The sequence below is a fragment of the Cynocephalus volans genome, chromosome 2, assembly GCF_027409185.1.
Source record: "Cynocephalus volans isolate mCynVol1 chromosome 2, mCynVol1.pri, whole genome shotgun sequence".
NCBI classification, from domain to species: domain Eukaryota; kingdom Metazoa; phylum Chordata; class Mammalia; order Dermoptera; family Cynocephalidae; genus Cynocephalus; species Cynocephalus volans.
In genome coordinates this window covers 104,454,213-104,718,563 of record NC_084461.1, presented here as the reverse complement: position 1 = coordinate 104,718,563, position 264,351 = coordinate 104,454,213, and the positions used below count along the sequence as shown (strand labels likewise).

The following is a 264,351-nucleotide window of genomic DNA, read 5'->3' as shown; positions in this document are numbered from 1 at the left end:
GTGCTACAGAATAGCCCAGTTGTTACAAAATAACACACACGTAACTGAATCTTTTCTCACTTCAGTGACCAGGGGCCCATATCCTTCATTTTCAAACTGGCCACTGCTGCAGGAAGTGAGGACCCTCCCTTGTCCCACAGGTCTTTGGGTCCCTCTCACTGTCGTAGGCTCCAGGCACCTCCTACCCAGCCCTGCTGGGCTCCTAGATGTAATGAATTAGGGGTTAGAAAGATGCACTTGAGAACCCCTGTGTTCTTGGGCAGCTGCCAAGAGGCAGGAGGACATAGAAAGAATCAGGGCCAGGACTCTTCTCTTCCTACTCCTCCAAGACACCTGGTCCCTCTACTCACTTCTAAAATTGGGGTACATGCAGACCCTGAGAGTATCTTCCTGAGTGCCAAGCTTACTTGAGGATGAGGGAAGGCATCTTTTGGACATTACTGGAAATACCATGTAAGCATTGAAAGCACAGGCTCTATGGTGAGTCCACTTCAGTTCAAATCCTGATTCCACCTTTTCTAGCTGCTACAGGTTAAATGTGTCTCCCAAAAGCTCACATATTGGAAGATTGACCCCCATTATAACAGTGCTAAGAGGATGGGAAAACCAATTACGGTATTTGAATGGTGGAGCCTTTAAGAGGTGATTAGACTGTGAGGACTGTGCCCTTATGAATGGACTGATCCATTCAAGAAGTAATGGACGTGATTCTGATGACTTTATAAGAAGAGGGAGTGAGAAGTTTAGCTCTCTCTTGCTCAGCCCATTCTCTCCATGTGTGTCGCTTTAGAGTCACCACCAAAAAGAAGGCCCTCACCAGATGTTCCCCCAGACTGTGGACTGCCCAGTCTCTGAAACTCTAAGAAACAAATTTTACTTCTGTATAAATTACCCAGTTTCAGATATTCTAAGCAAAAGAAAGACTAATACACTAGCTCAGTGGCTTTAGGTATAGCTTTTAATCTCTCTGAACCTGTTTTCTTAGTTGTTAAGTAGCATGAACATAAAGGGTTATTACACAAGTACTGAAGGAGGTAATATACATAGTAAGATGCTCAGCACCATGTCTGCCATACGGAAGAGCTCAATACATTTTAGTTCCAATATTGTTTCTTCAGGCTTCAAGGAAATTTGAGATGCTGGCAAGCCACTATGGGCCCTGACCCCAGTGATCAAAGACACATGCTTGTTTTTGCCTCTGCTATTAAAAGTACTTTAGTGGAAAACTTAAGAAACCCTAAATAGGTTTGTCCTCTAGGTTTGGAAGGCACTATTCCTATAAAGTGAGGCTGGACAACTCCTAAATAGTGCTCTAAAAGGTTTCACCATATCATGTAACCTCATTATAAATTAATTAATTTAATAAGGCTTTATTTGACCCTCCTATATGAGAGGCCCTAGGTCTTGCACTTGAGATTCAGGAGAAAAAAAAAAGAAGCACAAACCTTGCTGTCAAAGAGCTTATAATGAAGTGGAGGTGAAAGAAAACTAATAACTATAGTATAGGATGAAAACGCAGTACCACTGAGGGAAGTATAGAGGATTGTGGGAATGCCCTGGGGGAGCATATTATCCACTTAAGGAAGAGCAAGAGAGTGATCCCAACAAAGGAAACAACACTTGCTGAGGGAATGAGGAGGTAAATAAACAGGGCAACACTAGGGTTGGATGGATCAGTCGAGTGGTGTGATAGATATTTGTTATTGTTTTGGAGATTCACATAAGAACTCCTTTCCTGTTTTGGAGAAGCCTGCATTTTGCAAGTGGTTGCAAGTGGTCTGTCGACCCCTATCTCCCACCATCAAAGCTAGACAAAAAAGTTCCCTCCCCTCTAGCAGCAAGGGGCAGGTACATGACCTAGCCTTGACCAATCAGATGGCTCATGTCTGGGATTTTGAATGTTGAGGATGACCAAATATTCAGCCACATCTGGAGCCCCAGCACTGGCAAAACTAAAAACACAGAGGCAGTGAAGGCAGTGATGAGGTCCTAACTAGATGATCCTTGGGTATGTCTTTGACTGCATTTCCTGATGCATTTCTAGAGGCTAATTACCAGCCTTTCAGTGGATGTGTGAAGTACCCAATATCCTTCCAGTAAATTTTTCTGCTTATGATAGCAGGGATCAAGTTCCATTTCTTACAACCAAAAACCCTGATGACAGAGATGTTTACTGTAATAATTAGGGTACAAATGCTGCAGGCCTGAACCAGGGCAGGGATAGGGGAGATAAAGAGAAGGAGACCGGGCTGGCCAATTAGCTCAGTTGGTTAGAGTGCAGCCTGATAACCCCAAGGTCATGGGTTCAGCTCCCAGTACCAGACAAACACCAAAAAAAAAAAAAAAAAAAAAGAGCGAGCGAGAGAGAGAGAGAGAGAGAGAGAAAAGGAGATGCATTCAGTAGACAATGGAGAGGAGGATGTGCCAGGTCTTGGCGACCAGCTGGAAGCAGAAGATAAAGGATACGGCAGAGTTAAGGACAACTTCTAGTTTGTAGTTTGGGAGCCAAAGAGAAGGCAATGATATTCAGTGAAAATACAGGAGGATCAGATTTGTGGATAGCAGAAAAGGTTGGGCTCAGTTCAGACCTATTGAATTTAAGATACTTGTATGACATTCAAAACATGATGTCTACCAGGAAGCTGGTTGCACAGGTGGTTCTTAGAAAAGCCCAGGTTAGAGATCTAGGAAATTAGAATGAAACAAACTAGAAAAAACCAGGAGAGTGTAGTGTCATAGGAACCAAGGAAGGACTTTAAGATTGCAGGGACTCTGGTCTCCTAGTGTCAAATGAAGTTAAAAAAAAAAAAAAAGTAAAAATCAGGCAAGTAAAAATCAGGACCAAAAATATGAATGCAGGGTCACTGGTGATTTTGCCACCTGGGAAATCACTGATTTTGGCAAATGCAATTTTTGTGTAATAGTGGAGAGAAAGACGGACTTCAGTGGGCTGAGAGATGAGAAAAAGTGAGAAAATTGGAACCATGCTAAAGTTTGTTTTTGTTTTTAAAAAAGGTTTGTATAAAAAGAGATAAGCAATGCCTAAAATTGGACAAAGTGCTGATGACTAACTTTAAAGAATGGAGATCATTCATTCATTCACTCATTCTACAATATTTAATGAGCACTCCTTACTGTGTAGATCCTGGAGATAAAGTAGGGAATAAAACAGACATGGTCTTTCCCTCAAGAGCCTGTGGTGTAGAAAAGAAGAGATGTGAAACCGTGTGGTGAGTGCCAGCAAGTAAAGGAATAAGTGCTCTGAGAGAGGACAACAGGGGATCTGAGTTCAGGTTGGTAGTTCAGAAAAAGCCCCTCTGAGGAGCTGACCAAGAAAAGGGGGTCAGGTGGAGAGAAGGATATTTTGGTCAGAAAGACCAGCAAGTGCCAATGGCCTAGAAGGGGGAGCTTGAGCTCATCTACATACAGAAGGGAAGGAGCCAGGAAAGACATTGGGCAACTGGTACAGAAGGATTCCAAGATGGAAAGCGTGGCACTCTGCAGTAGAAGTGACACCTGCTCCACAGACACCGGGAGGGCGGGTGAGGATGAAGCTGAGTCTGTCAGTCTGGGAGCAGGAAGCTGGGGGATTTGTCTAATGGCTACTGTTTTCTGTGAAATATCAGGCCTGGTGAGGCACGAGAGAACTGGGCAAGGTGGTGGTGGGAAATGCAACTGTGGGCAATGGAGGAGAAAGCTGAGCTTACTGAACACTCAGCCTTTACTCTTTTCCAGGCCTTTACCAAGTGACACCCCTCAACAATGGCTTTCTTGATTTCTGGTTCCAAAGCTGCAATAACCAGGGCAAAGGAGTCCTTGGATCCCTTGATGCTTAGTACTATAAAGATCCTCAGAGATCTCAACTGCCATTCATTTTTACTACTTTATAATTAAGTAATTTACTCAACAGGAAGCAGCTAAAGGCCAAATATGTGGCCATCAGCCTGTCTCCTCAGAAAGCCCCCATCCACTGTTAACTGTTGATATCCTCTTTCCAATGGCTTTCCCCTTTTTTAATAAAGTAGGTTTCTCCCTTCATTTCCCTTGCTTTCCTATTCATTTTATGTCTGGATATCTTAAGCTCATTCAGCTTTTAATAAACCAAGGCCTGGATTATTTTTCTCTGTTTAATACTCAAGCACAATCACCTATTCATCTGTAAGCAGGCAAAATTAAGCTAATTCTTTAGGAGGTGGCTATAGGCTGAGGACGAAGGTTCAGCACCCCTGGCACAGAGTCAAGTACGTTCCAAGCTATGATGGCTTAACAATATCCCCAGTCATTTGCTTCTACATTCATGCACATACACAAATATGCTGGCCTCCAAGGACTTCTGAATCTGACTTGATATTTTTTTCAGATTCAATCCCAAACAAAGTATACTAGTCTCTCACTGCGGTTCAGAATAATGACTTAAAAGTATCTTTACATCCCTTTATAGCAAATCAGGCAGGAAGCATCCAAAGGCAATTTTCTTGCAATGTATACATTGGGAAGAGCTCATGGTGATCTCACATAAATGGGATACATAAGTCTGCCAGGAGGGGGGGGGGAAGCTAACTTTAAGAGGAGGGGGAAATACTAGTAAGGATAGAGAAGTAAGACAACTGAATATTTACATAGTATAGCTCCTTTCATAGACATCCAAGTGGTGGTAGCTAAATGAAGGGTTCTAGTTCACAGCCAATGACCAGCCTTGCAGGAACGGCTCAGGACACACACACACACAACACACACACAACACACACACACACACACACAACACACACACACACACACAAACACACACACACACACACACACACACACACACACACCCCCATGGAGATACTCATCCTTTATTTCCTGGCAGAAGCTACAACGATTCTATCTGGAAAATAAAGTATATTTGATCAATCTTCCTCAAGAATAATTCACTATCCTACCCTAATTGCTATCAATTTAAAACTTTAGCACCTCAGATTATTTTAAAAGAAACATTCTGGGCTTTCTTTAAAAAGCAGAGAGTCCAGATCATTTGCAGCAGATCTGCACAGTGTAAATGATGGCAAGGGAAGGGAGGATGAGTTACAAGCAGAGGGGCATGAACCCCCTCACTCGTTTGCAGGCTGCTTCCAAACGAACAACCGCAGAGTTGGGCAAGGAGGGAAGATTGTGGAAGTTGCTAGAGGAATGTATAATACATACTTCAGGATACTGTTTTTCCGCTTTCTCTCTGTTCCCTCTTTCCCAAAAGAAGAAAAGCATGCCTGGGAGAAAATGCCAACTTAAGTGCTACTTGTAACTCATACAAATTTCCTCGTTGGATTCTCTCGGCCTGGTTCCTATTGGCCTTGGACTACTTTTGACTTTCGATAAACTGCTGTTATAAAGACATAGAAAAGAAAAACAGCCATCAGCACACAACTCCATCAGAACAGAGGCCACCGCAAGAAAACATTAATTCCCCCAAGCTCCACATGAAGCTCAAAAACAATGCTCCTGGCTGTCATTTCTCATTCAGGCCAGCCCCATGTTTCTATTATACAAGCCGCCTTTTTACTGACTGTTTCCCTCACACAGCATAAGGTAAACGTCAGCCCACAGAGACTACATTATGGAACACAGAGCTGTACTTTAGGAGCAGAATCAGTGAAACACAGAAGAGGACAAGTTTCAAGGGCTCTGCCTAACCGATGTCTCCCAAATGGAGAAATGATGGGGTTCCTTCCTGCTCCTCTGGCAGCCAGAGTTGCTGTGATTGATTTGAAATGTACCAGTTGCCCAAGAGGCTACTTGAAAAGAAAGGGAATTTCACAACCTTGAACAGTCTTTCCTCTTACTCTCTAATGTTCCCCAACCACCCCCACTCCCACCCCCCACTTACAAAGAGGACTTTTGTATACATAAAGTTCTAGGGAACAAAGCATACAAACACTCACACACAGATAAACTCCCCAAACTAACACCAGCGTATAATTGTGTTTTGGTTGGAGCTTTTCCAGCCCTGTCACCCGTTCTCTGTTAGGAGTAAATGAAACCCTTTGCTTTTGCAAAGTTAAAAACAGACAAACTCTCCTCAGTTTCAAGCTGCACAAGGCCGCCCTCATCTTTCAGCCCCCTTAAGCCCCAGCAAAACGAACTCACTGCCGAAAAGCCAGCAAGGGGGCGGGGGGGGGGGAATCCTATTCCCCAAATAAAGATCTTTCACTTCTCCCCCTCACCCAGCTTCCCCTTTTAGCCGGAAACGTACTGCGTTTCTAATTTCTGAGACGCCTTTTCAAGGGACCCTCACTCAGGGTTCTATCAGGGGACCCGGCTTTCCTCTGTCCTGTTGCAGGCAGGCAGCCCTCTCCCAACCAAGCACATTTTGCACGCTTGGAGTCGAATTGAGGCTCGTTCGTTTCCAGAGAAATTTACAAAGCAGGCTTTAGTGGGCTGGCTGAGCTAGGTCCGACTCTTGCTCCCTCCTTTCCGGATCGGCTGCCTGGTGAGAGGGGCAGCCACGCCGGGGGCTGGGCTCCGCACACCAGCTCCAGCTGGGCGGCGAGGGCGCGGGGGAAGCGGACAGAGCACCCCGCTCACTTTAAAGCTCCCATCTCTGCCTACGACTGCCTTGCTCACATTCCTCCGCAGAGCTTGGCCAGCCCCCGCGAGAACTCAAACTCATACCTTCTTTGGATTCTTCTGCTTCGGAGTGCATCGTGTCAGGGTAACCGGCTGCAGGGACGAGTAACCGCTGACATGCACTGGGACGAGCCGCAAGTTCGCCCGGCAGCCAGTATCCGCACACGACGGCAAACAGAAGGAAGGAAAGCCACTAAAATCAAAATCTCTCCGGGGCGGGAGGGCTGGTTGTGGTGCCGGGATTTTCAGGGGGAAAGTTCTGCAAGAGCGACGAATCGCGTTTCAGCTGCACGGCGGAGTCCGCCCCCAGAGCGGAGCCGCGCGCCCGGCCGGCCGCAGGGCGGAGGCGACCTGGAGTGGCTGGCCGGGCCCCGGCGCAGGCAGGTGGGGAGGAGGCCCAGACGGCAGCCGACTCTCCGGAGAGCAGGGCCGGTGGTGCCGCCGGCAAACGCACTGCAATGGGCCGCGCCAGGAAATAAACGTGCAATAAAGCAACAAGTCTCTCCCCAGCGCGCTCTGCATTTTACATAAATTTAAGTGCATATAGGGTAGAAGAAATACTTCTGTATCTTTGGGTTACATTTTTAGACGCTCATTAGACTTTCCTTGTCTTGGGGTCTCACATGCAAAAAATGACGGATTTTAAATTTGCTCCGTCTTGCGCATTATATTTGCAGGGAAACAATGTGGACATTGTCCATGTGTTTGGAAAGACCAGCTTCGCAAGGCACGACTTTCTAAGTCCCAGACCCGGGCCTTCTGAAAAAAGTAGGGCGGCCTCCATCCCGTACCTTTGCACTGGAAAAGCGGACCAGGCGGCTCATTACTCAGCAGAGCCCCTGGCCATCACGCCCCTGAAACCCAGCCCGGGCGCACCAGCCACTACCCCAAAGCACCGTCCTCAGACGCAGAGCGCCGTTCCCTGCCCGCGCTACTCGCAACAACTGGGGAGACAAATTCCTATACAATGCCACAGGGGGAGGTTTGCAGGCTTGTGAAATGCTGATAGAATTATGAGGCCGGGGAGCCTTCACAAAGGATCTCCATTCTGCCCCCGGGTGGGTCTGGCCCACGGGCTGCTACCACTGGCTGAAAGGAAGTCGCCTAAACTCGGGGGAACCTTGGTTTTCTCTTCGGAGAAGTGGGGACAAAGGTGCCACACATTCACCTGTCTCAGGGAGGTGTTTTGCAGAGCACTTGTTTTAGCACTAATCTTAGGCAAAAATCCTCAAATGACATATCTGAAAAATCTATTTGGAAATTATTTTCCAGCCGCTTTCACCTTTTATTTATTTATTTGGCGGTTGGCCGGTTCCGGGATCTGAACCCTTGATATTGGTGTTATAACACCTCGTTCTAACCAACTGAGCCAGCTGACCAGCCCTCCTTTCCCATGTTATATGGGCAAGAAACAGGAGTAGAGGCACTATGGTAAATTTGTTGAAAAGAATATACAAAAGACGTGGTTTTAAAGAATCTGAATTTAAATTTAGTTCTGCCCTATACCTTAAGCAAATTATTTAACCTCTCCGAGCCTCCCTTTCCTCATCTGTAAAATGAGGATATAAATAATATTATTTACTTCACAGATTTATGTCTGGTATTAAATAAGGTAATATAAACAAAAACTGACTTGAAAACCATAAGTACAAAAGAGATTATTACTAACTAGTGCACCACTAAAAGTAAATTTTTGTAAAAGATACTCTTGGATTTTATTTCAGTATTGGGTTTGAATAGAAAAGAGTGTTTGTGCTATTAATAAGCAGTGAAGGCTATATCATAAATATTAATATAAGGCCTAGATATTAAATCATTTCCTATTGCTGAGTGATTCTACCATGCCTTAGACCTTAACAGAATTTTATCTCAATTTCACTGAAAGAGCAGGATGAAGAGAGGAAGACACAGCCAGCCAGAGGGGAGAAAAAGAGAAACATCTGGAAAACATCAGTATTGTGGAGCCTCCCAGAAACTGAACTCGCCACCAAAAGGGTAACAGGCTGCACCCTTCCCAAAGTCAGTTAACTTCTGGTCTACTCTGCCTCACATCCTAGGTCAGGAGCTGCTAAGATGTACACCCTGCACTCAGTAACTCAGGCTTATGGGGGAGACAACTGAGATGAGGATAGTTCTGAACCCAAAGAAATGCTCCCTCACCAGTCGCAAGCGGCCCTTCCTGTGCTGCCCAAGGAATCCTTCTGCCCCCTCCCTCCCTCCTACACCATCTGTCCTTGCCCACACCCACCGCAGCCCAGATGTCCACAGACGTCCACAGGGGCCCTGAGGGATCTTACTAGGGCTGTGTGCTACACAGACAAGATTGCTTCCACTGATCTATATAATTGGGGTAGAGCAACACCTTTTAAGGTGATGATTATGCAGATCTAGACAACCCAAATTCCAGGCCCAATCTGCCCTGGGCAGAATTACTTTCGGCCTCTTCTTTCAGAAAGTATCCCCATAGGAAATATTTATTAAATGTCCTTTTGCAAGTCCACGTGTGCACAGACCACATAAGGTGAGTTAAAATACATGTCCTTAATGTCCTGCTTGTTTTTACATGAGTTCACAAAAAGGCCTTCAGCCCTGCTCAGATTAGCCAAGGAGAACAACTGCTGAATGAACAATTCAAATGCCGCCAGGTCAGACTTTTAATTCACTTTAGAGTCATAGTAGCGGCTCTATTGATCTTTGAACATTCATCACCATCCTCAGGAAACCTGAAGAGAAACTTCTTTTGTATTCAAATGCAATTCAGCAGTCACCTTAGAAAGGAATGTCCTGATCTAGCTCAAGAGCAAGGAATACTCAGCTTATTTTAAAAGGCTGTATGTGAATAAGGACATTCCTCAGCAGCCTATAAAACCTCAAAGCCATCTGCCATGGACAAACTACACTGCCCCAGGTCCCACCCTGCAACTTGGTGACAAAGGGCAGCTGATTCTCTAGAGCTCTCCTGGTCTGCTGCTGCTTCCCGATATATACTAGGCTGTGTTCATTTTGCTGTGCTTTTATTCAAAAGGGGATAAGATACTTTTTTAGTCCCAGTGAATAACCGCTGCAGTACGTCGTAATTATGTTATCTCTCGTGTGTGTGTTATCTCACAAGGGTGAATACCTGTTTATTCTTGTATGTTTAAGAATCACTCCAACATCCTAAGCCTGGCAATATGCATGGAAGTCACACTAACAACCTATTACAGACTACCTAATACAAAATAACAACTAAGTTAGCAACATTTCTCATTTAATCAATAATTGCATTTAAATACTATGTTGAACTCCTACACGTGTGTAATGGATCTCCCACCTTCTGTGTCAAGATAGACAAATTTAAATGCTAGCTAAGATTCTGATGGTTTATTTATTTATTCAGGCATTATCAAATATTTACATGTATCACACGTAAATAGGCCATGCTCACATGGAGCATACTTGTACAATTTTGGTAATTTTAACCACAGACCTAAAGAACTCGACTTTCCAAGTCACCTTGGTTCTAAGGAAGGTTTATTAACACCAACTCCCAACTAAGCCCTATCACAGAGCAGTAGAAGAATCTCCTCCTAAATCATACTTTAATAAAGCTACTTAAAAAAAAAAAAAAGGGCCTGGGCTTTAGGGCCTTTTGCTCATAGCTGCTCAGATGTCCATTAAGAACAGGGGAGCTCAACAAGTTTTCAGACTCACGCAAATGAGAAAACCAGAAGAATTGGGAACAGAAGGTGCGGTTTATTCAGGAGGTATCATATACTCTGTTCACATTTAAGAATGTTATAAATTCTTAAATTGAAAACACTAAGCATCACTAAATTCGTTATATTCCTATAGCTTCTAGTTCATGAGAACCTCAGGTCACAAAAAATGGTTATTTCATCAATATTTTTATTTCTACCCTGCTGACATGAGGCTGAATCTGCACATACAAAATTTTAGGTGAGAAAAAAAAAGAGTTGTGTACTTAGTGGCTTTCTTCTATTTGACTTTGAGGCTTTCCTCAATTTTTCTTGTATTTTTATGTCTACACCCTTGAAAGTCTTCCAAGACTTCCGCGGTGGATATATAAAGTTGGTTTTTGCTCTGTGTCCTCACACATGAGAAGGATCTGTGTTCTAGGTCTCATCTGGTCAGGGCTGCGGGTTTTGCATCCTTCCTACCATCTAGAGACACTTGTACATTTAACCTTCCAGGACAGAGGGAGGCCTAAATGGGTGTCTCTCCACGGCCCTCCCTGACCTAGGAGATCTGGCTTGCTTTGCCTTAAGAAAACTTTATTTACCAGCAATGGAGATGGGGATGCTCAGATGACAATGGAGGGCACCTATGGATGTTCTCAAGAGATCAAGCTCTGTGCCTCAAGTGGCTTTAAGCTGATGCTCTGCTGAGTACTGGGATGAGGTTGGGGAGTTAGGGAAGGGGTGGGGCAGAACTGCGTAAATCAAAGCAGACAGCTAAGGATGAGTGTGGAGCTAGAGGGAGAAAGCTACTGGTGACAGTCTGGGTAAAGCCTCTCCTCAGTCTCCCTGATGACATCTCTAGTAAATTCTACATACTCTCGAATGCTCTGGATGTGAGTAACTGAGAGATGGGAAGAAGTGCTGACCCCTGAGGTGAGCGCACAGGGAGACAACGCTGCGTCTGGGATACACTTGTTTCCTAGGCTTTCACTGTATGTTTTTATTTCTCTCCTAAGAAACCTTTCTTGTTAAAAAGCTTTTAGCAGAGGATTAAACACACACTCTCAAAATCAGGTCTGAAAATATTATCTGAAGAATTTATGACCCACCGAGGAATTATAAAGAATCTGAAGAATTATGGCCTTATTTTTTAATACTTAACAATAATGCCTTGCATTTACACAGGTTTTACTTAGACTCCCAAATTAGCCCGCTTGGGTAATCATACCCATTTTACAAAGAAGTAATTAAAGAAAGGAAGGTTACATGATTTGCTCAAGGTCACAAAACTAAGTAATAATGTTCTTTAGACCACAATGAATTCAGACTAGGCCTCCTGTCTCCTATATCTACACTTTCTCACTCTATTAAACTAACTGCATAAAATTCAAGTCCTTTATTTTGCAGAGGAATAATTCAAAGGCTGCTATCTTAAGAGGTTCCCAAAGATTTTAAGCTGGCCACGGTATAGCACAGATAGCTCCAATCTTTCTGTTCAAATACTTAGATCACAGTCTCAAACTAAAGTCATTCCATTCCAGATATTCAATGCATTAAGTAAGCTATAAATTCAATAGTTTCTATTTATTCAGCTACATAAAACTATAATTTTTTTTTTTAATTAAAAGTGCAGTCAGGACCCTAACTAAGCCTCTTCAGATATGAGGTTGCCAGGAACAGGGAAAAGAACACCATACTCAATTTGGGAGGCCTGGGCCTCATTACTGACACCACCTTAAGCAGAGAAAGCTCTGGCTGTGCCTCCTTTGCATTGGGATGGGTTTTTTCCTATTCTCTCATTTTTCCTCCAAAAATGGGCAAGTCACTTAACCTCTCTGTGCTTCTGTTTGCACATCTGTATGATGGAGATGATGCCACTTATTTAATAGGGTACTATAGTTACAACAATGAAATGAATCAAGAACAGGACAAAGCACTGAAAATTATGAAGTTCCCCTGTCAGGCTAGGGCTTAGACCCTTCAAGCCCATTGTACAGACTGGGGCATCAGACCCCTCACACACAGGATGCAAGCTAGGTAATTGGGAAAAGATCCCAGGAGCTGCTGGCAGAGGTCAACATGCTTCATTCAGACACAATCTCAGTCCCCAGCCTCCTCTGCAGCAAAAGCAGCAGCAGCTCATAGCAGCCTTCAGCAGATCAAGCAGTGGCAGTGGCAGTAGCAGTGGCCTCCCAGGGGCCCTGGCAGCAAAAGCTTACAGCAACAGCCTCCAGCAGCAGTAGCAGGGGCCACTGTAGATCAGAGCCATTTGTCCTTTATACTTAAGTCTGACAACCCAGGAACACCTAGATGTGAGTCAGAAACCCAGGAACACCTGGGTACTCACATGCCTCTACATCAGACAATAGCCAAGGAAAACCTGGACACATGTGCACAGTTACATTTACATCAAATGCTTGCCAAGATTCTGAAGCCCCCAAGGGAGCCTGACCATTTACCTTCACTTTCCCTACATCCACTCATCACTTTTCCAAATATTTTTGCAAATAAGGCCAGATTGTTTTAGGTTGTTTAGAAGTATCTGTTTGGAGGCCCTAAATGCTGGCCCAACAGATATTCCAGAAAGGTGTGGCAATTTAATGTGTGTGGTCCAGCTGTAGAACGTAAAAATAAAAGGGCTAAAATTCCTTACTGTGCCCAGGTTAAGGGGGTCAACATAGGGATAGTGAGAGAGGAGCCACAGAAGGGATTCACCAGGAAGAAGAGAAGTGGGGCTGAGACTGGGCCAGGGTGGCACAGTGACACATCCAACCAATGCATCTCTGGCTTTCCTTCAGAAAAGTAGCAAGAGGCGGCTGGCCAGTTAGCTCAGTTGGTTAGAGTGCAGTGTTGTTACTCCAAGGTCAAGGGTTCAGATCCCCATGCTGGACAGCCACCAAAAAAAAGAAAAATACAAAGGTAGCAGGAAGAAACATGATCAGCAATCATACTCACAGAATCTGAGGCTCAAAAATAACCTTAGAGGTCATCTTCTCTAATCCTCAACCTGGCTGGTGAAGCAATCTCCTAGACACATCAGCGGCAACACACATTCATCCAAAATCTCCCTGATTAACCTCTATTAGCAGAGATGCTTTCCCTTAAGAGACAGCTCCATTTCCTTTCTAATCATTAGAAAGTTTCTCTTTATATTGAACTGAAAGGCAAATCTAAGGGCAATTCTAATTGTAAAATTGGTTCCACTCTAACTGCTGCCTTACCTTTATAGCAAGGAAATAATTTTGTGATGAGATGAACACAGGTTTTTATCTAAATTTTCTTCTTCAACAACCCAGTGGAGAGCCGCTCACACTGGCTGGCTGATTGCAGTTGAATGCAATGTGAGACAGTTATGCAACTTTCCAGTGCCAGCCGCACATCTGTTATTGATCTTGTGAAGCATCCAGAAGCAAGCGTCTCTGTGCAAGATGGCCAGTGATAATCTTGCTCTCTAGTGTGCTCACTCCAATGGGGTAGAAAACGATGCCAGGACAGGTTGAGTAATGGGCCCTACTTGATTGCTGAGCAGTTAAGAGCTTTATTCAGGTTTCTGAACAAAATTTGAAATTTGAAATGCACAAAGAAAAGAGAGTAGTGCTCCATATGTGGAACTGGAACCACAGACTCCTGGTCTGAGATCTGTTTGAAAGTCTAACCCACCTACAGTTGTCCTAATTTGATTTTTACACTGAGTTTCTGACATGGGTAGAATCTATCAAGTTAACAGTTGTGCCAAATGGTCACTGTTTAAGAGACAGAAAAGTCTGTCAAGGGAAGCAACAGGGGTGGAACAGTCTTGCCAGGTGAGCATGGCCAGGCCTGACATTCAACAGACAAACTCAGCAGGTGGTGAAAATACAAACGGAAGCAGAACTTACTCAAACAGCGTTTCAGGGGATAGGGGAGGCTCTTTTTGCAGGTAGTGCTGAAATGCACAGTCAGAAGTTTTTCCACTTGATTAGGTCAGGTTACAAAACTTAAGTTATTCAGCCTCTACTTAAAGAGGAACTATGGAAACATGTACTAGTTATGATTCACAAAGTTGTAGACATGACCAAAATGAATGCATTTTCTAAGAAACTGCTAATCTGAACTACACCTGTCTACCATTAAAAAGGTCATATTAAGTCCATAAATTTCCAAGTAGAAAGAGAAAAGAGTTAAAATTCACTAACTTCTCAATCTGAAATTTATTTCAACAGATTTTTTTACTACTGAATCCTGCTAAGTCCCATCATATGCCATTTAATTTTCTCAATTTCAGCTATATGCAGTCAGCCCAAAACAGAAAGAGAAAAATAATCTAAATGGTGCGCCAAAACAGAAAGAGAGAAATAATCTAAATGGTGCACCAGCCACCATTGCAACTGATGATTTTATGCTGTAGGGTAAGCATGAGATGGAGCTGGGAGGTTGCTGTGGCCTCCCTCACTGGTCTCTGCATGACCTCTCACACTGTGAGCATCTCACACACTGACGGTGAATGTTGTATTTATGGCTGTATATTGTTTCACAGCAAAATGCCTCTAAAAACAAGCCAGCTCTATCATCTGGTCCCAAAGAAACAGCAACCTGTTTCAGTACTAGAGGAAACCCTTATACATTAAATCTTATATTTACTGGAAGTCTCCAATCAGGTAACTTCCTAAGAGGTTTTCAAAACTGATGTTGACTCCACACAATTTTTACTTTACACATGGTTCTTCTGTACTCTTAACCAAATTGGCACCATAGAATCTCACATGTTACAGTGGCTAAGAGTTGCTGGAAAAGATTGGTGATTTTAGGTCTGAGATCTCCCAATTGTGTGCCAGTGTGCTTCACGTCACTATAGCAAACACACAGGAGTATTGCAGTATATTTCAAATTTTTGAGGGAAACATGTCAATATTCAGCATCTCTCAGATAATGCATGAGCTACTAGCTCAAGCTAGTCCGCAGTTTAACATTTGATTGTGCTATTTTCCTTTTGGTGACATCATTTCTTTGCAAAGTTAGGTTGTTGGCAGTTGCTGTGATAAAAAGCAAGTATTATGTGAAAAGTGATGTAGAACAGGAAATTAGGGTAGCGGCATCTGGCCGCTCTCAGGTGATTTTGTGGCAGAGTGCTTCAGTGAGAAACTTCCCATGAACAGCATTCCTCAGCCTCCTATAGAATGGGTTTCCAGCAAGTTCTGCCATCATAGCACCACAGTGACTTCTCTGCCACCCAGGGAGCCATGGCCAGTCATCCCTTCTCCAACAAGATATGGATGGAGGGGAGGGGAGGGAAGCTTGTGCTTGGGTGTTCTACATCAGACCAGGGCTAGTAGCTGCTCCTTAGATCTGCCATTCCTCTATTTAACATTCTCTTCACTTCCTAGTAGCCAGTCCCCATTAGAGAATTAACATTCCTTTTTTAAAAAATAGACTTTCTTTTCATTATTATTTTTAATTGTGTAAAACGCACATATCATAAAATTTACCATCTTAATCATTTTTAGGCATATAGTTCAGTGACATTAAGTACATACACACTGTTGTGCTACCATCATCACCAACCATCCCCAGAAATTGTTTTCATCTTGAAAACCTGAAAGACTATACCCATGAAATACTAACTTCCCAATCCCCTTTCCCCTCAGCCCCTAGCAACCACCATTCTAGTTTTTGTCTCTATAAATTTTATGACTCTAGGTAACTCATATAAGTGGAACTATATAGTATATGTCCTTTTATGACTAGCTTATTTCACTTAACATCATATCCTGAAGGTTCATCTATGTTGTAGCATGTGTCAGAATTTCCATACTTTTTTAAAGCTGAGTGATATTCCATTGTATGTATATATAATATTTTGTTTATCCCTTCATCTCTAGATGGGCACTTGGGTTGCTTCCACCTTTTGGCTATTGTGAATAATACTGCGCTGAACACAGATGTGCAAATATCTTTTAGACCCTTTTTCAATTTGGGGGGTATATATATCCAGAAGTGGAACTGCTAGAGCATATGTAATTCTATTTTTAATTTTTTCAGTAACTGTCATATTGTTTTCCTAGTTACTATTTATTTATTTTAAATTTTCCTATTCAAACTACTGTGTAGTTTATCTCCCAGCTGGACCCTAACTGATACATACAAGGCTGAGCAGTTGCACACATCCCATTAGTAAATGTAGAATGAAATAAAAACATTTTTTATATTTCAATTTATGTGTATTATTTTTTCACATGATTACTAAGTTACTAGTACATAAATACTAAGTTGTCTTGACCTAAGCACTTAATAAATGGAACCATTAGTTATTTCTTTTGTCCTAAAAATGACATGAAAAAAATTACTTAAGACACTAAGGACACCATGGCCAAGAACATTTGGGAAGCTCTGCTCCAGCCTACGTATTTCCAGCTGCCATTAGGACCTGTCTGCTTAGATGGTTCCTTAGGCTTGACCTCTTTAGGGGTACCCCTGAAAGCACAGACACAGCACCTTGATTTTCTTTATAATATTAATTTTTTTCTTAGGCAATGGTGGCTAAAAACCTTATGATTATCATTGACTTATGTTGCTCTCTCTCCCCTTATTTCTAACCTAAGTCCCACAATCAAAATGTTTCCAGGAGAGGCCTTTTTTTCCCTACATTCCTGCAGCTGTCAGCCAAGCTATCATCTCTAGTTGACATTAACAGATTTTCACCCGGTTTCCTTTAAATAAGATCCTGGGTTGGAAATTCAAATGGCCACCAAGGCTAGAAATATGATCATTCACAGCCGCAATAACTATTGGCAGCTTCAGTCCCTGTCCCTGTGAGGGCAGCACAGATAGGACAGGCTGCTGGGGAGACACCAGTCACAGATGCCGCTAAAATACCAGCCTCTCTCATAAGGAAATCAACAGCACTGCAAGGGAGTGTCAATGACACTGTGAGAAACACAATTGTGCACCCCACCCATGTAGATATGAGTGGTCTGAAACCTAAGTAATCATTCAGAAACTTTTGACATTTGTTTTCATTAACTGGAAATGACTTGAAACAAACATCATAGTGAATCATGACACCCTGTGCAGCCACACTGCGGGGGCAGCTGATGTCTGCTTTTCTGCTGTTACATCCTCTTTTTATCCCTCCCACTACTCTACTCAGGTCTCAACTCCTCTATAAAACCTACTGAAGTCCACAATGAACTTTTACTTCTACAGTGAACATCTACTATATTTAAAGTTGATAATCTTGATGTGAGTTGTCTTCTGCAGCAGAAATGTAAGCCATATAAAACACAAGATTATACCTTGTGTCTGTGTTTTTTTCTTCTTTCTAGAGAGTACAACACGTTAGACATTTCAAAGGCATGATATAACTAATAAATAATCATTTAATCATTTTATAATTTTGAATTATGATAACATACAAGGATAAACTTAATATCCCCTTACCTGAAAAGTACATTACAAGGAACTATGTCCACAAATATCTATCTTCAAAGAAAAAAAAAACAAAAGAAAATTTGCATTGCATCTGGAGAACTGAGGTTAGTAATCTGCAACAATCCATAAATCTATCAAGTTTACAAAAATTCTGCCAGAAAAGTTGCCAAGAAGAAAATAATTCTGACAGCTGCAAACCTTCTGTTTTACAACTTCCACAGAATGGACGCACTTCCTTTAACATCCTCATAAACAGAGAGTGCTGAGCGAATGCAAACATCCTCAGGAGAAGTCCACTAGACCCTGGACTTCAACTAATGGATTGTGTTTATCTTTACAGAGGCAACCTTACTAGCCACCTATCCACCCCCACAGTTGTCCTGGAGACCATTAATAAGACGGATTGAACAAAAGTCCATTTCAGTTGATGAAACTTCCACAGCCAGCAGGATAGCAGCAGCAGCTGCCCACTTTAAAAGTGCAGCAACCTCACCATCCTCAGATTGGAAATTTTATTTCCTTTAGGTTCAGAACTAACATCCGGCACTGGACCACCTGAATATATATACTAATAAATCCCAGATGGGAATTCCAGACACCTCTTTACTCAAGGCATGAATTGGTCTCAGGCGATAAACATTCTATTAAGCAAGTCTCCTAGGAGCAAGCTTCCCTTCAGAGACTGTTAGTGTTTACGATATGCTGTTTTCTAAAGCCAATTTGGGATCCATCATTGCACAATGTGTAATTAATTTTGTCATCTGTTTTCTTAATGGATGAAATAAATCTGTGAATGTAAAAAGGTAGCACCTTGGTTGCTCCAAATATCTTATCTAGATCAGAAGAAGGAAAAAGTATCCAACTTGTCCAGAGCCCCAAATTTGGAATCAGCAACCCAGTTTCGACTCAAATGATTTATGTGCTTGTATTAAGCTATGTCTTAATATCATCAGCAATAATAAGTATAACTTATAATGTGCTGGGTATTATGCTAGGCACATTACAGAACATACCTCTTCTCTTACTACATCTCAGCAAGGCCATACTTTCTAGCTCATGCAGTGCTTCTGCACACATCACTGATCCTCGTAACAATCCTGCAAGGAAGGAATCTTGGGTATTATTGACTCCATTTGCTTCTGATGAGAATACAGATCCTCACATAAATTAATTGGCTGGGCTATGGCCACCGAGACTCAGAGGCTCTGAGCCTGGCCAACCTGGGGGAAGAGGGAGCCGGACATTAAGAAAAAAGGGGAAGTCCAGGAGGAGGAACAGCTGTGGCCAAGGAGGAGGGGAGGAGTTCCACTTCACACATCCGAGTCTGATCTCTGAGTGGAGCAACTGATATGTGATGAGCTTAAGCCTCTTCAATCCGACCAATTTCCCATATAACCAGAGCTCTCCCAGGGAGTGCTAGGCTCCTGTAAAGCTCACAGTCTTTGATGAAAACATTCCTGAAACAGACTATATAGAATATCTACTCTTTACTAAACAAAGGCTATAGAACATACTTTTTATTTATTTTTTGATGAAGTAGACTATTGCCAATCACACTGTTCTATGGCACAGATATGAGCCTACTTTTGTTCACTAAACCTGCCTGATGAAGTTATTCTTTTTCACTGTCCTTATGCTGTCAACAATTTCTGCCCAATTTCTTCTTGTTCTGAGACAAGAAAATGCATGTGATCAAGATTTCACACTTTTCAATGGCTCTAGGAAGCCTGTCTGTATTAGTCCATTTCTGTTGCTTATAACTGAAATACCTGAAACTGGGTAAATTTGTAAAGAGACAATATTTATTGCTTACATTTTCAGAGGCTGGGAAGTCCAAAGTCCAGGGAACATATCTGGTGAGAGCCTTGCTGGTGGGTAGTGACTCTTCACAGCAAAGCAGGGTGTCATATGGTGATGGCAGACAGAGAAAGAGCTTCTCACGTGCTCTCCTTTTAAAACCATCAGAACCACGCCCACAACCACCATTAAACCATCAAATGGATTAATCCATTCTCTACAGCATGGTCCTACAACCTAATCACCTACTCAAGGTTCCACTTTTCAACTATCGTAATAGGATTTCCCACCCTCAGCAGTTACAGTGGGGACTAAGCTTCAATGAGTTTGGGAGGACATTCAGTCCACAGCACTGTCCCAATAGTACGCAGATCTATAGAACAGAAGTGATTCCCCTAACATAGTAGAGTCATGTTTTCAGAGGTGAGGGGAGGGATATTGGGTTCTAAAATCCATAAAGGGAAATTGTATATAGTTAAAATTACCTTGAAAATTCCTTAAATGGCCCAGAAAGTACAGTACTGTATATATACAAAACCGTGTCAGTTCCTTTCTTAGTCATGTTTCTCTATAATTGTCAATCAGATATTCAAGTTCTTCCTCCATAATGATGAACAATTCATGATAGCCCACTTGCCTGTTCTCCTGAACAATGTGTTTCCCATCATGTTGGTGGTCAGAATCCTTAAAACTCACCTGCTCCATACATTTCATCAACAGGCAGCCGTTACTTGTTCAACATAAGCAATGCAGAGAGTTACTGCCTGGTAATGAAGTTACTGAATGTCAGTGGCCAGGACTTCCTGACAACTGTCTTTTTTCTCAGGGCCAAGTGTCACTTTTTATTGACAGCATCTAACTCCCCTCTACAGCTTCTAATTAAGGTCCAAAGGACCTAGGGAGAACCAAAGGGTGTGAAGAAAATCAGGGACTCGTTGTTCAAGAGGAAGCTGGAGATGGCGCTGTTCAGATGTCCTCTTCATTTACATATTTCTTCATTCTGCAAATATTTATTGAGCACCTATCACGTACAGGTACAAGGCAAATAGTGTCTGCCTTTGCAGAGCCAGTCAGGGATGGGGCATGAGAAGGGGTTGCAGAGGGACACATACTCATATACCACACTAATCAAAATAGAGTAGGATGAGTGTGATAGCACAAAAGCATGAGATGCTATGAAAGCTCACAGGGGAAGTACCTAAATCAGACCTGTGGGAAAAAGGCATCTAAGAAGGCTTCCCAAAAGAAGTAACGCCAGCAAAAGAAGGAGAGAGAAGGGAGAAAAGAAAGCAGCATGGCCCCAGGTAGACTTAGCAGCAAGTATAAAGGTCCACAGGCCCTTTACAAAAAGAATCGCAGATCAGAAAGGAAGGCTGAAGAAAAGGCCAATGAATATGATGGTCAGGTGGCCACTGGTGATCCTTCGAGAAAGGGAATTTAGTAACATGCCTGGTGATAGAAGCCAAATTGCAAGCGGTTGCAGAATAAACAGGTGTTAAGGAAGTCGGGAAGGCATTGGTGGACTATTCATTGAAGAAGTTTCCCTGAAAGGAGAGAGAATTCTGAGGAAAAACCATTATGAAAAGAACACAAATTTAGCACAGCTTCAATTGAGTGGCTTTAAGGAAGGAATATTTAAATTCCCAAAACTCTCCAGACGGCCAATACCAGACACAGGGAAGCTGGGTGCCATTGATCTCTTATAAAAACACACTTGCAAGAATTTGCATGGACTCTGACATGATTTTGAATAATGTGATTAAAAGGATAAACTCAAAACCCCCTTCATGCTCGGCGGTTGGTGCTGGTCCAGCAGGTCTGACCTGAAGCAGGTGACACACAGTATTATCTCTGAGGTCCCTGGGAGGCTTCCAAGCCCCAGATTACCCTCTTAGGAGTACAGGAAACACTCTCATAAGAGAGGCAGCACTTTGGATTAAACTTCGCACTATTTTCTGTTCTACCGTCAAGTTTTTTTTTAAAAAAAACACAACCATCCCTTGGAAGAAAGGCCTGTGGATGACCAACATCTAAGAGTGAATGAATTCACTGGTTTCTTTGTGCCTTCCCAGCAGAGGCTAGGACTTAAGGGTACCCCAGGTGTGAAGAACAGAAGCAGAAATTAAGAATGAGGAGGGTTGGGGAGAGAATGAACACAAGTTTGGCACATTCCCAATTCTTCCCTGGCCACTAACTCCACGCCTGCTGGAAGACCAAGAAAAGACAGAGGAGGGAATATATCCAGTTAACAATTTGCAAAGCAGTAGGGTGAGTTTCAAATGCTTGGGGTTCCTTATCTTCAGTAATGCAAATTTTTTAAATGATGTAAAATACTCAGAACTGTTTTGATTAAGATTTCCATCTCTGATTCTCTATACTGATTCAACCTCCAAAGGCCCTGAACCAAAAATGACTTTCATGAGGATATGATTTATTTTGAGGTATTTCCCATTTGTGGGTGAAAATTATGGTGGCCTTCTTATTCCAGAGAGAGCCAGTCTTCTAATCTAGAGTGAGAGCTGAAATCAATTATAAAAATGAAACTATAAAAGGCTCATATCCATAAAATCTAGTATCTCTGACACTGAGCAAACATAGCAATTATAGTGGAAGTCAGTTGGCTACAGCCCAAAAGTCACAAACTGGTAGCCTCAGGACTCAATCCAGGTCATGGGGGAGTTTTCTTTGGCCAGATAAGTTCTGTTTTTTATCTGAATTTCAATGCTTTTAGACGTGACTGGTTCTCTCTAAGTTTGCCACAAGCCTCACGACTCCCAGTTGTTCACATAGAGCACTATTTACACATTCATATTACTTGCCTGGTTCCTGCAAGTTTTTGAGTTTGGGACCATGAGCTTATATAGACTAACATTAAAAACAAACAAGAAACCTCTCTCCTACTGAGGTGGGCTTCAGTGTTAACCACTGCAGAGGGGAGCACAGGTGGGTGACTGACCAATAGGATCACTAAAAACAAGAAACCACAACAGTGTACAACAACACTGTAATCAGATTCTGAGCAAAACAGGAGAATCTCGCCAGACCCCGAATAAAATGCGACCATGGACTTGAAACCACTTAAAAGAAGTAGCTGCCGCAACTCACTGTCTGATCTTGCCTCATGTATACTGCTCCCGTAACATCCCTGACATATCTGGCTGTCTCAGAACACAAGCCTGGCTGTCAATATCCAATTCTGTCTTGGCAAAGGAAACAACCCCTCTATTCAGTGAGCTGTGGCCATAAATGCACTATCTGTGGTATCCAACTAACAACACTCAACTTGCAGCAATTCATACCTGGCGCTCAGCCAGTCAAGCCACTTCATGGCTACTTAAGCCATTTGTAGCATGCAATACGGAAACTGTGCCATCACCTGTCTGCCCATATGTCCTGACACAGAGGACTTAAGTCCCCAACCTACCCCCATCTCAGTTCCACACGACACTTTCTACCACATCCAGCGTAGAACCTAAGAATCGGAAAGCTAATGCTCAAAGGGAGGTCTTGAGGTCATCTCAGTCTCCTCATTCCTCAAACTTGTTTACAAATGAGAAAATAGGCCCAGCAAGTGTATACAACACATACAAAAGCTCATCATACAAGTGTCTTAACAGGAACTAGAACTATATTTCTGAGACCTCCCTGGTGGCCTCAGGAGCTCAGGGCTCCTCGCTATAACCAGCCTCCTGGGCACACAGCATTTCACCTGGAGGACACATCTAGAGCAGATTAAAAAAAAACTCTATATGACTGATTGCCCTATTTCATTTATTTGTGTGCAGCTTCAAAAGCTTTACATTATCCAGAGACCATTTATTTCTATATCTATAGAATGCAAGGTCATATCTATAAAATGCAAGGCCATGCTTTGCAGGAACATATGGCCTTATTATACTTTTTAAAGAAAAATTATATTGGACGTTAGTGTTTTATGGGGACATATAATTACCATAAGTTAAAGAGCTGTCTGTAACTAATTTTCTCTACTTCTTATTCTCATTGTTCAATGCCTACCAGACCAGATATATGGTACCTTGGAGAAGCTTTATCAACCTTTGAGAATTTCCCTTTGTGATCTGCAATGCTACTATGGTTCATGAATCTGTGTCCTTGCTCTCCCTGATAGCATCTGTCATTTGTCATCGGAGGTTGGAAATCCCATATGTAGGGCCCTATTTGCTATAGGTGACGTAGCCAGTCACCAAATAAGAAGTTCAGTGAAAAAAACACCACAAGGGGAGGCCTGTGTAGTAGACATCATGGCAGATTCAGCATCACTTCCATCTCTCCCTCCTTGGGTAGCAGCCCCGACATTTTAAGTCAATCGTAGTAATTCCATCCCCTAACTCACTTGTAGTAATCCCATATCCCCTTGCCATTGAGTGACTGGTTTAGGCAACCCAAGCCTAAGCCAATCACCACAGTAGATGCCACGTCCAATCAACTGGTCACTGAGACATCAGAAATTTGCTGGAGGCTTCTGGAAAAACTCATCTGCTCCTCTGACAGAGCCAGTTCTTTTTCTCCTTCTCCTTCTGGACAGTGTGTTCTGGATATGAAGTCTGGAATCACTGCAGAATGTTACCACTGTGAGAGAAGCCGGTGTAGAACAAAGCTCAACTAGAGGAGGCAGATTGGAAAAATGGGTTCTTGATATCACTGAATGGCTAAATCAAACTTCATTCTAGTTACGTGAGCCAATAAAAAATTCCTTTTTGCATAAACCAGTCTAAATTCGGGTTTCTTTTTCTTATATAGTAAGGTCCATAACTGTTATAATATCCTAGCAGCTAAGGAGAAGCAGTGCCTGGAAATTTCTTATCTTGCTGCTGGCTTTACCACATTCCCAGCATCTGATGGACAGTGAGTGAAGGAGCTCAAGGATGCACAGCTGACCAGCCTTCCACCCCCACTTCCTCAAGCTTGCTGTCTAACAAAGGCCAGAGGATAGCCTGGAAGCCCCTATCCAGCAGGGCCAAGTCTGGCCTGTGTGATGGCAGTGATAGCCGAGCAGTGTCCTGAGGCCGGGGGCAGTGGTACATGCTGAGAACCTCAGTGGCACATGTGGGTGGAGAGTCTGAGAGGTAGGACCTAGTCCCTGACCTTCCTCCTCCACTCCCAGCTTTATGCTGCCCCACCATCCCTGATGGGGTTTCCTGATGGGCCCTAGGTGGGAATATCCTGCCACATTGGGGGTGGCTGCCTGACGGGGGATAGAAAGGGCAAGACTTGTAGGGTAGGACAAGATGCTGGGAAGGTGTGTCTGTGTCAAAGCTCCAGATTCCAACGTGTAGTAAGGAGCCAGGAGTGAGCGAGGTCAGGTCTGCCCTGAAATTTCTCCCCAGAGCTGAAGGTGTGGTGAGGAGCTCAGGGGCACACGTGGTGAGGGGATGAAACACTACTAAGTAGTTAGCGGGAGAGGGGAAAATCAACCATGGAAAGCATTGATCTATTAAGGTCAGGCCAGATTTTTGCCTTAGAATGTGCTCAAAGTCCACTGGGGGCTGCTTTCTACAAGGCATGCAGCACATGGCTAATTATGTTTCTGTACCTCCACTTTGTAGTCTTACAGCTGAAACACTGAATCCCAACAGAATGACTTTCTGGAAGCTGGGGAAATCAGTTAGGGTTTTAATTAGACCCTTTTTGGTGGCACCTTCAACTGAACACTCTTATTCTACATCTCCCACATGCAAACACTGTGATGCTCCTGCTTAGGTGGTGAGCAGAAATTGCAGACATGTTACTTGTCCATGAGGCCCACTGCTAGTAGCAGTCCCCACCTAAATACCTACATTTCTGCATGTGTTTGTTGTCCAACAGGCCTGCATTTTCATAATGGAATTTCCTCCAGCAAGTGCTCGTTCTTAGGTTCTTACCAAATCCAGTTCAGAGAGCTCTCCCAGGACCACCACTCTCCTAAAAACACAAACCAAAAGACCACAAGGGTCTGTGCCCTCAGGCTCCAGTGGTAGGCAAAGAACCTTACCGAAAGGAGAATTGATTCCAAACAATACAAATCAACACTAACCCTAAATGGTTCAAGTTGGTAAAATTTAAGAGCTCATTTATTGACAGCATATACAAATGAACATATGAAGCCACCACAGCTGGCAAAAAAAGTGCTATACAAACAAATATAAATGCAAGACATGATGATGATATGAATCTCAGGTTACCTATAATGGGGCTCTGCTTTAAGAGGAAGGGAAAGAAGGAGGCAAAAGAGTTTGGGGTGTGTTCCCTCCACAAGATTCAAATACTTCCTGTCACTTTGACAAATCGACACAGGCCATGGGATGATTAAATAAGAGGAGACAATGCAGGTGACAGCACAAAGTCATTTTCTTCTATACTTAGCACGGGCCTGACCTTCATCAGAAAGTGTTATTAGAGGATTTGGTCTGTGTCCAGAGGACAGTGGTCATAAGATCTAAAGGAGATGAAAGAGGAAAAAAGAGATGGTTCAAAGTAAAGTAAGACAAACAGTATTGGGCAAAAATTGTCCAGGTTAAGCTATATTTGGTGAAAATGAGTTTGTACGCTCTCCTCACCTGATAATTCTGTTTTCAAACTAATTTAAAATAACTTTTAATACTCAATCTTACTAACTTTCATGGTGATACTAGGAACTGGAATCAAACACCTTCGGACTGCAGAAATTTTATCTTATGTTAACTATATACAAATAACTTTAAAATGAACACAGATAAGGAATAGGGGAGGGCTTTATGAGACTAGGTTCTTGGGCTTAACAGCTGATGGGCAGAGTACCATCTGGAAAACCCAAAGGATTTATCTTCATACCAAACCAAAGGAAGGCAATATTGGGCAGGTATTCCTTTAAAATAAGAGGTCTGATCCTTTCTTGTGTTTGCTGGGGGGACTCTATAGGCAGGTAGGGACACACTAGGGGAATGACCAAGATGAAGCGTGTTGAGACAGAGCTGCTGGAGGAGCCCATGGCACTTTGCTTCCTTTGAGACCATTGCACTTGGAAGTCTGAGCCTGTGTGTGGTCCTGCATCCCCACCCGGACAAGCAGGGTGGTGGGAAAAGCTGGCATTAGGAGGCTGGTTATCATCCCAGCTCTGGCACTACGAAGCTAGATGACCACGGACCCCTGGCTTGATTTTTTTGGCCTAAGTTCTATTTGTAAAATTAGAAGATTAGACTAGATCAATGCTTCTCATCTCGTGCCCAGTACAAGCCAAATTCATTACAACTGCCCACAGGCCCCACCTAATCTTGCTCCTCCCCATCTCTGACTTATCTCTCCACCTCTCCCCAGCCTCTTTGCTGTTTCTGGAACACACCAAGCCATTCTCACCTCAGGGCCTTTGCAGCTTCTTGCCCTCTACCTGGAATGTTCTTCCTCAGGATATCCACATATGGCTTCCTCATACCTCTCAGGTGAGTTAATATCACACTCTCAGTGAGGATTTACTCACAGTTGCAACCCCCCCCCCACCCGCAACAATCCCTATTTCCTTCTTTGGCTTTATTTATTTATTTATTTATATCCTTCTTAGCACATAATATTCCACTTACATACATTTTACTTATTAATTTTATTGATTGTATGTCTCCCCCAGCCAGAATGTCAGCTGTCCAAGAACAGGGATTTCCTTCTGCTTTGCTCACTGCTGTGTCTCTGCTACCTAGAAGTGCCTGGTACATAACAGGAATTCAGTAAGTATTCACTAAATAGATACAGGCATGGATGTGCGGAAGGGAGGGCAGAAGGTATACGGACCTCTACAGTGTCTTAGGCTCTCAGGTCTGTGGACTGTGGTGCCTATGGTCAGAGAGCTTTCTGCCACCAGGATGGACTCTGAACCACATGAAAAAGCAAGCCGACGCACATGAAAACATAGACGGCTCAGGGCCAGCCGTGGTATGCTTTCCCTCTGCTGCAGAACTTCTCAAGTGCTGCTTCCTGCAAGCTCCGTGCCCTGAGCTGATGGGTCATGTACACCCAGTGCTCTATCATGACCTCCAAATGTCTAGGAGAAGTTCTTTATATCGGCATTCAGCTCCATATTTCTAAAGGCTAAATTAATATCATTTGGGTTGAGCACAGTTACATCCATCTCCTCTCCCTAATTTTTCATTTAAAAGCCCTAGGGAAAAGAGGAGTGAGTTTCCCACTGCCATGATTATCACGCTATAACTTACCCTGAAGTGAGAAACGGTGGTGGCGCTCTCCCCATGCATTTCAGCCAGTTCCACTAGATGGCAACACGGTCAGACGTGCTGGTATCCCAGGGCGAACTTCACCAGCAACTCAGAGTAGAGAAGCTCCTACACGCCACTTCGCACTCCGCTGCTCTGCCTGGCACTCGCGCCCTTGCCTCCTCTTCACTTTTAGTCTGGCTATTTTTAAACACTAATTTACAATCTGCTCTCAAATGGTTCATGCTTACCTATGAATGCACATGACTTGATCACTCCAGCATCGGAAGCTTGATATATACTTCTTTCTGCCAAAGTATGTTACTTACCCTCCCTCTGGAACTCTACCCAAAACTTACTTCTTCCATAAAACCTTCCCAAGCAAATCTGCCTCTGATCCCAACTGTATGTATGCCATGATATACAGTCACAGACACAACCATTTTTATATATTGGATAGAATCACAAATACGTACACAACCACACAGTCATCACACAGTCATGCATTGCTTAACTATGTGGATACATTCTGAGAAATGCATCATTAGGTGATTTTGTCATTATGCAAACATTGCAAAGTACACTTACACAAACCTAGATGGTATATAGCCTACCAAATACCTAGGCTATATGTTGTAGCCTATTGCTCCTAGGCTATGAACCTGTATGGCATGTTATTGTACTGAACACCGCAGAATATTATAACACAATGATAAGTATTTGTATGTCTAAACATATCTGAACATAGAAAAGGTATGGTAAAAATACGATATAAAAGACAAAAAATGGTACATTTGTATAGGGCACCTGCCATGAATGGAGCTTGCAGGATTGGAAGTTGCTCTGGGTGAGTCAGTGACTGAATGTTGAGTGTGAAGGCTTAGGACATTACTATGCACTACTGTAGACTTTATAAACACTGTACACTCAGCCTACACTAAATTTATTTTAAAAATTAAGTAATTGCACTACAACTTTACGATGGCTATGACATCAGTAGGTGATAGAAATTTTTCAGTTCCATTATATTCTTATGGGACCACCATCATATACGTGGCCCGTCACTGACCAAAATGTGATGCGGCGCACGACCATCTGTGTGTGTGTTTGTACGTGTGTGTGTGTGTGTGTGTGTGTATAACATATATATATTATATGTATATATAAAGTAGACAGAGAATCACATGCACAGCTCTGGGCATCTGGTAGACAACTGTACATTCAATATAAATGATGTGCAGGTGACCATATTCCATACAAGATAAGAAGTCATGACTCAATGAAATAGTATTTATCGGCTGCCAAGGATTCAATTAATGGGCCAGGAGATGAGATATACCAACATCCACCTACGTGTTCCAATTTCTAGTTTTTTCCTGGTATTCAATTTAAGCTACAGAAAGTCTTGTGAGCAGAAAAACTTTAGATAAACTTAAGCAAATATTATGCACAGACTTGAACAAAAGGGTGTAAATACCCATATAACTGTAAGCGCTATTTAAAATGCTCTCTTTATTTCAATCCTTGATAACTTTTTCAATTTACCTTAAAAATAAAATTAAGTCTACTTGTAAAAGCATTAGGTATGGCTTAAAACATGCTGTTACTTATAATTACAATGATAATATATACAATAACACGATGTTATTTTAAAAGCACAAAAAGCTTTATATATAAGGTAAAATTGCTTTTTGGCTGTTACAGAAAACGGCAACAGCAATATTCTGACAGACGGTTACCCAGTAGGAGAACAGAAATAAACACCCTTGTGTTTACAAGTCATCCAGCGGTGTTACCACTGCTACCAGACCACTGGTAACCAGAGGAGTCCTACAATTAATAAACGTGTAAAATGCAAAAAAGAAATTTTGAATAAAAAAGCTCTCTACTCTTTTCAGAGTCCCATTTCTGAAACATTTCAATCCTTCATTTGTTTACAAGTGAAACTGTGTACATGCAAACTTCAGATGCCATTTTTCCACCCACAATACTCATACCTCCCTTGGCTTAACACAGGTTCACCCACGCCCAGAACCATAGCAAAAGAAAAGCACTGATTTGTTGAACACAACCACGCTAAAGCCATGACCACATATTATTCCCTTTTAGGCAGCAACGCCATGTTACTTAGTCATCTGAACATTCCATCAAATTCTAACAAATATACTACATCCAAGACAGTCTAAGGGCAGTATTAACTCACCTAGTTTCAGCATTTTCTCCCTGTACTTAATCAGAAGTACAACTTCACAGTGTCTCGGCAGAGTCATACAGACTTGAGGAACATACGCAGCCACCCTGTTGATACTATGGCATCTGAATCACCTTCAGGAAGAGTCAGTCCTCCTTGAGAATAATTCAAAATAATTTATACCATCCCTTTGAAAAATCTTCCACAAGCTTACCAGACAAATGCACAGAATATACTGATTAACAACAGTCACTTTAAAAGTCGTCTTGCTTGTTATTCTGGGAACTGGGTTTCGTCACTTGTAGTGGAATGCATTATGCAGCCTTTAATTTTTGAGTCCAGAGAGGTCTCCAGACTCACAATAGGGAGGCACTGGTTGCTGCCTTCACTTGCTGCCAGTAAACTACAACTACACAGAAACACAGGATTACCTATGATACGCGAACAGGAGATATTTTCAAAATCAAGCAGAAACAGGAAGTCTAACGTTTCAACATGCTAGAAAAAAAGGAGCAGATACTTTAAAAAAAAAAAAAAAGGGAGTGGCCCCATTCACAGATGCCTGCAAAAAAAAAAAAAAATCAAAAAAACACCTCATTCCTACCTGACCAGTATAAGCATGTCTATTAATAGTAAGTATTACTTAGAGGTGTTCTTATTCTCAGAAGAAATAGAGAACATAGTTTGGACAATGTTGCTACTTAAAATCATTAGCCTTTTGCTTTGGAAGAGAATATAGGTTTTTATAAAGAATGTGAGTGTATCCAGTCACACATTACACACAGGTACACAACATGCATATACGGATATATACAACCAAATAGTCTCTTCAGGAGCTTATTTTTTTACCTGGGCATTTGGCAGTCATCGCTACCCACAAATCTTTCCCTTATCCACCCCCCACCAGGTAAGATTCTGCCAATCCTATGAGGCCCACTTCAAGGGCACCACCTGTAGGAAGGCTTTCCCCGATGACCCCAATTGGGTATGCATGACCTCGCCTCTTCCTTTAACCCCTCCGGCACCTCATTTGAACTTTCTTGGGAATATTTTCTGGTACCTATCACAGTCGTTCTTATATTATCTTTGGTCGTGTATCTGTTTTATTCCCCACTACATTGTAAACTTCTTTGACTTTATTTTTATCCTCTGTAGCAATAACATTGTGCCTTGAGCCTACCAGGCCCCCATCAAAAAAGATAGCAAGTGGAATATCATGCTCAACCTGGTTCAGATTCCATTTATGCCTCTTTCTGGTTTTGCAGACTTGCAAGTTGTTTAGCCTCCCTGAGCAATTTTGCACTTCCGTAAAATGAAAATATCATCTATGTCGTTGAATTGCTATCAAGATTTAAAGAGAACCATGTGAAGCAAATAACATATTTGCCTGATGCACAGCAGGTTCTCAAGCAGTAACAAGCCTTATTATTGACTTGAATCAAAATCAAATGCCTGCTACTAATTTGGGGAGGAGGCTGAAAAAGATACCAGATCAGCATCAATTCACAAATCTATCTATGCATTTCTCATTTTCTTTAGCCTATATTATCATGTGACTATCTCATAAAGATGTGACGTTTATACCTTAGAAATCACTTTTTGTGTTCTTTTGTGTTAGCTCCTCAAATTCTGATTGGTCCTTAATGCTAGGAAAACTTCATCAGGGACTAAGGGTCAAAGAAGTTACCAAGAGAAAATTCCTGGAAGTGCAGGATTCTAAATCACAAGGACTTCCTAAACTTTGATTCATTTGCAATTCCAAGAGTAAGTTACAAAGAGCAGAAATATTATGTCTAAACAGAGGAACAAGTCTCTCACATCTCCCTAAACTGTGCCCTCGATGGTAGCTGTATGGTTGTCGGTTACCAGGAACCACTCTGTCCACTACTGCTGGGGGCGGATGGGGCAGCACAACGAAACTGTTGGAAGGGAAGGCTGGAGGAAGTCTCCTATAGCCCTACATAAAACAACTGCCAATGTGGTGGCAGAGCCCTCATACACACTCCATGCCCAGTCAGGGAGCCACCAGTAAGGTCCTGACGCAGGTGAGGGAAGAGACAGCCGCAAGCATTTAGAGCCTCTGGTATCAATCAGGCACCTCCACACCCAGCAGGGCATTCCTGATTTTGAAGAGAGTTCTCCAACAAGGGGAGAATAAAAAGCAAAGCATCTGGATGGGCATTTCCTTAAGACATCCTACTTCTCTCACTTGAGACCAGAATATCCAGTTGTACGTGCTCAGATCTATTCAAAGTCTGTGTTTAAAGCAGTCTAGCAGTTGGAATTATATTCTGCTACTTCATTTGGGAAGAAAGAAGAGTCACAGATAGAGGTTAAAGAGTGGGAAGATTCTCAAGTAACTATTTGTGAAGCAGCCAAACCTCACAGAATAGCCTTATGTAAAAAATATCAAACTCTCTTTAGTCGCCTTTGCAGATATGAATATAGCTCTTCTGTGTTTCCCTTGGACTTGCAAATTAAAACCCTCATGATAGATTCAAGGACTAATGATTGTGATGGTCACCCGACACAGATGCATCCCCCATGCTCTGAGGCAGGGAGGAGAGGGTGGGCAGATGAGAATTCTGGGCCCAGAAAGTCCTGCCTGATGGCCCAGTGGCTGAGGCATCTGTTCAGACCCAGCTTTGTCAGGGCAGTTTGTACTCAGGAGAGCAGGTGGCTCTTGGCCTTTTTCTTGATGAGCACAGCTCTGCAGGGGAAGCAGGGGCTGCTCAGTACCCCAGGCCCTGGGAGGGCAACTGGCACTGCCAGTCATGGAGGTGCTCTGGAGTGTCACAGCAATACTGAATAAACCATCATTAGGGAAGTCTGGGGCCATCTTATCTGGCATTTCTCCTTCATCTCTTGGCAACCACAGGACAGAGGCCATTGGAAAACCGGATCTTCCTCTTCTGTGTGTGTGCTCTCATATTATCTAGGCATCTCAAAGCATGGCGCTATCACTTAAGTCATTTCACTCTTCCCACACCCAGGAAGAGTGAGGGGCAATCCCCATTTCCAAAGATGGCAAAGCAAAGAAGGTTAAGCAGCATATTCCACAGGACCCTGTAAGATGGGGCAGGCTGAGAGGAGCAGCCATGAGGCCTAACCTCTACCCTTCCAAAACAACCTGCAAACACACTCTCGCTGGCCTAGTTTCATCGGCTGCTTATTATATACCCCAAGAAAAATATTTCCTTTGCAGCCGCCCACATCCTTATCAGAAGCACATTCAACAAAATCACCCAAGAGTGAGGAAATCTGTGCCTGTGTGAAAAAGATATCTTTGCTTGTTTATTTCATCTGATTCTATGGCCTCAGAACTGGAAACTTCTACAAAACACCTTGACCTTTACGCTTTGGCATTCTCAAGACGCTCCCTAATCCCTAGTGCACAATACCTTGACCACCAAGATTAATTTCGTTTTCTTTCGGTTCAACCCTCCTCTCTTCCCATCAGTCCTCTCTGGACCCTGCTCTTCTGCCTTGGTCCCACTCACGCCAGCTCTTCCAATGCCCTCCCTAAAACCATGGCCCCAGCCACAGCTTCTTCTTTTGTTCAATTCGCTCCTCTGTCCCTCTCCTCTTCAAGGAGGAAGGAGTCATTGGTGAAGCAGGGAGAATGGCAGACTGAGAGGAAATTACTCCAGAAGACTCAGTGCAACATGCTTAGAAGCATTTTCTGGATGTCCTAACAGAGACAGCAGATGGTCAAACTCACCCCCTCCCTGAGGGAGGCCTTGCCTTGGCACAGGAGTACATGGGCCGGGCCTAGACAAGGATGGAGAAATCCTGCTGCTGAGCACCCACTTGATGCCCACAGCATGCATGATGCTTTCTCTACGGTTCCCTCAGTCCTCACCAAAACCCTGGGAGGTGGGCACCATTATTCCCAGTATACAGGGGAGAAAAATGAGCTCCATATGGTTAACGTATCTGTTCAGGGGAATGCCAGGGTAGAAACCTAGGTACGTCTCATTCTAAGTCTGTTGGCTTTTTTTCTCTTCATATCATATCACAAAAGTGTCCTTGATTCATCAGACAGAACGCACAAAGAGGGGACTGTCTGGAAAATAAAGAGTGCACCTGGCAACCCACCTTCTAAGGCCAGGTAAAGCAGTAAGTTAAACAGTGCACACAGGTGCTGCTGGGGCCAGCGCTGGCCTCCGAGACCGGGCTGGGGTGGAGACTTCTCAAGTCTGTCCTCACGGCAGCTACCACTCAGGGCCACCCACCCAAACGGGCTGTGCAGAAAATGTGTGGGAAGGTAGGCCTTTCTATCGCACAGCATGTGTGTCTATGTTTAATATAAGTTTTACACCAATGTTACTCATAAAAGCAAAGAAAAAAAAAGAATGTCTTCTAGTTTCTTTCTTAGAATCCCATAACTTCAGTGTTGGCGAGACCTGATATCACCTAACTACTTTTCACGAGCCAGGAAAATAAGCAGCCCAAGGAGGCCGGAAGGCTTGCCCCCAAATCACACTGCCAGCCCGTGAGCAGCACAGCCACGACGAGAGTGGGTCCTCAGACTCCAGAGTGAATATTTGTGTCTGTCTTCCTATGATTCATGCTTAAATCTCCCTTCACACTTGTGCCGCAAATGAAAGCACTAAATCAGCATTTAGAAAGCAAAGAAACACTGAGTGCCTGCTGCAATAAATATGCTGGCACTTGAATGTGGTTTATTCTCTACTGAACTGAATATAAACAGAGTCCTGACTTTTTATAGTTTTCTTCCATTGCAAAACTTCATATAAAACTGAACATGATCCCTAGTAATAAAATACTAAACCAATTAAACTCTCAATTTGCCAAGAAAAACGATCCAATTGTTGAGTAAATTTCTCTATAAATTTCCAGAATTTCTAGTTAATAAGGCAACATATGACAGTTCCCAAGCTGAATTCCTCATCCACCCTCCATCTCCAACCTGCTATTTTCTTCTCCCTGCTTTAAGCTCTCTGGCTACCATCACCACCTTGTCAGTCAGTCATCACTGAGTCCTCTTTTGGTTTGGGTGGTCACTCATCCACCAAGTCCTGCTGTCTTCTCCTCTGTGCTTCTCCACTCTCACTGCCACTTGGATTCTGTTAAATCTTTTGCTTTTAAGGTGTCAGAGGTAGCTTCCTGAAAAGACAACATTCCAGAGAAAGCCAGCAAAGCAGGTCCAATCTTTGTTCTCTCTCTAGAGGACAGAGAGCTTTGTTATTATGTAGTTTTACCCATGTGGCTATTTTCAAACATAAATTAAAAAAAATTTTTTTCAGAAACTTTTCAATTCAGAAAGCAATCAGAAATCCCAGTGTATCCTGAGTAAAGTTTCCCTTTGAATCTCACCCCAAGAAAAACACATATTGATTTTGAACATTTACAGAGGAAGGATGATGTGTCATCCAGTTCTGGGCCTTATCACCTCTGTACCCAGAGCTCACATGCTCATGCACCCTGCAGTCACCACACATCCTAGACCCCATCTTCCTCAGCCTGACAATGTGAACAAATTTACCTAATGCCAAGGCTGACAGCAAACAAGCTCCTTCACCATGGAGACCTGGGAGCAGACGACATCTCATGTCCCAGAAAGGAGTCAGAGCCCTGTTTTCCCCTTCCACTAATGCAGTCCTACTCCTACAGATGAGAAAGTGGCCACAGAGCCCGAGTCCCCTTCCTTGTGGCATACATTTCTGTCTCTCCTCCTCTATCTTCTTGTTGCCCAAGGCCCTTCAGGACAAAGGAAGGCACACAAACTAGTTTAATATGGAAAATGTTCACTAATACAGTAAAGGTGCGGGCTGAAACTAAGTTCATACATTTCCTTGCCCCAAAACAGCTACTCTTCTGGGCCTCTGCATCTCACCCTCCCATTCATCATGCAGACCTGAAGCCTCAGTGTCATCGTGGGCCCCACTGACCCCTGCCAGCCAGCAAGTTCCAGTGCCTCCCCACTTCTGCATTCCCCTGTCACCAGCCCCATCCCCTGTCCTCCTCCAGGCTCATCCCTCAGCCTGAACTTCCTGCTCCTTTTCCGTGGTTGCCCTCATGGTACATCTTCTCAAGCATAGCTCTATCACCATAACTTCATGAGGTGGGCCTAGAACTGAGTTTAAAAAGTGCTTCCCCATCTTCACTTAATCATGCCACTTTCTGATGAGAATGTGCAATGCTTCTCTGCTGCTCACAGAACTGAGTCTGAATGTCAGCACAGGGTTTAGGGCGGTCCCCAATCCTGCCACCACCATGTCTGGCACTGCTCTGCTTCTGGTCCTCTGCTCACCCACTTTCCTCAGCCTGTCAGTCCCTTTCCATCATCATTAGTTGCCAAACACTGCTGGTCTCCCAAGGCTCAGCTCAGACAAGCCTTTCATGTCAACTGTAGCCAGCCACCAGGTCCCTCTCCTCCATTTCTGTGTCATTTGGAAACTTTCTTACAGCATTTACCACATTTAGCTCCAACGGACAACCATTGCTATGGATATTTCATTGGCCCTATCACACTGCACATTCCTAGACAACAGGGAGGTTTCTTCATTCAGTCAACAAAATCCACCCGCATTTACCCAGAATCCACCTGCATTTACCCAGTGCATGCTAGGCACTAATTTAGATGCTGGGGACATGGTGGGGAATGAAACACATGAGGTCACCTATCCTACAAAACTGACATTCAATGGGAGAAAGAGGACGCAGATAAGTAAACATAAATAAAGGACAGACTGTGAGAGGTGCTAGGAAGGAAATGGATGGGGGGTTCTGATGGAGACCACTCTGGTGGCAGTGGCATCAGAAGCATATGCCAAGAGCCAGAGGAACAGCAGTCTGGACAGCAGAAAGATCAGGTGCAACAGCCCAAGACAGAACAAGCCTGGCAGCTTCAGGGGAAGGGGAGAGGGGCCAGCCTGGCTGCGGTGTTGGAAGTATGGGGAAGGAGGGTGTGAGAAGCAGATGGGAGTTTGGCAAAGGCAGGAATATGATGGCCATAGGACATGGTAAGAAGTTTATATTATATGGTGGGAATATAAAACAGGACAAATGTATAGAAGGCAAAGTAGCAATAAAGATCAAAAACCTTAAAATTCCACAGGTCCTTTGAACCACTTCCAGGAATACATCCAATGAAACAGAGACAAGTGTGGACAACTGTAGTGCAAGAAAGCTGTGTGGGGTCATGACAATCATGAAAACTAAAAAGAGCCCAACTCTCCAAATGGGGGCTGAATAAGTGAATTTTGGCACATCCATATAATGGCGTGTAATGCAGCCTTTAAAAATGATCTTGTAGAATAATTAATAACATGGGAACTCTTCACAAAGGGTACAGAGTGATATATGGTAAATTATATTATGCAATATATCATTTTTGTAGAGAAAAACTGTAGGCCTATAGAAAAAGCCTGAAATGATGATATTCACAATATTTTTTTCTGGGTAGTGAAAAAAAGGATTTTTTTGTCTAATTGTACTTGATAAATGTACTACACAAACAGTAATACCTCTGTAATAAGGAAAAAAAGGTTTCAAAAAACCTCTGAGTTACAAGAAGATATAGCAGGGAGGATATGATATGATGTCATAAAAATAAACAGAGGCTGCGGATCCGGAGATGGCCAGGGCAATCGTCTATCTTTTCAGAGAATCTTCAAAGCAAAACAGAAAACAAACCATAAAAACTCCCTAGAACTTAGGGCAGGAAGTGTGTCATTCCTTTCTGGCTTATCCCTCTGACTCAGCCCCTCTGATCCTTGTATGAAGAAGTAGAGATAGGAGTTCTGAGAGGGCAGATGTAGAAACCTCACCCAGGAGCTCCCAGCCCCTAGGGGGAAGTTAGAAATGACATACATGAGTCTTCTAAGGGAAAAACTTCCCTGTTCCTTTTTAGATTCATTACACTTAAGACCAACAGCCTCACTTATATTGTCATAGGTTAAATATGATTAAGTTCCTGTCTGTTTCTTTTAAATAAGATTTACTACACAAGACCCAAACCCACTGTTGTTTGTTCCAAGCCTTCTTCCCAAACAGGTTTGAAAGTTTAATAAATAGTCCAGACAAGTCACAACAAGTCTCAGGTATCCTGATTGTGGCTTACACAAGTCCAATATGAAAACGTTTATTGCAGAAGCCCATTCAGCCAATCCATCCCCGTGCTCTCCACTGGGAAACAAAGGTGATTTGGTTCCTATGGCCCCATTGGGCAGCCTCCTTAAAATCAACAGTCAAAGGCCATTCAAAGAGCACAGACTGAAAATGATTTGCTTACATACTTCTTTTAGTTCCGTTTTAAATAACACCCTGGAAACTACAGAGCAGGAGGAAACATATACCCAGAACTATGAAACAAAACAGAAATTTTTGTCTCTGGAAGGTTTTAAACTTTTAAGGGAAATTAAATTAGAACTTGAGGACACAGACAATCCAAGGCCACTGCCTTCCCACATTCGTTCAATAAATATTTATTGAGGACTTACTGTGTCCGATGCTAGACTCTAGGATAAGTAATAGACAAAGGGGTTGGAGGAGGTATGTGTATGTATTGGGAGGTGGTTTGAGGGAGGCAGATAGTCCCAAGAAAACCCAAGAGGTACAGTTTTGGAACAGGTTATTGGGATCTTATAAGCCCTATTAGAAAAGTTTGAACTTTATCAAAACTCTAATAAGGCATCTTAACAGGGGACTAAAAGTCACCTAGATTCTCCATCTGGGCTGCATACTGGTATACCCAAGTAACAAAAACAAATGAACAAACCAAAAATAAAACAAAAACTGATGCCCAAAGATTCTGAATTAATTAGACTTGGATAAGACCTAGTCTTTTTTCTTTTCTTTTCTTTTCTTTCTTTTTTTAAGCAGCCCAACCCAAATTAAGAACCGCTCCATGGAGAAGGAAGTTCAGGACTGAGCCCTGGGGCACTTCAATCTGTAGAGGCCCCAGGAGAGAGCAGTTAGGGAGGTAGGAGGAAAAAGTGGGCGTGATGGCCTGCAAGTCAAGTCAGGAAAGAGTTTCAAGAAGAGGGAGGGGTGGACGAAGCCAAATACTGCCGAGAGGCTGAGAAAGATGAGGACTGAAAACTGGCCATGGGATTTGTTCAAATGGAGGTCTCCAGTATCTGTAACAGCAAAGGTTTTGGAAAAGTGTTGGGCGGGGGGGGGCAGCAAGAAAGAAAGACTGTAAGGCCCAAGAGACAAGTCATTTGAGAGTTCCACCAGAATGGGAGAGCTGGAAGTCTACATTGAACTGAGAGATTTCTTTTTTTTTTGCTTTTTATGAAAGGTAATGAAAAGGCATGTTCTGATGTTGATATGGATGTTCCCATGCAGTGAAAGAAACTGATGCAGAAGAGAAAGGGAACAATTGCAGGAGGACTTGCAGAAGTTGGAGAGAAAAAGCTATTAGGAACCCTGAACAAATGAATCTGAAATTCCCCTTCAGATGTCAGGTGGATCTTCATTTTTTTATTTTTCAAGGGATGTAATATGTCCAAAAAATCAGAGTAGCTACACTGGAATTGATCTTTAAAGATCAATTAGCTAGTCCAATGTCCACCCCCAGTTCATTGCCTGAATCTCCTGTGCCCTCTCCCAGCAGGCGTCTTGACAACGTCATTGAAAGGCAATTCCTACACCTCTCCATCCCATCCACCACCACCAACCCAGGGCTTGTGATCTCTTTGAACACTCCTTGAACTGAGTCAGAAATCTGTCTTCCTGTAGTTCGATCCACTGGTCTGGTTCTGTACCTTTAGGATACACAAAATGTGTCTAATCCTTCTTCCACGTCTTTCAAACATTTAAAAACTAACTCCTGCCTTACCTTATTAATCCCATACTTCCTAAACCAACCAATTTTTTTTTGTTTTGTTTTTTACAGGTATGGACAAACAGGGCCCTATTCTAGAAAATATCTAGACAGAGGCTATGAACCATCTAGATGTTCTTTAATATGATAAACGTATAAACAAATATTTTGGATTATAAGATATATTAGTACATATACAAATAACCCACAATAACTGTTGTTTCCAAGAAACCAGAATGGTTCCAGGCTATTTCTGCTTCAAAGTCAGGGCTTGATCCACTCAATCCTTAAGCATTCATTTAACTCTCTTACTCTTTATCCTGTCCCCCAATCAAAGCAGACAACAACTCCCGTCCACCCCCAAGCAGGCGCACACGCGTGCATATGCACACACAGTCCACATATGCACACTCACTCAGACTCTCAGGTAGGAGAACATTTGACCATCACGTTTCCCTACTAAGTAAGCATACCTTGTAATGCTTCTCACGACAATCACTTTTTTAAGAAAGGGTCTCTACACTATAAACTTGGATAATCTTGGAGGAACTTGATGTTGAAATACAAAATTCCAAAGCCTGAAGAAAAATCTGAATGTTTACATATCCAAAGGGAATATTTTTAATGCAATTATAAACTAAGTTAAAAGCACAGCTACAAAAACTAGGACTAGACTAAAATTAAAGTAGTTCTTGAATCATGAAGTCATTGCTAACACTCAATGAAGAAACAGGTAAATTATTCCAACACTGAAGGAGTGTTCATGCCAAATAATATATGAGCTGTTATTCTTCTAGTCTTAATTTAAAATATTCCAAACACTGGGTGTGAAAAGGACCCAGAACACAAGAGTATTGGCTTAGTGCCTCAAATCCCACACTGGGCTAAAAGAACTTTTAAAGGCATTAAAGTAATGCAAAATGCACATAGTAGTCTCTGAAATGAATACTGAATGAATAAACTGCATTAAACCGGAGTCAAAGAGGTCATGAGATGGCAAGAAGGAGAAGAGGAAGAAGAGAGAAAAAACTTAGTAACTATTACAGATATAACCCCAGATTCGTATACGTGATTTAGTTCTAGAACAAAAGGCTAAGATAGAGCAGTAAAGATACCACTTGAAATCTTTTTTTTAAAGGGACAAATTGAGAAAAATAGAATTGGCAATCAACCACCTGCATAAGATCAATGAATTCAGAGCAATTTCAAGAGCTACGACTATCAGTTTTGGGAAACAAACAGTTTTGAGTATATTCAATGCATGTTTTTAAATAAATTCACCACCTTAATTAAACACTGTAAACCTTGCAACTATACACCAGAAAAAAGGACAACTAATCTATGGCAATGATCCTTTATGTGTGTCACACTCTGGAAAACTGAGTGTGTCCAGAGGAAATAAACATCATGATATTAATTATACAATAAGATAAATACAGGTTAAAATTAACCTGCTATAAAAGCACTCCTGAATGTCTCTAAATTAAAGAAAACTGATTGTGATAAAATTTAAAATGCCTTTCCTAGCCTCTGCTTATCCACTCAAAAGGAAGGAAGAAGAGAAAAAACTCTCTACAGCACATAAAATCAGATTTATAGGTCATATATAATCACTTTCGAATAGTTCACTCTCTAATTTTATAAAACTTTGTATCAGGCCAAGCAATTCAAACACTTATTTAAAAATGATTTATTCTGGAACTTCTGGTCAAGATGGTGGAATAGACGGTCCCCAGCGTCACTCTCTCCCACAAATCAACCAAATTACAACTATAAAAAAGCAACGACAGCCAAGCTGGGGCCGTTAGAGCTCAGGAGAAGAGGAGAAAAGACTTACAGAGTTCATGAAGGAGGGAGAAGCCATGATGAGAGAAAGAAAAAACCACTCCAACCATTTTGAATCCCAGCTGCTTCCAGGCTGGAGCTGCTGAGCACGTGGAGCAGGAGCCAGCAAGAGCCACAGCTGTGCCCTTCAAATAAAGTTGCTTGGAGACGGCAGGGGAGAAGAGGGCCTTGGTGGCCCCCAGGCCATCAGGACCACTAACAGGTTTCCTGTGAAGCCACACAGAAGTGAGGTGCCACAACAACTGAAAAAAAGGAGCCACTCAGAGGCCAGTGAACCATCGCAGGGGACCGGAGCATGGCCCATCCCATGGTAAGTATTTGGAGCATGGGTTGGGGAGACGGGCCCAGCTGGGGAACACTGGGGCACAGCAAGGACAGCTGATCTGCCCCCCAATCAGCATAGGACCACTCAGAGGAGACTAGTCAGGAATATAGAATTACATAGGGTGAGGATTGATGAAAAGACTCAGGACAAGACCAAAGTTTCTATACAACCCAGGTGCACTGGATTTCTCTAGACCTGGAAGTTCCTATAAAGTCAACCATTAAAACCTGAGCTGCACAAAAAGCCTTCCCTAAGGAATCAGCAGCAAAGCAGCAATTTAGCTCAACCACAGAGCTCAAGTACTGGTCCCCACAAGAAGTTCCCCCATTTTAGAAGTAAGCAAATTAGTTCCAACACAGAGTTTAAGTGGTGAGAACAGCAAATAATTCAACACAGAACTGAAAGAAAAAACAAAGTACCCACAACTAGAGACAAAGTTTGATATTAACTAGTTAAAGTTCTCATTTCACCAAAGAACACCTATAACACCTAGAAGGACAGGAAGTCCCCTGGGCTACCAAGCCAGAAAGTGGCAAGGGTGGGGGACTCGGCCACACCCCCCTGACAAGTGCAACCAGCCCAGCTGTGACCACTGAGCCCCTGCAGGAAGTGCTCTGGACTCTCCCGAGCCTGGGCAGTGGAGGGCCTCAGGCCTCAGCCATGTCCCCAACACATGAAACCAGCCCAGCCCAGAGTCACCGGAGGAAGTACCCTAGGTTCTCCCAAGCCAGGGCAGTGGGGGGGCCAAGGGCCATGGCCACGTCCCCCCCAACACACGCAATCAGCCCAGCAACGACCACCAAGCCACTGCAAGAAGCACCCTGGGCTCTCCCAAGTCAGGGCTGTGGGGGGCTGAGGGCCTTGGCGAAGCCCCCCAGCACAGGCAACCAGCCCAGCGATGACCACCGAGCCACAGCAAGAAGGGCTCTGGGTTCCCAAGCTGGAGTGGTGGGGGGTAAGGGTCTTGCAACACCCCTTGACATCTGCACCCAGCCCAGCAATGACCAAGCCACTACTTGAATCCCCCAAGTCTCCCCTGGGGGAATGTGGGGGTGCCACAGGCCTCAGTCCACCCCTTCTCCCTCTTCCTTCTTCCATCACATTTCCTTCTCCTTTCCCATCTCCCCTTCCCTCCCTCCCAGCTGCTCTGCAACAATATCATAGAATGTAAAAAAATTATTTTTAAATTTTTAATAAATTTTTTTAAAAATAAAAATGAGATATTCTTGGCTAATTTCTATGGGTTTAATTTTCTTAACTTTGGTCTTCTTCCAAGCCATTCAAGTACATTAAACTTATGGAACTACAGAGAGAGATCCTTCCCAAAAAATCATAAGCAGGAGGTGTACCAGCTGCAAGGACGGGTCACCGTGATGGCAGACACAGAAGAGACTCAAAGGGTAGAGTCTGAGCCAATACCTTTTTATCGTCTTGCCAGGAGGCCAAAAATATAAGCTTCTACATGCTAAGATTTCCTCGCAATGGGCATATACATTGATCTGGCATTTCATCATCATGATTTTTCTACAATATTGTTTCTCAGCCTTGGTTCTATTGATAATTTGGGCCAGATAATTGTTTGTTATGCTGTCTTGTGCATTGTAGGATGCTTCGAAGGATCTCTTTTACCCACTAGATACCAGTTGCATACCCTCCTCCAGTTTTGATGCCAAAAATGTCTCCAGATATTGCCAAATGTCCCTAGGGGGGCAAATTAGCCCCCACTTAAGAGCCATGCTCTAGAGCACTGTTTTTTAAACTTGGCTATGCATTTCAAAAATACTGATGCCCAAGTCTCACCCTCAGATATTTTGACTTTGTTTGAGGTAGGCTGAATTTTCAAAAGCCACAGATTCTAATGTGCAGCCAAGTGTGAAAATCTCTGCCCTAGACTATATCAATGATATCAAGTCAGTCATTGAGTCAATTTAACACAACATAGAAATGCATTATATACCCCCAAATTAGGGTCTTCCTTATGATGGTATTAGAATCAGCATGATTAGAAGAAATTTTTTTTTTTAAAAAGTAAAGAAAATTGGAATCTGCAAGGGCGTTTCCAGGTGAGAGAAGACCTGGTAAAGCTGAATGCGCATGAATATGAGCAGCGAAAAAAGGGAAAGCCCATTATAGCCATGTGATATCTTGAGTTGCTGTAGAGAGTCACCCCACGAGGAAAGCCTTCACCAGGCCACAATATATACACATTCAATATTATTTTTATACACCCACTGAATGGCTTTTGTATGCAACTAGCAACTCATTAAAAGGAGAATACCTGGCCCAGTGCACACAGAGTGGGAAGATATCTGGCAGGCGAGGCAGAGGCTCCACAGAAACCACACACCCTGTGGGGCCACCACTGCATGATCCAGCAGCCTGGCACAGTGCACGCGGAACAGGGAGACATCCAGCACGGGAGGTGGAAGCTCAGCAGAGACCACACACCCTGCAGTACCACCCTGTGACCCAGCAGCCCGGCCAACTCCAAGCTGACCAGAGAGGTGGCTTCCCGGAGAGGCCCAAGACCCGAGGCAACCACACACACAAGGCACTACTGGCCAACTGAGCAGTCACTGAGGTAGCCATACCAAACTGGCAACCCCAGCAACATCTTAGTCAGACAATAGTGTCAAAACTGTGGACTGTGAAACCCCTGCCACAATGAATAAACATCAAAAAAAAGATACCAGAAATATGAAAAATCAAGAAAGTACTCCACCAAAGGGTAATAACTCTGAAGCTCTAGATCCTATAGAACAAGAAGCCCTTGAAATGACTGACAAGGAATTTCGAGTGATAATTCTAAGGAAACTGAATGAGATACAAGAAAACTCAGCTAGACATCATGATGAAATGAGGAAAAGTATACAGGACCTGAAAGAAGAAATGTACAAGAAAATAAATGCCCTGAAAAAAAATGTAGCAGAACTTGCTGAACTGAAGAATTTATTCAGTGAAATAAAAAACACAACAGAGAGTTTAACCAGCAGGCTTGCGGAAGTTGAAGAGAGAACCTCTGAACTTGAAGATGGGCTGTTTGAAATAACACACGCAGAGAAAAAAAAGACAAAAGAATCAAAGGCACTGAAGACAATCTGAGAGAGATATCAGACAACCTTAAGTGCTCAAATATCCGCGTCATGGGTATTCCAGAAGGGGAGGAAAAAGGAGATGGATTGAAAACAAATTCAACAAAATAGTGGCAGAAAACTTCCCAGGTATAGGAAAAATCAAAAATCTTCAGATCCAGGAAGCTCAAAGATCTCCAAACATATTCAACCCGAAAAGGTCTTCTCCAAGACATGTTATAGTCAAATTGGCAAAACTCAAAGACAAAGAGAGAATCTTAAAAGCTGCAAGAGAGAAGCATCAAATCACCTATAAGGGAGCCCCAATCAGGCTAGCATCAGACTATTCATCACAAACCCTAAAAGCTAGAAAGAAATGGGATGATATTTTCAAAATACTAAAAGACAAAGATTGCCGGCCAAGAGTACTCGACCCTGCAAGGCTATCCTTCCGAAATGAAGGGCAAATAGTATATTTCTCAGACAAACAAAAACTGCGGGAGTTCACTACCACACGACCACCCTTACAAGAAATCCTCAAGGGAGTACTGGGTTTGGTTCCTGAAAAATAACTACCACTGCCATAAAAACCCAAGAAAAATCAAAACCCACTAGTATAATAAAAATGGCATTCATGAAGAGAAAACAAGCAAACAAAAATGCTATCTACAACCTAAGGAACCCACAAACACAGAAACCAAACAGTAAATCAGAAAGCAAGGAACAAAAGACACCTAAGGCAACCAAACAATCAATAAAATGCTAGGAATAAATCAACACCTTTCAATAACAACTCTTAATGGAAAAGGCTTAAATTCCCCAATCAAAAGACACAGACTGGCTGACTGGATCAAAAAGGAGGACCCAACTATATGCTGCCTATAACAGACCCACCTCACCCATAAAGATTCACACAGACTAAGAGTGAAAGGATGGAAAAAGATTTACCATGCAAACAGAAAAGAAAAATGAGCTGGAGTAGCTATTCTTATATCTGACAAAATAGACTTTAAACTAAAAACCATAAAAAGAGACAATGAAGGACACTACATAATGATAAAAGGACTGATCCATCAAGAAGATATAACAATCATAAATATGTACGCACCCAATGTTGGAGTAGCCAGATTTATAAAACAAACTCTATTAGACCTAAAGAAGGAAATAGACACTAATACCATAACAGCAGGGGACCTGAACACCCCACTGTCAATATTGGACAGATCATCTAGGCAAAGAATCAGCAGAGAAACACAAGATCTAAACAATACTCTAGACCAATTGGACATGACAGATATCTACAGAACATGCCATCCAACAACCTCAGAATATTCATTCTTCTCATCAGCACATGGATCATTCTCCAGGATAGATCACATATTAGGTCACAAATCAAGTCTCAACAAATTTAAAAAAATGGGAATTATCCCATGTATTTTCTCAGACCACAATGGATTAAAATTAGAAATCAATAACAAATGAAATTCTGGAAACTATACAAACACATGGAAATTAAACAGCATTCTACTTAATGACATATGGGTCCAAGAAGAAATCAAGCAGGAAATCAAAAAATTTATTGAAACTAATGAAAATAATGATACATCATACCAAAACCTGTGGGATACTGCAAAAGCAGTATTAGAGGGAAATTTATCGCATTAAATGCTCACCTCAGAAGAATGGAAAGATGGCAAGTGAACAACCTAACACTTCACCTTAAAGAACTAGAAAAACAAGAACAATCCAAACCTAAAGTTAGCAGACGGAAAGAAATCATTAAGATCAGAGCAGAACTGAATGAAATTGAAACCCAAAAAACAATACAAAAGATCAATGAATTGAAAAGTTGGTTTTTTGAAAAGATAAATAAAATTGACAAACCATTAGCATGGCTAACAAAAAAAGAAGAGAGAAGACTCAAATAACAAAAATTAGAAATGAAAAAGGCGATATTACAACTGATTCATCTGAAATACAAGGAATCATTCGAGACTACTATAAACAACTATACGCCAACAAATTTGAAAATCTGGAGGAAATGGATAAATTTCTGGACACACACAAGCTCCCAAAACTGAACCATGAAGACGTAGAAAATTTGAACAGACCAATAACAATAAAGGAGACTGAAGCTGTTATCAGAAGGCTCCCAACAAAGAAAATCCCAGGACCAGTTGGATTCACAGCAGAATTTTACCAAACATTCAAAGAGGAATTGACACCGATTCTCTACAAACTATTCCAAAAGATTGAAACAGATGCAAATCTCCCAGACTCATTCTATGAAGCAAATATCATCCTGATACCAAAACCAGGTAAAGATATAACCAAAAAAGAAAACTACAGGCTGATATCCTTAATGAATATAGAGGCAAAAATCCTCACTAAAATACTAGCAAACAAAATACAGCAACACATACATAAAATTATTCACCACGATCAAGTGGGATTCATCCCAGGGATGCAAGGTTGGTTCAACATATGCAAATCAATAAATGTGATACACCATATCAATAAAGTCAAACACAAGGACCATATGATCATCTCTATAGATGCTGAAAAAGCATTTGGTAAAATTCAACATTCATTCATGACAAAGACCCTCTATAAGTTAGGTATAGAGGGAAAGTATCTCAACATAATTAAAGCCATATATGACAAACCCACTGCCAATATCATCCTGAATGGGGAAAAGCTGAAAGCTTTTCCTTTAAAAACAGGAACTAGACAAGGATGCCCACTCTCACCACTCCTATTCAACATAGTGTTGGAAGTACTAGCCAGAGCAATCAGAGAAGAGAAGGAAATAAAGGGCATCCAGATTGGAAAAGATGAAGTCAAACTGTCCCTGTTTGCAGATGACATGATCCTATATATCGAACAGCCTAAAGCCTCTACAAAAAAACTCTTGGAATTGATAAATGATTTCAGCACAGTAGCAGGATACAAAATCAACACACAAAAATCAGTAGCATTTCTTTTCTCCAGTAGTGAACATGCAGAACGAGAAATCAAGAAAGCCTGCCCATTTACAATAGCCACCAAAAAAATAAAATACTTAGGAATTGAGTTAACCAAGGAGTTGAAAAATCTCTATAATGAGAACTACAAAGCACTGCTGAGAGAAATTAGAGAGGATACAAGAAGATGGAAAGATATCCCATGCTCTTGGATTGGAAGAATCAACATAGTGAAAATGTCCATACTACCCAAAGTGATATACAAATTCAATGCAATCCCCATCAAAATTCCAATGACATTTTTCTCAGAAATGGAAAGAACTATCCAGACATTTATATGGAATAACAAAAGACCACGCATAGCCAAAGCAATGCTGAGCAAAAAAAATAAAGCTGGAGGCATAACACGACCTGACTTTATGTTACAAAGGTATAATAACCAAAACAGTATGGCACTGGCATAATAACAGACACACTGATCAATGGAATAGAATAGAGAATCCAGAAATGACCCCAGACACCTACAGCCATCTGATCTTTGACAAAGGCACCAAGCCTATTCACTGGGGTAGAGACTGCCTCTTTAGCAAATGGTGCTGGGAGAACTGGTTATCAATATGTAGGAGAATGAAACTAGATCCATACCTCTCACTGTATACTAAAATCAACTCAAAATGGATTAAGGATTTAAATATACACCCTGAAACAATAAAACTTCTTACAGAAAACATAGGAGAAACACTTCAGGAAGTAGGGCTGGACACAGACTTCATGAATATGACCCCAAAAGCACAGGCAACCAAAGGAAAAATAAACAAATGGGATTAGATCAAACTAAAGAGCTTCTGCACAGCAAAAGACAACCAACAGAGTTAAAAGACAACCAACAGAGTAGGAGAAAATATTTGCAAAATATACATCTGACAAAGGATTAATATCCAGAATATATAAGGAACTCAAACAACTTTACAAGAAAAAAACAAGCAACCCAATTAAAACATGGGCAAAAGAGCTAACTAGGCATTTCTCTAAGGAAGATATATAAATGGCCAACAGACATATGAAAAAATGCTCAACATCACTCAGCATTTGGGAAATGCAAATCAAAACTACACTGAGATACCATCTCACCCCAGTGAGGATGGCTAAAATCCAAAAGACTCTGAACGATAAATGCTGGCGAGGTTGTGGAGAAAAAGGAACTCTCATACATTGTTGGTGGGACTGCAAAATGGTGCAGCCTCTATGGAAGATGGTATGGAAGTTCCTCAAACAATTGCAGATAGATCTACCATATGACCCAGCTATCCCACTGCGGGGAATATACCCAGAGGAATGGAAATCATCAAGTCGAAGGTATACGTGTTCCCCAATGTTCATCGCAGCACTCTTTACAATAGCCAAGAGTTGGAACCAGCCCAAATGTCCATCATCAGATGACTGGATACGGAAAATGTGGTATATTTACACAATGGAATACTACTCAGCTATAAAAAGGAATGAAATACTGCCATTTGCAATGACATGGGTGGACCTAGAGAAAATTATATTAAGTGAAACAAGTCAGGCACAGAAAGAGAAATACCACATGTTCTCACTTATTGGTGGGAGCTAAAAATAAATAAATAAATTCATACACACACACACAGAAAAAAATGGGGTGGGGAGAAGACATAACAATTACATTTCCTTGAAGTTGACATGACAAGCGAACAGAAAGGACATTGTTGTGTGGGGGGAGGGGGGAGAGGGAGGCGGGAGTGAGGTTTCGGTAATGGGCCACAATGATCAACCACATTTTATATCGACAAAATAAAATTAAAATAATAAAAAATAAATAAAAATAAATATGAAAATAAAGTTCTTTTAGTCATTGGCAAAAAAAATAATAATAATAAAAATTAAAAAGTAAAGAAAATAGAAAAATCTCAACTATAGCTTTGATCTGCAAACTTTTTTTCCCTTTTGGCTGGACAGGAACTAGTGCATAAAGATTTTTTTTGAATCATAACATTGTATCTAAAAACACTCTGTGGTTTTATTTGAATCATAACATTGTATCTAAAAACACTCCACGGTTTGGGAGATTCAGAAACCAAGTCTCACAGGTAGAAAACCCAGAACTATTTCCTCACAGGGTGAAACTGCCAGCTCTACAATGAAGACAACTTTACAGCTGCCTGAGCTTTAATGGGCACCACTAAACTGGCCTTAGAGGAGTGCTGAGTTTATTAAAAATAATAAATAATCAGTGGGCTGGGAAGACACCCAGAGGACCCACATAGGACTGCAATCAAGCCCTCTCTGGGGGTGTCATCCTTGGGTAGGTGACATTCCCAGGGACCTGTCTGGAGGTGACAGCACAGCTTGGATCCTGTACAAAAGCTCCATGGCCATGAACAGCTGCATGCTTCCCTCCGCCCGTTACACCCTGACGTCCTCTGCCAGCTTCCTCAGTGTGTTCAACAACACCGGGCCTGGTTCCAACGTTCGCAGAGAATGGTATGGCACTGCCTCTGAAGACACTGTTCTCCTCAGAGCTAGTCTCTGGCTATGGTTTTCTCATCAGCTGTGTGCCAGCCTACTGGTTATGCTTGAACAGACTGTCTGTTTCTTTAATTAAGGAAAAAGCAAGCAGACACACACATGTGTACAGACACAATCGAGATTCTTCTTCCATCTCAGGACCAAGAATAATTAGTAACTTATAGTAAGTGTTCACAATGTGTACAGTATTTTGCTAAGTGCCATACATGCGTTATCTCACTGACTCCTGACAGCACTGTAAAATAGGTACTATCAATGTGCCCATTTTATAGACAAAGTAGTTGAGGCTTAGGCAGTTTAAGAAACTTATCCAAGGCAAAGCCAGTACTTGGACCCATTTTTCTCTGGCACCAAAGCCCATGCTTTTAACCACCATGCAATACCGTCTCTCTAAAAAAACCCCAAATCAGTGATGTGAACTCTGCCACCTGTGAATGTTTCAAGTTCTCATTGATTTGAGTTGGCCTAGGTTGGGAGAAAATTTCCTGGATATGAAGAAGTGGCATGATATGCACATTTTGTTCCAGACTCCATCAATTAGACCACAGGGCACTGTGTATGTGCAAACCTGACTGTTTCCTGTGTGCATGTGTATGTGAGAAAGATAGAGATAGAGATGATAGATACAGAGAGAGAGATAATGAGAGAAAGAGAGAGAAGGAAAGAAATATCCCACAGAACATATCTGGGAAAAACTGGTCTTACCAGTAGTTTGTAAGTTCCTAGAGGGCATGGACATTTCTATCAGCATTTATTCCATCAGCAACTATTACTGAGTGGTTTCTATTGGCCAGACCCTGTCCCATGTGCTGGAGATTCATGAATAAACAAAAGAGACGCAGGTCATTCTTAACTACTACATTACATGGCCTCCACTACATTTTATGCTAGTTGGATTTTAAACAAATTACTCTGTCTACAGTATTGAAAATTAATTCAATTTTGTTTGTTCCTTTAATCCTCAAACCTAACCTATGAATGCCTAGTGCATAGTAAGCACTTTAATATTTGCTGAATAAATGAATCAATCAACACCCTACACTTTACCACTTGATTTACAAGCTAAGCTAGATGCGTGAAAAATGTTTTATGTGCTTGGGCCTTGTCTCTTCAGCAAGAGTAGAAGCTTCTTAAGCACAAGGATCACGTTATGTTTACATGTACCAACTAAAACCACTCCATCTTAAGGCTGCTTCGCTATATACCAATCTCGGAATTTAAAAGAAACATTCATTGCCTCAACTTTAATGAAGTTATTACAGGTGCTGAGAATTCTATTTAAAAAATCATGTGTTAATAAGGCAGCTATCATATTCTAGAGAGTACTAAACTTTAGCAAATGTTGTATACTCCTCTGGTTGTAGGACACCTATAGGATAAAAGAAAATGTCAAAACCTGTGCCTATTATGGGACCCTTAGGAGCAGCCTCGAAACTCTTGCTTTGGGGCTTTGGCAGCTCTGGCAATGGTGGTCAAGGCAGTGGAGGCGAAACCTCCCCCCTTTCCCTCTCTCCCTTACCCTCACCCCAGCCCCTAAAGCTGTCACTCCAAGTCAAGTTTCATTTACAAGCTGAGTGCTCTTAGATTTCTGGAAAACCCTTTGGGTTTGAGGCTGATTTCAAACAGTGGGCTTTTAAAATCAGCAGAAAAATAATTTTCTTTAGAGCCTTTAAGTAGTCTTGAAATCAAATAAAATTCTTGGCTTTGAACTAATTATCTGTAACAGAAATAACAAATACAAAGCTCTCTACTTTTATCCAATTGTTCTGGAAAACTTTGAAGCACTGTCAACCATCTCCACTATATATAACATCCTTTCGATACAATCTTTTGCCCATTTTGTCCTCTTAATATAATTTAACTCCTCTTAATATTAAGCCAAAATAAAGATTATAATAACAATCAAAACACGTCCATATTTGGCCTGGTTCTTATCAGACAGCCTTTTTTCCAAGTACAGATCATCCCAATTCATTTTCTCTGTTAAAGATTTGCACCCTACTCAGTATCTACAGAACTTTTAATTAGCACCTTTGCCTTCTCTTCATGATGTGACAGGTTAACTCTGCCATTTGATATTCTTTCACTTGTAGATCTTCACATTCTTATTTCCCAAACTTTACAAGTTCACACTCTTCCTGTAAACAAATCTACCCCCTTTGGTGGTGGCATTTTAGTCCCTGAGAATGTCACTAAGCTTCTTAACCTGAACTACAACTTCTCACTGAAATAGTTTTTTTTTTTTTAACATTAAAAGTAAGACATGCTCTACATAAAAATTAAAACATGCTGATCACATACTATTTACAATGTGCCAGGCACTGAACTACGTAGTTATATTTTGTATTTTTCTACCTCATTTCAGTCCTCAGGAAGAGAAGTTAGGCAAATTGCCAAGTCATAGCAGTAGGAAAGAGCGGAGTCAAGATTTGCATCCAGATCTCTGTTTCCAAACCCTGGCTCAAACCACTGTGTCAAGCCACAGACTCCATAATAATTTGGTTATTTTTCTTCCAAAGTTTTAAACGCCAAATAAGCATGCCTGCCCCTTACCCTACCATCTTCTCTCTTACTTAAACAAGATCATGGTGTTTACGTTAGTTTGGAACTTAAAAATATATTGTAAACATCTTTCAAAATCAATATATACATAGCTCTTCTTTCTTTCTGTCATGGTTCCATGCTAGTCCATCATGTGGCAGTACCACAACTAAGTTAACCTTAGTTATACCAGATTTGGTTAAATTTGATGAGCATTTAGGCTGCCTCCAATTTTTTTTTCCTCTCTTTTTTTTTTTTTGCTATTACATGCAATATTGCAGAGGCTATCCTAGGAACACATTTGTGCATAATATATATGTGCATGTGTCTAATTATTACCTAAGAATGAATTCCTGTAAGTCAACGGGTTGGGCCCAAAAGTACACATGTTTTAAATTCTGATACATATTGCCAAACTGTTCCTCAGAAAGATGGTACCAATTTACAATCTTATCAACAGTGTTTGAGATTGAGAATGCCCATTTGCCCACTTTCTCTCCAACCCTGGGCCTTATCAAACTCTGCTTATCAGATAAGTGAAAAATGATATCCCAAAGCACACAGACCTAGTACTGCTCTGTAGTTACCCAACATTTTCCTCTGATAAACATAATGCTTGGGTTCCTATTGAAAAATGTTCTAGATAAGAACTCTATTTACACTGATCCTGAGTTATAATTACAAGGTTATCAGCTAGTGCTATGTTTAATAGTCTTTATCATGATGATAAATCTATTTTGTAAAAGCACAACAAAAAGAGCTAAAAAAAAAAATGAAATAAAAGAAAATTCAAAGAGGGAAGAAGTGGTTCTTTAAGGACATGGATAAAACTGTGAAGAAACACTTTACCGTAAGGAAACCAGTTCTGTACTATGCTGCCATCCTGAAGAAACAACAGAAGTAACGAGCCACAGAATGTCAAAAGGACCTCAGGTTTGTGGATTCTTTCATTTCTTTACTTAACACCCAAACTGCATAAACCAGAGCCTTCTCCCTCCTTCATGAGTGACACCCACAAGGTGCCTCCATCAGCACCTCACAGTAATTTTACTCTGCTCTTGCTAATCACCTTATTTCCCTCTCCCATTGGTATAAAAAGGTTCATTCATTAGGTTCTTAATATTCATTTTGCCCTCCAAAATTCATGTTGCCATTTCCCCCTTCTGTTCCCTTTAAAATGAACCCCAAAACAAAGCTGGGAACTTTTAGCCTTTAGTATATAATGTTTTCATTTAAAAACTCTTTAGTGGATCTTGGAGCATGGGGAAAGGAAAGGTTCAGGGAAGGGAAGGGCCACCCCCTGCTCTCAGAGCACTTTAATCAGCCTTGAACACTAGGTTCTGGCCCAGACCAGATTTGGCTCTCTCCCCTTTCCAAATTTTCTGCGACCTTCTTCCTTCCCTCCACTGTGGAGAGCTGCCCTGTAGTCCTCTGGGTGGGCACTGCCTTGGCCTGCAGCCTTGGGCCTTCCCCAAAGTAATGTCCCTGCTGGGGTTACTGTACTCAGAAGATGTTCAATTTCTGGGAACAAGTATGTCCCCTCTGGGCCCTCCCAGGACTGCCCCAATGCCTTTCCAGCCTTAGCGAGTGCCCACCAGCGAGTGCCCAGCAGCCGCAGTGCCCCATTCAGTGGGGGGCTAAAGAGTGACATCCACTCATATTTCCTACAGAACATCGACATCTGCAAATGCATCTGAGTTACTAGAGATACAATTAGCCTTAGTGCAGTGAGTGATTTCTGTTGCTCTGAAACCCATCTCCTTGGGGAAGAAAACTTCTGCCCACAAGAGAAATCAAAGATGGACAGAAGGGAGGAAAAAAACAGCCCCTTATTGATATCCCACTATATGCCAGGTGTTTCTATTCAGGTTGGCCCAGTTAGACCTCCACAACCCTGTGTGTCTGGTTTTATTTCTTCTCATTTTCAGCAGGAAAATAACAACTTCAAAGAAGTGAGTAACGTGACTAGCCAAGGCCTCACACCTGGGAAGCATTAGAGATAAAATTCAGGTAATGGTCTGCCCTAGGCTTCTCGGGCCCACACATAATTCCATCAGGTCCAAGAGCAGAATTTTCCAACCTGAGGCCCACAGACCCCTAGCAGCCCCTGGATGGGCTTTGGGGTGTCCGAATGTCCTGAAGCTGGGGTGCTGTGCCTTTGGTGGGGGGAGGATCAGTCAGAATGCTCCCACGTTGCCTCCTCTGCTCCCCCCCCAGTGATGCTTCAGCCATGCCCAGAACTGCCCACCCTTGCTCTTATGCCATTTCCTTACTGTTATCCTTTCATCAGTCTTCAGAGCCATCTTGTTAACATATTATTTAAACAACAGTTGAAAGGGAGTCTTCCGGAGAATGTGCTAAAGTGAGCCACGGTTGCCCCTGGTTATTAAGCTTCACCCCCATCAAGCTTTCATCAGATCCTCAAATGATCCATAACCAAAAAGGCTGAAATCTAGTGAGAAGCATCTCTACAAAGTCTTTTTTCCTTTAAGAAATAAAAACAGATCTCTGATTAGCCCGCAAAGTATCCAACAAGGGTGTCCATTCAGAGATACCAGAGGCACCCACAGAAAAGCCCTCAAATAACCACATTTCATCTTGATTCAATAAAATTATTATTTGCCACTCAAAGTGAGAAAGGAGAATGCTAATGCATGTTGCAGAGGCTTTTAAGACAGAGGAAGGAAGTTGTGGTTTGAGAAGAGGAGGAAACTGCAGAAAAGGTCTTTGATCTTTGTATTTCACAAAAAGCAACTGAAAATGTAAATAACTGTCTCCTTTAATACCAGTTGACAGTTAACAAGAAGCAGTTTAACAATTTTAGCACACACATGCACAACTGGTTTTGCCTTTGCACTAGGCACATGATAGATAACTGGAGAGACAATGAGTCAAACGGGACACTGTGGAGCGCACTGGCTCAGATGCCCTTCCAGTGCATATCAGAGCCATCTTAAGACAGACCGAAAAAGCTTATACAGCCAAGAACATTTATTAAGTGCCAACTGTTTAAGACCTTCTCCCTGATGCCATGGAAGCCTTTCAGTGCCCAGAGGCAGGAAGCACAGCCTGCATGATGTACTGCACACACAGCTGGGAAACCGAAGAGGAAAGGTGGGGGCAGATATGGGGGGAGAAAAATACAGATTTCGAACCTAATTCAACAGAAAGGGAGAAACAGATATGAGGGGCCAAACATGACAACACCAAGTCTCTGGAAAATGACTCAGATTACCCCAAGAGAGCTGGCAGGTAGAAGAGTGCTGGAATGTCATCAGAAAAGGTGTGAATGCTGTCATTTGCACCACAGCTATCATTTTGTGACTCAAGTGTGACTTCCTGCTCTGCAATATTCATCTAATATTATTATTTTAATATCAATCATCAGTTGGGCAAAATGCACGAAATACCACATGTTGAGTCATAAGATATTTCCTCATCTGTAAATTAAGAAGGCTGGAATCAACTTCTAAATTCTGTAACTCTAAGTAACATGGGATTAGTATTTGTCAAGGTGTTCTTTGTGACTTGATTTTTCTGTGAAACAGGGCTTTTTAGTAAATATGAAGGTTTGCTTTTAAATCACATGTACAGACTCCAAAGGAGAGTAGTAACTGCTGATAAACACTGGATGTCTGTAAACCTCTGGCTTGTTTCCAAGATTGCTTCCATAGGAAAATAATTAAAACTACATTTTCATAATTAAATTAAAATAAGAATGATTTCCAAACAAATCTTGAAAGGCATGTATATACTCTCACTAAAATGCACCATATTTCCTTGATTCCAAAATGCCATTAATTGTAAGATACACAATTTAATAGGCCTGAGGAGGGAAGAGCTACAATATTATCTATAATACCCATTTTACAACACATCCCTAATTGAAAGTTGTTAAAAAATGAAAAATATGCATCTTAGAATTGAAAGATTATGATATGAATGGATACATACTTAACTAGATGTGTCTATCCACAGTTCCAGAATTTTTCTCTACAAGGGGCCCTAGCAGAAGCTACTCATCTGTGTGTCTGTTTTCTTTCTAACACTGAAAAATGTACAGGCTAGTAAGATTTTTATAAAAGTTGGAAAAAAAAAGCTTTAAACTTTAAGGCTGGCAGGTTAGCTAAGCTGGTTAGAGTGTGGTGTTATAACACCAAAGTCAAGGGTTTGGATCCCCGTACCGGCCAGCCACCAAAAAAAAAAAGGAAACACAGTAGTATGATATCATGTGTGTGTGTGTGTGTGTGTGTGTGTGTGTTTATAAAATATATATGCCAGAATATGCATGAAAATTTTTTGGAAAGCTACTTTTAACTGTAAAGTAGAAAAAGAGAAACATGTTTTACCTGTTTTATTTTAATTTGCCGTATATCCTTTCTTAAGGTTTGAGGTGTTTCCTTGAACACACATTACTTCAAAAAAAAAAAAAAAAACCCAAACAAACCAAGTATAAGTCATTCCAGGCACCTAAAAGGTAGCATCTTGGACAACCATTGGGACAGGCTATCTCTTTTGAGAATACCACCCTCAAGAGATTCTTTATTTTATAAAACATGAAAAGCAAGGACCAAAGAAAAGGGACATAGGCTAAGAAATCTTGAGCAACTAGCACAGTTTTGCTTCCTTTCTGTTTCTGGTCTTTCAGACAAATTTTGCCAAAAGTTAGAGCTTGGTCTCCAAGCCAGGGATAGACAGAGTTGGGAATTCAGAGGAACTCAGAGAAGTCCTGTCCTCTGGGAGGACAGAGCAGCAAAACAGCAAAGTATTCTCCTTCTCTGAAGGAGAAGGGGTGAGGGAGGAGAGAGACGATCCTTGCCAAGGCCACCACACCATGCACTGGAGAGCGCCAGAAGGACCTGGATCCAGGGCCTAAGCACAAGTAAGCTGCAGCCCTTGAGCCCCCAGAGGGTGGAGACCTTAGGACTGTGTTTCTCACTCTTGTGGCCCTCCATCTGGAAACCACCAAGGGCCCTTGTTAAAATGCAGATTCCTCTGGCCTACCCAGGCCAAAGGCAAAGTAACTTCCACAAACATTCCAACAGTGGCATGAGGTAGCATGACTTGGGTACTTGTAATTTGTCACTTTTATAAGGTAGGCCTAGAAATTTAGGTAATCTTCAAAATATGTAAAAAATAGATGTGAGTTAATAGAGTTTAACAAATTTTGTTGTGAATAACTTTTAAAATTAGAATCGATACTACCACTCAAACAGGAAGGATCTAGATCTTCTGAGATTAAAACCTTTATATTTTAATAGGTGTTAGAAACTGAAACAGACACTTGGAAATTTCATCTCCCTCTTGAGAACTACAAAGTATACACCTCCCCCTCATACTCAGTTAAGAAAATGGTCATTTGGAAAATCAGTTCCTTTTTGAGGGGAGGAACCCCTAAAATGAATATCAAAGAGATTTTTTAAGGTACAATGTAGTGGATTGAACTGTCCCCCCAAACTCACTGAAGCTTGAATTGTGTCCCCCAAGTTTTATGTATTAGAAACTTAGCCCCCACTGTGACTGTTAAGAGGGTGGGAAATCCTATTATGGTAATTGAAAGGTGGAGCCTTGAAGAGGTGATTAGATTGTAGGACAGTGCAGTAGTGAATGGATTAAAAATGGTGGTCAGGGGCGTGGTTCTGAGGGTCTTTGAAAGAAGAAAGAGAAGAATCTTATATTTTCTGAAACTTTCTACTTTCTTTTGTAAATCAGCTTATTTAGATTCAGCCATAGAGTGAGCCTGTACCTCGGAGTTTATGTCACTAGAACCTAACACTTCAAATGGCTCTTCCTCTTTCGTTTCAGTTTGAAGTTAAGGTTTACGTTTACCTTCCTTCTCCCTCTAAGCAATGTGCTGTTATTTTTCTCTTCATGTCATGACAGACGTTAGATTACACTGACTCACTTATAAATGACTTAATTATATGACATTTTTCAAAGATAATTTTCACCTCACTATTCCTTCAGGACTTTTTTGTTCTGATAAATGCAGCTTCAAACACAGGGTTAGAATTTAGGAAATGTTATTACTTAAATCAACTCATATTAAACAGAGATGTGTTGATTTGCTTTCTGATGCACCCAAAAGGGAAACCTGTGCTACAAAGTTCATACAGAAAGCAATTAAAAATAATATCTAAAATGATATTGTCAGTTTAATTGACAGGAAATTATTCCCCGAAAAGAAAACAGGGATAATTATGCTACTTTCATCTGGTAGAAGTGAGTTCATGTATCATCGTCTTCGACTGCACAACATTCCCAACAAGACAGCATCATATTCAGATAAGGATTCTGAGGTGCGGGTTTTAGGGACCTGCCTACGGTTGCACTGTGAGCTGCAGCAGGGAAAGGGTTCAGGCTTCTCTATGGGTCATTGATCACTGTGGGTGATCGCATGGCGGGTCACTGTGGATCCAGAAGGCCATCACCACCTTGCACACCAGTCAACACTCCACCTGCCCTCCCCACACCCTCATAAGCTCTTTTCCCTGGGCAATATAGTCTGTATTTAAACAAGAAGGCAATAAGAATTTTTCTTACTAATCAAGGAGAGATTAGTCAGGATTGCATCAAAAATTGACAACAATGAGGAGGCAGTCAAGTTAAACAGACTTGTGGTATATGTCTTGTTTCAGACCGACCAGCATTCATAAGCTCATGGTACATCACTGTGCTCACCCGTTCTCTCCTTCCTTCCCTTAAATCCAGCATGTGTGTGCCCAAACGAGGGGTCCAGTTCCTGCCAACAAGGCAGTAGGTGTATTAGATTAACACTGTGGAGCCAACATGCCTGGGATCAAATCCTACTTCTACCAACTAAGAGCAGCAAGATCTGTATAATGTCTTGTGACTCAGTTTACTCATCTTTAAAATGGAGAAAATAATAGCATCTATCGTAAAGTGTTGCTGTAAGGATTAAATATAAGTTAAGACAAACAAAACCCTCAGAAAAGTAATTAGCATTCCATAAATGCTCAACAAATGCTACATGGGGCACCAGGGATTTATGTGGGAGGAGGGCATGCTTGGGAGCATCTCACAGTATGCCAGAGAAATCAGCCAGAAGAGGCAGGCAAGGAGCTCCAAGCAGTAGGAACGACATGTGTAAAAGTTTAGAGGTAAGATACAGTTCAGAACGGTTGAAGCACGGACCACCTTTGGAAGAGGGGGAGGAAATGAGGGTGGAAAGTTGGATGGGAACCAGATAAGGAGGCTTTTAGTGTGCTAGGTGAAGGAGTTTGAACTTGAGCCTGAAAGCCGGGAGAGCGCTTTTGAGATTTCAAGCTGGGGAATGACAGAATTTGTCTCTTAGAAAGATCACTCAGCCCCGGGGGAGGAAGACGCGGGGGAGTGCAGTCTCTCCATTAATACTCAGAAGACAGCTGGGGAAAAGGTTGAGAACATTTCCATTCAAACTGATTAAAAGGCTGACAGTTGGAACCCACTTTCCTGGTAAATTTACTTCAGTGAAGTATTTCACCCCTAACAATAGTGGGAAACTATTGCACAAGGTTTTAGAAATTAAATGTGGCTGTTTTATGCTTACTTCTTACTATTGGGTTCACTTAAGCAATGTGAGTGGTAAGCAGTCTGGGAAGGGTAACCAGCTCGTGAATCCAGGTGGCATTGCTGGGGAAAGGCGCTTTCTCCCCTATTCTTTCCTGTTGTTGCCCATGGTCACTGCGTGAAACTTCTATTTGAACTCAACTTGAGTTTCCTTTCTGATCTATTCACCTGAAGCAATCATTCAAGCCTTCTGGTTTCTATGCCATAATACATCTTTTGGATTCATCTCACCCACTTCCATCCACATGATGGGGAAAGAGAAAGCCCTGTCCCCAGTACTTGAGTGCTCTGAGATGCAAGTCAAGATGTGTAGTTTTAATGACCCCCTAGGGTGCAGGTCCCTCTAACTGAGCCCATCCCAGAGCACACAGCATTGTTCACACCGTGGGAGGCAGGCGACAGCAGAGGAAGGAGGAAGGAAGTGAAGCGTCTTCTGCATAACATGTCAGTGGCAAAATGCTAACTGGGATCTAAGCCTCTGGCTTCCAAATGCTCAGCATTTTCTACCAGATGACACACACTTTAAACAAAACACAAGTTCATTAAAGTGAGCGTATTCTTCATGACCTCACTGGCGTGGGTAATGGAAAACCAAGAAGTTATCTCTAACTGAACTGGAATGTTTACACTGGCTGCATAGCTGCTCCCCTAAAGGAATCGGTGGGGAAACCAGGCTCCAGTTTCCTAATTTCTACTGTGTGGTTTTTGCTCTGTAGGGCACTAGGGCACAGGACTGGGGTCTCTTTAAAAGGGAAGAAGAGTTGAGGAGAGTATAGCAGATGTGACAGGTGGGTCTTTCCAAACAAAGTTCTAAAATATAATAAATTCAAATGAATGAAGGCAGAAATTATATTTTTAATGGCTCAAAGTATAACATTTCACAATATCAAATCTTCATCCAGGAGTGGGAAATCCCAGTTAGGAAGTATCCCTCCTTTGACGCTGATGCACAATTAGGGCAGGGAGAAAGTCCAGAAATGCTTTAAAACCTTTCACCTTTTCTCCTTAGCATATAATAAGCCGCTTTGCTTTGATGTTTTGGGTTTGTTTTTTGTTGTTGTTTTTGCAGGTGAGCCATCTTAGATCATAAGCTTTAGCATTAATTAAGAATGGAAATTAATGCACTGATCCAGCTAACACTGATGAAAAGACAGCAGTCAAGTGAGCACCACCCTCTAGATGAGCTCATAAAATGTCCCTGAAAAAACTGTGGGGAAGAGGAGTCGGCGAAGACTACGGGAAATCACATGCTCCCACACGATACAGGTGAATGAATAACTTGAGAGTTCAGCAGAACTAATTCTCAAGAGAAAAATAAGTCATTTTCAACTTATCCTTCCCAAAGAAAGATGAATTTTTACTTCTAATATTTACCCAGTGACTTGCAGGAAACATAATGGAGAGGAGAAAATAAACTATTAAGTGTTCTCTAGAAATTATTTTCTCTAATAAAAGCCTGCCCATATATCTGAGTTATCTTCCTGTCTTCTTTCTGGGTTATAATTCTGAGGTTGTCACCTCTGAGAGCACAGGGATCTTCCAGCTCATAAAATACCAGTGAACAGTGATAGGAAAGCTATACCTTAGAACCAAATAATCTGAATACAACAGGTGGTTTGAAGGTCAAATTCAATGCACTGTCTAGCCTGACCCCAAGTAGGGCAATTAGATTTGGTCCTATGATTCAAAACATCTGGTGAGTGAATAACTAAATCACCTGCCCCCTGCTTCTCTTATTTGCTAAAAGATAGGGACTGAAACAACCAAAAACATTTTAGAGCTTGATGGAACCTCAGGAATTATGTAATCTAAGTGATGCCTTCTTTCCTGAAGATAAACTAGAAAATTCCCAGGAACACTCCTCTCCAGTTCCTAGACTCATTTCTCCCACACCTTCCCTAGTGCAAAAATAATTTAGTTGAGATCTTGGGGTGGGGAAGGGGATGCAGTGGGAATATTCTTAGCATCTGAGTTGACACCAGAATATATTTTATCCAAAGAAATAGGACTATACTTCTTGTACATTATGAATACGTGCCTTAATACTTCAGGTAAGTTCCAATTTTTTTTTCCATAAAGATGATTTATTAAATGTTTTTATTTTATATCCTTAAGACTTTTTACTTCAAAAAATCAGGATTTTACCAAAAAGTTCATTCCACCCATATTCCCTGAGGGCCCACCACGTGCCAGACACAGAACTGCATGAAGGTGGGCCTCCAAAGTTTCCAGCCTGAGGGATCTGGGGCACATACATAACCAACAAAACCTCACCTTATCAAGATGTAGAAAGTGTCATGAAAACCCAGAGAAAGACACAGCTGGAGCTGATGAAAGAGGATTGGGGAAGGCTTCCCCCAGGAGATGACATCTCATTGGGGTTTTAAAGGCTGAACAGGAGCTGGCCAGTACAGAAGGGAGACAAGGGAATTATAGTCAGTAGGAACAAGCCAATCCACAAAGCGGTAAGAATTGTGGAATATTCCAGGGGGCATGAGCATAGAGTACCCAGTGGGGAATAGAAAAAGGGAGGACAGAAAAACAGGGTGAAGCCAGACATGAGAAGCTATGAACACCAAACTATTGACTTCAGACTTTAATCTATAGGCAGTGAGGGGCCATTCATTGATGGTTTTTACATAAGGAAGTAAGGGAACTGAGTGGCAGGTTCAAGAGGCGACTGGAAGCTGGGAGACCAATTAGAACACTTATAATAATCCTGCCAATAAATGAGGATCTGAATTCTGAATTCCAAACAACTGTCTCTACTACCTTTGAACCAAAGCTTGGGGCCCACTTGAAATGTTTTTAGCATGAGGCAGCCTAAAACTGTGCTTTGGAGGTGGTCATTGCCTTTCACTGGCATCCACACCTACAATTCCTCCCTCTAGGAAAATATCACCTTCTCTTTCCATGTACCTGATATAGATTTTATAAAGAGAGCATATTACATAGGTTAGACTGAAGTTTGTGAAAGAAAGGCCCTGAATGAAAACATGTTCCCATGCAACCAGATGAGTAAAACGGATAAGAGCACAGCCGGTAGTCAGGTGGCCCAGCACTAACATTTACTAGATACTTGACCTCAGGCTAGTGATTCCACCTTTTTGTGCCTCAAATTTTTTCACTGTAAAATGGGGACAAAATACTACCTTCTTCAGAACGTTGAGTATGAAGCTTGAAAACAGATCCTTGGACAAATACATAGTAAGGAAGGAAAAATAACTATCACTCTTTTGACAATAGAATCTGGAATGGAATATTGCTTCTAAGTTTCAAGTATTAAAAAAATCAGTTACTCAGAGCTATTACAAATAACATTGTTTTACATGGCCTACTTTTCTAAGATTGAGGGTTCCCCTGTAAAGCAGTAAAGCTCATTTAAATTTTATCCTTTTAAAAATGTATCACACTTAAAAAGAACATGCTAAACAAAATTTAACCTTTCTGATGATATGATCACTATGATGATACAATCACTGTGATCATATCATCAGAAGTTCCTGCTGAGGTAGGGAAAAGAGCTAATACTTTAAAAGTGACTTGGTATGCGATGAATTTGGTTTCAGTGGAGGTTATATTACGTCCCAAGGGTGCCTGAACATCCACCACTATAAAATGTAAAACATATATTGTAAGTGTTATCTGATATCCACAAAATAAAAGGCTTGTGATTGACTTTTAAAAACTCTCTATTAAGAAAATTTTCAAGCACACACAAAAGTAGGAAGAGTAGAATAAACTCATTATCCATCATCCACCCTCAACAGTAATCAATATATTGCCACTTCTGCTTCATTTACTCCTCTCTGCCCCTTGCGCCTTGTCTGTTACCTATTTCCCCCACAGGTTTATTGAGGTCTAATTTATAAGTGTACAATTCAATGATTTTTGGTAAATTTGGGAAGTTGTGCAACCATCACCACAATCCAAATTTTAGAATATTTCGTCATTCAGAATGGATAAAGGAAATGTGGTATATATACACAGTGGAATACTATTCAGCCTTAAAAAAGAGAGAAATCCTGTCATTTGCGACAACATGGATGAACCTGGAGGACATATGTTAAGTGAAATAAGCCAGACACAGAAAAAAAATACCACATGATCTCACTTACATACGGAGTGTAAAAAAGTTACACTCATAGAAACAGAGTAAAATGGTGGTTACCAGAGGCTGGAGTGGGGGAAGCGGGGAGTTGTTGGTCAAAGGACACAAAATTTCAGTTAGACGTAGGAGTAAGTTCAAGAGATCTACTGTACATCATTGTGACAAGAGTTAATAACAATATACTGTATATTTGGAAATTGCTAAAACAGTAGATTTTAAGTATTCTCACTCACCACCAAAAAAAATAAGTGTGAGGTAATACATATGTTAAATAGCTTGATTTAGCCCTTCCACAGTGAAAACATCATGTTGTACACCATAAATGTTTACAATTTTTACTATTAATTAAAATAAATTTTAAAAATTAAGTTAAAAAGAAGGAAATTGTGCCATTTGCGACAACATGGATGAACCTGGAGGATATTATGCCAAGTGAAATGTTGGACAGAGAAAGACAAATACTGTTGAAAAAAAGAAAGAAAGAAAGAAAGAACGTTTCCTCATCCCCAAAGTGCTCATTTGCAATTCATCCCCATTCTCACCTCGTCCTCAGGCAGCCACTAATCTACTTGCGTTCCTTATAGGTTCACCTTTTCTGGACATTTCATATAAACAGAATCATCTAGTACGGAGTCTTGCACATCTAGTTTCTTTCACTTAGCATGATGTTTTAGAGGTTCATCCATACTGTGGTAGGTCCAGTATTTTGTTCTTTTTCATTGCTGAATAGTATTCCATGGTATAAACATGACACATTTTTTCATCCATTCACTAACTGATGAATATTTGCACTGTTTCCAGTTTTTGGCTCTTGTGTATAATGTCTCTGTGAACATTTACCTATAAGTACTTATGTGGACATATGCTTTCATTTTTCGAGTAAATACCTTGAGGCAGAATTGTTCGGCTTTTGATTGCCCTTTACCCAACAGAATCACAAAATATTAGAGTATGAGCAGAACTTAAACATCATGTGATCCAGCCTTTTATTTAACAAATAAGGAAACTAAAGTCCAAAGACATTAACTGATTTGCTCATATTCACAGTTCATTGGTGACAGAGACAAAATTCAAATCCAGGACTTCCTGTTCTTCCTTTTAAATAAGCTTCACCCCCACCCTCCAACTCTCCTCCTAGAGTCCACTTCTCTCAGCTCCATCAGGACTGGCTGCTCTCCTTGGACCAGAGCTGCCCTGGGAACTTCCTTCCTTAGTCATCCTGGGAATCCCCTCACCTCTTGCAGACTTTCACACACCTACTCCCATCCTAAAGCTCTCTGCCTCACGTTGGCCTCTGAGGACCCTAACAACTTTCATTTCTGAGCCTTCCTAGGAGTCTGAGAGTAAGTAATTGCTTCCAGACCTCTCTCCTCACCAATAAAGGCAATGCATTCTTGACCCCACTGTTCTCTCCTCCGCCCTTCTCACCTCAAATTCTTCGCCATGACTTCACCTGCTTTCTATCTTTAAGTCTTGTGTGGTTCAGGGCCACATATGCCTTCAAGGTTTATGAGGATACAGTCTAAATTCCTGGTTTTTACTTCTTCAGTTTGAGAGAGATTTTCAAGAGAAGAAAACAAAAATGTTTTTGCTAGCTTGAAACCAGAAGTCTCCAACTTTCTTGAAACTATGTCTCAGGTGAAATACTTACACGGTCAATGAAAATACACAGACAATGATCATTTCGTTCAAACTAAGGGGCAGGAAGGGGGCAAAATCCTACCCCAAATCCTGTACAGGAGTTTTGTTCCATAAATATCTCATGTGTGCTTGAAGGAGGCTACCCCTTCACTATTCGAAGCTGAAAGCAGCCCTCACTTCACACTGGGGCTGGATGTTACCCCATTCACCTAACTTAGGCAAAATAAGAACTCTTTTAAGGCTGAAAATAATCCATGGGTTTTTAAAAATAGAATTATTATGCCAAGTTTCCTATAAATATTTTGGCAAATGCAAGCACACAGAACTGCTTGTGAACACTCCCTTTTTCCACTTACATAAATCAAATCCACTGCAGTTGCTCTGTCTTTTGAAAAATGTTTAACCGTAAATTACACACCACAGGCCAGAAACAGTGGCTGTAACACACATGCAGTAATTGGCTGCCATTGTCCAACCACTTAGCAAGTATTTATTAGGCACCCAGTGTACAAGGCACGGCAGGGGAAATAGCAATAGATAAAGATATGGCCCTGTGACTCTTGCAATCTACTTGATAATAAGACAAATAAATGAAAAGTTAAACAGTACAAGGTATGTGATCGAGGAACATGGGCGGAAGTGCTATAGAAGTTTAGAAATTAGAGCTGACCACCTGGATAATACTGAGAACAAAAGAGAAATAAGGGCACCAAATCCCTACAGCTCACACACAAACTGAAGCTAAAGTATGCCGATGATGGTGTCACTCGCCTGCTCAAACACCATCAGACTCATCACTAACACTCAAAGAAAGTCCAGACTCCCTCGCTTGGCCTTCAAAGCCTCACAGGCTCTGGCCACTTCCCACTTGTTTTGCTCCAGCAAAACTGCTCCATTAATGTCCCATGACATTACTGACAGCTGCTGCTGTCCAGCCCCCTATGTCCTGATGCCCTATCCTACCCAATGTCCTGTCCCTTAGCCTCAGCTACTGAAAATCCATCAACTTTACATTCCACCTCCTTCCTTTGAGGCACCCCAACACTGTTTGTCTTGTTTTTTCTTCATTACTACAAAGATCTTTGTCTCTTGAGCCAGCCAGTCTCCAAAATGCTCCCAGTGATCCTTACCTCCTGTCATTCACTCCCTTGTGTACTCCCCTCCCACACAACCTGTGTAACCAATAAAGCATCATGGAAGTAATGGGTGTGACTTCCAAGGTTTGATCACAAAAAACATTTGAGGCTTCTACCTTGGGCTCTCTTAAATCACACACTGTGGGGAAAGCCATCTACCATGTCATGAGGACGCTACTATAAACCTATGCAGAGATCTACCTAGTGAGAACCAAGACCTCCTACCTAGAGCCGGTGCCAATTTGCCAGCTACATAAGTCAACTATCTTGGAACTGTATCTTCCAGCCCCAGAAAAACCTTCAGGTATCTGCAGACCTGGTCAACTCACTGACTACAATCTCATGAGAGACTCCAAGTCAGAACCACCCAGCTATAAGCTGCTCCCAAATTCCTGACCCACAGAAACCATGTGTAATGATAGACGTATTATTGTTTTTAGCTACTAAGTCTTAGGGTAATTTGTTAAGCAGCAATAGATAACTAACACCTCTCCTATGTATTCTGCACTGCATTCCAATTATTTCCATCCTAACCTTTTTCTTAGAACTAGATTAACATTTCCCAGAGGGCAGGGGTTTTCTTTAAAAATTTTCAACTCTCTGCATGCTGTAGTATGACATTTAGTAATCATTAGTTGATTGAATGATGAAAGAATTGAAAACTTAAATGAAATAGTTCGTGAATTTGTGCCTTGAATTGACTTCATGTTGATTTTAGATGATTCTGCAACTTTTTTTTTTTTTGACTTTAGGGATCGGTAGTGTGGAAGTAGTAACAGCTGGCAGTCTAGATTCTGATCCCAGCCCTGGCTTTCAGGAAATACCACCAGGAATACAGAGACCTCCCCTCACCTCTACCTCAGGACTTGTCTCCCACCCTGACATTCCTAACTTACCTCAAGGCAAGAGCAGCTTTAGTGTCGCAGGTAGTGAATGGGCATTGGGGCAGGGCAAGAGTTAGTGATGGGGCTGGGGGGAAGAGACTGGTAACAATAACCAGCAGCCACTTAAAGGGTTCAGTGTCAGTCAGCCATGTCTAAGTAGCCTGACTTGGCAGAATCCCCATTCAAGGTACTCTGGCCCCAGTCCCAGAAACTGAAGGTATTTCATAAGTTTCTATTTGAGAAGATTTTAAGAGGGTTCCAGCCCATGCAGGTCCTCTCTTGAGCTCCAGGCTAAATTACCATCTAACAGAGTCCCTCTCATAGGTCTTCTAGGGACCCACTGATATGGGTCTGGATGAACAGAAAGATTGACTATCTCTCTTTAAACCGTAAATAAAACCCCAAAAACCGGACCAATCTTTTGTGGGTCCTTTCATAGATAAAACCATTGACACCATACAAAGATATAGTTACCCCATTGGGAAATATAAAGTAATCCCTTTGATAAATTACAGGAGATTATACCCAGTGAGTATAGTAAGGTGAGATAATTATAAAATACACTAATTCCTAACAGGTAAGCTAGCCCAGGAGGTAAATTTACCTTGAATCAGTATTTGTATTAATGTCTCCGAATGATGAAAGAAATAGCAAAATAATTAAGAACCTCCATGAAAGGAAAGCTACAAAATCATATAAGAAAACAGTTGGTTCTCGTAAAAAGGAGTGAATGTGGCTTTCAATCAACAAATGTACACAAATCTAGTCAACTTAGCCTATGGCCAAAGCAAGATTAGTTCCAAGAATGAGTATTCAGTGCTTGTTATAAGTCTGTGCAGTTCAATTTTAGAGGCCCCCCTCTCTCTTTGGAGACTATATCCACAGACCTCAAAGAGATTCTGGTATGCAGTCTAATTCTTTCCATATGTTAAACATACCTCCTTGCCTATAGGCACCAGATTAGTTTCTTCTGAAAAAGGAGGCTAGAGACTGATTCTTCTATATAAAATTATTCCACCCTATTAGTGTTAGAAACCTGAAATTTAATAGCAAAAACTTGAGGCTAGTTATACAAACCCACTGATAAAGAAAAGCTGTCTTCCAGCTGTTCCCAACATGCCTTTGTAAATAGCCATTGGTTGAGCAGAACTCTGTCTAATCTCTTAAAGATGTGTATTTAAGTAAAGAAAACTTTTTAAAGTGGCTCAAGATCTTCATCTCACTGATTGTGCTGCAAACTTCAAATTATTTGTTAATATTTTTGCTCTAGTACATCTCACAATATCATAATAAGATCATGTCCTTTTAAAATATATGACACTGACATTTCCTCAGGCTATATCTTTGTCTTAGTCTTCATTTCTTCTCAAGAAAGGCAAAAATCCACTGGACTCCAATCATTTCATTGAGAAACAGAATCAAATGTCCATTAAAAACATGGAAAACTGTGTGTGAAACAATGTTTAAAACAAGCAGAACATTAAATTGTGTACATTCTGTGGTCACAGCTATATATGAGAGTACTTCAAAAAGTTCGTGGAAAAAATAGAATTAAAAGACAGTACAAATCTTTCCATGAAATTTTTGAAGTACCCTCATGTATAATGATGGATAAAGATGGAAATATGAGAAATGAAACAAGATATCTTCACACACATGTCTATAAGCTTACTATGTTTTTCTTTCTAAATTTCTTTTACTTTTGCTTGGAGTTGTCTTAATAGTGGGTGTAGTATGTTTGCTTTTTTAAATTAGCAGAATAAGATCTCACCTCATCAGACAAGAACTTATGAGCCTCAGGTACAGAGTGGTGACTATCTATACCACCCTAGATAGATGCCTGCCTGGTCTCTTCTTAAAAATTCTTTAGGGTTAGCAATTCCAAAATTTTCAAGTTTAATCCCTGCAAGGGGAAAGAAACTATCCTACTGGCTAATCAGAGTGAATTTCAAGGAAATGGTCTTATTTTTAGTGTCAAACTAAAATAATCCCTTAAATGAAAGTAAAAATGATATTTAGGCAAATCATAAAAGTGAAGTCATTCATTAATACCTATTTACTGAGAACACAGGTACAAAGATGAGTTTTAGAGATAAACAAAACCCAATTATTTCATAGAACAGAGAGTAGAAGAAGGTGGTTGCCAGGAGCTGGGTTGGGGTTAGGAAATCGGGAGATGTTGGTCAAAGGGTATAAACCTTCAGTTATAAAATGAATAAGTTCTGAGGATCTAACATACAGCACAGTGACTACAGTTAATAATACTATATTGTTTACTTGAGTTTTACTGAGAAAGTAGATACTAAGTGCTCTCACTACACACACACATACACAATGGTACTACGCATGGTGAAGGGTGTGGTAATTTGACTGTAGCAATCACTGCACAATGTATATGTATATCAAATCATCATGTTCTATACCTTGAATACATACAATTTTCATTTGTCAATTATACCTCAATAAAACTGAAAAAAAAAAAAACCCAAAACTTCTTAGTTTTTGCCCCCAGGAAGCTATTCTAGTAGGACACAGATAGCTGCAAAGTAAGGTGGAATGCCATAGTCATATAATCTATATAAAGATAGGGAGACTGGCAGGAGCACATGAAAATCTTAAGAGGGAGAGACTACTTCTGGACTTTTTTTTCTGGTGAAGAACAAAACCAGGAAAGGTTTTACAGAGGAGACAGCATCTAAACCGGCTCGTGAGGGGAGGCCAGTGTTGTCCAGGAAAGAGAATAACAGGCACTGCAGGAAAGGGGCATAGAAGCAGGCAGAGGCTGGGAAGAGTGGGGGTGTTCTGGAGGAACTCGGGGTTTAGGAATGGGGACCTGGGGAAACACGCAGAGGAGGTGGGGAGCAGAGCCGGCCTTGGACATGGAAAGAGGGTAGAGCAAGTGAGCAAATATTGTCCTTCAGGCTCTGTGAAAGGAGCCTTCATTTGCTCTTCTATTTAATCCTGACAACTTGTTTTACAAGTGAGAAGTCTGAGTGTTTTAGTCCGTTTTATGTTGCTATAACAGAAACACCTGAGACTGGGTAATTTATAAAGAAGAGAGGTTTATTTGGCTTACGATTCTGGGATGGTTGCATCTGGCACGGTCTTCAGGCTGCTTCTACTCGGGGTGGAAAGTGGCAGGCAGCCGGCGGGTACAAGCAGATCACATGGTGAGAGGAAGCAAGAGAGAGAGAGAGAGGAGGTGCCAGGGTCTTTTTAAGCAACGAGCTCTCACAGGAACTAATAGAGCGAGAACTCACTCATTAATCCCCCCTCCCCCAGGGAGAGCATGAATCCATTCATGAGGTATCCGCCCCCATGACTCAATCAGTCTCCAACACTGCCACATTGGAGATCAAATTTCCACATAAGTTTTGGAGGGGACAACACATCCAAACTCTCACTGAAGCTCCGGGAAGTGATACACTTCACCTCCCAATTCCCACACTAGCGCTGTGCTGGTGCCCAGCTGAGCCTCCACTAATGCTGCCCGAATGCAGGGATAACAAGCCTACATGCCAGGCCCATGCCCTGACTACCCTGCCACGCCGCTCTTCAGGACTTTTTTTTACTAGACACTGGGGAGCCACTGACTATTCTGGGTGAGAGGAACGCAGTAATCGGAGGCTGTGCTTTGAGAAGAGGACAGTAAAGGCTGGGGAGATGGAGTGGGATAGTTATCTAATGCTGGGAGCCTAAAGTGTTTACATACAATGCCTTGCTTTTTCCAGCATGCTACTTTTATACAGACTGTTCTAAGGAAAGTTAGAATGCCTCAAAACCTCAGTTGAAATCTGGATCCTCTCCTTTGCCAAATATATATTTATTATGAAATGCAAGTACTATAGACAGCATAAAATGAAAAGTTAAACTCCTTTCCTCTTTCAAACCATAGTTCCACTTTGTAAAGTAAGGCAAATCATAACTAAAGCCAAAATGTTTCATTGTTTTAGTTATACTAAGTTTCCATTTATATTATCAGAGCTAGGGCTCAGATCCTCCAAACTCATTGTACAGTCTGGGTCACCAGACCCCTCACATGCCAGGCTGGATCCCCAGAGCCCTCACACGCAGGTCCATACTAAGTAATTGGGAAAGATTCCAGGAGCTGTTGGCAGATGACATGAGCTCAGTCCTCAGCTTCCTCAGCAGCAGCAGCTTACAGGTCCGGCAGTGGCAGTGGCCTTGCAGAGGGTCCTGGGGGAACTAGCAGCAGGAGCCTCCAGCAGCAGTAGTGGCCTCCCCATGCCCCCCACCATGGCGGGGTATCTCGGGGATGGGAAGCACCGTGGATCAGAGCCACTCATCCTTATACTTAAGTCCACAATTACACTAGACAATAACCAAGGAACACCTGAGCACATATGCCTATTTACATCAAATGCTCGGCAAGATTCTGAACATCTGAGGGGCCCTGACCATTTTTCCTATATTTTCCCAACACAGTCCTAGTTCATTCTTCTAAAAAAATGCTATGCACTAATAAACATATAATATGCCTTTTTTTAAACATAATGAGATCACTACTTTGCTTTTTAATTTGGTCTATCTTGGAGATCTTTCCATATCAGGGCACAGAGACCAACCTTGTTCTAAAGCTGCACAGTGGTTTCATCCTGAGGAAGTAATATTATGTCTATAAGCAGTTGATGCATATTTAAGTTGTATAGAGTTTTTGTTTCATTCATTCTTAAAAACAACACTGTAATAAGCCCTTTTTGTACCAAAATGAATTCACTTGTAGTCACTTGTATCAGTTCTTGGATATTGTCATAGATGGGCTCTCTTGTGTAAGACATAATTTAGCAAGATTTCCTCATGTTAGTGTAGTTAACAGTCACTTATCTTAGCAATGACAGGGAACCCAAAGGTAGTCTAAAAATAAATTTACCCACAAGAGTGTCTCAGGACAACATTTTGCAGCCCTGGAGCCTCCTGGGAAGACTCAGGGCCAGAGCTCTGGCTTCCCACCCCAAACTCCTTGTGCAGAATTTCTCATTCCACACTAGGGCAAGATAGCATTTCTTCCCAGAGGGACCCAAGACACTGCCCTTCTTGCTCTACCAGTGGCTTTGGCCTCCTCTGGTTTCCATGCTCAAAATGACAATGAGAAGTACAGGTGATAATAATCAGAATCAGAACTTCAGAGCTGGGAGAGATTAGAGATTACCTAGTCTAGCCCTCACATTTCTTAGATGTAGCAATTAGTGCCCAGAGGGGTTGTCATCTCAGCAAGATCACACAGCCAGTCACCAGACAGCCCATCTCCCATACGCCTGTCCAGGGCTTTGCCCATTACACAGTACCAAATAACAGCTGCACCCTTTGCTTAACTATTTCGTTTTTTGGCAGCTGGACACTAAGAGGATCTAAACCATTGACTTGGTGTTCAGCACCATGCTCTAACCAACTGAGCTAACAAGCCAGCCCCCTGCTTAATTATTTCAAATGACCATGTAAGCAAAGTTTGTCTATAATGTTTCCTTGGGGAGAAATGATGCTTAAAAAGAAAGATTCTGAGAACATATGTAGAGATGGCACAGATAGTAAGAAATTCAAAAACTTTTATTTTTGGATAGTTTTAACTGTCTTCACCAAACTCACTACTAGAATACCTAACAAGTTTCACAATTGATACATTTAAGTTTCACCTCCCTTCTCCCATCTGTTGCTGAGGCGTTAACAAGCAAGTGTTGGTAACACTGCTGACTTGTTATCCGCAAGACCTGCAGCTCTCAAGGTGTCTGCAGCCCTGACAATGGAGTGGGGCGGCTGAGCTGGGCGATTCTGGAGCCATAGATGAACACTCTCCCCTCCCCCTCCCATTCATGCTGCAATCTAAATCAGAGATCTCAATAGCTCCAAGAAAAGTGTGGCTAGCTGGTTAGCTCAGTTGGTTAGAGCTTGATGTTAAATACCAAGGTCCAGGGTTCGTTCAATCCCTGTTACAGGCCAGCTGCCAAAAAAAATTACATGAATAAATCTTAACATCGCAGAGCAGCCAGTTCCACCCTCCAACACCTGCATCCCTGCTCTGTTACTAACCTACCAAGCACCTGCAAGCCGGCCAGCTGAAGTCAGAGGTAGTTTCTGCAACAGGAAGTGCAACAATATGGTTAAGAGCCAATGGGTTTGAATATCGGATTTGCCTCTGACCTTAGGTAATGACTTAAGCTCTTGCGGTCTCACGTTTCTCATCATTTAAAATGGGGATAGTAATGATAGAACCTATTTCAAACTGCTGTTGCCAATGTGTGTAGAGATCTTAGTAGAGTGCCTGACACACAGTAAGTGCTCCATATGTATTGAGCCTCTGCTGCCACACTTGGCTCACATATGGGCCAATCTGAGGAAAAACGCAAAAATATAGACAGCTGAGAACAGGAAAAGAGGAAAAAGCCTTCAGTATGATCTCTGCTGAATTAATAAAAGAAGATAGAACATCGTTACATTTTTACACAGGTCCAAAATTTGTCTCTGAAGATTCTCAGTAGCAAAGAGTCATTCCCAGGATTGTCTCAATTAAGATCTGAAATAGTAGATATGGGAAAAAACTCACTAGGGTGAGTCAGGCTCCTCACCTCCGGGCACTGACCAGGAGCAGAAAGTGTAGAATCAGATCAAAATCTCATATCCTGGGCAGCTTTTCCATATCTCTGGTTCTCTGTAACCAGCAAGATCTCCATGGTGTGGTCATAACTAAAGGGTTTCTCTTTCTCTTCATATCTGAAATAAGAAATCACCCCAGCATTCACATCCATCAGGGAAGAGCCACCATTCCATCACCTCTTGATTATTCTCATCACTGCTTTTGTGGGGTGAATGTTTTTAAAAGCTATGTATATCCTAAGACTGTTTTTGTTTCCCTGTTATTACATGCAACTGGGGTACCCAAGAGGAGGAAAGAAAAAAGTCTGCATGGACCACAGGCAAGGACCTAACAGGGAGAACAAGGGGACAGACATCTCACTGAACTAGTACAGGCCAGGCATAAAATCAGACAGCTCAAGGTCATGTCCATATGGTAAATGCTTTCAGAAGCATGAGATACCAAAGTTCAGAGGTCACCAACTCAACTGTCTATAGGAGCCAGGCAGATAAATGAAGTGTGTGGCTGACTAGGGGAATACAACAGGGAGCAGCAGAGTCTTTGGCCAAACTATGTGAAAGTTAACAAAATGCATCTAAGTCACATCTGGGCTGAGGGTCCCCATTTTTTAATGCCCTGCCATAGGTTCTGATGGCAAAGAGGTAAGGAGCAAAGAGATCAGCCAAAAAGGAAAGGAAAGAAAAGGAAGGAAGATAGGGTCTGTGTGAACACCATATGCCTGGGGCTTGGGCTGTAAAATCCAGAAAATGAGAGGTCAAGAGTATTAGTCTGTTTCTGTTGCTAACAACAAAACATATGGAACTGGGTAATTTACAAAGAAAACGAAATTTATTGCTTACAGTTTCTGAGGCTGGGAAGTCCAAAGTCCCAGGAGCACATCTGGTAGTGGCAACAGTGACCCAGGGGTCTCACACTGCAAGATGGTGGAAGCACAGAGAGAGAACTTCTCATGTGCTCTTCTTTTAAAACCCTCCGAACCACACCCCCGAACACCATCATTAATCCATTCACAACTACTGCACAGTCTTACAGTCTAATCTCCTCTTCAAGGCCCCACCTTTTAGTTACCATAATAGGATTTCACACCCTCAACAGTTACAGTGGGGATTATGCCTCGTGAGGCTGGGGGGGCATCCAGTCCACAGCATCGATGAATGGACAAAGGGGAGGGCAAGCAGGCATGGGGACCACAGTGGCATTCACTGCAGAATCAGATGCTCTATGAGCCAGGGGTTCCCTGGGTGCTAGTACTGATAATGCAGAAAAGAGAACACAGTCTGATGGCCTGATACTGGGAATCCACGGGACAACCAGGACCCGTGGGTGCTGCACCACACACCATCTGTCAGGGAAGAGCTGCCCTGGTGAGCACGGTCGTGTCTGAGGTGAAGCCTCGTGTGTGGGAGGAAGAGAGTCAGAGGGAAGGGGCAGCTCTGACAGGCAAAATAAAAGCCCACATCCTTCCACATCATTCATTTCATAAACAAGCATTTATTTCCTGCTAATCTGTATATTGTATAAAGTCAGCTGAGGTTACAAAGATAAAAAAGTTAGTTACTGAGAGTGAGTGCTTATTCTGGGTCAACAGGAAGAAGAGATTATTTGGCACCAGGGTTGACTATAAACTCAGATTTGGCAACATAACAGCTCACTAATCACAATATTTGGAATGCTAACATTGTGTACATTGAATGAAATAGATACATAGTTGATGCTCTCAAAAGTACTAAAAGAGTAAATCATATAGAGGAAAAGAAAATTTAGATCATTATCAAACTTTTTGAAAACACTTTTTATGTCAGTAGAAAATAGAGTAACATATTTAAAATTCTCAAGAGAATGTGAGCCAAGGATTTTATCTCCCATAAAACTGACCTTTAATTATAAAGGTTACAAACAAAGTGTTATCAAGAAAGTAGGGAACAGTGTTCTCCTGAGCGCTTCCTACTAAATCTGCTAGAGAAAGAGCTTTAATCAAAATGGCTAGAGACAGTGATGCGAGGACTAGTGATAACCATGATGTATATGGCTACCTGTGGAAATAAGACTAAATGAGTGTTAAAAGGGAGATATTTTAGTATATAATGGTTATAAGAGCTGATGATACATATGTAGTGAACCATAAAAAAAGGAAAGGAATGAGTATGGCATATGTCACAGAAATTATACTGTTTTCAGTAATCATAGCTGGTGATGGTAGTATTTATGTTGCTATTTACAGACTACTGTATGTGTATATGTGTAATATGTGGCAATCAGATAGGTAATTGTACAATATTCCGTCTCCTCTGTGACTAAAAAAACAGGATTCTAAGTGTGGAAGAAAGGAAATACAAATGTAATATATAAGAGATTGAACAAAAATCCTGTAGTCTTGAACTTGAATTGGAAAAATCATTATGAACTCACAAAGTATTTTACCTTTATATGAGTATATATGTTTATATGTAAATATGTGTGTGTGTGTATTTTTCCCAGCTCTGACCAGTGAAAAGGCCTACAAATAATAACCAATCCAGTTGATGAGCACCCTTAGTGCCTGGATTATGGTCCTGAAATATCTTTTCTAAGAAACCAGGGATTCTTGGAGAAATGGCTGATTCTAGGTCTAGGCAGGAAATGTACAAGGTAAGCCCGATCAGTTCAATATATCTGACAGCAGGAAGCTATCAAGATTACTAAGGTCATGTCAGAAGGGGTCAGGAGCCTACTGACAGGGCCCCATTGGTCAAAGATGGAACAATCTGAGTCTAAGTAAAAATTACAATTTCAATAGATTGAAACCCATCAAATATATTTAATTCCATGAACTGATAATGATTTAAAAAAAAAAAAAAACACCTAATTGGTCAGCTGCTGAGAATGACAGGAAATCAATTCTTTTTTTTTTTTTTTTTTTTTTTTTGTCGCTTTCGTGACGGGCACTCAGCCAGTGAGTGCACCGATCATTCCTATATAGGATCCGAACCCGCGGCGGTAGCATCGCTGCGCTCCCAGCGCCGCACTCTACCGAGTGCTGCCACGGGCTCAGCCCAGGAAATCAATTCTTGAAAACTGGGTAAATCAAAGGAAAGAATCAAGCATTTATACTGCTTTTCCTATGTGAATTGTACCATTGGGCAATCAAGTAACAGTGAAGGGAAGTCTATGCTTATAAAATTATTCCAGCTAATAAATCAAGTCAAAAAGACAGAGTTTGACTATCACCATTCCGTAATCCCCAATAAATTAATAGATCTAGACACTGAGGATCAACAGCTGGTAACATCAAAAAAGAGTGGAAAAACCAGACCTCAGGAGCCTACCAATAAAAGAATACAATGCCATCTGTAATTTTGCCAAAGGGATCAAATCTGAGTCTGATCAAGCCTCTGAATCTAGATGCAAAAAATAGAGGACAAAGGAATAGTTGAACTGGTACCATGAGGGTGCATCTTTCCTATTAGTAAGACTGTGGGAAACTCTGCAGATCAAACAGCCCAGATCCTTCAACAAACAAATTATTTTTTTTTAAGGGAGAAGAATGGTAAGGGGACCTGTAGATTAAAAGAGTCCTAAAGGACACATCGAACTTTTTTTAAAAATGAGTAAGACTAAAAATGGGTCAGACTGCTCACGAGTGATAAAGCCATAGGAAGATGCAAGAAAGTGATTACTGTAAAAGTTGGGATGACGTTTACTTTTGGAGGGACAGAAAGAAATGCAATCGGGGTGGGGTATGAGGTTTTGGGTGGCTGGCAAAGTTCTATTTCCTGATCTGAATGCTGGTAATTTGGATATTTGCCTCATAATAATTTACCAAGCTGTGTATTTGTTTTGTGTGGCTTTTTAGTACTTGTGTTTCATTTCACAATGAAAAGTAAAAAAAAATAAATAAATAAAAGTGTTAAGTAAATCTAGGAGTGACAGCACAATAGCCAACCAATGTAAAGAGCTGCAAGATGTCCCTTGGTACCCGGCAGAGGAGTGTGGGGACACACGAGTAAATCAGCTGGAACCAGCCTCTCACGTACTTCTGTTTCAATGAATTTCTCATTTAAGGTAAATGATTTCATCTACACTGTTTTGATTAAAATTTGCCTCATGACGTTTTAAATTGTTTTAAAAGCTTACAACAAATGACATGTTCCAAAATATCTCAAGGGCAATCTCAATTCAAAATGACCTCCTGGATGTCTGCTGGAATTGCAGAAGCTGTTGGGCGCTGCGTTCTCACAGACACGAGTTTACGCACAGCACACTCCAGGAGATGGGGGTGACCAGCACCACACAGCCCTGCGGTTCATCCTTCTCCTACTGAAAACAGTAAAATGTAAAGAAGACAACATGGATACAAGCTAGTAGTAGGACTGGACTTGCTGGAGAAGTAACAGCCTTTGAGAGTTCACAAAAAACGAGGGAATTTGTGGCAGTTTCATTGGGGGTAATACTGCTGAGCTGCCAGGGTGTGAATCCCAGCTCAGCCAGGAATCTGCAGCAGGTCATTTAACTCTCTAAGCTTCAATTCCTCGTCTGTAAATAAGGATTAACAATAGTGTCTTTCTCACTTGTCCATTCTGAAGACGAAATTAAATAATGTATATAAGGCACTCAGTACAGTGCCTGGTCCATCGGAAGTACTCAATAAATGTTTGCCATGTAATTGGGGTGGGAAACATTTCCAGAAACATAAGGAACTCTGTTTGATAGACATCTGGGTTTAAATGCAGGATCCTTTTCCCAAAGTAAGTAATGCTATTTTTATAAACCCATGATCTTAATAAAAAGCCACAGTTAGTAGCAATTAAGTATAGGTGATTTTCAGTACCTTCATACCAATGTTTTTTTCTCTCCCAACTACCTACCATTATGGGTGGTTAGTTTTAATTTTAATAAAACCTGGGATGATTATTATCAGGAGTAGTGGTGGCCTTAGCTGGACCACCTCCAGGGCAAGGGAGTCTGCGGCTTCTGTGGATGCTATTTGTCTACCCAATAACCACGCCCCTCTCACTTCTTCCTATTGGCACAGCCAACCTCCCACAATAGAGGTTCTCCCTCAAAGCCACTCACTCACTTTCACAGCTTCCCTTGAAGCTGTGACTCATTTCTGGCCAATGAGATCCAAGGAGGCTTCAGGAAAGATTTTACCCCTGATGAAAAGAGACAGACACTGCAAGAGAACAGATTTATCCCTGTCTTCCCTGTGTCCCACCCCTCCACACACATACACACACACTTCCCGCCTTTGAATGAGGATGGCAGGAACCAGTGATACCCATTGCTGAAGAAGCCATTTTCTGCCCATGGGACAGCAAGTCTGCAGACAAAAGAGGCATCATGCTAAGGATGGGAGAGCCGAGGAACAGAAAGAACCTGGTCCCTGATGACACTATTAGAGCCACTGATCCAACCCTGGGTCTGCCCGCCCCCAGACTGCCCTTTATATAAGATAATATAATGCCTTTACTCTTCAAACCACGGTTAGTTGAGCATTCTCTTACCTTCAGCCTAAAGCATCTTGACTGTTATGAACTGAGTTGTGTCTCCCCTGCTTGGTTTAAAATTCATATGTTGGAACTTAAACACCAAGGTGATGATATTCACAGGTGGGGCCTTCTGGAAAGTGACTAAGTCATGAGGGCCCTGTCCTCATGAACGGATTGAATGTTCTTATAAAAGAGGTTGAAGGGGGTGTCCTACTGTCCTTTGTCTTATTGCCTTTCATCTTTTCTGTCGTGTGAACACAGCATCCATCACTTTTGTCCTTTTCCGCCATGAAGGATGCACCAAGAAGGCACCATCGGGGAAGCAGAAAACAGCCCTCACCAGACACCAAATCTGCTGGCACCTTGATCTTGGACTTCCCAGCCAAGAACTGTGAGAAATAAACTTCTGTTCTTTATAAATTACCCAGTCCCGGGTATTTTGTTATAGCAGCACAAATGGACTAAGACACTGCCCAAAATCCATATGTTGAAGTCCTAAGCCCCAGTATCTCAGAATGTGACTGTATTTGGAGATAGGACCCTTAAAAAAGTGATTCAGTTAAAATGAGGCCAATAAGGTGGGCCCTAAGCCAATCTGACTGGTGTCCTTATAAGAGGAGATTTAGACACACAGAGAGACTCTAGGGGCATGCACACAGAGAAGCTGAGAGAATTTGCTGCCAGCAGATCTGAGCTACAAGAAATATTACAGAAAGTTCTTTCTTCAGACTGAAGGACAAGAAAATACCTGATGGAAATTTGTGTCTACACTAAAAACTGAAGAGCCCCAAATATACTAAATAAGTGGGTCAATATAAAAAAAAACCTTTTTTTCCTGTTCTAATTTCTTCAAAGGATAATTATTTAAAGAAAAAAATGATTTGTGGGGGTTATACATGTGTAGCAATAAATCACATGACAATCATAATGCAAAGAGTATTATTTGTAATACCCTTCACAAAAGTGATTGTGATGGACTGAATTGTGTCCCCCACAAATTCATATTTGAAGCCCTAACACCCAATGTGACTGTATTTGGAAATAGGCCTTTAATAAAGAGGTAATTAAAGCTAAATGAGGTCATAAAAGTGGGCTCCTAATCTAACATGACTGGTGTCCTATGAAGAGAGAGAGACACCAGGGATGTGCACACATAGAGAAAAGGCCATCTGAAGACTCACCCGGGAAGGTGGCCATTTGCAAGCCAAAGAGAGAGGCCTCAGGCGAAAACAGACCTGCTGAAAACTTCATCTTGGATGTCTAGTGTCCGGAACTGAGAAAAAGTGTTATTGTTTAAGCCACCCAGCCTGTGGTATTTTGTTATGGCAGCCCTTGCAAATACACTGATAAAGTACACCATTTATTATCATGACTATACAAACACTAATGCAACCATAAAAGGGAAAAGAACTTACAAAAGACTGAGTAAAGGGTAAAATTAGGGGTGGATATGCTTGAAGGAATGCAGAGTCAAGGTATGCACCAGAAAGAGTGGGGTTCTTAATTCTCTGCCCCTGCCACCTGTCTCCGCAAGTCACTACCCACCCTCTCCATCTGCCCCATTTTCCAGATGGTGAGTCTGGGAGATCCTGGTGCGCTGGACTCTGGAGGACGGCTGACTAGAGAGGAAGGCTGGGGCCAGACTCAAATTAGTCCATTTTCATACTTCTTAGTCCCTGATCAAATATTTAAACCTAGAGGAAAAAAGCAATGGTTCTACTAAAATTAGTACTATGTATCACCAGTAACAGACCTTCATTATTTATCATTTCCATGGCCCCTATTAGAATGATAAATTGAAAACTGCCCAGAATTCAGAAATAGGGAAGAAAGTCTCATGTACTGGCATAACCCAAAATTGAAAAAAAAAAAAAAAAAAAAAAAGTAACAAGAAGGAGGAAGTTATAGCTAGATGGCATCAAAGAAAAAATGGTTTGTTCTCCATTTTTCCATTGCCTCCTGTTACAAAATGAGTGGGGCACTCTGAGAACAGGATAGATTCCTTGAGTTACCAGGACCTCAAGACAGAGGAATAGGTCCAAAGTAGGAAAATAGGCCACTTGACAACTCAGAATCTTGGGCTGGGCTTGGGCTCTCCCAAACGTGGGCCACTCTTGAAAAAAGGATGCCACTCCTAGATCAGTGACACACCACGCAAACTGAGGTGTGCACATATCAGCTGGTGCACTAGATTTATAATGTCAGTATTATTGGGGACACAAAATCTAGATGTTCAACTCTTGAACACTGAGCTGATTCTCCAATGTCTCTTTTCTTGGCTTTTAATTCCTGGATCAATTTGTGGGACACCACTGTTGGTTTGGGTTGTTATTTTGTTCTTGACCAGGTTCTCATCAATATTTTTCAACCCAGTGAGGACCTGCCTGAAAAACCACTTTGTTATTTCTTAAGATGGGTACACAGGTGTTCATTTTGTGTATGCACGTTCATTTTAATCTTCTTTAAAGCACCCTGTACTTTCAGAGATTTGCTTTCTGCTGTGAAAAAAACAAAAACCAAAAACCAAAAACCTACAGACATCTGCTGCCTGAGTTTCTTTATAGAACAAGAATCTCAGTATCTCAGAATGTGAAAATGGGCCTCCAAGCTTGGGGTTCTCAATCTGGTGTGCACCGGTCACCTGGGGGCCTAGTTAGAAATACAGATTCCTGGGCTCAGCCTTTGGTAATGCTGCAGTAGGTTGGAGCCCAGGAATCTGCACTTTTTGTATCAAGCTTCCAAGGTGATTCTAACTCACAGGCTGGGAGCTACAGCCCCGGATGAGCCCTAAAATACAGCACACTGAACAAATTCAAAGTTTCATTTGGTGTTAACACCTTTCTGGCTGCCCCGACAATCACCTTCTCAAACTGCCCTACCTCGGCAGAACCTCCCTTCTAGAGAGGCGATAAGCACTACAGGTATACAGAGCAGGGACTCCTGGACTCCTCAGGAGGCTGTTTACACAGGGTCTCTTACCCTGGCAAGTCATAGCAGCCATTCCTTCAGGCACTATCAGTTGTTCCAGGCCATAAAAGCAAAGGCTAAGTGTGTACAAACAGAGGTCAGCACCGGATGCTGGGGAGACCTGAGCTCATTCACCCCTCCCAGGTAAACTCGGTGAGTCACTGGGGGCCTATCTCTGCACCAAGGCAAAAGGAATTCCATGCTAAGTCAGGACTGCTCTGCCCCTTGAGGGCAGTGAAAGTAGTATCTAATCAAACACCAAACCTTTCCCAGAAAACTACCTCATTTCTTCAAAGAACTTGAAGGAAAAATGAAGAAGTTGTTTCCTGATCGCTGAATAGTGGAAACAGGCACTGGACCTATTTCTTGAAGATCTGAGTCATCAACATTTGTCCTAGACTTCGCAATCTGTTGCCAACATTGTGCCTGCATTTTTTCTCAGAAGACCGTGACAGTTCTTGCTGTGTCTGCGTTTGTGTCAGAGTCTGAACACAGCCAGATGAAGAGCCCAAGACACGAAAGGATGAGTGTAGTTAGGTCTCCACAACACACACCACAACCTCTGTCTCTCCCATTTTTGTTAATAGCTATGTTATAAGAAACTCAAAGAAACTCATTTTTTAAAAGAAACAAGAGTCAGAAGTGGGGAAGGCTTGAGCTAAATGAATTTCGTTTGTAGGAGTAAGTGCCATACTTAGAGAAGGTACTGGCCAGGTGGGCTGTTTCTTACTTTTTGGCTCCTTTCAAATATTCAAGAGTGTACTGTGTGCCTTGCCAAGTACCATGTTTCTAGAAAAGCTTGCCCTCGTGGACCACCTTACAGATGTGGTGCCTGTCCTCTGCTTCCCACAACTCACACGACTTCCCCTGAGGACACGCCAGCCCGAGTTCCTTTGTGACATCAATGGCAGCTGTCTGTCTTGTATAATCTGGTTTCACCTATTACCTATTTTAAACATGGGAGTTATGAAAGGCCAACCCACTACTCACAACTTAATTGTGACAGTTCTTTTAAAAGCACAGGGAGGCTTACCGGAGACCATGGCTCTTCTTCACGCTCAGATACATAAAACCCAAACGTTCTGCACTGGCTCATTTATCTTTAGCAGCAGCAGCATTTCCCTTATATAGTCATGTGACCCTGCAGCTGGGAATCATTGAAATTGTGCTACATTAACCCCATTCTCTGGGCTCCTCTGGCATGGTTAGAGACAAAAAAAAAAAAAAAAGGTTCATGCTAAAAGCACATATGGTACAAGTTACCACTCTCCCTCTACTCCACTGTGGCCCGGGACGAACATCATCCACTTCAAGGGAGACCTACTTAGCTAATCCAACAAAGTCTACCGTTTGCTGGGTGCCTTCCACACAGTGACAACAGGCAAAAAAAAATTCTGGTTTAATCCACACAGCAATCCTCTAATGTAATACTGTCCCCAGTTTTTAGGTGAAGCAACAGGCTCAGAAAGCTGAAGTAAATTACCCAAGTTCACACAGCCAGGGGTGGCTGAGGCATAAGCGGCTGATTTCAGCAAAGTCATCTGAATCAACCACTTCTCTGTTTTTAATTGACACATAGTAATTGTACATGTTTATGGAGTACAGTGTGATGTTTTTGATACATGTAAACACTGTGTAATGATCAAACCAGGGTAATTAGCAAATCCATCACCTAAAACATTCATCCTTTCTTTGTAATAACATTCAGAATCTTTTTCTAGAATTAACACTATAATGCTGTTTACTATAGTCACCCTACTGTGCTATAGAAGACCAGAACTTATTCCTCCTAACAGTAATTTTGTACCCATTGACTAATCTTTCCCCGTTGTCCCCTCCCTTCTGCCCTCCACAATCTCTAGTAACCACTATTCTACTCTCTACTTCTATGAGATCAGCTTTTTTAGATTTCCAAATGAGTAAGATCTTTTGAGAAGTACTTGTTTCTGTGCCTAGCTTATTTCACCTAACCTAATGTCCTCCAGGTTCATCCACATTGCCTCAAATGACAGGATTTAATTCTTTTTTATGGCTGAGTAGTATTCCATTGTGTATATATAACAAATTGACATTTCTCAAGTGAAGACATACAAATGGCCAACAGGTACACGAAAAAATGATCAATATCACTAATCATCAGGAAAATGCAAATCGAAGTCACGATGAGATATTATCTCAGCCCCGTAAGAATGGCTATTATCAAAAAGACAAAAAATAACAAATGCAGGCCAGCCATCAAAATAAAATAAAATAACAAATGCTTGTTAGGAGAAAGAGAAACTTTTACACACTGTTAGTGGGAATATAAATTGGTACAGCCGTTATGGAAAAAAGTATGGAGGTTCCTAAAAAAGAACTACCACATGATACATCAATTTCACTACTGGATATTTATCCAAAGGAAATGAAATCAGTATATTGAAGAGAGGTCTGTGCTCCCATGTTTATGGCAGCACTATTCACAGTAGCCAAGACAGGGAATCAACCTAAGTGTCCATCAGTGGACAACTGGAACCAACCACTTCTTGGCTATACTAAAGTTACCTTTATTCCCAATGTTTAAGGAAACTACAAGTGGAATTTTGAACTTAATTCCGTACTCTGTTATTAAAAAAACTAACCCAGATTTGTTTACAAGATAGCTTGGGGTGCTCCAACGGAGGTCCATTCCTGTGACCACACCCCACCCCTTTTTTTCTTTTCACCGGGGAAGAGCCGTACGCCTTGCCCCTGTCACCATGACAGAAATATTATCATGTTGGTCTAAAATCCCTCCTGTTCTATATGAAAAAGTACAACCCTAGGAAAATAACCTTGCTGATGACCAGCAAGCTTTGCAGCTGATTCTGAACCTCAGCTACCTTGGTTCTGTGCCATAAATACTTGCTTCTAGAGATAAAAGCAACTGCTCTCTAATAGGACGGGGTTGGTATTATTTGATTATCTCTGAGCCTGTGATATTTTTAAACAAGTTTCTCAGGTAATTTCTATGCTTAAACGTAAAAGTCCAAGAAAACAAAATCCTACAAAGTCAGGTTTATTGCAGTTGTATCACTGGTTATTTGAAACAGATGTCAGAAGAAATGTGCTTATTTCAGTTTCTTATTATTGAGAAACAAAAATGTTTTGAAAACAGTTTTACTGTCTTGACTAAGGAAGCACCTTTGCTTTCCTTGGTGAAGCACAAGAGAATTCTGAATTCATTTTCACTACTAGCAACTTATCTTCAAGGACCCCTTCTTATCAACATACATCTTTGTGCAAATTACCTACCCTCTCAGATCCCAGGTCTTCACGTAACATGAGAGAGTTGTGCAGTACCAGGCACATAGTTAAGAGCTCAGTAAATGTACACTATGTGTATGAATGGTGGTCGCTTCCTGCAAGCTGCACTGAGGAGCTGGACACCTCCAAATTGAATAACAGCAAACGTTATGGTTGAAGACCACAGGCCAGGTGGTTTCTAAGGTGCTTCTTGCCCCTGATATTCTAGAATTATCCACCCTTCACTTGTAGCTCATTTCCTCCTCTTCAAGCCAAAATGTAGAATAAAAACTAACTGACCTCTGCTGGATATGATTTGACCTCATTTACATTTTGTAACAAGGCTAATTTTTTTTTTTTTTTGACCCTCCATGAATCACTCATTTTCAGCTGCTGGCAGTACCACTAGAGGACAAAAGTCTAGAAACTGCTGTCAGCTCAGACTCCAGGGCCACTAGTCATCAAAGCCAGTGATGGGAGAGCGGAAGTGAACTCTTAGGCACTGGGAAACATAAAGGTTGGGGTGTTAAAAATGCCTTTTCTGTGTCTGTTGAGTTTCTACTGTATGCATTTGGCATTATATGCAGTATGTAGGCAGTGTGAGGAGATGAGGTGACAAAATCTGGCATCACACAGTGCCTTCACTTCTGCTTCAGAGCCAGAGATCCCTGGGAATGCCACAGTGGGGTAGATTGTCCCAGTCTGGCCCTTGTGCACATCCCCATTGTCCAAGTTAGTGCCCCTGGTACTGAAGTTACATTAATGCCCCCTTTATCCTCCCCCTTTCCCCTCTGTGAGAAAACAGGCAGCTCTTATTTGTCATCACTGTTTCTCCCCTGCCTCCTGGAAGTTATCCCATGTTTAACACCTTCAACTTCGAGGCAAAAATGAAGGAGGTGGGGAATGGATTATTCTGCATGGTGTAAAAGCAAAGCTTGATTCTGAGTACAAATGAAATCTCCAAGAAGAAAGTGTGTGTGTTACTTCCAAATCAGGCTATCTCCAGCAGAAGAGGATTAATTGGATCAATTAACTATGAGATCAATTAAGTCTGTAGTGCCTAGCACTGTGGTAGACTCAACTTCAAGGATCAACTATTTGAAGTTCCCCAAGCCATAAAATGCGGAGAAATCTGCTCCTTCCTGCCCTTGGCATTTCCTAATGAGTACCGCTTAGACGCAATCATTTCTATCCACACACCCTTTCCTCCAATTTCAACAGAATGAAGAATTGCAAAGACTAGGCCTCCTAAAATACCATTCTTGGCCCATGCAATGTGTCTACCCCCCAGTTTCTGCCATTCTGTTTAGGATCCCAGAACAGCCAGTCCTCACAACAGCTCAGTGTCTAGCAATACAGTTAGAAATAGAAAATTAAGAGACAACAAAGATGTAAATTCCCAACTGACGCAACCCTTTTCTCGCTAAGTTTAAAAACATCAGAACAAAAGGCATAATCAAGTAAAAGTTTCCCTTAAAGAAAATGTTTAAAAGGCCCAAGGTGAAGGATCACTGCACTTTTGGTACAACTTTTCTATATTCAGTGATTTATTAATGATTCTTAAATCATCAGGTAATCTACATGAATATAATGGCTTGTAAGGTCTGTATTTGTCAATGCAAAGAGCTTAAAACAAAACTTTCAAAACCTAAAGAGTTCATATTTTACAGGGAGGAAGGTGATAGCTCAGTTCCATAAATCTTATTTACTAAAATTACAGGTAAAAATTCAAAAGGTGGGCAGTGAGTGGGGGAGGCAATTAATGCATATGGAAGGGCACAGCCATCTGAAAAATCTACAAGAATGCTAATTGTGTCACTAGCTAGCATATTAACAATAACTTGCTGACTTAACTTCCCATGAAAGGTCTAATTAGAAGGTGGCAATAAATGTTTCCAGGTGTTTAATTAAGTGCCATAATTATTTCTTTCCTTAAAGAGAGATGGAGTCATATGTTTACATTGCAAAGTATAATGTTTCCTTAGTTAAAACAGTGTGGAAACACTTTTGTGTAACATAGGATTCAAAGCAGGATAAAAATATCTGCTGTGATAAGCAGCTCTTAGAGTGATTTATCAACTCAACTTTAATTTGCCAATGCACAATGGTTCCCTAAAGCCTACCCTGTTCTGGTTATATCCTTCAGCCACATAATTTTGTTATCCTTACACCCCAATGAATAATTTCTACTCAAAATGTCATTTCCCTACCAGCATCTCTTAAATGGATTCTTATCAAGGAAGTGGGAGAAATTTTATGGGTATTCTACTTTCATAGCAAGAACATAGCAAGAGTAAACAGATGTAGAAGAAAGAACTCGGAGACTATTAGAACTAGATGGGACCTGAGTAACCAGGCAATCATCTTACAGATGAAGAAATCATTATAGATCTACTAAAGTTCAATACTGCTGTCATGACAGCAAAGCTATCAATCAACTTTTAAAAAAATATATAGAAATAACCCCTGCACTGAAAGAGTACTACCCCCGCCACATGAAAGTAATTTATGGAGGGATGGAATCAGCAATCTTAAACAACCCAAGGAATTTGTTGTTTTGTTGTTTCAACACTGGGCTGTCAACTACTGTTTTCGTTCCTTCCATGATTCCTCTCCGGGTACTGCTTTCTACCTCGTGCTGTGTTTTAGAGAATCGTTTGGTTTCAAAATATGGTGTCACCAAATAGGTGCCCGAGCCTATTGGTTGGTCAGCCTGGTATGGAACGTATCTATCAGCCTCCTTGGGTCCTAGGAACCTGAGCGCTCATCAGGTGTCCTTGCAGCAGGTGCTGAGGGCTTGGCGCACACACACACACACACACACACACACACACACACACACACACACACACACACACACACACACACACACACACACACACACACACACACACACACACACCCCTTTCTTCTTTCTGGTCCCTGCGGTTAGATTACAATCTCAGGCCAGCATCTTGGACTGCAATCTGGGGCATCCTGATAACCCGGGCAGTCCTTTCGCCAGCACGTGCGGTTACAAACGTGACACATAGCGGGAGCCGTGTCTACAGAACGAAGGAAGAAACGGCCAGTGGGGCTCAGGGAAAGAGGTGGAGGTTAAGGGGTCGGCCCTAGTCGGTAAGGGTTGCTGGCCGGGGATCTCGGGTCCTCCTGAGACGCGGTAACCGGGTAAAACTCCGGGGAATTTCCGAGGCTGTGCGCTCCTGCACCCACTCACACGCACCCACTCATGCCCACTGACACTCACTCGCTCCAGGAACTCTCGGTGAGCTGGAAGCGCGCCCGGGAGCAGCAGCAGCCCCGTCGCCAGGGAGCCCCGCGAGGTGTGCGCGGGACCGGCGCGCTCGAGAGGCACTTACTGGGAGAAGGGGGCGCGGCGGCGCCGGGACGCGGACACGCGAACTGGGCGGTCTGGCGGCGCGGAGTCCCGTAGTCGCTCGACGGCTCGCGGGCGCCCGAGGACTTGATCAGCCTAGCGCGGGCCAGAGAGGGCGGGAGAAGAGGAGCCGGGGGCCGGGGGCGGAGCGGGCAGGGGAGGAGCCGGGAGCCCCGGGGCGGAGCGGGCAGGGGAGGCGGGGCCGGCGGGGGTCGGAAGTGGCCCCGACACCCGAGAGCCGGGAGCGGGGTGGGGCAGAGGCCCAGACCTGTGGGCAATAGGGGCCAGGACCCGCTTGAGAGAGACGCTGGGAAGATGCTATCTATCCCTCGTGCCTTTCCATTTCTTCAGTTGTAAAAGTGAGACACCAACCTCGCAGTATGTTGAGATGGTGAAAGGAGGGCGTGCACGTTTGCACTGTGCCTGGCACCTCACAACTACACGTCTGCTGCCATGACTATTGGTTATCAATGTGATGATCCGTGGAAGTCCCTTAATCCCGTCCCCTCTTAACTTTAGGCTTTTCAGCCTCTGCTGGCCTTAAATCCACCCGGCGATAGCTGACGCGCTCCCGCTCCCCGGCTCCCATTGGTGGAGAGTGCGGGGCTTCCTCTCGGAGTTAAAGGCTGTCGTCTCCGGGGAAGCCAGCGGTTTCAGCCACCGCCGCGGGCTTCCTTGTGTCTGCCTTTGCCGGCGAGCCGAAAGTTGAGTCTCCTCAGGAGACACCAGGGAGATCACCAGGATGGGGCAGAATCTGGGTCTTCCTTTTGTTGAGGAGCCCTGACCCGGGGCAGCCGTTGTCAAGAGCAAGGGACCTTCGTGGGAGTACAGTGAAGCCATCCGTGCCATAAACATCTAATAAACACCTACTACGTGGTAGCTCTGTGAACAGGGCTAGGAAAAGTAATAGTACTAGCAGTACGTAATATGTATAGATCACCGTTCTAATCTTCACAACCATCTATGAAGTACATCCTACAGCTACCCCAATTTTACAAAGGGAAAGGGAAACACAGGTAAAATGGCGAGCCCAAAGGAAGTCCCACGGCTAGGAAGTGGCAGAGTCTGCCTGGGAGACAGGAAAGCAAACGCTGGAGAGGTGAAACAGACAGACACAATCACAACATATTTGGGCTTAATGCAAGAGATAAGAGTATACACAAGGTCCAGTGGTGTTTAAAAGAGGATACTGTCCTGTAGTTATAGCTTTGGGGAGGGGACGTCAGGAAGATCTTCCTGAAGGAGGTGATGTTGAGCTGGGTTTGGAAGAAGGAATGGGAGCTATACAAGCAGCTGTAAGAAGAAAAGTGTCACAGTAAACTTTTTTCTTTTTTTGTTTTGTTTTTTGTTTTTTGGGTTTTTTTGCAGCTGGCCAGCTCAAGGATCGAACCCTTGGACCTTGGTGTTATAAGGCTGTGCTCTAACCAGCTGAGCCAACCGACCATCCCTAGCAAACACTTTCACGCATTAGAAAGGATAGGATGGCCTACCTAGTTCGTGGCGACATGGCTAAAAGTACCAAGAAGATCTGGATCATTGGTAAATACGAGACATGCTACGGTGCCTCCCTTCGAAAAATGGTGAAGGAAATTGAAAACAGCCATGTATACTTGCTCCTTTTGTGACAAAACCAAGATGAAGAGATGAGCAGTGGGATCCGGTACTGTGGTTCCTGCCTGAAGACAATAGCTGGAGGAGCCTGGACCTACAACACCGCTTCTGCTGTCACAATAAAGCCCACCATCAGAAGACTGAAGGAATTGGAAGACCAGTAGAGGCTCTACCATTTGAGACATCATTAGCCTATAATAAATGGGTTAATTTATATAGGGAAAAAAGAAAAGGATAGGAGAAGTGGAGTGATGGTTGAAATAGTGCTAAAACAACAGAAAGAACCAAACCCGAGGGCTTTCTTCCTATCGGAGCAAAAGAGCATTAATTTGAACCCGGGTTAGTAAGCCAGAAGGATTTTAAGAATAGAAGACATGTCAAATGTTGTTTTAGAAAGGTTAAACTGAAAACAACATAGAGGATCCCACAGCCAGTAAACTCCTTTAAGAAATTACTGAAATATGTCAGGGTGAGATACTGTGGTATGCAGAATAATGATTCCCTGGAAGATGTTCACTCCCTAAGACCAGAACCTTACATGGCAAAAGGAATTTTGCAGGTGTGCTTAAGGTTAAAAACAGAGTTGGGGAAATTATACTGAACTATGTAAGTGAGCCCAATCTAATTACATGAGTCCCTTAAAATGGAAGAAAAATGGGTCAGAGAAATTCAAAGTGCAAGAGGTACCCAACCTGAACCATAAGACAAGGACTGTGGGTGGCCTTTAGAAGCTGAGAATGGATCTCAGCTGACAGCCAACAACAACAAAAAATGGGAATCTCAGTCCTACAACCACAGGAACTGAATTCTGCGAATAACCTGAATAAGCAAGAAAATGGATTCTCCCTAGCACCTCTGGAAAGTTCCTCATCTTTACTGACATCAGCTTTACTGATGGGATGGGAGGGGGTGAGGGGTGGGAAGGAGAGTCATCTAGGTCGATTTACGGGGTTTTGGGATTAAAAGGCTCAGTCAATCATTGGTGGTGCTGCCCAGTAGAGGGAGGGACAAAGGTGGGTACTTCCTAAATAACATACCTCTGGAGTCTTCAGTGATACAACTAAATTAGAATTAAAAGGGTTTGCACACTCCCAGCCTTTCCCTCCCCCAGATAATTAGAAACTATCCCTGAATGCCCATGGACAGTGATATTTGTCAGCAACAATTGAGATATGCATTCATTTGCGGGCCGACCCCGTGGCTCACTTGGGAGAGTGAGACGCTGGGAGCGCAGCGGCGATCCCACCTCGGGTTCGGATCCTATATAGGGATGGCCGGTGCGCTCACTGGTTGAGTGCGGTGCGGATTGCGATCCCCTTACCGGTCATGAAAAAGACAAAAACAAACAAAAAAAAAAAGAGAGAGAGATATGCATTCATTTGCATCCAAATGCAGTCTACATCCACACTCATCTTGCCTTCCTTTTCCTCTTATCTCAGTGGATCTGAGCAAACCCACTCACCAGATCCAGTTCTCTGGGTCGTCCCTGAATCCTCCCTTCTATCTACAGGGGCGGTCCTCCATTAATTATTCTCTTTTATCCTCAACCTTTCAATTTCTATACTTTCCCTGCAAAGCATAAAAATGCTAAAATTAAAAAAATATATACAAAATTTAAAATTCTCTATGGATCCTACCACCTTCTCTCAGTACAACCCCCTTCTCTCAGTACCATATAGACCTGAGAGACCACGAGCACTAATGGCAGAAACAATGCAGAACCGCCATTGCCTCTGTTTACTTTTGCAGTTAGCAGGTGGGACATCTCTGCAATCTCAGGCAACTTGCATCACTGTCATCATTTCTTCCCTTTAACTTTGGTAAAAACATAGGATTTCTCTCCCTCCATCTTATTTCATAGTATGATAATGCTTAGAAATTAGCAAGATAATTCACTTTCCTAATCTTACTTGGGCCATTTCCTTTTCAAGCTAGCTCTTACATGTTTCTAGGAAGCTCCTAATTAACTAGTCTTCTATTTAATGACTAAATATATTTTAAAATAATTGTAGCTATGTCTGGATTGATGAATCCTCTCAGAACAAAAAACCCACAAACCACATAAATCACATGAAGCAGAGATAACTGTTACTATAGCTGCATGCCAAAAATACCTCTGTGCATGCCTTCTGTTTTTGCTTCTGCCCAGCTGAAGGTAAAGGAACTAACTCCAGACAAAGTCTTGACATTTAAAAAAATCTCCTGCCCCTGTTTTCTTGTGTACTTTTCTCTCTTGTTTCAAGCCTCTACTCTGCTTACTCAATGACAACCTCCTCGTTTTGAATATAAGGAAATAACTGCATGACACTGTGATATGTGCAACAAAATTGTATGCATAAATACTCCAGGAGGAGGGAGGAAGTGACTCACATTCTCTGGGTGAATGGGGAAGATTTCACACAGGAGGTTCCATCTAATTAAATCAGAAAGGATGAACTGGAATTCACCAAGCAGAGAGAAGGGCACTCTGGACAGAAGGAAGACAGACAAAAAAGGTTTAACATTTTCCAGTAGGCTACAAAGTATTGAAGCAAGGATGTGCAACTTAAATACAGCCCACAGAAATGTCTATGTGGCTTTTGTGCTTTAACTACATCTTTGTGGGCGTGTACCAATGAACATGCCTGATTCAAAGCACAGCTGTAATTTTACCATCCTCCAAAACCATTATCTGATTGTTCACTGCTTCAACTCTCTCTTTCCAGTCCTATTTATTTTTGGAGCATTATCATAACATCTAATCTTGTCCTTAAAGTAACCATGAGTGAGGTAAGGAGAATAGATATTTTTCCTAATAGAAATGGAGGTGCTGATTGGGTAGGGTAGGAGAATTGTTCAATGTCATGGCAATGAGAAACTCTGGAATAGAATAAAAATCAAGGTTTTAAGATCAATGGTCTTTTCCTATTACTTTAATAGACCTCAACTCCATCTCTTGACTATAACACATTACAAGTGGCTATACCTCCATCTTTTTTACTCTTTATACAGAATTACTTATCCTTCTGTAACATACGCACTAAAACACACCCCTCTGCCTAAGAAGGCTTCCTAGAACTATTTGCTGTGTCAAAGTGTGACTTTATCCACAATCATCGCCAATTGTGTTAGCCACCCTCCCTATGAAACCAAGTTGTTTATGTGTTTCCAGATGGCCACCTTGTAAGCCATTCTTCTATAGAATTTATAGCATTGTTGCTAGCTAGAACCATTCTTTTTCTGTGTTTGAACCCCTCGATTCTCTGTCTACATGGGTTCTTACCCACCTGAACTATTTTCTCCTTTTTGACTATCTCAAATCTCACATAAGGCTATCCCAAATAACACTACAAAAGGCAGTTTTGTTTTATCTTGTTTTTGAATATACAATTCTACTCTTTTGACTCCTTTTAAGTCTTTTTCTATAAATATGGCCTAAATTCCTGGCTCTGTTGATAGAGTTCTTTTGAGTACTTTCATCCACAAAATGCTAGTCCAAGTTGGGAACACTTTACCTGATTTTAAGCAAGCAAGGCTCCCATCTTAGTCCTGTATTGCTCCAAGCATAGCATCTTCCCTAGTGGGCTCTGATTCCCACCGTTCTTCTTCAATAGCCTCACTTCTTTCACTCTAATTACCAATCTTCAGAGCAAAGAGTTGGCATACTATTTATTTTCTGATCACAATTTTTTTTCTCCCTCCCTCTGTCCCCACCACCTCCATAGCAATGGCCTCATGGATTTTTAAAAAATTTATTCAATATTATTATGAATTTAAAATGATCTCAGAGTAAATATACTGCCAAGATTGTGGTTGTAAGTCCCTTTGTTAAGACGTCAGAAAGATTTAACAAGAAGATTTAACAGAGCCATGTAGACCCTGTTTGTGAAACATCAGGATTTCTAAGAATCTGAAGGTGGTATATCATGGCAATCTCAGAGAGGGCCCAAGGTAGAGAATAACCTATTTCAAAGAAACATGGGTATGGCTTTTGTCTAGTGAAATAGATTAGCATTTCACATATAAGAAACCCCAGAGTCTTTAAAGCAATTTTATTAAACTGAACCATAAAGAATGAGAAAAGTACGAAATATAAAGAGGTCTTTGAACCTTCAAATTTTCTGGCCAGGAAACAGGCTGAGAAGACTATTCCATTGAAAACATGAGCCACTTTCACAGAAAAAGAAGGATGACTCAATGACTCAGAGGATATAAAAATAAAATAAATAAATAAATAAAATAACCCAGAGGGTGGAGCAAGAGCTGTGGAGAATTACTTCCAGGGAAAAGGATTATTCAAGGAACTGGTGATATGTGCTTTGCTAAATTTCAGAATCTCTATGGACCAGGGACTTCTATGATTCTTATTTTCCCCTTTTGAATAGGAGATAACTATCCTATCATTGTCTCACCACTATATGTTTGATGTAAGGTAGGTATTTAACTTGTCTCCTTATTTCACAGCTTCTTCAGATTGAGAGGTATCATACTTAAAAAACCCCTAAAGGAGCCTAATCTACAGCTGGACCTGAATAAATGATGAAATCTTGGGATCAGGTCTGACTCTGTTGAATTAATAGGATGAAACTATTGGATTTTTTGGTTGGGAGTGAGTATATTTTGCATGTGGAAGGAACATAAATAATTTATGAACAGAGGATGAATCGTGGCAGATTTTAAATGGACACAAGTTCTTTGACATTTTTCCCCTTAAGAGGTGGAGTCTATGATCCCCCTTAAATATGGATGGATTCTGCATTTTTTGACCATCAGAATATGATAGAAATGACACCATGCAAGGTTCAAGGCCCAGCCTTAAGAGACTGGCAACTTCAGCTATCTCTTGGAACATTCATTCTTGGAGCCTGTATTAGTCCGTTTTGTGTTGCTTATAACAAAATATTTGGAATTGGGTGATTTATAAGGAAAATGAAATTTATTGCTTACAGTTTCTGAGGCTAAGTCCAAAGTCCATCTGGTGGTGGCAACAGTGACCCAGGGGGTCTCACACTGCAAGATGGTGGAAGCAGAGAGAGCAGAGAGAGCAGGACAAACTCTTCTCTTCTTTTAAAACTCTCAGAATCTCCCTCCCCAGATCTCTGGTGGGGCTGGTGGCGTGGGGCATCCCCAGCCAGTGTTGGGAGGGCAAGGAAGTACGGGCGGGCCGACTGTCACTCCACCACACCCTGGACTCCGGCCCCCGGTAAGCTTCCTGTTACAGGGAGGCAGATACCATCTCTGCAGCCACCAGTTTGGAAAAAAGCCTAACGAATTTCTGGTTGGGAATAGTGTGGTAGGAGAGTTCCCAGGTCCACTTGAACCTGCCGGAGAGCAGGCTGCAGGCGGGCGCTAGGCTCGGTTTATACCGGGGGGATACAAAGGTGAACAAGACCCGAGAAAGATCTACACAGTGCTACAAAGGCACCCAGAGCGACCGGTCGTCTGTGCCTAGCAGAAACCTGGTAGACTTCCTGGGCGAGGCGGTGCCGAGCAGGGTCTTGAAGGCCCAGCTGATAGACGAGGGGTACAGAAGACACGCCCCAGCCCAGCACAGTGCGCACAGAGCGGGGAGACGTGCGGCCAGGGAGGCGGAGACTCGACAGAAACCACACACCCGGTGGGGTCGCCACTGCACGATCTAACAGCCTGGGCCAGAGCACACGGAACCGGGAGAAGTCCTGCACAGGAAGTGAAAGCTCAACAGAGATCACACACCCTGTGGTACGTGATCCACCAGCCCAGCAGAGTCCAAGCTGACCAGAAAGGTGGCTCCCCAGAGAAGCCCAAGACCAGAGGCAACCACACACACAACGCACTAGAGGCCAACTGAGCAGTCACGGAGGGAGCCATACCAAATTGGCAACCACAGCAACATCCTAGTTAGTCATTAGTCTCAAACCGGTGGTCTGTGCAACCCCCTGCCACAATGAATAAACACCAAAAAAAAGATACCAGAAATACAAAAAATCAAGAAAGTACACCACCAAAAGTTAATAAATCTCAAACTCTAGATCCTATAGAACAAGAAGCCCTTGAAATGACTGACAAGGAATTTCGAGTGATAATTCTAAGGAAACTGAATGAGATACAAGAAAACTCAGCTAGACATCATGATGAAATGAGGAAAAGTATACAGGATCTGAAAGAGGAAATGTACAAGGAAATCAAACAAAAACACTATCTACAACCTAAGGAACCACCAAACACAGAAAGCAAACAGTAAATCAGAAAGCAAGGAACAAAAGACACCTAAGACAACCAAACAACCAATAAAATGCTAGGAATAAATCAACACCTTTCAATAACAACTCTTAATGGAAAAGGCTTAAATTCCCCAATTAAAAGACACAGATTGGCTGACTGGATCAAAAAGCAGGACCCAACTATATGCTGCCTACAAGAGACCCACCTCACCCATAAAGATTCACACAGACTAAGAGTGAAAGGATGGAAAAAGATTTACCATGCAAACAGAAAAGAAAAACGAGCTGGAGTAGCTATTCTTATATCTGACAAAATAGACTTTAAACTAAAAACCATAAAAAGAGACAATGAGGGACACTACTTAATGATAAAAGGTCTGATCCATCAAGAAGACATAACAATCATAAATATGTATGCACCCAATGTTGGAGCAGCCAGATTTATAAAACAAACTCTATTAGACCTAAAGAAGGAAATAGACACTAATACTATAATAGCAGGGGACCTGAACACCCCACTGTCAATATTAGACAGATCATCTAGGCAAAGAATCAGCAGAGAAACACAAGATCTAAACAAGACTCTAGACCAATTGGAATTGGCAGATATCTACAGAACATTCCACCCAACAACCTCAGAATATTCATTCTTCTCAGCAGCACATGGATCATTCTCCAGGATAGATCACATATTAGGTCACAAATCAAGTCTCAATAAATTCAAAAAAATTGGAATTATCCCATGTATCTTCTCAGACCACAATGGATTAAAACTAGAAATTAATAACAAATGAAACTCTGGAAACTATACAAACACATGGAAATTAAACAGCATTCTACTTAATGACATATGGGTCCAAGAAGAAATCAAGCAGGAAATCAAAAAATTTATTGAATTTAATGAAAACAATGATACATCACACCAAAACCTGTGGGATACTGCAAAAGCAGTATTGAGGGGAAAATTTATTGCATTAAATGCTCACTTCAGAAGAATAGAAAGATGGCAAGTGAACAACCTAACACTTCACCTTAAAGAACTAGAAAAACAAGAACAATCCAAACCTAAAGTTAGCAGACGGAAAGAAATCATTAAGATCAGAGCAGAACTGAATGAAATAGAAAACCAAAAAACAATTCAAAAGATCAACGAATCAAAAAGTTGGTTTTTTGAAAAGATAAATAAAATTGACAAACCATTAGCATGGCTAACAAAAAAAAGAAGAGAGAAGACTCAAATAACAAAAATTAGAAATGAAAAAGGCGATATTACAACTGATTCATCCGAAATACAAGGAATCATTCGAGACTACTATAAACAACTATACGCCAACAAATTTGAAAATCTGGAGGAAATGGATAAATTTCTGGACACACACAAGCTCCTAAAACTGAACCATGAAGATGTAGAAAATTTGAACAGACCAATAACAATAAAGGAGATTGAAGCTGTTATCAGAAGGCTCCCAACAAAGAAAAGCCCAGGACCAGATGGATTCACAGCAGAATTTTACCAAACATTCAAAGAGGAATTGACACCGATTCTTTACAAACTATTCCAAAAGACTGAAACAGACGCAAATCTCCCAAACTCATTCTATGAAGCAAACATCATCCTGATACCAAAACCAGGTAATGATATAACCAAAAAAGAAAACTACAGGCCGATATCCTTGATGAATATAGATGCAAAAATCCTCACTAAAATACTAGCAAACAGAATACAGCAACACATACGAAAAATTATTCATCACGATCAAGTGGGATTCATCCCAGGGATGCAAGGTTGGTTCAACATACGCAAATCAATAAATGTGATACACCATATTAATAAAGTCAAACACAAGGACCATATGATCATCTCTATAGATGCTGAAAAAGCATTTGATAAAGTTCAGCACTCATTCATGACAAAGACCCTCTATAAGTTAGGTATAGAGGGAAAGTATCTCAACATAATTAAAGCCATATATGCCAAACCCACTGCCAATATCATCCTGAATGGGGAAAAGCTGAAAGCTTTTCCTTTAAGAACAAGAACTAGACAAGGATGCCCACTCTCACCACTCCTATTCAACATAGTGTTGGAAGTACTAGCCAGAGCAATCAGAGAAGAGAAGGAAATAAAGGGCATCCAGATTGGAAAAGATGAAGTCAAACTGTCCCTGTTTGCAGATGACATGATCCTATATATCGAACAGCCTAAAACCTCTACAAAAAAACTGCTGGAATTGATAAATGATTTCAGCACAGTAGCAGGATACAAAATCAACACACAAAAATCAGTAGCATTTCTTTTCTCCAACAGTGAACATGCAGAACGAGAAATCAAGAAAGCCTGCCCATTTACTATAGCCACCAAAAAAATTAAATACTTAGGAATTGAGTTAACCAAGGAGGTGAAAAATCTCTATAATGAGAACTACAAACCACTGCTGAGAGAAATTAGAGAGGATACAAGAAGATGGAAAGATATTCCATGCTCTTGGATTGGAAGAATCAACATAGTGAAAATGTCCATACTACCCAAAGTGATATACAAATTCAATGCAATCCCCATCAAAATTCCAATGACATTTTTCTCAGAAATGGAAAAAACTATTCAGACATTTATATGGAACAATAAAAGACCACGCATAGCCAAAGCAATGCTGAGCAAAAAAAATAAAGCTGGAGGCATAACACTACCTGACTTTAAGCTATACTACAAAGCTATAATAACCAAAACAGTATGGTACTGGCATAAAAACAGACACACTGACCAATGGAATAGAATAGAGAATCCAGAAATCAACCCACACACTTACTGCCATCTGATCTTTGACAAAGGCACCAAGCCTATTCACTGGGGAAGGGACTGCCTCTTCAGCAAATGGTGCTGGGAGAACTGGATATCCATATGCAGGAGAATGAAACTAGATCCATACCTCTCACCATATACTAAAATCAACTCAAAATGGATTAAGGATCTAAATATACACCCTGAAACAATAAAACTTCTTAAAGAAAACATAGGAGAAACACTTCAGGAAATAGGACTGGACACAGACTTCATGAATACGACAGCAAAAGCACGGGCAACCAAAGGAAAAATAAACAAATGGGATTATATCAAACTAAAAAGCTTCTGCACAGCAAAAGAAACAATTAACAGAGTTAAAAGACAACCAACAGAGTGGGAGAAAATATTTGCAAAATATACATCTGACAAAGGATTAATATCCAGAATATATAAGGAACTCAAACAACTTTACAAGAAGAAAACAAGCAACCCAATTAAAAAATGGGCAAAAGAGCTAAGTAGGCATTTCTCTAAGGAAGATATACAAATGGCCAACAGACATATGAAAAAATACTCAACATCACTCAGCATCCGGGAAATGCAAATCAAAACCACACTGAGATACCATCTAACCCCAGTTAGGATGGCTAAAATCCAAAAGACTCTGAACGATAAATGCTGGCAAGGCTGCGGAGAAAAAGGAACTCTCATACATTGTTGGTGGGACTTCAAAATGGTGCAGCCTCTATGGAAAATGGTATGGAGGTTCCTCAAACAATTGCAGATAGATCTACCATACGACCCAGCTATCCCACTGTTGGGAATATACCCAGAGGAATGGAAATCATCAAGTCGAAGGTATACCTGTTCCCCAATATTTATCGCAGCACTCTTTACAATAGCCAAGAGTTGGAACCAGCCCACATGCCCATCATCAGATGAGTGGATACAGAAAATGTGGTACATCTACACAATGGAATACTACTCAGCTATAAAAACGAATGAAATACTGCCATTTGCAACAACATGGATGGACCTTGAGAGAATTATATTAAGTGAAACAAGTCAGGCACAGAAAGAGAAATACCACATGTTCTCACTTATTGGTGGGAGCTAAAAATTAATATATAAATTCACACACACACACACACACACACACACAAAACTGGGGGGGGGGAAGAAGATATAACAACCACAATTATTTGAAGTTGATACGACAAGCAAACAGAAAGGACATTGTTGGGGGGGGGAGGGAGAAGGGAGGGAGGTTTTGGTGATGGGGAGCAATAATCAGCTACAATGTATATCGACAAAATAAAATTTAAAAAATAAATAAATAAAAAATAAAAATAAATAAAACTCTCAGAATCATGCCCTTGACCACCATTTTTAATCCATTCACTACTGTGCGGTCTTATAATCCAATCACCTCTTCAGGGCTCTACTTTTCAATTACCATAATAGGATTTCCTACCCTCTTAATAGTCACAGTGGGGGCTAAATTTCTAATACATAAAACTTTGGGAGTACAATTCAAGCTTCAATGAGTTTGAGGGGAACATAATTCAATCCACTACAGAGCCCACGTAAGAAGTCTGGACTGTGTTGGACAGACCATGTGGAAAAGCCCTGAACTACGTGCAGAGAAAGAGAACCACACTTGAGCTCAGACTTCTGGTCATGCCCACTCAGGCATGTGGTACTGTGGGTAAATCTGTCTTGGGTTCTTCAGACTAGCTATACTGCCAGCTGAATACACTAAGTGATCCCAGTCAATGCTACATGGAGCAAAATTGCCCAGATGAGTCATCTTTGAATTCCTGACTAACAAAATCATGAAACATTAAATTATGAAATGGTTATTATTTTAAGCCTCTAATTTAGGAGAGTAGTTGGTTACTCAGTATATTAAGTTTTACATACAATTGACAATACATTTCTTGCTCAAATTGTTGCAAATCTGATCAGTGGGAGTGCTCTTGGTTTGTTCCGGCAATACAAAATATTACATAATCACTGTATTAGTTTGCTAGGACTGCCATAAAAAATACCATAGATTGGGTGGCTTAAACAACAGAAATTTATTTTCTCACAGGCCTTGGCTGGAATTCCAACATCAAGGTGTCAACATATTCAGTCTCTCCTTAGCTTGCAGATGGCCACCTTCTTCCTGTGTTCTTACATGATCTTTTCTCTGTGCATGTACAACCCAGGTGTCTCTCCCTTGTCTTATAAGAACACCAGTTATATTGAGTTAGGACCCCACCCTTAAGACCTTATTTAACCTTAGTTACCTCTTTAAAGGCCTATCTCCAAATACAGTCACATTGGGGGTTAGGGTTTCAACATGAATTTGGAGGGGGTGGAATGGGGGGAGACACAATTTAGTCCATAACAATCACCTTTGTAAAGTTTATTACAGATAATACCCTTTGTATTATGATTGTCATATGGTTTACTTCTATTTATGTATAATTCCCACAAATTATAGTTACTTTTTGTTTTAAACAATATCTTTTGAAGAAATTAGGAGAAAAAAGTTTTATTTACCCACTTATTTACTGTATTTGGAGCTCTTCATTTTTTAGTGTAGACCCAAGTCTCCATCAAGTATTTTTTGTCCTTGACAAGGAAAATAGCCTCAGTCTGGTTAACGCACCTAAAATGGAGCAGAGACACCACCTCAGCTTGAGCTTTAGGCACAGTTTAATTGAAACACTCTGAAAGATGTTTGGCTGAAAGGTGCCTCCGTACATGTTTTGAGTTTGAACTAAGGGTTTCTCCATACATAGTGAAATGTATCCTAAGTTGCTGTATAAACAGACTGTCATCTAACCTATGAGTATACACTTGTAACCACGCGACTCTCAGGCAATCATAGTGACTGAACCTCTAGCCAGTCAGAGGCTAAAAGCTGTCAAAATGTGACTGAATTAGGCAATGCTGACTGCAGCCAATCAGGTTGCTTCCCTCTGTCACTTCTTTTTCTCTGGCTATAAATATGACCTGCACATGTAGTGGAGTGAAGCATTCCAACCATTTTGGTCCAGGTTGCTGCCCCATTCTAGAATCATTTACCAAGTTCTCACACTTTCTTTGTTTATCCTCAACCAGGTGGTTATTTTACTTTGGTTAACATCCTTCAGACTGAAGAACTCCCATTAATATTTCTTGTAGTTCAAATCTGGCAATAAATTCTCTCAGCTTCTTTTCCATAAAAAGGGCTTTGGTTTGCCCTCATTTGAAAGATATTTCTGCTAGATGTAGATTTTTTGTTCGACAGTTCTTTTCCTGCCACCCCCCACCCCAAGCACTCTAAAGGTATTGTTTCATTGTCTCTTGGCTTGAGTATAGTTTCTGAGGAAAACAGTGTGTTTTTTTTAAAATGTGTTTTTTACTTTTCTTCACGTAATTTTTCATTTTCCTCTGGTTGGGTTTAAGATTTTCTCATTGTCACTGTTTTTCAACAATTTGATTATGATGTACATTGGTGGTTGGTGTGTATGTGTTAATCCTGCTAGGGCTTTCTGTGCTTCTTGTGTGTCCAGGTTTATAGTTCTCATCACATTTGGAAATTTTTATTTTATTTTTTTGTGGCTGGCTGGTATGGGAATCCAAACCCTTGCTGCTGGTGTTACAATGCCATGCTCTAACCAACTCAGCTAATTGGCTCAACTCATATTTGAAATTTTTAAGCTGTTACATTTCAAATATTTTTTCAAATATTTTTTCTCACCCTTCTTTTTTAAATCTTTTGTGATTCAAAGTACTTGTACCATACCACTTATATTATGCACCATTGATTGATCAATGTGCCTTTCTGTGTTGTATTTTTTTCTAATTTTTTACTCTCTCTGCTTTATTTTGGATGGCTTCAATCACCATGTCTTTAAATTCTCTTGTCTTTTCTTCCAAAATATCTAATTTAGAATTAAATATATCCAGTGAACTTTTCACTTCAGATATTTTCGAGCTCTGTAAGTTCAATAAGGTCCTTTTAAACATCTCCTATATTATGTTAATGTTTTCCTTTAGTTCCTGTGCATATTTATTATTTTAAAGCCCATTTCTACTAACTCCATCATGTCTGTCATTTCCGAGTCTGCTTCTATTGACTGATATTTCTCTGAGTATGGATCACATTTTTCAGCATCTACTTATGTCCAGTAATTTTTGATTGAGTGCCAGATATTGTTCCAAGCAACTTCAAAATCCAGCAGGGAAAATTCCATTCAGTTTTAAGTCCTGAGAATAATCCTACCTCTGCATCCAGAGCTCTGCCCACCAATAAAAATTGAATTTTCTTTTCTGTGCTTCTTTTTTTGGTGCCTGGCTGGTATGGGGGTCCTTTTGTGTGTTTCTTATATCACTTTCCCTGCAATACTTTTTTTTTGGCTCCTTTAATTTTTATCCTCTCGGTTCACTATCTGCTTTCAGTCTTATCTAATCTTCCTTGGGCCTCTTCTAGTTTAGACTTAATTTATAATTTTGCCTTTTTCTTCAGTGTTGTTCTTGAGTTCATGCACATCCTGTTACACATCTTCCTACTATTTATTCCTGTATGTTTTTAAGTTCCCAATTCCTGTGTTCTCTCATGAATGTAGCTGCTAGTTCAATTAATATTTAATTCAAGTTAGAATGTTTTGGATTACTGTGATTTTTGGAATGGTTCAATACATTCAATTTTTTTTTTTTTTTAGTAAACTTGTATGAAGATTTTTTTTTTCATGTGTAGTAGAAACTCTACACATGAAATTACAACAGCAAACAATCCCATTTACAAGCACAGGGAAGAATATGGAGGATTTACTCTTTATTTCAGGTGCTCAGTATTTTATTTGTAAAGTGAAGCGCACTTTCTCTTTAAAAAAATGCACCTTTGGGGGATGTCTGTCTTTTTTGGATTCTTTGATATCTTGTTAAATAGGACTCTTACTTTCATTTATTTCCTTTTTTCCCTTCGTCCATTAGCCTCCAAAAAAATATCACTTCCTCCCCAGATGCCTCCTTGTCTCCCAGAACTAATTTCCCAACATTTTTACATCTGCTCACGTACAATTTCCAAGCCCTTATTTTCTATTTCTCAGCAGCCAGAGTTATGACTTGGTCTAGCTCACCATTTAGAATGAGACCCTTCTTTCCTTCTGACCTCAAGTTCACACTGTATCACTACCAGCAGAACCCTTTTGCACTCTTCTACATGTTCCTCTTCCAAACAATCATTTTCTGCTCCACTGTGGGGTTTGGAGGTCTTAGATGTTTATTTCCCAACTTACGTGCAATTTTAAGTTTGTTACATTCTCTGCCACCTAATATGCTTAGGCATGGTCACTGATTTTTTTTTTTAATTATTTTTTTTTTTAAAGGGATGAGTGAAATAGTTGAAATTTAGGTGATGATTGCTATTATTCTCAATTGTGGCGCTCTACTCATCTATACATGAAGCTTTCTCTAATGTGAACTCTAGATGGGGCATTTTTTTCCATAAAGCTTCTCATTAGGAGAGGCCCTATGAGTTCTTAAAATACATTGGAAGTATTATCGTTTGCCTAGTTTTCTTCATGTTGGCTTACATAAATCAAGCATCAAAAATATCTCAACATCAAACCAGGTTGCTTCTCAAAAAAAAAAAAAATATATATATATACATATATATATATATATATATCTCAATAATTCAAAGGGAAATATCACAAGATCACGTTACTGAACAGAGCAGCTCCCAGTCATTAAGTCATATTTGGAATAAAAATAAAGTTGTTTTTTTTTTTTCACTAACACACATTCACAAAATTATCTTTGGTATTACTTTACTGAGCAGGGTTTTAAGGAATTTGTAATACTACCACCCCTCCCTTCCCTTCCCCTATGTTAAAAGTTTGTATTTATCCACACACACTTCTTTCTCATACATATGTGCAGCACTATAAAAGACCTCAAACAATATGGCATATTATACCTTTTATTTTGTAATTTTTCTCACCAAACTTCTTTGAGGTCAATGGTTACAAATCAAACTCTTTTTAGTGGTGAGAGAATATTCCACTATATGAATGTACCACAATTTATTCAACCATTTACCTACTGATTAACATTTAGATTATTTCCAGGTTTTTTTTTTACCCCATTAGATATTTCAATAAATATATGTGTACAAACATTTTCGTGCATTGGTGCTTTTATTTTCATACAATAATTTCTCAAAAGTAAGCTTGTTCACTGAAAGGTATATGTATTCAATTTTAACACACACCCAGGTAACTCTGTAGCACGTAGTTCTACCAATACTGGAGTGTGCCCATTTTCTTGCCTCCTCACCAAAATGGATATTGTCACTGTCTTGACCTTATACCAATCTAATGAAAAATGGTATTACACTGCTACCTTTTTAATATTCCATTAATGAGCATGAACATACGTTATAGAACATACATTATGCTTGTTGACTTTTTCAAGGTTCTGTTCTGTGAAAGGGGTTATTCACAGTTTAACCATTTAAAGTTCTCTTTGTGTACAGGGACATTGACATATTTCCTATCACTATACAAATATTTTTTCTAGTCAACCTTTTCTTTCAGCTTTGACTGTCGTCTCCTGCCATGTGACATTTAAATTTTTTGTTTAGAAAAAAATGTCTGTCTACATTTCCGATCTTTTTAAAAAGTTCATTTCTCATCCTAACTTTGTATAAGGCTTTACGTTAAATGTGTATCTTTGTGCTGTGTTTCAATTGAGACCAATGTGAGAAATTTTTGCAACTTTTATTTTTTATATTTATCATCACAATATCATTTTATTTTGGAAGTTTTGAGTAAAAATTGTTTATCAAGTTTTCCATGCCTTCAGTTTACTGACTTGATAGGTTCATACTTGCCATCATTGTGACTGTTATGCATACCCCACCCTTCGGAAAAAAATCCTATTTTAAGATTTTTATCACTTGAGAGAAATTTAGCTCTTACAATGTTCTTGAAAAGTTTTTTTTTGTTGTTGTTCTAAGATGTTGTCGTAGAGCAGTTGGGGTCGAAGGGGAGAGAGGAAGGGAAAGGGGGACAGAGTTGGAGAACAAGGAAAGGGGGAGTCATGGTTGAAGCCCATGGCACCCCCACTCACTCTGGCAGAGGAGCCCAGGGGCTTCCAGTGGTGGCTGGGCTGGATGTGGATGTCAGGTGGATGTGGCTGAGGCCATCGACCTGCCGCCCAGTTCAGGAGCCTGGGGCATCACTGGGCTGGATGTGGATGGGTGGGGGGCATAGCTGAGGCCTTTGGTCCCCCCAATCCTGGCTTGGGAGCCTGGGGTGCTTCCAGCGGTGGCTCGGTGCTTATTGCTGTGCTGGATGAGGGCATTGGGGGCACATGGCTGAGGGCCTTGGACCCTCCACCATGGCTTGGGAGCCTGGGGTGCTTCTAGTGGCAACCGTGTGGTTTTTGCTGGGTTATACGCAGATGGGGGGGCTGTGGCTGAGGCCCTTAGCATCTGCCACCCCAGCTCAGGAGCCCAGGGGCTTCCATCAGGGGCTTGGTCATTGCTGGGCTGGATGTGGATGTTGCGGGGGGCATGGCTGAGGCCCTTGGCCCTCTCCCCACCCCAGGTGGGAGCCCAGGGAACTTCTGGTCTTTCTAGGTTTTATAGATGTTCTTTGGCGGTGTTAGACCTTTACTGGTTAATATCAAAATTTTCTCTCTAATCTGTGGTTTGTTTTTTTTTTTAATTTTCAGTTTGTGTTGCATTAGCTACCCCCACCACTTAAACTCTGCCCTGGAACTAATTTGTTGTTTGTTTACTTCTAAAATAGGGGAACTTCCTGTGGGAACCAGCACTTGGGTTGAGCTAAATTGCTGCTTTGCTGCTGATTCTCTGGGGAAGGCTTTTTGTGCAGCTCAAGTTTTAACTGTTGATCTTGTAAGCACTTCTGGGTCTTGTGAGGTCTGGTACACCTGGGTTGTGTGGAAACTCTGGTCTGCCCCTGAGTATTTTCAGCAAACTGCACCCCCTGCACTTCTATATTCCTGACCAGTCTCCACTCAGTGATCCTGTGCTGGCTGGGGAGCAGATCAGCTGTTCATGCTGTGTGCCAATGTTCCCCTTGTGGGCCCATCTTCCCCAGTGCCCACACACTCTTAAACACTTCCCATAGGATGGGCCGTGTGCTGGTCCCTTGAGATGATGCACCAGCCTGAGTGGATCCTTTTTTTTAGTTGTCTGTGGCCCCTCGCTCCCCTGGGAACACTGTTAGTGGTCTAGCTGGCCTGGGGGACACCAAGGAACACTGAGGAACTTCATACAAAGGGCACAGCTGCAGCTTTTGCCAGCTCTTGCTCCGCATGCTCACCAGGGCCAGCCTTGAAGTGGCTGGGGCTCAAAATGGTCAGAACAGTCCTTTCTTTCTCTGATTGCAACTTCTCTCACCTTCACAAACTCCGTAGATCTCTCCTCCTCATCCTGTGAGCTCTAGCAGACCCAGCTTGGTAGTCGTTGCTTTTTAATAGTTGTAAATTGGTTGATTGTGGGAGATGGTGATGCTGGGGACCGTCTATTCTGCCATCTTGACCAGAAGTCTGCAACATTTTTTTTTTAGATAATTTTTGTTTTATAAATAAGGGCAGGCAAGGGGCAAAGAGAGGGCAAGAAAGGAGGATGGAGATGACTGTCCCATGGTTTTAGTGAAGAAAAATCCTACATTTCAGCAAATTGTGATTCTTATATCATCACAAAACCAGATTCTCAGAAAACATACAATTTAAAAAACGTTATTTTGATGTATCCACTCCACTAATGTGGACAATGAAAATTTACATATGTATACATCATTTTATACTTAGACACACATTTCAACTATTTTTATTCCCAACTTTCTTGAATAATGCTTCCCTATTAAAAAGATTGTAGAAAAGGAAGAACAGGGTATTTAGGAAAGTTATTCAATCCTCCCTACATTAACCAAATACAAATAGAGAAACTCTCCATTTGAAAATATCACATAATTAAGTCAACTAAATTGGCACAAATATCACTTAAAACAATAGCATGCCAAAAAAATGTCACTGCATGATTGTTTATTTAAAATATTATGACTCTGGATGTAAATACATACGGCTTACATAATTTATCATTATTCATATAAACCCTCAAGTAAAATGCTTAATTGTTCATCTGTAATGCCTTTTGCTCTAATAAGCACAATAGTAAATTTTCCATCTCACTGAAAGTGTTTAAAGCCTTTGAACCTTGATTTATGAAGAAATTACTGGAAAATAACTTAAGGTTAACTACATCAAACAATAGCATTGCGTGCAATGCTGTCATAGATTTCTCCATGGCAAAATAGTCACATATTGTTATTACACAATTTACAGGTACGGGTTATTATGTGCATATAAACTCTCTACATAATAATGGTATTTTCACTGCAATTTGCTCAACATATTTAAAATTATGAAATGCAATTTACAAAATCTTTAACAATATACTTTTAAGGTAAAAGCATCCTGAGGATATTACAAAATTCATTTTACCAGCCCTTCATTTCCTTGCTTTATTTGACTCTTTAATTTCCAAGATAATAGTTGTTCATATTTTATTACATAAAAATTCTTGTATTTTATAGTTCCTATTAAACAAAATATATTTAAACTAAATAGTATATAGTTGTCCCATAAACACTCCCATCTGCCTCCAGTCTCATTGGTTAAAATTAAGTATTTATCAAGTTTTCCATAATTCTGAATCAGAAAAGTTATAGCACAAAACAGACAGAAATAGGATTAGCATATTTTAGAAGCATTGTGCATTTTTAATATTTTGGTCATATTTTATAATAAAATAATATGTTTTGACAAAAATAATAAAATATAAGGTTTAGTTTATTTTCTATTAATAGTAGATCTGGAGAGTATTTTATATTCTAAATACTATCAATTTAATTTGACCGTTTTCATATTTGTTTCTAAAAACACTGTTATAAGGTTTTCAGAATTTTCAGACTAAAAGCACCTAAAAAATAAGATAAAATAAAATTTAAGTAAAATGTTTGTCTGATGCTCAAAAATTCTTTGCCAAATTTACAAACTTACTTTTAACTGTCTTATACATGCCAACACAGAATCTTTATTGCCTGCTAAGACTTATTTGACCCAGTGTAATCTTTAAAATAATCTTGGAAGTCTTAAAATTTATTTCAAAATTAGGATGGGAATTCAAAATCTTTTTAAAAATGAAAAAAAGTTGCAAGAAAAGCTATTATTCTGGTGGCAATAGTTGTTATGGCACAAAAACACATGAAAAGACTTATTTTTGCTTATATATATACAAACTAAGTTCAAGTAAGATGTGTAAGATATATACACACATATATATATACATTCACATACATATGCACACATACAATTTAAGCTTTGGAGGGAAAACTGATGAAAACTTTACATAATGAGCCGTTTGGCTTATTTATCACTGAAGTCCCAATGACAGTTTTAATAAAGATATTATCTATTTGATTCTTACCCAAGCATCACCCTATCACTAATAGAAGAGTCTGAGATGTGTAAGTCTGATAAAGGAAGTGAGCGTGTGGTGAATTAAGTGACGAGAATTATGTACAATTATCTTTACATAAAGAGTACTTTTACTGTGAAAGAAATTCATGCAGAGATATCTGCCGAAAAGTTTATCAACAAGAAAACAAAACTCCTTTAACACTATGACATATTCATTATAACACACGATAAATATGTATTATTACAGCATTACTTATATGTTCCACATTAGGCAATATAATCTAATTCTGAATGACCTTGATAATTTTTAAGGCATCAGTGCATCAAGGGCAAAGCTCCATAAAATAAATATGAAAACAAGAAAGCATTAGCTTATCTGTGGCATAGAGAGTGATCACTATACATTATATCTGTTTGTCACTTCCATGAAACAGGTGATAAATGATATATGTCTTATTGTGAAAATGTTACAGCATAAATTTTACATCATTTTTGAACACTTCATTTAAGGGGCTAAACTGATCTGGCAATATTCTCATTTTCATTGTTCCATCAGCTCCACAAGAGAAAATGTGATTTGCTGGCCCTGTCTCAATTTGCATCACTCCAGTTCCAATATTCCTAAAAATGGACTGCCGAGCATGTTCATTGATAAAAGAGTGGAGAAGACTAAAGGTAGAAAGACTCCAAATCTGAAAGACATTAAGAACAAAATAAAAATTGGGGTTGATGATTACCTTCAGAATCCAAATGAAAATTTCAGGGCTGCTTTCCTGTGCAGATAAGGAATTTCCAAAACAAAGACTGAGAAAAGTCTGTGTAGGCCTGAGATCATAACACCTTGATTCTGCATAGGAGGCTGCAATTCAATTGCTTTTATATTATTAAATACTTAAAAATCCATTGAGTAAGAGGGTAAGGTATTATTAACCCTACATTGGAGTTGAGAAAACTTAGATACAAAGAAGTTAAGTGTACAACACTATAAAAACTTGTAATAGGGACTATAAGTAAGGTTTCCTTTCTCTCAGCAGAGCTTTTGCTGTGTAGTTGTATAGAGAGTGTCCCCTCCCTATAATATCAAATACTCACCAGGGGATTGGAACACTTGAAAAGAGGGAAGTACCTGACATCGAGAGGCCCTCAGACCAGGCAAAGCCTTTATCTGTATTTTTAACTACAAGATAAAGTCAATTATCAAGCCTTCAGGATACTTAATTTACTAAAATTTTCTATTTTCAGCCCTTACTTATCAAAATAAATGTGTGTTTCTAAAGTAAATTATAAGCATCTTCAGTTATGTGAAGGACCTAAACGCTTTCAGGACATCCATTTTAGGTTTAGGAAAACCAATTTATTCCCTGATTTTATAGATCACTTTTTTGTTAAAAAACCTTTCTTTCTCTACTGAAAGAAATTCATTAATATATACTATCCTGGATATAAATTTGTTAAATTGTGGCTTCTGAATACAGTCTATATTTTCAAATCTTTTTTTAATTAACCTCAGATTAAGTTAAACAATTAACCTCAGAATCTGAGTACAAACTAAACAACTAATCTAAAAAAACCCCACAACCTATTCTAAACTGAAGGTAGTCCAAAAAAGAAACTAGCTTCAAAGTGAAGGGAAAAATTCTGTTGGTATATGTACTTGATTTTAAGAAAAGCCTTTTCAAAATTCTACAATTCTAGCTTTTCTGGCTGAGAATTACGGAAACAATTTGCTGGTTCTATCAAAGAAGTCCATCTTATTGCACTAATATGCTCTTTAGTGCTTAAATTAGTGAATTCTAAGAAACTAGACTCCTCAAGCATAGGGTTGCTGACCAGTAAAATAACATAGAAACCAGTCTAAACTGACTTACCCATTTCCAAATGGGGCCAGACGACCCTCCATCAAAATCACTAGATATGTGTTATAAAAATGCAGATTCCTGAGCCTTAGATTTATGAAGTACTTCTAGGGTGGGACCCAGAAATTTGTATTTTTAACAGCTGCTTAATGTTTTAAACGACCTCTAAGTTTTAAACACAATGGAGTTTGAAAAGGACTGCCACCTATAGGGCTTATCCAGGTACATTGAGAATTCTTTATTTAGGCACTGAGTAACTGGAAACTGATGTTATTTATTTAAAAATGGGGAACAATGTGGGATAAAAGGAAATGTCAGTGTATTTCTCAGCACCTGAAAACTGAATTCAGTAAATTATAACTCTCAACATTAAGTCAAGACCAATTTTAATATCTAAAAGGTTTGCATCAATGAGAAATTTAGTGCTTTAGCATTAATTTTTTAAAAACAATTGAAAAATAGAAAATTTTTAAGAAAATTTAAACATCTCATTCATCAAAAGATGTATTAAATAGCAATTAGTACTGCTGATTCTAAAAGAGTTAATATTACTATTACAGGTATTTAAATGTATCAATATAATTAAAAATCTAAGGTTTCTGAAGATATCATAATTCATTTTGTAGATACTGTGGCATCAACTGTATTTACCTTTATATTGCCTTCAGCAGATCCTGTAACAAAGTACTCTTCAGTTGGATCTATAGCAACAGCTTTAACAGGAGAGTCATGGCTCTGGAAAAGCTGCTTCTGTTGTCTTTGGTGAAGGTCAAATACACACGTAAAACCTTTTCTGCCACCTGATATTAGCAGCTGATGTTTTGGAGCATATGCTAAAACTGTGGCTCCACTGTCATGGCAAGTAAAAGCTGAAAGTGAAAAGAAAAAAAAGGAAAAACTATTTAACAATTAAAGAAGCAGACTTCTGGCTTTTGGCCAACATTGTATAACGGACCAGATTTGCTCTCTTGCAAATTAAAAACAATTAAAAAAATCAAATGAAATATAGAAAACAATGATTTGAGGCACTGGACATGAGGCAATGAAGAAGAGTGATATCTCAGAAGTGCGAAACAAACTGGATGAGCCATACTACAGTCCTAGCTTATTGCTTAGAGAGAATTTTCTGGCCATGGTAGTAAGTTCAGCTGGGTTCCATATCTGGCCATAGCAGAAAACCGCATAATTCACAAAGTATTGGGTAGAGTACTCAGAAAGGTCTGCCTTAGTTGGGGGGCAAAATTAGCTCTAGACCAAATACTGCCCTTCCTCTCCCCCCAATCCAACTGTTTCCAAGTAACCTAGCCTTGTCCCAGAACAAAGCTCAAGAATATTACAGAATACAAAAACAACCAGCACCTAATAAGTTAAAAGTCATAATGCCTAGCATCTAATAAAAAATTATCAGGAATGCAAAGAAGCAGGAAGATATAAACCCATAAGGAGAAGGAAAACCCATCAATCAAAACTAACCCAGAAATGACATAGATGATAGAATTAGTAGATAAGAAAATTAAAAGTCATTATAACTGTACAGTATATATTCAGAAGTGGATTAAAGACTGAGCAAGTTAAATAGAGACATGAAAGATCCAAATCAAAATTATTGAGATTAAAAACTACAATGCTCAAGATAAAAATAGACTAGATGGGACTAATAGATTAAATGTTGTGAAAGAAAAGATCTGTGAAATTAAAGACACAGCAAAATATCAGAAATATAGAAATACAATTAATATTGTTCTTTAAAAATGTCAGCCCAATAAATTTTAGGAAAAAAAAATCTGTATACAGCTCAAAGAGAATATGGCATAATGAATGAGGATCCTGGAGTTAGACTGCCTGGGTTTAAATCCCAGTTGCTGTCTGGGTTTAACTCCTAATTGCTTCTGAGTTTAAATATGTATTTTAGGTGAATTATTTATGTAAGTCTCGGTTTCATCATTAGTAAAAGAGGAGATAATATCTCCTACCTAATATGTGACAGCCTAACAGGGTTGTGGGAGGATTAAATTAGTTAACATACACAAAGCATGTACAGTACCTGGCATATACAAAATTTAGTTATTATTACTTTAAGAAACTAAATAAAACTAATTACAGAGATGGGATTTTCAAAGTTTTCCAGCACTTTGAGACATAACTTTCCCATAGTAAAATGCACAAATTTTAAGTGTATACTTTGTTGCGCTTTGACAAATTGAAACATCTGTGTAACCATCACTCAGATCAAGATCTACAATATTTTCATCATCCCAGAAGGTTCCCTCATGCTCCTTCATAGTCAATCCTTCTCCCCCACAAAGGTAATCACTATTTTGATTTGAATCCACCGAATTTTGCCTGTTTTTGATCTTCATATAAATGAAATCTTATGGTATATATTCTTTTGTGTCTGTCTTCATTCTGTCAACGTGATATTAATCCATATTGTCCTATGTATCAGCAGGTCATGCTTTTTTACTGCTATTACATAAATATACCAGTTTCCTGTTGGACATCTATATTGTTCACAGCTTTTGGCTATTTAAATAAAGCTGCTAAGAACATTCCCGTTTAAGTCTTCTTTGTAGACATGTGTTTTCATTTCTCTTGGGTATAAATGTAACAGTATGTACTGCTAGATCATGTGTGTGTGACTTTATTAGAAACTGTCAAACAATTTTCCAAAGTGGTTGTACCATTCTATACTTCTATTAGCAATACATGAGGCATTCCAGTTTCAACACTACAATTCTTGAGTCTAATTTGGCCATTTTGGTTTATACAGCAGTATCTTACAGCAAATTTAGTGTGCATGTCTCTGATGACTACATATGTTGAGCACCTTTTCATACACTTATTTGCCATTCAGACATTGAGAAGTGGGTAACTTTTAAGTCTTGGATATATCATTTCACTCATGGATCATGGTGTTGTATCTAAAAGGTCATAACCAAATTCAAGTCACCTAGATTTTTTCCTATGTTTCCTTCCAGAAGTTTCATCATTTTGCATTTTACGTGTAGATCCTTGATTCGAGTTAATTTTTGTGAAAGGTGAGGTCTGTATCTAGGTTCTTTTTTTTTTTAAACATGTTGACATTCAATTGTTCTAGCAGTATTTGATGAAAAGACTATCCTTTCTCCACTGAATTGCCTCTGTGCCTTTATCAAAGATCAGTCTAATATATAGACGTGGGTCTATAACTGAGCTATTCTGTTCCATGATCTATGTGTCTATTCTTAAGCCAATACCACAAAATCTTGATTACTGTAACTTTAAAATACTAAGTCTTAATATCAGGTAGTGTGGGTCTTCCAAGTTTGTTTTTCCTCAGTATTTCATTGGCTATTCTAAATCCTTTCCCTTTCCATATAAATTTTAGGATCAGTTTATTGATACCTAAAAAATAGCTTGCTGGGATTTTGGTTACGACTGTGTTGAATCTATAAACTTGGGAGGAACTGAAATTTCAATAACATAAGTCTTCTAATCTGTGAACATGGAATATCTCTTCATCTATTTAGGTCATCTTCTTTCATCACTTCTGTAGTTTTCTGCATACAGACCTGTTCATATTTTGTTAGATTCATGCCTCAGTATTTAATTATTTTAGGTGCTAATGTAAACGGTAATGTTTCTTAAATTTCAAATTGCAGTTGTTCATTGTTGGTACATAGGAAAGCAAATGACTTTAGTACATTGACTTCGTATTCTGTGACCTTGCTATACAGTCATGCATTCAACAATGGGGATATGTTCTAAGAAGTATGTTGTTAGGTGATTTTGTCATTGTGCAAACATCACAGAGTGTACTGACACAAACTTAGATGTTATAGCCTATTACACACATAGGCTATATGGTACAGTTACAATAGTCTTATGGGACCACCATCATGTATGTGGTCCACTGTAGTGCATGACTTTACTCATGCATTAGTTCCAGGAGTTTCTTTTGTAGATTCTTTGTGGATTTTCTACACAGACAATCATGTCATCTGTGAATAAAGAGTTTTATTTCCTCCCTTCCAATCTATATACCCTTTGTTTTCTTTTCCTCTGTTATTGCATTAGCTAGGACTTCCAATACAATGCTGAATAGAAGTGGTGAGAAGGAACATAATAACAGGTAATATCTGATGTTCACAATGATGACCTGTGGCTATCAGATTCAAAGAAAAGACAAATGATTTTTATATTATCTGTGTCCCACTGCTCCTCATCAAGGTATAGTTAAGAGTTAATTATGTATATTGCATCTTTTTGCTTTCAAACTGCCCTCAGGAACAAAATAAACCTTGCAGGTTAATAAATATGTGTCATTAAAAACAAATGTCTTTAAAAATCATTTTTAGTTTATGAATTTCTTGACTTCCAAAATTTATAAAATGCTTTCATAACTTACCATGGACTAAACTATTGGCAGGAGCTACAAGAGTATCCCACAAACATATGTTTCTGGAAAAAAGAAGGATTACTTCTTGAGTGACACAAAATGTTAACAACAGAATAAAAAATAAGTATGTCTCATATAATTATATGACATTTGAACCTTATTCTCACAGAAGGTTCTTAAATTTATAAAAGTGCCAAGTACAATCAACAAATTTACATAAAATCAATTTTGAAAATATAATTTCTGGAAATTTTATTGACGCTCTAACTGGGCTTAATAAAGTAGACTGAATAACAGGAACCAAATACACAATTTTGCATTATACCACTAAAAAATATTATTACAGGACAACACATTTGTAAAGTCTTAGAGGTCAGCTAGTTCAGTTTTTTTGTTTTTTTTTTTTGTCGTTTTTTCGTGACCGGCACTCAGCCAGTGAGTGCACTGGTCATTCTTATATAGGATCCGAACCCGCGGCGGGAGCGTCGCCGCGCTCCCAGCGCAGCACTCTACCGAGTGCGCCACGGGCTCGGCCCGAGTTTTTTTTTTTAAGTTGTTTCAACATTCCTTTACCCCATATAAATTTGTAGGTTTTCTGTTTTTTTTAAAAAATTTTAATCGACACACTGTAATTATACATACTTATGGGTATAATCTGAGGTTTTGCTACATACATTAGTTGTATAATAATCAGGTTAGGGTAATTAATGTATCAATCACCTCATGCATTTATCATTTCTTTGTGGTAAAAACATTCAAAAGCTTCTCCAAACCTCTCCTCTAGCTATTATGTAAGATATAAAATTTAACTGCTAACCACAGTAACTGTCGACCTACTCTGCAATAAAACATCAGAACTTATTCATCCTAAGTGAATTTACACACAATTTCTATACAAAATTTAAAAACTAGCTTATAAAACTGAGTAACTTTAGATTAACATGTATTTATAAATAATGTTATAGGAAGGCTGAATATGGAAGCTACTTTTTGTATTCACTGATTCTCTAATAATTGGACTGACATACACAAATAGCAGAAGACACTGAATTTTCTTGAGCACAAAAAAAACTTATTTCTGCTATATAGAAGTATATGTAAGGAACATGTAAGGAATTTCTATAGAAGATAGGCTTAAGACTCCATAGTCTCACAATCCTGTTTCTACTGCAAAGTGAGGCCTTACAGATTAATATAAAAGCTCAGCAACTTCAGTGGGCCTTGATCTCAGAGCTCAGTTGCAAGAGGGAAGCCAAAAGTAGGGTGGGGAGATGGGGGAAGGAGGAGACACTTTCTTGTAAACTTAGCTTTTGCAGGGGGGTGGCTGCCACTTACCAGCTATTGTGCAACTAACAAGTCTGAGTCTCTTCTTTTTGTGAAACAGTGATTATATCTACCTAATAGGGCCACGATGAGGATTAACTAGTTTAACTAAATAACATGGCCAGTAAATAACAGTTCCTTTTTTTGCCTCAAGTTTTATTGATACATAGGGAGTAATATGGAGAAACATTCATTCTACTAAAAACCAAATCCTTTACTCCTACACTAAAGTCATAACATCATATTAAAAATACAAAAGGAATAAATTTTATTTTTAATGGTACCAGAATTTCCCTAGCTTTACAATTAGCACACTAAAAATGCTCCAAGTAAGAAACAAGTCTTTATAATAAAAATATTTAAAGGCAAAATTATAAAAACATTCTTGAGACACAAGGACATAAAGCAAAAAAAAAAAAAAAGTTCAGCTATCCATACATACACATACTTCAATTCCACTATTATCTCTTACCTATTGTCAGTTGAAAGACCAGCTGTAGCTATCAAAGAGGAGGAACTAACGAAGACAAAATCATTGGCTGTTTTGTTATGACACTGCCAAGTCTGGAATGGTTATAAACAATAAATGTTACTGTTGTCACTAAAAATTTCAAAACCAGCTAATGTATTATTTAAAAAGAGATCATGTAGTTTATGACTTTCTTAAACCCTTTCAATCTTTTCTCCCCTGAACTTTAGAAAAGTTACAATAGTAATACAGAGAACTTTCATACACTCTTTTCTCAGATTGAACAATAATTAATATTTCGCAACATTTATTTTGCCTCTCCTTCTCTTTCACAGCCATAGACAGACAGACAGACAGACACACACACACACACACACACACACACACACACACACGCACGCACACATGCACACACACTTCCCGAGCTGTTTAAGTAGGCTGCATATGTTACAACCCTTTATGAAGGCTTTGCTTTTGTTCAACCAAAAGTTCAAAAAGATAACAAGCAGGTTAAATTGCAAATGTTTCCTTTAGTATAGTAAGTAAAAATTTTTGTCTTAGGAGAAGACAGAAACAAGGATTTTAGATTATCTTAGACTTAATTATCTTTGTTAAATTAATTGACATCATGTATCTTTCAGAAATATTTAAACTTTTAAATAAATGAAGAAAAAATTTACTAATATTCACCCAAAATAGAAAATTTATTTCTCAATATTCCACCAAACAGTAACTTAAGAAATTATGAGAGGTTTAGTCAATTATAAAAGCTTCCAAGTTATGTTTTATTTAGATATTTCTCCTTAATAAAAAATAAATTTTTTAAGTATGCCAAAATCACCACATAAAATGTTTTTCATTTGAGCCTTCTTCCCATTTCCTGGAACACCACTGTAGCTAGGTTAGATGATGTGTCCTTAAAACAAACAAAATCTACATTCATCTCCAAAAGTCAATTATGTACACTTTTAATCCAATTTACCTTTTCAAAGATTTAAAAAAAAGAAAAAGCAGTCCCTTAGAGAACATAAACCTGCACATCTAAATCTGTTGGTCTAATGAAAATATGATAGAAAATTAACATTTGTCCATAGTACCCTAACTAACCTTCCCTTGCTTACTTGCTTTCACTTAGATCAGTACTGTATTCTAGCATTTAACCTTGGGCAAATTACCAGAATATTAACCTATATTCTTTACTTCTTCCTGATAAGTAATGCTTAGTCCTATAAAGGGCTTCATTGAAGAGTATATTAAATATAAATTCAGTGTGCTATAAAGCAGTAGAAGGTTCATTAAGCTTGTATTAAGTCTGAATAGAGATGTATCAACATTTTGTTAAAAAAGACATGGACAAGAATATAATACTACCAGCTACAGGATGTCCTTTCTATTTTGTTAGTTCATAAGGGATAATTGCAGAAAAATAACCAGACGTATTGGTTTCTCAATTATTCTATTTAAGTGTGATGCCCACTGCAGCTTAGTGAGGTTAGAAAAGGGCTCCAGTAATCTACAGGAAGCATGGGTCTCTGGAGGTACCAAGTTGGTTCAATATAGGTTAAATTCCAGATTACCAGAGATTAAGGATTTTGATGCTTCACAGAGTAGTTTTCACTTAATACAAAAACAGGAGCTTGCAGTAAAGTGATAGAGTAGATAGGACTACATAGATCTTATTAATTGGCTTTAATATTTCTCACCTCAAATACATATTCTTGGTTTATTTAAATTAAAAATCCAAACTTTATTTAAAGGTAGGAATTCTTGGCTTACCAGGTATGGTTTAGGCATGCTTCCAGTAACTGGACAACATTTCCAGTTTGTTTGATACAAACTTAAATATCCATCAGCATCAGCTATTCCAAACTTAGAGAAAAAGAATAATTAAAAGTTTTAATATAAATACAAAAGCACATATTTATTCTTATCATCACCACAACATCCATATTTTGACTCTTAAACATTTGACTGATATAAAATTTGACTTTTTACTTAACCTATATATAGATCCAGTTCAGAAAAACATCTAGCTATTGTTTAAAAAAAATTCCAGAGTTGACATAAAGGAAACTAACATCAGACATCCATTTTATTACACTAACCTACAGAATACTGGATTAACACATTAAGCTATATGACAAGGCTTTATCATATATGAGGATACTTCAAAAAGTTTGGGAAAAAAGAATTGAAAGATAATACAAATATCTTCATGAAGTACCCTTGTATAAGATAGAAAACTTTGTTCATTTTGAAAAAGACAAAATAAGGACTTCCAGAAACATAAAATAAGAAAAACATATACACAAGAGTAGAAAGCAAAATGAAATAAGAATTATCATAAAAGAATCCCACTGTAGGAACTCAGGGCAATTTTGATTGGTAAGACAGCAAGATAATCCAATAAGAGAGTACGTGATACAAAGATGGTTAAAAATTTTTTCGTTAAATTATAAAATGATGCACGCTTACATAAAGTATATAAAACAAATATCTAGTGACTCCTTCCCTCCCCTGCCTCCAGGTCTAACAACTATTAACAATTTGATGTGTTTCCTTCCAGATTTGTTTCTATGAATATTCAAACACACATACAGCATTTTTAAAAAATTAGGACCATAATATATAGTTTGACAATTACATTTTTGATTTATTATAATCATCTTTCCACATCAATACATATAAGTCTAGCTCATTTTTGTGCTGTGTAGAAATCACACTGTATAGTTAGAAGTATTATATTTTAAAACTTTCCCTTTATAGACAGGTTTCAATTTTCCCTATTATAAAAAATCCTGCTTTGAACATTCTTATACATACACCCTTGCATAATATAGCATAGATATCTAGAAAGGGGAAAGCTTTGTCAAAAAACATCATTTAAAATTGACAGATAAGCCAAAATTAAATTCAAAGCGGTAAAATAAATTTACATACCCATTTTTCTTACACAATAATCAACACTGCATACTACAAGTTGAGCATTCCTAATCCAAAAATCTGAAACCCAAAGTGCTCCAAATTCTGAAACTTTCTGAGTGTTAACATGACACTCAAAGGAAATGCTTGCTGGAGCATTTCAGATTTTGTCTTGTTTTTCTTTTTTTTTTTTTTTTTGGTTTTGGCAGCTGGCTGGTAAGGGGATTCAAACCCTTGACCTTGATGTTATCAGCACTGTGCTCTAACAAAGTGAGCTAACCAGCCAGCCCGAGCATTTCAGATTTTGGATTAGGGATGCTTAACCGGTATTTTTTATTTGAATAAAAAAAAATCCAACCTGTATTAATATTTTATACAGTGGGAAAAAGTCTCATTTTAATTTGTATTTCTTCAATTATTAGTGAGGGTTATTGGCTATGCATAGTTTTTTCCGTAAATTGATTTCATGTCCTTTGTCTACTTCTCTATTATTTGTCTTTTTAAAAATGTGATTGAGGGCTGACCGGTTAGCTTGGTTGGTATGGGTAGGGTGTTGGTTATACCAAAGTGAAGGGTTTGGATCTCAGTACCAACCAGCTGCCAAAAATAAAATAAAATAAAATAAAAATAAATTAAAATTTTAGGGCTGGCCAGTTAGCATATTTGGTTAAAGCACGGTGTTGTAACACCAAGCTTAAGGGTTCAGATCCCCTTACTGGCCAGCTGCCAAAAAAAAAAAAAAAAAAAAAAAAAAAACACAAAAACAAACAAATAAATAAATAATTTTAAAATGTAATTGACAGGGCTAATATTAGGAATATTAACCTATTGTTTCTATATTTGTTACAGACATTTTTCCAGGGTTTATTCCTTTTTCTAGTTTATCCTATGTTTTCTGGAGTGGATCTAACTATGTTCTTCAGAAACGGTATATATATGGAATGTGTTAAACCTCTGCATACCTAAAAATGTGTTTATTTTGCCATCAAATTTGAATGATGGTTTGGATGGACATCAACTCTGCTCCCATTCCTTGTCCATCAGAATTCTGTGGATATTGCTGTATTCTCTACTTGTAAACTATTTCTGATTAGGCCAATCTCGTTAATTTGGGTGAGGAGGGAGCTGTAACTAACCATTTTCACCCCCATTCCTTCCTGAAAGCTTATAGGAGTCTCTCTTTACCCTTGAATTAAAAAAACCCAAAAAACAAATAATCAAGATGTGTGTAGGTATGTGTTGTTTCTCAATATTCCTGTCTAGTAATTGGTAGTTCCTTCTTCTTACAAAATTCTATTCTTTGCTTTGGGGAAATATTTATCATTCCTTTGAATAATGCTTTTATCCATCATTGGTTCTTCTTCTGAAATATTTCCTGAGTTATTTTCATCATGAGATAATTTCTTTTTTGGGGGGTGGCTGGCTGGTATGGGATCCTAACCCTTGACCTTGGTGTTATCAGCACCATACTCTCCCAAGTGAACTAACCAGCCAGCCTGGATAATTTCTTAATTTGTGCTTCCGAAGCACAAATTTAATTTTCAACTATTTCCATTCTGCTATTCAGTCCTTCCAATGGGTGGTTTCCCCACTGACCCCAATTTTGGGGTGTATGTTTTTAATTTCCAAGAACTCTTTCCTGTTCTCCTACTGTTCTTGCTTCATACCAGCCTGCTCTTATTTTATGAATGTAGTATCTTCCTGAATCTCTCTGAGGAATTGTTCTTCACATCATTTATTCTGCTTAATGCCCCTTTTCAGGCTCTTAGTTCTTCTGAAATATTCACTGACTTCTGGCAGTCCAATTCTATTCATATTTGACCATGAAATTGATCAGCATTATTTTGATATGGTGTGGGTTTTCTCTTCCATTTACCCCAGCATGCTTCCCTACTAAGGGAGATAGCATGTTTAGGTGTTGTGCTACTGGACTCTATCATGGCTAAGGTGAATGAAAAGTAAAGTCAGCTGCCTGTCAAAGATATTTGGGCAGGCAATGAAGAATAATTTGTTGTGCCATAAAATAGCCTGTGCGGAAGGCTGTAGCGAGTGAGTGAGAAAGCTGAAAAATAAGTCAGAAGGTCCTGAATACCATGCTAAGGTATTTGGCATGAAGAGTCTTGAAGGATTCTTGAAAAAAACGATATGATCTCATGATATTGTAGTTATGTAACTATGTTGTTTATTATATAACTTTGTTGGCAAGATGATATACTAGAGAGATAAGGGCTGAGGTATAGAAATTAGTTAGCAATATAATATTGACAACCAAAGTAGAAAAACATATACACATAAAGGACACTGACAGGGAATACAACTGTAAGTACAGTAGAATTATAAAAGCTTTTGCACTAAATCTCCTTAATTTCCCATTAAGGAGAAAGGAATGTTGCTAATTGGTATTAAGAAATAAGTTATCAAAATTTCGATTCATGACTACATGAAACTACATTAACTTTTGTGAAATGGAAATGCCATCTGGCAAACATGGTAAACAAAAAAGTTGCAGCATACAATGATAGGAGTCACATGTGAGGAGGGTTGAAGGTTGGAGATTGAGTGGAAAGGAAAGGCAAGATGTACCATACCTAGCAAAACCTGGCCCTGAAAACAAAGAACAGATTTATTTACCCTTTAATTATTATTTAATGTGCTATTCAGATAGTAGGGGCAGAGAGAGGCAGTTTGAGGAAAGTAGGATTATGGGAAGTGAAGACAGTAAAGGGTGTTCTAGAGAAGGATTGGCAAACTTTTTCTTAAATGCCCATATAATAAATATTTTAGTCTTGCCAGACGTAAGGTCTTTGTACTCCTGAACTTTGCTGTTATAGTGAGAAATAGCCAAAGAAAATAAATAGTGAATGGAGTAACTGTGGTCCAATAAAACCGTATTTATGCATTTCTAACAAGCTTCCAGATGTTACTTGCTGCTTAGTGCTGGATCATACTTAGAGTAGGTTCCAGAGGATAAAGAAAGTGGGAGCATTTACTAATCAAAAATGCACAATTTAAGGTGGATCTATAATCATTTGGTCCTTAAGAATCATTTAAATAAATTTTAATAGACATATATAGAACATACTTCCAAGAAGAACCAAATGAATTTAAGTATTCTTTGGGAGGAATTAAAAAAAAAATTCATATAGATTAATATTTTATTTCTAGCCCACTGAGTTGTTCTCTCCAGAAACCCAAACTAGTAATGTTTATAAACCACCAACACAATCAAGCCTTCTTACCATTTACATTTTTATACACTACCTTATTTCCCTGATAGTTAAATCTCATTCTTGTAACTCTTGAATTGCCACCAGATCGAAAACAGGTTATTTGTTGAGAATGGCCCCATTCAAACATTCTGACACTTCCATCTTGAGCTCCTGTCAGATCTGCATAGTAAGAGGCAAACACTGCAAATTTATTTCAAGAATCTTTGGGAACATTTATTTCTTAATTCAATGTGGAAATCTTTATGGAAGAAACCTCTATGAAATGAATCACAGTCAATTTATATGAATTTACCTTTGTATGAAATTTCACTTGAATACTCTTCATCATAAAAAAAGATATGACATACTTTCATTTGACTAAGAACATATCCTCAAACAACAGAAGCATTTAAATCAGATCTCTATAAATGATATTTTCCTTTAAAATTATCTCAATAATGTTTAAAGAACCTTTAATAAATAATTTTTATGATAATCACTTACTATAACATAACAGATTCTGGGGATTGTTAAAGAGTCCATTCTTATACTATTAATGCTTAAATCTATACGTTTTTCTCTGAAAAAAAAAAGTGACATTACAGAAGATTTTTGAATGCTGTGCTAAAGAAAAAAATTATTTCTAAAAGTTATCCTGATTGGCCTGACATCTCAAATGTATGTTATCTGTTTCACTGAGGAATATTAGCAAGCTAAATGATTACTAATTTTTCACTTTACCATTTACTGTTTGTGTGATACTAAGAAACTTACTCTCTCAGACTATTTCCTTCCTGTAAAAGAAGAATAATGATATCTAAATCACTAGACAGTTGTGAGAAGTAAATGAGATCATTTTTTTATATAAAGCACTCAGAAATATGCCGAACATATAGCACTCAATTTATATTAAGTACAATTATCAGTATTTATGTGGGATGATAGTAATGAGAAATTATATTAATGTATACAAAACATCTAGCACATTGCTAGTCAAGTTTCCCTCATTCTTTACCAAGTATTTAAAGTAAATGAACTTCAATTGTTTTGAAATGCTTTACCATTGGGCAGAGGTGGAAGGCTAGGTAGAATTTTTTGAGAAAGGGAATGTTAACTCTTTCCTCTTTTCCCCCAATATCCTTGCTTAGCTTAATCAGAAAAATAAATTGGGCTAGCCATGTTTAGAAACCACTCAAATTTTTATAATATTTATGGTGTTTAAAAAAACTAATTAGGAGGCCACTAGGCCAAGATGACTCCAGTGCCTTGGGTTCCTATATGAGCAAATCAAAACCCAACTGAATGTAAACAGAAAAAACTTAAGCTTAATCAATCTAATTTCTAAGAAACTGCCAACAAACCTGTAACTAAAAACTTTCCACTTTAACCAATCAGATATTCTCTTTGCCTTACTTCCTCAAACACCTTATAAAAGTATTCCCTCTCGCCACTTCAGTGAAGTCCTAAACTGCTTGTGATCTCTTGCCGCCCATTTCATGAGTTTGAGCTGAGACCTGAAATAAACTCATTAAAATTTTAATGTGCCTAAGTTTATCTTTTAAAAGTTTTGATGTCAGAAGAGGGACCTGAAGGAGACTCCCTGATGATGACCCACAGGAGCAGCAAGTAACCAGGCATAGGTACCCTGCTCAGCCCCTTGTGCTCACATCATCTTGCTGCACATTTGGAGGTCACCTCTGGGAGGTCCCTCTCAGATATGCACTCTGCAACTTGTGTCCTGAGCTCTCTGACTTCCAGACAAGGTCTGGAAGTCGGACTGGCTCTGACATAAACTGGACTGGGTCCAGTAGGAGGCCGCAGGCAGATAAGGTTTGGGGAAGACAGGTAATTATGGGTCCATATAAATTCAAGGAGTCCAGAATTCTCCATCTAAAATCACAGATAATTTCATGCATAAACATTATGAACTCAGAACCTGTGCTTTGCTAGAGAAGTGGATAAATCTTACCAGAGACAATTAGAATTAGGAATCTATAATAAGGAAGTTTAAACTTAGAGAAAATCACCCATCTATGGGGTACATTTGAAGTAAAGGCATCTCCAATGCCTCAGAAACAATGCATTTTTTAACTGGTATACAGGGGCTACTAAAAGACTAAATGAATCAGATATTGCCTCTCTAGAAGACTACTTACAAAAGAAGTGAGAAACCTTAAGTTTCCCCCCCGTCCCCCACAAATTCTAGTAAAAAGTTTTGGCAATCTGGGTGAACAGCATTGTTCCTTCAGCCAGAAACACAGTTCAGATCCAGATACTTTTTATATAACTAGTGAGTTTGGTATTATTGTACCTGGCACACGGCGAAAATTTTAGAATGAAAGCTATAGCATATGCTTCTGTATGTTTATGTATGTATGTATTTTATATATGTGTGGCATTTTTCTACCTCCAGATGGTATTGCCAAAATTAATTTGTAAAAGAGCTCTAATAATTGATTTAAAGAAAAATATAAATTAAGTGTTCTTTAAACTCTTACAAAGATAAGTATTAACCCAAATGTTTTTTGAGTATACATGACCCAAGATGATCTTTGGTAAATAGAAGCTAATTTAGGTTTGCTGGTTTAATAAGAGCAGGCATATTTAATGGGTTGTCAGCATTAAATATAATGCAACACACAACTTTTATTTTATTTTACCTGGGTTTACTAGTCAAATAAGCTCATGTTATCTGTTACATAATCTGGCAGCAAAAAAAAAAAAAAAAAAAAAAAACCCACAAAAACAAACAAACAAAAAACTTGATAATGGCTAGCCTTGTTTGGTGTTATATCTACTTAAAAATAGCTTTCCAAATCCCTTTAGCAACTTATATATACCCTTACAGTTTGTTAAATTAAATAATGTATAGTAATTGAATATCTAGACCATTTCCAAATAAGATAAAATATTGAAACATTAATTGCTGAACATAAGCTTATCTACTTTTGGCTTCTTATTACAGAAGAACTAAAGATATTTACGTCTGTTAGTAAACATGCTTGTGCCACATTAAATAACTGTACTATGAGCAAGAACATGCTTCTACAAATTATGAAAGTGTATATTGATAGATTTGCCAGTCTATATAGTGCTGCTGTGACAGTGCACAATTGTTTATTTCCTAGTTTTCACTAATAATTAAAATTATTAAGAGTGGAGAATTCTAATTAATATATGTAATTAAAACTCCTAAAAATAATAAAAACAATAATGCATGTGAGGAAAATAAGACATGTTTTTAGTAAGTGAAGCTATGAGGTATGAAGGATGTGTTTTTGTTAAGGGAAAAAGATTAATTTCCCACATCAGGAAAATTAAAGAGTTGTTCCACAATGGGAAAGAGAAAGGTCTAGGACAAAATCTGAATGAATATAAGAAAGTTGTAGAAGGTTTGTGGAAGAGGAGTTTGGAAAAGGAATTTTACATATTGTCAAGCTGGGTAAGATTTGAATGGATTTATATATGAGGGGTCTTTAAAAAGTTCATGGAAAGATTCATATTATCCTTTAATTCTATTTTTCCATGTACTTTTTGAAGTACACTTGCATAAGTTATTAAAAGAATGCTGAGTCTTAAGATCAAAAGTACATTGGTACAAAGTTTTCTTGGAGCATTCATTTACTGCTGATAAAAGATTGTGAAAGGATTTTCTTTACCTCTTAAGTAATCTGACTAGGAAACCAAGATTTTGTGCTATATCAAGATAATTTCCCATGCTTTATGCTGTCTTTATCAGGTCATCGACCTTAAAACAACTGCGTCTTCTCAATATTAAAAAAGCTAAGGTTTTGGGGACAACTATATAACTTACTGTATTTGCCTTTGAAGTTTTTATCAGTCTGGTTAAACAAATAAGTATTATTTCACAGTATAACCTATGATCTTATTTTAGTCAAGTATTTTAAATTGTTTGATATCTTTGACAAACTTTCCAAAATAAAATCCTAAATTCTTTTGGACTTGAACTAATTTGGGGGGTTTTCAGAGGGTCCCTGGGATATCTCAAAAGAATTTGTTCTCTTTCCCTATAAAAAGAGATGTTAGACTAATTAGGGGTATTTGATATGTTAAATTGCATAGGAAGCACTGTCAAATAAAGGTGTGTATAATATTTTAAAATTATATTTGTATTGGTATATGTTATTAAAATATATTTTAATAACAGAATGTGTTCCAGGAAGTGTAAGAAATTTCTAGAAATCTGATATGTCCTGGTATAATTTTATCAACCATACTTTCAGTTATGTAAAACACTGTATGCCACAGAAATAATCAAATTTCCTTGTCAATTGGGTTATTATGGTAATAAATTCTCATCAGATCTTTAACCATGGCCATGTTAACTCTTTTATCATTGACAGATAATTGTTCTACTCTGATGCTTTCCTGAAAGCTTTTGCAAGCAATTATAAACCCTAAAGTGTTCTGTCTTGAAGGAAATTCAGAAAGACTCTGAAAGAGACAGATTTCTGATAACTTTAATACCATGTGAATGGGTAAAAAATTTCAGAACGCTAATGAAAATATCTTATGAATTAATGAAATTGCTAACCAAGATCAAGAACAAGAATTAATTACATGGGACTGAATGACCTGATGAAGAATTATTATGACTTTTTAATGATTTTTTTTGTTTGTTTAAAACATTGCTAGTTTTTTAACGTTTTATTTTCCATATTTAAGGAAGCCTTTTTCTTTTCTCTTAAGCAACCTATACCTTACAGAAATTTTGTAAAGTATATCTTTGTGAGCAGAGATGAAAGAATTACTTTTTCTCCCTACCTAATTTAACCAGAATTCAGAAGCTATTAATGAGTATTCTTATTTTCATGACAATATAGTTATTTGCATATATTCAATAAGAATCTGTGATCCTTGTAACAGGACATAACTGGAAACATTGGTTATATTACCACAGCTTTGACTGGAGTATCATATTTGAGAATGTGCATAAAATCATATATAACCAGATAGGAACTAACGGTTGACTTTATGAAGCCAATAAAGCACTTTGAAAATAAAACAAAAAACTGGCCTTGTATTGTACACACATACTCATAGTTCCTTACATGGTTGACTATCACTTGCTGGCAGGCCCAGGAACCCCAGGATGTTTTGAAGTCCCGAGAAGAAAGGAATTCCCCCAAATCTATCAGATTGCACTTGGAGTCAGATGACAAGTCCTTGGCTTGGCTTCCTAGCCTCAAGAGGTTTTTAAAAGTCTAACCTGATATTCCTTATTAATGTTCCAGCAAAGCAGACTTCTAAAAAGCCTATATGATAATCACTATTCTTGCTGCATTTATGTAAATGATTGGGCCAAAGCGAGAACTTTCAGCCCCACCAACCTCCAGAAAAGGGTAGGGGAGAGGGCCAGGGATTAAACTCTATAAAAACTCTTGAACAAGTAGATTTGATGAGCTTCTTGGTTGATGAGTGCATCCATGTCCTGGGAAGGTGGTGCATACTAACTCCAGGGGAACAGAAGCACCTGTGCTCAGGCCCCTTCCAGATCTCATAGCCCTTTTTCTTATGTATCTCTTCATCAGTATCCTTTATAATATCCTTTAAAATAAACTGGTAAATGGAAGTAAAGTGTTTCCTGAGTTCTGTGAATGATTCCAGCAAATTAATCAAACTCAAGGAGGTGGTTGTGGGAAACCCAAATTTCTAGCTGGTTGGTCAGAAGTATAGATGACAAGCTACTACTACTGAATGGCATCTGAAGTGAGGGGTATACTTGTGGGACTGAGCCTTTAATCTGTGGGATCTGATTCTACCTCCTGGAAACAGTATCTTAATTGAACTAAATTACATGACAAACAGTATTCAGAGAGTCGGAGAACTGCATGGACTGGAAAAAACCCACACATCAGAAGTGTTCCGTGTTTTTCCACCAGAGATTACAAATGCCTTAGGCTAATTTCTAAAAAGTTCTTCAGAGGAGAAGTCAAAAAGTAGTAGCTTATAATGACTGACTTTTTAAAAGATTTATTTCAAGGGAAGAAAAAAGCTATTCTGAGGTATCTAAACTTCAGAGCAAGATTTTAAAAACTCCTATCTCATAACATTTTCACTACATAAAAAGCACTTATTATTGAACTGAATTACTACCTGAGGGAATTATTTGTGACACAAAAAGATAAGCTGAAAAAAATCCAGTGATTCTTTTAATTAGCTTTTAATTTTTCAAGTCTCTTATCTGCCAGTTGTAGTAGTTCACTAAAAGAGAAAGTACTTATCTCTCAAGACAGCAGTGATTTGATGTTACCTAATGCCTCTGAAAGTAAGTCCATTAATTGCCTTTGAAGCTGGGGGTCTCTTTACTTAAATTTATGGGCTTGAAGTAGAGGATACTCACTATAAACTACTCACCTGTCAGGACACATGCTATAGGACTGAGAAAAAATGAGGTCCCTTTACTATCTCGAGAAACCTCCAAACCCTACTGCATAGAGCTAAGGATAGTTTAAAGCAATGCCAAATATTTCTTGCTGTGGGAATAATATTATTTAAACTTTGTATATAAAATAGATTTTGACTCCTTACTGTACAGGCTTCATAACTGTTAGTTCTCACTTCACAGTAAACTTGTGAATAAAAAATACGTATTTCTAGTGTTATATAAATTTAATGTGATTGAAACAGACTAATTGTTTATATTATTTTATACATCTAGTATAAGTAATAGAAGTTATTCTCTTCAATTTAAATATATAATTCTCTTGAGCCCTTTTTTGGACAAAGTATGCAACTTTGATAACAGATATAGCACTTATGATTAAGCAGAAAAGAACAATGATTTTGCCAATTGTGTTTTATAAGAATATCTCCCATGAGAAAAAGTGGTAAAATTTTTTTTAGAGGCTATTAAATTGGAGGGACATAAATACCTCTTAATTAACATGCACTATTCTTGTTACTATGTGGTAAAACAACTTAATGAAGGGCACAACTTAAAAATCATATTTAAAAAAACTTGGAATATTCACATACCAATATGAGTATTGATTCCAACCCACCAATTAATCAATACCGCTAAAAAAATTCCCTATTAATTAAGTTCTTGGTTAAAGAAAGAGAAACTTCCAAAATTCCTAAGACTAACTGAAAGCAAATATATATCTTGCCTTCAAATATAAGAACTTACCAATGACCATTTCCTGTACTTACTGTTTATCTGTTCGATAAAAGACAAACTGACAAAAATTAATAAAATACAAACTGACTATGATGAGGTTTAAATGATCAAGGTATGGTTCTGGTCTATGTAATAAAAGATGGCAATGATCCTATTAAAATAATAATCAACTACGATTTAATGTTGTCTAAGGAATTCAGAAATGTTCAAAGGTAAAATGTGCTAACTTAGATATATGCAGTCAAAATGACAAAAATTTATTTCATTAAGTTAGCTTTCTCTTAATTCAGAGAAATTTCTTTTTCTATTGTCATCCAATTTTAAAATGAAGATTTTATTTATTAGCAAACATTCTCTACAAAAAAGTAGAATAAACGCTGTCTTTCAACTGAAACTAAAAGCTCCCATAAATTCCTTATAATAAAAATTACTAAAAATAGATATAAAAATAAGAAAGAATAATTGCTAATTGTCATCAACTTACAGTAAGGAAGAGTTGGATGAGAAGTCATTCTTCTGACATTATTAATGGCTTTCTTAATCATCTGGTAAAAAAAATTATTTTATAGTTACAATAAAAAGCAGGATTAAAAAATTGAATTGTGACACAAAATTCAAATAGCATTTATTTATTTATTTTTATGTGATTTCATAACTACCATTATGGGTGCTAAAAATACTATACATAATATTTAATAGCACACGTCTTATATTTAAATGTGCATATGTTTTCTGCATCACTAACTAGGATTTAAGAACAAATTGCCTTCAAGAATTTAGTCTTCCCTCCTTTCTTGCCAATTCTTTTCTAATCTCATTAAATTTATTAGAATAATCCTGAGTACTATAAGGTTAAAAAGACAGACAGAAGCATTTAAAAATAAAAGAGGTGAACAAAAAATTAAATAAATTTTTAATTGATAGTTTGGAACTATTTACTCATTTTCAAATCATGCTTTTAATGGTTTAACTAGCCTGCCAAATAAAAGTAAAATAAATACATGTAATTAAAGAGAAAAATTTTAATAAGAACATTTCCTACTTATACAGCACCATAACTACAGTTAAATGTTGTCCTAAGTTTAAAGTTGTGGAGAAGGTGGGAAGTTGGTAGAGAGGAAAGGGATTAGGCCAGCAGAACTAGTGCGGGATGAAAAACCTGAAAGACACATATGGATGAAGTTATACTCCAAAACAGCAGAGGTTGGTCATAACAAATTCCTTTTTTTTTGTCTTTTTCGTGACAGGCACTCAGCCAGTGAGCGCACCGGCCACTCCTATATAGGATCCGAACCCGCGGCGGGACCGTCGCCGCGCTCCCAGCGCCGCACTCTCCTGAGTGCGCCACGGGCTCGGCCCTATAACAAATTCTTTTTATTAGTAGTATTCATCATTTGATAAAATGACAGGATTAAGAAAACGATTCATCAACTCTCCACAAAAAATAAAAACCCGCTGAATACTACTTTTGTTTAGTAAACTTCACATTTAAATCCCACATTGTTTTATAATAAAGAAATGCCTAACGTTTCCTGTTCTTATCTTTATTATTTTTTTTCTGACTAAAGTATCAAAGGAAACCATGAGTAAAAAAATACACAGAGGGTTAAAAAAGTTTCTGAAAGCATATGTAGAACATTATAAGACAAAGAAATCATTAACTATTTTAGAAGATCCACACATTCTATTCTATTGGTGTCTTATTCTTGAGGATAGAGTAGGGCAATCCTAATACTTTTCCCAAATCACAATGATCCCAACTAAAAAGATGTCCATCTAAGACTTAGATAAAAAGAAAATTCAATTCTAAAAAGGATACCAAAGGTAGATTTCTATAGTATAACACTTTGGAGTATAAACAAATTTTTCTGAACACTTACTACATGTCCATTGACATTCTTGTTAGGGATCATCAATCTACAGGCAAGCAGAACCCAAGCTCTCAAAAAGCTTACATTCCAGAGGGTGTAAACAAGACAACTAAATAATGAATAGATAATTTTAATAACTGATAAGTGCTACAAAGATGATAAAATGAGATAATAAGGTAATTGGGGTAGAGTGGGTATGGGCAAAAGCCTTCACTAGGGGAGCCAAGGAAATCTCTGGTAATCTGCGTTGAGATCTGAATGGTAAAACAGAGGGAAAGAGCATTTTAAACAGCAGGCAAAGCAGAGGCTTTCATAGGACAATAAGCTTGATGCTTTCAAGAGACAGAAAGAAACCTGAGTAACCAGAGCAAAGAGAATCAATAATGAAGGAAGATGAGGCTCCAGAGGCAGGCAGGGGCTAAACTTATAGGACTTTAGAAACCATGTTAAAGACTTGCTACTTTTTTTATAGCTGTGTTGAGAAATCTGAAATTTTTAAGGAGGGAAGTGACAATCTCAATGATATTTTAGAAAAGAGTAACTGACTGTTATGTTCAGAATGGAGAAAGTAAGAGACCAGCAGGAAAGCTGTTACAGGAGAAACTGTATTGTATTCTCTAAAGTTGGAGTTGGAAAAAAGTGCATATTATTTCTATTCATTCATATCATTTGTACATTCTCTTTAAGTTCCCCCTTAAAAGATCAACAAGTCTTACAAATGAATTTTAACATATGTGTCAAAAGGAAAAACATCTAATTACTATTAACCAAATCATTTTGTGTTTAATACTTAAAACACTGCTATTTGAAATCACTGAACTAAAGGGAACAGAAGGCTTTAAAACAAGCTCTATCAGAAATTCAACACAGTGACCTGAGTTGAATCACTTGACCTTTCTGGAGCTCAAGCTTCACCTGAAGAATTGTTAAGTAGGAGTAAATAACAGCTACAAAAGATATCACAAAGAATTATAAAGTTATATAAGCTATAAAGAAACTACATTAAGTACAAAATATTATAAGATATTATTAAAGATGATTGAGCCTTCATTGACAACTCACCCATACTGATTAATGAAAAGGATAGCATTCTACAGGACTCAGGAAATTTTTTAAAACCCTACCACCTTGAAAGCCTTTGAAAGAATTAATGATGCTGGGTTTCTTTGATTTTGTGTATCAATTCCAACACCCTAAGAATCGATAAAGGAAACTCTTGGCGGTATAAATATGGATCACATCTTAGGTAACCAGGGCTCCAACAGATCCTCCATCACTACAGAAAAACTGTGTTTCAGTTCATCTGCATATTAAATTTGCTTAACTAAAAAAAATTATATTTTTTTGTTTAAAAAAAAGCATAATACATTTGTCTCAGCATTAAAAAAAAGTCATACTTATTATGGACTCAGTTGTTATCCATTGTTGATATCCATTAAAAGATATTATCTAGATCAGGGATTGGCAAACCTTTCTTATAAAGAATTGAATAGTAAATGTTTTGGGTTTTATGGGCATATGGCTTCTGTTACACATACTCAATTCTGCCACTATAGCATGAAGCCATCAATAGACAAATATAAACAAATGACCATGGCTGGGTTCTAAATAAAACTTTATATATAGATAGACAGTGAAATTGAATTTCGTATAATTTTCATGTGCCACAAAATATTATGATTTTTTTCAATCATTGAAAAATGTACACACCATTCTTAGCACATTGGGTATACAAAAAAAACAGGTGATGGGCAGATCTGACATATGGGCCACGGCTTGCTGAAGCTTGATCTGGACCTTAGGTTTCAAATAATTATTAATTAAAATATAGCTTTTTGGTTTTTAAACAAAGCATATTTTTAAAATAATTTTTTGTTGCCCTTTCAAGTGAAAATATTATTCCTCATTATCAAAATTTACAATTTCTATCATGTAAGACTTAAAATAATTAAGGAATTAAAATGTTTTAAATCATCCTTTATCCATTAACCTAGAGAGAAAAATAGGACAGTTACACCCAACCTTAAATGTTTTTAACTTTACATACCACAGATGCTCCTCTGCCAGTCTGTGTACTACCAAGCCATGGCATGTTAATTGGAGTGCCAGGATTGCTATGTGTATATGGGGTTGTACCTTGAACAGCTGTTAAATCATCGTGAGCATGTATAACCAAGAAATCTTCTGATCTACAAAGGAATGTCAAACAGAATGAAAACAACCCATCAGCTGTTTCTCCTTTACACTTGAAAGCTCTAACATTTGACTTTATATTTTACTTTAAAATTAATTTTCCTCAGCTCTTACTCCTAACTCAGACAATGACTTCATACCACAATTTCCATTGCCTTCACATACTCTTTGCTAACTCTCAATTCCCTTCTTTAAAGCTCCTGCTACCCCTGGTTTACTCTTTAGCACATTAGGTTCCACTCTGCTTACAACCTAGGAGTATTTCTTTAAAGAATCTTCTGAAAGTTATAGTTCAGTGCATAAAGTCATTTGTACTGCAATGTTATGGATTTAAAAAAATGTGTAAGAGTACCCTTTGGTTTCCATTTCTATATCATCATCTACCCAAGTATAGATCTGTGTAGCCAGAATTCCAGAAACATCCAGTTCTTGAACATCATGGCTGGAAGCAATCGCTATGCAGTTTCGATTTGCCTGAAAAGTAAATCATACAGTAATTTAAAAATAAAGTATAACAAGTTTATGGGCTACTTCTAAAGATAGCAACTACAAAATAACCTCTAGAAATGATAACTAGAGTACAAAAATATAGCAGTTACAAATTAATATTTTAAATTAATTTTACCAATTAAAGTTTTATTAAATCATAAGCTCAAGCGTAAAGATAAGTTTATGTTCTAGGAATTCATGTATATCCAATAGAAAGCTAACTAAATGGCAATACATGTACCACTTTATTTCCTCTTCCAGCACTGTCTCTCTAATCTGCCAGAAGGTTATAATCTCCCTAAGATTTGCACAATTCAGAAATGTGGAGGAAGATGTTGAAGAACATAGGAATCCTAGAGGGTAGAGAAAGGTAAGGGAGATAAGGAACTCCAAACTAAAGACATAATGGTGATTTATTCAAAGAAATATCACTTTCTCCTAAAAAGACTTTCAATCTAAGGCAAGAAAAACCGAAGTGGGAAAGGATCACAGAGAAAAGGGGCAGAGGCAGAAAAATAGTGGGGGAAATATGCCAGAAGAAATCATAGATGTAAAGTTGGTTGGATTAAATAACATAAAATTTTAAACATCTATGAATAAAATGGACATCTCTAAAACAGAAAACAGGAAGATATTGACGGCCAAGAGAAAATAGGATTAATATTACCATTATGTAAAATGCTAATACAAACCAATAAGAAAAAAGTTTTCTGTAAGAAAAGCATATAACCAGACTGTTGGGAAACAATTCTCCACGGGTTGCTCCAATTCTGCATGTCCTGTAAATGAGTGAGTCACTGACTGCCCTTTGTTGTGCAGTTTCATTTCCAGGATGTTTGTATAGCTATAGTGTCCCCACCCAGAGCAAAGGGCAGGTATGCTTACCGTCCATTAGAATAGATTTGCGTTCCCTAAACACAGTGATCACCTCTTGTAATGTAACCTACTCTCTGCGTAGGTATTATCTGGCCCTCTTCTTGTCACTCTGTGGGAATTGTTGCTTAGGTAACCAGTCGAAAAATGTTGATATTCTGACTACTGCTGTTGCTGTTAGAAATAAACTGTCCTTTGAATCTGATGCAGGAATCTTAAATCTTCTGAAAGCATCCATTAAACTGTGAAAGCTAACTTATTAGCTTGAGTTCAAGGTAAAAATCTCACACCATAGTCCTTCATACAAATAGTTCTCAACTAAACAAACGGGAAAAAAATGAACCTCAATGGTATTTTTCAAAAGTGCAATTGAAGGCAAAAAGTATTATTTCTAAGCTACAAATTTAGCAGGGATATAAAAAATATCAAATTTGGGGAAATAAAAATTAAACAGGTGCACTCACATACAGTGAGTGGGAGACTTTACATATGTGGATGTCTATTCATTATTAGTTACTTATATACTTCCTCAATAAAGAAAAAATTTAGTTTGTTTTGTAGCACAGAATATTTAAAATCATATTTTCTTCCATGGAAGCCACGTATTATTGTAAGGGGTAGACAATAATTTTGTATTTGACATGTATATATCATGTTATATAGATATCACAACATGAGAATTGTCTGGCTAAGGGGCTGATTCCAGATTTCCCTTCCTCAAACAGAACTCATCATTGTTCAAGGGTGTTTGTGAGAAAAATGAGACAAAGGACACAGGAAGATATGAGGACAGAATGACAAAGGAACTATCTAGGAGAAATCAAAGAGAATACAGGCATAGCACAGGAAGATGGAGAACCAACTAGTGAAAGAATTACTGAATGGGTAATGTCACAGGACATACATTAAAATAACATTTAAAATTATTTTAAAATTAGGAACACATGAAAAAAATCCTTTAAATATCCTTAGGAATACATGAAAAAAGATATACATATATACCCTTTAAGTAAGGAAAGAAAAGGAAACAAAAGAGTAAGCAGAAGTGACTAGAAACTATGCAGTAAGGGGAGATAGAAGGTAAAAATAATTAAGACAAATTTCAACTTTGGACTACTGTACCTAAGGCCACTTTTTATGTGAAGAACTACAGACATCTTTAAGGAGGATAATAAGTGGAACATACTAGTTGGGAAGCTGCCGGAGATGTAAGTAAAAGAGAGAAAATTTCTGAGTCACATATACGCTTAAATTTTACCAAATATTAAGAAACACATTCAATATACTCATATAAGGAATAAAGAAAACCTTTTTTTGGGGGGGGGGTTTACTGCTATATATAATGTGCTGTATACATTTTAAACCTATTTCACATATAAATACTTCCTACTTCTCTCTGTGTAGTAATAAAAAATTATTTTATTAGCTATATGTCCAAAATTATATAATAAAATCATATTATCAAATAAATATAATCATTTTATAAAATAAAAAAGCTTATTCAGACTGCAATTTAAGGAGAGAGAAGTAGCTCTGTGAAAGAGAAATACTGATACTGAATAAACTGATAAAACAGAAGACATTCTGTAACTATGAATAATCAAAGAAAAACATCTATGTACTCACTCTGTTAACAGCAAAGGCAGTAATAATATCAGATTCCTTATGAATAATTCTTGCTTTACCTCCAGGATATCCCAAATCTGCTTCTATCTAAATGGAAGGAAATACAATATAAAAATATAGTGATTTTAGTAATATAACAAATAATATATGCCAATATATCATTTAGTACTTGCATAAATTATTTTAAAAAACGTTTTAGATATTTCAATTCCAAAGGTACTACTTATGTTAATTTACCCATATAACAGGGGCAATTTAAAAATTTTTAAACTTGCTTCTTAAAATATAAAAAGATAGCTGAAATAACACATAACTTCATTAATTGGTTGTCTTTCCAAGCTATATTGAATTAATTTCAAAGGATCAAGACATTCTAATTATTAAATAAGATTTATTTACTGAGTTTCTTAGTATTGTAATTAATAATATTTTGTAAATATTAAAAGGTCAGATGGTAAATATTTTAGGTTTTGCGGACCACAAAGGGTCACAGTTGTAAATTCCCTTTTTTCTTTTTTAAAAACCCTTTTAAAATGTAAAGACCATTATAGCTCATGGAAATACAAAAATAGGTGGGATTTGGCCAGCTGGCTGTAGTTTACGGACTCCTGGTCTAAAATAACTTTCAATTTATACAAGAGAAACTTAAGACCCAAAAAGTCATAGTAGCTATAAAATCGTAATTCAATGTACTTTAGATGAGGGACATATATTTGACCTTCAGCTTACCCCAGAGAAGATGTATACAACATCTTTGAACTCAGAAGAGAATAGCATATAAAGACACCATTTACTAAAATAAACAGAAGTTGAAAAAAGGAGGCAATTATTGAGTTGAAAAGGTTACTTAATGCAGGATATTATTTCATTTTTCTCTATCCTCCCTAACCTTCAATCGTTTAAAATAAATTACTATAAAGTGTTTCACAGCTCGTTGTGATATGCAGAGATTATTAATCTGAAATTAGTATATGACAAATTTACCTCCTGCAAAATTTAGATAAAAATATCACCAATGCCTACCCACTGACCACCAAACTGACCAGGGTTGGCAGTATTTTTAAAAATAGCAACTAAGATGACTGTTCAACTGCATAGTTGAAAGAGACTTACAAGATAACTATACCAAAATACCCCTTTGCAAACAAAGATTACAGTCACCAAATGTAAAGATGTCAAACATTCTAATCTAAAATATAATTTGCTTGCAAACGTAAAAGAATTTCAGTATTTGCTAAACATTCTGGCTCATTTGAGGGTCAACTTGTCTTCTAAGGAAAATTTTAGCTCTGGCTACAAGAGGCGCATCATCCAATAAGAATGTACAAGTCAAATTTTATAACTTGATGGCAAAATCCCACCTTACTCACCTATCTGCCTGGTACCTAACGTATACTAAGTATCCACTACTAGGTTTTGAAGAAATTGCAGGCAGAAACAGATGATAGTTCCTTACAACAGAGGAATGTGCTATTTGCTGGTAATGGTTGGATGGGGTGGGGGCGGGGGACATGTCAAACTTCACTTGGAGAGCTTTTTCAAACTTTACATGTACCAGGAAAGCTCCTGCAGGCATGAACTTCATAAAAACTTCCTCAATATGGGAATACATTTCTGTCCTCTCATTATCTAGACTTACTAAAACATTGTTTCTCATTGTGTTAAGGTGACCTGCATGAGAATCAACTGAGTTGATTTTTTAAGTACGAAGATTCTGAACTCTATGTAAGACACATAATCAGAATCCCACTGGAGGTTGGGGAATGCTGGTTGGTATCTTAAGAGTCTTAGGTACATTAAATTTGAGAATGACTGTAAGCAGTAGGAGATTAAGACTGGAGAAGTAGGCAGAGTTCAGGTCACGCAGGCCTTAAAAGCCATAATAAAGAGTTCAGATGTTATTCTAAGGCTGAGAAACCAATGGAGAATTTTGAAAATTCTGGCTGTTGTGAGATAAAACATAAAAGGTGTGAGAATGGCTGCCAGGAAACCAGTTAAGAGGCTACACTACGGTAGCTAAAGTGAGAGGTGATGGTGGATTGAATTAGGGCAGTAGAAATAGTGGCTATGATAAGTGATTGGAATTGGGATAAATTTAGTTAATGGACTGAAATTTTAGCATGAGTAAAAGAGAGAAAGAAAGGATGACTCCTTGTTTTCAGGCCTGATAAATGGGTGAGTAAAGGTACCATTTACTGAGATGGAGAGAAGTGGAGAAAAGAGTGGGTTTAGGTTAGGAGTAGCAGATGTCTGGAGTTTAAGAAATGAGCTGGCATCTGAGAGATTTTTGAGTTATCAGCATAAGGATGATATTTAAGCCATAGGATAACCCAAAGTGAAAAGTAAAGATAGGACAGAAAAAGGTTAGAGAACTGAGTTCTGGGACACACAACATTTCAAGGATTAGAAAAAGGGAAATTCAGCAGTTGTCAATTAGCTTCCATAAGAAATAAACCAGTTTGAGGGTATGGAAACTAAGTGAGACAACAATTTTAAGAAAATGTGAGGGGCCAACAGTATCAAATGATACTAAAAAGTTGAATTAGAAGAGGGCAGAGAATTGACTACTGAATTTGCATACTGAAAGTCAATGGTGACCTTGACTAGGACAATCTCAGTGGACTGCGCTTGAAATAGTACCTAACCAAATTAGAGAAAAGGTGATATCTGGTGAATAGGGAAGAAAGTCCACTGGGGAAGGATCATAGAGACACACAACTGAATTGATAATGTTTTATTTCTTACACTGGGTGGTTTGTTCATGGTGTTTGAAACATTATTCTTCTTGAATGACTTTAAAGACAACTCTTTAAATGAACTATGTTACATTAAAACATATTTGCTCATGCTAATAAGAATGAGAAGTAAAAATTTATTAAGGATAAGAGGGAGGGACTGAAGCAAAGTCCTTGAGGAGGTAAGAGATGACATGATCAGTGCATAAGTGAAACATCTGGCCTTTGATAAAGGAGTGACAGTTCATCCACTGTTAAAGGAGGCAGAACAAAATAGCTGCATATAGAGCAGAAGTTAGAATGGGTGGTGGGAAGATTAGGCTAAATCTCTGCTGACTGCACTTATTTTGACAGCAAAACAGTGATCTGTGGGGAGTGAGAAAGAAATATTGGAAGTTTGAGAAAAAAGGGAAAAAGTGTGGAGAATGAAAAAGAGAATAAAAAACCAAATTTACTACAGGGTAATTTATTATGATTACAGGGTAGTTTTAGATTAACTTGACATTTGTGCTCATAAATTTTAATTGAGGCAAGCTCCATGGTTTGTGTTTTTCCTCCACTCATGTTCATCTGCTTGGATGCAGACATAGAGTAAGACAAAGAGCTGGGTTTAAAGAGGTTTGGGAACATTCAAGGCAAGTACAGTATAGGAAGAACAGGGCAAAAGGGTTGAGGATGTTTGCATCATGGAATCTAAGCTCAGAAAGGAAGCAAGTGGGGACACGATATGGTCAGCTAAAAACAGAAACACAACTTGCATGTGCTACTAACAGTTTTACTTGCTAAAGGCCATATGACATAACATCACAGTAAAAAAAAATCACAATAAATATGGTTGTAAAGGTCTCCTAAATACAAAGTTTCAAGTCATACTTTGTAAAAATGTCATGCTTTGATTGGGCTGGATATATGAGGAAAAAAGAATCCAAATCTTTTAGTGTTAAAAGAGATTAAGAGATTATGCAAATCAAAAAAATAAACACAGAATTTCCATATGATCCAGTAATTCCACTTCTGGGTATATACCCAAAAGAATTTAAAGCAGAGACTCAAATGGATATTTGTACACCCATGTTCATAGCAGCCTTATTCACAATAACCAAAAGATGTAACAACCCAAATGTCCACTGACTGACAAACTAATAAACAAAATATGGTGTATGCATACAATGAAATATTACTCAGCCTTAAAAAGGAAGAAAATTTGGACACATGCTAAAATGTGAATAAACCTTGAAGACATTATGCTAATAAAATAAGCTAGTCACAAAAGGACTATTCTATGATTCCACTTAATATGAGGTACCTAGGGGTAGTATAATTCATAGATACAGTAATTCATAGATACAGAAGAATGGTCGTTGCCTGGAGCTGGGGAGCTGAAAAAACAGGGAGCTATTGTTTAGCAAGTATGGAGGTTCAGTTTGCGGGGATGAAAAAGTTCTGGAGATGGATGGTGGTGGTGGCTGCACAACAATGTGAATTTTTGTATTTAATGCCATTAAACTGTACACTTAAAAATGACTGAACTGATAAACTTTGTTATTTATATTTTACCACAATTATTAAAAAAACAAGGAATTATGCAGAAACAGATATGAATAGCGTTTGTATTCCACAGAGTTCCCCTTAGGAACCGAAGGAAAGGAGGTTAGTTATAATAGGCCAACTCCAGGATTCTACTACAATTTCAATTAGAGAAGTGGCAGGTTTAAAATTATCAATCCCAAATTTACATGTTAGTAAAGGAGGCTCCAAGGGTGAATAAGCCCAAGGTCACACTGCATATCTATGAAAAGCTGAACTGAGACCCTTGGTCTCATTAGTGATTTTCAATCACTAGCACCTTGTACAGTGTAAAGCTGTATACTTAGAGTACTTCAGAACTCTAATGACATAATAAAACAGACCTGAAGTAAAATGAGGTCTAAATACTATCAAAGGCATACATGGAAGGAAATAGGAAGTAATCAACTGAATATGAAATGACATTAATACACAAAATACTTGAGGATATAAATACTAAGTAATAGATCATTTGGTTCCCAAAATTGTAGCAGAAGAATTAAAAGGATAAGGGAATATTATGAATAACTTAGGCCAATAAATTTGACAACAGAAATGAAACACACAAATTTCCTGAAAGACACAAACTATGAAAGTTTACTCAAGAAAAAATAGATAACCTGAATTACCCTATATCTGTTAAAGAAATTGAATTTGTAGTTTAAAAACTCCAGGATTCTACCAAACCCTTAAGAAATAAATAATAACAACTACACAAATTCCTAAAATTAGAGGTGAGAATCCTTGCCAACTCATTCTAAGAGAGACCAGCTATCTAATACCAAAACAAAACAAAAACATTTCAAAAAACTACAAACTAATATCCCTCATGAACATATATTCAAAAATTCTTAAAATTTTAACAAATCAAATATAACAATATATAAAAAAGATAACACATCATAACTAAGTGGGGCTTATGCTATGAATGCAAGGTTGGCTTAACATTCAAAAAAATCCATCAACCTATTTAGTCATAGTAACAGACTTAAAAAAAAAAAAAGCACTTGATTAAATCCTCCGTCCATTCCTGATTAAAAACTCTCAACAAGCTAGAAACAGAAACATCCTCAACTTACAAAGAACATCTACAACAAACCTGTAGGTAACATCATACCTAATAAAAGAATGTATGCTTTCTCCCAAGATTAGAAACAAGATAAAATGTCTGCTCTCACTTCTGTTCAACATAGGACTGGAAGTTCTAATCAGGCAAAAAAAAAAAAAAACTTTGACAAAAAAGGACAAATTTGGGGCCAGCCCCGTGGCTCACTCGGGAGAGTACGGCCCTGGTAGCCCAGAGGCCATGGGTTCGGATCCTATATAGGGATGGCCAGTGCGCTCGCTGGCTGAGCGTGGTGCCGACAACATCGTGCCGAGGGTCTCAATACCCTTACCGGTCAAAAAAAAAAAAGGACAAATTTGAAGGACTTTCACTACCTGACTTCAAGATTTATTATAAAGCTACAGTAATCAAGACAGTGGGCTATTAGTGTAAAGACAAACAGATCAAAGGACCAAAATAGAGAGTCCAGAAACAGACCTATACATCTGTGTGAATTGATTTTTGCAAAAGGGGAAAAGGCAGTTTAGTGGAAGAAAGGATAATCTTCTCAGCAAATAGTGCTGAAACAACTGACATACAGATGCAAAAAACCAAAAATCAAAAACACAAAAGGAACTGAGATCCATACTTCACACCACATAAAAAAATTAACACAAAACGGATAACAGACCAAAATGTAACACTAAAACTATAAAACACTAATACAACGCTAAACAAAACAGGACAAAATCTTTGTGATCTTAGGTTAGGCAAAGACTTTAGAATAACCTGATACCTCAGACTTCATCAAAACTAAAACTTCTGAACTTCAGAAGACATTGTAAAGAAAATTAAAAGACAAGCCATAGAATAAGAGAAAATATTGCAAATTACTTCTCTGATAAAGAAATTTTATGCAACACATATAAAGAACTGTTAAAATTCAGTCAAGAAAACAAGCAACCTAATATAAAATAGACACAAGATTTGAAAAGACACTTCACCCAAAAAGACATACAAATGGCAAAAAAGCACATAAGATACTCAATGCAAATTAAAACCACAATGAACTACCACTACATACCTACTACAATGGCTAGAATAAAAAAGTTGAGTATACCAAGTGTTGGTGAGGATGAGAAGTAACTGGGAATTCACACAGTGCTGCTGAGAATGTAAAATGGTACAACCACCTTGGAAAAAACTTGAACAGTTTCTTAAAAAGGTAAACATACACCTGCCACATGATCCAGCCATTCCACTTGTAGCACAAGATAAATGAAAGTACATGTCCATACAAAGAGACTTGTGCATGAATATTCAAAGCAGCCTTATTTGAAATAGCTCTAAAATGGAATCTGTTCAAGTGTCCATAACAAGTAAATAAGCAACCTGTGGTATATCCATACAACAAAAAGGAATGTACTACTGAAACACACAACATGGAAGAATCTCAAAATAATTATGCTAAGTGAAAAGACACAGGCAAAACCCCAAAACAATGTATTACAATATTTCTTCACATAAAATGACAGAAAATTCAAATTAATCTATAATGTCAGGAAACAGGTAGTTTGCTTGGGAGAAAGAGGACAGAGGTGGGAGGGAAGGAACAAGGGAAGGATTAAATTTTGGGGGGGTGATGAATATACTCACTATCTTGACTGTGATGACCACTTCACAAGTATATACATATACCAAATCGATCAAGCTGCACACTTTAAATATGTACAGTTATTTCAGGTCGGGTAGGCCTAATAAAGATTTTTTTTTTTTTTGGAAGTGTAGCAGAAGGCTTGGAAAATGCTGGCCAAAATGGTTACAATGTTTACCAACCAGAATAATTGCATTTTGATACAGCATGGATATGACTACAGAAATACAACATTATGATTATAAACATTTTATAAACAGTATCAAAAGAAAAAACACTGGATAAGAATTCCCCAAAATGTGTAGATGGTAGTAAGTAATCATTACCCAGGCAAGTAAATTGTTAACTGATTGAATTATATTCTCTCAAAACTCTCAAAGGCAATTAGTAATTTTCAAAGGTAAGTATAGACCACATGTATTTATTTTGCCAAAGTTTTAGTTATAATATACACTTTATTAAATCAGTCTTTCTTATTAATTGCATAGAATTATTTCTCCTGTTTTACCAAAAGATTCCATTGGGAAAGAATAAGAGGTGAAAATTAGTGACCTTCAAAAAAAAATTTCTCCCTAAAAATCACTCTGCTGAGATTGTCTTAAAATCAGTGAATCATACAGAATATGAAAAACATGAATTAAAGTCATGTTTGAGTATGTGATCACAGAACATCTACAAGTTATTTCATGACTGCATAAATTCTCATCCTTTGTGCTCTGGTTCTCAAGTACTCTGAGTAATTGCTATGGACAAGGCATTGTACTATATAGGCTATTCCTACTGGTAAAATAAATGCTATACAACAGCATTTGCTGTAATTTTAAGAATTACTATCACAGAGAATTTTAACTTCAAAATCAATGCTCGCAGAAATGGAACAATAATACTATATTTCCACAATTGCTATAGTAATTACATTTATTAAGAACTTTTAGTTGTATTTACTCAGAAAAATCTGTAGCCAAAACAGATACATTCAACTTCCTTTAAAATTGCATTCTCTTATTTAACAAAACAGAAACCATTTTTGTAATTGTAATATTTAAGTTGTTAAAATAAAAGATTAATAATTTGAGGGAATAATACATTAATTCCATTGGAAATAAAGTCTGGTCTAAAACTAAAATGCAAATACCTTGGTCTCGTTAAAGAATGCAATTTCTAATTTCAGTTGAATGATATTTTGTACCTTATTGATGTTTGGCTCCTCCATCATAGAATTTTTGATGGTTTCACTGTTGTCCTCTAATGACTTCATCAAGAAAGAATAACCACATGACAAAGAGTAAAGACGAGATGTAACATGCAAAATACCAGGGATATATTTTAACCAAATATAATTTAACCAAATTTACTTGAAAAGAACCTCAGAATGAGTCATTATTCTTAAATATCATATACCTCAAAGAAGCAAGAATGTGAGGGTTCGTGGTTAGGGAGTGGAGAAAGTTTAATCCCTTGGAACTCATTAACCACCACTATAAATTTTATCCCACCTCCCAGGAAATTTTTACCCAATTTATTTTTAAATGTTGACCTTACAGCAAGTTTGAGCCCAAAGTACTTTATATTAAAAATTCAGAGCTACTGGTACCAGATTACTATCAACTGAAAATTAAAGTCAAACTGTTCTCTTACATTAGTATGCCTTATCTCCATGATATCTGACCCATCAGGAGAACCTCCTGATTAGAAAATTCCAGTTTTTACATTTCTAAATCTCTCCTACTCATTTAGCCAGAAATAGCCAATAAATTGGTTGGAGGCACACATACTTCTTAAAAAGGGATGCTAGCACTTAAAGAGTTGGTTCAAGACCTTTAATGCTTCTCAGAAAATGAAAGAAAACTGAAAAAAGAATTGGGAACAAAGATGGCAGCCATCAAGTCCCAATTTTTTGTTGGGAATGACTCAGTCTATTTGCAGTCACCTGTACTTAATTTCCAAATAAGTACAAACAGAGAAGACATTCTATTTTTAAAACACACGCACCAGTAAACTACATTACATAGGAAGAGACAAGATCTGAGGATACACCAAGATTTTAAGGCCAAATGAAGAAATTCTAAAATTTCATTTTCAAGCACATAAAAGAATAAAGAAAAAGTAGCAGTCTCAAGATACTCTCCATTATCTTCCATCCAAAATATAGGGCTTGTCATATATCTTTTAACCATCTGAAAAGTCACTGCGACTTGGACTCATACACTGAAGCATAATCATCATTTTACAAAAATAAGAGATGAAAGTAATTTTGTTAATACCAAAAATAGGCTAATCAATTGTCTAGGAAAGATTAAATAATTTTATACCAACTCTATGAAGTTAAAACTCTATTTAATTTCATCCAACCTGTATTTTACTATATAAAATTTTTTCCATATTCCCTTTACCAAAAAGTCACTATTTTGAAAAGTATCACCATCATGAATAAAACAACAAAGCAATAACAACAAATTTCTAGTAACTACCATTAACTGGGCCAGGGTTTAAATACATTAAATCTATTAATCAAAACATTGTAAAGTAAAGGATATTATAGTCGTTTTGTAGATAAAGAAACTAAAATTCAGAGAAAATATTTAGCTTATTTACTGATAGTTACAAAGCTGTTCATTGAACACTTATGGTCATGCTTTTGATTAAAATAATTATAAATAAAAATAATTTTAAAATTTTCTTAAGATATCATGAAACTCAGAAGAAAACTAAGAATAAAATAATACAGGAATTAAAAAATGTGTATTGTATTCTTTACCTGCCATTCTTATGCATTCTAGCTTGGTTATACTTCTCTATTCCCTTAATGGTTCTATTCCTGAATCAATTAGATAATTTAATGGTTCGACAGTTTTTTTTGTTTTGTTTGCAAACTATTTCATTTCCTAAATATCACTAGGTATATCAGTAGTAGAGAAAAAAGTTTTGTGCAATTATATTAATCAAATATATATAATCAAATAACAATACAGCAATGCTTTACACACTACATCAGAATGCTTTAACTCGTAAGAAGTTATTTTAGGCAAAGATATTTAAAATAAAATAGGAAACATTATCTTACCAATAAACAACATCCTAATTAGTCTAACATTCTCCTCTAGCAATGCTGATTTTATTCAAAGATTTCCTTGAACTGTCTTAATGGTAACTCATACACTAAATATTTAAGACATACTTTACATAAGGTTAAACAAATAAATGAAATGCATTCACATTTGCGTAGATTTCAATGTTACATCAAGGTACTCATGTCAAAAGTTTCTAAGTAAGAATACTACATATTCTGTTTCCTGGCTTGGTCAATTTGAATATATTTACAAAATGAGGCAAATAGTTATTATAGCACATATCAAAGAGTAAACAATAGCACATGCAGTTGCCCCTTATAAAATTAGTGATTAAATGGAGAGACAATCAGATACCCCAGAGTACTTCAAGAAGTTCATGGAAAAGTTCGTATTATTTTAAAATTCTATTCCTCCACAAACTTTTTGAAGTATTCTCGTTTATGTAATTTTCCTTTTATTCGAAAAGGTTAGATGTCAACTTGCTTTTTGCTTACTTGTCTATTGTGAAGCCATTCTATTTCCTTATTTCTCCAAATGAAATATCTTCTGTTTTTCCTCCTGCTTCAAAAACTGTACAAAGCTTGCTGCCAGACTAGTTCAGTGCTACTCAAAACATGGTGCCAGTTTTGAATTCTTCATTACTGGTCCAAGGGAGATAAAGAATCAACTACATCACTACATCCACTGTTTAGTTCACCTTATATTTTTTAATTGCAAAATTTTTTCAGTGAAGGAAGCAAGATGTTAAATTACATTCAGATGCAAGTTCCCCATATCATCAAACTGGTACTTTTAAGTAGCACTGAACTAAATGACAAAAAAATAACCATTATGATAATACCAAGGTATAAACAACTAGTTACAGTATAATTATAAATCAATTTGTTTGCGAACTTTCATTAATTTAAGCATAACCCATAGAAGAAAATGTACATATTTAAAAAGTTTTCTGTACATAAAGAAGTCTTAGAAGTTTCAATTAAACTTCTAAGACTTCTTTTCACTATCACATAAAAATCATAGAAAATTTCTAACTTGTTTCTTAAACTGGTGACCATGACAACTTAAAACACAAGAAATAAGATACAAAATTTTAAGTAATATCTTTTCTGAGGAAAAAAAAAAAGTCCCAAATACATCTGAATTAATTACTTTAAGTTGATTTAGGAAATTACTGCCCTTCTCCTTTTGCATCACTTTCCTAAGCATTTCTTGCATATGTTTATGATGTAAAAATGAGTTTTCAAAAAATATCTGTAAGATGTAACTCATTTTTAATGGTTAGATAATTTGACTTCAATAATAAAATAGTAAATATGTTTTAACTTATACAGACCTCATTTAGACACCGTATTTTTGTGAATATATTTCTAATAAAGGTTTCCTGAATTTCTTCTTGCTTCACCAAGTACTGCCAAAGCCTCTTCACAGACAGTGCCAGATGGTGCTTGGATCTACAGAGAGATAGTAAATTTAATTGTATACTTCAGAGATTTCTGATTAACTTGACCACAATTCCTTGGTGCTATATGAATATTTATTACAATAAATTATCTAGAATTGGACCATATGATCGAGGGCTTTGTGGGTCATATGTTCTCTGTCACAACTATTCAAGTTGGAAAGCAGCCATAGGTAATAATAAAATGATATTTATGGCTGTGATCTAATAAAATTTTATTTATGAAAGCTGTAGGAGGGCTGGATTTGGCCCCAGGGGCTGGCCATAGTTTGCTGACCCCTAACCTAAAAAGACAGGATCTAACAAAAAATAAATAGGTATGCTTCCTAGAAGAGATCTAGAAGCAGAGCTACTCAAAGTGTTGTTCATGGACACAGACCAGTCCATAGACCCTGTTACTGATCAGCTTAAATCAACTACTGCTACATCACTAAACCACTAAGTGCATTGTTTAGTTCAGTTAACATTTTTTGTAGCAAGATTTTCTAGATGAAGTAAGCACTGCACTGATTTACCTTTTGGTTCAAACTTTCTCTCCTCAATGACAGTAAAACAATTGCTGACAGGCTACTCTGAACAGCATTGCTCTAGAGCAGGCGCCAATAAACTATGGCCTACAGGCCAAATCCAGCCTGCTTCCCATTTTCAAAAATAAAATTTACTGAACAAAGCCAAACCTAGTGATTTATGTATCATCTATGGTTGTTTTTACCATATAATGGCAGGGTTGAATAGTTGTGACAAGAATGTATAGCCTGAAAAGCCTAAAATATTTACTATTTGAACCTTTGCAAGCAAAGTTTGTTAAACTCTGGACTGCCATAGGCATTACACAAAGACACAGACACAAACCTAGAACAGCAAATTAAACATAGGCCTTAAATATTTTTTCTCTAAATACTACCTGATAACATTCTGATTTAGTAAAACTCCTGTCTAAAAACAGTATCCATAGGAAAACCTACTTGAAAGGAGTGTTTGTAGGTTCCAGTAAAGCTTTGTGGCGGAGAATTGCTGGACCTACAGACAAACTCTCCTCAGAGGTATGACTTGCAATATAGTTTTGAGGTGGCCCACCATGGATTTCAAGTCGTCGGAGAAGAACTTGTTCCCAACACTGAAGGGTTTTTAGAACGGCATGACAAAGAGGTGAACTAACTGGAAGTTCTAAAAAGGAAAAATATAATTAAAGCACATTTATCTTCTGAAGTAAAATGCTATATTCAATTTTAAGAAAGACTGAGATATTAACACACGCTTTAGCAGGAGAGATGTGGAAGGAGACGTGGGCATGGAAATCCAGTAGATTAAAAAAAGGATGTCATAAATCTGTTTAAGCATTTCAACACTACTGCTTCTGACATGAAAAATGTACCCTTTCTTTCCTGCACAACCTTTTCCTCCTCTGGAGTTAAATAACTGTAAGTTTTTGCATTTGCTTAGTTTTTATATGTCTACCATTTTCAAACCCCCCAACACTCAGCTAGAGATATAAATAGAATCTTAATACAGTCAATCACGTCAAGTTCAATTCCCCTGATTTCTTGGATGTTGCCTCCTCAAACACATAACAGTATGAAGGTATTTCAAAAAATTCATGGAAAAACAATAAAAAGGTAATATGAATATTTCCATGAGCTTTTTGAAGTACCCTCATATAAGACACATTTATAGGTGGTTGGATTAGTTAAAAGAAACCTATCTTCTATCTACATCAGGAAGTCACTAAACTTTTTCTCCACTATTAAAAAAAATATGGAATAATAAATCAAAAGCAATAGCACCATTATTTCATGGCAAGATATTTATTACCTGCAAGATCATGACCTGCAAAGGGATAGAAAGTCTTCAAATTGTTGAGCACCAACTGCACCATTGCCAATCGCATCAATGACCAACTAAAAATAAAACAATAATGGATCTACTAAAGATTTATACAGAGATATAGAAGAGTACACCACCCTTTGACCCAGCAATTCCACTAATAGGAATCTATCCTGAAGATATACCTCCACAAAAACAAAATAATATACGCATGCAATTACTCATGTCAGCATTATCTACAATAGCAGAAGAGTAGAAATAACCAAATTATCCATCAGGAGAGCACTCAATGAATAATTACAGTTTTGAACTATGAAATATTAGGATAATCATAAAAAAGAATGAAGAAGAATCTCTAAGTGTTACTATAGAGTCAACTCCAGTATGAATTAAAAACAAAAAGCAATTTGAAGAATATTGTGTCTGGTATGCTACCTTCTATGCAAGAAAGCAGGGGAAATAAGTATTCAAACAAGATAAACCAGAAACTAATAAAAGTAATCATCTGTAGAGAGTATAGACAAGGAATTGGGTGGAAGAGATAAAAATGTGAGACATTTCACATTTTTAAAAAACTGATATTTCAGCTTCTTTGTTTCAAGTGAAACATTTATTTCTTAAAGTATTGACTTTTTAATTATTTTTTAATTGTGATAAAATACACATAACATAAAATTTACCATCTTAACTATTTATAAGTGTACAGTTTAATGGCATTAAGTGCATTCACATTGTTGGTGCAACCGCCACTACCATCCACCTCCAAAACTCTTTATTTGCAAATCTGAAACTCTATACAATAACTCTCCAATCTCCCCCTTCCCCAGCCCTTGGCAATCACCATTCTACTCTTAGTCTCTATGGATTTAACTATTCTAAATACCTCATGTAAGTGGAATCACATACTATCTACCTTTTTTTGTGACTAGCATATTTCACTTAGCATAATGTCCTCAAGTTTCAACCATGATGTAGCATGTGTCAGGACTTCCTTCCTTTTTACAGCTGAATAATATTCCATTGCACATACATACCATATTTTGTCTATCAACAGATGAATAGACAGACAGTGGAATTGCTTCTACCCCTTGGTTACTGTAAATAATGCTGCTATGAACATGGATGCACAAATATCTGTTCAAATCCCTGCTTTCAACACTTTTGGGTATATATCAGAAATGAAATTGTTGGATCATATGGTAATTCTATTTTTAATTTTTTGAGAAAACTTCATACTGTTTTCCACAGTGGTGGCACTGTTTTATATTCCCACCAGCAGTGAATAAAGATTCCAATTTTTCCCTATCCTTGCTAACACTGTTACTTTGCTTTTTTGATAGTAGCCATCCTAAAGGATCTGTGATGGTATCTCGCTGTGGTTTGGATTTGCATTTCAATAATGATTAGTGATACTGGGCATCTTTGCATGTGCTTATTCTCCATTTGTATACCTTCTTTGGAGAAATGTCTATTGTAGTACTTCGACCATTTTTTAATTGGGTTTTTCTGTTGTTGAGTTATACAGTTTGACTTTAGAGTCATGTAAATGTTTCACAGATTCAAAAAGTAAAATTAATTCCAAAGGAAAATTAAAAAACCCAAAAAACCAGTAAGTAAAAATCTCATAATAATTTTTCAATAAAAGAATACTTAATTTTCCCTAATATACTAACGTATTTCTTTTGGAAAACTTACATTTTTCTATTATACTACTAACATATTGTGTCTTAATAAAATCTGTAAATCTTCCAGATGTAAACAAGATATCAATAGTGACAAGATAATACACCATTACTCATGAATGTAAGAATAATGCAGCATTGGAGCTAGGGGTGAGTATTTTAAACATTTATGATTTTTGTAGTATATGAAGCTTTTTTTAAGATAGTAGTTAATATCTTATATAATAGTGTTCTACTAAAAATCTAAGACATTAGAATTTTTAGGCTAAAACAGTGAGACTTGTTTATTTTAAGACACTAAAAGGCAAGGTATAATCTGAGAGCAAGATTTTTGAGAAACAATACAAGTTAAAGATGGTCCACCATGGATAATCAAAAGTTAACTGAGAAATTCTCATTAAGGAAAGGAATTTAACAATTTCAAGGAAAGAAATCTGAGTTATAATGTGCTATAACTGACTAAGCTATTAATTTCACATTATATTTAAAAATATTGTTTATATAAGCCATAAGTTTTTTTTTTTTAAAAAAGCTTAAAATGAAACATTTCATACTTATATCCATGAGGTTTTTTTTAAAAGAAGCTTAAAATGAAATATTCCATACCTATATGAATTTGAATTAGAATGCTCTTGCAGATGGAAATCTGAAGTTAAAACATCATCATCATCGTCATCGCTTTCCAAACTCTCCTCTGAATCATATTCTGCTCTACTTTGGGAAGGGGGTAGAAAAGGCTAAAATAAAAAAGTTATAGAATTTATTATCCAAATATCTGATTTAATGCATTCAAACATATAGTCTAATAGCAACAATTCATTCAATTTGCAGACACTTCATTATAAGAAAGTAAAGTAACCAGTATTTGCCATTCTATGCCTTTGACATCACTACACAATTCCCTTATTTGTTCACCCATGCAATCAAAAATTTAAGTATCCACTATGTGCCAAAAAACATACTTGATAAAAGAATTTTTAAGGTGGATACAGTCACTGCCTTCAGAGTTTACATTTTAGTGTAAAAAGGCCAATGACAGAAAACTAAATATAAATTGCATTAAATACTATAAAGAAAAAAAGAGACTTGAGATGGAGAACAATAAGAAATGAGATAAGCTGATCACGGAAGACCTCTTAGAAAAGTGGCATTTAAGTGAGACCCAAAGGACAAAGGAAAAAGTCATATAACAAGAAGGAAGAAAAGCATTTTAGGCTGTGGAAAGAGCCTGTAGAAAGGTTCTAATATGGGAAAGAATTTGATATGAAAGAAAGTACAGTCATGTGCTGCATAACGATGTTTTGGTCAACAACAGACTGCATATACAACAGTGGGTCCATAAGATTATAATGAAGCTAGAGGTGTGTAGTAGGCTAAATCATCTAGGTTTGTGTCAGTACACTCTATGATGTTTGCAGAATGACTAAATCACCTGATGGCACATTTCTCAGAACACAGCCCCATAGTCAAGCTATGCATGACTAGTTTGACAAAAGCCTGCTAAGCAAAAGGACAAGTGTTAGAAGAAAGGTTGAAGAGAAAAGCAGATGACAGCTCAGGGAGGATCTTTTAGGCCATGGTAAAGGAGTGTAGTACATTGCCACTAGTGAGTTTTAAGTAGAGGACAGGTATTGAGATTTATATTTTAAGAATATCACCATGACTATTCTCTTATGAGAGAAAAGTCAAATAATAAGAGTAGAAATGAAGACATCAGTAACTAAGGCCAAGAGATGGCAGCCTGGACATAGGTGTTAGTGATAAAGCTGGAGATAAAAGATTCAAGATACGTTTTGGAGAAAGCACTGACAGATTTGCTGATAAATAACTTAGAAGAGGAAGGATGAAAAAAGGAGACTATGAAGAAATAAACAGTAAGCCTAAGCAACAAACAAACAAACAAAAAAACTAAGTGAGATTGGAATGAAGAGAAAAGGAGAGAAAAAAGCATTCCAAGAAGGGAGTGGTCAAGTCTGCTAAATATTGCTAAGAGGTCAGATAACACAATGATAAAAAAGTTTCAGTCATATTTCACGTGGATGTCACCTGAATCTCAACAAGAGCAATTTCAGTGGGGTAACTGGGTCAGAAGTATCCTCATACAATGAGTAAGTATGAAAAGGAAATAAGGCAGTAGAAAGAAAATGTGCATCACAGTCTTGAAAAGTTAAATGAGAATAGGGAGCAGAGAAATGGGATAGTAGCTGGAAAAGGTTTTGGGGTCAAAGCAGGGGTTTGGAATGAGACACTAGAGCACATTTCTATCCCAATGAGAAAAGCACTAGAGAGAAAGAAACTAGAGAAGAAAAATGAGGATGGGATTCGGAATAGAATTGGAAGAAATAGTCTTTGATAGAAAGGACTTTTCTTCCATTACAACAGGAGGGAAGAATAAGGTGGGAGCAAATGTAGATTGGGTTATAGCTTTATGACAGGATAATAAGAGAGTTTTGTCTGATTCTATTTTTCTAAGTGAATTATGAAGTGAGAGCATCGAGTAAGAATGAGAATAAGATGGAAGGAGGAGATGTGGAAAGTTAAAAAAAAAAAAGCTGTAAAATCTTGGTTCTAGAGAAGTTCAATAAAGAAACACAGCAGGAAGGGTGGAACTTCAGGAACAGCTAAGTTAGAAGCTTGGTAGGTTATCTCCCTAAAAAAACAACAACAAAATTGAGCTAAGTTGTCAAAAACAATCACTGGAAATTGACCAAATGCATATAATGCATAAAGAAGTATTCATTTAAGAAAATCTACCGAATCTGGGTAAAACAGTGAGAATCTGGCATTTTGGCCAGAGGCTATACCCATGTGGCCCCACACTCTGTGGTGCAGAAGTTCTACCAGGGCCAGCAGGACAGGCTGTGAGGACTAACAGTTCTCATGTCCTGCCAGAAGGGGCTGTCTTTAAAATTCCCGTGGGCATTATCAAAAACCATACAGATTTCAGTAGCACACAATTAGGGGAAGGCTAACATCTCAACCAGCCTACCTGATGGGGGTCAAGGGCAAATCAGCCAGAAAATTTAACAAAGAGATCCAGGAACAAAACAACTAAAAAAGGCCAGGCTAACCAACAAACCTATGTCCAGCAAAACCATCCTTCAAAAATGAGGGTAAAATAAAATAAAGACATTCTCAGATAAATGAAGTACTTAATAAACATTTGTTGAATGAACGAATGACTTTGCAAAAGGCAGTGAGGAACAAAGAGACACAATCTCCCTTCATTACCCTTGAAGCATATAGTATAAAACCACAGCTTAACAGGTCTGTATCACCAGAGAATACAGCAGTTAGATGTCAATTAATGCAAGGAAGTAAAGAGAGCATCCAGAAGTTAAGAATGTGAGGGATTTGTCTAATCATATGAAAAACAGAAGATATTCATAGGCAGTCCTTGCTTTGCACAGTAGTGCAGGACTGTAAAAATGACAATGCAAGCAGAAACCATATAAAACAATCTTAATAATCAATGGGAAAAATTTCAAATGTTCTGTGACCTTTAAAAATATTTGTCAAGAGGAGAGAACAGATCTGAGGACACCAGAGGCGAGGGGTGAGGAGGTGGTTAGTGAGAAATTGAAAAGGGCCACAAAACATGATTACTTTGTGTAATGTTGAATATACTAATTACCCTGATTTGAGTATCACATCTTGCACACAGGTATTGATACTCAATGCTTTACCCCACAGATATGTATAATCAATTATGTTTCAATCAAAAAAAAAAAGTCATATAGGCTTGAAAAAGTATATTTGTCAAAACACTAAAAACATTCTTATTGTCAGCAATAAATGTACAGAATTTTTTTTAAAAATAGTAAAACATTTACTTAGTATACTGTAATTAAAATATTAGAAATATTAAGAATTAAAGTGTTTTATTTCTTTGTAAAAAAATAATTGTCAAGAGTAGTTTGAATAGTGCTTGCCTTCTTCTTCCAACTCTATAACTTAGGATATGAAGTAAGCATCTTTTCTATGCCTTAACAAATTGCCATACTACTAAGTTTGTATCAGCTTCCAGCATTTTATCCTTTGTACTTGCAATATTGTGAGTCGCTTTAAAGTTTTTTGCCAAGGTTACTATCTCTAGAAAATCTTCATCCTTTCCTTACAATTGTTCTCTACATTTACGTTCATAAGTTCACCTGCACTAAATTCCTCTGGCTGCCCATCTAGAGTTTTTCAAATGTCAGCAACGTCAACATTCCCACAGTTAGGTATTTTTTCTATAACCATCTACTAGCATTTATGTTCAATATGAATTTCATTCTCTGTACCTATCACTTTTCATTTTTTTGCTTCACTTTCATCTTAGTTGGTCAATTCCCTCTTTTGATTATCCAATTTTGTAAAATATCACATGGGTTTATCATGGCAGACAAGAAAGCAAAACTAGTACGAGCTTTGTTGTCTTCGTGTGAACTGAATAACAGATGCTAAATGATCAATCACTGACAAACTGAAAGAACTGACGTGATTGGTCACTGATCATGAAGTACATCTGTTATTTACAAAGTGACTTGTGGAACAAAGAGCTAGCAGGGAAGCAAGTACTCACATTTAATATAATGTGGTATCTTAAATTTGAACCATGTTGTTGAGGGAATGATGTTATTTAACTAAACTCTGTTAATTGAAATTTGTGCATATCAGAACAATGTAGGACTGCCTGTAGCATAAAAAGGAATAAGTATGGATGTCAGATGACCAGAGCATTTTGACTCTTGGTAGTCTTGATTCCTTAACCACTACCAAATACATTAATGTTAAGGTGTTAACCAAATTCTCTCTTTATCTTATTTCTGAACTTTGTTTTTTTAAATGCAGAAGTTATAATTTATCAAAAACTGCTTTAAAAACTGTTTGGAAATATGGTCAAATATTTTAGGGTACATTTTTTTTGGAATATAGTCTGATACAAACGAAAAAATTTTAAACCACTGTAGGCAAATATTCAGAAGCACAAACAATTATATTTATTTTAAATACCCTAATTTCTATTTGACTAGGAAATATTGATCTGGATAGCATTTATATTACCTTGGCTATGAAGTAGTCCCAGATACTGAGCTCAGGTGGGATGAACTTCTCTTTGACTGTCAGTGACTCCTGGCTTACTGGTGGTGAGGAAGAGGTCAGTGGGGCAGATTCTTTGCAAGACATTTTTGATGGCCTAAAACGTTTGTTCTGTTTTTCTCCTTCTTCAACTAGTGAAAAAACAAGAAGAAAATAAAATGTTATCAAAGTAAGTACTGCTTTCATTTTACTTATTTCACCTGTCTTTACATAAGACCTAAGGTTAACTACAAATAAGTACACATAAGATTAAGATTATGAAAGAATAGAACAGGTAAGAAACTAGGGGAAGTGAGACAAAAATCACTTTGTAAAACAACCTCTGCTTTTACCTCAACTTGTCCCTTACTCCCTGAATGCTGAATTATCTATTGTATATGTAGGATAAAAGGATGTAATATCTGCTTGTAAATCTATCCACAATTTAGCTAGGAACATGACAGGAAATTTCCTACATCCTTCTACTTTCTATTTTTAATAGTATCATGGAATATCAATGTTAACTACAGGCAACAACTCACTTGTGAGATTCTTCAGTAATCATTTGGTCTTATATCTACATATAAAACTACATTTTTCATTAAAAATTTTTTAAAAATTATGTACCATATTACTTAACCTGCTTCAAACTTTTGGAAATTGCTCAGAGATGGAATTTTCTAGTCAATGGAATACAAACAAGAAAGAAAAAAATGCAATCTTTATTGTTTTACTTTTTGAATACTCTACAGTTAAGTCAGTATTCTCTTAGTATTTTATCTAAGAATACTAAACACATTAGTGTAAAAAAAGTTACATAAATCTTTAAAGAACACTAAGTCACTAGATGCAAATCACCAGTAGAGAATCAAAGATCTTGCAGACATAGACATGATCTAATAGGCAAATAATTTTGCATTAAAGCACACCATTATTCTCCTTCAGTGGTTCCTATGAGATTTTACTTACCTTTCAATGGAATGTAAATATTTGTGCTGTAATACAATTTTATTGTTTGAAGCTACTCAGCAGACACAGCATGCGCATGCATTATAACAAGCTATACACAAGCTGAATTTAACAAAGTGATTTGGCTATTTCAAAAAAAAAAAGGAAAGATGAATAAAATTACCGTTCTGACAGATTACTAAAAAGTGGTATGATTATTAATCTTTCAAATGATTTTTAAAGGAGCTATCAGATTAAATGTGTACTTTTTTTCTTTGTTCTTAACATTTGATAATCAGCAACCAAGTTTCCAATATATCTGTTCCATACATTAGCACACGTTCTAAAACTTAACAATTTTGCCAAATTCTCATGAAGTGAAAAATTTAGACTATAAAGGTATTTTCTACTTCTCAAAAAATTAATACTAACTTTTCAGATAAATTTATCATTTGGCTTTAACAGTACTGCTTTGCTTTTTTGTTTTTAAGATATTAGAAGGCATGTGAACACAGAACCATAGGGAATCTAGAAAAATAAAATTTACAAACGATTCTGAATTAATATATTTTGCCAAGACTGCTATGTCATTAAAAAAATAGTTTTAATAGCAAAACATGAGGGTCTTTAAAAAGAGAAAACATTTGAAAATAGTCTGTGAATCCAGACAATGACACAAAATAAGAAATTAACCACAATGGGAGGAAATTCTACATTGTGGTTTTCTTAGAATTGTAAAATTAACTCCCAAAAGAAATCAAAACAAAAAAAGAAGAAATGATTAAGAGGCTATGTGGTACAGGGACTGAATCCCAGATCCTGGTGTTATGAGCAATGGTTTAACAAACTGAGCTAACCAGCCAGCAATGTTGCTTTTTACGATAAGATCTTCTGTACTACTGGGTTTGTTACCACTCACATATATTACTGTGATTAAAATTAAAATATAAGAAGAGGAAGGCTATTAAGATAACATTTATTTTTTCAGTTTATGATTTTAAATCAGACACGATGAAATTAATATTTTGAACCTAGATTTAAATGTGATTTCTTTAAAAACTTAACTTAAAGTAACCACAGAACCATCTCATTCTCTATTTCTCAATCTAAGGCACACTTATCCATGGAGCTATTTGTGAGTGTGCCAGATAGTACGTGAAGTTTCAGGAGGCACATCATCCTGGACCTTCAAATTCTGCCCCAAAATTTAGGGGGAGGGGAGAAAATAAATTATTTAACTGATGGCTTAAAGCATTTTATGCTGAAAGAAATACAGATATGCAAAAGATAAAAATCATATAATTTAAAGATACAAGAAATTTCAAATCTATTTCTTGCTTTCAGCAAGCCAATTCAGCCTAAGTCCTTAGTCTCAAAGAGGTATATATACATATTCACTTTTCTTTGATCATCAGGGGTATTTGAGGGAAATAGTATAAGAAAAACAAATGTATGTGAACACAAGTATGAAAAAAATCTTCAAAATAAAACATAAAATATGATTTTACAAGTAAACTTCAAAGATTCCGAAAAGGAAAAGATTAAAGAAACAATTAATTGAAGGTACTTCTTAACCCTCAAGGAAAAAAATTAACGATATTAAAAAAAAAAGAAGTCTGACAGATAATACTTCCCAGATTTTAGAAAAGATTATTTGATCCTCAGGGTCTTCCTGAGATCATTACCTTGCACAATACCTCGCACCTGCTCCATAAATATCTATAAAAATAAATTGATGAATATCTTAATAGAAAGTAGTGATTTGTTTCCAAAACACAGAGCAAGGCAGTCTCCAAGGTAGTTGGTATGCAAAATGATTCACTGGAATATGGAAGGAAAAATACTACTACTTCTGTTTAGATTTATTTTTAAAAAAGTAAGAGGAGAGGGGAGAAAGAGAAGGGAAGGGGGTGAAGTAGAGGAAGAAGAGACATAAGTGGAAAAGGTGTGGGAGGAAAGGGGAACAGAACAGGGGTAAGAAGGAGAGACAAAGGGGCAGGGGGAAAGGAAAGGAGAGGGAAGGAGGGAAGTGGAGGCAGGGAAGGAGAGCAGTGATAAGGGAAGAAGAAAATAAACTTTAACAATGTTTAATATCTGGATCAGCATAGTATACATAAATATACATATATTGGGGATTTGCTCAAGCATGTTTTGTGGATAGGTTATGTAATCAAAAGTCTGGAGATCACTGCTTTAGAGAACTACTTAGTTTTCAGGGGTTCTTTTGAGAGCTTGTTCTTACTTTTCAAGGGCTTTCAGGTTCTATTAAGTAGAACCCTGAATGCCACAATGTGGTTCTGTCTATAATAGTTCAGCTCAAACTCATCAAACAATGAAAAATTGAATAGAGTATATGCATAATGGAGTATTTCAGCCTTAAAAAGGAAGGAAATTCTGCCATATGCTACAACAAGGATGAACTTTGAGGACATTAGGCTAAGTGAAACAGACCAGTCACAAAAAGACAAACACTGTATAATTCTACTTATATGAGGTATCTAAAGTAGTCAAATTTCTGAAAATGGAAAGTAGAATGGTGGTTACCACAGGTTGTGGGAAGGGGAAAAGGGAGAGTTGTTTAACAGGTACAGCTGCACATCTACAAGATGAAAAGGTTCTGGTGATCTTTTTCACAACAATGTAAATAAACTTAACACTATTGAATTGTACACTTAAACATGGTTTACATGGTTAAGTTTTATATTAGTTGCTTTATATCATAAAAAAATCAGAATGGAGGAAATACATTAAAAGCCACTTGCTGAAGGACATAAAACTACGAGAAATATTAGGAAATAGGTTTGGAGAGAGAGAGAGAGAGCACAGGCTTAGTCTCAGTGAGGTACACAGAAATACTGAATGAGGGAGTCTAGGTCAGAGAAATGAGATGTTCCATTTTGCTGTGGACTGACTGAATTGTGTCCGCCAAAGTTCATATATTAGAAGCTTAATTCCCACTGGTACTGTCGAGGGTGGGAAATCCTATTATGGCAATTGAAAGGTGGGGCCTTGAAGAGATGATTAGACTTTAGGACCATGTCATAGTGAATGGATTAAAAATGGTGGTCATGGGTGTGGTTCTGAGAGTTTTAGAAGGAGAGCACACCAGAGTCTCTCTCTCTCTGCTCTGCCATTTTCTGCCATGTGAGACCCCTGGGTCACAGTCACTATCACCAAAGCCCTCACCAAATGTGTTCCCTGGACTTTAGACTTCCCAGCCTCCAAAACTGTAAGCAATAAATTTCATTTTCTTTACAAATTACCCAGTTCCAGGTATTTTGTTATAAGCAACAAAAATGGACTAATAAACACTTCTTATAAGCTTAGTTTCTTCCTTTGTCATTGTAAGAACCCAAATGCCCCAAGGGATCACACCGAGAAATGTAAGAACCCAAATGCCCCAAGTGATCACACCCTGATCACATAAGTCCTTCTCGGCCACACCCCATCATGGCGCTGGTTGCCCTTCTCTTCCGTACTCTCCTTCCCGCCGGCGGGAATCGCACACCAATCAGCTCACCCCAAGCCCCATGCGGTATGCTAAGTAGGGATTGTATTTTAAGCCAATCAGCCTTCCCTAAAAGCCCTATATATATGTGTGTGTGTGCCACCTAATAAACGAGCTCTCTCCGGTGGATCATCAATTGGTGTCAACTCGTCCTTTCATTTGGTGCTGAAACCCAGGACGGAGCTTCTCTCCAGCGGCGACACTTTTCGAATCGCAGCGGCAGCACTTTCCAAGTCGCCCCTCGGTAACTCCGTCCCGCCAGGACTGGCCTCCCTTCCACCACTCACCACTGATGGTCCACCCTCATCCATTCTTTTTGGCGCTGGCTCCTTCCACTCACCACCGGCTCATCATTAGGTAAGCAATGCCTTCTAAAAAACCTCACCAACCTTTCCCTCAGGCCGGATCCCAAACTCCTCACCAAATTCTGTACACAAGATTGGCCTTATTATCCTTTAGATAATCAAAACACATGGCCCTCTGAGGGCACACTAGATCCTAACATTCTACGAGACCTCTTTAACTACTGTCAGCACCTAAAAAAATGGAAGGAGATCCCCTACATCAAGGCTTTTCGCCTCTTGGCTCAGAACGCCACCCTCTGCTCCTCCTGTGCTCCCGCTCAAGTCCTTTTAGCCTGTAAACCATCTTCACAGTCACCCCTCGATTCTTCCACCTTCGACCCTGCTGATGAACCCCCACCCTACCGACCTCCTCCTCCCCCGTTCACCTTTTGCACCTCCTGCGCCATCCATTCCTCCGTCTTTACCCTCCCCTACTCCTGACTCACTAAGCCCCCCTTTCACCTGTTCCCAAGGACCCCCCCGCCCCTTTAATAATCGCCCCACTACGTGAGGTAGCTGGGGCCGAAGGAGTAGTTAGGGTCTGACCTTACAGAATTAGAAAAAAGACTAGGCTCTTTCTCTACCGACCCTACCACCTACATTAAAGAATTCCAATGGATCCTGCAGGCCTACAGCGTCACACATGACATCTTCAAGTTCCTAGCCAATACCCTCCTCCCCGAGGAACGCCGCAGTGTCTGGGATACAGCCCAAACCCATGCCACTGACACCCATCGTACCAATCCGAATCACCCGCCAGGCCCCCAAGCAGTCCCAGAACAGGAACCTAATTGGGATTATAACACAGCTCAGGGAATCCAGGCTCGAGACTGTTTTGCCTCTTGCTTAGTAATTGGCCTCAAAAAATCGGACCTATTTCCTGGCCCAATCCTACCCTGACATTAAAATTAAACTTAAAAAATTAGAGCAGGGTCCTGCAACCCCTCAGACCGAAATCCTGTCAGTGGTCTTCAAGGTTTTTCATAATCGGGAGGAGGAAAAGGAACGTCGAAAACAAAAGGCTGACCACGCCAACTTCCAGATGTTGGCCCGGCTTATCAAACCCCCTGGGCGCCCTCCCACAGCCTCCACCTCTAAGCCTCCACCTGGAGCCTGCTTTAAATGTGGAAAGGAAGGGCATTGGGCAAAGGCTTGTCCCACCCCCAGGCCACCCACCACTCCTCATCCAAAATGCAAAAAGAAGGGACATTGGGGATCTGATTGCCCCCTCGCCCGAAGGGGTGAGGGACCAACTGCCCCACAGTCCCCCGAACCGTGGACACCACCTATGGTGGGCCTCGCTGAGGAGGACTGACGGAGCCTTGGGCCCTTCCTGACCATCTCTATAACAAAGCAGGAGCCCAGGGTATCCATGGTTGTGGACGGCCACCCAATATCTTTCCTCCTGGACACTGGAGCCACCTTTTCGGTCTTAAGGGAATATAAAGGCCCCACCACCTCCAGCAGCTCTCCTATAGTCGGGGTAGGAGGTAAACAAATCTTTCCCCCAAAAACCCCTTTTTTAACCTACTACCTTCAAGGCACTCAATCCGTTTTCTCCCATTCCTTTCTAGTCATGCCACAATGCCCCGTCCCCTTATTGGGTCGGGACATTTTATCATGGCTTCAAGTCTCCATTACTTTGCCCCTGTCCTCTTCCTCTTCTCCCGTTTCCTTCCTCCTAGCGCTAGTTCAAGCCCAAGATCCTACTAATTCCACCCCTCCAAAGAAGTCCTTACCCATGCTAACGCACCCTGTTCACCCCACAGTTTGGGACACTGCCAGCCCTGCTCTGGCCCAGTGTTCCCCTGTACACATAAAACTAAAAGACCCCTCCAAATATATTTGTCAGGCTCAGTATCCATTAACCACAACAGCCCTCCTCGGGTTAAGCCCCATCATTCAGGACCTATTAAAAAAGGGGTATCTCCGTCTCACTCGCTCCCCTTTCAATACTCCCATACTCGCTGTAAAAAAACCTAATGGCGCCTCTCGTCTCTATAATATGAGTAAGGGTCCTCCTGAAGAACCTTTGCTCTCCTCACCTCAGCGCCCTTTTCTCAAGCTTCGATAGGCCCTTCTAACAGCCCTTGCACTTCATCTCCCTGATGTAACTAAACCCTTTTCCTCTATGTTCATGAAAATACAGGACAAGCTCTGGGCGTTCTAGGACAGAATTATGGCCCCTCCTTTGCCCCCGTAGCATACCTATCAAAACAATTGGACCCCACTGTACAAGGCTGGGCACCCTGTTTAAGAGCCCTGGCAGCGGGGCAGTTACTGCATAAGGAGGCATCCAAATTAACATTTGGGGCACCTCTCACCATTCTCTCACCACATCACCTTAAAGGCCTCCTTACCTATAAGGCTCTCCAATCCCTCCCACCTTCCAGAATCCTAACCCTCCTATCCTCGTTTCTGGAAAATCCTGCCCTATCCTTCACTACCTGCCCACCCCTAAATCCGGCCACCCTACTGCCTTTACCAGATTCCCCCAACACCCCTTTGCACAGCTGCGTAGAAAGCCTTCAAAATTTCATACCTTACCGCTCTTCCATCACTGAGGGGCCCCTGTCTCACGCTGATCTCGCATGGTTCATGGATGGGTCCTCATTCAAGGAAGGAAACACTCATTACGCAGGGTATGCCATAGTCTCCCTTGATTCGGTTATAGAGGCCCAACCTTTACCCAAGGGTACTACCAACCAGCAGGCTGAACTTATCGCTGCCACGCGAGCCTGCGTTCTAGCTGAAGGAAAAACTCTTAACTTATACACTGACTCCAAATATGTCTTTCATATACTTCTCTCTCATGCCGCCACATGAAAAGAACGCGGTCTGCTTAACACCAAGGGTAACACAATCACCAACTCAGCTTTAATCTCCACATTAATTGAGGCATCCCATTTACCTTGTAAATTAGGAGTCATTCATTGCAGATCCCACCAGAGGGACGATTCCCCAATCACTCGCAGGAATTGTAAGGCTGACCTCGCCGCACGCACTGCGGCAATGCACCCACAGACACAAAACCAACTTCCCATTCTTCCATACGGCTCCCAAGGTTCACAGACACCCTCTCAGCCTCAACCGCCTAATGATGATAAATCCCCTCTCTTTCGCTTGCTCCATGACCTGTTTCACTCTAGCCCTCAAGCTTTATCCCAGTTTTTACAAGCCTTCTTCTCAGTCACCCCATCTGACAAAGCCCTCTTACAAAAAATTACCTCCTCATGCACAATCTGCCAGCGTACCAATCCTAACAGCCCTCTCAAACCTGGGCCATACCCCTCCCACCAGGCCACATGTCTCACACCCATGGCCGACTGGCAAGTCGATTTTACACACATGCCTTCCGTCCGGCGCCTCAAATACCTCTTGGTGTTTGTTGATACCTTTTCAGGATGGGTAGAGGCATTCCCAACATCCAATAAAAAGGCCTCCACCGTAGCCCAGACTCTCCTTTCCCAAATCATCCCACAATTTGGGATGCCCACTTCCATTCAATCTGACAATGGACCTGAATTTACCGCCCAGGTAATACAGAAACTCTCCCAGTCACTCTCTCTCCCCTGGCACTTACATTGCCCTTACCGACCTCAGGCATCCGGAAAGGTAGAGAGAACCAACAGAACCTTAAAGGACATACTAACTAAAGTGTCTCTGGAATTACACCTTGATTGGGTCCGTCTTCTACCTCTCGCTCTACTCAAGACCAGAGCTCTCCCAAAAAAGCCCTCCAATCTTTCCCCTTTTGAAGTCATGCATGGTAGGCCCCTCCTACCCCTGGGGATCACAGCAACTGAAGGACCCATACCACCCACCATGGCCTTACCCTTGCTCTCCCACCTTCGCACTGAGCTATGGAAGTACCAGGACTGGCTACTTCCAGATCCATCACTTTCCAAAAATAACCTTTCACTCAGCCCAGGCCAATTAGTATTCTACACTTCCCCGGAACCTAAAACCCCCCTAACCCCTAAGTGGGAAGGCCCATGTCCTGTCATCCTTTGCACTCCAACTGCTGCTAAACTTGCCCTGCCAGGTAATCATGTTACTCCATGGATTGATATTGCCAGGCTGAAGCCTTACACTCAGGATCCGCCCTCGGCCATCGAGAACTCCAGTAACAAGCTGCAAGGAAACTTAACACACCATTCCTTTAAGTGTATCCCTCATCTTACCAACCCTCTCAAACTCCGCCTATCCCGGACCTCAGCCCTACCCCCAATTCCGGAGACAGGAACCTTCTCCTTGGCCTTCTCCTGTTCCTTACACTTCACCCAGGGAGCCTTCAGACCCCTTCCTCAACCACACCTCACCGGCTCTCTCTCCCGGAAATTGTTTTCTTTGCGCCTCTCTCATGCGACCGCTCCTGGCGGCCGTCCCCTTAAACGCTTCCCTTCTTCTCAATGTTACCTCCTCCCCACCATCAGAACCCCTTAACCTTCCGGACGTCCCTCTCTGGGAGCCCGACAACAAACACAATAACACTTTGTTGCCCCATCACTGTTTCATCGGAAACTCTTCCTCCCTAACTTTTCCTCCGTCTTATTGTAATCTTAACACAACCATTCATACCCACACCGTCGCCCCACCAGGCTCTTTCTTCTGGTGCAATGGAACCCTCTCTACCTCCATCCTGCCTAATCTTACTGCCCCACGCCTTCTTGTCACCATCGTCCCTCAACTCACTCTGTACACCAGTTCAGAACTGTTCCATCTTCTTCATCCCCCCTCAAGGCAACAAAAGGTCTACCTTCCTCCCGATCATGGTTGGTATTTCCCTAACAACATCAGCGGTCGGAGCCGGCCTGTCGGGAGGAGCCTTAGGACACAGTTTATGGGCGGTCAAAGACATCAATGCTAAACTTGAAGGGGCTCTGACTTCCACTGCCGAATCTCTTTCCTCTCTACAGAGACAGATCACCTCTTTAGCTCAGGTCACCCTCCAAAACCGCAGAGCACTAGACCTCCTCACTGCAGAAAAAGGAGGTACTTGCATCTTCCTTAGGGAAGAATGCTGTTATTATATCAATGAATCTGGTCTAGTAGAAACAAACATCATCAAACTCACCGACTTAGCTTCCAGCCTACGAACCACATCCAATTCTAACCCCTTTTCCTCCTTTATCTTAAGCCCTATCCTAACTTGGATTTGGCCCATTTTGGGACCTCTAATCATTATCCTCGTAACCTGCCTTTTCTTGCCCTGCATCATTAGGTTTCTTCAAACCTAAGTGGGAAAAAATCTCTAATCAGGCCGTTAACCAGCTTTTGCTTAGAAACTACCAGCTTCTAGGTACCGATGAACCCCCCGCCTCATCTCGTGAGCGCCTCAGCTGATGCTGAAGAGGTACCACCTTACAGAGGGAATGCATTCCTACACGCCCTCGCCACCGACGTCTGGCTGCTCCCTCCAGTCGAAGAATGGAACCAGTGCATATTTGACTTGTGGCTTCAAGGAACATTTATGGACTTCTCCCCTTTTGAAATTACTTGTTTCTCCACCCTCCTTTGGGGTTTCATAATCGGTATTTATGTACCTTCCTCCCTTTGACCCCCCCCCACAATGCCCTAGTTCAGCAGGAAGTAGCTCGATGACTTCAACGTCCCCTTTCCTAAAACAAGAAAAAGGGAGGAATGTAAGAACCCAAATGCCCCAAGCGATCACACCCTGATCACATAAGTCCTTCTCGGCCACACCCCATCATGGCGCTGGTTGCCCTTCTCTTCCGTACTCTCCTTCCCGCCGGCGCGAATCGCACACCAATCAGTTCACCCCAAGCCCCATGCGGTATGCTAAGTAGGGATTGTATTTTAAGCCAATCAGCCTTCCCTAAAAGCCCTATATATATATGTGTGTGTGCCGCCTAATAAACAAGCTCTCTCCGGTGGATCGTCAACTGGTGTCGACTTGTCCTTTCAGTCATTAGGTCTTAGCAGTGAAATAAAAGAATAATTATCTGTAAAAATTTATACACGTGCATTTCTCAGAGGGTTTCTTTTATCTTCTATGCTTTCTCTCCCCTTATTATATAAGAATTTGCCTTCCCCAGTAATTTGTAAAATGAGTGAACAGAACTTTTTAAACTTTAAATTAAAATTATGTTATATGGTCGGCAACATAAAGTCTATGACTCTAACAAAAAATGTATTCCCTTCCTCAGGAAAATTAATTATTTCGAGGTTCACCAGCCTTTAAAAAGTTCTTTATAATAAATCACTAGATAAAAGTGTTTGGCATATTCAATTCTACTTTAAAAAGCTGATTTCATTTTATATTTTAAATATGCTCAAGTCTTACCTTTTCTGATCAAGAAATTTTGCTATCTTGCTAAAGGAACAATTCGAATGACATGTGATAATCACTCAATACTGAATACAGAACTTTTTTAATACAAACTTTATAGGAAAAAGCAACATATCTGGATTATCTATTTGGTATTTAGCACAAATAATAAAATGCCCAAAATACACTTCAAAATGTCTGGAACATCATTAGTAGCCTCATACTAAAAGACATATGACATGCTTATCACAAAAATATTCATTTTTAATTCATTCCTCAATCAAAAAAATTATTACTATAAATTTATTAAGACAAAGATAGAAGATTCATAATTCTTATAATTGCAAATACTATCAAAAAACAAAATAGAAATTCTTAAAAGAAAATTTTTTTTGGTTTATAATACACAATAAAAAGCAAAAGTATGGATTTCTAACTGTTGGCAAAAAAAGAGTAATTTTTGGACAATTGCTATTGCTTAGCTAATATTCTAAAAATTAACCATAACAATGAAATAATTCAGAACTCATGAACATATACCTTCACTAGTTTTAGTTTATTATAAAAATCTAATTCTTCAATAATATATGATGTGGACTTCACAAAGAAAATTAAGTTTGATTAAAAATTAAATTACTAATTTATGTACACTAACATTTTTTTAAAAAATTTTATTTTGTTGATATACATTGTGGTTGATTATTGTTGCCCCTTACCAAAACCTCCCTCCCTCCTCCCTCTCCTCCCTCCCCCTCAACAATGTCCTTTCTGTTTGCTTGTCGTATCAACTTCAAGTAATTGTAGTTGTTATATCTTCTCCCCCTGCCCTGGTTTTCTTTGTGTGTGTGTGTGTGTGAATTTATATATTAATTTTTAGCTCCCACCAATAAGTGAGAACATGTGGTATTTCTCTTTCTGTGCCTGACTTGTTTCACTTAATATAATTCTCTCAAGGTTCATCCATGCTGTTGCGAATGGCAGTATTTCATTCATTTTTATAGCTGAGTAGTATTCCATTTACATTAACATTTTTTTAAAGAATTCTGACCTGACAAGCTAGAGTCTAATAAAATCACCTATCATTTTCTTAAATTACAAAGCTTAAGTTATGTTTAAATATTATGTCACTAAAAGAATTAGTATATTAAGTATATAACAGACATACAGAAGTATAATTTAATTCATGAGACCATTATTGCAAAGAAAATTAAAATTAGAATTTATACCAGAACAAGGAAAACAAGTGATTTTCAAATTCCTCTCATAGTACTAAGCTTATAAAAACTTTTTAGCAAACAGATATGTAAGAGTTCTAAACATGTATTTTATCTTCAATATACAATAGTTTGACATTGATTAGTTTGTCAGGAAAATGAAATATTCTAGACTTGTCAGTTTTCATTTGGCCAAATTTAAAAGCTAAAAATTTAAATATATATATATATTAATTTTGACCAACTTTTCAAAAACACATTATTTTATTCCCTTGGTCAACAATGTGTATTGAATATTAATGCAGTTAGACTCTTGGGACATAATGATTATGTTTAGCAGTAATCCAGACATGCAGGGCTGCTTACCTTCAACACCTAAAATTTAGGAGGCTGCTATGCTGCTATAGTTGGTATGCTTTCAGAACAACATAATAATACCTTCAAAAACTGAGATTTCAGAACTTTACTTCATATTGAAAGCCACCACTGCTTAGTCCATTGTCTTGGTTGATATTCTGTTCTCAGATTTTCTCTCTCTAGTCTTCAGTGGATCTGCTTCACAGGATTGTTTCTTCTAATTACCACTACTGCCTTCAATGTCTACTGTCTTCACTTCTTTCCCTTCTCTCTCTTTCCACCTGTTCCTTTTCAAACTAGATCAGCTTTGGAAACAGCAGGCCTTTGGCTTCATGATTCAGGGATATACTCTTCTGTGACAAATCACATCATTCACGTTTTCTCTAAGTACTCCTTCAGTTACTTCCATAATTGTTTGTATTCATAATAGTTGCTGGGTTCTCAAAGACAGATGAGCACCGTATTACCTGAATGTAACTACATCCAGCCCTACCACTAAGTGAGCAACACATTTTAAGTATTCTATATTACTTGGCTACCATGTCTCAATCCAAGAGGTTAAACATATAGATACAAATGATTTGGGGTTACTATGTTTATTTTTGATTATTTGGGATATAGTAAGTAGTGGGATACAGTTTATGACGGTACTTAAAAGAATAATTTATGTAATGGTATTTTTGCCTACAAACAACAACTAAATCTGAGTGAAAAAACAAGGATAAACATGGACTTTGATTAAGGTTCTTTACATATTTGTACTTAGCAGAAACAGTTGGAACAGAGAACTGATGGCTGTTAAGAATTACTTTTCATTTTTTTACAGATATGCGGACTTTCCTTAGCAAGAATTTAACCCTTTTAAAGATTTCACAGTAATAAGATCAGAGTCTTAACAAATAATTTTTTCTCAGAACATATTAAAACAGGGCCAGAATTAATTCACCAATTATTTATTTAATATTAAACTCAGAGCTATAAATCTTATTCCCTTTAGTCTGTGAGAGTTCATCTTTAATTGAGCTCAGATGTCTCAAGTTGAATACATAGTCCAAGGCAAATTTCATATTAAATTAGTGTGTTCCTTTTTTTTAATCCATACAAAAAAATAAAGCACAGGGAAAACCAGAAAAGTGATGTCTGGAAAATTTAAATATCTAGTATTTTAATCATCAAAGGTAAATTTGGTTAATAAGATAAATTTTAATTTGAAATTTGAAGTTCATAAAGAGGAAAGGTAGAAAGAAATAAGTTTAATTTATGGTGAAAGGCAAGGATCAGAGAGATAAAACAGTGATTAGAGTAGTAAGCCAAGTGTGGTAGGCAGATGAGTATCAGGTAGATAGTATTAAGTTTCAGGAGAAGCCATGTTGTCCTTGTACATTTTCAGGAACTTATAGTAGCCAAAACTAAATCAGTCCCTGGACTTACTTGTTCAAGGAAGTTAGGAGCCATGGCAGGGAAGATTATAAATTATCCGTCTGACGCCACTTGTCCTATTTCACAAATACTATTTTATGGGTAGGCCAAATACTTATAAGAGACTCAATGTGATGTCCATGCCCCAAAACAATAACTTTAGTTGTTATTAAAACACAAAATTTGGGCTGGTTGGTTAGCTCAGCTATTTAGAGAGTAGTGTTATAACACAAAGGTCAAGGATTCAGATCCCTGCACCGGCCAGCTACCAAAATAATAAAAAAATAAAAATAAAACATGAAATTCCTCTAACAGGGAATATTCTGTTCCAAGTGGAGCAATAACTGCTTCTATCTCTAAAGCAGGGATTGGCAAATTATGATCTATTTTTATAAATAATGTTTTATTGGAACACGGCCACACTCATTTATTTACATATTGTTGATGGCTGCTTTTATGCTACAAGAGCAGAACTTAATAGAAGTAAAATACCAAAGGGTCTTCAAAGCCTACATTATACTGTATTTGGCCATTTATGGAAAAAGCTGATTGACCTTTACTCAAAGTTATAAATTGAATTTGCCTTATTATAAGTATTGAACATAAAGGACTGAATCCTTGCCTGTTTTTTCTTGGTGGGAGAGGGGAAGGGACCTGGATTAGCAAGTAAAAGAGTTTCAATTAAGAAACAGTTTCAATTAACAGGAAGCTAGGCCACCACGATTTTTTGTTGTACAATCATGCAGGGCCACAGCTTAACAGAAACTGCTTTTGGGAAGCATAATGCATGCCAACACTGCTATTAATATTTTAAAAAATATTTTAACAAGATAATCACTTCTCTAGCTTTCTTTTAATATAGCTTCATTCAAAGAATATTCATTAATAATAGTGTAGATTTTGACAATAATTTTCTCCTAAATAATGAAGCCAAATTAGTTTTTCTTATCTTCTCACATCCCCCACCACATAGTGCCTGACCTCCTAATACATATATATTCAAGCCCACATGCACACATATATGTACATGTATATGTTCAGTATAGATGGTAGGGAGCAAGCAGATTAAAATTCATAAAGAAATAAATAATCTTGCTGGGCTTCTCTCTTAAATGTATACATATGGCTCATTTTTTGAAAAGCACTTAAATTTTTTTATTTATTCAATGTCAGTATAGATCGAAACAAGTTTTCAGGTACTATATATTAATCCCTATATCTATTCACCATAACCTCTAAAACTGGAAAACCAAGATCATTATATCTGGGTTAATAAATCACAAAAACAGAAAAGCAAAAAGCATCATAAAGATTCTTTTCAAAAAAGTTCGCTATTTCAATCTTTAAATAAATAGAGTATACACAGTTTTAACATTAGAGTTTTGAAGACGGAACACAATTATTTAAAATATTTACTTTTCAGGGTATTATAAACACTTAGAAATCCAAAAACTCTAATGGCCAGAATCATAATATGCAAATCATAAAGCAGACTCATTTGAAATATTTTTCCAGTCATTTCAAGCCATAGTCTGACTTTCTATGATTAGCACTGACATTGTTTTATTTTTACACACTTAAAAATATTAAAGTCTAAGGAACAGAAAATGTCAAAAACAGAGAATTTAAAAGCAGGATAAAACAGCAGAGATAGTTTTCTAAACTGCTAATCATTGTTTTAAATCAAAAATATGGCTTGATTAAAGGAAATTTCTCAATTTTCTAAAAGTGCCAAACAAAATAAAACTGGCCCACTGTACCCAAACCCCTGTGAAACAACACAAAGCAAGCTGAATTGTAAAAAGCCTATTTCTAAAGCTAATATCTTGCCTGCAAGACTGGGAGGGCTATGAGAACTGATGGCTGAAAGAGCTTTGGAAAAGCCCACACATTCCATGGAGAATACCACTACCTGGTGGGGACTAGGCATAGCAAAGTGCCTTCCTGCCAAAGAAAGAAGAGAGAATCTGTATTTGGGATAAAACAAAAACCAATATTACAGTGTATTTCAAAACAAATGAAAACTTCAATAGTAAAAGATTTAATAAAATTACATTAGATAGTTCTAATCACTGGTGCAGGAGTATCTTAAAGACTGAAAACTGCACCAGAAACTTTAATATTGCATTTTTCACCATAAAACTATTTGTTTACACCTTAAGAAAATGGTCTGTAACAAGACTTTTTTGTGTCTAAATTAAAATGTAATTACATTTAAGAAAGCTAACATTCAGATGAATAAAGCTTCAGCCTTAAAAATTTTTTTTAAAGATTAAAAACTTACCTGGTAAAGCTTTTGAGTGTGTCTGTTCTTTGCTGGGAACATGTGCACCTCCACCAAATACAGCAGACCACATTTTTTCATTTAAAGGATGGGCCACAATCCGAAATAGTTCATTACTAGAATGTGTTGCCAGGCCATGGATGAACAGACTAAGATACACTGCTGTGAGAATCTCACAGAGCAAAATTGTAAGCCCTGACTGGGCTTCTTCACCAGAAGAATTCAAAAGTCGAATTAGACTAGTTATTCCTAGGACAAATCACAAACACAGCTGCCACTGACAATAAGTTTTTTTTAATTAACTATATTTTTTCTAATTTTTGAAAAAACATATTGTATCAGGATTAATTTTTTTTCTTCCCTAGATTTATAGACCAGTTATTACAGTTAATGCACAAAAATTGAACTATTTGTTCAATTCAGAGAAACACTAAAAATCTGCAATATGACTCAAATCTCCTAGATAAAATTTCATTGACATAAATTTATTTTTCTATTACAATAAGAGCAAAATTATTAAAAAGTGATATAACAAAACAAAAAATCTCTCCCCTGCTATCCCTATGAAAATGACTTATTTTAGTATAAGGACAAGGATATATTAATATTAAGTAACTGCATAATTTGTTATGAGTATCTGGTACTGAACTGGTATCAATCCTAGCAATATTTTACAATAATTATCATGTGGCAAACCAAACCAAATCTTATTACTCATCTGACTGAGACTTTTAATAAGGCTAAGAAAAAATTCAGACATATGTAAAATATTTATACCTGGCCATTGAGCTGGTGATGTATTAGGAGTTATTGCTTCAACTAAGCTTCCTGCTTTCAAAGAATGTCGATGAGGAAGGAGTACTGTCTGATACACCATTCCGGTAAACTGATTTGTTTGAAATGAACTAAGAGAAGAAAACAATATCTAAATCTGTGATAATTTCACATGTAATGTTTCCATGTTTTAGATATAATTTCTAGAGTACCTTAATACAAATTTTGGTTTATTTATTATACAGTTATTACATCTAAGTAGTGTACTCTATAGTCTAGTACTGTATTAAAACAAAATATTCAAGTGTAAATATACACATTTTCTAAAAGACATGGGGGAGGTTTTAAGTATATTTATTTAGTCAAAGACATAGAATAAATAGAAAGGAGAAAATTAAATCACTATGGACCACAAGTAGAAAACTTATATACAGGACTTTAAAACAAGGTTATCTGGATCCCTGTACTGGCCAGCAAAACAAACAAACAAACAAACAAAAAACCGAAAAAAACAGGTTATCTGGTTGTAAATAAAGTCACTTTAGGTTCAATTTTATATTTAACGTCTGGCCTACCCTACATCAGGCACCATACCAGTTACTAGGCATATAAAGAAAAAGATAGTTTCTGTTCCCATGAAATTTATATTCTGGTGAAGGAATCAGACATAAAAATTTTATCATATTGTTCTTAAAGATGAAACCTACGCATACAGTTTTACCAAGGCAAAAGAGAGGACTATTTTACACAATTTGGGAATAACAGATAAATGAACAAAATAACTTGCAGCTTGACATAAACTATGAAATAATTCTAACAGAAAATGGTACAAAGAATTTTGTTAAATACTTCAGAAATTCCTATGTCATACACTAAAGAAATGAATATAAGATTTAAACATAGCACATTTCTTGGTTTAAATCTGTTCTGACTGGCAAATCTCATTGATCATAACATTTTGATGCATTTGTAAATAGTTTCTCTTGCTTTACTTTCCAGTTTTAAGATGGCAGAGTAACAACAAAAATATCTCTTCCTTGCTATGCCTATGGAAATGATAGGAAAGCCTATGGGAATAATGGATAGTAAGCCTAAGGAAATAATAAGAAAGATAAAAATAAAGCCACAATAAATAACAAGAAAGTGAACTCCTGGAGGACAAGTTCAAAAAAATCAGGTTGAAGTTACCTTAGGAAAATATAATCTGAGTAAATGGGGTTACCAGGGAGAATTCAAACACACAAGATGAACAGACAACCAAAAATCAACATCAAGAGATAAAAAACTCATCAGAAGATCTTCACCTGAGAAGGCAGACTTATCAGAACATTAAAGAAAGTATTATACTCAAAGGACTTTAAAAAAATCAAGAAATGAAAATAAGTTATAAAAACTGAAGCAGCAACTATTAAAATTAGTAAGAGATTTAAAAATGAAAAACAGAATTTCTAAAACACAAACTTTGGCTACATTAAAGACAGGACAGTGGTGAAGAATAGTCAGTGTCTGGAAAATAAAGCTAGGATTTCCCCTAAAATAAAACAAAATAAGATTTAAAAAGGGAAGACAGGAAAGTTAAATGAAAAATAAGATGAACCCACAAGTTCCAATACCTATCTAACAGAAAAAGAAACAGAAGACAGATGAGACAATATTTGAAGAAATTCAAAGAACTGAAGACAGATTTAGAAAGATCCCATTACACTACCAAACAATATTTTTTTAAAGCCTAGAAAAAACATAAAGACAAAAATCCTCAACCTTAATTCTTCTGTAAAATTTTTTCTCAATTCCAAGTCAATCACTCTCTCCTCTGTGCTCTCTGAGCCTTTTACTATCTACCATATTTAGTACTTACCATTTAAGAACTACACCCTGTTATATAAGATTTATGAGTTCATATGTTTGTCTCTAACTAGACTAACCTTAAGGAATGAGACCTTATCTCATTCATGTCAAAATTCTCAGTGCCTATCACAATGTCTGGCATAAGGTAGTAATCAACAATAGGCTGCTAAATAAGTTATATTGACAAGGGTTTACTTGAAATTCCTTTGCCATAAAGGCGTAAGCTAAAGTTCCATAGATGAAGAAAAAGTATTTAACAACTCAGCCATGTGCTTTTAGCAATATTTAAATTAGACTGCTATATATAGTTCTAAAGTAATAACATATAAAATATGAAACCTCATTGGTTACTGCAAGTATTCTTAAATTTCACAAAAAGATATTTACCTGTAGTTATGACTACCACAAAGGCACTGATAAATACAAGCAGAAAGGGAGGCTGCTAAAGTATGCATTACATAGACCTGGAAAAAACAAAAAACAAAAAAAACAAAATTAAGTGTAACTTTTTTTAGGTATAGCTTTTTTAAAGACCTAGTATAATCAGCATTTTAAAAAAGATGAAAACATTTCTGACTCCATAAACTATTTCCTTTTTTTTTTTTCTGTAACACTCATTTCTACCTAGAGAAGTATTACTACAGAAAATTTAAAGAAAAAACAATGAGGCCTTTGGCAGAAATTATAAAATACACATCTGTTACCTAATTTATTTTTCAAGAGCAAGGGAAACAAATGTCAGCTATCCAGTAGAGTATGAACCATGTATTAAAAGCAAGCCTTCCAACACTCAATCTGCCTTTTTTTCAACCAAAATATGAAGAGGCAGAGAGTGATTAATGACAGTTCACCTATGGACAGGTTATTGAAGACTATGCTACCACATATTCTAATAACGATAAAAAAAGACTTGAAGAGAGTGAAACTTTAGAGAAAGGATAAAGTTTGAAACACAGTAATTGAAAGGCAGTATAGTCAAATATTTGTTTTGAGGAAGAGAAGGCTCTAAACATGGCACAGCATGAGCCATAAAGGAAGCAGAACTAAGGATGAAGAAGAAGCTTATGCCAGGCAGGAAAGTAGACTAGACTAGAATATTAACCAGGTTCTTGATCTCATTATGAAGTATGACAGTCTTTTATGTAGATAAAAATGGGGAGCGACAGATTACAAACTAATTGTTATTTTTCTCCTTCAACTGTCAAGACAGACAGCACTGAATTAAAATCAAAGATATCATTATATTATTGAAGATGGCAAAAACCACATATGGGAGATTGCAAAAATGATGACAACATTTTGCAGGTACTCCAATATGAAGACAGAGTCTATTTCTTCACTCACTGAATCTGGCTGGCCTTGTGATGCTTTGACAAATAGGACACAACAGAAGTGAAGTGAGAGTTCTGAACCTTTGCCTCAAAGGTCTTGCAAATTCTACTCTTGCAGCTTTTAAACCCCTGAAAACACCATGTAAAAAAAACCTAGGTGTGAGCCGGCCATGGCATACACAGACATTTGGTCAAACATTATTTGGAGTGTGTCTGTGAGGGTGTTTCCAGATGAAACAAACATTTAAATCGGTATACTGATTAAAGCAGATTTCCCTCTGTAATGTGGGTGGTCATCATCCAATCAATTGGAAGACCCGAAAAGAATAAAAAGGCTAAGTAAGGGGGAACTCCTCCTGCCTAACTTCACTGAGCTGGGACGTTTCAGACTCAAACGGAAACATCAGCTCTTCCTGGTTCTTGACACTATTGACTTTTAGACCAGAACTTATACCACAGGCTCTTCTGGTTTTCAGGCCTTCAAACTCAGGCTGGAGATATAACATCAGCTCTCCTGGATCTCCAGCTTGCCAACTGCAGATTGTGGGACTTCTCAGCCTCCACAGTCATATGAGCCAATTCCTTATAATAAATCTCTCTCTTCCTCTCTCTCTCTCTATATATATGTACATCCTATTGGCTCTGTTTCTCTGGAGAATCCATACAATACACTAGGCTTGCCTGCTGGAGAATGAGACACATATGACCCAGATTCTCCTGTCAGCCCAGCCAACAGTCTGCTAACTGCCAGAAATATAAATGCGGCAATCCTAGATGATCCAGAATCCAGTGAACCCACCAGTGGGCCAAAGATGAATGAGGGAGTCCAGAGATCAGCCCAGCTAGCCAAAACCAGAAAAACTGATGAGCCAACCCACAGAATCACAAGCAAAATAAATGATGGCATTTTTTAAAGTCACTAATGTTTCAGGGTAGTTCTTAAGAAGCAAAAGCTAACTGATACACCATGGTTGTGCTATAATTAAAGTTAAATATTGAATAAAGTTTGGCTGAAATAAGCACAATCTGAAGGAAATTAAATTTCAGACTGTATAGTAAGCACTATAAACATTTACACTAGAGAGAAATACAGGAAAAGAAGTAGGAAAATTAAATTAAAACTATTAAAGTTATCCAAGAAGGTAAAAGTATGGAAGGAGAGTCCATCATCAGGCATGCAGAAAATCGAACTGGTACGAGAGCATAACTCGTATGAGATGGGTGAGAGTCAAATGATAGACTATGAAGGAAAAAACTCCAAGGGATATAAAGAAAATAGTCAAACTCAGCCATACTTCAAAAGATTTCTATATATATGGAGAGTAAAGATGAAATATGAAATGTGATATTAACAGTAGATAAGATGGAATGATGATGGCCAGAAAGATGCTATGGTTGATTAGATAACTAACTATAACAATATGACTAATTATGCATTAGAATCACCTGAAAAACTTCTTAAAAAATATTTACTTCTGGAACTCACTCTCACAGACCGATTCAATAATTTGGAATGAACTTAGGAATCCAGACTTTTAATAAGCATTGCAGGTGATTCTGCTATAACTGGCTCATAAAGCACTGCCTAAGCTAGAGAAGTGACAGGTGCAAAATACTTCACAACATTACCCTTAAAATACATAATGCTTTAATATTAACAAAGAAAAATATTACTTATATATTGGTAATATAAATGCCCATAGTGCTTATTATACTTTTACACCAAAATATTAAGTTTCTATTTTTAAAAAACACTCAATCAGCTTTTTGGCTAAATGTACTACTAAAGGAATCACTCATGTATCTGCATATGCACCTATTATTCTCATTTTAATAAAGTGTCTAAGACTAAATAACTAGTATTTTGATAAAAATTGAAGTATCCTATTAGGTCTAAGTAACACAAGTAAGATAAGCCTGGTCTATAACCAGAAGCTTTCTTGAGCCAAAATCAATATAATCTTGGTAATATAACAATTGCTACTTCTAGTCTGGAGTTTAACATTGTTTTTAAAACACCATAACATTTATCATTTAGTTTTATCATCATATATAGTTAAATTAAAAGCTTGAAACCAAACATACTTACTTTATTGCTTTGGCTATCAGGATGGGGTGGTGAATCGAAATTTATTATGGCGTGTAGAATATCATGTGTTAGATTACTAAGGTGCAATAATGGATTGGCAACTACTGTTTTGGCGCTGGCTGTACAAGCAAAGAGGAGAGGCACTGAGGTTTGCTCTGACAAAGGGTTAGGAAATAGGGGTTCTGATGTTTCCTTAAAAAAAAAAGGAAAAAAAGGTTAATCAACAATTTATAGTTACAATTCATTACTGAAGCAATTCAGGGGACTCTGAAAAATTTCACAACAATTAAAAACTAAAAGCATAACAGAAACTTACAGAGTTAGAAGGGACCTAAGGAGGTCAACATTTCAACAATCATGATTTTAAATGATGGGACAATAACCTCTTGTAATAAGGAGAAGCTTGTCACTTTACAGGGCATTCATATATGATAGTGGAGTATGAATTAAGCAGGTCACAAAGCCTGATATTGAATTGTCCTCAAACTGCAATACATATACAACTCTACAAATTTACATTATGAAAGACCATGCAAAAGGGAGCATTCCCTAAAGCAATGATATTAAAGAAAATCAACAGTTGTAATATTCAAAAGCAACATCATAAACTGTTTCAGACACGTACTATTTTTGCTTATCATATAAGTTACATACCTGCTGAGATTCTTGCAAAAGCAAAATCAATTCCATCCTCACAGATGCAAGACCCCCACCATGGGATCCATGAAGTATGCAGTAACTAAGAAACATCCTCAAGAGTGACTGATATTTCAAAAGCCACTGTCTTTTTTCTTCAAAATTTTCTCTCTGTTGTTTTCCTTTTGTTTGGTGAAACAAATCTTCAGCATCCTCATTTAATCCAAATTCATCTCCATTTTTGCCAAATGCAGACTGCAGTTCTTCAGCATCTGAGCCAAAGTCACAAGTCCTCTGAAGAGCTATCACCTCTTTTTCAAGCCAGTGGTATAGTTGGTAACGCAATTTCCCACCATCTATTTCATAGCCAGTAGATAAAGTACGAAGCTCTACCGTGAGAATCTTTAAACAGGCTCTAAATTTCAATTGAACTGCAATTATATCTTCTGATGGATTTAAAATGTCATTTTCATCTAGTGTACTGAAAGATTCCGTGTAATTAGAACTTACTTCATCTAATTTTTTATCTATTTTTGTCTGTAAAGATTTTAGTTCTTTCATTGAAATAGGAAGATCCTCGTTGTCATCATTATCACTGTCCCATTTCAACTCTAACGAGTCATCCTGAAATATAACACTTGGTTGACTCCAGTCAAAAGAAAGAGTGGAGTTTGACTGCTTCTCTGAGGAACCTTCTGATGAAGATCCAAAACCATTCATCAGTGACTGTGACCAATTAACAGCAGAAGATTTATCTTCTCTGGCATCCAATTTTAATGGAGAAGAAGGAGAACAGTCTTTACTAGTATCCAGAAAACCAGATGCTCTACAAAAAGTTTTTGTTTTCTTGATGACTTTGGGCATCTTTGATAATACTTCCAAAGCCAACATGGGGCAGCCAGCTTTTAAATGAGCACTGGCAGTAGTAAAAAATAATCTTCTTTCACTTAAAGTAATTGTTCCTGCCAGTCCACTTTTTCCTGTTAAACTCATGTGTGTGGAAAATGTATCAGATGATCCAAAATGACGTCTCAGCAAAAGAGGATGTGTTCTTAGATAATTGTAGAAATTAAAAACTGCAGGATTACAGGCTGGCATCATGACTTCATCTGAAAGTAAATTCATTCTATAAGCCAAGAAAAGGTCTTCAAGAGCTGATTTGAGTATTTGTATTTTAGTCCCTTATCTCTACTATAGCACCTTTACCTGGTCTTTTGACAAAATTATATTAACAGACGACACTACTTCATGGCATTGAAAAGGTAAGAGCACATTTGTAACAAAAGTGTTCTAACACAGTAGGAAAAGAAAGGTTATGCTACTTACCCACTGAAACAAATCTCTTCAAGTAATATTCTAAGATAATTTAAAATATCCACTATACATTCTTAGTTCTTTTTCTCTCTACTTCCCTGGACACTCCTCCTCAATCTGTTTTGCTAGTCCTCTTCATCTTCTCTACCTTTGAATGCTGAGAGCATCCTCCGGTTCAGTACTTGACTTGTTTTCCATCTATACTCCCTAAATTAAACTAAATAGTACCATGGCTTTAAATATCATCTATATGCTAATAACATGCATATATCTACCTCCAGTCCCAACTTCACCCTGAAAATTTAAACGCCTATACCCAGAGGCTTATATTTCATTTCCACTTACAAGTATATACTCTTGCCTCTGGGCCTTTTTTTTTAAGTGTGCCCTTAGCCAAAACCACTCTTTACTCACACAACTACATTGTTTAACTCACTCATTTCAATCAGTTCTCTGCTCAAAGGTCACTTTATCAGAAAAGGCTTCTTGATCTAAAACAACACTTCCCCATATCATTTACCTATTATTCAAGCTAAAAACCAAGGAGTTAATCCTTGACTCCTAATTCCTTCACACTCTATATCCAATCCAGACCTGACTAGTCAACCTTAAAATTATATCCCAAATCTAACTACTTCTCTCTGCCTCCACTCCTACCATCCTGTTCCAAGCCACTATTATCTTTTGCAACTTTCTTCTAGAACAACACAAGTTTAATTGGCTCTAAAAGTATGTGATCATGTATCAATCCCAAATCAAAATGTATTTTTACAAGAGTAAGTGTAGGTATAAGAAAGCGGCTGAAAAAAGCGTTTTGTTTTTCCCCTTCATTACAGAAGCCAGCCAGTCTGAAAATCCTAGTTCGGATGTTTACAAGACCTGAACAATTTAGTCACATGGTTTTTGCATAAGTTTAGAAGATAGGGCACATACTTCCTGATTGAATGATGCTACTTAAAAAGCTACGAACTAGAAGCTTTTCTAATTAGTACTCGAAATGATACGACACCTACTGTACCTGCTACCAGATGTGTTCAATCTAAAGAAAATAGATTCAATCTATGGAAAAATATTTGAAGTGAAAATACCATTATTTTTATATGAATTTATATAAAGAATTCAATTTTGTTCCATTCCAGCCTATAGGAAAGCTTTAACAAAGAGGATCTCTAAAAGAAAAGGCAGAAGTAGAGCTCAAAGTGGTACGATAAAAAAAACTCTACCCTCCTCGCCTATCTCATGAACAAGACAGTCAAGAGTTATTTAGCTTAAGATTTTCTAATCACATTACTTAAGTCAACTTTCTTTACACTGAATACATTTTTACTATAAGAAATATAAAACTGATTAACAAACACACTAAATTGAACCTAGGATAAAAAACTGGCTTTATATCAATATTTCTTCAAAATGTTTATATTCAATGATACTTATGTTCACAAATCTATTTCATAAAAACAGAAAATCAATAGTACTTGGTTTTCAAAGGATTTACCTTTCTCAAAACAAAACAAAAACTATATACATAACCCTATGTCCCAACTAAACCATAAAGTCATAAAGACCATGAATTTAATTTGTTTTGTATTATACTTAGCACCCACAGTTGACTGCATGTCCAGCAAGTATTAACAGGACTCTTAATCATTAATGTCATATAGCTGCAGCTTACCATTATCCTCTCTAGTGGGCTGCTTTATTAAAGTTTCCAGAGCACCACTATAATCTTCCAAAATCCAATAAGCCATACTCCGAAGAAAAGGATCATAATGTATATTTATGTTCAATGAACTGAGTTCATTGCCAGGAGAACCGATTCCCAAAACTTTTTTACATAAAATAGATTTATATGTTGCAGATGTATCAAATTCAGACTCATAGAGTCTTGCTATTACAAGAGCCAGCTGAATGTCATTCAGTTTCTCAAGACATACCTTTAATAAAAAAGAGAAATATTGTTTATAAATAAGCAGGGGTAGCTTTCATTTCAGGATAAACTCAATTAATTCTCTAATAATTAGCAAAACATAAGGCTTTATTAATATATTTATATTCAAAACTAGCAAACAAGTATAAGTAAAAAAAAACCATATTGCTTGCCTTAGCAAATCTACTTGACTACATTTACACGTATGTTAATACCTGCAAATCTACCTACTCAAATACATTTGCAAAAAGAATTAGCTTAATGAAATATCGAATAATTCTAAACTGCATCAATACAAGCTATGTATTTTATTTTACTCTTAAACCATCTTCTCTTCCCCACCCACTCAAGCAGACTATCGTGTTTCCAAATTAAAAAGCTGTTTAGAATTACTTGTATGAAACTCTGAGTAAAAGGAAAATTTGAAATTAAAAATGTTACAATATCTTAAATGTTCATAATTTTTTTAAGGCTTACTAAGAAAATAATCAGTTAAAAATTTTCTTCGAGATCAAGGGTTCAGATCCACATACCACCAGAATTTTCTAAGGTTCATTGGCTAAGAGAGAGCTAGCTGTGGATTCAATTATGCTTAAACTGATACAACAAACCTTTTAATTTTTTCCCCTGTTCATGAATATTCTTAAGAGTCAGATCAACTACCTAACTCTACCAAGCAACCAACACAACCCAGTAAATCTTAAATTTTATATAAATACCATTAAAGCTAAATGACAAATTTTTAAAAATCACTATTAAATATTATCAGTTACTTTAGGTATTTAGCCTTGTATTATTTTCACTAAAGTTGAAATAAAAAAATAAAATTTAAGCCCTAGATAAATAGTTTGAAAGGATGACAGTGTTTTTTTTTTTTTTAAAGTTTTATTCATTACCTCAATTGCATCTCTGAGGCAACCAGCTAAGAGAAAAAAAGCTGCAGAATGTTCAAATCTTTGTTTGCCTAGCAAAGAAAAAGCATTCTTTAAAGCTGCTTTACGCCACCTCTCATCCTCAAAATTGTGTCCAAAAAACTGTGTCATCCTTGTGTCTTTTTGAGATCTACAAAGGAAAGAAAAGTATGATAATTTTGGAATATAATGTTTCTACATCAAAACCAATCTTCTAAAATTAGGACTGAAAAGTTAAGGCTCAACAGAAACATTTGCCAGTTCAAAAGTTACTACTCAAGTACATCTACTTCTTTTCCCAGCAAAAAAGAATATTAGTCAAACATTTAATTTTTCATATAAATCTCATATTAACGAAAAATTTCCTTTCAAACTGCAAAGAAAACTACATTAGCAGCACAGTAAAAAATTACATTTATTTATTTTTTTGGCAGTTGGCTATTAAAAAGATCCAAACTATCTTGGTGTTGTACCACTGCACTTTAACCAACTGAGCTAACCGGCCGGCCCCCAAATTTACTTTTAAAATATATAATTTATATTAACTTCTGTGCTACTTCACCACCTAAACCTCATTAATAATATTACCCCCCTGCCCATCTGAGGATGACTTAGGTGATCAAAATTTAAGGAATTTTCTGATTCAAAACAATCCTAAACGATTTAGTCTCTTAACTGATTTGGTACTATAACTTTCCCCCAAACGTCTATTCGTATGTATCACCTGGAACTGAACTCAAAAGAAATGATAAACTATTTATGGTAATCATGTTCACCAACTTTCACTTAGGAGAAGTGAGAGAGAAAAATTCTAAGTGAATTCAGCTCAGAAATAAGGTCAGAGCCCATAGGAATGAGGCACTTTCGAAGATAGCCTGGCCCATGAGCTCTTAATAGAGCAGAGAATAGATGCCCATTCCAGACTCCACTAATGTCATCTTCTTCCCTACCCCAACTGCAAGTCTGTGGTTTGGTTAATTTTGTTCTACAGGAACATCATGAGAAGTTCTTAAGATAAGAAAAAAATGTGTTCCTGGACTGATAAATTTATAAAAAAACTAAAGTGAACTAATCAAGTTTCTTCCACTCTGGAAAACATCTGGGCTTTTTCTCCATGAAATCTTTCCTTGAATACAAAAATAACTAAGAATGTACATGAATTGACATCAATAAGAACAAATCTTACTTTATACAATTATGCCTTATGAAAAGTTTTTCACTGTGAAGCAGTTTTCTTACCTACCTATATAATCCCCAAATCACAGCTTTCTTTTTCATTGCAAGGTAAAAAAGGGAAGCATCTAAAGGATCATTCTTTCTATAAAAAGCTGCTTTGGCTACCTATAATTAGAAAACATTGGTCAAAATTTCACAGAAACTGTTTATAAGTGAGCAAATAATTTCCCTCATATACAAGGTAGACACATGATCTGTTTAAATGTTCTATAAATGTTTCTAAATATGTATATGAATATATGTATATATATACAATAATAACAAAAGTAATTTATGTTGGTGGCCTCAGAGGATACAGAGAGGACTACCATCTTTCATTACAAGTTCTTCTGTACTTTTTTAAACATATACATAAATTATTTTATAAAAATCAGACACCTACTACTTAACAAACGTGTCAGCTAGAAATTTATGAATTAGAATATACATTTTTAGAAATCATATTAACAAATTTTGAAATATAAAGACTATTGAAAAGCATTTTGCTGCTTCAAAAACAAAAGGGAGTAACAGCAGAGGAGATACGAAATACCATTTAAACAAAGAGCCAAAATATATATTAATTCACTTTTTTACACCAAAATAAAAAGACTTACTTTTTCTATGCATTTGCGTAAGACACGGGTATTCCGGACCCACCACCCCACACCCATTGCTCTCAGTTCAGACCAAGTGGGATCATCTTTCTGCATTGCTGGCAACATGTTTAGCAGTTCTTCTTCTGCTACTGAGTGAAATGCCCAAGCAAAATGACTAGTTGACAGGCCTAAAAAAATGTCAAGAATAATGTTAATAAGAAATATAAAGATAATTACATAATCATTATCAGAAATGTGGGTTCCAATTGAAAATGTATAAACTTTTATGAGATTCACAGAGTTATACTTAATTGTTTAAGACTGGTAGAAGTATGGGTTATTTTTTATTCTTCTCCAAACAACTCTATCACATATATTTTGTTTTTTTTTTTTTTTTTTTTTTTTTTTTTTTTTTTTTTCGTGACCGGCACTCAGCCAGTGAGTGCACCGGTCATTCCTATATAGGATCCGAACCCGCGGCGGGAGCGTCGCTGCGCTCCCAGCGCAGCACTCTACCGAGTGCGCCACGGGCTCGGCCCTATCACATATATTTTGTATAATTAACATATATTTTTTTAAAAAGATAAGAAAAAATGCTTATGGCAAATTCCATTGTGCTGTAGTATTTTTGTTCTCTAGCTATTATGCACAATGCTTTTTAAAAAATGAGAAACAAAGCATTATTCCATGCTGGTATGCTTCTCTCTTCAAAGCTACTTCTCACCTTTCTTTGGTCAACATTTGTTTTATGGATTTAATTCCACAAAATTAAAAAACAAACAAACAAACAAAAAAACCATCAACTAAACAGTCTAGCTCAGTGAACTAGGCACAGCATTGCAAAAACTCCAGAATCGGAATACATACATTAAATTCCAGCTCTACGACTAACTAATTACATAACCTTGGGCAAGTTACTTAGTCTCTTAATTTCTCAATTTATTCATTTATAAAATGTGAATAGTCATGGTGCTGCCTTATTACAAAGTTGTGAAGATTAAATAATATAAAGAATTTAGAATACAACTTGGTACATAATAATTATTATTACCCTATACCACCATATTAATAAGATATTTTCATACTTATATAGCAGTATTTATGTCAGCAATTCTCTCAACCTATTGGTCTGCATGAGTACTGTTTATTACTCAGCTTCTATTTTATCTCTTCATAATCAATACTTTTTTTAGTATTACTGTGTAGAGTAAACAGTTAATTACAAGATGCCACTTTGACATAAAGGGTCTCAAATTTTTAACCTATGCCATGAAATAACATCCTATGCCAAGGAATCTGAAATTCTCAATATACGGAAGACTTTGGAAATAAAGAAAAAGAAATTTTAAAAACACACCTATGCTGTGAATGGATTATTATAAATATTTTTAGATTTTTATAATATCTCAACCAACTTCAACACATTTTCATAAATAATTAGAGTTCGATTTGGACGTCAGCAAGATGGCAGATAGCAGAATGGGAGGTTCCAGGCTTCACTCCCTGCTATGGTTCACACGTTTGTGTCCCTCCAGATTTCATGTTGGAAATCAATCTCCAATGCAATAGTATTAATAGGCAGAGACTTTAAAAGATGATAAGTCCATGAAGGCTCTGCTCTCATCAATGGGATTAGTGCCCTCATACATGGGCTCAAGGGAACTAGCTATACCTTTTCACCCCTTTTGACATGTGAGAATGTACCAGTAAGTTGCCATCTACAGAGCAGAGAGCGAGTCCTTACAAGATACCAATTCTACTGGCACCTAAGCTTGGACTTCCCAGCCTCTAGAATTGTGAGAAATAAATTTCTATCATTCATAAATTACACAGTCTAAGTTATTTTGTTATAGCAGCCTGAACAGACTGAGATGCTCCTTCCCCATCCCCTGAAAGTTCAACTAGCAACTATCCAGGGACAAGAACACCTTTATGAAACCTAAAAACTTGAAAATGAGCATGAAACACCACTGTGGACCACAGAACCAAATAAAAATTGCCTTAGATGGATAAGAGGAATGGTTTCTTTTTGACTGTGTTAACCCTTCCCCTCTCAAGTCAGCACAGCACTGCACACAGAGGACTCCCGTGGATCCACAATTTCTACAGTAGGAAAAGAGACCCAAAGGCAGACATCCAGCTTCCCTAGAATTCCCATATGCTTCCCAGGAAGCTGATGCCAGTCTCACATCATGCAGACGACCTGGGACAACTATGGTCTAGACTGCATAGGGTCAGGTAGAAACAAAAATAAAAAAGAGGCGAAGTTCACAGCAACCAGTATGTAGATCTTGGTGGTAGCTCTTTGTTTCTGACAGCAATGGCATGCAATTAGAGGTGCCAGCCAACCATATACCCTACCTGCAGAGCCGAGCTAGTTCCTTCCAGAAGAACAGTGGGAAGTTCAACCTGGCTTGAGTCCTTGGACAGCCAGCCCTCTACACCCAACCTATGAGCCCACCCTTGCCTGCCCAGACAGGGAGATGCCTGCCTCAGGCCATTATGGTAAAGTTCAGGGGCTAGACTTGCCCAACCTGGCAGTCCAAACAATGGCTCAACTTAGCCTCAGACACCACCCCAAGGCCCAGCCGAGGCAGAAAGACACCTGTCATCATGAATTTCTGCAAAGCTTAGGGGCTACATTTGCCCAGCCTAGGACTCCAAACAGCAGTTTGGCTCAGTCTCAGAGCCCAACTCAAGGCTCCACCCAGGTAGGGAGGCAAGCTTCAGTAATGTATTTCTGTGGAGTATAGCCTGTGGAAAACATACAGGAAGAAAACAAGAAGTTGCCAGAGAATTAAAAACAATAAAAATCAGTTGAAATCCTAGAGATGAAGAATACAATGACTGAACTGAAAAATTCAATAGCCTTCAATAGCAGATTTCATCAAGCAGAAGAAACAGTGAGTTTGAAGACAAAACATGTGAAATTATCCAGTCAGAGGAGCAAAAAAAAAAAAAGAAAAAAAAGAAAAAAAAAAGAAAAAAGAAAAAAAGAAAGCCTACAGGAATTACGGAACACCATAAAGAGAACTAACTTTCATATACTAGAGGCTGCAGAAGGAGAAGTGAGACAAAAACAGCCAGAAAACATATTTGAAGAAATAATGGCTGAAAACTTCTCAAATCTGGAGTAAGATGCTAACATCCAGGTACAGGAAGCAGAGGTTTCCAATTAGGTTCAACCCAAAGAGGAGTCCACTAAGACACACAATAATCAAACCATCTTAAATCAAAGATAAAGAAAACATTTTGAGAGCAGCAAGAGATGAGACATATCACATATGAGAAAGTCCCAATTTAGCTATCAGTGATTTCTCAGCAGAAACCCTGAAGGCCAGGAGAGAGTGGAATGATATATTCAAAGTGCTGAAAGAAGAAAAAACAAAAACCTGCCAACCAAGAATACTTCAGCTGGCAAAACTGTCCTTCGGAAAGAGAAATAAATAAAAACCTTCCAAGACAAACAAAAAACTAAGGGAGTTCATCACCACTGGGCCTGCCTTACAAAAATTGCTAGAGAGTTGTTTAAGTTCAAATGAAAGGTCAGTAATTAATAACATAAAACATATGAAATTACAAAACTTAATGGTATAGATAATAGAGTCAAAATCAGAATACTCTAGGACCATAACAGTGGTTTGTAAAGCACATTTATCTCTAGTATGAAAACTCCAAGACAAAAGTATTAAAAACAATTATAGCTAAGATATATTTTCAAGGGATACAAATTATAAAATGATGTAAATTTTGACATTAAAAAATAAAACATGGGAATACAAGAGGTGGGTAAATGTGTACAGTTGTATGTGATCAATGTTAACTTACTATTAGCTTGAAATAGCCTATTATAAATACAAGAAGTTTTATGTAAGCCTAATGGTAACCACAAAGCAGAAACCTATAGTAAATGCACAGAACAAAACTGGAAAGTATTTAAAGCATACTACTAAAGAAAACCATCAAACTATAAAGGAAACAAGCAAGAAAGGAAGAAAAAAATTATTTACAAAACAACCAGAAAACAAATTACAAAATGGCAATAGTAAGTCTTTACTTATCAGTAATTATTTTGAATATAAATGGTTTAACCTCTCTAATAAAAAGACACACAGTGGCTGAACAAAATAAAAAAACAAGATCCTACTATAAGCTACCTATAAGAAACTCACTTCGTTTTTAAGGATACACATAAGACTAAAAGTAAAAGAATGGAAGAAGATCTAACACAGAAACAGAAACCAAAATAGAACAGAAGTTGCTCTGATTATAACCACTAAGTCAAAAATTGTAAAAGGAGATAAAAATATTACATAACGACAAAGGAGTCAATTAATCAAGAGAATAATTGTAAATACGAAATCTTCCAGAGTTCCTTCCAATGTTCATGGAAAGATTTGTATTATCTTTTAATTCCATTTTTCCACAAACCTTTTGGCACTCCCTTGTATACAAGCACCCAATATCAAAGCAACGAAATATATAAAGCAAACATTAAAGGATCTGAAGGAAAAAAAAAAAAGATTGCAACACAACAATAGTAGGGGACTTCAAAACCCCATTTTCAACAATGGACAGATCATCCAGAAAGAAAATTAATAAGAAAACATTAGACCTGAACTACACTTTAGACCAAATGGACCTAAGAGATGTATACAGAACATTCCATAAAACAGCAACAGAATACACATTCTTCTCAAGTGCACAAGGAACATTCTCCAGGATAGATAATATGTTAGGCTACAAAGCATGTCTGAAAAATGTAATAGGATAGAAATCATATCAAGTATCTTTTCTGATTACAATAGCATGAAACTAGAAATATAAGAGGAAAAATCTTGAAAAAGTCACAAATATATGGAAATTAAACAACATGCCCCTGACCAATCAAAGAATCAAAAGAAATAAAAAGGGTAATCAAAAATGATCTGGGGACAAACAAAAATGAAAATACAACATACCAAAACTTATGGAATACAGAAAAAGCAATTCTAAGACAATAATTTATAGCAATAAATGTCTATATACATAAAAACAAAAAATTTCAAACAACCTAACATTATGCCTCAAGGAACTAGAAAAAGAAAAACAAACTAAGCCCAAACTTAGAAGAAAGGAAATAATAATGATAAGAGCAGGAATAAATTAGATAGAGACTAGAAAAAAATAGGAAAAAATGACAAAAGTAAGAGTTGATTTTTTGAAATGATAAACAAAATTGACAAACCCTTAGCCAAACTATCTTTATAAAAAAGAAATAGAAGACTAAAATAAAATCAGAAATTAAAGAGGAGACATGACAACTGATACTACAGACATACAACAGATCATAAGAGATTACTATGAACAAATAAGTGCCAAAAATTGGCTAACCTAGAAGAAATGGATAAATGCCTAATGACATAACACCTACCAAAACTGAATCATGAAGAAACAGAAAATGTGAACAGACCAAGATTCAATAAGGAGATAAATGAGAATTAAAAATTCTCCCAAAGAAAAGTCTAGCATCTGATAACTTCACTGGTGAATTCTACCAAATATTTAAAGAAAAACTAATACTAACCTTTCTTAAGCACTTTCAAAAAATAGGTAGAAATACTCCCAAACTCTTTTCATGAAGCCAGCATTACCTTGATACCAAAGCCAGACAAGAACACTACAAAAAAAGATAATACCGGCCAATATCCCTGGTGAATGTAGACGCAAAAATCATCCACAAAATACTAGCAAACCAAATTCAACAATACATTAAAAATCTCACCCACCAATGAACAAGTGAGATTCATCACAGGGGTTCAAGATGGTTCAACATATGCAAATCAATATATGTCATTCTGGTCACATTAACAGAATGAAGGACAAAACCATATGATCATCTTAATAGATATAGAAAAAACATTTCACAAAATCCAACATCCTTTCATGATAAAAAGCTCTCAACAATTAGGTATAGAAGGAATGTACCTCAACACAATGAAGTCCATACATGCAAAGCCCAGAGCTAACATCAAACTCAACAGTGAAAAGTTGAAACCTTTTCCTTTAAGATCAGAAACATGGATGCCCACTCTCACCACTTCTATTCAACATAGTACTGGAAGTCCTTGCCAGAGAAATTAAGCAAAAGAAAAAAATGAAAGGCATCCAAATAGGAAAGAAAGTACTAAAAAAGTGGTTATTTGCTGATGACATGACCTTATACATAGAGAATACTAAAGGGCTGTTAGAACTAATAAATGAATACAATAACTTTGCAGGATACAAAATCAACACACAAAAACCAGTGACATTTCTACACACTAACAACTACCCCCCAAATAAATAAATAAATAAATAAATAAATTCTATTTACATGGTCTACCAAAAAAATAAAATACATAGGAATAAATGTCACCAAGGAGGCAAAAGATCTGTACACTGAAACCTATAAAACACTGATGAAAGAAATTGAGGAGGCACAAATAACGGAAAGATATCCTGTGTTTGGGGGTTGGAAAAATTAATATTGTTAAATTATCCATGCTACCCAAAGCAATCTATGGATTCAATGCAATACCTACCAAAATTCCAATTGTCATTTTTCACAGAAATAGAAAAAACAATCCTTAAATTCATTACAAACCACAAGAAAACCCAAACAGCCAAGGCAATCTTGAGCTAAAAGAATAAAATTGAGGGTATCACCTACCTGATTTTAGGTTATATTACTACAGTAATAATAGTAAGCTACAGTAATCAAAACAGCATGGTACTGGCATAAAAACAGATACACATAGATCAATGGAACAGAAAAGAGCACAGAAATGCACACATGCATTTACAGTCAACCGATTTTCATCAAAGGTACCAAGAACACAAAATGGTGAAAGAACAGTCTTTTCAATAAATGGATATCAATATGCAGAGGAATGAAATTCGACCCTTATCTCATAGCATATAAAAAAATCAGCTTGAAATGGTTAAAAGGCTTAAACATAAGACCTAAAACTATAAAACTACTAGAAGAAAACATAGGAGAAAAACAACATGACATTGGTCTGGGCAATGATTTTTTGGATATGATGCTAAAAGCAGAGGCAACAAAAGCAAGAATAGATAAATGGGAGTACATCAAACTAAAGAGTTTGTGCATAGCAAAGGATACAATTAACGGAGTGAAAAAACAACCTACGGATAGGGAGAGAATATTTGCAAGCTAAACATATTTATGATAAGAGGTTAATATCCAAAATACATAAGTAACTGAATATAAACTAGAAAAATAATAAGAAAAAACAACTCAATAGCAATTAAAGTAACTCAATAGCAAGAAAACAATCCGATTAAAAAATGGGCAAATGACCTGAACAGACATTTCTCAAAAGACATACAAATGACCAACAGACATATGAAAAAAGGCTCAACATTTCTAATCGTGAAAAAAAATGCAAATTAAAAAAACCACAATGATGGCAAAGATGCAGAGAAAAGAAATGTCTTGCACACTATTAGTGGGAATGTAAATCGTACAGCCAAATGGAAAATGGTACGGAGGTTCCTCAAAAAATGAAAAATAGAATTACCATATGATCTGAATGAATAGAATTATCATATGATATACCAATTCTGTGTATATATCCAAAGAATCTGAAGTATGTTGAAGAGATATCTGCACTCCCATGTTCACTGCAGCATTATTCACAATATCCCAGTCATGGAATCAACCTAAGTGTCCATCAATGGATGAACAGATAAAGAAAATGTGGTATACCTACACCATGGAATACTATTCAGCCTTAAAAAAAAAATGGAAATTCTGCCATTTGCAACAACATGAATGAACCTGGAGGACATTATATTAAATGAAATAAGCCATGCACAACAAGACAAACACCACCATGATCTCACTTATATGTGGAATCTAAAACAACCAAACTCATAGAAGCAAAGAGTGGAATGGTGATTACCAGAGGCTGGGCGGTGGGCGGAATGGGAAGATGTTGGTACAAAGTGTACAATGTTTCAGTTAGACAGGAGAAGTAAGTTTTTGAGAACTATTGCACAGCATGGGGACTACAGTTAAAATAGTGTACTGTATATTTTGAAATTGCTAAAATTTCAAATGTTCCTGTCACAAAATGGTAAGTATTTGAGGTGATAAATGTGCTAATTAGCTTGACATAATCATTCAATTTTATATACATATACCATAATATCACTTTATACCGCATAAATATATAAAATTATAAGTTGTCAATTGACAATAAAATTTAAAAAAAGAATTTGATTTAGAATTTTAAGCTGGACTTTTCCATAGCTAAATGCAGAATGAGGGGCACAAGGAAGCAGAGAGAGGAAACAAAGGAACAGAGAAGAAAAGAGACAGAGACCAATGAGCAGAGGCTAATCTGCTGAGTCCCAATGACACTGTTTAAACCTGTAGATCCAATAATGCTGGGAGCCAGTTCTAGCTCTTGAACTTCCTGGGCACTGAGCCAGTACATATTCTGCTTTGTTTAAGATAAGTGAGATTTTCTTTACTTGTAACTGTGTGAGTCCTGACTAACAGTATACAACAATATCTGAAATACACTAATATTAAATGAATATCTAAAATACGTATTAATTTTATCAGTAGTTTTGAGGAAGGGTGGAATTTTTACTTTCTATGTTTTGTACTCTTTTTTTGTAAAAATTTAAAATTTGAATGTATTATTTTTATAACAAACATGTTATTCAATTTGGGGAGAAAAAGCTGAATTTAGATAAATGTCGAAATGAAAAAAGACAATCTGAAGAAGAATTTAAAGATAATAAAATAATACTAATTTGCCTTCAATATATCATGCATTTAAAAACGTAACACAGAATACCAACTGCCCAAAGTCCGTTTCTACATTATCTCTTTTCATCTATCATCAAAAATGCCAATGTTTTATGCAAAGAAGATTAAGAGAAAATAAACATTTTAAAAAATAAGGGAAAGAGATCCAATCAAGATGGCGGAATAGACGGTCCACAGTGTCACTCTCTCCCACAAATCAACTAATTTACAGCTATAAAAACGTAACATCAGCCAAGCTGGGGCTGCTGGAGCTCAGCGGAAGAGAAGAGACCTATGGAGTTCATGAAGGCAGGAGAAACTACGATGAGAGAAAGAAAAAGCTGCTTTGAGCATTTCGGGCTGTGGCTGCTTTAAGGCTTGAGCTGCTGAGCGCATGGAGCAGGAGGTGGCAGAAGCCCCAGCAGTGCCCTTCACATGGAGTTACTTGGAGGCGACAGGGGAGAAGAGGGCCTTGGCGGCCCCTAGGACAGCAAGACCACCAATAGGGTTCATGTGGACCCGCACAGGAGAGAAGAGCCAGAACAACTGAAAAAAGGGAGCCATTCGGGAGCCATTCAGAAGCTGGTGAGTCATCGCAAGGGACCGCAGATAGCCTGTCCAATGGGAAGTGTTTGCAGCACGGGCGGTGGGGGAGACATGCCCACCAGGGAAACACTGGAGCACAGCAAGGACAGCTGATCTGCCCCCCAATCAGCATAGGACCACTCAGAGGAGACTGGTCGGGAACACAGAATTGCATGGGGGTGCAGTTTGATGTAAAAACCCAGGCCCAGATCAGAGATTCTACAGAACACAGATCCACCGGGTCTCTGGAGAACCGGAAGTACCTATAAGGTCAACCATTAAACCCTGAGCTGCACAAAAAGCCTTCCCTAGGGAAACAGCAGCAAAGTAGCAATTTAAACAACCACAGGGCTCAAGTACTGGTTCCCACAGGAAGTTCCCCCGTGTTAGAAGCAAAGGACAAAAAATTAGTTCTGGGCCAGGCACACTACCAGCACCTTGGGGCCTGCCTGGGAACTGGAGGTTTGGATCTGGGGACCGAACCCCACTCCCACTTCCAGGCAAACTGCACCAGTGCATCGGGGCCAGCCTGGGGACCTGAAGCATGGAGAAGAGGACTGGACCCCCCTCCCACAACCAGGCACACCACGCCAGCACCTTGGGGCCTGCCCAGGGACCTAAGGCAAGGAGAAGGGGAACAGACCTCTCTCCCACAACCAAGCACACCACGCCAGCACTTTGGGGCCAACCCAGGGACCCAGGACATGGAGAAGGGGACTGGACCTCTCTCCCACAATCAGGCACATTGAACCAGCGCCTTGGGGCCCACCCAGGGACCTGGGGTATGGAGTTGGGGACTGGACCTCTCTCCCACAACCAGGCACAACATGCCAGCAACTCAGAGCCCACCTAGGGAACCGGGGCAAGGAGAAGGGGAATGGTCCTCTCTCCCACAACCAGGCACACCACACCAGCACCTTGGGCCCCGCCCAGGGATCCAGGGCATGGAGAAGGGGATTGGACCCCTCTCCCACAACCAGGCACATGGTGCCAGAGCCTTGGGCTCTGCCCAGGGACCAGAGGTATGGAGAAGGGGACCAAATACACCCCACAACTAGGCATACCGCCAGTGCCAAGGAGCACGCCAAAAACAGCACCCCCACGTGGGTGGCCACCACAGCCACCACAATAACCATGGCTGCTACAAAAGCGGCTAGACACCACAGCCACCATGCAGATGGTCCATTAACCACTGGAGTGCATTCACACAAGAAGAGTCACCAGCAGAGACAAAGAAAAGAAGAGGATGTCTCTTTCCACAAAACCCATTTCAGAGTGACAGAAGAAGCATCTGCTCTATGATAATATTGGGGGACCTGATCACATCTCTCAGCATTGGACAGATCATCTAGGCAACAAGTTAACAGAGTAAGCATTATTCTTTCAGAAGGAGAGAAATCTAGGGCAATTAGAGGGGGGAGGGGGAGAAGTTGGACAAGGGGCATAAAGAATAATTACGATTTGTAACAATATATATGCTAGTAATACTGATTTAATCAACATATCTCAATGTTCAACCCCAAAACTATGTATAATCGATTTTGATTCAATACATAAATTATTAAAAAAAATAATAATAATAATAAAATAAAGGAAACCTAATATGTGTCAAATTTGTCATCATATTTGTGTCTGGGCAAAAACAAGTTTAAAAGTTCACAAGCCTCTCTTTTTCTACTTGCCTTACTTCCCTTTAATAGATTACTATCAAAATTACCTTGGTGCAGGAGTTGAGCTCGGTAGGCAGGAAGGGAAGTTGTAAGAAAGGTATGGAGTCGAACAGCCAAAAGAAATTTTAACCCACATTCATCAAGAGTTTCTCCACCTAAAAAAGAAAAAGACAAAGTATTTACTTATTTTTATTTGTAAAAACCATTTTGTAAGCAAAACACAAGTAATACTAATACTTCTGACAATCAGCATATGTTACAGCACCAAGTATGGGGGGTAAAACATTCCTAAACTAGCAAAAAAAAAAAGAAAAAAAAGTTATCTGAGGTTAGCTCATTTGGTTAGTGAGCAGCCTTATAACACCAAGGTTATGGGTTCAGATGCCTGGACCAGCCAGATGCCAAAAAGATAAATAAAACATTTTCTAGTATTTTTTTATTCCACACAATTTTATATTACAGAAAAAGCAGTATAGTTACATAGTTGGAAAAATAATAAAGAAGAAAATTAATTGCTCCAAGGTCTATTACATTCTTTATAATGTGACCTCCTCTGATTTAAATCATTTAAAATGTGACTGAATTTTTAAATAGTTTAACTTCTCTGTGGCATATGTTGCAGTAATATTTTCTGCATTGATTCAAATCATACACCCATCCCAATAATCTACTGCTAACACTGGAAGAAACAGTTATCTAGTGGAAGGGCCTGATTTTTACGTTATATGATTAAAAACATAAAATACCTATAACATATTCTCATCAAAAAATAGAATCTATTAGTAATACTTCCTAAAATGTCAAGATTCATGACCAACTTACTTTTTCCTTAAATTTAAAATTTTTAAATTATTATTATTTTTTTTTTTGCTTGGAGTTTAAAATTATCTTACCTTAAATTTACCTCATATTTTCAAGTTATTTTGAAGGGTATGTCCTATGGACCTATATCTGGTACACAGGGCTGGACTTGCTAACTCCAGACCTTATTTGAGATTTGATGGGAATTCTCTTCAAATTTGTTTTTAACTCAGGATGTTTTTTTTAAATACTCTCTGGGTGAGAAAAAGACCTAATTTATTATGCTTATATTTGTTGTTCAAGAGTATATACAAATGTTAATTTTTATTAAAACTCAGTATTTTAAAAACCAAACATAATTTTTAATGGTAGATTATTAAAACATGAGGAAAAGAACAGAAACCACCATTTATTTTCAGGTACCTAAAATAATTGTCCAATAAAAATCTGTTAACTTTTGCTAAACTCAAAAAAACTTGGTTGAACTTTTTATATTACTAAAAAATTAGTAAAAATGACTGGCATTAGTCTTTGTGCATTTCCTCATAGTACTATGATTTATTGTATAAACAGTATAGATTAAAGTTAAAAAGTGTTGAAGGCAATAACGGTGTTTCAAAAAAATCCTTCATGGCATCATTTTTATTATTTTAAATTATTTTCTGTGAAAATAACTAAAAATATTATCATGTTTTTCCTCCAATGCTGTACAGCATTCAGTTTTACCTTGGCTTCTGTCTCTGCTTTCTCCAATATCAGTGCTTGTAGTTGCAATTGTATCTGCTAAGGCCATCAAAGACATCTGTTCCATCCGGCTGAGTCCTGGTAAACTAGAATGAAGTAAGTGGCCAGAAAGAACCCGAGCATGCTCGGGACCAAAGTAAGTTGGATTGTACTGTGAAAGGTCAATAACTTTGGGCTTTGTATTTTCCACATCTGTCTCTAACACATGAATATCAGTCATTAGAGTTGAGATCTGAAAAAGCTCATCATAACTTTCTTTTGACAATTTGTTTGATTTATTTAAGGTACTCTCATTACTAGATTTCTCCAAAGATGAGTAACAGCTATCATCATCTGCTGCAAGTAAGGCATACAAAGGAAGTGGAGGGACAGAATCTATTTCTGTGTAATCTGTGTTTTCAGCCTTGTTGAATGCCTGGGGGTCTCTGGTTGTGCTTCCACTAGCACTGATGGTGAGAGACCGAAAGCGGCGTTCGTGATTGGATTCAGCTTCATTCAGAGCCACAACTTCCCCAGCAATGCACTTGACGAGATGTGACAAGATGGCCTTTGCTCTCCGAACTTTGCCTAGATCCATGAGTTCCAAAAGCTGCAAGGGATGGTACTGAGGTAAAGTTGGGGAAAGTACATGAGCTGCTTCAAAAAGACCTGAATCTTCCATATCCACTGAAGGATCGAATGCAGTTCTCTTTCCACATATTTTCTGTGCAAGACTGGTCATGGATCGAGTCAGAGTTTTCTTTGGAGGATGTAACCCAGAACTTGACGAGTTACTCTGTTTTACTAAACTTATTATGGATGGAGTGCTCCCATTGTATGAATCTGTTGTAACAGGTTCTTGTTTAGAAGATGGCTGCCATTGGGAATATACATGCATTTCACAATCCATTCCTACCACAAGGATACCATCCCGGACCCATGATAAAGAAACAGGAAAAGGTGGGGAGCCTTCTACAGAAGAAACCAAGTCCACACTTCGTAATAGTACAAATTTAGAAAGAGGTACAACTTTAGTACTCTCCCAGAGAGGAAATGACAGGCTTTCCCTACCAGTCTGTTCTTGTACCTTGCCAGAGAGGGGTCCATACATAAAAAGTTTTGATCCAATTCCTACAGTCAGGATATGAGAACCATCTTCTCTAGACATCCAATCTAAGTGAACTAAATGCTTTGTGTTTGATGTGATATTCTCTTTACTGGATAAATATGTCTCTTGTTTATTGTAGGCCACTAAATTGCTATCAATACTAATGCCAGAATCCAACACTGTGCTTAACTCATCCAAATGAATTGTTTGTTCGAGGACCCAACATGAACCGCCTGTAGATTCACATTCAAAAATACTTACATGCATTACAAAGTCCTGAGAAGATCTAATATTAGATGCAGGTTGCTTATAAGCTACTGCCAAACGATTTGTGTGTGCACAGCTAACTTCTATAGGCCTACCAGGTACAGATATACTACTATTGCTCTGAAGTCCATCTTCAATAAGTAATGGCCATTCTTCCCAAATGTATGCAAGATCCATTTCTCCATTCTTTGATGCGGCAGATTCTCCATCTATTACTCTGCATCTCCAGAATCTTACTTTCTCATCTGAGCATGAAGTGGCCAATAAATAAGGAGCACTACATACAGGATATATGGAAGAAGAACTCAGATGTCCTAAAATAAAAACAATTCATTAACAAAACGTCAAATTGGGTAAATTCTTCTATTTTTATGTACTAACGGTTTAGTCCTATTTATACATTTAGTCCTTTTGTATGTTAAGAACATGACAGTCTGTATCTAGTTTAAAGATCAATGAGATCAGTAAGAAGCTTTCAATGACATCAAAAAGGTATATAAAAAGAAAATATCACCAAAACCTACAGCTGAAAAAGAACTCTGAGATAAGCTACTTCAATTCCTGCATTTTATAAGTAAGGACCCTTGATCAAACATGTTAAGTACCTTGTGCTTAAATCAAATTACTCTACGGTAGAATTTAAAAACCTGAATTCTAGTCCTGATTCTCAATCCTGCTTTCACTTCACAACTCTTTGCTAGTTTTATATATTATAAATCTCATTTTATCCCCCGTGTTAGAAGTAAGCAAAGGACAAAAAATTAGTTCTGGCCCAGGCAAACCAGCAATGCCTTGAGGCCCATCAGGGGACATAAGGCATGGAGCCAGGGGCAGGACCCCTGCCAACAACCATTGACATGACCAGCACCTCGGGGCATCACCCAGGAACCTGAGAACTGAAGCCGGGACTGGACCCCACTACCTTGCCAGTGCCTTGGGTCCTGCCTCGGGACTCGGGGTATGGAGCCGGGGACTGGACACTCTCCACAACCAGGCACACCACCAACACCAAGGAACATGCCAAAATCATCTCCTCCATGTGGGTGGCCCACCACAGCCACCACAATAACCATGGCTGCTGCGAAGGTGGCTAGATGCCACAACCACCATGCAGATGGTCTGCCAGCCACTGGAGTGCATTGACACAAGAAGAGTCACCAGCAGAGACAAAGAAAGGAGGAGGATGTCTCTCTCCACAAAGCCCATTTCAGAGTGACAGAAGAGGCATCTGCTCTATGATTGTATTGGCGGACCTGATCATGCCTCTCAGCACTGGACAGATAATTTGGGCAGCAAATCAACAGAGTAACCATTATTCTTTCAGAGGGAGAGAAGAAATCTAGGGTAATTAGATGGGTGAGGGAGGAGGGAAAAGGGGATAGAGAGGGATTGGACAAGGGGCATAAAGAATAATTACAATTTGTAGCAATATATATGCTAGTAATATTGATTTGATCAACATATCTCAATGTTGAACCCCACAAATATGTATAATCAATTTGGATTCAATAAAAATTTTAAAAATTTAAAAAATATATATGTATATATATAAAACAAAGTAATTCCTTCCATTGGAAAAAAAAATCTAATTTTAAAGGTATCAATACATCTTTTTAAATCTGTCAACGTTCACTGGATCCTTCTCCATATTTTTCAATATAATTATGAATGAAATATGCTTACCAAAGTACTAAGTGGTCATTTTACAGGGCCCTTCACAATTGAGGTATATTTAATATAACCGAGGCTGAGAAGATTCCTAAGTGGAACTTAATATTTACTTAGGTTTCCTACAACAAAAGGCTGGCAAATTTTTTCTTAAAGGACCAGATTAAAAAAAGCTATTTTAGGCTTTGCCAGCCACAAGGCCCCTGTTGCAACTACTCAACTCTGCCACTCTGCTTTTGTAGCGCAAAAGCAGCTATATACAATAGAAAAATAGAAATGGCTGTGTTCCAACCAAACTTACTTACAAAACAGGAGGGTGACCTACAGTTTGCTAACTCCTGTCCTAAACTATTAAACATAAAGTACTAATTGTAATATAATAATGTTATACAGGACATTTACTATATTTTAAAATACTTTTTACCATAATTATAGTAAGGTTTTTTTTAAAAAGTCCTGAAGGAATATAGCAATACTACAAAAGGACACAATTAGCATTCTCCATTGGTTTCCCTGAGCTGAACAAAGAATAAAGATCTTATCCTTTCCAATAGTACTGATTTTTAAAAATTTATAGGACTAGAAAAAAGGCTTTCGTCATATGCTACTCTTTTTGCCTAACAAAACAAATCCCTTCTTTTTCCATAGGATTTTTCTTCTTTTAAACAACTGGGGTCAAAGTTAAATACGAGGGTTGTCTTCATAAATATCTTCAGTTCCTCTATAGTTTCCATAGTATTTTAATTGGAGTTCAGTAGTGAAGATCATAATTTTTGGCAAATGATAGCAGCACTTCAAATTCCGTCAATGCAAAAATCATTCTTTTTCGAACTTTAACTTACCTTATGTCAATGCCTTTTTTATTAAAAGATATAAAGAAGTAGAATGCAAAAATTAGAACACTGTTAACTCCCCCAACTCCTGTGAACTTCACCATTCAGAAAAGATTAAGTACTTGATAACAAAATGGGAAACTGAAAAGCATTCAAAGTAATCAGTCAAAAAAAAAGGACAGAGGGCTATATACTTGACTAGCTTTAAAAAAAAAAAAGAATTTTTAAAAAAATGACAAAGTAGTCGAAAGGAACAAAGACCACACTTTGACTATGAAAAATGAAAGAATTAAGATTTTAAAAAAATTTTAAAACCTTAAAAAAAGAAAGAAAATGAAAGAATTAGATAATAAGAAAATAGATTTTTGTCTTGGTATTCTTGATACTATAGAACAGTGGTTCTTGATCTTTGGTGTACGTAAGAATCACCTGGAAGATTTGTTAGACCAGATCACTGGGCACCACTCCAGAATTTGTGATTCAGTAACTCTGGGGTGTGGCCTAAGAATTTTCATTTCTTACAAGTTCTCAGAATGCTGATGCTGCTGGTCTGGGGACCACATTTTGAAAATCACTGTCTTAGAAAAATGATAATAAATATGTAATGGGAACCACACACTCAGAATCCTTAGCACGTGGCTCCAGGCAACCACTGCCAATACTATCAAAACTGGCAAATAAGGTACAACTTAGTTACCATCTCTGCTCTAGAAACTTTCACTTTGTCTTCTCAAAAGGACAACGAAAAATTTTCTTTTAGAAATCAATGTTTAAGACTAGAACTTGTTGACAAATATCAGAATAATCTGAAAACATAATGAGAAATTTAAGTCTTCAATTTAGGGTACTTAAATATATTATTCCCATTTCTGCTTCTGTGTAGATTTAAGTGGTAGTTGCAGCAGCTTTTTTTAAATATCTGGTAAACACTCATGGATTATAAAGTTAAATTAGTCTCTTTTCATAAAAATTACAAACCTGCTGATGGCTTAACACTTATTATTTCAACTCCTTCTGGCAAATGCAACTCTTGGCTATAAACCATTTCTGAAAACAGAGTCAACTTGCTGGTACTCTGAAGATTTGCTTTGCAAGTCTGATATTTCTGTGAAAAAGGAGATAGGATCTTCTCTGGAGAAGAAGAATAATATTCTTCTGACTGCCAAACTGCTTCAGATATACTTGTATCGACTTTTTCATCTACAAAACATAAGAAAAGAACCAAAAACTGGGGGTATAACTCTTTAAATATTACAACTGCTACATTTTACAATACAAAACTGCCTTTATAAAAAATATATAGTAAACACATTAGTATGATTCTTTACAGCAAGAAAATGAGAAAATCATTTTGTTTTTTGAATGAACTGAATAAACTACAATTTTCACCACTAGATTAGAATGGCTTTAATAAATATGCCCTGAACTGTCTAATCATGTATAATTTGTTAATTTAAGTCTACTTAAAGTTACAAAATGGAAAAAAAAGACTCACCCAATGAGACAGGGATTGACTTTAAATGTAAATTCCACATGCGTAACAGTGAACGGTTGTCTTGAGTGCACTCTATTACAATTAGGTAGAACTTTTCAGAAAATCCATTAGGTGAGCTGCCTATTGATATTAATGATATTTTTCACCATTAACATGGATAAATGGGACAACTTACCAAATATACCAAGTTAAAATAACTGGATTAAAAAAGAAATAAAAAAAATTTTTTTTTGTTTCAGAAAATTATATTTACTAGAATGTGTTTGCTGTAGAAAATTACTTATTCATCTAAAGCAATATAATTTATTCATTATTCATTATATTACATATAATCCCCAGCACTGTAATCATTAACTCAACGTTACACCATCACTGACTTTATTTTATAACATTACTAGTGTATCGGTGACTTGACATCATTACTTAGTCAGAAAGTAATATGACTGCTGTTTTGGCTTTCTCCTGACAGATGTTTGTAATCAATCAGGTAGCACTAACAGACTCATTTCTTATAAACAACACAAGTATGATTCTTTTCTCTGACATTGATTACCACTCTGCATACTTCTGAATATTCATAACTGACAAATGTTTAAACCAATCAGATCATAAACAAATTCAACCAATCACACAAAACTATCTACCAGAACTGGATAATCATATTGTAGAACTGTATTCTCAGATCTTTATAATGAAATCAAATACACAATGCCAAACATAAAAATAAACAAAAGCAAATATAAACATTTTAAGCCACTTGGATTTATGGAAAAAGCTAGTATTTTTGATTAGTGACTAGTAAAATAATATATAGTTACACACATTATAGAAAGGCAACATTAAAAAATTTTACCCAGGGTTCCAAATACAAAGTGGCATTATAGAATGTACTCAGCTTCTTTACTACATGAATTTGTATTAATTTAAAGTTTTAACAATTACATGTATGCTATGTTTAAATTTCATTTTTGAATTCATAGGCCTAAAAAGTCATATATTCCAGTCGTGACTATTAAATTGTTCACACAGATTAGACCACATTAAGTGGGAAATTTCTAAACAGAGAGGAACTACATGATATGTACTTTAAGTCAACATAACATGATGAAAATTGTATTGCCAAATTTTTTTTAATGTAAGTTCTATAACAAAATGACCTATTCATGATATTTACCTAATGACCAATGTATTCATTATACAACATATCATTCGAGAAAAATTTTCTTGGCCCAAAAAGCATAAACAGCACACAAACTGCTCAAAATAGCTACGTTCATCTTTCTAAAATGTATCATAAAACCAATGGCTCATTATTGCCTGAAAAAAAAAAACTTTTTCACAAAAGATTTTAATCCAAGTTTCTTCATTGTAAGCTATTCTTCATTATGTACAAAATTATGTAAATAAGAATTACATTATAAAAATGATACAGGGCTGGTAAGTTAGCTCAATTGGATAGAATGTGGCGCTAAAAACACCAAGGTCCAGGGTTTGGTCCCTCTACCTGCTAGCTGCCCCAAAACAAAACAAAACAAAAACACAAAAAATGATATAAATCATAGAACATGTAAAAAACCAGAAAGCAACTGTTGTTAGGGAACAAAGGATTGCCCTTTTAAATTTACATAGGAAAAAATTTTCAAAAGAACAAAATGAAAGAAGAATAACCACACGTATCTTAAATCATCTTGTGTTAATACTAAATGAAAAGGTAACTTCGGTAACATGTTCTGAGTGAGTTAAGCATTTAAATTATAAGAATTAAGATTCAGAAGGAGCAATCTCAATAAAAAAAAATTAAGAGGAAAGAAAAAATAAGGGATTAAAACAAAAGAGAAGAGAAATCAATCCTGTTTCTGATTATTTCAATAACGAGAAAGAATGTTCCAAAAGTGTAAACATCTGTAAAACACTTTTCTTCTGGACAACAGAACAAAAGAAGATGAAAACATAATTCTTTGGGTATTGTCTGGGAAACTAATAATGAAGATAATAGTTTTTGAGTAAAAAAAAATAAGAATTCCCTGAATATTTTCAGAAAAACTAGAAAAAAATAAGAGAAAAAAAGATAAAAATTGAAGAATCCTAGAAAAGAAAACACTAGAACAGATGAAGATTGTAGCAAAACTCAACTGTAAGCACAGGTGAGTAATTTCTTTCAAAAGCCTTAAAGAGGGCTGGCCGGTTAGCTCAGTTGGTTAGAGCGCAGTATAACAACACCAAGTTCAACGGTTGGAATCCGCATACAGGTCCAGCCACCAAAAAATATATTTATATAAAATATAATACATATGTACATGAAAAAAGATAAAGAATATTTTTGTTTACATAAATAATCCTTTATCCTATACCAACATCTTTATTCTCCATTTTTAGTATATTTCCACATTCAGAATTACAAAAGCACATGAATAAAGTGTATTGGCATAGTCCATGCATTCTCAGAGAAACTGAGAAAAGCCTAATGAAAGCAATGGTAAGAAATGTTCAGCATAAACGTGCAGAACTCTAAGGAGTACTGCTCAAATGACAAGAAAAACTGAAAAGGTAGAAAAGAAATAATGTACAAGAGAAGTAAGAAAAAAAACTGGAACAAACAGAGAACAATAGTTAATATTATTTGAGGCTTGATAACTGACTTTAAGCAACAGGCATATACTATAAGGATGCTTTATAAGATTTTGGTCTTCAGGAAAGCCATTTTGAGTTTGGTTTGGCTCTGTAATGGGGACTGCTGATCAAAATATTTTAGTTCTATTTTCCTCAGTTTTCCTTTATGTAAAAGTCAGTGTCGGGTGGAGGACTTTAATAAAACTTTCAAAACTGTTTTATTATACAAGTATTAATTAAGACACTTAGTCTTTAAGGACCTTATAACTTGAAGGTGTTTTTGTTTTTTTTCTTGGCAGCTGGCCAACACAGGGATCCAAATCCTTGACTTTGGTGTTATCAGCACCATGTTCTAACCAACTGAACAACTATTCAGGCCTTAACTTGAAGTTTTAAGCTACTTCTTTAAATTATAGGTTTCTAAAAGTCCAGGTGTCTGTATTATCCAAATTGATATGACAGGACCCCAACCATGCAAACAGCACTCACATGTTAATGATAAAACATTTCTCTTATGCTTTTAAAAAAACATATAACTAAGAACCCCTTTAACTTTTTCATGTTTATTACCTGGTTAAGAATAAAAAAAGATACCAATATTTATGATAAATAATTCTACAAACCTACACAGAACAATTTGAACTTCAAATAGACAATATGAAATATTATACCAATGTTAATAATATAACTTTATATTCACCTTTATTAACTGCCTAGCGTACTCTACATAGCATTTCTCATTACATAAAAATTTCTTCTTTACCTGCATTAGATAGAATGCTTTCTTTCCCCAGACTTTTCTTCTCAAGGTTATTTAATATGAAGTCTTCTTGAAAAACATGAAGCAGCTGGGTTTTTCTGCCATGCTGAAAGTAAATAAATACCAACATAAGTTGACATATGTATTATTTACCTAATGCTATGTAGCCAGAAAAATAATACTTACAAGTTTGGTAATGGGATCTAATGCAACAATGCATCCTGGCCTGGCTGTTGATTGTTGACTGACGATGTTAAACACTTCACCAACATATTTCTGTTTTAAAAAAATTGATATATCCTTTACTGAATAATTAAATTCAAAAGTAATTAACAGCAAATAACATGGAATTCCAGGCATAAGAGATAAATAATAATTCAGTTCAAGTAGGGCTAAATATAGTCCCATTCAACTATAAACACTCTAGGACTTTATCTAAATAGGAATTACATAGTAATGAATAAGAGTTACAGCTCAGTAGGTACAGAGAAAACCAAAGGCAATGCTTGGTACTTATTAGACCAAAAAAATATTTTACATCCATAAATGTGAAAGACTGACTTCAATCTCCTGGCAATGTTTTAACAGTCAGTGCTTTTTGAGCATTAATTTTGAGGTGGGAAAGATAGAGCCAAAGAAACAAGCTGATGTAATGTTTACATATGCTGATTTACTGAGCCACTTATGTCCTGACTGCTTTAGTCAAGATCACATTACTAAATTCAGTGGTCAATTCTCAATCTTCACCATACCTGATTGGCAGCAGTTGGTCCCGGTGATCACTTCCTCCTTGAAATACTTTCTTCATTTATCTCCCATTATATACCACATTCACCCTACTTTTAATAATGGAATGCTCCAGTGTTCTATCTTTCTATCATTTCTCTTTTCTAACTATACTCCCTCCTTCGACTATCTCATCTAACTCCACAACTCTAAATTTATATGCTGACAACTATCTATTTTATATCTTTAGGCCAGAACTCTCTCTGAACTCCAGAAACTAATCTACTAGCTCTCTTGGATGTCAAACAGACATCTGAAAATTAGCACGTCCAAAGCCAGTCTCTTAAATCCCTCTGCCCTTCAAAACCTACTATTTCTCGTACATTTTTCATCATCTCAACGTGGGACAATTCTATTCTTCCTAACGCTCAGCACAAATCTCAGTAATCATTCTCTTTATTCAAAGTTCAAAATACATACAAAATTTGACCAGATCTTAGCATCTCTATTGTTACCACTTGCTACCATTCTGAGCCACCCTGCCCCTCTCCTGGACTACTGTATTGGCATCCATATTGGTCTCTCTGATTCCACTTCTGATTCCCATATTTAATCTATAAAGGCACCAAACTAACCCATTTAAAATCTGTCAAATCATAACACACTATCATTCTTTTCAATGGTTTCCATGTCATTCAGAGTAAAAGCTAAAATTATCACAATGGCCTATGAGGCTTTATATGATGTGACCAGGCTAACTTTCTGACTTCATCCCTAAATACTCTTCACTTCACATACTCTGCTCCAGCCACAATGGCCTCCTTACTGTTCCTTTACATACCAAGCATGCTCTGGCTTACAGGTCTTTGAATTAATTGGCTGACCTTCTTCCTGTATCACCCTTCCTTTAAATATCCACATATCTAGCTCCTTCATCTCCTTCAAGTCTTTACTCAAATGGTACCTTTTCTGTGAAGCTTTCCCTGACCAGCACCTTACCTGACACCCCCTATCTCTTTTGCGACACTGTTTCTCTCCATAGTATTTGTTAATATATTTTTACCTGTTTTTTCCCCATCTCCCTTTACTAGAATATAGGCTCTATGGTACAAATTTTCTGTTTTGTTCACATCTAAATTCCCAGCACTTAAAAGAATGCCTGGTAAATAGAAGAACCTCAATAGATATGTGCATTTCTACTATAACACTATATATATGTTTTGGAAAACCTTTGTGTTCTACAAAATCACACATTAAAAATAAACTTATGAAAAAAAAGGATTGGAGAAGAACACAGACATGTATGCAACTTTCTAACCAGAGCATTAACAAATGCATTAACTGGTAGCTGGGGAGAAGGCTTGAATCCCTTAAACAGAAGGCTCAGTACATCTGAAGACGACCCTATGGGACATTAAAAAACACCCAAACCAAAAAAGTGGAAATGCTTGCTTACTGGAGGTGCTGAGACAATGCAGTTTGTAGGTTGCTATTAGCTGGGCATAGGAAGAAGTGTGGCCTGTCATAAAGCAAAAGCTTTGCAACGGTATTAAAGGACTACTGCCTGAATTGCATTCAAGCTGAGGGCTCTTTCCTTTCACGCTTAAGGTTAAAATTCTACTCCTGTTATTCCAGTTCTCCTTGCCTAGAAAAAAAACGCAGTTGAACCACCATAACTTCCACATTATACTGCCAGTAGTCTCCATTGATCTATAAGCAAAAAAGTGTTACATAAACATGCATTGTAGACTAGGCTCTACTTTTTCAACGAATGAAAAAAATAGTTTCTTTTTTTTTTTTGGTGGCTGGCCAGTAAGGGGATCTGAATCCTTTGGCCTTGGTATTATAACATCATACTCTAACCAACTGAGCCAACTGGCCAGCCAAAAAAAAAAAAAAAAAAGTTTCTTTTTAAAAGAGATTAGAATCACTATAAGGGTACAAAACAATTGTGAAAAAAATAAACCAACAAAGATACACATTTATTATAAAGTATATGTCACAATATATTATTATTATCTAAAAATATATTATCTACTTAAACCATTTTAAAAGCCATTACTTACAGAAATTTCAGGGTTGGAAAGCTCACATAAAAGCTTCTTGGCATCGATAACTGCTTCATATAATCTCAGATATTGTCCATCACTTGCTACAAAGCATGCACTAGGAGAGTTGCAGTATGCACCTAGAAAGTATTTACAGACATTTTAAATTTAACTCTAGTGATAATGTCAAAAAAATCTTAATTACTGAAATAAAATCAGAATTCTTACCTAGACAATAACTGGGTATAAGAGTGGGCAGCCACGCCACATTGGAAAAGGCAGAAACATGAAGAGAATTAATCCGGGCAAGCTCAGAAACTCCTCCAGAAAAAGACAATGGCCCGACTGGATCAACCCGCCAAAGAATAAGCTCACTATAAACTGCATTGGGATCCTGAAATGCCATGTCAACAGTGCTTTTATTTTGTTCTGTCAAAGAACATTCTTCAACATTTATAGCATCATAAGGTTGCTTTTGGTTATCAACATCTGGTGTCCTTAATGCATTATGGTGTGATGTTGTCAGCAATAATGGCAATACTGAGTGGCAAGCTAAATCATTAAGATGAAAGCGATGACCACAATATCTGGATTTGTGGGAAATACTGAGAACTGTAGAAAATGCAGATTCCTCGGCAAAACTGACCAACCACTGATTCAGAGAACCATCAGCATGCTTTGAAATCATCATAACATTAGGAGTAAAAATACTTAATTTTAAACTATTAGATGATTTATTGTGACCAGAAGAGATAAGCATTGATGTGGAACGGGTGAGGCCAGAAGGTTTTTGTTTCCCTTGCTGAATAGCCAAGTCAACATTCTTCGTACAGGCATACATCACTATGCTTGTACAGAGAGAGTTTGCATCACCTGTGGGGAAAGCTACAGGAATTCTGGAAACAAAGGACACCTAGAATTAAGAAAGCAAGCATTAGAATATATGAAATTATATAAAGAGATATTACAAAATAGTATCCACCCATAAACAAACAGTTCTCCACAGATCATAACAATAGTACCTGTACTTGACGAAACATACCAGGCTGGTACTCATCCAGCCAATCCACATGCCAAACCAGCAAAGAACCATCCATGGGATGAATACTGAACAACATGTCTGCATTTTTACTCCATTCAGACAGAAGTACTTCAATCTGATGATCAATGGCAGCTGATGGTAATGGTGCAAAACACGAGTTTGGTACCATTTTATCACCACCAAATTCCTTCTTTTCATGATTTATTTTTAGATCATCAACACCATTATCCATTTCTATAAGCAAAAGAGTTCATGAACCAAGTAAATACAATCAGATTGCTAGTATAAATAAAGACCTTTAGAAATGCATTTAAGATGAAAAACATAACAGTTTTCATATTAATAAGAAATAGGTTCCCTTTTAAAAATAACATTGCTCCAGGAATATGAAGCTACTGGAGTTTACTTGGTAATCAGAAGGCCTATAGGACTGAGTCAATAGTTTATTGGTAGAAGGATTAATATTGAACTGTAAAATAGGTAAGCTGATTTCTGAACCCAGACATCCTACAACTAATCCCTCAGCTAACCATCAATAAGACACACTATTTCTCTGGACCTCAATTTTGCTCATGATAATATGAGGGAGCTGAAATTGGGGCTATAATTCTGGGACTAAATTTTTAAAATATATTATGTGAACCTAATTTGTACGTTCTCTACAATACAAAATTTATCCAAACCTGAGTATTCTACACTAGTTATGCCCTAGGTGTATGCACTTGCAACTGATATAACATCTTAATAAAATCATTTCAAATGACTACATTTACAGTGCTCAATTTCCAGGTTCCCTTCAATACATTAGTAATTAAAAATAAATTTACGTATCAACTTATTAATACAGGTAAATATGTATATTCTCACCTCTTTCAAATATCACAGACCACACCCTCTCCCCAGTCCTGGTTAGGAATATAGAACTTTTCTTAAAAGAGACACTTAAAGATATGTTTGACTGTGTACCAGATTAAAAATATAAGGTGTACAAGTCAACAAGAAAACAAAAAATAACTCAACATAAAATTAGGCAAAGGGCATGAAAAAGCAAGCCACAAATGGGCTAAAATATAAAAGATACTCATTCCATTCAACTTGCATCAAGACAATGCAAACTAAAACAAGATGACATTTTCCTCTATCAATTGGCAAAAACAATAATCAAACAAAAAGATCAGTGTTGCCAAAGATATGGAAAAAAGGATATTTGGATACACTCAGACGAAGTATAAACCGGTAAAACATTTCTAGAGAGTGATTTGTCAGAAGTTGTTGATATTTACAATTTGTATACGCTGTTAATTCTACATATAGGAATCTATGTTATAGAAAAATTCACACAAGTATGAAGAGATGTGTAATTATGCCATTATTAGTATAGTGAAAAACAATTTAAATCAATTTAAATGTCTATCAAAAGAGGAATTGTTAGTTTTCTCTCTGACATAGAATAATCAGCAGCTGTTAAAAATGAGATTGAAAACAGCCCATTACTGAATTAAAACAAGTTTCAGAACATTATTTTTGTTTAAAATTGAAAACCCACAGAACTTTTTTTAAAAAAAAAATTATCTGTATACATGTTTGTATTAGCATAGAAAGAATCAATCTGGAAGAACAATGTGAAAACTTTAACATGATGTTAACAATGTGAAAACTTTATACCTATCTGTACTGTTTGATTTTTTTTCCCTAATGATCATGTACAATTTTATAATTAAAACAAAACTTTTAAAAAACAAACTTATGAATCACAGACTGTATCAGAGATAGCTAGCTGCCCAACACAGTTTCATACTTCCCAGTTCTTAGTATATAATGGCTATCTAGTCATGGACTCCATGGGACGCTGTGACTAATTCTTGCCAATGGAATGAGAGTGGAAGTGGCATGTGTCAGTTCTGAGTCAAGGTAGTTGACTATACCTTCTCCACTCCCTTTCTCTCTCTACACCAACTGCAAGCAGAATGCAGAGATTTAAGGCTGAAGGTACAATGCTTCTTATACTTTAATGTACACATAAATACCTAGAGATTTCATTAAAATGCAGATTCTGGTTTAGTAGGTCTGTGTGGATCCTGAGATCATGCATTTCTAACAAGCTCTCAGGTAATGCCAATGCTGCTAGTCCACAGATAGTTCTTTAAGTAGCAAGGTTCTAGGGGCGGACAAAATCACAAGAATGGAGAACCTTGAGTCCTTACAGCACCATGTACAAGAAAGCCACTGGATTATTAAATGAGCTAGTCCATAATTGTATTATGACACTGCAATTTTGGAGTTTATGTCTGACAATAGCTACTTTCACCCTAACACAAAAGCTTTTGTTACTTTGAACAAAACCTTGTTTTGCAGCTGGCTAGTACAAAAAACTGAACCCTTGACCTTGGTGTTACAATGCTGCATTCTAACCCCCAGAGCTAACCAGCCAGCCCTGTTATTTTGAACAAAACTTTAAATTTTTCATTCTTATAGCTTTACCTTCATCAGATTTTACATCTGCCTGATTAGAGTCTTCTACACTGGCCTCAGAAGATGGTTGCTCAAAACTTTTTCTAAGTTGCTGTAGAAAGACTTCCATGGACAAAGTAAAATGCAGCTCTTTATTGTTTAGCCAGTGTACTACAAAAGGACCACTCTTCTCTTCATTTTCACTTAGACTCAGAGATGTAATAGATGGAAGAAGTGGAATGTCTATTTAAAAAAAAAATCACAAAGTTAAGATTTTTATTATTCTAGCACACAAAACATCTACACCTTATATTTTTACTGACAAATACATTTATCTTTTGTTTGTCTGAGAAAGTCTTTACCTCTTCCCTTTTTAATTTAACTTAAAGTTTTTTTAAAGACTATTTTTAGAACAGTTTCAGTTCATAGCAGAATTGAGAGAAAGGTACAGAGATAGCCATACTCTGTACCATGTCCCACACATGCATAGCCTCCCTCATTAACAACACCTGCCACGAGAGTGGTACATGTGTTACAACTGATGAATCTACATCAACACATCTCTATCACCCAGAGACCATAGTTCACCTTAGGGTTTATTCTTGGTTTTGCACAGTCAAAGGGTTTGGGCAAATTTATAATGATATTACATTTATCTTTAAACCTTTGAAACACATTTGATTTAACCTATAAATAAGCCTTCCAACATAATAATATTTGCCACAATTATTACTGATAACAGATTTGAAAGGTAAATTTAACATACCTATTATAAAGGAGATAAAATTATATATTCTAGGCCATACAGCATAATTTATTTAACATACATGTTTTCTTTAATCCTAAAAAAATTCTCACGAAGAAACATGTCTTTAATTTATAGACATATTAATAGGAATGTCTTCTTAATTTATCACAAATTTTGGTAACAAGCATATTTTAACCTAATCTACAATGAAAAATGCCAGCATGATGATGTCAAAGGAATAAGTGATATATGTATCTCAATAGTAACAAGTTTTTTTACTCAATAAGTGACATATTAATTTCTTTAATAACCTAACCATCTAATTCTAAGATGATACTGCTTATTTATTAGCATCAAATTGATTAGAAGAAATAAAACTGAGGTTCCCGTCACATGCTCACAAAAAGCATTCAAGACAGACCACCTTAGCTAAAAATAATTGTTCCTTGGTATTACTTTTGGTATAATTGCTAAATTAAGTATATTGAAGTACAAATCCAGTTTACTGTGATAAACGATAATCCCTAATTTAACAGATGTAAAGAAAAACTTAAGTCTATCATATTAAATCAAATCTAGATCACGCTGGTATTTGCTGAACTACAAAGCCTGAAATGAATTCAGGGAAGGTAAACAATTTTCTCCAAAATAAATCCATGTTTTAAAGGAAAGATAAGTAACTTGAGTTAATAATCTGTTCAAACAACTGTTAGACACCAATAGAAAGAATATTATAGAACATGAATGGTAAAGGATAAAAGAACCTTTCTCCTTTCCTTTACACATACATCCAATCCAAGAGCTTCTGTTTATAACTATACACTAGTGTTATTTGATTAATATCTATCTATACCCGGTCTGATTATATGTTTCATGAGATCAAGGACCACATTTGTTTTGATCGCCACTGCATCTCCAGTCCCTGCACTATCTCTAGTTCCTACACTGGAACAGACCAGGCACTCAATAAATGTCTTAAGAGGCTGAACTGTCAATCCCATTGTTCCTAGGTGAATACACAGTAGTGCCAGGGATTGAAAGAGTGCCCCCAAGGAGCCATGGGTAAGATTTTCTGATATTCAACTTAAAATCAACACAAAAGATATCTGCAGTACCTTCTGTTAACTACATAAGAAGGAGGCGTAATGATGGCTTTTAGCAGACACATTCTAAAAGAAAACTCATATCTCCTCTGTGTCCTGACCTCACTCAAAAAATTTGATTAAAGTCATTTTTATGATAAATCTTCATGGAAAGGGTATAAGAACTAGAACAAACAAAAACATGCTCTTATATGCTCCTCTCCTATGGCTATTTTTATTGATGGGCAAATAAGTGAAGCCAAATCTGAGAATTGTGCTTTCAGTAAGAAAGTTTACTCCAACAGATTCAATTCAGGGAAAGGAACTTTCCATAGAGTCCAATCTAGCTGTCAATAATATTATTTTGTTTTGATTTACTTTACATTTTGCTTAGGGACCTACTATCTAAAGAAAGGTATTAGAATTTTCCTTATTGTTTCTAGTCAAGGAGATGCCACACTGAAACTTAGGGTTCCTTTTTCAGTAATCCCTCAGCCTTTTCCATTAATGAGAGAATGCAAGCTTTCTTTGTTCTCATAATATTGTCCTTTACTCAAAAGAGACCTTCAAAATTATTCCACTCATCTTAGAGGTGACTCTGGATGTTATAATCACTGTCAGTATGACATACATGTTATGTTTTTGATAAAGGTGATGGTTTTTCGAAAGCATATTTAATTTTTTAATAAGATAATTCAATGTTTCACCATTTACATTTCTTGGCTCATGTATTCTTTCAGAACTAGTACTGTTGTCAACCAAACAGAAGAACTAAGAAGATCAGCAAATACTTTTATTCCTACCACAAGTATCTCTACACTTTATTTTATCAGAGCACTTCTTGCTTTGATAAAATTCTATCCAAGTAATGGACTATACTTATGACTATGGTTCCTTGAAGAATGCAACACTGTAAATCCAGCATGGAAGTAGATTATGCTTAATTTATTCTTAAGAATATTCTACCATATACAAAAATACATCAATAATGATTATCTTTCAGGGAAAGAGACAAAGATAGGGTAGAGGTGACAGGAGGCTTTTACTTTTCACTTTCTATACAAATTGCTTTTATCATGTGCAAATATTGCCTTAAACTTTTTTTCAAGTAATATTCCAAGGTTCCACTTTAAGTGTCCCAATTGTGATCACTGGTTTTTATACTCACAGAAAATACTTTACTAAATATTCAAATTCATACGTAGAACCATATATTCTAGATCTTTCAGTCTGTCTGATAGTACATATTTGACTACAGAGGTAAGTTTCTTATTTCTTCCGGTCATAACTTTTACATATTTCTGTCTTTTTGGAATGGCTCCAAAGATCAAGTACCAAACAGAATGGTTTTATTTTATTTTTTATTTTTTAAATTTTTTTTCTTTTTTTAAATTTTATTTTGTCGATATACATTGTGGCTTATTATTGCTCCCCATCACCAAAACCTCCCTCCCTCCTCCCTCCCCCCTCCCCCCCAACAATGTCCTTTCTGTTTGCTTGTCGTATCAACTTCAAGTAATTGTGGTTGTTATATCTTCTTCCCCCCACCCCCGGTTTTGTTTTTTTTTTTGTGTGTGTGTGTGTGTGAATTTATATATTAATTTTTAGCTCCCACCAATAAGTGAGAACATGTGGTATTTCTCTTTCTGTGCCTGACTTGTTTCACTTAATATAATTCTCTCAAGGTCCATCCATGTTGTTGCAAATGGCAGTATTTCATTCGTTTTTATAGCTGAGTAGTATTCCATTGTGTAGATGTACCACATTTTCTGTATCCACTCATCTGATGATGGGCATTTGGGCTGGTTCCAACTCTTGGCTATTGTAAAGAGTGCTGCGATGAACACTGGAGAACAGGTATACCTTCGACTTGATGATTTCCATTCCTCTGGGTATATTCCCAACAGTGGGATAGCTGGGTCGTATGGTAGATCTATCTGCAATTGTTTGAGGAACCTCCATACCATTTTTCATAGAGGCTGCACCATTTTGCAGTCCCAAACAGAATGGTTTTAACAACTATACAATAAGTATAAAATACTACTTCTGTGGCATTAACCTCTATTAAGTAATAGCACAAATCTCAACTTTCAAATAAATAATGAATTTCATTAACTTACTAAGATCTTAAATCACAAACCAAATCATGGCCTAAAAAAGCAAACAAACAGAAACATTGAGTAGGTTACAATGAAAAGTTGGCTAAGAGAGTCACCTCCAATATTTTACTTATTAAAAAACTAAAAGTATAACTTATTTGTTATAAAAACAATCTACTCAATTTCAAAAACATGTCCTAGACAATGCTTTATTACCTGTGGCTGGGTTGATGCTGGCTGCAATATGAAAGTGGCAAAGTGCATTGGCATGCAGTGGAGTGTTCCTGTGGACAAGATGAGGATCCTGCTGATGAGGCAGATATCCAGTATGTGCCACAAGTGCAAGTGATCTCCTCCGACCTCGACGAAAATGTCTCAGATTTACCTGTGTGAATAAAAACAAAGTAAAACTGATGCCTCTACTGTTATAAGTCACATATGTGTAGGTTACATAATGATTGTTTGAAGTACATATACGAAGTTTTAGATAATTTTCTATATAATAAAAATACCTTTCAATATTTTTCAATATTTTTGTATATTTGAAGAATAAGGTTAGAACTGAAAGTGCATGGCTCTTCTCTTAACCTTCACACAATACTATGCAATGTTTACTTGGTTTACTTTCTTAAAATTAATTTCTTAAGCTTAAAAGTTAAAAAAAAAATTTCCAGTGATGCATCTGTGAACAATGATGTCTCTATGTATACCCTCTCTCTGTCCACAGCTTACCCTCTGTGACCAACAAGCACTGAATAATATTACCATCGTACATTAGGGTATTTCATAATTTACAAAGCATTTTCACAGAGATCATCTTATTTGATCCCATGAGGCAGACAAGTGCAAATATTGATATCCTCCTCTTTCATATGACAAAGTAGTTCGTACAGAATCCAAGATCACCTAGCTAATAAGAGGCAGAGTTAAAAGTAGAACAAGTCTTCAGATTCCTAGTCAAGAACTTCTTACAGCTATTATTATACATAACCATTCTACCTGTTGTTGAGTAGCCATACAATATATATTTAATTATATCTGAGCCATTAGACTACTAACCAATTTTGAAAAATTGTTGCCCCATAATCATGCAAAGTATTCATAAGATAAATCATTTTTAAATCATTTCCTGTTTTCAATGTTAAGAAAATAATAAGAATATGTATTACTATTCTATCTTTAGTACAAATATCAGAAATTGACTTTTACTTTCAACACTGATTAGTAAAATAAAAATTCCAAGTTCTGGGGGGGATTCTATAGATAACAAATGGTAGAGCAAAATATGATAAACTACTCTAACCCAAACTCTAAAAAAGAAAAAACAAATTATTTTTAGTTAGATCTTTGCAATATCAGATTTTAATTAATATTACTTTGGCTAAGTGTAATCATCCTTTTGTTATCAGTTAACCTAAGATTAATTTCATAATTATACAGTAGTTTTGTGCTCTACACAAATCCTTAAGTATATTTTCTGAACCAGATAAAACTGAAAAGTTTCTGAGAATTGCTTTCCTAAGATATAGATTTTTCATAACATTATTTTGCTACAGAAAAAGGCAATATACAAAAGGTTTTAAAACTTGTAGGAAATAACATCTAACAAAAACACTCACTTCCAAAGCATTTTGAAATTTTTCTTTACTGGAAGCATTTCTCTTGAAGTTATTTGTTAAATTAATTGGTTCAGTCCAATGGTTGAGGTCACCTCCATATAGCAAACTATCATTTGGTAAAAATGTCTCTACCCAAAGACGACATACATTATCTTTGCAGCAAGTCAACAGCACATTACAAACAGAAGCCCTAAGGAATAAAAAGATTTTAGAGGCAAAAATACAAATTTCACATAGTATCACATACATTATACAATGTTTCTATAACTATTTGAAAGCACACAACTAAGGTACCAATGAAGAAAATGTTAATATATAGAAATTTCAACACAGCAAATGCTTGAAACTGCTTTCTTTTTCTGCCTAGAATTTAAGCAAGAAAAAACCCTACATCTTCTAATAAAATTTCCTGATTTATTCAGTGGATGGTTATTATTTAAATAATTTTAAATGGTTCCTTTTTCTTCCTGTAAGGCATCTGTACACTGGTCACTAACAAACTGCAGTAACTATTTAATATACTTATTCTCTCTTTGCCTAACATATGCCCAACGCAATAAAATGCAAGAATAAAAATTTCATGATAAAATAAGCCCTAACCACCTCTCCCTCTTAGTTATTTCTGACTTTCAGTTAATTTTCTTCTTGCTACCTCCTCAAAATAAAAGCAAAAGCAATTACATATATATTAGTAAACTCCACAAGCATCAAGAGCTCAAATGCTAAAACCTTACCAAAGACTATCTTCTATCAGTTAACTCAGCAAGTTTAGAAAGAAGAAAAACTCATAATATCAACAAAAGGAATTTGTCCCAATATACCTATCTGATTAAAAATGAACAATCAGTAGAAGGCTCTATCAGGTAACTCAATGAGTTAAAGAAAAAAGAAATCAAAATATTCTGCAGTAGCTACCTCATTAAACATATCTATCTGATTAAAAAAGAGCAAGTATTCTGATCTCCATTCCTGTCAGGAACCAAAAAAAAAGAAAAAGAAAAAGAGAGCAAGTAGCAGAAGAGAAGGGAGAACAGCATGTTTCATCTCGGTTGTGCTCTCTTTCAAGTTCCCTCCTTCATTTTCTCTCCCTTGGAGCCCCCCCTCCCCTCTTTCTCTGTCTATTCCCCCACCTTCCTCTCCCTTTCTACCCACTCTCTGCTCTCAGCCTCTTCAGGCCAACCTTTCCACCTGTCTTTTCCTTCTGACTCTCACTACTCCCTTCCTAATACCCTCTTTTTTTTCCTTTCCAAATCCATTGCTTCTCTCTCCTTCTCCCATCCTCATGCCCATTCCTCCCCCTCCATTTTTTTCTCCCTTTCTTTTCTCTATCCTTCTCCTAGCCTTCTTTCCTCTCGCAGTTTCTAATATATTCACATATACACAGACTGTGGCAATGAGATTAAAAGTAAGCAAACAGAAAAAGAAGAAAATAAAGTTGACCGTCGAATAAAGTAGGTTAGGGTCACCAACACCCCCCTCCTGCAGGGGAAAATCTGCATATAACTTCAGACTCCCCAAAAACTTAACTACTAATAGCCTACTGTTGCCCAGAAGCCTTACTGACAACATAAACAGTTGACTAACACATATTTTATATGTGGATTTTTTCAATAAATATATTGGAAAATATTTTGGAGATTTGCAACAACTTGAAAAAACTTGCAGATGAATCATGTCTTAATAACATTTTCTTTTCTCTAGCTTTCGTTATTATAAGAATATAGTATATAATACATACACACAAAAATATGTGTTAATCGACTATATTATCAGTAAGGCTTCTGGTCAACAGTACGCTATTGTAGATAAGTTTTGGGGGGTGTCAAAAGTTACGTGTGAATTTTCCACTGTGAGGAGGTGGGGGTGTCAGCACCCCTAACTTCTGTGTTGCTCAAGGGGCAACTGTATATGTATTGAAAAAAAATCCACATATAAGCAAACCCGTGCAGTTCAAACCCATACTGTTCAAGGGTCAACTGCACATCAAAAAGCAATATGGAAAGCTCAAAGTTCACACTGCCAATTAGTAACTGGTAGAATGAAAACGCTTATGAAGGAACAGAAGAAGGTAGAGACTAAAGGGCTAAATAGACAGAAATCAGAAAAGTCATAACAACCTAGGCAGGAGCAACAAAGCAAGTGAGAAAGATCACAACTCAGGGGCATGGAGAGGGCTAGGACCCTGAAATGCAGGTAGTCCCAGGTACCTTTTCTCAGGATACCTTACAGACAGTCAATGTAAACAACTGGTCAGTAATATAAGAAGGGTATGGAGGAAACACCCTGATCTGTTTGAGGCATTTCTCTGGTAATACCTCATTTTTTTTTTAATCAGGGTATCTTTTCTTCCCTTCAATGGCATATCATATTGATATAAAGCAAACCCCCACAAAAAAGGAGAAAAAAAAAAAAAAGGAACAGGATCAGCCTTATAGAAAGCAACTATATGATGGGTAAGTGTTCCCAATAGTTGTCCTATCTTGATGTAACAACAGGCTAAGAAGGTTGTGAAATTAGTTATCTGCAATCAACTATTGGAGGTTCTTGGAAGATGACACCAAACTTCTCAATCTGTCCTACATTCACCAATTTTTAATTAGTAAAGTATACTCTCATTACAAAAATTTCCCCATTCTCCTCTTTCAATCCAGCAGTACCTTTACATGGAGTATCATCCACTTGAGAGAGCACCTTAATTTTACATGAAAAAACAAAGCACCTGGACTGCCCGGTGAAAAGGACAGATCAAAAAGAGCAAAGAGACCTTTGATGGGATCTTTCTCATTCTCATGAGAAACGTTCAGCCTTCCCACTATATACCTACAGGCAGTTGGTGAAACAAAAATGAAAACTAAGAGAGCTCAGGGAGATTAGCTGGTTTTTAAATGACTTGGATCCAAAAATGAAATTCTTGAGACCTCTTAAAAGATGCCATAACTAACAGAAAATCTAGTTCTATACATTGTAGTTCCCTATGCTACAGAATTTAGTTGACAGACATAAAATGAACATGGGCAGAAGAAAAACCAACTGGTATGCTTTACTGTGCTACTATCAGATACCCATAATGGCCTAGTTTAAGGCATCTGCCTCTGCTCCGCCATTATCAGTTCTGCTGACACTGAGTGAACTAGTTCAGAATCAAAGGTGACTGTCCTTTCCCAAAAGATGCAATACTTCATAAGGCTCCTTGCAGTATTCTGGTGGTTAGAGCATCTGCAAATAAAAACACTTGGATGCATCAGAAGAAACCAGTCTCTGAAATCTTCAGATAGGTCTAAGAGGTTCACAGTTTGTGATGACAGATGGAGTCATTCACAAGTTTTAAAATGAGAGTTAACATATGCCACGAGCTCATTCTATTCTAAACACATTTTTATACATGTAGGCAATGGCCTCAGAGGTACTAAAGCAATAGTTTTCAAAGTGAAGCTGGGGTGAGGGTGCTTTTGCTAACAATACAGATTGTCCAGACCACACTCCCTTAGCCCAAAGACTCTGACACATCCTCCTAAGAAGAGAACCAATACTTTTCCAAGAGTGTCCCTCCTATACCTATACTTCATTAGACTGAAAGTCTGGGTAGGAAGAACAGTAACTACTACACTATATTCACAAAGTGTAGATACACTCTGCTGTCTCAGAAGAGTAAAAATAAAGTCAACAAGTGATCCAGGTACACTGCCAGAGATCAGCTTAGGATGTCACAGGTGACAAAATTCATAAAACAGTGAAAAGGTAAGAGGAAAAATTGCACTCCTCACATGGTGTGGCCAAATTGAAAATCGCCATCTAGTACAGGTTGAGTATCCTTTATCCAAAATGCTTGCGATTTTGGATTTTCGGATTAGAGATACTCAAACTGTACAAAAAGGGATTTCTACCTACACTTAAGTTAATATATCTCTGTAACTTAGTTAAGTATAATCAGAAATTCAGTGTGATAAGTCTTTCAAGAACTACTGGAGAAAAAGGAAGTGCTAAAAGGTATGAATGTGAGCATTTTGTGTGTGCTTGTGTGTGTTAAACTAGTTCAGGGCAGGATAATGTATGGTACTAACCCACTCTCTTTCCCTCAAAGATGTTAGGTGCAGTTAGATAAATCTTTGAGGACTCATGGTATATCCTTTCACTAAAACTATTTTTTAAAAAACGAAACCAGAGGAGACACGTACAATATGGAGTGAAATGTGAAAAAAGTCCATGCAAACAGCAATCTGGAGAATGATAAGAGATGAAAGAATTGGACACAAAACAGGTAAGAAAAAGAAAATACGTACAACTCTGTGACTTAAAGATATTTGATATGGAGGTAAATTAGCTTAAGCTCCTTTCACATGGCTCTCATCCTAAGTGTCAATCATAGTTGACCCATAGCCAGAGGGATGCAGGCTAGGGACTATTTAATATTACTCTAATCTTCAAAGGCTTAGAAGTCCTACACCTACACACTTTAAAGTGAGAAAAGCAATCAGTCACAATGATGAAACTACCTTAACGTATGGAAAAAAATGACCAATCCACTGACCTAGGCATATATTTGCTCGTTTTACGCCAGGAAAATCCATTTACAGCTCGAGGATGGGCCAGATATACAAAAGAAAAGTCAATTTCTCCTTGGGATTGTTTTTCTGAACTTCTATCTGGAGAGGTAACAGCTGTCCGCCAGTTTTCTACATTATACCATACCTTTATAAGACAGTCATCCTAAGGGAAAAAAACAGAAAAACATCCAGATCAGAATTAAATTAAACATCAAGTCAAATAGCAAGAATAAGATTTTTCTTCCCAATGGCAGAACTTAGGGATGAGAGGAGGGGTTGGGCACAGAGGAACCCAGAAGAAAATCTCTGATTCTGATAATTTTCTATTAGCATTCCTTAATTATGCTTTGAGAATTTCTGTGAGAAATTCTGTATACTCTGTATTCAAGGAAAATGCTTGCTAATTATCATATACCATGGGAAATGGAGTTATTCAGGAAAGAGTGAAAGACGAGATTAAGGGCTTCTTTTCCCTTAAGCCAAATATCAAATAAGAAAGCAATACCAAGAGAAGACTTAGAAAGACTGCTGATTATTGAAAAAAAGGACAATTTTTTTCAAGAATTATCATATGACTTTTCAAAGAAAATGTTGATGATGAGAATAACCAGTTAATAACTAATACAATATGAGATATTCTACATACAGATTTGTACCTCCTAATTTGGGATACAAGGGAAAAATCAAGGGAGACTACATGCTGCTTTTTAAGCTATAATTGAATTCCCACCTGTAAAGTCAATCAGAATAAACAGCTCCACTTCCCTACTAAAAAAAAAAAAACACCTCACTGAGGTTTTAGAGCATCTCACATTCTCAGCTTGCAGAAGGCTTTGAGCCATGAAAACAATAATTTCAGACTATTAGTGGTTCATGAACTGCTCTGTGAACCAATAATTAAAAATAAAATAATGTCAAGCAAATACATTGTTCTGAAATCAACAAGTAATAAAGTATGCACAGTAATAAAGTAATAAAGTATAACTAAAGAAATAGTTATAAATGTCTTTCTAGAAAGCCTATAGAGTCTTATATTTTACTTATTTATTCTTTTTTTTTTTTTTTTTTGGTGGCTGGCTGGTGACAGGGATTGAACAACCCTGGACCTTCGATGTCTTATATTTTAAATACAGCCTAATTCACATGTGAGCTAAAAGGTAACGTAAGTAGAAGCTATATTTTATTCATTGTATACTAGCTGCAAGAAACTGTGCTAGAAGCTCTATATATATATTGTCTAAATTAATTCTATGATTAATGACTTATGAAGAGGGTGGTATTATCCCCATTTTATACATGAGAAAAGAAAGGCTCAAAGAAATTAACTAACCTGCTCAAAATGATAAAGCTGCCACCAAGTCTATGCTGTTTCAATGACACCATACTGCCTTTTAATGCCATAATATTTAGCTTATTTTTAATATTAAATATTATTAATGGAAAATAATACCTCCAAGTTAATAAATAAAATAAAGCTGATTAATGTTTTTAAAGTTTCGAAGTAAACTATAAACATACAATTTGGCAATAGCATTTTCACAATTTACCTTCCCAGCAGTGGCAAAAAATTCTCCATCTGGTGAAAATTTCATTAAACGAACTTGGGAAGCAGTTCTGTAAATTAAACAGATAAGGTATAGTTTGCAAGGAAAAAATATGAAAAAATTCAATATTCTCAAAATTACACTTCAGCAATTGCTTCAAATAATAGAAAATTTTGTGATTAACATAGTTTCACACTTACTTTTAAGTGCACTTCAAAAATGAACAAATTACTATGATAAATTTTATTTTTGGTGGCTGGCCAGAACAGTGATCTGAACCTTTAACCTTGATGCTTAAGATAAATTTTAAATATAAAAATATCTATGCATACAAATCATGCAAAAAAATGACCTGTCAAAATCTTTAAAGTCTAGAACAAAACAGTCATAGTGCTTGTTCCCTTAGAATGTGAAAGAGAATGTTTTCATTTTTTAATCTGGAAATCTAATTAGCAGAGCCACGGATCCCTATATTCCAACATACATTTTCATGAACAATAAACCAATATTTTGAAATGAATTTTGCCTTAGCGTAGCATTTAGCTAATTAAAGATTATGTGTGGTCTAATAGTAGTAGACTTGCAGCAGTCATGGATTCAGACTGCCATCTTCACCTACACACTTGGTACATACTTGCCTTTTCTTCTCAAAGAAACTTTCATTCATTTATCTTCTGGCTACCTGTATCCACTGATCTCAGGACACCCATCACTATCATTGCTTTCCTTTTCTTTGCCCAGATTCATATTTACATGGGCCAATACTAAACTTATTTGCAAAGCAGGCCGAAAAGGAATTTTGTAACATTTCATTTCAATACAACTTTTTCATTTTAAGTGTAATAAATACATAATGAAAAAATGGACACAGATGGATGAAAAGAAGAAAATGAAATGACCTATAGTTTTACCAATACCACCACATCCTTTTCCAGGCAAAACCACCCATAACATTTCAATAAATAGACTTCCAGATCCTTTTCTCTGCTCTCCTTCTCTATCTACTTTCTACAGGAGGGTATGGGAGAAGAAGGGTTAGAAACTGAGGTCATATTTACAGTTCGCTTTATAATCTCATTTACTCATTTAAAAATATGTCATGAACATTTTTGCATATAGATGCAAAAGATGTATATATGTGTACAGGTGTACAGATCTACATCATTATTTTTTTGCCTTATGGTATTCCACTGAATATATATACAATAATTTAAAATTATTTATTTAATAGTTCACTGCTGTTTCCTAATTCTTGCTGCAACAACAAAAAGTAGTGCAACAAACATTCCTGCCCACACATTTTTATGCATCTAGTTGATCCCAAGCACGTCCTTAAGACAAATTATTAAAAGTGTCTGGTCTCCATTATTGTGACCTTGTTCCCCACCATAGTCTTTTCTTAAATCAGTAGCTAGAAAAAGAAGTCCTTCTAAAAGGAAATTGTATCTCAGTACTCCCTATACTCAAAACCCCCAACAGCTTCCCAAACCATTCACAATAAAAGGTAAAGGCCTCACAATGACCTATAAACTGTCTCCTGACACTGATCATATCTTCATCACTCTTCACCTTGCTCACTTCTTTCCATTCACAAAAGTTAAGCACATACTTATCTCAGAGTCTTCGCACTTGACATTCCCTCTGCCTACAAAGTTTTCTCCCAAAGGCATGCACCCAAGGTCTACTCCCTCATTTCTTTCAAGGTAATCGATCAAATGTCACTTCTATTTTTCTTCTCCTTATCCTACTTACTTTTTCTCTACAGTATTATTTTCATCTAACATGTGTAACTGGTGTCTTAATGCACGACAAGTGGAATGTGGCCAAAATAACTTTTATATGTCTTGCAGTGAGTGTTATCTTCAGCTGGTCCTAAATAGAAATTTGCAGTTTCTAGTCCCATGGCTTTTCTGCTTGCTTAAATAACAAAATCTCAAATAAATAATTAGTATGTCTATTCCAAGTTACTACTACATACTCTGAACTTAATTTAGCAGTTTCCTCCCCTCTCACAAAACACATTTCAATTTTTCAGTTCATACCATGGAAGCACCTCAATAAACCTGTAGTAAAGGCAATATAACAATTTGCTGTTCCTCCCTCCTCACCCTAAGATGGAAGACTCCAAAGCAAAACCACAGTTCTAAAGAATTATTTATGCAAAATTCTGTTTCTTCTCCACATATTAACCCATTTTTATACCCACAACCTAGCTGAGGGGTGCAAAATACATGGAACCAGCTCCTTTGAAATCTCCTCTGTAAATTCTATATATACAGGATGTCTGCCTTACTCTTACTTTGATACCTCATATGTATCTTATTACAGTTTCATACAAAACTGAGTCTAGAAGAATTCCATTTAACATCCTGTTATGCTGATTTACTGTCTATTTCCCCCATCTGTTCACTGCACTATTCTAAGCACTTTTATAGCTGACAGGAACACAGTCAGTCAACAAATATTTGTTGAATGAATAAATGAAACCTGGAATTGCTATCTAAAGGGTATTAAAAAAATTAAGCCTGTTGATTCATACTTCAAAATTGCTCTCTAGAAAGATAAGGTCAGTTGCAGTCCCTTATGACAAAGGTCCAAGAGTACCTGTTTATCCAAACTCTTACTATTAATAGATATTATTCATTCTCTTCTGCTGTAGATTGAATGTCCCCCCCAAAACTTATTAAAGCTTGATCCGTACTGTAACAGCACTAAGAGGGTAAGAAATCGAATAATGGTACATAAAAGGTGGGGCATTTAAGAGGTGATTAGACTGTGAGAATAGCTCTCATTGAATAAAGTGATCCATTCATGGAGAAATCAGCACGGTTCTGATGGCATTATCAGGAGAGCAAGTGATAAGGTTAACTCACTCTTGCTCAGCCCATTCTCATCATGTGATACCCTGCATCTCTGTAGAGAGTCACCATCAAAAAGATGGTCCTCCCCAGATGTATTCCCTGGACCTTGGACTTCCCAGCCTCCAAAACTATAATAAATAAATTTCATTTCTTTATAAATTACCCAGTTTCGGGTATTCTGTTATAAGCAACAGAAATGGGGCTAGCTGGTTGGGAAGTTTGGTGCCGAAAACACCAAGGTCAAGGGTTCAGATCCCTATACCAGCCAGCCACCAAAAAAAAAAAAAAAAAAAAAAGAAACAAACTAATACATCTTCTTTCTGGAAATTTCCACATTTCTTGATTTCAAGTGAGGGTAATCAACTCTTAAGAGAATTTTTAAAAGGTATATATCATACTTATGAATATAATTCATAAGTATGATATTATCATATTCATATTCATAAGTATGATATACACCTTTTAAAAATTCTCTCTTCATTGCTTACTGTTGTTTACTATTGGGTTAATTTCCAATTAATTTTTAAGATCTCTTTTTAAAAAAGGCATTAACCCAAAATCGCACATTCTTCCCCTCAAGCTTTTGTTTCTTTCCTTGTGGTCTTTTTGCTTTACAGAAATGTTTTACTGATATAATCAATGCTATTAATTTTTCCTTTCCTTTTGGTATCATACTTGAAAAGTCATTCCCTAACTCTAAAGCAGCCCTTTCAGCTGGCCAGTTAGCTCAGCTGGTTAGAGCATGGCCTTACAACACGTAAGTCAAGGGTTTGGATCTCCATACCCGCCAACTGTCAAAAACAAAAAAAGGCAGCACATTCTGTTTAATAGCAATATAACATAAACAACAAATGAGAGCCAAATATATAATTTGAAATTCCCTACTAGCCACATTTTTTAAAAAGTAGAATTAAACAGGTAAAATTAACTATATTTAACCTAATATATAAGAAATACTATCACATCAACATGTAATCAGTTTTTTCCTCCATCTGACAACATTTGTTGCCAAGTATAAAACAGACTGTAAGTTCATCTTCCACAGAGCTAGCTAGTTTGCCCCACTGTTAAATGCTACCATATATATTCAATCTCCATGCATTTTTTTTTTTTTTTTGCTGGCTGGCCAGTATATGGGGATCCAAACCCTAGACCATGGTGCCATCAGCACCGTGCTCTACGAACTGAGCTAACCAGCCAGGCTCCATGCATAGTTGAGTCTAATTCTGGACTCTAATATGCCTGTTCCTATAGCAACAACAAAATGTTTGATCAACTGTAGCTTTAGAATTCATTTTACTATACTGTGTATATTCATTCCCCTCTTTCAGAATTTCCCAGATTTTCCCACATTTGTCCTTTTAAATGAAGTTTAGAACTATGCTCAAAAACAAATTCCAATGAGATTTTGACAAGGATTATATTCAAATTATAAATCTAGAAAAATAGACTTTTTCACAACAGGAAGCCTTTCATTCAAAAGTATGAAAGGTGTCTCTGTCTCCTTTTGTACAACTTATTAATTTTCTAAATGATCTTCATATGGGCCTTATATTACACATTTTTTGTTCCTAATTATTTGACACTTAAAAAAAATGGACATGTAGAACATGGGAAATGCTCAATTCTCTGTGTACAAGGCATGTCACAGACTAAAAATCAATACTTTTTATATTAGTGTGGTTTTACACAAACTAATGTGCATTTATAATACAGTCATCCCTCAGTATCTGTGGGGGATTGGTTCCAGGACTTCCAGTTACCAAAATCTGCTGATGCCCAAGTCCCACAGTTGGACCTTTGTATCCGTGGGTTCCACATCTGTAGATATGTAGGGCCAACTACATAATAAAACCCACAAAGAACAGGTTTATCATTTAATCCCATAATTAATTGCTTACTTGCAATGCCAAATGCATCTCCAATCCCCAAAGTTAAAATCTGTTTTCTCTGGATTTTCATCTTCAGTTGACCTTTCCAAGTTAGTATTGGTCCAGAGTTGCAAACAGCTAGAACCAATTAAAAGACGACTACCTGAAAAAAAAATTATTCACCATTTTTTAGGTATTAAATAGTGAGTTAAATTGCATGCTCAAGAGTTTCATATTATACTATAAAGATAATACAACTTTTTTTAAAAAGTCAAACAAAAAGATATTTGGGGGGAGGGAGAAGGTGGCTGTACTTTAACTTTGTTGAAACAGCTTGGGAAAGAAGGCATATAATATCTCATTCAACAAACATTTAATGAGCATTTCTTTGTACTAGGTACTGTGCTAGACACCAGGGATACAACGACAAATAAAGCACTGCCCTTGGGCTGTCTGGTTAGCTCATTTGGTTAGAGCAGGCTGTTTATAACACCAACTTTGAGGGTTCTGTTTATAACAACAACATTGAGGGTTGAGATCCCCATACTATAAAGCCACCAAAAGAAAACAAAAACAAAAAAACACTGTCCTTTTTAATGATAAGTCACATTCCAGTAGAGAGAAAGACATGAAAATATTATGATCCAATGTAAAAGTATTATAAACATGATAGAAATGTGCACAAAGTTTTACAGAAGCCCACAGGAAGAAGAAGTTATATGTACCTGCAGTAAAAGTGTCAGGGCAAGTGATAAAATGCAACCTAGTTATTGCAATAGAGGAGACAGGCATTTCAGAAAGAAGACCTAACATGAACAAAGGCATGAAGGCACGTGAGTTCATATATTTTCTCAAGAATGCCTATTAATCTGCTGTGGTTAAGGGATAAAGTACATAGTAAGGTGGGGGTAGGGGGTAGAAAAGGTTGAAAAAACTGCCCCGGTGAGATCGTGAAGCTTTTTTCAGGTACATAAGGAGTCTGGACTTTGTTACAAGGTAGTTGGGAGTAAAAGGTTTTTTAAGGTGCAGATGGTTACATAACTGTATCTGTATTTTAGAACAAGTGGTCTTAACTTGGGGAGGAGCAGTCAACAGATGGACTTGAAGACACCCATGAACGTCCCTCCATTGAGATAACATACATAATAGGTGCATTTTTCTAGAGAGATAATCCATAACTTTCATCATACTTCCAAAGACCCTAGCACAAAAAGGTTAAAAATCCTTTTTGAAAATAACTCTAGAGATAGACAAGATAGGGAAAACATAAGAGCCAGGGAAACCTGGTTAATTAACTATAATAATTCAGATTATAAAGTCATGAGTATCTGAACAAAATATTAAAGAAGGATTTGAAATCTATTTCACTAAGTAGTATTGTCAAGGCCTGATACCAACTAAGACATAGGGAAAAACAAGGTGTTTCAAGGACAGATTCCAACTTTATGACGTGGAAATTGAGTATAAAAGGTTGTGGTAGCATCCACACAAAGAATATAAAGGAGGTCAAGCAATTTTGGTAAAATAGCTGACCCTACATAAGGCACTCACACTGGCAATGGAATATGAATTTGCGTCTTTCTGGAATGATCATTTTCTTGTTTCAAAAGGAAAGTTAAGTTTGTGCCAAAAACATAGACTTGAGATCAGAAAATCCTGTCTAAATCCCACATAAACTACTTAATTAGCCATGTGAATTTGAACTACCTGGGCAACCTCTGAGCCTCACTTTTTTTATCTATAAAATTAGAAGTTTGTATAGAGCTGTTGCAAGGGTTAGCTATAATATGTAAAAAGTCTCCAGCACAGTCCAGATACTTAGCGGAAGCTCAATAAATAGTATAGCAACTATGTGGAAAGTTTAACAGACAGAAAAAAAAAAAGCACAGAAAGTATTAATGAGACAGTCCATTTAAATATATTATTCCACTGTTGAGCTTACCAACACAAGATTTCTTATCTTTATCATAATCTAAAGATGAATTTAAAGTATATCCCATGAAGGATTAAGAATTTAATACAGAATACAAAATAATTAATCCCAGGTATGGAATGGAACAAAAGTAGGTAAGGTAACATATGGCATATTTATTTAGACCACAAAGAACAGAGGTATGCATATGAAGCAGGAAAAAAAAAAAAAGTCTAAAACAGAAAATCTTATGATTTAGGCACGATGCAACAGTGGATTTGGAGACAACACAAAAGCATTACAATTAGTTTACTGACACTATCTGAAAAAAATTTTTATATCCTAATTTCTGGCATATTATAGTAACTAAATATTAATCAGAACCAAAATAATAAAATTTCAGTTAAAAGATTTAAAATCTGATTATAAATAATTACAATGTTCATTTGTAAAATAATAATAAACTATTAGCTCCCAAATATTTATCACAGTAATAGCCCATTTCTTGACCAAACCACTAAATAGAAAAATAAACTATTACAAGTGAATTTTAAACCAGTCACGATTAAAAAGATAATCAATAGTCATGAGCTGTTTTCAAGCTACTACTAGGTATGTTAAGAAAATAAGTAATGATTTTAGAAAAATTCAACATTAATACTATCCTCTGAAGCATTAGCACTGACAGACCACAAGTACAAAAATTCCAAGTTTAAAGAAATATCACCCAACTCAAATATTAAATGTTTTTATTGCAGTTATTAATATGACCCTTCAGGTAGACAAACAGTTTGCTGGCTAACAATATTTTTATAGAACTCTATCGTTTACCAAGTATGTTCCCATACATTGTCATATCTGATCATTAAAAAATAATCTTGTGAAATAGATATTACCTTAAATTACAAATCAGTTAACCATTCTTAATCTGTAAAGTAACCTGTCCATAATCACAGAACTAGTAGTCAAATATGTGAACATTTATTTAGAGCCTAATAAATGCTGGGAACTTAAACATAATAAAGTACTGAATAAAATAGAATCTCTGTCCTTGTCTAATTAAGAAAAAATAAACCACACAACCAAATAATGACAACAGATTGTAATGTTATAATAGAGTAACCATATAATTTATCAACCAAGTAGTTAACACTTAGGAGAGTAAAAGACTACACTATTAATACTCATATGAGGAAAATAGGCATAAAGTGGGACATAGGTCATCCTATCCATAGTAGAGTTATACACAAAGTGCTGTACTAAATGCTAAGTTTGAACCCAGATCCGACATTTTTTCACTTATGCATATAATATACAGGTAGGTTACCAGTTAATAAGCATCAATCTTAAAATCTCACAAGATACATTTTAAAACATTGTGTGATTAAAAAATTTCTCAAAGTATACTTATATCTTTTATCTTCTAAAATAATTTCCAAAGATTCTGAGGTTTCTGTTCTCAACCAACATATTTCTCAGCCATTTCATCTGCTATATTATGAAAACTAAAACTACCTCTTCCACCTAAACTGATGCCTTTAGGGCTGGCCAGTTAGCTCACTTGGTTAGACTGTAGTGCTGATAACACCAAGGTCAAGGGTTCAGATTCCCATAGCAGCCAGCTGCCAAAAAATAAATAAAATAAAATAAAAAGCCTTAAATAAAACTGCTGACTTTTATTTCTATGTTCCAAAGATCATGGTTCAAGCTTCTATCTATTACTTTATGATATGCAAGCATGTCAAACTCCACATGTCTAAACACCTATGTTCCACTACCTCTAACTCCTACATATCACTCTTTTTCTTGTGATCATAGGTATTCGCAAAGGAAACTCAAATCCAGTTAAGTAATGTCAATTCTATTGCTTAAATGCATTTCACTTCTATGAACTCCTTTCATTATTCATTAATCCATTAAATACTGAATACCTACTATGGTAAAGGCACTGAACCAAATTCTTATTTCTCATTCAGACTACTGTGAATGCATCCTCCCCAAATGTCACTCTGCCTTCTGTTTCTCCTGCATTTAACCCTTCTAATTCACAGCTAGCAGACCAATCTAGCAAAACCATAAATCTTAACACATCACTAGCCTCTTTCAAAAACCTCTAATAGTTTGTAGACAATTAAAAAGAATTAAATTCAAATTCCTTAGCTTGACTTTAAAGACCTCCCATTGTATGCTGCAGTACCTTACCACCATTCACTGGGATTCACTCAAGCCCCAATGAAGTACTAATCCTTATTAGAATATATTTTAATACTTTCTTTCTCTCTACCTTTGCTCACTGTGATAGAATGGTAAAAATGGCTCCCAATAAATAATGCCTCCCATTAGTTATATTATACTCTTCCCTAATTCCCTCTCTGCTCCCCCAAGGCTCTGGTAGCTCTTTCAGTCTCTCAGGATCCAGAGACATGCTTCTGGGGATGCTCAGGCTCAACAGAGATTCCTATTCTGCTTCCCAGGTCTGGTACCCCATTTCTTCTTCTTGAGTAGGGCGTGATATGACTTTGCCACACCTTTCATCAAGAGGTGGAGTCTATTTCTCCCATCCCTTGAATATGGGCTGGGCTTGTGACTTGTGTTGGCCACATGTGACAGGAATAACATTCTGGGATTTCCAAGCCCAGGCTCTATGAGTCCTTGCAGCTTCTTCTTTCACTCTCAGAATCTAGCCACCATGTACAATCCAAGCTTCCCTACTACAGATGCCACACAAAAGAGAGAGGCCACATAGAGAACAAAGGCACCCCAGTAGCAAGCACCAAGGCCCAGATATGTGAACAAAGCTTTTCTTGTATCCTCTAGCTGCAGACAAGCTGCTTCAACCAATACTACATGGAAAAAGAGATGAGCCATTCCCACAGAGTCCTGTAATAATTCCACCCCACAAAATCACAAACAATAAGATGATTGAAGTTTTAAGCCACTAAGTTTGGGGATGGTTTTAATGCAGAAATAGATAACTGATACATATACTCATCTCTTAGAACTCACTTCTTTTCCCTCCTCCACCTACCCCACCCTCAATGTTAAAAGCTATCTACTCTCAAATCACAGGCTCCTCTTCAATGAAACCTTGATTCCCCAGACAGGATGTCTCTTTCCAAAAACAGTAGGTATTTTTATCATGGCATTTACCATATTCTGTCATATTTACCACATTCAGTGCATATTTGCCTTCATTTCAGTATAAACTCTAAAAAGGCAAAATCTATTTTACTTACTTTTGTATTCCCTACAATCTCACATAGAGTAGAACAGAAATACATGAGAGTAATAAAAGCCCAGGCAAGTGATGTTTCATTTCAGTTAATCCTGCTAATTTTCTTACCTGTGGGATCCCAAGTTATATTGTGCGCTATTGATTCCAGAAAAAATTGACCACTTTTCTGCCACTGACTATATGATTCCTAAAATTAAAAAAAAAAAGTCATTTATCCAACTATGATTGACATCTTTTCCCTATCAAATGTATTCATTCATGCTGATAATACAGGCAGCTATTTTTAAGGATGTAAGTCTACACAACTACGCCAGCTATCAGGCTCTTTTACCTGCTGGTAATCCTGCCGAATGTGCCAATTGTCGAGCTAGGGCTGGGTCTGGAGCTCAAAGACCCCTCAAGCCCGTTCTGGACTGGGTCACAGACTCTTCACGCGGCAGGCTGGGTCCCCAGACCCCTCACACGCCAAGCTGGGTCACCAGACCCCTTACGTGCAGGTCTATGAGCTAGGTAACCAGCAAACAGGTCCTTGGAAGCCATAGGTTGGAAATCATGTCTGTACCCTCGGCGGCCGACAGAGGTAGGAGTCAGCCAAGGTGGTAGCGCTGCGCCACCCACACACAACCTATTCACAGCAAATGCTCGGCAAGATTCTGAACATCTGAGGCTCCCTGACCATTTTTCTATATTTTCCCAACAAAGGAGAACAAGTGTTTGATTCAGTCAAGAAAAATAGGAAATATATGGTGGAGGAGATCAGGAAGAGAATACCCATTCCTGGAGGTTCAAAAGTCTACCTAGTATAAATAACCAATAAGCATAGGCCAGCTTTGATAACAGCCTTATTAAACTCAGATTTAATTATAAGTTTTTTTTTTTTTTTTTTTTCCGTGACCGGCACTCAGCCAGTGAGTGCACCAGTCATTCTTGAACCCGCGGCGGGAGCGTTGCCGCGCTCCCAGCGCAGCACTCTACCAAGTGCGCCACGGGCTCGGCCCTAATTATAAGTTTTATTATTATTACTTATTTTTATTATTAGTCAAAAGTTTAATTTTAAATGTGTATCTGTGACTGCTATTTGCAGCTTCCTTCTTTTTTTCGTGTTTCATCCCCACCTGAGATCATAATATTATCTGGGAAAATTCAGAATAAGACATGTAATACTTCCTTTATTTATATAATTTAAGGACTTTCCATTTCTTAAAGCAGAGAAACTTTTTTGCCTGCAGACCAGTAAGAAAGATATATCGCACTGTGACTTAGAACTCACATACCTACACATAAATGCAACTTAGGTTTACCCTTACTATACATGTGATCTACTCTGACATTTTCTATTCCATTTCATTTTGTTTTTAAATTCAGGCTGTGGCCTGCCTTGGGTTGAATGACCCTCCTAAACTTAATCCCCACTGTAACTGTTGAGGGTGAGAAATCCTATTAGGGTAATTGAAAGGTGGGGCTTGAAGAGGTGATCAGATTGTAGGACCATGTCATAGTAAATGGATTAAAAATGGTAGTCATAGCTGTGGTTTGGAAGGCTTTAAAAGGAGAGTGAATGAGGAGGTTGTTTCTCTCTCTCCTCTGCCATTTTGCAATGTGATACTGTGCCTCATCACTGTCACCACCACTAAGGACTTCACCAAATTTCTTCCCTGGACTTTGGACTTACCAGCCTCTGAAACTGTAAGAAATAAATTTCGTTCTTTTTATAAAATACCCAGGTTCAGGTATTTTGTTATAAGCAACAGAAATGGACTAATACTTGGATTTACTAAGTTGATTTCACTCCCACTAATAGATTGAGATCTATAAACACTCTCCTAATGCAGTGGTTCTCAAGCTTGAGAATAAGAAAAAATAGTATGAGATGTTTATTAAAAATTCAAATTTCCAAGACCCACGCCCCAAAATTCGTGTTCAAAAGGGCCAAGACGGGGCACAGAAACCTGTACTTTAAGCCAAAATCCCAGGAGATTTGATATAGGTGGCCTTCAGAATACACTTTATGAAACACTGCCTTGCAGGAATGGCTCTCAGTCACAGTGCACATCAGAACCCTGTCTAGAACTAGACATACAAGTGCATAGGCATAACCCCACACCTACAGATTTAGAAATTCTCAGGGCAGGATCTAGATACACCAGTAATTCTGAAGTGAACCTCTCATGAAGAACTACCATCTTATAAGAGTATTCCAGAGTGTATGTGCAGAAAAAATGGAATACTATCTTTTTTTAATTAGGATCTAAAGATTCTCTGAGACTATATTCTGGAATTACAGATTTTACACATCTAAGTCTATGTTTCCATTTTTCCCCTTTATCAAAGTCAGTGCTGCCTACCAATGAACCAGCCTCTTGTTGAGTTTTTTATATTATATTCACCAATTATAATTAGTAAAAGAGAAAATGGGTAGAAAGTGAAATTCTCTATTTTACCCTTACTAATTAAAGTATTTTAACACAACATACTGATTTCTTTAAAGTCAATTATTTCATTCAACAAGTATTTACTGAGTATTAAAATGTATTGCTCTGGGTGAGATAAGAACCTCTAAAATTTATTTTTAGTTCTGCCAATTACTAATTCATAAGGCTATAAATGCCTCTAATATTGGATTCACTAGGGTTACCTATGAAAACAAATAGAAATCAGGGAGAATTATGGAGATTCCTTCCATGAAATGTAAAGATGGATATCAACTAATCCAGAGAAAATATTTTCCATTAGGACAAGTTAAGGAAAGAAGGCTCACACGTAGTTATCAATTAAAGGGTTTTACTCTTAGCTCTGTGGATCAATAGCTTTTTCTTAGTCAAGTCACTTATTTTCTTTGGGCCTCTGTTGCCTTATTTATAAAAAAAAGAAATAATAGCTGCCCATACTAGGTCAGAGGTCATTTTGCAAGATACTAATGAGATAGGTGAAGATGACATGAAAACTATCAGAAGATATTTAAAGGTATGTCTACTATTAAAATACTGTTCAATTATTTATAATGAATACATTTCTACAGTCTTTGACATCATGTCATCCTTACAATATCCCCACCAAGAATGAATACATATTGACCAATTTCACAGTTAGCAAAGAATATAAGGCTGACTTTCTTTGGATCAAATAACTAGAAAGCAGCAAAAATAGAAACGAGCTGTATGTGATTCCTAATATACTGCTCTTTCAACTACACTACGCTGATCCTCTTTCATATGGTTTTAATCACTAGTTTAATCTTCAGTAGATGTGAATGAGAGTATCTTAAAAATATTTAAGAGCATTAAAGCACCCATGAAATCTACTATATGAATCCAATATTTATAAACTATTGGTTAACCAGCTTTCAGAATTATTTATGAATATACCTTCCTGAACATACAGAATATATATATATACATATTTTTTTCTGAATATACAGAAAAACATTCATCAACCTGTTAACAATTACATTACATGATATAATAAATGCAAGAAATTAAGTCCTGGAAGTATGTTAAGACTTTGCAAGTAAAACATGTAACTTTAAGAACAATATACATATATGACAAGACAGAAAAACTGCATAAAGGTAGATCATAAAAACAAAGAATAAAGTGCCATATATGACTGGATGATGGTGTTTGATACTAACAATAAAGTAACCATCAATGTTTAGGTTACTGACTTTTTAAATATTAATTACAAAATAAAAAGTGTCAGAAGGAAAAAAAGTAAAGCATTTCAAGACAACTCTGGCACAATTTAGTTTAATCTATTCCAATGAAAGATTTAAATAAATTTTAAATGGAAGTAGGATTTAACATGTATCTTCAATCACAGTGTATAATTTATACAGATTTATTTGATAATCACTCTGATTTCATACTTTTACTATTAAGACATTTCAATTCCCAAAAGAAAAAGTGATAAATTACTGACCAGATTTTTCTTTTGTTTGGGTAGATTAACTGGTTCAAAAACAGAGATAACGTTTCCATAGGATGCTGCAATCTTTTAAAAAGAAAAAAGAAAGAAAACTCATTATGGATAGGTTAACTTAGTTATGGATCAAAAGAAACGAAGAGTATAATTTTAAATATGCTCACACACAGTTTCATTCACCAATACTTGAGAATGTCAGTTTTGAAGACCATCACATCTGGATTAGAATCTTAACACTGCCACTTCCGCTATAACTAGCAAGTTAATCTCTTCAAACCTTAGTTTCCCCATCTGTGTTTATAATATGTATATATATGTATATGTATGTATTATAATACCATCTTCCTATTATTATTTTGAGGACTGAAATAATATTGTAAAACACCTAGCATATAATAAATGATATATTACATGAATAGTAAATGTTAATTCTTTTTCTTACAGAAGAAAACATATCAATGTATTCCTTGTCAAGTACAGAATTTTACATGATTTAAAAATCGGTTTTGGGTTTATCGATCCTCAACATTTACAATTCTATCAGCATATATTTAACGTTTTAAAAGCAAAACTTAGATCTATTCCTTTGTGAACTCCCCAAATATACTTTTTTAAATATTCTAATTTATTTACTGCAATGGTTCGAATGTCCCCCCAAGCTCATGTTGGAGCTTAATCCTCAACATGGCATTTGAAAAGTGGGGCCTTTAAGGGGTAATTAGATCATGAGAAGTATGTACTCATAAATGGATTAATACATTCATGGACTTATGAGTTAATGGGTTATCAGGAAGTAGACTGGGGGCTTAAGAAGAGGAAGAAGGCATGTGGAAATTCACTCTTGATCCACCCTCGCTGTCTGACATCCTGCATTGCCACAGGACTCTGCAGAGAGGCTCCACCAAGAAAAGGTGCACCCTCAACAGATGCATTCCCTGGACCATGGACTTCCTAGCCTCCAAACTGTAAGAAATAAATTTTGTTTTTTCATAAATGACCCAATTTCAGGTATTCTATTATAAACAATGGAAAAGGAATTAATATAATTATCTTTAAATTTACTCTTTAAATCAACATTTCCTGGCTCTGTCTTATAAAGTAGCTACTTCTATAGTTTGAGGAAGTCCTATCTGAAAAACATCAAAATATCAGAAATCAGATACACAGATAGATAAAATGAACAAATCAGGGATTAAAAACAAAGAACATATTATCTAGTAACATGGGGGTAAGAAATGAGGATATAAACATATATGGGGGGATAACTTCCAATGGCTAGTTTAAGTATTCTGAGTATTTAGGATGTAGAAATCACCTGCACTGAGTTGATTTTGGAGGAAGTGTTTAATTCTGAACTTTTAGATATGTGTGGGATTTCAAAAGGCTTAAGTTTTCAATTTTAGAAATCGAGCATAGTATAAACACAAGTGTAAAGATTAAAAGAGGCAATGTATGTGTTTCGAGGTGACTGATCACCATCCTGGCTAGAAGAAAGTATTCCTTATAGCAGAATAATGGACATGAGACTAAAAAGGCAGGTTTGAGCCAGGTTGTACAAGGCCTCAATCCAAAGTGAACAATTTGAACTTTTCCAAGGAAATGGGAAGCAAACAATATTCTGAAGCTGACAAATAACAAGATAAAAAAAAAGAAAAAATAATAAATAACAATATAAATGCAGATGAATTTTCTCAGGAAAATTAATGTGACAGTAGTATAAAGAAAAAATGATAATGATAAAATACTGGTGCCTATGGTGTCCAGTAGCATTTCATTCTTAAAGGCAAACAGTCAGAAATCCCCAGGTACCAGAACTTGCAGATTTTCTTCCTGATAATTTAAGGAAACTTTTGATAATACTGATATCCATAAACAAAGGAAATGTGCCTTTTATTAGAATGATTATGAAACTAAATGACTTCTTTATTCTAACATGGACTGTCACAAAGTCTATCACAAAAATATAGCTCTCATTAGAAATTATTAAATTAGATTTCCAACATTAACCAGTTACATGTGAGTCTGAATGGTATAAGAAAGTTTTATACTAAAATGAAAATTACAGAACTACAGAGCTAGGAGATCAAACAAGCATGAATGAAAAAAACAGTCTCAAGGATTTTTAGCATTCCATTATAAAGATCATTTTTGTAGTATAGTGAGAAGTAAAAAAAAAAGCCTAAATGACAGGGAGAGAGGGAGGGAGGGAGGGAGGGAAGGAGGAAGAGAGAGGAAGAGAGGGAGAGAGAGAGATTGAGAGAGAACTGAGAGAAAGAGAGTAACTCTGTTAAAGGGACAGGACATAGAAGTAACAAAATAGTAGTCCAACTAAAAGATAACGACTGCAACAATCAAAACTCCTTTTACAATGAGTATCTTTTGTTTGTTTGTCTTGGCAGCAAGCTGGTAAGGGGATCCAAACCCTTGACCCTGGTGTTAACAGCACCATGCTCTCCCAAGGAAGCTAACCAGCCAACTCCAACCCCCAGAGTGTCTTTAAACTAAAGTCCCAAGCAGTAATTTTTCATGCTGGCAGGCTTATCAGAAAAGAGATGTAGAATTTTTAAAAAAGAAAAAGATTGTGTCCATGGACTCTTATATGACCATTTTGATGCCTCACACAAAATATTCTAATGTAATCACATAGTAAATATTTAAATATCTAGCAAAAAAAAAAATCAATTTGCAAAGTTCAGCCTAGTCTGACTACAATTTTTCATAGGCCCGACCATCTATGCCTATATAGTGCTAATTTAAGCTACATACTATGCTACCTACTAAGTATGACTCTCCCATTCTGGTACTACATAGAACTATATTTAACCTCATCTAGAATTGTATACCTTGTTTCTTTTGTTTTTGTTGCTGCTATTTTACTTTCGAGGTTTTTCATATGCAAATAGAAGTCCAGATAACATTTTTCATTTTTCTCATAGACAAATATCTTTCTCAACTGATATAGAGGATTATGCCATATTTCAAAATTGAATAAGAACATAACTTTCGACACTCCCTAAAATGCATTTAAAGAGCCAGAGAAATTTGTAGCTACATTGTCCTTGAAACAAAGCAAGTCTCTATTTCAAAAGGAAATATATACTTCAAAGATTATCCTGACAAAAACCGTATTAAAAATTTTTTGCATTTTCCCACAAGATTACAAACCTTGCCTTGTTGCATTGAACAGTCTACACATCCCACTTGAATATTTCCATGTTTAGCTCCTGGGATTATCTGTAATCTTTCAAAATCACTTCCTAGTATTACAATGTCGCATCCAGATGCATAAGCCTAAAAAAATAAAATAAAATGACAAGGTGTCAAGAAAACATCATATAGAAAACTAGCATTGCATTAATTTTTTTTTTTTTTTGGTGGCTAACAGACCAATTTTAAACATTTTCTTTAAAAACCTATACCCGGAATTATTTCCCTTGCTTTCCATATACAGCCCATCAGCAAATTCTGTCAGTCCTATCTGCAAAACATATACCAACTCTGTCCATTTCTTGCATCTCCACTAAATGCTACTGCCCTTGTCTAAGCCCCCGTCATTTCTCTTCTGTACTAGTGTTAATAGTCGAACTGCTTCCATTCTTGCCTCCCTCTAATTCACTTCCACACAAAGACAAGAGTGACCTTTTATTTCACTTCTGTTTTTTTGACAGCTGGCCCAGACAGTGATCAAACTTTGGACCTTGGTGTTATAAGCACCACACTCTAACCAACTAACTTAACTGGCCAGCCAAAGGGTGACCTTTTAAAAATGTTCATTGTACCAAGTAATTTTCCCTGCCTAAATCACGTCAATAGTTTCCCACTGCACTTAGAATAAAATCTCAACTCCTTACCATAGTCAATACTCTAAATGATTGTCCTTCTACAAACCCATCTACTCTACTCTTTCCTTCTTTCCTTCCCTAATTGGCTCCTGTCCCTATACTGCCCTTCTCTCTGGCCCCTTTTCCATCTCATGGTGGTTTATTTGCCTTTTCCCTCTCTGGTTTTTGTCTAGCTATCTTCTTTTCAACATTCTGGTCTCAGTTTCCAACCATTCTCTCTCCCATTACTTTCCATCATATTACTGTTTTTTCATAGCATATATCACGATTTGTAAATGTCTTGTTTATTGTCCATTTCCATATCTATATGTTAAATTCCAAGAAGGCAGTTTATCTCATTCTCTGCTTTAGCCTCCAACCAACTCTAAAAGAAGGGTTTAGAACATAGCTAGTGCTTTATAAATACCTATGGAATAAATGAAGTATATAATTTCACAAAAAACAGCCACCATAGTCAAACAAATAAAAAGGTACAGAGTTCAAGGCTTATTGGCAAGCATTTTATACCTCTTTTTAAATTTTACAAAAATTAGCAGAACTCTTCCAACCAGAATTCTCTTTCTGTGTCCTTTTCTCTGCCACTTTGATCACAGGAGTTTCTTCCATAAGAGGGCACATGGTTGTCCTAAGATTCACATGTTATAACACGTTAATAATAAAACATCTACCACAAACTATTTTCCATCCTGAGTTCTTACAGTTTTAGTAATTCTTTACTTTCTCATCACTTTTGCACATGCATATATAATCTAATATAAAAAAATCATACTTCACATATACTTTATCTAAATTCCCACCAAAGCCAAAATGGCTCTCTATAAGCTATCAAACACGTTAAAAACATGTTCATACTTGCCTGAAATTATTCCTAAAAGGAGTTAGGAATAATCAAGTATGGTTCCACTAGTATCACATATTGGAAAAAATTGGCTCAGTTAAACAAAACAAAATATAACAAATCTCATGACGGTCTGCTCTCTTATATATATATCCACAATAGGATCATAAGGCTTGTCACAAGTCTATTAGCAAGAATAAATTCTAAAAACAAATTTATCTTAAGAGAAGTTTTCTTTCCTAATACTTAAATATCTTAGGAACTGATTTTCTCCTCAATATTATTAAATTTTTATGAAATAGTGATTGTCACTATTTCCCAAAATATCATATTGGTTTCCATTAACTGGAATTAAAACCCATGTCTTCATAACTTCACCTTTCTTTCATTATACCTGAAATTACCTACCTAATAATGCAAATATTTTTGTCAAACATGATTTAAAATTTTTCCACATCAATTCCATATTAATCCTGAAGTATCTCACAAATAACTGTTTAATATAAGTATTACATTTGTAGAGTTGAGAAATGCAAAGTTATCCTCAAATAAACAGTTTTATTGAGGGGAAGACACCAGCTCAACACAATTAATGCTTCATCATTCAAAGACTTATCCAGTTCTGAATTACCCTGTCCTTTTGCTGCTGCTGAATTATACTATCACTGCCCGTCATTTGACTTTTTCTCAGCAACAGTACTAGAAGTTGCAAAGCTGTCTCTCTCTTGTTCTGGTAAGCTTTAAATCAAATGAAATTATTGATCTTCACACGGAATGTAAAAAACTGAGGTAATATTGAGGATATACATATTTTTCCCCCTCATTCAGTCCTCACTTTCTTCCAATTAATGGCAACAAACTACTAGATAGCAAAAAAAAAAAAAATATATATATATATATATAACATATATATATATGTTATATATATATATATAACATATATATATATATTATATATATATATAACATATATATATATATTATATATATATATAAAACCAACTGTAATCCACACCTCACGAGCTGACATTATGCGGAGGGCTTATAAAAAAGACCCTGGTTTCTTTGACCATAGAATTTTTAATTTTATGGTTTATTTGATTATGTAATTAAATATAGTCATCCTCCCGTATCCTCAGGGGATTGGTTCCAGACCCCCAAAAGTGTCTTGCCCCTAGACTACTCTTTGAGAATCACTACTACATATCAATTAAAAATGTGCAGAACATGGATGAATCTCACAATGCTAAACTAACAAAATCAAGACACAAAACTATACATATTTTGATTCCATTTAATCAGTATCAAAAAACAACAAAATTAGTCTTGGGTGACAGAAATCAGGATAGTGGTTACACCCAGAGATACTGCTTGGGAGGGTACATAAAAGGGTGCTCTTCGGGTGCTGTAATATTCTATTTATCTGGTGATCACTTCACAGGAGGTTCACATTGTGAAAATTCAGTGAAGATATACCTTATGATTTGCACCCTTTAATGGAAGTATGCTCTTCTTCAGTAAAAACTTAAGAGAAGTCTCTCAAAATCAAAGTCATACTTATTATTTTTATTATCTTAATGTTCATAGCTCTCCTTTTCCTAAAGTGGAAAGTACAGTTGTGCATCAAGTTTTAAAATATCATCCAAATAAGTTAGGGGAAAAAAAAAAGCCACCTTACTTAAAATGTAACAGTATAAAGGTTTCATAAGGGGCTACCGAAACATCATTAAATTTCTTTCCAGCTATACCTCTGTACTTAATGCTAAAAGCAAGGCATTAAATGTGAATCATACTTAAAAAGGCAATTTTCAACTATTTAACAGATTGAACAACATAAAACAGATAAGGCAAAATAAATATTTGCTTTGTTACACAGCTAAACACAAAAACTCCATGTCATTAAGTTCCTAGCTCTAGTCCCCCTTTGGCTTCACCTTACAGGAGAAATAGGATAGTACAGACAGAGGGGCCTTTGTAACTATTAAGAAGCCACAAAACAGATTAAAAAAACAGCTGACAGTATAACAGAGAGTATTAACATATTCTTTTCAGTTGACTTATTATATTTTGTATCAAAAACTAACAGAAAATCCTTAAGATTCCTTATGTGCTTATTCTTCGTAGTTTACCTCTAATTACTGAGTCCTGGGATGTTTTCTGACATAATCATTATTGTTCATTATCACAAGTAAGTAGATATTACTTGCCATGTTAAATAAACTTTCATTAATTTATTAAACAAACAGGTTGGAACCAATTACACAGATTTTTAATAGGTACTACAAAATGAAATGCATTTAGAAAATAACTTGCCAAACTTTGAAGAAAAAAATCAGATGACCCTTTCTTTACTATTTTATTTAAACCTATGATTAACAGTACACTGTTCCTCAACACCGTTATTCATTAAGGAAATGCAAATCAAAACCACAATGACACCACTTCACATCTCCGAGGATAATTTTTTTAAAAAAAGGAAAATAAGTGTTATCAAACACATGGAGTAATTAAAACCCTCGTATATTGCTGGTGAGAATGTAAAATTGTGCAACTGCTGTGGAAAACAGTTTGGTAGTTCCTCAAAAAGTTAAAAATGGAGTTATATGTCACAGCAATTCCACTCTTAGGTATATAGCCAAGAGAATTATAAACATGTCCACACAAAAACTAGTACACAAATGCTCATATCAGCATTATTCATAATGGCCACAAAAGAGAAACAACTCGAATGTCCATCAACTGAAAGTGAACAAACAAAATATGGTATATCCGTACAACGGAATATTATTCAGCCATAAAAAGTAATGAAGTACTGATATACGCTACAACATGGATGAACCATAAAAACATTATGCAAGTGAAGTAAGTCAGATACAAAAGACCACTATTACATCGTTTCATTTATATGAAATGTCCAGAACAGACAAATCCACAGAGACAATAGGACAGTGGGTTGTAAATAAGATAAGTAAGCAAGATAAGTGGTTGTAAGAAAGATAGTAGTTGTCAGTGGCTGGGGGGAGGGGCGAATAGAGAGTGACTGCTAATGAATATGGGATTTCCTTTCTGGATAAGGAAAATATTCTGGAATTAGATTGTGGTAATGAATGCATGACTGTGAATACACTAAAACCACTGAGATGTACACTTTAAAAGGGTGAACCTTATGGTATGTGAATTACAAGTATATCCCAATAAAATTGTTATTAAAAAAATGATATTTCAAGAAAGTTTCCTGTGGGAAATAAATGTTTGTAACAGTCAGCAACCAATACAAACAACTGGTAAACTGTAAACTCCCAAAGATCAAAAATCCTGCTTATTCATGACTTTCCCACACTGTATACAGTAGGACCCCAAATGTAGTAAAAACTCAATGTTTATTTCTAAAGAAATATTTTTGTTAAATCTTTCATAATTTATGGGCAATAACTACCTTTGAATATACATAAGAACAAAAACTTCACGCACAGACTCAATTTATCCCCATTTAGTTAAAAGTTAAAAATAAACAAGGACATCTCCGGATAAAATTGATTAAGGTCTAAGATGGTCCTCAAATCTTCATTTCTGTAGTTCTTTATCTTCTTCAAATTAACTATGTACTCATCTATGCTTCATGCATCCAATACTTTGGGTTCTTATTCCTCCTATAAAAAATAGAGCTCAACCAGAAGCCAATTATATACACCTGTCAATTAGTAGTAGAGACTAAAGTGTGAAGATGCTTGAGTCAAAGTTATGTTCTCAACCAGTTTTTGAACCAAACATTATTTTTCAATTTTAAAAAGGTTCTGACTCAGGTAAAAGAAATTATAGCTACCAATAAACGATGACTCCCACATGTACAGAATCAGTAAATGTTAGGTGAATGAAATAATTAATAATTTGAAGAGTGCCATTTCTGTGGGAAGTAAATGGAAAGCTAAAATCACACTTCCCTACCCTAGGAACTTCCAAGAAATCACCTAGATTTGACTTTTTGAGGATCCTAAACTGGGAGTGTGGGAAAGGGGGGTGGGCAGCCCAAAGAAGCTGTTCAGGCCTTGCTTAGTCCTTAGAGCAGCTCTTCTGCCTCCAGCACAGGTTTTCTTTGTCCCTTTTGTCTTCATGTATTTACTAGGTTCTACCTTGCCAGCTGCTTGAAATGCAGTGACAGAAAAGATGTCACTGCCCCAGAGACAATAGTCTAGTGGGTGACAAGTAAACAAGAAGTTACAAGATAGGCTATGTCAACAAATAGGAGGAGCACCTCATCTGATTGAGTCTAACTCAAGGCTTTAAAGAAGAGGAAAGAGCCAGGTTTAGATCATTTTAGCATAGGGAGGCAGAGTTGAAAAGTTGCTTGAGAGGATGTGTAAAGGCTTGGAAGTAAGAGAAAGCATTTTCTACTGTATAAGTGGAAAGAAGTCAGGGATAGCTGAAGTTTAGGAAGGCAGCTACTGCAGGGAGGAGGAAAAGTGACAAGAGACTAGAAAAGTACACTAAAATGCCTTGAAAGCATTCATACTTTATCCTAATTTGCCTTTTAAAATAATCCCTTTGGCAGTATTGCTTACGTTGGAGATAAGCATGATTAAGTACAGGGACACAGGTTAAAAGGCCATTTCAACAGTGTAAGGGCAGTAGAGATAAAGACAAGTGGAGATGTCTGAAAATTATTTTGGAGATAGAATCTACTGGGCTTGACTGACTGTATAAGAAAAATGAGAGAGGAAGTTGAGTTAAGGATACCTCCAAGCCTCTGGCTTAGAAAAATAGCTACATGGTGTGAACATTCACAGAGATAATTAACACAGGTGGACTCAAAGGACAAATGGGGGGTGGAGGTGGAGGGGGCACCAAAGTAGAGAAACTGATTGAGTCTAGAAAATGTTGAATTTCATTATTTGTGGCACCTTCAAGTGGAACAATACATGAGGTATTCAGATTCATCAGTTTGAAAGTCAAGACAGGGATCTCACCATGACAGACAATATATCAGGGAAGTGCATAAAGAATGAAACAAGAGGACCAAGGCCTAACGATCACCAACATTTAAGTGGCAGACAAGAAAGATACCTTGCAAAGAATACTAAGAATGAGTAATGAGAGAAGCAAAAAAAAAAAAAAAAGAGTATGGTATAACTAAGCCAAAGAAAGAGGAGAGAATGATCAACATGACAAATGTCAAGAGAAAGCAAGTTATGGAGACCTGTTGATTCAAGTTAGCATCACTGTGGTTGCTTGTAACTAAGAGGACGAAAAAGCTGCCAGAATGTAAGAGAGTTAAGAAGTGAACGGAACATAAAATTAGTGACAATTATAGACAACTCAAGGACTATAGCTGTGAAGTCAGAGATAAAGAGTGATGCTGGGTCAGAGAAGGGTTTTCTGGCAGGTTGTTTTTTAAGATGCGAGTTCTATGTATTAGAACTTCTGGAGAGAAAAGAGTGGAGATAACTGAAGGACTGAGGACCCAGAGACAGCCTGATAAGATCCAGAGCACAAGAAGAGGGATTAACCTGGATGGGCAGGGGAACACCATTTTTATGATATCAGGAAGAGAGAAGAATGGACGCTGATATAACTGGATTTTTCAGCTTGTAGTTGAAAATAAGGAAGTTACTATCTGATGGATTCCAGGTGGCAAGTTTATATAAATAAGAGAATATCAGGGGCACAAGGTTTCAAAAGATGAGAGAAAGGAAAAATGAGCAAATGGGTGGGAGGATTCCTGGGAAGCTTTGAGGTCCCATCCGAAGTTAGCAAGCATGACTTTATTTTCCACACTGTTTTATTTACACTGTCTAGTACTGTTCAAGAGCCAGGAATGTAGAAACAAGAACATAGGACTGATCAAGTGTGTGGGATTTGGTCAGAATGGTGCAAAAAAAAAGGGTCAAGAGAGTTAAAAGGACATTGGCAACAAAGTGTTGCTAAAATTAACTTATGCCAAATTATCCAAATTATAAAATTAAAATGTGTAACAATAACTATGCTGAACAACAGCTAATAAGGCTCAGAGGCTCAAGATCTGATTTCCATATAGCTATCTTCATATGCAACATGATATGAACTCCTTGTTCTAAATACCTCACAAATCTGTGCTAAGAACAGAGGAGTCAATTGCTGGAAAAGTAATTCAAGTTCCAGGTCCACAAAGTGGATAGTATTTCCAAAAGAAAAGGACATATCAAATCTCCAGTTTCTATGTTCTCCCTACTTCTAGAAAGTTTGTTAAAATAAAAACAAAGAGTAAAAACAGTGCCATGCTTTTCTTTAGCCTTTTTTTCTTTTGCATTTTGGAGTCTATAAATTTATATTAAGTCTATGCTAATAAAGGAACAGATCAATACAGATAATACAAACTGTATATCATCCAAAAAGGGCATGAAATAGAAATAATTTAGATAGTACTCATAGGTTATTAAAATTAGTTTAACCTCAAGCTTATACCACCTGATCAGGTGATAAGCATGGACGTACGCTAATAAAACAGAGAAAATAGCCTTTAATTTAAAATGGGCTGGTTATTATTTTAAAATAATTCACCTACCAAAAAATTCTTAAGTAAAAATAATCCACCTACCTGATTTTAAATAAAAACCTATAATATAATACAATCTATAATACTTCCAAATGAAAATATAAAACTAATTTGTTTTTTTAATTTTACTTTTCAATATACATTGTACTTGATTTTCATGCCCCTTTACCTGTTCCTCTCCACCCCCACCCCCACACAAGGCATATCTGTTCACTTGACTTAAATAGTTCAAGGAATTTTTGTGGTTATTCTGTCTTCTCGCCCCCCAACCCTTTATTTGTTTTTATGTTTATTTATTTTTAGCTCCCACAAATAAGTGAGAACATGTGGTATTTCTCTTTCTGTGCCTGACTTTTTCACTTAATATAATTTTCTCTAAGTCCATCCATGTTGTTGTGAATAGTAGTATTTCATTCTTTTTTATAGCAGAGTAGTATTCCATTGGGTAGATATACTACAGCTTCCTTATCCACTCATAGGATGATGGACATTAGGGCTGGTTCCAACTCTTGGCTATTGTAAATAGAACTGTGATAAACATGGGAGTACAGGTATCCCTTTGGCATGATGATTTCCATTCCTCTGGGTATATTCCCAACAGTGGAATAGCTGGGTCATATGGTAGATCTATCTATAATTGTTTGAGGAACCTCCATACCATTTTCTATAAAGGCTGCACCATTTTGCAGTCCCACCAACAGTGAATGAGAGTTCCTTTTTCTGCACAACCTCTCCAGCACTTATCCTTCTCAGTCTGTTGGGTGTTAGCCATCCTAACAGGGGTAAGATGGTATATCAAAGTGGTCTTGATTTGCATTTCCTGGATGCTGAGTGAGGTTGAGCATTTTTTCATGTGTCTGTTGGCCATTCATACATCTTCCTTTGAGAAATGCCTATTCAGCTCCTTTGCCCATTTTTTAATTGGGTTATTTGGTTTTTTTTTTTTTTTGCTGTAAAGTTGTTTGAGTTCCTTATATATTCCGGATATTAATCCTTTGTCAGATGTATATTTTGCAAGTATTTTTTCCCACTCCATTGGTGGTCTTTTTACTCTGTTGTTTCTTTCTTTTGCTGTGCAGAAGCTTTTTAGTTTGATATAATCCCATTTGTTTATTTTTCCTATAGTTGCCTGTGTTTTTTGGGTCCTATTCATGAAGTCTGTACCCACTCCTACTTCCGGGAGTGTTTCTCCTGTTTTCTTTAAGGAGTTTTACTGTTTCAGGATGTATATTTAATTCTTTAACCCATTTTGAGTTGATTTTGGTATATGGTGAAAGGTACAGGTCTAGTTTCATTCTTCTACAGGAGTATCCAATTTTCCCAGTACCACTTATTGAAAAGGCAGTCTCTTCCCCAGTATGTAGACTTGCTGCCTTTGTCAAAGATCAAATGGCTGTAGGCATATGGACTGATTTCTGGGTTCTCTGTTCTATTCCGTTGATCTGTATGTCTATTTTTATGCCAGCACCATGCTATTTTGGTTATTATAGCTTTGTAATACAGTTTAAAGTCAGGTAGTGTTAGGCCTCCAGCTTTATTTTTTTTGCTCAGGATTGCTTTGGCTATGCATGATCTTTTGTTGTTCCATATAAATGTCTGGATAGCTTTTTCCATCTCAGAGAAAACTGTCATTGAAATTTTGATGGGGATTGCATTGAATCTGTAGATCACTTTGGGTAATTATGGACATTTTCACAATATTAATTCTTCCAATCCAAGAGCAAGGGATATCTTTCCATCTTCTTGTGTCCTGTTTAATTTCTCTCCACACTGGTTTATAGTTCTCTTCATAGAGATTTTTCACATCCTTTGTCAGCTTTATTCCTAAGTATTTTTTTTGTTTGTTTGTTTGCTATTGTAAATGGGCTAGCTTTCATTTCTTTTTCTGCATGTTCACTATTGGAGTATAGAAATGCTACTGATTTTTGTGTGTTGATTTTGTATCCTGCAACTTTGCTGAAATCATTTATCAACTCTAGGAGTTTTTTTATGGAGGCTTTAGGCTGTTCAATATATAGGATTATATCATCTGCAAACAGGGACAGCTTGACTTCATCCTTTCCAATTTGTATGCCATTTATTTCCTTCTCTTCGCTGATTGCTCTGGCTAGTACTTCCAACACTATGTTGAATAGGAGTGGTGAGAGTGGGCATCCTTGTCTAGTTCCTGTTTTACAGATTTTTCTAAAATAAATTATTCACAAAAAGTTAAGGTGCCCTGACTATAATGTGAAAGGTTATCAAAATAATAAAATAGCACTGGCTTATCAAATCAACTGTCATGTAATATGCATAATACAATTGGTAAACCAGCTGCTTCTGTCAAAAATCTGTGATCAGAACAATCTAGGTCTGGCCCATGGCTCACTTGGGGCTGATAACACCAAGTACATCGGTTCAGATCCCTATATAGGGATGGCTGGTTAGCTCACTTGGGAGAGCGTGGTGCTGACAACACCAAGTCAAGGGTCATCTTTAAAAAAAAAAAAGAGAGAGAGAGAAAACAATCTACTACTAAACAATAAAAATTAAATCAATAAATGAAAAAAATCCTTCTATTAGGCACATATAACACTAAGTTTGCTAACTTTGAGACTAAATGGGATGCAAAGGAAGACACAAGTATTCTATCAAGCATATAATCAAAACATAATATTTAACTTTAAATTTTGACAGAGAATCTTCTTGAATATTCTAAATTTCAAAAAATATCTAAGTATGTAGATGTCGGTATTCTAATTTGGAAAATCTGTGATTTCTGTAAGACACTTAGATACCCTTTTCACCAAACTTTTTGTTTTAACCAATCATACCAAGTAACTATCCCTAAGAATTTCTTTCTGGTATATGTCCTGGTTAAGTGACTTAGGTTTGTTATGTTGTAACTAATGCTTATTTTCTTTTAAAAAACATAATACTGAGAACTAGTATTATTTCAATGACCATAGAGGTACTTTAATATTATAAAACATTATATTTTAAAATAGCCCCAAATTTTTAAAGTTCAATTTAATGCTTGTAATGGCATTATAAGCAAGCACTGCAATCATCTTTCTCTCTCTCCAGATGTGAACAGCAGAAACTTTCCTCTTCTGTACTCTCCCCACCCACAAAGACTCATATGCCCCCTCTTCAAAAAAAAAACCCCTTCCCATCCTCTCAATATAGTAACCACACTGCCACTAATAAAGTCTTCACTAAAGTGAACAAAACAGAGTTAAGGGCTGGCTGGTTAGCTCAATTGGTAGTGCAATGTGCTGATAACACCAAGGAAAAGGACTTAAATCACTGTGCAGGCGGCCAAAAAAATAAAATAGAGTTTAAAAAAAAAATCACACACACAGTTAAACTAAAGGATGCTTATTATCACAGAAAGTTGAGGAAGCCCCCATTTCTCTACCAACACCCACACAGCAACAGTTTTCTGACTTCTAATCTGGGTCTCCTTAGCAAGGAATACTGAGTTGCCAAATACTAAAGGGAGCCTGGAGCTATAACATATTTGCTTTCCTTCCTACAGCTAAGGTATTTAAATTTCAAACCAAAAACAGGAGATATTAGCACAATCTTTCTATTCCCTTTCTTTTTTGGCAGCTGGCTGGTCAGGGAATCTGAACCCATGACCTTGGTGTTATAAGGCTGCGCTCTAACCAACTTAACTAACCAGCCTAGCACAATCTTTCTGTCTCTTGGAAATTACCTCCCTTTTTAATTTTGTTCAAAGCACACTTACAGCACTACGTATGCATAAACTACAAAATGAAAAAAGAAAATCTATCATACATTATGCCATCAGAATGCACAAAAGTACCAGGAAATTTAAATTCTAATTAACCGTGCCTCTTTTTAACTTATCATCTTTTAAAACAAAATATTTTGTATTCCAAAAACAAAAATCATCAACAGATCAAGACCAGATTGCTCACATACTTTCACTCTAAAATCAATAGTAAATTAACAAGGAAAAAGTTAGAAGTGAAGGAAGCATTCCAGTAAATAAGGAAGTCCAGTAAATAATTTTTGCTTTCATACCTGAAGTCTCCCCTAATTGCTCACCTGATGTTGATAATAAAATGTATAACTACTGACTGAAAAAACTTAAAGAAACTTTAAGAGAAATATTTTATTTGGACTCAAATCTAAATTATTAAGGCTATTTTAAAATACAGCAATTACTAATTATATTGCAGTAAGCCTTCTTTATCCATTATTAATCAATTCAACCAGTATTTATCAAGCACTTTTTAGAATGAACATAATTTTATAATAGCTGACATTTTTAAGGGTTTTACATTAACTAATCCATGAACTTAAAAGCTTAGCACTTTTCTGAGTAACAACCCTGTAAGTAGGTACTATTTTAGTCTCATTTTATGGAAAAGAAATTCAAAGAAGTGTAAAAGAATTTGCCCATAGATAAACAACTAATTATAAGGGACTATCCTGGGAATCGAATCCAGGAATGACTCTACTTTAAGGTGTCACTACTCTCTCAATCACTATTCTAGGTGTTCACAATGAAGCCGTGAAAGACACACACATATAAGGCAAGTCCAGTTAATAATATAAGTGCAAATAAAGTGCTTTGAAAGTATAAGAGACATGGTCGCTGCCTACTAGAAGCCTTCTTGCTAAGAGCACAGTCAAAATAGTTTGATGCCAATTAAGCAGTAAAAAATAATAATACTTAGACATACTAACCTGTATCAGTAATTGCATATTTTAAAATCTAGAAAACATGAGAACTGACATTCAATTTCATTTCAATTTAAAACCTGTCATACTTTATGCAGAAAACAGGATCGCATATCTTTTAATCTTTCAAAGCAAGAATGGTGAGTTACCTGCAAACATGCAAAGGGGGGAATTACAAACACAGAACTACCTTAAGAGAAGGCATAAAGTAACCGCAGGAATAAAAGAAGTCTTCAAGAGGGACTGAAAAGGAAGAGCTCATGTCCCTACCTCAAGTAAAATTGCAACTGAGAGGAAATTTTTTAGTCTTCACATACCACCTCTATCTTCCTATCAAAGAAAAGTTAAAAGAGGTTAAAAACAAAACTCAAGGAGTAAACAATAGGTTCTGCTTTTTAACATGAAAGAAGAAAAAAGGGCAAATTCAAGAGAGGTAAATTTAAGGTATATGTAAATATCCAGGAAACTGAGGGCAAGAAACTTAGTTTGTAACAGAACTACCAACTTCATGATAAGAGTCAGGAATGGATTGGCTGCAAAGGAAAAGCATGACTCTCAATCCTTAAAGTATCACCAAAATTAATGAGAGCTGCAATCTCTTCATATTAAACCAAAAAATACATACTTTCAGCTTATTTAGTGGAATGCTTCCAAAGATCTGGGAGAAACTTTCAGTAAGCTTGCGGGGGGAGATGATTAAAATCTGCTCTATGGAAATGGGACTTTAAAATTCAGCAGAACTCCAACAAGCTACATGATAGTATAGGATGACCCTATAATATTTGGCACATTAACTGACCTCTCCTTAAAAATAACATGGAGGTATTCATCAAGGTTTTACAAAGAGAAGCACCCAGGTGTATAAATAGGCCATCATATTGTATTTGCTTTGAAGTTCATACCACTGCTTACACAGATTCAGAATGCCTTCTTAGAAAATGTTCTTAGAATTTACATTGGAGAAAGCACTCGTGTAACTTTAGGAGGTGGCAGAGAACACAACATTACTGTCCTACAATCTCCCACTAGAAAAACCTACTATGGATGCTGGGGTTTTTTTTTCCCCTCCTTTAAGTAGCAAGAGCAGACAGCAATGCCCACCTGAAGAGAGACTACAGCTGCTCACTGAGACCCACAGAGCTTACCGTTCTACTGAGTATTCAGACTAGGTAAACAGTTAGAATTAGAATCTCAACAACTACTAGTGTCAAGTGCAAACTAAGGTGTGTATGAGTCATTCTACAGGGGAGGAAAAGTCTCCATATGAAAGCAAAGAGCTTAGTTGGCAAAACTGTAAAAGTACAATTCAGGCATTAAATGCCTACACCATGTTAAATGTTGAGTAGTATTTATTCTGACCTACGCAAACCACAAAAAAGTCAAATATAGACAATAAGATTAGACATTTAAGACTCCTAAATAAGGGGCTTGTGTCAAGCTGCATGCTTTGTTTTACTTATACAAAATTAAGTTTTACTTTTAATCACAACTAAAAAGACATTTACAGTAGTGGTAGCAAAAATTATCAGCATTATAAACATGTTTAGGCTAGATGGTTAGTTAGCTCAGTTGGTTAAACAATAGTGCTTATAAATATGTTTAGATAAAGTGTATCGTGTGCAATACTGACTTATAGTTTGAAATAATTATAAAAACTATAGTGAAAGCAGAAAATGCCACTATACTGATAAATAGCCAGAGTTGGGGGCCCTCTTTCTTCCAATATCTGGGGAAGACCAATAAAAAGAAGTCACTTTCAGTAAACCTTAACCTGGAATTGCCACTCCATAGCAAAAAGGAGTTATACTGAAAAACAGGAATGCAACTTCTAGTAATTAATTAGAACAATCTAAAGTAATAAATTTTAAAGGATTCCTAGACTGCTACATACAGAATTCAAAGGGTGGTAGGAGTGAGTTATTTACGACGAGCACTTTTTTCTTTCCAAAGTTATTCTTCAGTGAATTTGAAGAAAAGTAAATGAAAAGCAATGTTTTCACTAAATTTTTACTCAGTTGATGACAGCAATCAATCAGTAATTGTTTTATGACACCCACTCTTTTTAACTACAAAGATATTTGGCCTTAGTAATTGGGATAAAAAATAAAACCAATCCCAGCTATTTCTAAAGTTGACAATTTGAGCCTATGAAGTGGGTTAATAAAAAGCCCCCTCCCCACCCCTCGTTACTCAACAAAGATTTTTGGATAAACGACTTTGGCAAACCGCTCAAGCCCAAAGAAGTCAGACTAAAAACTTTAAAAATCCTACAAAACATTCTCCCTTACGAGTTCAGGTTCCATACAGTACCTCAATGGCTGAAATGTTTTGCCTCCTTCGTTCTCGAAGGCCAGGTCCGCCCGGCCCTAGGTGACCCGGACCCCGTGGGGGCGCCGAGGCGCTCCCGGCCTGGGCCCTTCATTCTAGGCCGAGCCTGGCTGGCTCAGGGAAGCGGACGTGCCATGGGCGACGCCAAGACCTTCCCTCACTCACCGTGAAGCGCTGGTCGCCGACGCTGCCCACGGAGAAGCAGTTGTCGCCGGGGTTCACAGCCCCAGTCAGCACCTGGTGCAAGTTCATGTCGGAGCCTCAGTCCTGCAACGGACGCCGCATCCAGCTCATGCCAGGGGTCAGAGGCCGCTTTCCTCTCTCCTTCCCTTAAGGGCGGAGGCCGCTCTTCGGCCGCGACCGCGGCAGCGATAGGCGCCAGGAGCCGGAGCTACTCAGCAGGGGCCCGCGGCTCATCCCGATCCCGGGCGGGCGAGGCCCGGAGGGGGCGGGCCGGCGAGCAGAAGGAGCGCCGCGCTCCTCCGCGCACCTGTCACTGCTCGCGCGAGCCCAGATGAAGCTCTGGGTCCCCTGACCCGCAACGACCCTGGGCCGACACACCAGCCAGAAGGGCCGTGCTGTCTAAACACTTCCTCGGGGCCCCAGGCAGCCCGCCCTGACCGAGCCCAAGTGGCTCACGCACCACTCGCTCGCCCTCCCCGCCTGACCTGACCCTTCCAGACTCCGTGCCCGCCACCCCCACTATGCTCCGCGGCTCGCTACGCGTCTCCGGGCCCCTACGACCGAAATATCGCGAGATTTCTTTCGGCGCAGACGAGTACTATGTTAAAGGACTCACTTTTTCACCACAGTATACATATCAGCAAGTGGATATAAAAACGCCAGTTCTAGTGAGAAACTGGCCAATCCCGAGCTTCGGTCCACCTAGGACTCCGCCCACAACTGAGGACAGACCAATCTCTTTGAGGTTTGTGAAGCAGAACGCAGTCCGTTTGAGGTTAAACATCGTGAACTTAGCAGAAGCATAATGAACCTAAAATGAGATGCGGTTTATTATCTAGGTTAGTGTTTCATCTAATTGTTGGGCCAGAAAGTTTAAAGGGAAGAAGTGCATATAAATGGAATTGCAGTTTCCTCGGTCCTGGTAGGACTACAAGTCCCAACATTCACTGCTCCCCTAGGCGGCCAAAGAATATCTAAGTGAGCGTGACCCTTGAAACGTGTGTGTTAGCAGAATGGATACTACAGCACATTTCCAGCTCGCTTACCAGGATGACTTTGAAAGGCATAAACACTTGACAAATACTAGAGTGATATTTTTTACACCTAAATTTACCTTAACATATGTTTTGAAATACCATAGTGCTGATAATAATACTACACCAGACCTGCGTAGAACGTTTGTTTTGGAAGATAACCTAAGAATTTCCGAAATGAACAGTGTTAGCTACCAACTGAGATTGAACTCTTGTATTTTGACACAAGTTTTGTATTATAATTGACAAACATCTGCTTATATGTGATTCTCACATACTGTAAGCTTTTAGGGACAGATTGTGTCCTGTTCCTCTCAGTATCCCAAATGTCTTAGCACAGTGCCAGTCTCAATTTAGATGTTCAGGAAATGTTAAATGAATAAATGTAAATAGGAACTCTCCACTTAAAAGAGTACTTTGTTTTTAGATTGCTAAATTGGGCTGGCCGGTTAGCTAAGTTGGTTAGAACACAGCCTTAAAAAAAACAAGGTCATGGGTTTGGTTCCTCTTACCTGCCAGCCACAGCATAAAGTTACTAAGTTGATTTCTTAAAATATATTTTTGTTGCAGTAAAAAGACTTTAAACTAATACTTGGGTGGAAGGAGTACTAATAACTTTGTTTCCTTTTGCTTTTCTTAGATTTTTTGCAATGTACATTTACTTTGTCTTGCAATAAAAGATCATATTGTTACCGGACTCAGGTCTGGCTGCCCGCTACCTTGAGAAGGAAAGAAAAAAAACCTCAGAAGTCAAGTGGTTGATGTTAGAGAAGCAGCTGTACTCAGCTGAAGGAGATGGAAGGCTGTCCCATCTCAAAGATTTACATTTACTGAGGGGTTTTTAAAGGTAAGTTTGAGGAAATGGAATGTGGGAGGTGAAAAACAGGAGAGAAGGAGATGTGAGTTATAAGGGGTCGGTTTCTGTGGGTCAGGTACAGGGTCTCGCCAAGGCCTCATCTGGTTTCTGTTCTCATCTTCGCTGTTATCTCAGGACCCTGCAAGATTTTGATTTGCACGGGTGTACTTGCCTTGTGCCCAAAGTCAGCTTCAGTCGTTTGGCCTTAATCATTTCTCAAAACTCTACAAGTCTCAAAGAAAGAACTGTTAGCTTTGCAAAGTACTAATTAGTTTCTCAGCCTTGTTTTCTTACTTAGTGAGTGAGATAAGAAAGTCAGGAGATGGGAAGAAAAAGTGGAGAGAAAAAAACTGTCCTTTTTATTTTTTTTATTTTATTTATTTTTTTTTGAATATGCTAATAATAAATAAAATTTTATTTTATTTTATTATTATTTTATATATATATATATATTTTTTATTTTATTTTGTCGATATACATTGTAGCTGATTATTGCTCCCCATCACCAAGACCTCCCTCCCTTCTCCCTCCCCCCTCCCCCACAACAATGTCCTTTCTGTTTGCTTGTGTATCAACTTCAAATAATTGTGGTTGTTATATCTTCTTCCCCCCCCCCCCGGTTTTGTGTGTGTGTGTGTGTGTGTGTGTGTGTGTGTGAATTTATATATTAATTTTTAGCTCCCACCAATAAGTGAGAACATGTGGTATTTCTCTTTCTGTGCCTGACTTGTTTCACTTAATATAATTCTCTCAAGGTCCATCCATGTTGTTGCAAATGGCAGTATTTCATTCCTTTTTATAGCTGAGTAGTATTCCATTGTGTAGATGTACCACATTTTCCGTATCCACTCATCTGATGATGGGCATTTGGGCTGGTTCCAACTCTTGGCTATTGTAAAGAGTGCTGCGATAAACATTGGGGAACAGGTATACCTTCGACTTGATGATTTCCATTCCTCTGGGTATATTCCCAACAGTGGGATACCTGGGTCGTATGGTAGATCTATCTGCAATTGTTTGAGGAACCTCCATACCATTTTCCATAGAGGCTGCACCATTTTGCAGTCCCACCAACAATGTATGAGAGTTCCTTTTTCTCTGCAGCCTCGCCAGCATTTATCGTTCAGAGTCTTATGGATTTTAGCCATCCTAACTGGGGTTAGATGGTATCTCAGTGTGGTTTTGATTTGCATTTCCCGGATGCTGAGTGATGTTGAGCATTTTTTCATATGTCTGTTGGCCATTCGTATATCTTCCTTAGAGAAATGCCTACTTAGCTCTTTTGCCCATTTTTTAATTGGGTTGCTTGTTTTCTTCTTGTAAAGTTGTTTGAGTTCCTTATATATTCTGGATATTAATCCTTTGTCAGATGTATATTTTGCAAATATTTTCTCCCACTCTGTTGGTTGTCTTTTAACTCTTTTAATTGTTTCTTTTGCTGTGCAGAAGCTTTTTAGTTTGATATAATCCCATTTGTTTATTTTTCCTTTGGTTGCCCATGCTTTTGGGGTCGTATTCATGAAGTCTGTGCCCAGTCCTATTTCCTGAAGTGTTTCTCCTATGTTTTCTTTAAGAAGTTTTATTGTTTCAGGGTGTATATTTAAATCCTTAATCCATTTTGAGTTGATTTTAGTATACGGTGAGAGGTATGGATCTAGTTTCATTCTCCTGCATATGGATATCCAGTTATCCCAGCACCATTTGCTGAAGAGGCAGTCCCTTCCCCAGTGAATAGGCTTGGTGCCTTTGTCAAAGATCAGATGGCAGTAAGTGTGTGGGTTGATTTCTGGATTCTCTATTCTATTCCATTGATCAGTGTGTCTGTTTTTATGCCAGTACCATACTGTTTTGGTTGTTATAGCTTTGTAGTATAGCTTAAAGTCAGGTAGTGTTATGCCTCCAGCTTTATTTTTTTTGCTCAGCATTGCTTTAGCTATGCGTGGTCTTTTATTGTTCCATATAAATGTCTGAATAGTTTTTTCCATTTCTGAGAAAAATGTCTTTGGAATTTTGATGGGGATTGCATTGAATTTGTATATCACTTTGGGTAGTATGGACATTTTCACTATGTTGATTCTTCCAATCCAAGAGCATGGGATATCTTTCCATCTTCTTGTATCCTCTCTAATTTCTCTCAGCAGTGGTTTGTAGTTCTCATTATAGAGATTTTTCACCTCCTTGGTTAACTCAGTTCCTAAGTATTTTATTTTTTTGGTGGCTATTGTAAATGGGCAGACTTTCTTGATTTCTCCTTCTGCATGTTCACTATTGGAGAAAAGAAATGCTACTGATTTTTGTGTGTTGATTTTGTATCCTGCTACTGTGCTGAAATCATTTATCAATTCCAGCAGTTTTTTTGTAGAGGTATTAGGCTGTTCGATATATAGGATCATGTCATCTGCAAACAGGGACAAAAACTGTCCTTTTTAAAATCCTCCCTACCTCCGCAGCCCAGGCAGCTTTAGGTCCCAACATGGCTTCAGTCTGCTCGCTCCAACAATATTAGTCATCTC

At 37.6% G+C, this 264,351-nt stretch overlaps 1 protein-coding gene and 1 pseudogene across 5 annotated transcripts; one reads left to right on the top strand and one right to left on the bottom strand.

The window, feature by feature from the left end:
• Positions 1-91,477: 91,477 nt before the first annotated feature.
• On the top strand, positions 91,478-91,747 carry LOC134371128 (large ribosomal subunit protein eL43-like; annotated as a pseudogene).
• Positions 91,748-110,542: 18,795 nt separating this feature from the next.
• Positions 110,543-260,447, bottom strand: DMXL1 (Dmx like 1). Of its 5 annotated transcripts, XM_063088204.1 has the most exons (45): positions 259,931-260,447; positions 244,699-244,824; positions 241,531-241,602; positions 237,721-237,799; positions 232,496-232,628; positions 227,737-227,803; positions 226,174-226,352; positions 221,646-221,835; positions 220,243-220,411; positions 216,128-216,340; positions 213,627-213,880; positions 212,833-213,517; positions 212,623-212,744; positions 210,017-210,106; positions 209,834-209,936; positions 206,461-206,580; positions 205,944-206,165; positions 201,093-202,778; positions 199,613-199,720; positions 188,523-188,692; positions 187,934-188,031; positions 186,676-186,841; positions 185,525-185,786; positions 182,557-183,647; positions 181,903-182,094; positions 178,870-178,946; positions 176,638-176,765; positions 175,861-176,109; positions 175,407-175,520; positions 159,480-159,646; positions 155,040-155,170; positions 152,740-152,825; positions 151,893-152,094; positions 150,802-150,919; positions 147,584-147,646; positions 139,395-139,481; positions 136,759-136,880; positions 136,261-136,402; positions 132,827-132,887; positions 125,251-125,378; positions 120,844-120,936; positions 119,071-119,162; positions 117,285-117,337; positions 113,549-113,766; positions 110,543-111,733 (listed from the first exon to the last, which is right to left on the bottom strand). In XM_063088204.1, exons 1-45 carry the CDS (start codon positions 260,015-260,017, stop codon positions 111,509-111,511), a joined length of 9,240 nt encoding a protein of 3,079 aa, XP_062944274.1. In that variant the 5' UTR covers positions 260,018-260,447; the 3' UTR covers positions 110,543-111,508. The 5 variants fall into 5 exon arrangements, with proteins under 5 accessions (XP_062944274.1, XP_062944270.1, XP_062944273.1 ...); XM_063088200.1 differs by lacking the exon at positions 147,584-147,646; XM_063088203.1 differs by lacking the exon at positions 147,584-147,646 and having other exon boundaries at positions 202,560-202,778.
• Positions 260,448-264,351: the final 3,904 nt, after the last annotated feature.

Coding starts and splice junctions, on each gene's coding strand:
- DMXL1 (XM_063088204.1), bottom strand. CDS start 260,017: ATGAACTTGCACCAGGTGCTGACTGGGGCTGTGAACCCCGGCGACAAC. Junction 244,825..259,930: donor TCGGCGACCAGCGCTTCACG/GTGAGTGAGGGA, acceptor TTATTTTTTTAG/GCTTATGCATCTGGATGCGA. Junction 113,767..117,284: donor TGCCAATAGTTTAGTCCATG/GTAAGTTATGAA, acceptor TTTCACTTTCAG/CTTTTACTTGCCATGACAGT.